At 42.1% G+C, this 220357-nt stretch overlaps 20 protein-coding genes across 40 annotated transcripts; 14 read left to right on the forward strand and 6 right to left on the reverse strand.

The window, feature by feature from the left end:
* Window positions 1–1085: 1085 nt before the first annotated feature.
* Window positions 1086–7847, forward strand: LOC137129311 (galectin-4-like). 6 transcript variants are annotated; one of them, XM_067508305.1, is made up of 16 exons: window positions 1086–1217; window positions 2987–3075; window positions 3313–3517; window positions 4322–4435; window positions 4523–4564; window positions 4656–4682; window positions 4784–4831; window positions 4940–4966; window positions 5048–5074; window positions 5167–5202; window positions 5342–5377; window positions 5527–5553; window positions 5646–5675; window positions 6689–6777; window positions 7200–7365; window positions 7479–7847. In XM_067508305.1, the coding sequence occupies exons 1-16, from the start codon at window positions 1176–1178 to the stop codon at window positions 7623–7625; spliced, it is 1152 nt and encodes a 383-aa protein (XP_067364406.1). In that variant the 5' UTR covers window positions 1086–1175; the 3' UTR covers window positions 7626–7847. The 6 variants fall into 6 exon arrangements, with proteins under 6 accessions (XP_067364406.1, XP_067364407.1, XP_067364409.1 ...); XM_067508307.1 differs by lacking the exon at window positions 1086–1217 and adding an exon at window positions 1642–1665; XM_067508309.1 differs by lacking the exon at window positions 1086–1217 and adding an exon at window positions 1789–2009.
* A 2378-nt stretch (window positions 7848–10225) lies between these two features.
* Window positions 10226–16021, forward strand: LOC137129314 (galectin-4-like). Of its 4 annotated transcripts, XM_067508312.1 has the most exons (13): window positions 10226–10385; window positions 11216–11304; window positions 11643–11847; window positions 11955–12068; window positions 12697–12732; window positions 12899–12958; window positions 13053–13082; window positions 13209–13244; window positions 13349–13375; window positions 13471–13500; window positions 13818–13906; window positions 13999–14164; window positions 14285–16021. In XM_067508312.1, exons 1-13 carry the CDS (start codon window positions 10344–10346, stop codon window positions 14429–14431), a joined length of 1071 nt encoding a protein of 356 aa, XP_067364413.1. In that variant the 5' UTR covers window positions 10226–10343; the 3' UTR covers window positions 14432–16021. The 4 variants fall into 4 exon arrangements, with proteins under 4 accessions (XP_067364413.1, XP_067364415.1, XP_067364416.1 ...); XM_067508314.1 differs by lacking the exon at window positions 13209–13244; XM_067508315.1 differs by lacking the exons at window positions 13053–13082; window positions 13209–13244.
* LOC137129313 (tyrosine-protein kinase receptor UFO) lies at window positions 14542–39744 on the reverse strand. Its single transcript, XM_067508311.1, has 20 exons — window positions 39153–39744; window positions 35746–35953; window positions 35290–35390; window positions 34997–35179; window positions 31450–31530; window positions 31232–31347; window positions 29608–29803; window positions 25557–25696; window positions 25311–25455; window positions 24984–25001; window positions 24004–24133; window positions 23636–23727; window positions 21722–21817; window positions 21347–21424; window positions 20808–20900; window positions 20313–20434; window positions 19667–19776; window positions 19277–19436; window positions 18007–18143; window positions 14542–17106 (listed from the first exon to the last, which is right to left on the reverse strand). The coding sequence occupies exons 1-20, from the start codon at window positions 39313–39315 to the stop codon at window positions 16644–16646; spliced, it is 2832 nt and encodes a 943-aa protein (XP_067364412.1). The 5' UTR covers window positions 39316–39744; the 3' UTR covers window positions 14542–16643.
* Window positions 39745–44698: 4954 nt separating this feature from the next.
* Window positions 44699–52110, forward strand: si:ch1073-83n3.2 (uncharacterized). The gene is made up of 5 exons (XM_067506623.1): window positions 44699–45105; window positions 46314–46572; window positions 47685–47718; window positions 47872–48058; window positions 48729–52110. The coding sequence occupies exons 1-5, from the start codon at window positions 45063–45065 to the stop codon at window positions 49082–49084; spliced, it is 879 nt and encodes a 292-aa protein (XP_067362724.1). The 5' UTR covers window positions 44699–45062; the 3' UTR covers window positions 49085–52110.
* A 154-nt stretch (window positions 52111–52264) lies between these two features.
* Window positions 52265–57209, forward strand: LOC137128503 (cytochrome P450 2G1-like). Its single transcript, XM_067506616.1, has 9 exons — window positions 52265–52500; window positions 52674–52836; window positions 52956–53105; window positions 54501–54661; window positions 54829–55005; window positions 55216–55357; window positions 55608–55795; window positions 55874–56015; window positions 56214–57209. The coding sequence occupies exons 1-9, from the start codon at window positions 52330–52332 to the stop codon at window positions 56393–56395; spliced, it is 1476 nt and encodes a 491-aa protein (XP_067362717.1). The 5' UTR covers window positions 52265–52329; the 3' UTR covers window positions 56396–57209.
* Window positions 57210–58311: 1102 nt separating this feature from the next.
* LOC137128502 (cytochrome P450 2F3-like) lies at window positions 58312–63071 on the forward strand. Its single transcript, XM_067506615.1, has 9 exons — window positions 58312–58707; window positions 58973–59135; window positions 59320–59469; window positions 60466–60626; window positions 60962–61138; window positions 61212–61353; window positions 61515–61702; window positions 61795–61936; window positions 62067–63071. The coding sequence occupies exons 1-9, from the start codon at window positions 58537–58539 to the stop codon at window positions 62249–62251; spliced, it is 1479 nt and encodes a 492-aa protein (XP_067362716.1). The 5' UTR covers window positions 58312–58536; the 3' UTR covers window positions 62252–63071.
* A 174-nt stretch (window positions 63072–63245) lies between these two features.
* On the reverse strand, window positions 63246–69176 carry LOC137128505 (cyclin-dependent kinase-like 1). Of its 3 annotated transcripts, none has more exons than XM_067506621.1 (10): window positions 69045–69176; window positions 67853–68041; window positions 67529–67650; window positions 66453–66525; window positions 65868–65958; window positions 65312–65512; window positions 64842–64924; window positions 64685–64741; window positions 64062–64214; window positions 63246–63876 (listed from the first exon to the last, which is right to left on the reverse strand). In XM_067506621.1, the coding sequence occupies exons 2-10, from the start codon at window positions 68018–68020 to the stop codon at window positions 63781–63783; spliced, it is 1044 nt and encodes a 347-aa protein (XP_067362722.1). In that variant the 5' UTR covers window positions 68021–68041; window positions 69045–69176; the 3' UTR covers window positions 63246–63780. The 3 variants fall into 3 exon arrangements, with proteins under 3 accessions (XP_067362722.1, XP_067362721.1, XP_067362720.1); XM_067506620.1 differs by lacking the exon at window positions 69045–69176 and adding an exon at window positions 68678–68805; XM_067506619.1 differs by lacking the exon at window positions 69045–69176 and adding an exon at window positions 68282–68726.
* A 55-nt stretch (window positions 69177–69231) lies between these two features.
* Window positions 69232–81107, forward strand: tgfb1a (transforming growth factor, beta 1a). 2 transcript variants are annotated; one of them, XM_067506618.1, is made up of 6 exons: window positions 69232–69361; window positions 76634–76900; window positions 77005–77245; window positions 78613–78763; window positions 79704–79814; window positions 79932–81107. In XM_067506618.1, the coding sequence occupies exons 1-6, from the start codon at window positions 69247–69249 to the stop codon at window positions 79977–79979; spliced, it is 933 nt and encodes a 310-aa protein (XP_067362719.1). In that variant the 5' UTR covers window positions 69232–69246; the 3' UTR covers window positions 79980–81107. The 2 variants fall into 2 exon arrangements, with proteins under 2 accessions (XP_067362719.1, XP_067362718.1); XM_067506617.1 differs by lacking the exon at window positions 69232–69361 and adding an exon at window positions 70361–72509.
* A 13282-nt stretch (window positions 81108–94389) lies between these two features.
* On the forward strand, window positions 94390–102288 carry ppp5c (protein phosphatase 5, catalytic subunit). 2 transcript variants are annotated; one of them, XM_067507777.1, is made up of 13 exons: window positions 94390–94533; window positions 95969–96210; window positions 97597–97744; window positions 97886–98007; window positions 98089–98154; window positions 98282–98380; window positions 98520–98625; window positions 98844–98986; window positions 99101–99188; window positions 99295–99335; window positions 99435–99613; window positions 99694–99775; window positions 101126–102288. In XM_067507777.1, exons 1-13 carry the CDS (start codon window positions 94437–94439, stop codon window positions 101186–101188), a joined length of 1476 nt encoding a protein of 491 aa, XP_067363878.1. In that variant the 5' UTR covers window positions 94390–94436; the 3' UTR covers window positions 101189–102288. The 2 variants fall into 2 exon arrangements, with proteins under 2 accessions (XP_067363878.1, XP_067363879.1); XM_067507778.1 differs by lacking the exon at window positions 94390–94533 and adding an exon at window positions 94850–94955.
* A 137-nt stretch (window positions 102289–102425) lies between these two features.
* LOC137129012 (THAP domain-containing protein 5-like) lies at window positions 102426–106293 on the forward strand. The gene is made up of 5 exons (XM_067507779.1): window positions 102426–102989; window positions 103834–104017; window positions 104502–105307; window positions 105502–105688; window positions 105880–106293. Exons 1-5 carry the CDS (start codon window positions 102916–102918, stop codon window positions 105997–105999), a joined length of 1371 nt encoding a protein of 456 aa, XP_067363880.1. The 5' UTR covers window positions 102426–102915; the 3' UTR covers window positions 106000–106293.
* A 19-nt stretch (window positions 106294–106312) lies between these two features.
* gipr (gastric inhibitory polypeptide receptor) lies at window positions 106313–114326 on the reverse strand. Of its 2 annotated transcripts, XM_067507775.1 has the most exons (16): window positions 114066–114326; window positions 113751–113911; window positions 112730–112818; window positions 111407–111503; window positions 111190–111297; window positions 110977–111098; window positions 110403–110509; window positions 109917–110070; window positions 109597–109756; window positions 109453–109513; window positions 109198–109267; window positions 108904–108992; window positions 108491–108629; window positions 108238–108279; window positions 107981–108073; window positions 106313–107834 (listed from the first exon to the last, which is right to left on the reverse strand). In XM_067507775.1, exons 3-16 carry the CDS (start codon window positions 112781–112783, stop codon window positions 107640–107642), a joined length of 1491 nt encoding a protein of 496 aa, XP_067363876.1. In that variant the 5' UTR covers window positions 112784–112818; window positions 113751–113911; window positions 114066–114326; the 3' UTR covers window positions 106313–107639. The 2 variants fall into 2 exon arrangements, with proteins under 2 accessions (XP_067363876.1, XP_067363877.1); XM_067507776.1 differs by having other exon boundaries at window positions 112730–113911.
* Window positions 114327–120923: 6597 nt separating this feature from the next.
* LOC137129362 (claudin-3-like) lies at window positions 120924–124698 on the reverse strand. The gene is made up of 2 exons (XM_067508420.1): window positions 124129–124698; window positions 120924–122142 (listed from the first exon to the last, which is right to left on the reverse strand). The coding sequence occupies exons 1-2, from the start codon at window positions 124674–124676 to the stop codon at window positions 121479–121481; spliced, it is 1212 nt and encodes a 403-aa protein (XP_067364521.1). The 5' UTR covers window positions 124677–124698; the 3' UTR covers window positions 120924–121478.
* Window positions 124699–127488: 2790 nt separating this feature from the next.
* On the reverse strand, window positions 127489–128746 carry LOC137129513 (claudin-4). Its single transcript, XM_067508752.1, has one exon. It carries the CDS (start codon window positions 128378–128380, stop codon window positions 127715–127717), a length of 666 nt encoding a protein of 221 aa, XP_067364853.1. The 5' UTR covers window positions 128381–128746; the 3' UTR covers window positions 127489–127714.
* A 6196-nt stretch (window positions 128747–134942) lies between these two features.
* Window positions 134943–138434, forward strand: LOC137128914 (claudin-4-like). Its single transcript, XM_067507595.1, has 3 exons — window positions 134943–135604; window positions 137382–137390; window positions 137710–138434. Exons 1-3 carry the CDS (start codon window positions 135129–135131, stop codon window positions 138341–138343), a joined length of 1119 nt encoding a protein of 372 aa, XP_067363696.1. The 5' UTR covers window positions 134943–135128; the 3' UTR covers window positions 138344–138434.
* Window positions 138435–140867: 2433 nt separating this feature from the next.
* On the forward strand, window positions 140868–142058 carry cldnf (claudin f). The gene has a single exon (XM_067507593.1). It carries the CDS (start codon window positions 141012–141014, stop codon window positions 141738–141740), a length of 729 nt encoding a protein of 242 aa, XP_067363694.1. The 5' UTR covers window positions 140868–141011; the 3' UTR covers window positions 141741–142058.
* An 890-nt stretch (window positions 142059–142948) lies between these two features.
* cldne (claudin e) lies at window positions 142949–144150 on the forward strand. The gene has a single exon (XM_067507594.1). The coding sequence runs from the start codon at window positions 143055–143057 to the stop codon at window positions 143685–143687; it is 633 nt and encodes a 210-aa protein (XP_067363695.1). The 5' UTR covers window positions 142949–143054; the 3' UTR covers window positions 143688–144150.
* Window positions 144151–149331: 5181 nt separating this feature from the next.
* Window positions 149332–151477, forward strand: cldnj (claudin j). The gene has a single exon (XM_067508160.1). The coding sequence runs from the start codon at window positions 149993–149995 to the stop codon at window positions 150626–150628; it is 636 nt and encodes a 211-aa protein (XP_067364261.1). The 5' UTR covers window positions 149332–149992; the 3' UTR covers window positions 150629–151477.
* Window positions 151478–151965: 488 nt separating this feature from the next.
* Window positions 151966–153954, reverse strand: sbds (SBDS ribosome maturation factor). Its single transcript, XM_067508159.1, has 5 exons — window positions 153720–153954; window positions 153360–153489; window positions 153023–153223; window positions 152573–152737; window positions 151966–152420 (listed from the first exon to the last, which is right to left on the reverse strand). Exons 1-5 carry the CDS (start codon window positions 153845–153847, stop codon window positions 152295–152297), a joined length of 750 nt encoding a protein of 249 aa, XP_067364260.1. The 5' UTR covers window positions 153848–153954; the 3' UTR covers window positions 151966–152294.
* Window positions 153955–157902: 3948 nt separating this feature from the next.
* Window positions 157903–160595, forward strand: LOC137129482 (claudin-4-like). The gene has a single exon (XM_067508695.1). The coding sequence runs from the start codon at window positions 158458–158460 to the stop codon at window positions 159130–159132; it is 675 nt and encodes a 224-aa protein (XP_067364796.1). The 5' UTR covers window positions 157903–158457; the 3' UTR covers window positions 159133–160595.
* A 732-nt stretch (window positions 160596–161327) lies between these two features.
* tyw1 (tRNA-yW synthesizing protein 1 homolog (S. cerevisiae)) lies at window positions 161328–206811 on the forward strand. Of its 8 annotated transcripts, none has more exons than XM_067507906.1 (17): window positions 161328–161467; window positions 161722–161849; window positions 161962–162090; window positions 162236–162337; window positions 164323–164517; window positions 164672–164962; window positions 166799–166915; window positions 174008–174140; window positions 177027–177079; window positions 177172–177290; window positions 178778–178887; window positions 183346–183523; window positions 185465–185600; window positions 190345–190455; window positions 200017–200184; window positions 205442–205693; window positions 206117–206811. In XM_067507906.1, the coding sequence occupies exons 1-16, from the start codon at window positions 161404–161406 to the stop codon at window positions 205661–205663; spliced, it is 2256 nt and encodes a 751-aa protein (XP_067364007.1). In that variant the 5' UTR covers window positions 161328–161403; the 3' UTR covers window positions 205664–205693; window positions 206117–206811. The 8 variants fall into 8 exon arrangements, with proteins under 8 accessions (XP_067364007.1, XP_067364008.1, XP_067364009.1 ...); XM_067507907.1 differs by having other exon boundaries at window positions 205442–205689; XM_067507908.1 differs by having other exon boundaries at window positions 205442–205675.
* The last annotated feature ends 13546 nt before the right edge of the window (window positions 206812–220357 follow it).

The raw sequence follows: 220357 nt of genomic DNA on the forward strand, positions 1-220357 counted from the left end.
TGCTGAACAGAGATCATGTCAGATTTCAACTTAGGGGAAAAATCTGCTGTCTTTTCCACTTAGGGTTGGAGGGTAGGGGGAGAGCAACAAGGTAATCCGATTGGGACTATTGAAAAGAGCACTTGACCCTCTTGCCCCCTCCCATTGACAATGGCCCTTAAAAAAAGGCCCATTGCTTGTGAAAAAAAAGTAACGTTAAACAGTTTCGAAGCCATAATAATGTTGCGGACACAATGAAGAGGCAGTGGAGGAAAGAAATTACCTTTACTGAATACTGTGATGTTGTACTTTGGCAAGCTGCAAATGACTTGTTAAACTACAGCACAGCTGCTGAACCTCACAGGGAGAAGTGTAGTTGGTTAACTAAAGTAATCTGACTACTCAAATCAATATTCAAATATGAGTGTAGCTGAACTACCAACACATTACTGCAAGATGTTTACATTACTACTACACATACTACTTTACTACCTCGCTCCAATGTCAGCTGGGGTTTACATGGACTGAGGATGGCAAACTCCTGAAATAATTCAATTCAACTTTATTTAAATTGCGCCAATTCACAACAAAGTCATCTCAAGGCACTTTACAGAATAAAGTCAAGACTGTAAAGACAAGTCCTAGGCCACAGTGGAGAGGAAAAACTCCTTTTAATGGAAGAAACCTGCAGCAGAACCAGGCTCAGGGTGGGCGGCCATCTGCCTTGACCGGTTGGGGTGAGTGGAAAGTGGAGAGAGAAAAGAGTAACACACACTTACAGGCAATTGGAGATAAACTCACAGCAACATGCCAACACCACACAGAGACGCCACAGCTGGGAAGGGGCGCAAACCCGCAACCTTCTAGCTGGGAGGTGGCCATGCTAACCACTCCACCACCGTGCTGCCCATGATAACCAGTGTTTCATAAAAAAAATTAAAAATTCAAACTAGCTCCACCTTGACCACTCCATGCAAAAACCTGCTTTTTAATAATCAAACACTGTGGTCATGTTGAGTGACTTTTACCCACAACACAGAACTGCTATTTTTACTTTAGTATGAGTCACATGCTTCCGCAGTAAGATGTGTGACGTAGGCCCAGGTGTAGTAACCTGGTGTGCCACTCCCTCCTCCCTTGTATAAAGCTACGCCTCCTCCACTTCTCCCTGCTTGTTCTTCTCCTTCGCCGACACCATGTTTGCGGCTCCTCCTGGATACCAGCCCATCTACAACCCGGCAAGTAGCTGCTACACCCGTCTGTGTGTTCAGCTTCCTGGGAAATTGTATTATATTAGGATTTAAATGAATGATTTTTTTATTTTATTTTTAAAGCTAGTTCCTAGTCAATATTGAGATGTATTAACTCCAAATTAGGGACTTAATATTCAGCAGGGTTTTATTTGCATTAAAAAACAGAAACGCACAAACTCATGTGTTCACATTTCAAATTAACACATTTCCAAGGACCTTTAGGTCGACTGGTTTAAAAATAATAAGCGAGGATGATGCAGAAAAACGGGATTTTTTTCTGACGTAGTGAAACTTTTGAAACGTCTCGTTTTGGCTGCAGAGCGGATCCGTGTATTAGTCCGCACCGTTCAGTGATGGTGCGTTCACGAACGACCCGGTTCTTTTCCACGGTTCATCAGTAGGAACGAAAGGTTTCGAATCCTACATGAGAAAGGTACTTTTGCAGGTTTTGTCCAACGTTTACCGCTGTCCTTTGTCCCCTCTATGTGAACAGTGACAAAGTTGGAGAAGAAGAGATTTTTTACTAATACTCTTAAGATTCTCAATTAATTTGTCCGTTGCAGACAATAAACGCACCATCCACTTGCCTCCTTCACGGTTCAATAGCAACAAGCGAGAAAAGCAGGAAATCAGAGAAATAAAACGTCGCTTTCTGACTGTTTCACAGACGCTGGAACACAAATCAACACGGACACAGCCCTCCAGGATTTTTATGTTAATTTAACTGCAGCGTGCACTTTTTTCTCCCGTGTGTTCTGCGGCCTCTTTGCTCTGCAGGTGACCATCAACATCGCTGACTTTTGCTAATGGCCGGAAGTTGTCAACTTTTTCCTGAAGAGTTTTCTTGCGTTTTAATTTCCCGAACCACGTATCTTTTCTGTGTGCTTTAAAGACCATAATTAAAAAATATTTAATGTAATGTAAAAAAGGGGAAAGAAAACATAATAAAAATCACATGGATAAATTCCACGAGGCAGTGAAAAAAAATACAACTACAATAGAAACGTACTACAAAACGACTTTTGCTTTTTATGATTAGTTTGTAAATTAAGAATTGATATTTGGCTACTGTTTGCAGTTAAATTCAAATACCAATAAGTTTTGGATCTAAATGGAAAGAATAGAATCACAATCGCTCTGCAACATTATAAATAAAGTATTGACTCTAATACATGTGTGTTGAAAAATTTTTCAAATTATTTTCACCATTAAAAGGAGCAAATTATCAGTGTACATTAAGCTTTTCCCTACTAAAATTATCATTTGCTTTCAAAGAAGATAACTAAGAAACTGAAATACAGGACAAAATCAGAGTCAGTATATCGAGCAATTAATGACTGACATCTAACTAGTCATCTTAAAGGATCATTTTGGTAATATCTGAATTATTGCTTTCAACAATCTCCATACAGACCTTAAAACCAACAATGCCTCTACTCATGGGCTAACTAACGTCTCCTCACTCATAGACCTCAGTCAACCAAAAATGGTTAAAAGCTCCTTTTAAGAATCTCTCAGATCTTAACAGTGGAGTGGCCACATTGAAGAGTTAGTGAGAATGTATTGCCACAGTTTAATACAAAAAGAGAAAAAACAAGGAGGAGGCTGAATATACATTTAAAGCACTATATTAATATATTGCTACACAATTGTTCTATGGCCAATAATTCCATCTTGAACATTGTTGTATAAATAATGTTTTACTGACTGAGATTTAAGGGAAGAGTGGTTGAATATATTTATGTACCGTACAGACGATTCCCTATCTGGCTCCCATAACTGGAGGGCTGAGGGAGGGGATGTCCATTTACCTCCATGGGTTCATTCCTGAAAATACTACCAGGTGAGTTTCAAAAGCAAACATTTAACATAAAGAAAAGAACATGTGCAGCTCTTAAACGTCCTGGACCTGGAAGCAGGAAACTGCCATATTAAATGTGTAATCAAAATCAAGAAATCCACTTGTGCAATCTCATTCTGGGTGAAGCAGGTCACCAAGCTCCACCTGCACCAGACTTATCAGCCAGCTCAGTAATCTTTGATATGCTATCGCTGCTTCACCTGTTGTTACTCTTGGCAGATTCTTTATCAACTTGCTCTGTGGCGAGTACGAGTCCAGCGATGTTGCCTTCCACTTCAGCCCTCGATTTGATGGCTGGGACAAGGTGGTCTTCAACTCTTGCCAAAATGGATACTGGGAGTCTGAGGAAATGATTCATCGTATGCCCTTTTGTAGGGGGCAGGGCTTTGAAATGGTGATCTCAGTCACTTCACACGGCTACCAGGTCAGCTGTAAATGTGTTTTGTTCAATTGGCAACACCTAATGTTAACCCCTGCGTTTAGTTTTAAAAAAATATTTAACAAATGATTTAAAATGCTCTACAACGCCGATAAGAACAGCCGCCAACCACATTTACACCGACTGGAGGTTTTTCAGGTTGGCATTGGGGGAAAAAAAAAATACGCTGGCCATGATAAACAGATGTCACAACCTGCATCTATCTGATGCGATGCCACCAGGCGGCTTTAATGGTGTGGCTAATATCTCTCAGTCATTTCATATTATTACGTGAAGTATGTTGTTTTACATTCGCAGTGATTATTTGTTAATAACCAGCCTCCAGGTGCTACAGCTGACAAATGAATCAACATCTGCTTCCACCCCTACTATACTAAATAATGAACTGTTACCACCCCGGCTCAAAGAAAAACATCATAGAGAAAGAAACTATATTTAGTTGAACAAATGTTTAAATTTAATACGACAAGCAGCGAGGAGTCTCTGGGCCGACAGTCTGCTGGCTGAGACAACGAGACACATGGAGGAGGCCCCTCAGTAGGTGGAGCAGCTGCCACTGATTACGCATGAGCATCTGATTGATGGAGGCTTCCTGGAACCATCAAGAGAGCAAATGCACAGAAACGCCATAAACGTCGATTTGAAGTTTATTTAAATGCTAAACAGGGGAAAGCCGTTATCTTTTGGTGATTTTTTATTTTTTTTTTATTGCTTTTGTTGTGCTGAATTTGGGTTTGTGAATATCTCCACCATAATTCATGTACACGTGATGACGTTGTGTTGTTGCAGCTCCGAATCAATGGGAATGAGTTCCACCATTTCAAACACCGCATCCCTTTCGACAGAGTGTATGCATTGCACATCACAGGAGACGTTTCCATCCAGACGATTAATGTCATCGGGGTGAGGCACCCACTTCTGTTACTAACCCTGTTTTTTGTTTTTTTTCCTACATGCTGTAATGTAAAGTGCTGTTTCACTTGTTTTTAGGGTGGAATGGGTGGTGGCATGTGTGGAGGAATGGGAATGGGAGTAAGTATACATTTTTTATTATCCTGGCATCTAATAAAATGTAAAATATTAATGCTGTACAATATTTGATATATTCATCACTTGTAAACAGGGTGGATATCCAGGAGCTGGCATGGGAGTATGTGATTGTTGGTATAAAGAAATATATACAAAAATTATCCTGTACCACTTAACATATAGTGTGTCAATAAACCCATGTTTCTTCTTAATGATGTCCAGGGAGGATACCCAGGCGGGGTGGATGTTGTAGTGGGTGGAGGAATGGGAGTAAGTACACCGAAAAGAACAAAATGCTAGTAACGTTTTCAAGTATCAGTATACAACTAAATTCTGTATAAGTGTGATTTTTCAACATGTTCACATGTTCATCAACAGGGAGGATATGCAGGAGGAGTCTTCGGGGTATGTTATTTTGTTGTGGAAATGTTTACAGATAATTATAATGAATATTAATATCACTAACTGCTTTGTAATTATGGCCAGGGAGGAGGGTACCCTGTTGGAATGGGAGTAAGTATGTAGGGTTAGTGGTCATTTGTTCACCGATATTAAACTGACCACAGCACTGATCATGTTGGACACGTTCACATCTTTCACAACAGGGAGGATATCAAGAAGCTCCAGGACCTGGTATGGGAGTAAGTACATACTTTAATTTCTGATCTGTGTCCGTGCTCAGATTCGAATGAATTCATATGGGTTATTGGAACAAACATTATCACAGAACAAAATTACAATATATCAAACGTAATTTGCAAACCGTGTGCTTCTTTGCAGTGCGGATATCCAGCAGGGATGGGTGGCGTTATGGGGGTATGAAACAATTCCTTTTTTCTTATTTACGCATTTTGATTTATGCTAAACTAGCCCGAACAGATTTGGCATGTAGTCAATCACTGGATGACAGTGAGTGAACTGGGGCATCGCTGTTTCACAAATGACTCGATTTGTTCTTCTGTCAGGGTGAATTCCCAGGACCCAACCTGCCGGTGAGAACACTGCATTGAAAAGTTGACTCATCCTCTGTTTATACAGCCTGTGTTATTTCAACTTAATTCTATGTCTCTTAATATGATTATAGGGCATGTGCGGGGAACCAATATTCCACCCTGTAAGTAAAATCATTCCGATGGCCAATTTCTGTTTTTAAGTTTTTTTCTTCACTGGACCTGTTGATGCCCTTGTTGTGCACACTCGTATGCTAAGAGGCAAAGGCTACTGAGCTGAGGGCAGTTAGGGGTCTAAATACAGAGACGGGTGTCGTTCCACATAATAAACTATATAGTTCAGTATTGGAATTTTTTTTTCACTACATCCTCAATTTCAATGGAAATGTCATTGTTGTGGATGACAGAGGTGTCGTTAAGCTGTCATAGTGCTTCCTATTTGCACTTAGTTTATTCATAAGGCTGTAATAACACATTTCTTCACCGTTCCATAGATTTGTATTAATTTCTTTTTTTTTTTTTATATGAGAAGCAACTTTAACCTACGTCTCCTTTTTGAACTCGACACTAGGTGGAGATGCCATTTAACCTGATGGTATTGTAGACATACGTGTCTTTCCTGCCCTCTTGTGGCCACAGTAAAGAACAACCACTCGAACTCCAGTGCATCGTAACAGCCATTTCATATAATCAAGCTACAAGCACAGTAATTGTCAAATCATTAAGTCAGCAGCATGCAGTAAAAACGGAAACTCCTCGATCAGTTTGTGTCCCCCACATCCCATTCTTTGTGCTCACGTTTAACCTTCTGGTTGCACAAATACTGCATGTTTTGTGTGCACAGCTGTGGAGTGTTTACACCGTAAATGTGACTTGCTTTATCGAACCACCTCGACCAGTGACGTCACGGACAGTGTTCTTTTACTTCTTGAGTAACCCTGGTTGTCGCAGACGTGGTAGCGTGCAAAGTCTTCTGCCTGCTGAAAGCCGAGTTCAGATAAATAAACTTTCATTTATGTAGCATGTTATTTCCACTGGTGTCACCTTCCGGTCAAGCCGAACGACGTCTTTTCGGTTTGTTCCAAGTGTGCAGTGGCTACTTTAGTCTCTTGTGCATCACTGGTTTGAGTTTGTCTGATGTTGAGCATCTCATTGTGTCTTTGCTCTTTGCTTTAAGACTCTGCCTTTCTCTGTCATGATCCCACGTGGGATGTTCCATAGAAGGACCATCATCATCAGAGGCATGGTGCCTTACGGAGGTAGTAGGTGTGTGCTTGTCATCATGTGTATAATTTACTGTACAGCATGAGGGCGATAACCAAGGATTCCAATACTCGCTTTAAACATCCAGTCCCTCCAGGAAGTGGCAATGTTATTTAGCAACTGCAACACTTATCCTAACACTTATCAATCCCCTGCAATTTCTGTGCAGCCTTTCAATTTAAAACATCATTAGAAACACTGCAACATGCATCGCATTTTTTTTTTTTTTTTAATAAGAAAAGCTGTTGTTAAACGAGGCATTTCAGGCAGCAACACTCAAATGTCCCCAACATCCTGATAGATAGATATAGAATAATATCGGAGGACTATTTTATTATGTATACAAGTGTGCGCGCGCACACACACACACACACACACACACTGCTAACACACATTTATTGTCCTCCTGATTCTGTATGTTGCAGAATGTGCATCAACTTTGTGGCTAGCAGGTCCCGGGACATTGTCTTCCACATGAACCACAGGCTGAGGGAGGGGATCTTGACGAGAAACAGCATGTTTGGAGGAAACTGGGGCCAAGAGGAAATGGAGCTCAGCATGAACCCCTTCATGGAGGGACAGTATTTCGATGTAAGTACGATCGATCCTGCCGTCTTCATGTCCACTCCCTCACATGAATGAGTGTGGGGCAGCGGTGTGTAGATTTTTCCTGTCATTTTTTTTTTATTTTTTTATTTTTTCAGATCTCAATTCGTTGTGGGCGCCACAAGTTTAAGGTGTTTGTGAATGGACAGCCCTTGTTTGACTACTCCCACCGCTTCCACGCTTTTCACGAAATTGACATGCTGGAGATCGAAGGCGACGTGCAGATCTCCTACGTCCACTTCTGAGAGCACACACACACACACACACACACACACACACCTGTCGGCTGAGGTCTGATTTCGGTATGATGTTAGACATGTCAGTCATTGTCCTTCCTGTTTGATCACGAATCTAAAGAAATGTCCCCTCATCTCTTGTCTTTTTCTTACTTGGTAACTGAATAAATGTTACTGTCTCACTTGGTATGAACACTAACAAATGGACAAAATAAAAGCAAATTAAACAAGTTCACTAGTTTGTCTGATCAGTTTGAAAAGCCATACGGAACCTCGAGCAGCCCGTGTCCGCTGTTGAATCATAGCAAAATCACATTTTATGACACAAACTTCGTTGTTGAAGTTTTTTGTGTGTATATGAAGTCGTCAATAGTGCTGCTCCATCATCTGACACGCTGGTTTGCGAACGTGTTTTTAAATGTGATTTGTACATTAAGGATAATATCAACTGCTCTTTGTGTCCAAAATGGGACATTTCCTGTCCTTCGCCGATGCCGAGACATGGATTCATGCATTTGTAACATCTAGGATCGATTACTGTCAGGTTTACGAAATCCAAGCGGTTTTTTTTTTTTTTTTTAAAACCAGAACTAGAGGGTTTAATCATATTAAAACCTTTGCTACACCTATTTAAATGTGTTTTTGTTTGTTTTAAACCTGGCATGACTGCTCTTGTTCCTGGTCTTCCTCCTCCTCCTCCTCCTCTCCCTTCTCTATTGTTTCCGTAGTTCGCCGAAGCCAAAAACCAACTTGCACACGTGCCGCTTCTACTGTTGTGTAGTTCAATCAAACCAGCGTTAAATCCCAGTCCCTGACTCTACGATAACAGTTTATCCTTGTTGTTTCCACCAAACGGACACACTTTACATCCACTTACATTAAAAAATTATAAGCCCCACGCAGATACTGCAAACACATACATTTAATTTAAGTATGGCGGTTTTACATAATTCTGACATAACCCTACAGGCCATAATTTTGGCATAGGCCATATAGGTGGTCACCAAGGGGGCAACCTGCAGGAGGGGACGCTGCTACAAGCCCCCCCCCCCCGAAAAATAAATGCAAAATAAAGAAATATTTGCAAAAATTTGCGATTGGCACCTTTTGCTTGAAAATACAGAAAAACAAATGTTCATTGTTTGATTGATGGGAACTGACAGACCAACAAGCTGGTGAGAAGGCTGGTGTCTGGGCAACCCGCTGGACTCTGGAGGAGGTGGGTGAGGGGAGGACGTTTGCCATTATGGACAAACCTCTCATCAGATGGTGGAGGCTCAGTTTCTGTGAGCTGCTTAACGAGCGAAAGTTCCGCGCTGTGGGATCAATAAAGTTCAATCTTATCTTATCCTCTGTTTGTCACAATGATACTGTCTTCATGAAAAGGCGTCCAAGCCCTCAGGTGCGGCTCTCGTGAGGTTTCTCGGCAGGTAAGATTTGATGATACCAGAGATGCCTCTGCAGCAAAGTCCAGACATGTCCAGTTATAAATGAAAGCTACCAGAGACTTTGGATAAGATTTGAACGCTGTATGTTGTCTTGTTACCAAATACAAGCACAGTATTCAAAGACCATATGACCATAATCTACTCTACAGCACCAAAATGGCTCTGATCCTATGCTTATGTCTGCATTTAAAAACATTTTAAACTGATTACTGGGTCTGGGTTTTTGTTTTTTTTTTGCCTTTTACATTAAACTCACCCTCTCAGGCGTCACTGTTGGAGTTTCACGGAGGCTTTGGAAGAATATTATCTTAATCAAATATCACAAAGCACATCGCTGAGCTTTAGATTTTTCAGGAAACACCCATGTATCTCTATAACATCTATTGTTCTCTCAAAGATTGTTCATATATATACAGGTATATGACCTGTAGGCATGTTTACTTTGGAAAGTTGAAATAACCTATTACCTCCATCAAATACATTCAAGGTAAAGCTCATGCTGACCCATGAAACTATATCACTGAAACCACTGGGTGGTTTAAGGTTGTGGTGTTTTCTCTATGTCTTCGGGCCTGTCTGAATATTTTATGAATCATGCACACACCCTCCTACAATTAGTTTAATCTAGGTAATAAAATAAATGACTGGTTGGTTGCTGATTTTCTAGTCCTGTGTGTGTAGGAAGCGATTACAATTTTATGTTGTAAGAGTTTCAAAACAATAATTTAGAGATAGTAGAGAAAATGATTTAGTCTAATGCTGTACATAAAAGCAAATGTGAGGTACTTGTTTTTCACTTACATTCAGTGGAAATGTACTTTTCACTTTTCATACAAATGTGAGCTGATAAAATGTGCACAGTTATAGATGAACCAACATTATATGCAAATCAGATCCATCTTGACCAGTCACTTGATGAAAATGGTTCCAGTAAAATGGCCATTCCACTAATAAATGTGAATTGTGGTGGTGACAAAGTATTTTTTCTATTTTGCAGTACTTTTAGTGAGGTATTGCATCTGAATGCTTTGTGTACCACTGTGTAGGAGGGACACTCATTGACTGGTGGGAACACTTTTCAGTCATGCCACTCCTCTGCTGGGTCAAAGGTTAATGGGCATCATGTGCTTCCAAAGCAAACATAGTGACGCAGGAGTGGGTCTCGTACCCCGCTCTGCCCCTCCCTCATCACATGTATAAAACCGAGCCTCCAGCAGAGCTCAGCTCCTGATTTAACCCTCCTGCGTCCGTCTGCTTGTCCAGCTCCTCCACTGCCGCCATGTTTGTTGCTCCTCCAGGCTATCAGCCAGTCTATGGCCCTGTAAGTATCTGCTGAATTTTTACAGTGATAGCATCTGATTCTACGATTTGGAAGAGAATATAAATACACAGCAGTTAACAGTATGATACTTTCATGATAAAGATGGTTGGTTGCTGAAGCTAGTCAGACTATCATTGCTACTTATTTATAGGAAGCCATAATATGAGTTGAACCTTGATTACAAACACAATTCAATGTCAGGAGGTGTAGGGTGACATTTAAGTGATGTAAAATGAAACATCACATCAAACCAGGGACTGTAGCTTCTTTGAATTTTTAATTTTTGCATTATTACAGCATTTATAGCTGGTTGAGGTGGAATATTTATATGCAATTATTGTCATCCAGTGGTTCACAATCCATGAATCTCACCACCACATTTGGGCCACAGGGTAAAATCGTTGTGGTCATGAAAGGAGCATTCGGAAAGATGTTCTTCTATACAAACCTTATGAATTAAAAAAAAAAGAAAAAGAAAGTCACATTTTTAATCTGTGACATCTGTAACATGACAAGTGGTCACAGCTGGACACTGCCTATTGTTTTTTTCTACGAGCCATTTAATCTATAAATAAAAAAACTTTATGCAACATCTTAATCAGTTTTCCATTTATCAAATGTTAGAAACTGGAAGTATAAAATAGAAGTGAAAATACACTAAAGCTCAACTATGGTACCTCCCACATAAATTACTTGGGTCTTTTCCACCTCTGCATCCAAATAAGGAAGACGAATAAATTCATGATTAATTTCACCTCGTCCTTCTCTTCATCAGTTACTGTTTGTGGTTTAGAAGTTGTTGCTTATAGGTAGTTCTGTGCTCTTTCCAGAGAATTCCCTACCTGGGGCCTATTTATGGAGGCCTGAGGGAGGGGACCTCCATATACCTCCAGGGGTCCATTCCTGAAAACATCACCAGGTGAGTGTCTGGCAGAAATCAATTTCCAACCATAGGTGAAAACGGCCACGAGCTGTTGGGTGTGTTCAGTCTATACTGCATCGGGAGTTTGGGAGGTAGGTGACTGTTTTATGACTTCTTCTATCTCCTACAATGATCTTATGGGGCCACTTGAAAACGGAGGAAACACCTTCAGTAATCTCACTGCTGGTGGCACAATAGTTTTATAGAGCATTAGCCGACAGAGTAAACACTGCACATTCCAGACTCTTTGTGGAAGGAGAGTTTTTTTTTTTTTTTTAACAACATCTTCACCTGTACCTGCACCACACCTATCAGTTACCGGTGTGTCTCTGCAGGTTCGTCGTCAACTTGCTCTGTGGAGAGTCCGAGTCCAGCGACATTGCCCTTCACTTCAACCCTCGATTCGACGGCCGCGACAAGGTGGTTTTCAACACCTGCCAAAATGGTTCGTGGGAGTCCGAGGAGAAGATTCGTAGTATGCCCTTCAGCAGGGGCCAAATCTTTGAAATAGTCATGTTAGTCACCTCACACGGTTACCAGGTCAGACGAAACCTTTTAATTTAACCCCAATATTAAGGTTTTATGCACCTGTGTTAACTGCCCGTGTGTTGCGTCTCTTCTCAGTCTCCGACATCATTTTGTTACAGATCAAAGTCAATGGGAACGAGTTCCACCACTTCAAGCACCGCATCCCTTTCGACAGAGTGCGTGCGATGCACATCACGGGAGATGTTTCCATCCAGACGATTAATGTCATCGGGGTGAGGCGCATTTTCCAGCTTAATGCTTTGACTTTTGCTATAGAAAGGAAGTTCAGTAAGAGTATTGTAAGGGGCTTCAATAATAAACCATCAACAGCTGATTGACGGCGCGTCGTGCTTGTGTGTGGTGCTCAAGCCGGCATGAATCTTGGAGGGGTAACAATGAGTAAGTGAGTTCTTTTACTCCCTGGTCCGAGTCTCTTAATTTGAAAAAAAAAAAAAAAAAAAAAGAGGTTAAAGAAGGTTATGAGCATGTGCAATAACATTGTCTTTACAAAAGTAGAGCTTTAAAAAACAACAAGCAATCAGGGCTCATGACAGCCGCCCCCCATTTCGCAGAATTTAAGTTGCTGACATCTGGTTAGACATTGTCCCTGGCAAAGTGTAGACTCTCACTATATTTGCGACGTCGTCTTTATTGTATTTGTCATGTGTAATGTGAACATACAGTTTTATAATATCAGCTGTTTTCCTTGTACAAAATAAGAACATTCGCACTGTGGGACATTTTCTCCTTGTTACCAATAACAAATTTATTAACCTGCTGCAAATGTGCAAAGTGTAACGTAATGTGCAGTGCTGCTAAAATAGTAGTACTATGTTTCACACCTGTGTTTGCTGTTTGTAGGGCGGAATGGGAGGTGGCATGGGCGGAGGAATGGGAGTAAGTATACATCATGTATTATATGCAGTAATAAAATGTAAAACTTAATGTAAAGCACTGCATGGTATTTGACATGTTCACCCAGGAGGAGGCGGGCGGGCAGAAAATATAGTTTGATCCTGAATGTGCAGTATTTGAATTAACCCTTGTTTCTCTTTAATGTCAGGGAGGATACCCGGGGGGCATGGGTGGAGGAATGGGTGGAGGAATGGGAGGAGGAATGGGAGTAAGTGCACTTACGAGCGTCGTTAATTTCTTCAGGCATAAAAAAAAAACCGCAGTAAGCGTCTTTGAGCAGTAACATGTTCGTGTTTTTTCAGCAGGGAGGGTATCCAGGGGGCGGCATGGGGGTGAGTAAAAACCTTCATCTCTAATCTTTAGCAGTGCTCGAATTCATTTATTGCTTTTCCATCTACATCCCAGAACAAAATTTCAACAAGTCCTCTTTGTTTTTTTTAATGTGTGTTTGGTTGCAGGGGGGATATCCAGGAGACATGGGTGGTGGGATGGGGGTATGAAACATTATTGTTATTATGGTCACTATTATTATTTCTCAATAGTCGATTAATTTGACTGTGGCATCAAATTTATAAATACATATTTGTTCTTCTTTCAGGGACAGTACCCAGGATCAAACCTACCGGTGAGGACACAGGACGTTTATACGTCCTGTGTTTAAAGTTATATTTTCAAACTTTTATTTCTACCTAATTCTCATGCCTGTTTATGTGATTCCAGGGTACAGGAGGGCAGCCAATCTACAACCCTGTGAGTAAGATTGAGAGTAACGTCATCGTTGCTGTATTTTAGTAGTTTTACTTTGGATTTATACTTTTATCCTACTCCAGTATACACGGGAATTCTACAATGGAACATATTGATAGTACAGAAAATATCATTCATTTCTCTTCTTTTGAACATCTTGACTGTAGATTTGAGTGGATTATACAGTTATAATGTGGATGTCAAACATTATTATCCGACTAAGAGTAAGGCTGAAAGCTGAGTTGTGTCTCACGTTGGAGAGTCTGGTGTTGCCATAAAGTGTCACTGTCTTCACTTGTCTGCTTGCTGTTTATTTTAAGCCCGTGCCATATTCCAACATGATCCCAGGAGGGATGTACTCTAAGAGGACCATCATCATCAGGGGCATGGTGCCCTTCGGTGGTAACAGGTGTGTGTTTTGTGACAATGCAACGGCCTCTACATCCCCACGATTTATGTGACAGACACGTGTGGATCTACTCCTGGATCTGTTTGTTACAGACTGAGCATCAATTTCGTGGTGAGCAGATCAAGGGACATCGCTTTCCACTTCAACCCCAGGGTGAAGGAGGGGATTGTGGTGAGAAACAGCAACATTGGAGGTAACTGGGGCCAGGAGGAAAGAGAGCTCAGCATGAACCCCTTCCTGGAGGGGCAGTACTTTGATGTAAGTAGAATCTAGTTTAAATAATGACTCTCTGTCTGATTTAGTTGTATGATTTTGACCAACCGTGATCTCCATCTTCCCCCTTCCCCCCCCCCCCCCCCCCCCGATTTGGTTTCCCAGATCTCAATTCGTTGTGGGAACCAAAGGTTCAAGGTGTTTGTGAATGGACAGCACTTGTTTGACTTTGCCCACCGCTTCCGGTCCTGCAATGAGATTGACATGCTGGAGATTGAAGGCGATGTGCAGATCTCCTACATCCACTTCTGAGCGCACACACACCCACGCAGTACTCGGTGAAGCCTGTACTATCCGCTGCCGCTGGACAAGACAAAAAGTCTTGCTCCGACCGCTTTAACTGAAATAAAACAAATCTCACATTTGATGTAAATTGGAATTTGTGAATGAACACATTTATTTCATATACAAAATATTGCAGTACTGTATAAAAAAATTGTTTACAAATCATGAAAATGGCAATATAAAAAGGTAAATATAATACAATCGTCTCCCAGCCAAACACACCAGTAGAATCAACACATCTCTACTAGAATGTAAAATACTGGCTCTCCGAAGGCACTTTGTACAGTTTAACATGGCGAGATTTAAGCCTGAACGGCTTTACGCTGCTCTCAGTTTTCTTCTTCTTGTCTCCTTCAATGACCAAACTACTTCAGACAAACTGGCGGATAAATACAGTACATCTCTGTTTTCAAATTGGTGAAATATTCAAACAGTGCCCCAGTCTCAGCACCACATTCTGTCACTTGTATGAGTTTACAGTACCAAAGGTAATGCAAGAAAGAAACGTACATTTCGTCTTAACAAGGAAGTCAGTAATACTACAGGTATAACATACTGCAGTATGCTGTCTACGTACAAGTATATGTACCTCTGATGAACAACTGTGCCAACAAAGTTTAAAAAATTTTTTTTTTAATTTCTCCCAAAATGTGTGCTGGAATATGGTGACGTCCATTGTAATGACAGAATAACAAACAAAAGCATTTATATACATATATAATGTATAAAATTAAGTGCATGCATGATGTGACACTGAAGCTGACGACCTTCCCTCAAAAAGCTCAAGTTTATTTGATCTTCATTACTATTTGGTTTTTAGCTGCTGCTTTCATTCACCTTCACCTTGACTGCGGCGGACTTGTGTTCACAGTGCACAACTGCTCCCAAATGAAAGAAGATGTCAGGTGATGAGGTCAAATCACGTTTCCCCCCTCAGTCAAACAGTCTTTGCTCGCTCAGGGACACTCCTTCGAATGGAGGCCTCGAGAAGTCGTTACGTGTGAACCCATTTTGCTCCTCAGGACGACGGAGAATGAACAGAAAGCAATAACACGAAACAACATACAAATTATAAACAAAGGCCGATATTGGGACAGTGCAAAGTTGTAGAAAAACGAAAATCTGCATCAAAAAACATGTCTAATAACGCGTGACGAGCTTATTCTCCCTTTTGATAAAACCATCATTTCTGTACCGCCACTCAGTCCATTCGCCCACTTCTGACTTGTACCCTCTTGATTTGACCGGTGCCTCTGTCGATGTACAGCAAAAGGCCCAGGTTCCTGAGTTGTAAACCAAGATGTGTGGACATGTTGAATCGGGACTTGGACAGGTGTCCCACCTGGTAGTGAGGAATGGGTTGCAGTAAAAACCCTGGAGAAAATGCAGGGGCTTGTTCGAGCGCTACATTAAACTGATAGAAACTTCTGTGGTCCTTTGTTCCAAACAGGATTTTCTGTGAGGTCTTTACTTTTACCAATGCTGACGTGCCGTACATCAAACAAACTGCTCAATCCAACAAAACACAGTGCTTAAGCTCAAAAAAAAAAACAAAAATCTATTTTAAACAGCTGGGTTTGAGCTTGTCTTCTACAGGGGACAGCTTCAGTAAAAATTCTGCTGCTTCCTTTCTTTCCCTCAGGTTCCTCCACCAGAGGAACCGGGTTCTCAATTGGCATGTGAGCGTTGTCTCACTGAAAAGTTGGAGCTCCTGAGTTTGTTCAGCTGTAGGATCAGCCTGGCAGTGTCTGAGCTGGTTTCACAGAGACAGTTTTTTTTTTATAGCTTAATAAAACGACAGCCCCCACCCCCCTGCTACACACAGGTTAGTTGTGTCGGCCATTTAATGCTATAGTTACAGGGATTCAATTTCTGTGATTGTGCTGCAGTGGACATGGCAAAGCACATGAGCTCTAAACTTGTTCATTCACACACATACTATTATACTCACTTGGAAATGTGCATTTTAAAAGAGAGAAGGGCTGAAATAACGCCAGTCCCTGTCTTCCTTGGAATGCCTTTGAGGGTATTTGTGCAAAAAATGTGTACATGGGCACGTAAGGTTTTTTTTTTTTACAGTCAGTAGTAGCAAGAGGCTGGGTCTAGTACTTGGAGTGGGGTGAAAGGGTGGCTCACTTTGGTAGTGACCAGTCTTGTCCATTTCTTAAGAGTTAGGCTATCATTGCCAAGGCATTTTGCTGGACCCGTCCCTGTCCTCTTGCAGCTCAACAGTTGGCGTAGGAGCTCGGGTGGGGATAGGGGTGGATTGGAGGGATGGCTGGAGAGGCAGCGTGGCTGTGGAGGACGACACCGGCATGTCCAGGCTCTCCTGGGACTCGGAGAGGGCTCGGTTGGTCTCGTGTTGGGGACAGAGGACGTAGCGGTTGGGTTGGTGGACCTCCACTGTGGTCACAGAGTCAAGGCCCTTCAGGCAGAGAGGGGACGGTGCCACCGTCATTGGCTCTCGGCCACCGACGGCCCCAAGCTCCATCGAGGACTCGTCCATGTTGACGTACAGGATCTCATCGGGGTCCTGGGTGTCGGGCAGATCTTCAAGGGCTTTTTCGAGCTCACAGCGCAGGGACTCAAACGATGGACGATCCTTCGGGCTCAGCAGCCAGCAGGAGAACATCAGGGAGTAGCTGGAAGGGACGAAGACGAAGTTTGTTTTGTTAATGTTTAAACATTGATCAAATGTGAAAAAACATAACACTTTAATCTACAGGGTTAAAGTTGTCTAATCATTTCCTAGAAATTACCAGTCCGGTATTTTGGGGTTGATTTTTTTTTATTTTGTGTGAAACTGCTCCTTCATTTCATGGCACAATTTCCATTAAATTACTACACAGCAATTAGTGTATTAAGCCAAGTGTATTATCTTACAAAAAAAAAGTATCATTATCCCCCAAACCAGGATCAAAATCCATGTTCTTTTCTTTGAAATTTCCTGCAACATTTTTAAGAAACGCGGCACCTTGTAAAGCAAATGAGGTGAAAAGCTTTAGATGGGTGGAATTTTTTAGGCGGAAAAGAATTTTATATTGGAATAAATTGTAAAAATAATAAAATGCGTGTTAAAGGAAAACTTTGGTCATTTTCTAAGACACACAAACTCTAAAAATGTGTTTGGTCGATTGCCAGCTTACAGCCTGTGGTTAGTTATGCCGTAAAAACACGTCCTGCAGAGACACTGCTCCACTGGATGACAGATTTCTTTAGTTCAAAACTTGTGGGTTTTAGCATCTGTAAGGTGATTGTGGCCAATACAATCAATTTCGAAAATGACCGACATTATTCAACGAGGAAATGTGCCAGCTTTTCCGCTATATGTTGGAACCAAGTGGTTCAGTCAAAGCATGTTTATCAAAGAATCATTAAGAAGCGTGGAAAAAGCTGAACAACCGGAACCATTTTCAATCTCCAACCTTGATTGCTTCATGGGAAAAGGTACTTTCAATCAGAAGGGAAACGGTTTTTAAAGTGCTCCATCATCAGCTGAGTGCGTTTTGTGGGGAATGTGCAGCGAAGTAGTCGACACTCACATGCTGTCCAGACAATCCGGTGGCTGTTTGAGACGGTTTCCCTGTCTCAAGTAGTCATAAATCTCGCTGTTCTCGACCCCCGGGTATGGAGTCTGGCCTCGAGTGGCGATCTCCCACATGGTGACTCCAAACGACCACTGAGAAGAAACAGAGAGAGGCTATTAGAAACAAAAACACTTTCTGGACGTGTTTTATCAACAAGAGGCGAAAAAAACATTTAATCATCATATTACATGACCATCGTCATCGGCTTTTTAAATCATATTAAAGTGCAAAAACAGCTTAAAGAACTGTAGCTCTCCTGCTGCCTGACTTCCCCCTCCCCTCCATTCCCCTCACAAATCAACCTACCTGTTTCCCTCAGTCCCTCACTTCTGTCTTTTGTGTGTCTGCCTTGACGTTGGGCCTCCTTATTAAAAGACCTGTGATCAAGCTTTTTGTCAACTCCCGTTGACAAAACCGTTCATTACCTGAGTGTGTGATAGGGTTTAACTATTTCAATCTGGACCTTCCCTTCCCATTAACGGTGGTCTTAAAATGATAGGCCAGATATTGCTCATCAAACAAACAACCCCTGTAAACATAAAAGGCAGTTTTAACGTAAATAAGTGTCTAAATGTTCAAACTACTGCTAGTTGGAAACTCTCTCAGCCGAGCCAAAAATATTGCTAAGACATAGTGGTCACATTTGGTTACGCTGAATAATAACGAGTCCTCTTAATAAAGACTAATTAAAAGGTAGAGTTGGGGTATCGCTTTTAAAGTTACTGTAATTCTCCTCCCGAGAAAAACCAGTTCTTAATCCTAAAGTATGTTTTCCCTGCGGGGAACATTGTGTGATCTTTTTTTAGGTGTGAGATCCCCCATTGACATGATGGCTTCCTGAGCTCCTCACCAAAGCCTTAACCACCACAGGTAAATACCCCAGGCCAACACTTCAATCCTGTTCCTCAAGGACCCCTGCTCTGCTCATTTGCCATCCGTCCCAGTCTTTTTCTCAGTAGTACCCACTGCTGGTTACCTGCATCACTTGTGTTCGGTTAATCAGAGGCTGCAACGCACCATCTCAGAGAACCGACCGACTCAACGAGCCTGATCCCAGTGATCAGCTGGAAAACGAGCAGAGCAGGGGTCCATGCCTGCACATCTTTCTAACCGTACAATGAACCCTAATTTGGCTGTTTGTGGGACGAGTCAAGGTCCTCACAAGTTCAGTTTTAATGGGGATTTCTTTCACACGTCCAAGTAAACACAGAGAAGGTAAACTCACCACATCACTCTTTGTGGTGTAGACTCGGTCTGCCAAACTTTCGATGGCGATCCATTTGACCGGCATCTTGGAGATGCGGCCCTGCCTGTAGTAGTCGCCGTTGTAGATCTTCTTAGAGAGGCCAAAGTCGGCCACACATACGTTCATGTTCTCATTCAGCCTGAGGTGAAGACATGGAGTGTTACATTGTTTTTTTGGAAGTAGATTTACTCAAGTAGTGCGTAGAAGTGTGATTCTTATTTATGATTTGATATGATATGATTTGTACTTCTAACACGCTGAATCAAGCACAAAAAAAAGGAACAAGAAAGAGCAAGTGAGACGACATAAAGGAACTGAGAGGGGTAAAAAAAAAAAACTTGACAAAACGGAAGCAGAGGCTGTGCTTACATGCAGTTGCGAGCTGCAAGATCTCTGTGGATGAAGTTCTTGCTGCTGAGATACTCCATCCCCCTGGCGATATCAGTCATAAACTTTACCAGCATCTGAGACGGGAGGTACTGCAGGACATCACAGAAACAACATGGTCTCATTAAGGCATCGTCCCCAGCTGGCATTTCATTTTCTGCACAGCAGAGGGCACCAGCACCCGCGATCAGCCTGAACCGAACGCCCCCTGCTCCCAGTACTAACAGCCTCCTCCTCCTGGGAGAGCAGCGTTCAACACCGCTGTGTTTTTCAAATCGTGTTTTGATTAGGGGTCGTGTTTCTCAACTTGGCTCTTCAGGGACCTGCTGCGTATAACAGTCATCGATTCCAAAAAAAAGCCCCACATTATCCATTAATGAGTAAAACTGCAGATAGCAACAACGCACACATTTCTTGTTTTTATGAGCTCAGCGTGAATGTGCTGCCAAAAACAAGAGACAGAGGGTGGGTGCGAACTTAAAACTACATCTATCTTGAACTTTGGATCCCGTTTTGCTGACAGATTCTCCGATGAATGTTTTACCCCCTGAAACCATTATTCTCTCAACCTGTGGCGTTTGCATGTGGGCGCCTGGGTATAAGTGTGTGTCTTGGTAATCCCACTCACCACAGGACAGTCACCGAGCCGCGAGTAGAGCAGATAGCTGTGCAGGTCTCCGTGCTTCATATAGGGGAGAATGACCACCGGAGAGGGGTATCCTTCACTCTCCACAGTCTGGAGACACACACCTGTAGAAACACGTCGCTCATTATTACACACAGGCAAAACACATTCTTATAATAACAGCTCAGTGCTGAATTTGTGATTCAATAAGACAGAATTTTACATGGCTACTACTCCCACATTACAAAAACAATGTGGTTTTATTTTTTTTGGTGGTTCTTAGCCATGAGAATTGTTGTGATTTAATTTTCCCAGATTTCCACATGCACCACGTGCAATAATTCACAGCAATCGCAACAGATAGAACTACAGATAGATAGAACTGTTGCTTTTGGTAGGAAGAACTCCCAATTAAAATGACATCATGCTGTTTAATCTTTAACATACCCCCAAAACCGGGCAATGAATAGAGAGTGAGTGTGATTTTTATCCACTGACCTAGTAGCCTCATCACGTTCGGGTGGTCAAACTCCTTCATACAAGCAGCTTCACGGAGAAAATCTTCCATTTCTGTGCGAGTACAGATGGCAACTGCAGAAGTGAGCACACGGGAGGCGAGAGTTAGAAATAAACTTTTATTTCAAAGGGCGTTTGGCTCCTGGATTTATCAAACTATAAATTCATGTGTACATAGTTTGCACCGCTAAGTTTGTTTTACACCTTTTTTCCCTCACAGCTCTAAATGGAAACCCTCACAGAAGAGGTTCTGTTTTCCTGATTCCTAGTGCCGCTAAAATGCATCTTTCCCCCTCATCTTTGTCTTTATGTTGGCACCACGGTTTATGTGGGGTCAACCTTTTCTTCTGCCAATAATTTCCACAAGCTGTGTCTTTGTCTGTTTTCCGATCAAAAACGGAGATTTTTGCCTCAAATATTTTTTGCCCAGGGTGGGGGGGCCTGTCGATAAAATGGCCTGTGTTCCTCATGATGAAGGGGTTCATTGTGGCGACTGCGGAGGGCTTTTATAGTCTACTCACTCTTCATCGTCTTGACAGCAACTTTGAGAACGAACTCCTCCTGAGTCAGCAGCCCTTCCATCACTGAGCCAAATTCTCCTAAAAAAGAAAGGAAAATACGATCAACCACTTCAAGTGCAGTTTTTTTTTTCTGTCCTGGGTGAAAACATATTAGCGTCAGACTGAAATGGCTCGAGATAAGTGGAAAACAAGCACTGTTACAATAGCAGATAAGTCCTGGCAATGTACAGTACCAGCCGTGATACCAAAGTGTTTACACATTCCTTTTCCACTTTGCTGTTCATCAGGTTACTCCCTGTACTGATACCGTGCAAATGAAATGGAGCTGTACTCGAAAAGAGGCAAAAAACAAAAACAAAGACACAGACACAGTACCTTCTCCCAAGGTCTTTCCCAAGGTTAGTTTATGTCTGTCCACCATCACATCTTGGAGTTTCTGCTTCAGTTCATCGCTGATGCCCAGGCTGTTCACTGCGGAGGCAGACATGACACGTTTTACGGTGTTTGGCGTCCAACAACAACAACAACAACAACAACAACAACAACAGCTTTCGGCTTGTCCCTTCAGGGGTCGCCAACGCGGATTTACCCATCCTCCCGCAACCCTCCGCCCAGCCCTTGGCCTTGCCGGCCGGCCGGGGCCACACCTGGTAGGGTGGGATTCAAACCCAGGCCAACTAAGGGTTCTACCACCGAGCCGCCAGACCCCTAAGTGTTAATTCCAGACAAAAGTACCCCTTTTCTTTTCCAAACCCACACTAAGCAACACAAAGCCAAAAGTGTGACTGTAAAACAGTAAAGTAATTGAAGTAGTCTTCTTGTAAAATGAACCGTAATTTGAGCATTTAATGTTTATTTCTCTTATTTTGGTCAGAGATTCTCTACTTTCTCTGGCCATGTGATCAGGGACCTGCAGGGACCAAACTGGGGTGGGGAAATGATGTCAGTGGATCTAAGCCGGGTTAAAAACCCCAGAGCCACTTTGCCTAGATGGGTGTCACTGAGCTTCCCAGTGGTGAACAAACTGTGTGTTTTCACATCTGGTCCAGGACATGACAAGCCCCTCCAGCTGTTGCTAGACTCAATCTGCCACGCGTTGGACAACAATGGGATCAGTCCACAGGCAAGTTGCGGCACATGCTGGCGTGAGCGGCTATTAGCCAACACATGCAATAACCACAAGCCACAAGATTCAACTTTGTCGTCAAGTTTTCCGCTCAACATCAGCAGCATAAATCCCACCCAAATCCTTCTGATAGGACACCTTCCTTTATTCCCAGCACGCTGTCTCCACATCTCCTCCCCTTGGCCCCTCTCATTTTACTCACTGAATATGTTTCTTGCTCTGAAGTTTTGCCTTCTGCCTGGCTTCTATGCGGCTGTGGCAAGCTCAAACTTGTGCAAGAGGTTAATACGAATAATGTGCATACAAAAAGGGGCAATGTCAGGGCTTGCGTGCGTGAAATTTGAGTCTGCATGCATTGAGGATTTGCTGCTCATGGTACACAAACAGCTGCAAAGCATTGTCTTGTACTGCACTAATATCAGGTTGTTACTCTACCTGGATGGGACTTAAAACTTTACTGATGTCAGAGCAAACCTCATCTCAGGGTGAGTCACTTCCTCCCTGATGTAACTCCATATCCTTTCCTGCTTTTCCACTTTTCTTTGAATGCTTTTATCTCGAAGGCTTCTCTGCCTTGCCCCACCTACCTTTGCTTTGTTGGTGAAATGCCTAATGCCTGATTTCTCAGAACTTCATGTATGGATTTGCTACACATTTCATTAAATGCGCTGCAAATTATAGTGCAAATGCCACAGTGTAAGTGTGAAGTGCATCTGCTTACTGAACACTCCAGGGCTGCAGTAAACCTTAACTGTTCATGTTCCTGCCTTAGATCGACCGAACAAACCAAGGAAGTCATTCCTGTCTAGAAATAGAACCTGTGGCTCAAGAGATAGAGCAGCTCATCCACCAATCACAGGGTTTGCGGCTCGACCTCCGGCTCCTCCCGGCTCCACATGTCGACAAGTGTCTTTGGGGAAGATGTTGAACCCTTTGCTTTGCAGTTCTAAAGTGTGTGAGTGTAAAGCCCTTTGCACACAGCAAGTTGTGCAGGTAGGTAGAACAGTGCATTCCATTTACCAAACAAGGAAGAGGAGAGTTATTGTGCTACTATATCATATTGTTATCTATCTGTGGGATAGAGGCAGGTTTGGGCATGTTTTCTTTTTCCAGGTGCCTTAAGTGTCACCTTTCTGAGGAACAAGGTAGAGAGAAGTACTCACGGGTTGCTTCCGTAGTCCTGCGGCTGTAGGTGCGGCGAGCACGATACCTAACCACCAGCTCTCCGCTCTCCATCATGGGCTCAAACGCCTCTCTGTGCATGCACACAAACATCACAACATCACACAAAACAGATGAACACAAAATGAAAAAGGTCAGTTCAGCAGAAGCTAAAAGCATGGCACCGCTCCATAATTGTGGCCTTTCAAAACCGATGTGTTCTGCTCTCTAAATGCACAAATGAGTCAGCTATGTCAAGAAAGTAAGTAAAAAAGTTGTTTTTTTGTTGGGGAGGGGGGGGGGGGGGAGGGTTGGCACAACTACTGGGATCCTCCCTTTCACCAATGCGGGGCACTAACAGTCTACACACCCGAAACGCGTCTCCTTGCGCCGCAGCTTGGCCACGTAAACAGCCATGAACACAGCAATGGACACGGCGCCGGCAATGGCCATCACCACATACCACCAGTGCCAGGAAAAGGCCGGGGGCGATGATGGATCTGTGGGAAGGGGTGTGGACAGAGATGGGGAGTTTAATAAAGTCAGTGTTTTAGAGGGAAGTGACAGTTTAAGGAGCTCTTAAACAGGAATAAAGTGTTTATTTATCACCTCCAGAAAGAAAAGATGATTAATTGATGTGTTCAGGTACTTTTTTAAACACCTGGAGATGCTCAAAATGTACATGTATAACAAAGTCTCCTATATGCATCACTAATAGGCATCAGCCACTCAGACTGAGGAATCCTGCTCTCTGTATTTGTCGAGCTGAATCTACATATTTAATCTCTCTCTGAAAATACAGCACTTTCCCACATTTTTCAAAACCATGCACTCTGTCTGCAATCTTCCTGTCCCATCTCACATTAAATCTACTCCCAGCCACCCCCGCAAAACTCCTGCTAAACACAAACAGCCTCCACCCACTGTTTTCAACTTTTCCTCCCATTCACACACATCCTCCCTCTCTTTTCCTTGTCCCTTTTTTTTTTTCTCTTTTTATCTGCCATTCCTGTTGTTTGAGTTGCCAGTCTGGCTCTGTTAGGCTAAGCAGATATACTACACAGTTCCTGTCTGTTATAAATATTTATGATGTGTCTCCCCTACTCACCCCCCCCCCACACACAGACACCCCTCTTCCCCTTTCTCATCTCTCTGAGATCCTCTCTTCTCCTTTTTATCTTCGTTCCTTTTTTTTCTGAAATACCCAGGAAGAAACCAGTGACAGAGAATAAGAAAGAGAAGTCCTGGGTTCCTAAAAATCACTATGAGCTCACGTCCACTGTCACCACACTGCTACTCTCATTGGTCTGTGTTTGTCGGCCTACATGTGCAGAGCAAGTCATTACTCACCTCTAATTTTGCCAGATTCTGTGGGAGTGAAAAGAAAGCAGAGCTTGTCTTAGTACTTTGACTTTCAGGAGGAGGAAACATCCATCTTTATAGCGTTAACGCAAAAACAAAAATGCACAAAATCTTAAAAACGCAGAATTGTGGCTGCAAATTGGAAATTTAGCTGAGAAAAACTTCCTAAAAGTTCCCAGATAATATTCAAGAATCCATTTCAGCAATGATTCCTGTCTCCAATTACATGTGTGTTCTTTTATAATTGGAAACAAAACGCTTTATTAACATTTTTAGGGTCACATGTTTGTGTTTTGTTTTTTTTTCATCACTCACCAGGTGTAATAAGCATCAGAGTCTGTATGGGGCTCCAGGGTCCTTGTCCTGCTCCTGTATAGGCGCACACTCGAAAAGACACATTGGAAAGGGGGACGGACAGATTGATTAGCAGCTCAGGATTCAGTCCTGTGTCCTCAATCGGCTGTCGGCAAAAGAAAAGAGGGACACGGTCAGCATCGAAGGCGCTGGATATTTTGTCCATTTGACGAAACCATCTGCCGTGAGTTTGCCTGTAGCACTAACCTGTAGCGAGCCGGCCGTGCCGTACTCCACCTTGTAGCCCCGCAGTTCCCCGTTGAGCTTCCCTGGAGGTCCCTCCCATGTCACCAGCACCTCTGTCCCATTCAGGACTGCAGTCACATTAACAGGAGGGCTGTCTGGCACTGGAACACAAAACACAACAGAACATGCACACGGTTACATTTCTGCATAAAATGGGGTTTGGAAGGCAAGAATAGCTCAGAGTGCAAAGGTGTGTGCGTTGGGCAAAAGTCTTCTGGGCGTACGAAGGTGGAGTCAGTCAGCAGTACTTGGGTAAGTGGACTGGGGCTTGGCCAAGTATGTTTTGACAGCCTGGAGCCTCTAGGGTGTGGATATCATCAACAGCTGGAAGGAGAAGATGTCAGAGAATGTGGAGAATTCAGCTTTATTAGGACAAAAAGACGAGCTGAGTTCAGAAGCCAGCATGCACTGCCTGTGTCCACATGGTTGGACACAGCTTAGATAAACACCAGCAGGCCTGTGTTTCCCTTCTTCACAAGTTTCCATCCCCGTTTCTGCTTTATTCTCTCTCGTTCGACCTTTAGTGTTCTGGCTCTCTGAAGCACAGAGCGAAAAAAGGCTGCTGGCAGCAGACAGACCCAGTGGAGAGGAAACTTAGCTGAATAACATGCTAGAAATAGTGTGAGGAATTTCTGTATGGGAGTTTGTGTGTGTGTGTGTGTGCGTGTGCGTGTGTGTGATTGTGGCTCTGCAAAACACAGAAATCCAAGAACCTTTTCGCAAGGAGACGACAACATGCATTTCCTTTGTTTGAGTTCATGTTGTCTTTGTCTTCACTACTCACTCTCTCTGCAGGTTTACAAAGTCACACAAACCAGCTGGACACTGTCTCACACACACGCACACACACACACGCACTATTACCAAGTCTGGGAAACATGGACCAGCCTATGGATGATGTTATCAGGAAGCATTTGGCGGTTGATTGTTTCCACATGTGGTCCCTGTACTCACTGCCAGCGGCAACAAAAACAAGCTCCAAGTAAATTTTGTTCCAGCAGTTCGTCTCCACCTATGCTCCGTCATCTTTTGGTCTCTCTCCACCTCCTTCTCGCCCTCTTTGCTGCTGCCCCTTCTTCTTGTTCTCTCTCTTTCTCAATCCCCCTGAAACCCATCCAACATGATTCTTCTTTCCAAGTGTTCTTCTAGCTCCCTGCCCTCTCTGTTGTAATGCCTCTGTCTTTCTCTCTCTCTCACTCTCCTCTGTTTTTTGTCATGTAACTATGAGTTTAAGTGAACAGAGATGTTTTGTGGATGTCACGCTTTGTGGAGCAAAAACACACTCTCACTTGAGAAAAGTGAAGCTGCAAGAGTTGGAAAGTTTAATGAGAAAAAGAACGAGAACAAGATGTGCGGCTGCATCAAAAGCATCATGCCACATGAAAGCAGCCCGTGCTTAGAAACAATTAGTCCACAGCAGCAGAGGCTAACATCTGCATTAATGGCAGACTACTGTTTCACATCCTGCTATTGATGAAGCACTGTCAGAAAGACATGCTTGGAAACACTCAGGCAACGCTTGGTGTCAGGGCTGCTCTTTCCGTACGCTTCGCCTTGTCCTCTCATCCCGTGGAGCCTCCACGTGGGTCGACATGTGGATGGAAAAGGGTCGTCTTTTAGCCAAACACTGACTCATGAGCCTAGATTTGGAGTCTTAGCGCTACACAGCGCGCACTTCTCCCAGATCACACAGTGCACAAATGCCGGCGTCATCACAAACATTCGAGGACGTCCATCGCGTTTCAGTCTTTGCCCTAAACAAATGGAGCTGTTCAGTGACACACACGTACTAAAAGTGACACGTGTGTATGACTCACTTCCATCAGGATGGAGAGTTTCATCTTTGCCGCCCCTTTGAGGGATACAGACAGATGTGATGGAACAAATGTGTGAAGGGAATCAGGACTCCCCCATTTACACAGTCTGCTCCACTGAAAAGGTTTAAAGTGGCACAAACTCACAATACCACAAAGAAAGCTGCATCTCTAGAAAGCAAAAGCAAACTGAAGAATGCCTTGTATACAAAAACTTAAGGAAATGCAGGACATGGGTCATCTTGCGTCCTCTCCCACCAACCAGCCCTCCCGCTCTAATTGTGCTCTCTCGTGCTCTGGGGAAAACAGTGGGCTTTGGGAAAATAGCGAAATGAGTGTTTTCTCAAAGCGCCCCTTTCCCCCGTTTCCCTGCTCGTCCATCCGTTCCTGCACTACTGCGACCATCAAGTCCCTCTTTACTTTGTTTGTTCCCACAGTGTCTAGCTGTGTGCTCAGGAAAGAGAAATCCCAGCTCATCCGAGGTTAAAAAAAGACACAGGAAATAAATTCTTCATTTGTATTAGCAGGATTTGAAGGTCGGAAAAGACTTTTGCAGAAACTATCCACATTATAATAATAATAATAATAATAATAATAATACATTTGAAGGAAATGGAGGAGTGATGTGAGAACAAAAAAGAGCTGGCTGGAGCAAGAGCGAAGTCTGCAACTAATTGAAAAACATAAGAATGGGAAAGGAGAGTAGGACGGCAGAGCCAGAAGGACACATGTAAAAGATCGTGCAGCATATATCTGCACAATTTAATAATCAGAAGCAAATGGAGCAGAAAGATACTCAAAAGAAAAAGACTTTGGGCTCAACAATTGAGTCATGTGGGAGTTTTGTCAGCGTTCAGCTCTGAAACCAAAGGGAACGGTTTGGAAAATATGGCTGAGATGGGAGCAGCCTACCTCTCCCCTTCATCCTCCCATTCCCTCTGACCTCCAAAGCCTCCTGAACTACGTTTGACCAGCAGCTGAAATCTAGCTTCTGTTTTTCATTCTCTGACTCATTAGACAAGTGTGGAAAGAGCAGCTGGAGTAAGAATGAAATAAGAAAATTGCAATTTAGCCCAACAAAGGAGTTTTCCATTGAAATGAAACACATGCTGCTATAATGTTATTAAATGAAGAAGTGAAATTCAAAAAGCTCACTGTAAACATATCTCAAAACCATGTTTGGTCCATTATGCCATTTCAAAGAATGCTACTTCTTCTTTTTGCTGTATATGAGAATGCTGTTAAAGTGTTTCTAGATTATAAACAGCTTTCATTATGGAAAGCCCCCATCATCCCTCCTGTGGCATACCTCTCCTCTTAGTATAGACAGTTTCCATTGCCATTCATCCATGGATGGAGGCAGCATGAGCTGGCATGGAAAATCCCACCTCCGTTTAAACTCAGACACACAGCAGCCTAGCATTACAGTTTGGACAGAGGGCTGTGATCCTAACTGAAGCCTTTCAGCCTCCTTCCCTCTCCCTCTGCCTGCCACCGTCCCTTCAATAGCAGTCTGCCTTCTACCCTAAGAGTTTACATTTGAAGCCGGGTTCACAGAGGTAAAGTGGCTCGTGTCTGGTTTTCCTCACAAGCACAAGCTAAGGTAAAGGGCCACAGGAAGGAATCCCATGATTAATGGTGCACTTGATTGTCCGACTCCTCGCCATCGCAAAACATAAAACTGAAAAGCAGTTTACAGACCTGCAGCGAACGAAATTCAGCTTAGAAAAACAAGTCTTGAGGGAAAATGCTGCCAACTGTTGTGTGTTCTCAGCTGTCAAATAGTCAACAATAGAAAGCATCAGAGTAGAGCGGGAGCTGAAGATTAAAAAGCCAAAAACTCACAGCCAGTGTGAGAATAGTTGTGAAATAGTTCACATCTGATGAGTTTGACTCATTGAAAAAAAGCAGTAACACTGAAATAGGTGGGCCTACTCATATGCAATGGAAAACCAAGTCTTTGAAATGCATTCACCCACGAAGACCTGTGACATGTCACGTTGCCTCGTGTGAAATCCTACTCCGAAGGTGCAATGCTGCTGTAGAAGAGCAGCTCAGCTTTTCCTGCCAGCTAACGTGCAGCACCTATTCTGTACTGTGTTACAGTACACAGCAGGAATGGGAGGGGACTTCAAGTAGCCAGATAACACAGCCTTCACCTCTCACACACAAGACATGCAGTGGGGAAGCAAACTTACCTCCTTCTTTGGTGAGTAGCTCTACCCAGGGTGACCAGTCCGATGGGCCCTGGCTGCTGTGACAGGCCACTCTGACAGCATAGAGGCTGTGGGGCTCCAGGTCGCCGATGAGATGGGTGGATGGTGGGATGTTTACATTCTGGTTGTGGATTATCTTGTCTCTGCCTGCTGTAAAGGACTCTGCCAGAGATTTTGCCTGGAACATTCAGATAAAAAACCTTAAATATGTTATCTTGTCAACACAAGTCGACAAATGACCCAATTCAATGCATTTAAAATACATTTACAAGTATTGGGTTTACTGGTATAACGTGGGTGGGGAAGAGTCAAAAATTGTGCAAAACTGGCTTTGTTGCTGCTTTAACCATGAGTCAGGCTCAGCAAGGTGCAATGAAAGCAGAACTCATTAAGGAAAAACATCACAGGCGCAAACCTGCTGTCTCTGCAAAGCCTCTGTGGTAAACACTTTTAAAGAGGAACACAAGGCAGGGGAAAAAAATTCCTTCACTGCAGCAAATGTAAACCCACATTAAAGTTAACCAGTCTGGGCCATTATTCTCGGCCTCTCCTGCGAGCTACAAGCTGCACTTTTCACAGTGTGGGCGCAATCTTGTGAGCAAACACGCAGAACAGATTACGGTGTGTATGAGCAGGTGAGGGGTTGTAGTCAGAGGTAGGAGGGTGATCGTGCTTTTCCAAAGGAAAAACAAAGTTATATGAATGAGGAGCGACGTGTGTGTGTGTGTGTGTGTGTGTGTGTGAGTGAGTGTGTGAGAGAGAGAGTCATTTTCGGCTCCATGAATCACAATTCAGACTGTAAACAAGTGTGTTAGTGTGTTAAGTCAATCTGTACAGCTCAGCCTTAGTCACACTGCAGCCTGCATTCTCCTTGCATTGCTCACACTCACAATACCTGCTGTCACTGCCTTTTCCTGTTTTCTTTAACTGACTTTCTCTGGATTTCCTTTTGTCCTCTCCTACTTTCTCTTTCTCTCTTTTCCTCCCCTCATCGTTCTACACAGTAACATCTTTTCTGCTCCGCAGTCTTTCATGTTTTTCTCTGCTGCACAAAGAAGCGTTAAATTCAGATTTTTGCCCCCGTTCTGCCGAAGCCGGCCCCTCGCCTTGTTCACTCGTGAGGGTGAGGGGGTAAGGGAGGGCTGCGGGAAAAGGGGGAAGGGGAGGGGGCAAGAACAGCAAGAGGTATGAGGGGCAGCTTTATTAGAACCAGACGTTTAGGGGTGGTGCCGTACTGCTCCGTTTTCCAGCTCTTTGCTCCGGGCTGTAATGGCCACAGAGGAGGAGAGTGGCGGGGAGACGCTGACAGAGAGACACAGAGGGAGCGGTGCTAAATAAGACTGGTCCAGGAGGCCACTTTCCCAGAGTGAAACCTGATCCACTTGTACACGAATAAAGCAGGGAGGGGCAGAGGATGCGTTAAAAGAGAGACAGAAAAGCAAGCTGTCTCTTTTACATGAGGCTTGGAAAAGGTTAGACTCTGGTCTGCAGCATCAGTCCAACCAGAGAGTGACTGATGTGTTTGCTAACATGCAAGTCACACGGCTGCGGTGGTTTTCCCGGCTAGCTGTGGCATTTCTCTCACACTTATCTCACGTGGTCTCACCTGAACAGTGCAGCGGATTATTGGGTAGACGCCCCCGAAACCAGGCTGCCACGATAAACGAAGGCCGGTCTGGTTTATTTCCACAGCTCTCAAATTGTGAGGCCGGGATGGGAGAACTAAAGAAAGGAGGACAGTAAAAAAGAGACACTGAAGAGACAAAACACTATTATTAGATAGAAAAACTGCATCCAAACACGGTAGAAGACCAGAACACCTACCAGTGATGGTACCGGACCCTGAGGTGGCTACACCTTTGCGGTTATGGGCCTCACAAGAGAAGGTGCTGGTCCGGTTCAAACCTGAAAAAAAGAAAAACAAAAAACAAAACATGAAGAAAAATGTTTGAAGCATGTTTGAAACGGAAAACATCAAGTTCATTTTTAGAAATGAAGCACCCTTGCTGAGCGTGCAGAGTGGAGATATGTGAGCAATGGTGTGACACACAAACTGAAGTGAGACTGTGTGTCTGATGCTTGATCATGGTGCCCTCTCAGTTTAATAGGTAGTGGTGTCTAAGTTGAAAGTGTCCTAACTTTGACTGTCAGGTGACTGTTCTGCATCTGCATCACATGTAACTGTGTTCATCCATTATCTCTAACCTTTGATCCTGTTTGGGGTTGCTTGCTGTCCCAACTGTCATAGGATGAGACACCCATTGAGACACCCTGGACAGGTTTCCAGTCTGCCTCAGGGCCAACGCAGAGAGACAGACAACTATACACACTCACAGAGAATTCAGAGTCACTAATTAACCTAACATGCATGTCTCTGGACTGTGGGGGGAAACCAGGAGATCAAGCGAGAGGCCATGGTTCGGTCAGGGACACGGACCTGCAACCCTGTAGCGCTGTGAGGCAGCAGCGCTAACCACTTCACCACCGTGCTGCCCCCAAAGAAACATGATATCCTGTATGTAACCTCATATGTAACCTCACATTTCCACCACACGCTGATTCTCAAATTCTTGCAGCTTGTTGATCATTTTTTTTATTTTATTTTACGCAGTTTATGTTCTAGAACAAAGAGGACAGTCACAGTGAGGTGCAACAAAAGGCTGCGCTGCCGCCGTCCTGAGGCCGGGGCTCCACTGAGGTGGGCAGAGCACTGTGACACTCTCCGAAAGTGACTTACAGTGTGCTCACACACTCCAGACACAATGCAGGCTCACACACACACACAGAAATGCTGAAACATATGACATTTCAAGTTGTATCACTCGTATCCAACAGCCCCACATTGTCAATCGGCCACAAACACAGAACCACACAGTGTGTCGCTCTGCGCCGACGGCACCATGCCTCCATTGTGTGCCCGGAAAAAGAACAGGGGCTGCGATCCTCGCGTGGTGAAGAGGAAGCAGAGAGGGTGGGAAGGGTGAACACTGGCTGTGTGGGTGAATGAACTTCTCATCGGAGCATCTCGTCATTGCGCCATTCGCTGCCTCTTTCCTTCCCCATCAGAAAACCACAACACAGCAACTCCTGACCGGCTGGAAATGTCATTATCGGTGGACAGGATAAACATCTGAGCTCACGAGCCTCGCAGCATCGACCGGCGGTGCTAATGTCAGCTGGGGGCAACAGGGCACAGTTCTGCTTCTCGTCCATCGGTCGGCATGTACGCTGTAGTCGGAAACGCCTTAGAACTGATGTTTGTGGCCTGTCGTCATTGCTCGTTTACCGTCTAGTTTGTCAAATCTGGAGTTTCTCAGTGTTTCATCTGCAACAATGCAAGTGCGCAAATGCTGCTTACGCTTTGCAAAGACCAAACAGACAGAGAGAAAAGTATCAAATCCTCCAGAAACTGGAACCTGACAGCGTTTCCGCATTTTCCGCTGATGAAGGACTTAAATTACAGTACTCACTGAAATTGAAATGACACCATGGGGTTGATGTTTAATGCCACAGGATGGAATATCAGGCCCAAAAGATATTTAAAAAGCTGAAGGTTTAATAAACGGCACCTGCATATGTTTCAGTTTGTGCAGCTGCAAACAGGGTTTTAGTTTCTTACACCGTCCATCAAACTGGTTCACCCAGTCACTAGTTTGTGCCGTTTCTCTTTATGGACATACTGAAGGATTATTTGTGTTTTCCTTGGTTTGGACCTGTGGTGTGGCAGAGCAGCTGTCCATTCCAGAGACGTGAGTGTAGGTTACCGTCAAACGGGCTCTGGTCAGCACGAGGCAGTCTGCTCGGATGAGTCAAACCCGATCCTTAAAACCAACCGCTGCCGCCTGCTCCTCCCTCCTGTCTGAGTCATTCTGCTCTGCCTGTCCTCCTCCTACTGTTAGGAGGAGGACACAGGACAGTTATCTGGCCTGCAGCCTGTTTGCATTCAGGCAGTAACAGAGACCTCCTCCCTTTTTTCTTTCTTTCTTTTATCTCTCTGTGTCCTCTGCCCATCTATTTTTCTCGAGCCAACAGTCCCTCTTGTCCCTGTTGCTTTTTACCCACCAACCACACAACCACGAAGCATGTCCTCAATGGATGCAGTGGCACTGTGCCAGCTGGGCTGGTCCCCCTGGGGGGGAAGGTGGCTATTTGGTGGTTTTGTTTAAGTCAGTGTATTGGGGGAATTGGAAGTCTTTGAAACTACAGAAGACAGTTGCTCTGCGGCTTCTGAAGCAGTAAGCAACACAAGTGGATTCAATAAAAACCACTGGTTTTGTTTTCAGCAATTTTAAACCTCCACTAATAATTGAAGCCACAAGCTGCTGACAGCAACTTCTTACTTGACTTAAGACAGAATCATACTTCTCCATTGATACACGTAAACATCGAAGCGGACCTACGCAGAGAAGAGAATTATGGTAACCATAGGCGGCAGAGGCCCCAACGTGCACACTTGCGTCGAAAGAAGCTGACTGGATAATTTCAGGAGACGGCAACAGAATCAAAGAAAAAGAACAGAAAAGTAAAACAAGAAACAAGACTACTCATACCTGTCTAGATGTTCACACTGATTTTATATCATATTTTTGCACGTTGTTTCATGTATTCTATTATTGTACTGCTGCTTTTTTCGGTCTTTGGTGTATTCAGTTTGTTTGCACTGTGTTTTGAGTTGGGTATTTTAACATGTGACTTTTTTGTTTCCAAAAAGGAAAAAAAAAGGGGGAAAATAAGACAAGTCTGGGTTTCACATGGGACACCAACTATTTGGTTAATGAAAATTGAAATAGTTTCACAATTTACCATTTGGTCTTTGAAATGGCCACTCCTGTTATCGCTCAAAAATATTGATAGGTTTATTCAATAACAACAAAGGACAGGAAATTGTGGTTTTCTATTTCTATCAAATACATCTTATCCTCATGTGAGCAATGAATGCAGGAAACAAGGGACCTCCAGAGGCTCTCTACTTCGGGGAAAGTAGACTACACCTCAGCGGAGTCTGCGGCCACAGAACCATAGCCACAGAGGTCTGGAAAAAAAGTCCATCAGGACCATTTTACCGTTGAAATCTGCATTTACGGACGCTGAGTGTTGTAAAATGTAGAACATGCGCGTTTAATTTCTGTTTCTAGATCGTACCAGCAAATTGAGGTTTGTTAAATGTGATACTGTCCCCCTTGTGGACACGTACGTCTGGCGTGCAAGTATAAAAAAACAAATGGGCGAAAGGCCTACGTCAATGTTTACGTGTATCAACATAGAACCATCTAATTCAACGTGAGAAGTTTTTACAGTAACAATCACTGAATTTTGGACAATATCAGAAAAAGTCAGCATGGATGTTAAGTGCTGATGTAAAGGATGATACCTGTGAGGTTGAGTGTGGACGGTGACATGGCCACCGCGTCCTTCAGCGCGTTGAGAGGAGCACCGTCCTGCAGCCAGATGACATTGACTGGATCTGGGGGTCCATGGGCCACACAGCTCAGGCTCAGGGATACGTTGGCCACTACGGACATGTGCTGCGGCTCCACAGAGAAATGAGGGAGGCCTGAGAGAGAATTAGACTCTTTTAGCAGTGCAAATGCAACACTCAGCTGCAGGGTGCTTGTTAGTACTAGATGTCTTTTTTGTGTGTGACGGGGATGGAGACGGACTCACCCTCCAGCTGAATGCTCCCCTCGTCAGACAAGATCAGCTGGTCTCCTGATTGAACACCACAGCGGTAGGAGCCCATGTCAAGAAGCTGGACCCTCTCGATACTGTGAAGTGATTGACAGGTTTCAGAAAGGTCAAGCCGAACTGATAAGATGAACAGAACCTGATAACTTTCCTGTCACATTTTCCAATCCAATCATGCCAGGATTACAGCAAATATATGAATCTGGGGCAGGAGATGCATGTGGGATTTTGCTTGGGTTCTATCATTTCTTTCAGGCTTAATTTAGAAGTGGAAGTCAACGTCATGGTGTAATCCAGTATTAGCACCGGTTAAGCTAGGTGAAAGCATAAGGTGGATGAACAGGAAATAAATTTTTCAAGCAGGTGTGGCTGCCTCACAACAGATTACCGTCACGACTAAATTTCATCCAGCGTCTTTACAAAACTGCCGCCTACCTCAGCGTGCTCTTGATCGTCCAACCTTTGCTGCCAGTGTAGAACTGGAGCTGGTTGGTGTCTGCAACCCAAAGAGGTACAGTGTCTCTCAGCCAGAGCACATCAGCAGGCTCCTGGTCCTCATCACCTCCCTCCAGAGTGCAGTGCATCTTGACAGGTTTGCCCAGCGAAGAGATGACAGTAGAAGGACTTTGCACAAACTTCAAATCTTGGATTAGGAGAAGGAAGAAACAGGAGTATGAGTTGGTTTTTCACTAAAATGCACTTAACAAATGGTAAAAGTTTACAACACGGGAACCTGAGCCGCCAGCCCCCCTTTTGGTTACGACAAATACTTTCACACAGTATAGAAATGGGATCAGTCACAGGGAACACAACACAATCTTTTGCCTCACCAGGTGATTTAAAATGCCAGCAAGTAACAAAAGAATTGGGGGACTAAAATAGTTCAAAGCTACATTTATTACTGTTGGGTTCTGACAACCACAGCAGCGCTGATTACACCTGGAAATACAGTTCAACAACAGTGAAATAACACACAAGAGTCGACTTTTGTCTTTTACTCGCACAAGCGGAGCCCGGCGGGCTCTTAGTGACTTAACACTTCACCCGAACTCAGCCAACTCCACCGGGCTCTTCCTTGTTCACACTATTTATTGGAAAACAGAGATCAAAGCAGATAGAGAGCAAAAATGCAGAAAACAACTCCTTATAAGTAATAGGCCAATGAAAAATGCAATTCATCACATAATGATAATATAGTGTTGCATTGTTTCCTTGACCACTGTCAACAGACTTTAAAGGTAAACTACAAAGGCAACTTTCAAAGGCAAACTATCAAAGCTACATGATGTCACTAATGACATCATCAGTACATAGACACATCACAAACATACATTACATTTAATGTTGGAAACAATTAACAAACCCTAACAGTTAAATGGTTGTTTTCCATGATTTTCCAAAAGCATGAACAATAATTTTCAAAACACAGGCTTATTCACAGACATGCTTACAAATAGGGTCATTATTCAATAAATCTAATTGTAAGTGGTAAATTATCCAAGTCCAAACACCAAGGTGCCCAAATGTACTGCGTTTGCAAAATGTCATTTGAGACTCTGGAAATAACCAATATTTGGTTTAATCATCATGTAAATGCTTAAGTGTTTACAAATATCGTGTTATCAATTCGTCAACTTGGCCACTAAATGCTTTTCTTGATTGTGTGTTGGCTCCGATAAACGTCTTGATTTGACCTGGACGGGCCTAATTTTGCCTTTGCTGGGAAGTGAAAACCCCAGGTGATCTAAGCCCAGAGCTCATCTAGGACCAAAGCGGCCTTTGAAGGATTCTGGTTAATTTGTCTCCCTCGCTGACAGAGCGGCTGACCTGAGAATGGCAGAGCCACAACTGTGACAAAGGCTGCTTGTTAGAGGAAGGTCTCACAGTGTCAGAGCAGTGGGAGCTCAACACAAACACCAAACATATTCCGAGTTCCTCTTCAAGATCGACGATAGGCCTGCAGCTTGTCTGCCGAGACGTCTGCCAATCTGCTCAACGTCAGAACCGACAGAAGTGAGAGTGAACCTGCTGAGATGATGATGATGCCGAGGGGAAGGCCTCCGTCTCCATTCGGACACGAAGCTGCAGAGGACACTCCTCGCCAGTTAGGAATCTACTGGATTCCTTGTCTGTCTGCTGTCAGCTTCAAATTAAAAACTGCTACGCATCTGTGTAACTACTCAAATCCTTCACTTGATAAAATAGATCAGCAATGAAAACAAATCTGAGAATGTGCCGACTTGGGCTGCTGTTCTTGGATTTCCGGACAATACTAAATCACACTTACAGCATGTAAGGCTTTTCTCAAGCTTGTCAACCCGTCCTCCTAGTCTAGTTCACGACCGGCCTTCAACCTCTGACCCCTTTGCAGTGACCCCAGAGCAGTCTGCAAGCCATCTCACACGAACACACATAATTCAGCGACCAACCTGGGCCAGCTGAGTCTCTGCTTCGCTGCCTCTCTGTCTCCCTGAGCTTTTCGGTGGTGAAAGTCATTCCACCCTTGATTTTTAAGCTCGGCTGAGCTCTTTGAACCGTGTGCACGGCCACTGAACAAAAGCAGCCCTACTTTTCTGCCTCCGTCTCTCGGTGCTGCATTCACATAATAATGAAGCTTGTAAACCTTTTTACGGGACTGTGGAGGAGGACAGGGACAGCAGGCCTTGGTCTGTGTGTGTGCGGCTTGTCTCCCCTGATTCATTTGTGTTTAATTACTCCATCTCCTCCTTTTTGAATTCCCTCCATCTATTCTCTGTCTCTTAAAAAATGCTCAGCTGTAACATGTCAGTTGACGTGCACATACCAAAAACAGCCGACTCGGTGAGAGTATTCACCCCCCTGCCCACTCCCTTCTTTATCTTGAAGCTACGTAAGTCGGCCCCGGCGTTCACGGCTGCACCTTTGGCCTTTTCTCACTTAGCCTCCTTTTCATACCATTCTTTGGATTCATCGCTACACATTTTTCCACCTCCCCTCCTCCGCTCCTGCCCCCCGTGCCCCATCTATCATTGCTCGGGTCTGAGTCAGCCCGACTCTGACTCACAAACCAAAGCAATAACCCCCCTTTCCCGAACCCCTCCTCATGTCCCACGTCCCCTCACCACTGGGCCCCAGTCACACATCCAAATAGGAACTGAAACGTCAGGAAAACAAATCTCCTTTCAAAACCACTCGGTCCTAAGGTTATAAATTATAACGGTGTCTTGTAATCTCTGCCCCTCCTCATCCTACATGCGCTGAAGGCACCAGTACAGCTCCCACACACACACACACACACACACACACACAGAGAGAGAGAGGCTGTGGCCATAATGGTCAAAACACATGAACTGACAGGTGGAGACCTTGTGTTTTCATCCACTTGCTGCAGTAAGGGATGGAGTCCCAAATCGGACGGCTTGACTTCCATGATGCTCTCTCACTTTTCCAGTAGCTTATGTGCATCTCTTAAAATTCCACAGTATGCTGGGAATCCCGATTCGATGAGTTCCCAGCAAGAGTTTTGGCATCTGATCTCGAAAACACAGTCCCTGTGATGCCTCAAGGAAAAACTGCTGTCATTAACCCAACACCAGCAGATTTATAGCTACAGTCAGTGATTTTTACTAATCCACAGTCTGAGTGAGCTCATGAAACTGAACTTGTTTGTTTTCTCACTGTTCACCTTGTCTTTTTTGCGGGTGTAATTAGTTCCCTGATGTTGGCCAGATGCGCGCACTTGCAGCTGTGGTCGCACCCTCCACCCCAGAACAAGCCCAGTTAATGAGTTACAAGCAGAAATGAGCTAACTACTCATTAACCCCCCCCCCCCTCAAGGTGACAAACAAGTAGTGCAGCCTTACCTGTCTGTGTTCCGGTGCTTACTGGCCCCCAGGCAGAGAAAATGACGGCGAGGATCAAAAGTGACCATTTAGATTTGGCCATGTTTCTTCTTGAGATGCGATCACCTGGGAAAACGAGGTCCGTGAGTCGAGCAGTCGTGTCGGACAGAGAACCGGACTCCATCAGCGCATCTCAGCAGCTCAGAGCCCCGAACACTTTCTCCGGGAGACGTTGACTCAAAACAGTCGCTAAAAAAAAATTCGGATTGTCCACTAATGGGACCAAAGCACGGCCGATTTCAGTTCCGTCTTTTTAAGGAAACGGACAGTGGAAATAAGATCAGCAAGCCCTCGTGTTGTTTTGGTGAAATTAGTCAAACCTCCCCCCCACAGCCAAAAAACAAAAAAAAACAAAAACAAAAAAACGCCCCAAACTTTTCGTTGTGCAAATCCGACTGTGTTTCCAGATACCGAGGGTCTGTTTTAAAGGCGTTTTTCCTGCAGTCTGTCACCCAGAGTCTCTCTGCTGCCCACCGGATCCCTCACACTCCCTCCGACGTTCCCTTGGCTCGGTCTTTTCCCTCTGTGTGTCCCTTCAACCAAGATTCAAATTCCTCAACTCAACTCAACTTCTTTCCTCCTCCTCCTCCTCCTCCTCCTCCTCTCGAGCCTCCCTCCTTTTCTCAAAGGATGTGAGAAACCCCGCTGCACGCCGATTGTCTCAACACAATCCCCCATTCGCTTTTTAATTACGCACCGATCCCCCGAAGTTGCGAGAAGCGCAGAAAATCACCCGTTTCCCGCTTGAGACAAAGTGTCAGTCTGTGTGTGATGTGTGATGTTGTCCATTCAGAATATAAATGAGTTCACTTGTGAATCAAATACACACACTGACTCAAAAACACACCGTATTTATTTTACTTTTACTTTTTTTAGTTACAACAATAATTCTTAATTATAATTAAATGCATTAATCAGTTCTTGTTAAATCCTTACCCATATTTCCTAATATATACTATATTACTATGTATATATTAATAAAGAGCCTGGAAGAAGTACTTAAATCAAGTATAAGCAATATCACAGTGAAGAAATACTCTGTTACAAGTAACATTCCTGCATTAACAATGAGGAAAAGTACAAAAGTATCAGTTCATGAAATGCGTGAATTAGACAAAGTAAAGTTCTCTTCATGTCTCATTTGGCATCAGTGATGATGTTGAATTGTCGTTACTGATGCATTCATGTGTTCATCACTTTGGAAACTAAGAAGCTCATTTTGCCAACTTTATTTGCCTAATTGTGACGTAAACTGCTCAGTAACTGTGAATTTCACACTCAGAATCAATAAAATCATGAAATTGTATCTGTATTTTCTTATATTAATCTGAGTCTGTAATGTAACTATGGTTATTAAAGTAGACATTTATGCTGTAAATTGAGATAGTGAAGTAGAAAAAAAACCCCAGAAATGTTCTTTTTTGATTTTTGATGATTTTCTTTTCCAGCAGGAGTCGGTGTCTGTTCCCCCCAAGGTACAAACTACACAAATGTACCCCCTAGGCCTAATTACTGGACCTCCAGGTACCTGTGTCTTTGGACGGCCAAAGAGATAACTTTTATTCAGTTAAGGTAAAGGTCTTGTTTTTGGTAGATTTGTGGATATGAATATAATTTGTTATTACAATTATCAAGTCAATAATGCAGTTATCATTGGTAATAGGTAATATGTAAGCACTATGGGGATATTAGTACGTGATGTATAGTATATGGTGTATAGCTGTGAGACTGGGGGTATCTGGTGCTATTGTGCTTTGAAGCTGACGTTATCTGTAACTTTCTTTTGAAGGTTATGTAGCCAGTGTGTTGTAAGTCCATGTGGGCACCTGTAGTGGTAACATGCTGAACAATGAGCAAAGCTGTGACTAGAAAAGTGCAATTAAGTACAAATGTGGCCGACTAGAGCGTCACAGCCTCGGTCACAAGCTGTTGGTTTCTGATTAACACCATATATTTGAATACTCTTCCATTGTTTCTTGAAAAACGAAACCAACCGTATTCTTAGCTTTACGAGAATAAAAAAAAAAAAAAAACTTCTGCTTTCTAATGGATGTGACCACTGGTTTGAAAACTCAGCATGTCCACTCACATTGATAATTTTGTTAGGAAATATTGAAACCTTTACTTCTGCAGCCTCATGTAAAGCAACGGGGTGAGGAAGACAACACTGTGTCGATGGAGGGAAAACCTCCAGCAATGTTACAGTAAAGTGACATCTGAATGTCTGGGTGTTGGTTTGGACGCAGTGTGTCAGACTGAAGCTTCCTCAGCCGTAGTCTAAATAAACGCTGCAGTCTCTGATTGCCATCGGCGTAGGCTACGATGTCTGAGCTGATTGTGTGTGTTTGGACAGAGGAGATGCTGAAGCTCGCTGCCCTGAAGAACCTGCAGAGTTCACGTACAACTCACGAAGAACTGATCCCCAGTGTAAATTGCTGTTTTATTTTAGTTGTTTCTTTTTGTCTCTTACTATGCAAACAATTGGACTCGGGTTGCGTAGACCTGGTCACTGGCCCTTTAAGAATAGTTCTGTGGACAGTGCTGTGTTCCCAGGGTCTTTAATGGAGACAGAGAGAGGGGCTGAGAAAGACCCCATTGTATATGGTGTCTTTTCAATCTGAGCTTGAGCAATGGTGCTGTCTCTGCTCCCAGATAGAGAGAGAGAGAGGCAGGCAGGGAGGGGAGGGAGGGAAGAGGGTCACCAAGGGGTCCTGTACAAGAAAGAGGGGTGTTCTAGAGAAAAAAAACTTTTGGTGCTGGATGGGGTCGGAAAGAGCGAATGTTTGGGTTTTGAGGGGGATGGGCATCCGCTCCAGGAATCACCAAAATCCAGCGAATCAGATTCACTGAACAGCAAGTCTTAAAGGTTTAGGGAGTTTTGCATGAAGCTAAAGTAGATTAACATAGTCGAAAGCACATTCTTCCAGCTACGAATCTACTTGAACCAGCAAAACAAGTTGGTCAACATGGAGCCGGTTATCAAGTGCCACGATCCACTGCTGCCCACTGTAAGGCGACTTGTAGGCCGCGAGACACACCGTCCTCCTGCTGTCACAGAAACAGGAGCACCTGGGGGTGTTGACAACAAGCTGAACACGTCTTCCTCTTCTTGTTACTGCAGACTGAATGAAGACAAAATGTCTTTTCCCAACCTGTTGATACGTCACATGCACTTTAATGCCTCAAAGCTCAGAGAGGCTCCTCTGCCCCCTGCTGGTCTCAGAAGGAAAAGCCTTCAAAGGTCACATGAACCCAAACACAGCTTGTCAGAATTCAATACATTTACAGACACACACACACACGGAGAAAATACACGGTGCACTGTTGTGTTACATGAAAATAACTTCATTTGTACGTACTGTATAGGTTGCATAGCATAGTTTTTTGCTTCTGGTTACCTAATTAAGAAGATTCACGTATAGGCTGGAGCAAAGTTGGCATTAGTTGACATTTTTAAAAGCCTACTCGAAAACAAAAATGACATTTATATGTCATGGAATTCAGTGTCCTTGCTCTGTGGAAATTATTTAAATGAAGGTAAAATCAGGCCTCGGAAGTCAGAGTTAGAGAATTGGTGTGGTGTTGAGAAAATGTGCACGCTGCAGGGTTTCTCACGTGCTCTGAGAAAAGGAGGATGTGAGAACGGCTCGGGAAAATCAGAGGCAAGAACTTCATTTGCGGAATTTGAAACCTGTGTGACGGTGTGTGTCGACACGTGCAGGAAAAACAAGCGCGTGTTTCTTTTTTCTATTTCAGGAAGAAAAACTTTTTTTATGTGCCCCAAACACAAAGTAACAATCGGACAAATTCAGATTTATTCAGTTCAGGTTCCTCCATAAAGAGCATGTTTGCTACAGCACATACGTCTTGAGGCCTTTGTCCAGTGACCAAAGGGAAAAATTAATTCTTCATCACCTTCTTCTTCATTTTTTATTATAATATTCTTTGTAAGACTTTTGTTGAGAGTTTCACTAAAATTCAACAGTCGAGTTTGTTAAACTTGTTTCTATGACTTCAGTAGGGAGCATATGCTTAAAGAGCCCACCCCCCCTTATTAGATTCTGACACTCCCCGATTTTGAACATCTGCTTTCTTTTAACGAGCCTGTGTTGATAGCACTGATCTGTCAGATGGACAATTAAAAGTCACTGTAAGGATGATGATCTAAGTGTGCATCTGTTTGTGATTTGTCACAAACTACAAACACAGCAGAGACAGACTTCAAGAGCCCCACAAAACACAAACAGGCATCAAACAAAAGATTTGGCACGTGGGTGATGCTGTACTTTCACTTTCCCATAACCTCCACATTTCTGGGGACAAGCCTGATAAGTATCGGTTTGTGGAGCAGCACGGTGGTGCAGTCGTTCGCGCTGCCACCTCACAGCTATTAGGTCCCCAGTTGGAATCCCAGCTGGCTGCGGCCTTTCTGTGTGGAGTTTGCATGTTCTCCCCGTGCTTGCGTGGGTTTCCTCCCACAGTCCAAACACATGCATGTTAGGTTCATTGGTAACTAGGTGTGAATGTGAATGGCCTGTCGAGGGTGGACCCTGCCTCTTCTCAAGCTGGGACAGCCTCCAGGCCCCTTGTATTTGTAGGTCTGTGTTGCCTGTTGGGGCCCATGTTCCCCAAATTATCCTTTTTGGGACATTAGTCAACTTAACATTTTTAGCCTTTAGCCAGCTGGCATTGTATTTATGTGTTTAAATTTATGCCCAGCTCTTTCCCTTTCTGTCAGGAGGCTCATCACCTCAGATGAGGTCCCCTGCATGATCTGCTGTGGTTCAAGGCACTGGGCAGCATGACTGATTTACCTCTTTGTTGCCTTGGTTACGACGGCAACACAGGTGATATATAGACACATTTCCTAACATAGTGCATTTTATACAGTCGTGAATGCTTTAATTGCTCATTAGAAATTGTATATAGACAGTAGGCATTTAATTTGTTTACCATCTACTTTTTGTTTATAGCAATAAATATGAACTTTCTCATTAAAGTTCCTTTCCTTAATTGAAAATTTCCTGGAGTGCCCGTCCCGTCCTTCCTAAAAAATATAATCCTCTCATACCAGGTTTGGAGCTGCCACAGGGCTTTATGTTTTAACGTTGTGGCCTTTTACCGACTCGTATTTGTTTATTTGTTTATTTATATATTGGACCTCTTTGATTATAGTGTGGCAATCCCTCCTATTTCTCCTGTGATAAATGAGCGAAAACAACGAGTAGCATTTAATCCTGCTTGGATATGACTTTGAAAGATAATATCTTGCAGGTTGTTGCATTCAGAAGGGGCCCATAGCCCACGTCTGGGCAGATTAAAAATCTTGGTTGGGCCAATCCTGCAACAACAGGCTTCCAGCTCTGCTAGAATAATAATCCCTCTGTTTTAATCTGCCTGAGCGGGAGGTGATCCAAGCCCTGGCCCGTGCGCCATCCAAGGGCACAGAGATACACTGGGAAACAGGTGTGATGACAGTTTAATGATGGTCCATCAGGAGTTGCCCATATGTTGTGTGCAGGACTGCAAATACAGGCTCAAATCTGCGTGCGTGTTCCTGAGAGACGAGCAGTACGGGAAAAGTCCAACGTGGCATCTGGTGATGGCACTGATGAAAACCGGAGGATCTTCCCGCTGGGATTTATTCACTGCTGTTATGATTATTTGGGTCTCTTATGGTCATATGATGTTTATCTGGGTATAAGCGGGGACAGCTCCAGTTCTACTCACACCACCACCGGTTTAAAGGGAGGAAGACCTAAATAGTGGATTACTCTCGCTCTCCCTTTCTCTCGCTCTCTTTTACCCTATTTTTCCAACTCAAATGCTCAGCCTCTCATTTCAGCCGCTGCTGCAGTGACAACCACGGGGATGAGCGCCGCAGGCATTCACCGAGGCTTCCTGAGGAAATATGGTAGGCCCGCTATGACTCCTTAACGTGTGCAGTTCTCTGCCCTCATGCGTGTGCTGCCATCAACCTATGATTGCAGCTTTCAGTATGCAGTGTGTAGTTGAACAAATGACATTGTTTAGCCTTAACCCCAACTTGTGCATGTGATATTAAGTGTCAGAGATTATTAGTATTTATTCTAAGATCAGCACTGGAGATTTAACTGCAGCAGCAGATGAGCACTATCTCTACTGTAAGATGAGTGACACTAGCCTGAAAGTCACCCTGTCTGACATAATTGCAGCCACATGTGTTTGTACAGAACCATGAGATGTTCGTCTTCAAAGCCAAGTCCTGACTGAGCACTCTGCCCGTGTTTCATGTCTTTGCGCTTATGTTACATCTGTTTTATATCTCCCTCAATTTTATTTGATACTGGCGTCACAGTGGCGCAGCAGATACCGCTCGCTAGTAAGATTCATGTGTTTCGGGGTCATTTTACCTTCACCTTCAAAAGACCTTCGCAATAATGTGTGTCAGTTCGAAAAAAAAATGGTCTAAATTCCAATACTTTTTTCTCGCTCGCTCCTGTTTGTGAAATCCACCTGTTCACCTTTAATCCTCTGTATAGAGAAATAGAGCAGCTCTACCCTCTGCATCAATGTGTGATCACCATCTATTATCATTATGACACAGTGGACGGCTGTCTGGGACACTCACAACACAATCTGTCGTGTGTGGCTTGTCCAAAACCAGAAACATTTTCCTTCTGTTGCTAAAAGTCCAGTGATTCTTGTGGCCTCCTCCAAATGAACACAGCCTAATGAAATGAGGGGCTGTGCAATTGCGCTTCTCCTGTTTGCTTCTTTTTATGTGTCTTTTGAATTTCTGTATTTGGAAATGACATAACATGCTTTTACAATCTATTTCCTGGCAGAGATGTGCCAGGAAAGTGTTACCACTGTCTTTTTTAAAAAAAATTGCTCTCATACTAAATTGTGTTGATGTTGTGGTTTAATGTATTTGTATTATATGTATTTCTAATATAATTAATTATATCAATGATTTAGACACAATATTGTAAATTGTAAATGAAATAACTTTTGCAGCACACAGCACTCAAATGTATTTAAGGTTAATGCAATGCAGCAATATCTGATAACTTCAAAAAATATAACTTGATTCTCCAACTCCTACTTAAACACTCGAATCTCTTCGTGTTTTGGCTGCAGGGGGCTTCGTGTTTAAGCAGTGGAAGGAGAAGTACCTCTTGTTGACGATGGAGGGAAGCCTGATGGTGTGTCGCGATGCAGAGTCCCCTCCAGACCAGGTGGTGACATTACAAACAAGCTGTGAGGCGATTGTAGAGGGACGGGAAATCCTTGACCTACCCAAGCTGCCTCCAGGGGGCAGGAGGGACTGCTGCTTCGCCCTTATCCTGCCTCAGAACAAGTTCCTGCTGCTGCTCTCAGACAACCCTGATGACTGCAAGTGGGTCCACACACACACACACACACACACACAGGATTTACATCATCCTTTGCTCTAGTCATTATCAGCTGCTAACTGCACATGGTCACATATTTACACACACGCAATTTTCCATTGGAGCGACCGGGTTTTTTCTGTTTAAACTGGTCTGATAAAATGTGATCTGATCTTCATCTAATCCACAATAATAGACAATGATAAAGTGCTTAATAATCTAATAACCTAATAACATGCAAATAATGCTAACATATTGTGTCCAAATTAAACACAACCTTTTTAAATATTCACAGCACTTGTTAAAAAGAAAAGAATGAAAGTCTTCCTTCAATTTAAAAAAGGATCCAAACATTTTTCAGTCAAATTGCCTCAAACAAGCACTTCCACCAGCTGTGGGTCCAATCTGCACATTCAGGAGGACACGATATTGTGAGGTTGTCGTTTGGCATCTCACATCTTCTCTGCTTTAAAGTTCAACATGTGGATTATCTGGACTCATTCTGTGTTATTGTCCTGTCACATCAGCCCATTTCTGAGCTTCTGCCAGCTCGACTTGACTTGACATGGTTTCGAGCTGCACGGGCTTTTAGTGCTGTCGAGTGTCACTGTGCTCTTTGGCAAACCTTCTGTGATTCTTCATGCCGGCTTCTAATAGCTTTTATCCTACAGTTATTGACCATTTCTATGTTGTCTTCAGAGGGCTTCACCTCAGCTGGGTGGGTAGCCACAGAACTAAATCATCTCCATACGTAGACAGTCGAGCCAACTGTGGAGCGAATATTTAGAATCTGAGATTACTTTATAATCCTGTCGAGCTTTATAACCAATTGTTGATTGAAAGTATGTATTATTTTCCTCAGGCAGAGTCAGGACAGTAAACAGTGAACTCAACGTGTTTGTTTCAAAGCTTCTACTTACCCGTTCTTGTTTCTTTGAACGGAGCTGCACGTTCCCTAACTCCAGGAATGTACAGTGAGGTTGTTAGAATGTTTGAATTGTGTGTTGATTGTCTCTAATACTATCAGGAATGTTTACTCCGTATGGTTGTGACATTCGGACAGGGTGCTCTATCTTTATCTACTAATACAATGCTTTGTCCTACTTACCTTTCACAGTCTTTGGCTGAAGTTGATCAGGAAAGTGAGGGAGGTGAGCCAGCAGTTTACTTAAGTCTGCTTTTCAAATGCCCATTGCAACACACGACCTGTACGTGTTTATACATTCATCTCTAAAGAAATCTGAATTTCAGAAAGCATGATGTCTGATTTTGAACAAGGCCCTTGCGTGTGTCTCATTGCCCAGGGTGTCACGTCATCCCTGACGCTTCAGAGACAGCACAGCATCACTCCCTGCATCACCGACAGGGACCCCCTGCCTGACTCATCCAGCGATAAAGACCCAGGGTCACCCAGGGTCAGTGAGGGCACCCCTCCTCCGTCTCGAGTCCCCGAAAGAGGAGGCTCCTTCCGAGAGAGAGGCCAAAACCAAGGTCAGCCATCAGGTCATCTACAGCTACCTCACAATGTTAGTCAAAGCTGCAGTAGGTGGTGTAGGATGGTGGCTCGGAGAGTTTATACACAGTCTGTTGCATTTAAATACAACTACTGCATAACTACTGCATATACAGTAAAGAAACATGAGCAAAGAAGAAGCAAATGACAAAACGTTTGTGGTTTAAAGAAACACAGATTACTAGTAACATGCTACAGTAGGTGGTGTTTATGTGTGTTTTTAGAGAACATTAAAGTATTGCTGTGGGATTTTGGCATTTTTGTGTTTATTTCCTAATGAAGAAAGTTGTGAGGTGTGTGAGGTGAATGCGTCACACATGGCCAAAGTGGTGAATGTGTTTCTTCATTTGTTCGCCACACTACAATGTGGTGAGCTCTCTCAGCTGTGCCACACAAAATGCTGAAGTAAGTGAATGCAGCAACATTTTCAGCTTATTTCTTTCCTGATAAATTTAAGTCTGATTTTCACCCGTTTTGAGAGATCACCCTCAAAGATCTCCAGAGTGTGAAGGTCGATAGCCATTTTATTATTTTATACTTATTGTTTGGAATCCAGGGAGGCTTTGACAGCAGTGACATCCGTTGACAATGTGCCCACGTTCGCCTGTTTGGTATCTTTATTAAAAATGCATCGCATTATATTTGCAGCAAGTGGACCACCGCGGCCTCTGCGAAGTCTTTCTGCGGTGCCCCCTCATCGTGTTTCGGACTGTCTTCGCCACGGCAACAGCAGCGATGCTCGGGCAGTGAGGGCGGTGTGCCTGCTGATGGGAGGGGCGGCGGCCTCCTCTGCCCTCGGCTACCTCAACTCCTGTTCCCCTTCCTCTTCCCTTGGCAGCAGAGCCCCAGAGATTCCACATGGCACAGGGGGCTTCTCAGAGCTCGCTGGAGGTGGCTCCTTCCACGCCTGCAGCCAGGACGTTGACTCTCCCCACTTCAACAGCTTTGACTTTGAAGGAGACTCTGATTTTGATGCATTCGACTGTGGAGGATTTGCTTTTTAGTTGTGTCATGAGAATTCCTGTGGTGGTAGAACATAAGAGCATTGTTATCAATCACTTGTCTATGTTTGATTTATAAATCCATGAAGGTGTTCTTCTTGGCATTATGTCCATGCTCCTCAGGTAAATAATTCCCTCCTCTGAAATCTGTCTGTCTGTGGTGGACTCTCCGTACCCCAGGATTGGTTGGGGTTAACATAATGAGGAGTATGATTCCAGACAGTCAGACATTTGTGGGCAAATTATAGTATTAGTTTTATAATCCAGTTTTTATCCACTGCTGGTCTTCTTACCGCGTTCATTTTATATTTTTACAAAATGTGTGACCTCTGTGAACATTGTCTCCTCATCCACAATTTTTCCATTTCATTGGCACTTTGCTTGATTTCCATTAGCTTTCAAAAATCATCCCATTTCCCTTTATACGCCAGTATCGTACATGAAATGCAGTTCAAAGGTGAAATCCAAATAAAAATCTATTACGGTGACTGTGCATCCTTGTCTCTGGAGGCTTTTATAAATTGTTTGGAGAGGTGGGACGACAGAGATTTGGAGGGGGGGTCATCTGAGATTTTGTCTCATAGCAAAAATAATCTCTGATTTAAAGCATGTGACGTGGACTGGATGCATGTGTTTGTGTATGTGCCTTGTTTTTACACCAGAATGGGATCAAATCATCTGGTGTCTCATTACATATCAGAGGGATTTTTATGTAAAAACTGAACATGCCTTCTTACTGTCTTCCTGTGTCTCACAGGGAGCACTCAAGTTACACAACATAGCTGAAATTAAATCACTTAATCACTACATGTCAAAATAAATAAGTCACCAATCATCTGGAGGGTTTATTCCCTTTACGATCATACTGTACATCTTTGTTTTAAAAAAAAACTTGCATCAACGTTTCCCCTTTTTTTTTTTTTACTACAAACGCAGACTATCTTTATTATACCATCAATGTTTTACCTCTGAGCCTTGGTGCTCAACATTGACAAGTTGTCAACCAGGCCAAACGTTTGTTGTATCAGTTTGTGACTGTGACCAAGTGCTCTGCCAACCATTTATGTAAAAGCAAAGATAGTGTCTGGCACAAAATAAATCTGGGTAAAGGTCCAACCCTGTCTCCCAAAATATACACTCATATACAACCAAACTGCAAATACAATGCCTTTTGTAGCAATTATAATGAGCCAATCAAAATGATATATTCATTATCATTCAATTCAATTCAATTCAACTTTATTTATATAGCGCCAATTCACAACAAAGTCATCTCAGGGCACTTTACAGAATAAAGTCAAGATTATAAAGATATATAAAGAGAACCCAACAATTCCCCCTGGAGCAAGCCATAGGCAACAGTGGAGAGGAAAAACTCCCTTTAACGGAAGAAACCTCCAGCAGAACCAGGCTCAGGGTGGGTGGCCATCTGCCTCGACCGGTTGGGGTGAGTGGAAAGGGGAGAGAGAAAAGAACAGAGCAACAAAAAGCAATAACAAAACATCGGGCAGATTGGTAGGACCAGTAGCTGCACGCTGGAAGACACACAGCTTCAAAGCCGGGGGACACCTGCAGAAAGGGACAGAGAGAGGGGGACAGAGGAGGACAAAGACAACTACGGGAGAGAACACACAGAGTTAATGACATACAGTGGTGAGAATTGCGGGGTGAGAGGAGAGGAGAGATGGTCAAGAGGAGGAAAGGAGCTCAGTGCATTGGGGGGTGGGTCCCCCAGCAGTCTAAGCCTATGGCAGCATAACTATAACTAACTATATGCTTTATTAAAGAGGAAGGTTTTAAGCTTAGACTTAAAAGTAGAGAGGGTGTCTGCTTCCCGAATCTGAACTGGGAGCTGGTTCCACAAGAGAGGAGCTTGATAGCTAAAGGCTCTACCTCCCATTCTACTTTTGGAAATTCTGGGAACCACAAGTAGGCCTGCATTCTGAGAGCGAAGTGGTCTACTGGGATGATATGGTGCTATGAGGTCTTCTATATATGACCACCGTGGTTGCAAATTGCATTGCATTGCCATTTACGATTTGACATTTACGCATGTCAAGATGTTCTCGTTACAAGAAACGTAAAGTGGCTGTAATGAAATTCCTCGGGAAAACGTTTGCAGTTTAGTTGTATAAGAACATAATTTTTAGGAGACTGGGTTGAAGACAGATGCACGGTGACGTTGTTCAAATCTAATAAACTACACAATGACATAAAGCACTGACAAATAGATGCAGAGATATCTGGCCATGTCTCTGTGTCTCTGTGCTCTGGGCCACTCTTCAACCTTACTTCATTCCTTGCATCAATATGATGTAAAATATTGCCACAGCATTTGTAATAGTAAATGGCTAAATCTTATAAAAGAGGAACAAGACATCTTGATTCCTCAACTTTTGCTTTTTTCACTGAACTTTCACTGAACAAAACAAACACGCAAACCACCAAAACACACAGCATTAACAGTTTCCAGGCCACATTAACAAACCATCCCACCCCCACATAATTCGACGGGTTTCCTTGGCATATTTTCAGGTTATCTAATCAACTGGTTCTTCACTCAGTGTTAGAATTTAGGATGTTGAAAGGCCTTTTGATATCAAGTCAAAAAAATAAGGAAAACCTACAGAATTCACATTTCTCCTTTTCAATAATTGACATCCGAGTAACCGCACATTAACATGAACTAACAATTAACGCTGTGTGTGTGTGTGTGTGAGACCTGTAGAGCCGCGACAATCCAGCCAGTATTCGTTACATTTTTTACACACTGTAGATGAAATCAGAGTGTGAAAGCTTTGGATTGTGATGGAATGTTCAGCATCTTTATCCCGCTCTCTTTTTAAAAGAACACTTTAATCTATGTCATTTTCTGATGACACTGCATTGAAAAGACACTATGTTACATAATCGTGCACTGAGGTTCTGTGTGCATAAAGGACTCACTAATAATCCTGTCACCTGGGGCAGAGAGAGGTAGTGAATAATGCATTGTTTTTGCAGAGAATAGGTGAAATATTCTAACATGTTGCATTTCTTGCTTTGCAGGCTTTAGGCCAATGAAAAGCAGGTAAAGGTGGGATAATATGCAATGCATAGTCACATGGTTTAACTCTCTCCCAGTGCTGCACTTTAGCCCACTGCTGCTTGAACAGACCCAGCCAATCACAGAGTAAACAAGTGATGTTTGTGAGTATAAGAGAGATCTGCTGACCACGAACGAGACGAGAAGACAAAGTATAGAGAGCATGATGGACTTTTTTGCAACAGTGATATTGGCAGGGCTACTCTTAGCTCTTCTGTGGTTCAGTGCGAGAAACAGTCGGAAGTATCACTTGCCTCCGGGACCCTTTGCACTACCTCTGGTAGGAAACCTGCCACAACTGGACAAAAATGCACCTTTTAAAAGCTTTGTTAAGGTGAGTTCAGGAACTGTTTTTTGCACTAGTCAATAGATTTAAGGTGGTGTTCATCAATGCACCACATGGCATCTGACAAGAATAACTGGGATCAGTTCCCCCGTTATTACATGAACCAGAAATCACATTGCGTTGAGGTATTTATCACCCTAATGAATCATTTACTTTTCTAGTTCAGTGAAACCTATGGTCCCGTGATCACAGTGTACCTGGGGTGGCAGCGGGCTGTTGTTCTGGCAGGATTTGATGCAGTGAAAGAGGCCCTGGTGGACCATGCAGATGACTTCACGGGCAGAGGGCAAATACCATTTGTACTCAAAGCCACCAGAGGCTATGGTAAAACAAGGCTTTAAAAAAACCCTGTCTGTCATGGGATATGTGATTTTTATTTGGAGGCTTCGTGCCAGTTCAGCATGACCCTTGTTGGTCAACAAGCCCATATCTCCCTCTTTCAGGCTTGGTGATGAGTAACGGGGAGCGCTGGCGCCAGCTGCGACGATTCACACTGACAACCCTGAGAGACTTTGGGATGGGACGCAAAGGGATGGAAGCGTGGATCCAGGAAGAGAGCAACCACATGAGGGCTCAGATAGACACTTTTAAAGGTGTGTTGCTGTAAGAGCTACAGTAGCTGTTATGCAACTGGACATATGTTTGGTCTATTTACTGTATCTCACCAGACTCAGCTGCACTTTGACCTATGTTTTATTCACATGCTCTCAGCCCACAGCGTCAAATTGCTGTTTGACTCCTCAGGAATGAGAACTTGCAGTTTTGTCACGGTTTTGGTTAAGGGGTGGACCCAAGAGAGGAGACAGTGCGAGGGATGAACGAAAAAAGGGTTTATTTAACAGATACTAAAATGGTGAACACAAGTCGCTCCAAACAGGAAGATACTAGAGCCCGGATCCAGAACAGAATTTACCAAAAATAAATACAGCTAAGACTCAGGCACAAGTTAGACAAGGAAATTAACGAACAAACAAAGGCTACTAAATGAATAAGGGACAGATAAATGTTAAACTACTAAAGCATATAAACACAAGGGTAAGGCTAAGGAAACTAACAAAAATATAAAAAGACACAAACTATTGAACAAAGGAACACACGTAATAATGATTAAAGTAAAACAAAGCACAACTTAAAACACACTGGAAGGATAAGATACCAAAGTAACAGAGGTGGGGGAGCACATAAACACACGAACTAAGGGGAGGCAGACATGAACAAACTAAGCATAAAGTTCTGGCAAACTAAGAACACACAAGCAAACCTAAACGTGAAAAAACCAGGATCAAAACTAGGGGAGAAAACTAGAGACTAGGCCAAAGACTGAATTAAACAAATGGAACCCTAAAACACAAAAACCCGGGAGAAACTGGCGGGGAAAACCGGACTAAAACAAGAAACACTGATTGAGAACAAAAGCAAACCAAAGACCAAATGACACAGATTCCCAGAAAAATGTCCAAGAAACTAGAGTCCTGAATGAAAGAGTCCATGGGCTTGATGAGGGTAATAATGACGACGGTAATGGCGACACTGAAGACAGGAACCACGATGGCAGTGACCACGTTAACAACGACGAGGATCTGGCAGGGGAGTGAGGGGAGGACTGAACTTAAATAGAGGAGGGAACAGGTGCAAACCAAGGAAGTAGGAAGAAGGGCCACAAAATAAAAGTCCACAGACAGGAAGTGCAGAGAGATCCTGACAAGTTTATTTTGTAAAATGTGTACATTTCCTCACTCGAGCTGATAGGCTGATCAAAAACAATACTTGAATTGAATGTTTTTATTCGATTGCTCAATAAAAGCCAATGATTGTCCTCAGACCTAAAAAACTAAAAAGGCTGATACCAGTGGAATGATTCCCGTGTCAGTAGCACATGTATCGTCGTTTTGGAACAATCACAGTTTTGTTCGTTTGTTTTTTTTTTTCAGAATTTTCTGATCAGCGTCTTTAATAGACTGGTTCTGTGTTTCCCTCTTGTCCTACAGCCAAACCTTTCGACCCCACGTTCTTGTTGAGCTGCACAGTGTCCAATGTGGTCTGCTGCTTGGTGTTTGGCCAGCGCTTCAATTATGAAGACAAGCAGTTCCTGCGTCTCCTCAACATCATATCTGAGATTTTAAAGTTTGGTAGTACACCTCGGGGTCAGGTGAGTAAAGGGGGGGGTATTCAGTGTCCAGGTGACAATCTCTGGACATGCTGTAATAAGTGAGAACAAAACTCAGTCATTTTGCAAAGTCTGCTGCTGTGGAATCAACACATATAAGATCTTCTGAGAAAAACAAAACTGCAGTGCTGTGCGCTTCCCTCCCACAGATGTACAACATCTTTCCCTGGTTAATGGAGCGTCTTCCCGGCCGCCATCACACTCTTTTTGATAACATTGAGGAGCTGAGAGAGTTTACTGAGAAGAAGATCCAAGAACACGAAGAAACCCTGGACCCCAGCTCCCTGAGAGACTACATTGACTGCTTCCTCATTCGAGTCCATCAGGTTGTTAAGAACTTCAGTATCTGTTGTTTTGTTTAAAGATCATATTTGCTTCTTTCATTGTGTTTGTCCGTGATAGCACAGATACTATTTTGGTATATCTGAATATAATAGTTGCTTTTTTCAACATTTAACATTATTTTAACAAAAATAACAATCAAATTAGTTTCATGACTCTATATTCACTATAACCGGGTTTTATCTCTTCCTCAGGAAAAAGACATTCCCACAACTGAGTTCCACCTTGACAACTTGGTGGCAACAGTGCTGAACTTGTTCCTGGCAGGGACAGAAACCACCAGCTCCACCATCAGATATGCCCTCAGTGTGCTGATCAAATACCCACAGATACAGGGTAGGTCCATTAAGTGAAGTGAAATCATTTTTCCTACAAATGCATCAGCATAAAGAACTGAATACAACTGTAGCTCCACCTGTCTAATAACGATTAGACTATTTGTTGGAGTCAGCCTGTCAAGATAATTTAGTCTCATTGTGGTTTTAAAGGTTTGGAAGCTAGACAACACATTCATTTTTGAATGTGCCTCTTTTTTTTTTTTTACAGTTTTAACATTACAGTAACACTTTTGTTTTACCGCGTTCAGAAAAAATGCAGCAGGAGATTGACACTGTGATTGGAAGAGAGCGTTGCGCCAACATGGAGGACAGGAAGTCCCTCCCATTCACAGACGCTGTCATCCATGAGGTGCAGCGTTTTCTGGACATTGTTCCGTTCAGCGTCCCTCACTATGCACTCAAGGACATCTTATTCAGAGGTTACACAATCCCCAAGGTATTCTGGATTTTTTTTACACGATGTCGATACAAAAAAAATGCATTATCACACTAACATGAGATCTTGTCTTGATAGGACACTATAATTCTTCCCTTGCTGCACTCTGTGCTGAAAGATGAAAAACACTGGGCAACACCCTGGTCCTTTAACCCCCAGCACTTCCTGGACCAGAATGGCAACTTTAAGAAAAATCCTGCATTCCTGCCATTTGCTGCAGGTAAAAACACAGTCTTCAGTTTTTGGTTGAAATCTGCATTGAACACACATATGAACATGCTGTGAGACTGGTTTCCCCTCACTAATCAACATTATGCCAGTGATCTTGCTCAGCGTGTCTCACTCTTTGCATATTTACATTCACAACAAAAACTTTTTAATCATGCACTGCTTTGTTTGTGGTCGTCTGTCTTTGCAGGGAAAAGAGCCTGTGTTGGTGAGTCTCTGGCTCGTATGGAGCTTTTTATCTTTGTGGTGTCTCTGCTGCAGCAATTCACCTTTTCCTGCACCCAAGGCCCCGACAGTATAAGCCTCATTCCAGAGTACAGCAGCTTTGCCAATTTGCCACGCAGGTACCAGATCCTCGCCACACCACGATGAAATGAGGCTTAAAGCACTGAGTCACACACAAGAACACACACAGTGCTTTATCGTGATACAATAATTTTGTGTATAGAAGACAAGACTGTCAGACGTGGAATCTAATGAACAGCTTCTCACATAATATCATTTTGGATAACTGAATGATCTCTGCTCAGCCTTGATTAATTCTCAGCCTGGTGCCCCTCATAAGGAGGCACTATGTTGCTTAGTGTTTTTGTCCTGTTTGGCTAAACCGAAAGACCTAGATGCTTGGTGATTATTGAAGGGAGCTGTTAGCTACATGTCAAGCCAGGACAGAATAGTCAGCCTGCAGCCTGGATTCGCTTATTTGTGTATTTCACAGACTGAATTACAAATGTCTTCGTTCTGAAAAGCAACACCCTTGTAAATATTGTCCACGCTCTTCGTACACGAGTAGTTCACAGGCCACAATACAAGTGCTGAATCTGGGCACATGGCACGATGTTAGTTATAAATGGAAAGGTCCCCAGGTTTGGATTGAAGACATATGTCATCATGTGGAGACTGTGTTTTCGGACAACAACAGAAGTCTATGGCCCCAATAAATGAGCAAATCCAGGCTGCAGACTGACAAGAAACGAAATGTGAGTTTAGCTTTAGCATCTGTATGGTGATTGTGGACAATACAATTAATTTAGAAACTGACTGAAATGATCCTTTAAGGTTTTCTCTTAATATGTATTTTTTTAATCACATTTTGGTCCTCATCTCGGCTGTTAACATCTTTTGTTTACATTATATAAACGTATGTACTCCCACTGGCTTTCAAAATAAAGTTTTATTGCTTAAATTGTGTGTGTGCACATTCTACAATCAACCCAGAAGCAGAGTATTTAAGGCATGTTCACCTACTCAACACTACTACATTATTCCCAGCTCTGTACTACACCAACAGCTGCGTGTACTAACCCGGATACACTCATGGACCAAATAGCAGCTCACAAACGCTGCCTAGCTCATGGCAGCAGATGGGATGAGAGTCAAAGTGAACATTCAAATACACATCTTTTCCAAAGGTGTTTTTATTAAGGTTAAGGTGTTTAAGGTGTTTTATTAAGGCGTTTTAACTATTGCCATTTTCCTCCACTGTATTTCTTTAAACCTTTAGTTGGTACTTACATTTGGGAATATTATTAATATTACATTATACGGTATAATAATGTGTTCAAAGTACATGGAAAATCAGATGATCATGAAAACAGCTGATAAGGTCATTAAAATAAACCTTATTACCAGCTGGAACTTTAAAGTTATGAACACGTTGCCATTCTGCATATTATTATTATTTAGTATTAGTTCTTTTCTCAGTCATCCAGGTTTGGTTATCTGAAGACTGAATCGTGCCAACTGGACTTCTTTCTTCTTTGTTACAAACATTTGGCTACTCATCCAATCCAACACTCCCCAGCCAATCACTGAGTGATATGAATGTGTTTAAGATTGATCTGCTGACCAGTGAAGAGATATGAAGACAAAGTGTAGAGAGCATTGTTGCTACTCTTAGCTCCTCTGTGGTTTAGTGCAAGAAACAGTCAGAAGTTGCCTTTTGTCCGGTAGGAAACCTGCCACAAGTGGAGAAAAAGTGGAGCCTCTGAAAGCTTTTTCAAGGTGAGTTTGGGAGCTGTTGAATTGAGGGGCTGCATGACTAAAACACACAGTGCTGTTTCCTGCGTTATTGCATAAAATCGCTTTAATAAAAGTATGATATCATTTTTATCCAAATACACTTGTCTTATAAGGTAATTTATTCGCTTTATACTACATATTATTTAATTCCACACAGAATTTGATTTGCAACGCAGGAACCCCTGCAAACCTTCAAAATAAAGTTCCGGTGCCTAAACCGTCTGTGCCGTGTGTGTTTATGATCACTGTGAGTGTGTTCACCTGACAGTGAACGCTAACTTCAGAAATGTATTGTGTCTTTCTCGGGATACACAGCTGGAGTTACTGCGTGTAAGTGCGCTTCCCTCCCTCCTCAGCTGTGTCCTGGAATGCGGGGGGAAGCGCTGCCCCGGGAGCAGCGGCGCGTACTTACACAACCAGTTCCTCTCCGCAAAGACTTGGAGCTTTAGTCAACTGCAGAGGACAGGACATTTCTACTATTCGCGAGCATTATGGAGGCCGCAGGCACACTGATTTTAGCGGGACTAACGTTAGCTCTGCTGTGGCTGTTCAGCCTGAAGACCCGTGCAGGGGGTCGTGTACCTCCGGGGCCTCCTGCTCTGCCCGTCATCGGAAACTTACTGCAGCTTGACAAACGAGCTCCTTTCCAAACGATGCTAAAGGTGAAAAGGAGTTTTGGATGGGTTTTTTTTTTTCTCCACTTGTCATCCTGCACACTGTGATGTTTAGTGCTGTGTTGCTTTGGCTGTAATATCCTATTGCGTCGATTTTTATTGCATAACCGATTCTCATTGCAACACTGAAAACACAGAACACACCCACTTGTTAAACACGAATTTAATATTTAATCAACTCTCCTGTGTAGATTTGTGCTTTTGAGACAGCAAATACAAACACTGCGGGCTTGTTTTTCTGTTGTACGTCCAGCTCAGTGAAAAGTATGGCCCTGTTCTGACCCTGTACCTGGGTCGTCAGCGTGCTGTGGTTCTGGTGGGCTATGATGCACTGAAGGAGGCACTGGTGGACCAAGCAGAAGACTTCAATGGTCGAGGACCTCTTCCCTTTCTGCTCAAAGCCACCAAAGGCTACGGTAATATGGGGTCTTTTCAGAAACCTCAGGCAGGATGAAGTTAAAAATGTGTTTTTGCAAAGACAAACGAGCTTCTTTTGGGTCAGTCAGATAGATGAGGTCAGAGTGTGTCATGCACTTACACTGAATACTTTAAGGGTCCATTTAAATACTCTTTTTACTTTACTTACATTCTCCTCCAAAGGTTTAGTGATCAGCAATGGGGAGCGGTGGCAGCAGTTGCGCCGTTTCACCCTAACAACTCTAAGAGACTTTGGGATGGGACGCAAGGGGATGGAAGAGTGGATTCAGGAGGAGAGCAAGCACCTGGTGAATCGCTTAACTAGTACCAAAGGTGTGTTCTGTGTGTGCATTGCTGTATCAGCTACTGTATGTACACTATCATCTCGTCTTGACAGATACAACAAAATGGAGCTGATAGATTTAATTTACTGGCTTACAGGGTTGAATACAGTACTTTCTAACGAAGAAGGCTTTGATAGCTTGAGTCTGTACTCTCAAGGTCCACTGCTTTCGGCTTGTCCCTTCATGGGGTCGCCTCAGCCGAATGTGTTCCACACGTAGATTTGGTATGAGTTTTTCCTGCCGGACCTTCCCATTTTATCCGAGCTCGGAACTGGCACAGAGGTGGCCCCTTGGTCCATCCGCTCCGGCCTCCTCTCACTGCTCCACTGCTCTTTGCTAAGCTTCACCTAGCTCTTCAGGAATTAGTTGTTATAGAATTACAATAAACAGTATATTAACTAACCAGTCAAGCTTTGGAGAATATTTCTACTAAAGTAAAGATTACACACAGTCCTGTACCTTTGATTAAGCCGTAATTTTGTGTGAATCCTTTGGGAGAAAAAGGCTGTAAAAGTGGTGATAGTGAGGTTAGTGGATTATTATTAAGACAAAGTTCCACAAAATTACATTAAATCACTCATTTACACCATGTTAAAGAGAAAATGGTATCAAAAGGATGATTTAAGTTTGCACAAATCCAGTCATATTCCCAATAACTGTTTGTATTTTCTAAATGTTGGATTTGTTTCCTCTTGATTGTAGTAGACGATATTCTGCTTGAGGCCAAACTCGTCATGAGTTACTCATTCAAGCATGACTGTGGTATAAAGTGTTTGTTATCTAACTGTAAAGCCAGTTGTTATGCAGTCAGTAAGTTTTAACGTGATGTTTTAGTAGAAAATAGGTCACTGATATGTCTCTTCTTGTTTTTTTCTTTTTTGCATTCACAATTTGTTCCCTGGCAGGCACATGGTTGTTTTGAGGATTGTGTTTCCTTTCCTAATTGTGTGGGTCACACTGACTCATTTCCTCTTTTTCGGTCCAGCCGCATCTTTTGAGCCGACCGCCGTCCTGAACTGCTGCGTGTCCAACGTCATTTGCTGCTTGGTGTTTGGTCAACGCTTCAGCTATGACGATGACCATTTCCTCCACTTCCTTCAGACAATCTCAGAAGCCCTGAGATTTGGCAGCAGTCCTTGGGGTCAGGTAACAGCAGGAGGGGGCAGAGAACTTGAAGCAGCATGGTGGGTGCTTCTGGTCAGGAGATCAACTCCTCAGCTGGAGGCTTTAATGTATTTTGAGGGTCTGGGTAAAGAGCCCCCCAAGCTTTAAAAGGAGAAGCAGTTAGGATAATGGATGGATGGATTGTCATATTCGTCTGTGTGAGTAATTTGTAGTGTACAGAGAATAACATTTGCTTGCGCTTTCTCAAGTTCGCAGACACATGTTCAGTTATTTAGTTTGAGTGGGGTGTTATTTTTTTGTGACGAGGCCCCTCATACACAAAAGGTTGTAATTGTTTTTCCTACTCCCCATCACAGCTGTATAATATCTTCCCTCGGCTGATGGAAAGGCTTCCAGGTCGACACCACGACATTTTTGCCAGAATCGAACAGCTGAGGGAGTTTATTATGAAAAAGATCCAGGAACACCAGCACACGCTGGAGCCAAACTCACCCAGAGATTACATCGACTGCTTCCTCCTCAGACAGCGACAGGTAGGGCTTCACCAGAGTGAGCGTCAGGTTGTGTTGTCACATCGCTAAAAGGATTCTTACTTTGTCCTTTCAGGAAACACACATTGCCACAACTGAGTTCCACTTTGACAACTTGGTGTCAACAGTGTTCAATCTGTTCCTGGCAGGAACAGAAACCACCAGCTCGACTATCAGATTTGCACTAAGTGTTCTGATCAAATATCCCGAGGCACAGGGTGGGTTACAGCCGGTGCAAAACACGGATTTTAATTGCCTGGTTACATTCGGTCTACAGTACAAAGAAAACCAAATGTTTGCATTGCTGCTAGTCACTTTAGATTTACTATTTTAAAATTGTTGCTACACCTCTCAAATACCCGTTGTTCTCATTCTGAAGAGAGAATGCAGCAGGAGATCGACACAGTGGTTGGACAGGAGCGTTGTCCCTGCATGGAGGACAGGAAGTCCCTGCCCTTTACAGATGCCGTCCTCCATGAAATTCAGCGTCTCATGGATATTGTCCCTATGAGCCTCCCTCACTACACACTGCAGGACATCTCTTTCAGGGGTTACACAATTCCCAAGGTATTTGGGTTTAATCCGTTCAAGTTTCCCTGATGCAGAATAATTAATAAGCTGAGTAATGTCCCACCTTATTTTTTGTCTTGTCCTAACAGGACACACTCATTATTCCTTTGTTGCACTCGGTGCTGAGGGAGGAAAAATACTGGACAACCCCTTGGTCCTTTAACCCGCAGCACTTTTTGGATGAGAACAGCAACTTTAAGAAAAATCCAGCATTTTTGCCCTTTTCTACAGGTAAACACCCTTCGACTGTGGTCCACTGAAGATTGCACCGTCTTTCTAAACAGACGCTTAGAAAGCTCTGAGGCCAATTTACATGTGTTTTCCTTTTATGCTCATAGTTTTCTTTGTGATTATCACTCAGGAAAGAGATCTTGTGTTGGAGAGTCCCTCGCTCGCATGGAGATATTCCTCTTCCTGGCGTCACTTTTGCAGCATTTCACCTTTTCTTGTCCAGGGGGACCTGAAAGTATAGACCTCAGCCCTGAGCACAGCAGCTTCGGCAATATCCCCCGCAGGTACAAGATTGTCAGCACACCCCGGTGGTGATGATGCTTTCAACCATTTATGTGGGCTGAGACCTTTAAAAAGCTGGACGCACACTGTTCTCTGACACACTGCCTCACAACGAAGCACTGCACTCTGATTAGAAATGCCCAGTTAATTATATAGTGGTGTGGAGGCCATGTGCATAGCTGGCATCTGAAGTATCTGTCACACATGAGACCAGTGGGCTTTAACTTGAATTCCCACAGTAAAACACACGTATTTGTGTGTCAAGGGGTCCAGAGCTACTAGTGAAGGGCCGGCAGTGTTGAACAGTGTTGAATGTTGATCAGTCAAACACAAAAGCCCACTGCACATGTAGGAACTTGTTTTAATGTCAGCGGCTATACTTATACTATCTTCTCTGAGCTTTTATTGTTCTTGATTCTTCTGTGGAAATGCAATACTCTCAAGCACTTTGACCCCAGGGACGTTTCCTGTCCTTTTAGTTCCTGGTAAAGAGAAGCGCCAGGAACCTTCGGAGAGTAACAGTGGTCAGTTTCCACTTCTATACTAGGAATAGTGTCTCATTACTGTAACTGGAATTTACATTGATTTAAGTTGTAGGTCAGTTGTGTTGCCTGTACATTGATTTTTCCTGAACTGACTTTTTATACTTTTTTGAGATAAAATCCATAAACTGCACACTAAAGACTTGTTTGGTTTTCTTTTATTCAATCGATAATCAAGGGAAACAGAATGTTTTATCAAAATCCTGTCCTTTAACCCAGAGGAAGACCTGCTGGATTACAGCCTTCAGCAGACTGTAGTACAACAAGCGGTTATTCAATACTTTCCAGGTCAGGTGGTCAGTGTTTAGATGCATGTTCCAGTGTATCACTGTCTTGAGTCGGAGTGAATGTCCATGTCAGACTTTAGGGATCAATGTCAAACACTGAGACTGCAATATGTTAAGAACCCATCAGGTTACACGACCCACCTGAAAGTATCAGTCGGCAAACCTTAATGAGACTGAATGTAGACGCTACGCACAAAATTCACAATTACTAAAGCTGCATTTGCATTTATTAATTCAATGAAAAATATCAAAAAATAAATAGATAAATCCAAACATTGATGTAGCTAGTGTGGAGATGAGTTGTTAGAAAACTAGAGTGGTTTTGTCATTAAGTGATAATGGCACACTGGCGACTGGTGAACGTATGTGTTTATAAAGTGTAAAATGCAGTGTCTGTTGTGTTCAGTGGGAGATGTCCTAAAGCTATTGTATGAAACTTTTTCAAATATTTTTTCAGTAGAAATGTGTCATTATTTCGGAGAAGTGCCCCATGAAATCAAACCCACGCGTGCAGCCCAACCTGCAACTGTAGCTGCTGCCAATCAAGACATTAAGTGAAAGACGTCACAAAAAAAAAAATAAAAAAAAACTTTTTCTCACTCTCAGACCAAGAGAGATGTGACTTCATATTGGTCTGTATTTAAACGACGGCAAAAAAAAAAAAAGAAAAGCCAAAGCACAAGTCGACATTTCTCAGTTCAACCACAAACTGGTAGGACGATTCGCTGCTTTGTCAGATGTTAGGCAAGTGATATTTATGCTTCACCTGCTTCTTGACATCTGGCGCTGGTGAAATGTTGCTGTTTGGTAACTGAGGCAGGTACTGAGCCTGCAGAGAGACACAGAGAAAGACCCTATGAATAAAACTGGTCAGTTTGGATTATTGAAAGTTGCAATCTGTGCCTACAGTAAAGAAGTAGCGTGCACATGGTGGAGAATTGTAATCTGCGCATCATATTTTTCGAGTTTTACATGCAGACACCAACTCTTTGCAACATCATGTTCGCTACTTACTCCTGGCTGTCTGCGTCTGGAGCCTTTGTCATGGCGTCTTCCTGGGCGCTCACCCTCACGGCCCCAGTTGGCTCCTCCGTCCTCCTGGAAGTAAGGCAGCTCCAGCAGCTCCTCACAGGACAGCCGAAGAGAGGGGTCCATGACTAGGCACGACTGCTCACACAAAGACACGCAGACATGAGACAAGCGTTGGCCTTTCTAAACATCTAGTGTTACAGAAAAATGATAAATACAATCATGCTCGCTCCAGCCAACTCACTCAATCAACATATCTTCCTATTTTACAATAGAGGCTGACAAATTCTGGGCTCTTAAAAAGAGGAGACAATACCTACAGTAGTTTTAAAGCCCCTTTCATAGCAAGTCGTGACGCGCTGTGTGTTCTGACGGCTGCTGATCATATCCATAATTCAGTTTTCAGCTATGTGTACTGCAGTAGCGCTACACTTTGCATAAATGACCTGCGGGCGCACATGACCCAGCCCCAAGTTGTCCTTCCTTGGAATCCTTTTGGTTCGTACTTGCCCACTGCATATGAAAAATACCTCCTAAGATCTGCTGGAGATGCTCTATCCCACCCCCTGACCAGGTCTATCAGTCAGCCTCTGTTACACATAGCATACCTTCATCACCTGGAGGGCATGAGGGGACACTCCGTGGAAGCGTTTTTCCAAGGGCTCCTTAGAGCAAAAATAATGGGGAAATATTAAGAACCACAATGTATTACCATTTTCACTGGCATCTCCATGCATGCATACTCTGTGGTAACAGGATACATACTGTTGTGTCAGGTTCAGGAATACTGACTCCAGTAAAGAAGATGTTGGAACGGAAGACCTGCTGGTGATGGGGGATCAGATCACCTGAGGACAGAATTTGGATAATGAAAATCTTCTTTTAGTAATAGCGTTTTTATGATTTGCAAATCCTAATATATATATATATAAAGAAAACAACAACTCTTAACTTTCTGTACCATTTCAACAACCCAAATAAATCGAGGATAAGTGTTAAAGTAAATTCGTGTACAGTTTCTTTATATTTTCGCACCGAACCTGTTCAGCTCAGCGTAAAGAAACACTAGTAATTTTGTCATTTATCTCCCCATAGCTGCTTGAAAAGGTCGATCACGGGCTCCTTTAAAGTGAAATGCTGCAAACAACCCACAGAGACTGTGTGCAAGTAGAATTTAGCAGAGATTTCAAATGTTTTCTTTATATTTCTGCAAATGAGTTTGTGCAACTTATTACCTAGAGTTTTTCGGATGAGGTACAGCTGGTCAAAGTCCGACTTCCCAGGCCAGAGCGGATTCCCGTGGAGCAGCTCAGCGAAGACACAGCCCAGAGCCCATACGTCCACAGGAGGCCCGTACTGAGTGTCCCCGACCAGCAGCTCAGGGGCCCGGTACCAACGGGTTGCTACGTAATCTGTGTAGTCGTCCTCTGGTCCCGCTGAGCACACAAAACACAGACCAGTGACAAGGATTTGTAAGGGCTAACATCTACTTAGATACCGAATAACGAACACCGAATACACACTGCACAATGTAGAGGAAGGGATTACAAGGCTTGCTGAATAGCTACACGTTAATGTATGGTAACGTAACACCGAGACGTAAGGTAGTAAGGGTAAACAGAGACACGCTCCACAGAGACGCACTGACTGACTGAAGAAGTGCCTGCACCAAAACACTGAACGTGAGCCGTCCGTCAGCAGGAGCCGATCGAGGTTCCACGTTGAATAAGTCATTACAGCTACATTAACACTAAATTCCCACAAAAGCACTGGCATCGCTGGATGACCTACTCAGAATACGTGCAAAGCCAAAGTCGCAGAGCTTGATGACTCCGGTCTTGGTGAGGAGGATGTTCTCTGGCTTGACGTCACGGTGGATGCACTGCAACAGAAATGCTGGTTATCGACACGATGCACTGCTGAGTAACAACAGACGAGGCTTAAACTGGGGCTAATAGATTAGAAATGAATATGAACAGACAATGTCCAAATTTAAAAAAAAAAAAACTGATGGACAGTCTTCTCCATTTAAAGGGCTAAATCGAAAATAAAGCAGTTTTGCAATGCTCTACAAATTGGTTAATTATTACCCACCAACAAATACATTTCAAGCAGCACTGTGAGCAATAATTTTGATACTGTGTGAATATAAGAATGCATTTTTTTAGTGCAAGTATTTCATATATATTAACATAGAGTGGTGCAGCCAGCTGATTGTCTGGAAATATAGCTAAGCCTAATTATACAATAATCAGATCTAAAACATGGATTCCAAAATGAAGTACTATATGTGCTGTAAAACCAAACTCTTTCGTAAGGAAACAAAACACTGTGAGAGAAATATGCGATTAAGTACCAGATTAAACATATACTGACGTTATGCTTGTGACAGAAGTTAACAGCCTGCAGAGTCTGCCACACTATGCTCTTCAGCTGTGCCTCTGGTACCCTATAGAAAGCAAGAGACAAAGCGATGGTGATTTTGCAAGCGAAACAAAGTGATTGCTATTAACTGTTCTCATCTATTATTCCAGTGTTTTCCAAAATAAGCCGCACTTTCCACAGGCCTCTTGTCACCTGGGTAACATAAGGCCTGTCCCTAACAGCAACGGTGCCTTTGTTGTCAGGAGCAGCTAGAGTTTCTGCTCTACGGCCTCCTGAGGAACAGAGAGCAACTAGCCTCTCTGCCTTCACGCGGCGGAAGCTAAACTGAAGTCGCGGCTCGGGGACCATAGTTTGAGTGTTGGGTGCTCAATGCATGGAGCAAGGAGGAACAAAAAATCTTCTAAGGTTTAGACGTTTTTTTTTTTTTAGACTCGGCTAATCCTTCCTCACTTTGTTGCCAACTTTTGTCGCCTTTCAGAGCTCCTGGCAACAGTATTCAGTCCTTTGTTGTAAACGCGGTTCCTTTCTGCTGCACTTCCCATGAAAGCAAAGAAGCAGAGATTTAGAATAAACTGGATGCCATAAGGGGGGGGGGGGGGGGGGGCGACTTTTGGCACAGGGGGACGTCCATCACTAAAGTAAAAGTCACAATAACAGAATGTACATGTAAGTGCTCTGCACTGAAGTAGAGGTATTATTGTAGTAAAAAGGATCGGAGTAAAAGTACCCATTTTGAAGCAGAAAGACCCCTTTGTGTTACATTAGTGTACTGACAGACTAAATTACAGCAGCATTTTCTGTTGTAGTTGGGTGACAGAACTCATTTTAACTAATTATAGTCATTTGCGTAGTTTAATCTTTAACAATGAATATTATTTTATACTGTGGTCGTAGCTTTTGGAAAGTGAATTCTTAAGATTCTAAGTACTAGTGCCTCAAATGTGAACCCGCAGAACTTGAACACATGCACTTAGACCTGATCTTCTGCTCTCATTCCTCAATGTTGCTCAACGACACCTCACATATCACGGCAGCAGACCACCGTCACCTTGCTGCCCCTGACTTACCCCCGAGGGTGTTTGTCCAGCTCGTTTAGGACGGTCTGTTCACAGAACTCGAACACCAAGTGGAGCCGCCTTTTCCTCCTGAAGACCTCCAGCAGATTGACCAGATTCACATGTTTCAGTTGCTGCAGGACCCACAGAGAACACGAAATACATGTTACTGCCCCCGATGCCTGTAAACCTCCTGGTGCAATAAATAAATCAACAACGCACGGACACTAGGGCGTTCCTGACAAAGTGACCAAAGATCACCTTTGAACGTGCACGTGTCCACCCGTGGTGTTGAATGCATGCAAGCGTGACACTTTGGGGCTAATCTCTTCTTACCTTCAGCATTCGTATTTCTCTCAGTGCAATCTTCTTAATAACTGGATCATCTTCAGACTCCACAAACTTCTTGATGGCTACAATCTGCCCAGTGTCTCTGTGTCTGCATTTAAACACCACACCATAGGATCCCTCACCAATTTTGGCCAGCTTTTCATACTTGTCCATTGGGCAGTGAGTAGCTGTCACCTATAAAAACACGTGTTTTCACACCTCATTAAAATCGAAAAACATTTGAGACCCAAACATGCATTCATTTAAAGTCATATGCTCCTTTGGATCAAACTGTTTTCCATCTCACCAAATGAATTAATGCATTTCTTTGTTTTTGTTTTTCAGATTCCACAGATTGTATGTATCCAAAACCAACTTATGCAGTTTTTAGTTTTGGCACCCAGAACGAAAACCTAAGGTGAGAGGGGCACTCACCTGTCCAGAACCTGGCAGAGTCTTCATCAACAAGTCACCAGCGAGTGTGCGGATGATTTAAGTCCCTCAAAATGTCGCAAAGGTACTCGCAGACTCACCGTGTGTGTTTGTGTGTGTGTGTGTTTGTGTGTGTGTGTTCTCTCGGTCTCTGTGGCCGCAAAACCATAAAGTGAGGACAGACTACTGTTCCACCAAGAATTTCAGACGTCTCTTATTCTCTGCCTACAATACCATCACTCCGTCCCTCCGCTTTGTGCGTCGCCACTACCTTGGCAACACGTGATGTTGTTTCCGCTAAAAACACAGCCCGCTACCTCGGTGGACGTCTCCATGTTGCCTGCGGTTTGCACATCGAAAGGACTCATAAACACAGGCAGACAGCGACGTTGGACTTACCCCTTACAAACTGCGCAGAAAAGACAGACGGCACAAATGAAGGACACCCAATACACGATGCCGCCGCGGAAGTTCAAAGGCGCACCAGGGCTTTGAATGTGCGTTGTAACCATGGAGACAGACAGGCGAGGTGGGAACGTTATGACGAAACAGCGCGTTAGTCTTCTCAACACTTAATCTAGTTTGCAGCCGAACTGACAAACTCTGTAGATCAATTAGTGCCACTACTTCAGTTTATTATTTTAATTATATTCTATTTATATTTTTTAAATAATAATTCAATTTTCACACAAAGTCAACTCAAGGCACTTTAAAGCCAAAACCAGAACCTGGATCCAGGTATTTGTTTTTTAAAGGACGCCCTCACCGTTTGGGTGTCACGTCATTAAACGTCCTTCTAGCTGAAAAGTGCAGAACCAGCTCTGATGTGGTATCATGTGTCGGTCCCCTCAGTTTACCGTGAATATATTTTCTAATTTTTTTTATATTTTTTTTTGCCACCAACCTCCCTTATTGACTTGCCTGGCTCTGAGACTTCGGGGAATCACCTGGGACTATCACGGGGAATTATGGGAAAGCAGACCTTGTTGCGCTCTTGTGCGCACAGAAACACGAGACACCTCGATGGGCTTGGCACCGAGGAGTGTGATGAAGGGTGTGAAATGCCCCATGGAAGACACGTTGGTGAGTTAGGCATGAACAAGCATGTTCAGGGGCCAATATATTATGTAGAAAAATCACGGAAAATAGATCACAACAACACATATACTTGGAATATGTTGCTCCATTCAGTGTTCATGCGGTTTGCATGTTTGCTTTATTCACCTCTGTCTAAAAGAAGATGTGTTATTTAATAAAGGGCATGACTATTGTTAATCTACCCGTTGGTGCATAAAGGAGTTTTTATTTTAAGTCCACAACACAACGTGATACACAAAGAGCTGGAATTACGAATGCATCGTGGCTCTGCTACACAGTGACCATCAGGTGGCACTGCACACCCGTCAAATGTCCTGGAGACGTGCAACAGGACAATGAACCGTATTAGTTGTTGACATTTGATGACAGCCATTTAATTCTACCTATCTGGTTATTGATGGGAGTCAGACGTGTAGTACTGTTGACACTCTAGGACAAAGTCCGCATACAGCATCTTTGCTCTAAAGGGGATTGTTTCCATTTCATTAGGGGATTTTGCTTCACATTTCCTTGTTTTGAATGCCACCATTCATTTTTGATGTATGGCTTCTTCTTAACTGTCCCAGTGATTGTAAAACAATAGACACCCATGGAAAGGACAGTTGGACACCCCCCCTCTCTAGAAAGCAAAGGGGGAAAAAAGGCCTGTACAGTAGTAGTGTACCTCCTTGTTGGATTGTACTGCAGACAGAATTGAAAGGATTGAAAGCATCACTGGTTTGTTATGGTCTAGCCTTCGTTTTGAAAATACACAATCTGACCTCTAAAAAGCACCCACACCTAGCAAAGCACACCACATGGTCCAGCCCTGTCGGCTCTCCATCCCTTGAACCGATCTACTTTTAGACCAGCCCTTCCCAAGTGGCTCAGTTCTTCGGCTTGGCAGCCGCTCGGGTTCACATTCTCCAGGTAAATGTGGCAGTCAGTTGGCGAGACACTGGTGCCATGCAAGGCTTGTTGACATGTCAGTCATTGCTGCCTCAGTGGCAGACAGGCTGTGAGAGAGCTGTGTTCAGTTGCAGGCTTCCTGATGTGGACAGAAGACAAGCAGCCGAGCTCAGTGAAACAGCAGATGTTTTACACTGCGGCCGTTACCCTCATTTCCTGGGCGGAGAGCTCCCCGCTCTATTAGACGAGTAACAGGAACCAAAAAGAAAGAGAGAGAGAGAGAGAGAGAGAGAGGCAGAGTACGGGAGTGCATGAGAAAAGTTAGTTGACCTCAAAGCTCTCACAAATCACTTTGTCACCAGCAAGCTCTGACAAGAACCAGGAGCTGGGCAGCACACAAGGAGAAAGGCAGGAGACGAGCGGAGTCAAACAGAGGTGTGAATAGGGGGGTTGTGTGATAGGAGACTGAAGAGGGAAGGTGTGAAGGAGCTGTACAGGGAATAAATGAGGTGATACCGATGGATGGATAGAGGAGAGACAGGACAGAGACGAGGCTGGCAAACAAAGAGGGACTGTTGGCTCCTGCTGCTGCTGTCACTACTGCTGCTGTGTCTGGATGGTACATTTAAAGAGGAAGGTGTGTCCAACTAAAGATTTTGTTACAGCACTACCGTGTTTGATTGACAGAAGCAGAGGCTTGTTGTTTTAACCCTTCTTTGTCTTCCAACTTGGTACACGGGGAGCACACACTGTCAATTTGTTTTGTGTACACAATGAAGACAAAGATAGGGAGACCCCGCCTGTGAATTCGGCACGAGTCGGAGTTGTTGAAAGTTGAAAGAGTTGGCGAAGTGCAGCTGTACACAGATCACATGGTGTTGTTGCTAAAAAGAGGTAGTAGCCATTCAGAGCGATAGTTTGTCAGAGGTTTTTCTGAGGGAACATTTGTTAATGAATCATTTGGTGAAAGTGAAACGTTTAAAGACTACATGCCGCTTGTCGTTCACCTCAGAGTGGGTTCTGATGAGCTCTAGGTTGAGTCATAGCCCCTGAGAGTTTAGTCTGGGCTGTAAAGGAAGCCAGAGGTCATCTGATCAAACTTCAAAAACCGAGAAATAGGAAGGCCATTTTTACACTTTAAGCTCGGGGCTTATCGCTCATATTTCTCTTCTTTGAAGACATTCAGATAATGTTTTTTTTTTTTTTTTTTTTCAACCTCGCACACACATTAGATGCTCAAGTTACAGCATCGTGCTGAAAGATTTTTGAAGGACTTTGTGGGTCAAGGAGGACAAGGAGGCAGTGTCAGCTAAAACGTCAGTGAGCAGGACATCAGTAAGTGAGCCGAACTCAGCGCTCTTCTTATTCACTTGGCTGCTTTCCATGGACATGTAAAGAGAGAAGTCCTGGTGAGGAATCCAGCACTGAGCAGACACGTGGAGGTAAATCTAATTCACTACTAAACATATCAGGTGTTTGTGAGTGACCATTTTGGACTGATGGGCGTTCGTAAATCTGTCTTCCTGCTTTAATGGGCTTCGTTAGCATTTGACACCTCTGCTCTGGACTCACTTCAGCGTCTGGGCTGTTCGTTGTTTTACCTGTGGGGCTGGGTTTGCCTGCCCACTGGGATTCTCTCCACCTGCTTCTATGCAAAGGAGACACAAGAGTTAGGTGGTTTACACAGCAGTAGCGACACCGGCGGCTCCAGCAGTCCTGAACTTTCAGAACTCTCCACACTGCTTTAGTTGTTTTGCCTTGTGTCAACACCTTGCGTCAGTCACACCTCTCTCACGGAGTGATTCACTGTTCCCTAAGCATCCCTGGTTGGAGGCAGGCAGTGAAAGAAAAGGTGAGGAAGGATTTGTTAAGAGTCAAAGCTCATAAGTGGCAGCAAAGAGTCAGGTTGGCAACATGAAGCTGGCGTTGTTAATGCTGGTTGTGGTGTACGTGGTGTGCAACGTCAGTGGCATGTCTACATGTAAGACGCTGGACCTGGAGATGGTGAAGAAGAAACGCATTGAAGCTATCAGGAGCCAGATCCTCAGCAAACTGCGTTTACCAAAGGAGCCCGAGCCCGATCAGATTGGAGACAAGGAGGAGATCCCCATCACCATGCTGTCCCTCTACAACAGCACCAAGGAGATGCTGAAGGAGCAGGAAACCATGATCCAGAGCACCATCACCGAGGAGCAGGAGGAGGAGGAGTACTTTGCCAAGGTGATGAACAAGTTCAACATGACAAGTGAGTACCACAAACTAAGAACAGGTGTCGTGTACTGTCTATCGTGAAGAATCCAAGCCAATGGCCTTATTGGGATTTATGCTCCTACTTTTGCAGGCACAAAAAAGTGTCATTACTTCAAATCTTTCAGTAGTAATTCATTAAAAATTGAATTGCAGTCAACGTAAATGTATGAAAAACTAAAGAAGGTGTGAGTTACTGTGGCATCCAAAGCCAATATTTAACACCATCCGTGTTTCAGCATGAAATAGCCTAAAAGCACTTGTCATTATAGACTTTGCAGCTACAGCCCAAATTAATCAACAGTTTTACTTCCAATCTTGCCCATAAATTCCCTGTGTGTGTGTGTGTGTGTGTGTGTGTGCACGTCTTCTGATCTCCACCCAGCATCCTAAGGCAGCTGGAGGAGTTCAGAGATCACACACGTTCCAAATCAGCCGGGCCGTGTGTTTCATCTGGTCTAATGTTTCGTAGTATGCATAGAATTTTTACAGCTTCATTAGCACCCTTTGTTTGGCAAAGGCTGCCTGTGCTGTTTGTTCAGCCAAATGGTTTTTGGCTGTAATTGTGCAATGACTCCCAAACTATTATGATAAACAGTTTTTTTTTTCTTCTTCTTTTGGTGTCTTCACTCCATTGTTTTCTACATGCCTATACTTCTCACCCTATCAGGCAGGCATCCACACCATCCCTCTTTTATTCACCACTTCAAAAGAATTTCAGACTTCAGTGGATGGACCATGCTAAGGAGTGTGCAAACCAAAAGAAGAGCAAAGGGGCTTTTAAATGAAGGGCATGGTTTTGTTCTGCCTAAATGAAAAGCAAATAGAAAGTAGGGAAAACTAGGGAAATAAGATGAGAGAAGACATGTCACGATCCTTCTTTCATTTTCTATTTTTTCCTCTCTCTCTGTCCCTCAGGGACTGGGGGTTTCCTGTAACATGAGCATTGGGTTCTCCCTTGTTTATCCTGTCATTTGTCCTCCATCATGTCTCTTTCTGACCATTTTCCATTTCATTCCCATATCTCCTCTCTCTCTCTCTTACCATCTCTCTGTCCTTTCCTCTCGCCCGTCTGTCCGCTGGGTTTCCTGAGCATATTATCAGCGTGTTTGCAGCGTGTTTGCGACAGGGCAGCTTGGCAGGAAGGAAGGCACGCTGATGACCGCTGAGATTTTGAGTGACTCAGGTCCGGTGCAAGCAGTGCCCATGGGGAGCATGTGTTTCCTACCTCTGTGAAATGCCAGAGAACAGCCAGCAACCATCTTAAACCTTAGTGCAACTCCTCCAAACACCTTTGCACACTGTCAAAGTGTGTATGTGTGCACACCTGGTGTTGTTTTGCAATTATTAGGGAAAAAAAAGAACCACGTGCACAAGGTGGTGACAGTGTTTTTTTGTTTTTTTATTTATTAAGAATTCACTAAGAATGTTTGCTTTTTTTTATTGGGCTCATATTTTTTTGAGAGTTAACTAAATGCTGTAAACACACACATGCATTCTCTATAAATTCTCTACTGTGGAACTATTATATATAAGAGCAAATAAAGTTGCCAGGCAGTGTCAGCCAGTGGTGGATGAAGTACTTAAAAACTCTACTTAAGTAAAAGTACAAATAAACATACAAACAAGTACAACGTACTCTAGTAAAAGTGTAAGTACGTGCTGAAAGTAAAAGTAAGTAAGTAAATGATTTATATTGTAATTTTTTTTTAAATTAAAGCATTAAAAGTAAAAGTATTTGACTTAAGTACTTTTTTTTTGGTATTTCTTTCACAATCCTTTTTCTGTGGTCCAGTGCTGCTTACTGTTTGGGGGACATTAAGTAATTATTAGTAAAAGACATAACTCATGGGTTAACAATTCTTTTTTCAGTTTTATTTGTAAACTGCTCATATCGAGTGAGGAGAAGAGGTAGGTAGGCAACGCCACGTTCAAGTTCAGGTAGTCCTGGAGTAAAATTACTGTATACCGGCTATGCTAGTGCGAGTACTGCTAATATGTCAAATAAGTTTTTTAAATAAGACCATGGAAGGAGGAACTGACTTTATGCCGCTCTCTTTGGTGATTCTTTTCCTTAAAAAAGTAGGAAATGTGTTAATTGAAGTGATTATAACGCTACTTCGATTAGAAATGTAAATGACGTAGGGGAGTAAAAGTCAAAGTAGACATAATTAAATCTACTTAAGTGAAGTACAGATATGAGAAAAATGTACTTGAGACAGTCACTACTTCGTTACTTTCCACCACTGGGCAAACAAGACATCAATGAGTGGATGTGGGAGGGTGGAGCTGAGCGTATCAAGGAGGGAGGTATTTAGCCTGTTGCCGGAATCTGCTTCCTCCCACTGGTAATTACAGAGCTGTCTCCGTACCTGTCACAACAGCTGTCCCTGGCTTACCTGCGGATAGGCCCTGGTTCAACACTTAAATCCCCCACCCCACCCCACCCCCCACACCCATGTTCGTGCGCAGGCCACGGTGCCGTCTTTACTCCCGTCTGCCTTATCTCAGCTGACAAAGGCGAATAAAAATTTACACGCCGCTCTCTGAACATGTTGCACATTGATTACACCAAGCGTTCGGTGGTAATCCACCGGAGACGATGCAAGCTCAGTTAATTGGAAAGTAGAAGTGAGGATAAGCCTTTACTGTAATTATTATACTGCAGCCAATACGCTCTTTAGGGGAAGTGACTTAATTTCCTGTTTCGTAAACACTTCTCTCACCCATAACACATTTATCTCAGTTTAGCTAAACTATCAGAAGACGTTGACTTTCCGTGCTTGGTGTTGCTTGGTACATCGTTGCCAGTTTACTGCGCTGCACATGCCATACACGGTTGTGACACTCTTGTGTTTCCATTCATGCTCTTACAACTAAACATTTGGCTTCGCTCTGGGTGGGGCCGGCAAAATGTCATCTCGTTTCCCTTTGCACTCCACGCCAGCTCTTTTCAGTTTCAGTTTGGCTTCAGTACAAGGAGCGAAACACTAAGCAACAACACAGATGATGCTGGTAAATGATACGCAAGCAGCTGTGACACAGAGGGTCCTGGTACGGTGTGGATCCACTACACAGTGCAAATACGCAAGGCTGATGCTGAGGAGTAGTTCCCAAAACCTGAGAGCAGAGAATCCCAGCTTTGGCAGACTGAGGCACAGTACGTTTGGATCTAGGCCAGACCCCAGACTCCATTGATACATATCTCCCAATTTCTCTGCACTTCACTCGCACTCTCACAACTGTGGGTTATTATCTCACCAGTGCATTCGTCAGCTGCCGTCCTTTGTTGTATTTACTCGGTTACAACCCACCGTCCTGCAACTCCTCACAGTCCCTGTTTCTACACGGAGCTTCACTCTCGAACATCTGCTTCCCTGAGCTTATCTTAGCACGTCTCTGTCCATTTGAATCCTCTGTAATGTACCACTGGTGGATTTATGATGGTAGAGCGTTGAGTATGTTGGCTCTGTTTTCCATCTGGCTCTGCATGGGGAATGTTGCTGCTGTCATGATATGAACTGGCGCAGGAATAAAAGTTGCAAATATGGGCAGCAATACTGTAAGGAAACAAAACACTCTCTATGGTCAACTTTACAGCAGCTGGAATAGATGAATGCTTGGCTGCAGTTGTGATTATTGAGTAATACTGGCTGTTCTATTTCATAAATGTGTGTAGAGAATACTTTAAAACAGCTATGAAAAAACTCTGAAACAAAATACTTTAATAATCATTTCACATCGAGTAAATGATTGCAGAGTTGCATGGGAAACTCACAGTGTGCACACAAATAAAGTACATGCAGCCTGTTCAATGAAGAAAACCTAGATTATAAAACTATTGTCCATTAAATGCTCCTTTAAACCAGCCATTTGTCCCACTGCCACATTAGAGAAATAAACATATTCCCACACAAGTTAGTTTCTACAACGTGCTCAGTGGTGTTGACCAAATTTCAAAAGACAAAACAAATGAAAATAGTTTCTAAACGCACTGGTCAGAAAGTTAGAGCACTTACATTTGTTGATGGATAAGGTTTGTTGCAGAGAAGAGATTAATATACTGTGTCATATACAAAAAACAGATGTCCAACTAAGCAATTGCCTCTTTTTAAAACACAGAAAAAAATGACACACAGAAGGACTCCAAAGAAATGTACTTCAACATCTCTGAGATACGGGCGAGTGTGGGGGAATATCAGCGGCTGACCCGTGCAGAGCTGCGGATGTACATCACTCAACAGACAATACAATCCGAGCAGAGGGTGGAGCTGTACCAACGCGTCGGGACATCAGCCCGGTACCTCGCCTCCCGCTTCGTCACTAATGATGTCAAGTTGATATCGTTCGATGTCACCGAGACCCTGCAGACCTGGCTCCAAGGGACGGGTGAGCTATATGGGGATCTCAGCCTATGTGCAAAGTCAGGATGATATTTACCTTCACAGATACAAGAACTAACCATGTAATGTTGTAAATTTCTGTCTTACCAGAGAACGAGCAGGGTTTCGAACTTCGGCTGTTCTGCGAATGCTCGGGCAGTGGAGCGGCTCAAGATAGCTTCCAATTTAAAATCGCTGGGATTAACCCTGGTCGGGGCGACACGGGACCAATGCAAGATTTGATGCAACGGCCCTACATCCTCACCATGTCTATCCCTCAAAACGTCAGCAGCAGCAACCTCAACAGCTCCCGCAGAAAGCGTTCAGCAGAGACAGGGGAGACGTGTACAGCGTGAGTCAACCCTCACATGTGACATTGTTCTGTTGTTTTTCAGTTTATTGACATCTTTTAAAGCTTGACAACACAACCTAACCCACTTGCTACTTTACAACGCAGTGACAGGTAAAAAAAATAGCCTTAGGCTATTCCTCTTTATTCCTGCCCTGCAGTCACTGCATATCCATCTGTCCGACTCGGTTCAGTTCAAGCACCGAACAAAACACTGGGGCTTATCTGCCCACTGCTCGGCACCTGTACTGCTCCAGAATCAGGAAACAGGCAGAGAAAATCACTGCAGACCCCCACTACAACCTGTCTTCCATCTGGTTGGCGCCAAAACAACCAGACAAAAAAAGCATTTTCTTTTAAAACTCCATCACTTATGTGAACGGTCATGGATTATCGTGAACAATCTAATACAACCCCTTCACCTACACATTAAATCAGATTAGTATGGAACCCACATTGCAATAACGTGTACAATAAATGAATGATGTACCAATTAAAATCACTGTATATATTGTAGATACACCCACAGCTGCACATAAAAATAGTCCTGTTTGCTTAGTTACTCATAAAAATACATATTTAACCACTTACATAACCATACACACGTATCCTTCTTATCACGTGCTTGATTGTAAATAACAGATGTTGTCTTTAGTTATCTCTGTCCAGTCTTGTTCGTGCTTGTTATTTGTTAATGTGTATCTTTCTTGTTATTGTAAGTGTGCGTAAATGCATCGAGAGTCAAATTCCTTGCACTGCGCAAACATACCTGGAGAGTAAGCCGGATTCTGATTTTATTAGCTAGAGCGATTTAATTTTTACTGGCACACACTTGCACACACCCGCAAGGTGGAGCTGCAATGGAATGCAGATAGCGGGGAAAAATTAAGGTTCAGTGTTTTGCTTGAGGACACTCGAGGAGGAGCACAAAGGAGGACGCACAGGTGGAGCTGGGGTTCAAATCGTAAACCCTCTGAGCCCCAGGCACACTGGAGCACAGGCTCGGCATTGTAAGGAGACAGATTTCTTTGGGTATTAGTCATTATTAGTCATTATTATGATTAGTTATGATTGAGTCTTGCTCGAAAACATTTAGTGAAAATGTTGCTGACGTTGCTGTTCTGTGAGTCGGATTTCACAGGAGAAGGCACCTATGCGCAATAAGGTTTGTGCTGGATTCTGTAGCTTTAATATAGAAGAAATCATCAGCCCTGTTTTAGGGTGGGAAAGATTCCTAACACATAGCCGCAACCATAATGGACAAACTGGCAACTTTTGAAAATCTTATTTCTGAGGCTCCAAAAATGTCCACAGCACATCTCATCACACAGCTCAGTTCTTAAAAGACATTTCTGTTTTGTCTGATGCAGCCAGACGGAGACCTGCTGCGTGCGGAGCTTGTACATTGACTTCAGGAAGGATCTGGGCTGGAAGTGGATACACAAGCCAACGGGCTACCATGCCAACTACTGCATGGGATCCTGCACCTACATCTGGAATGCTGAAAATAAATATTCCCAGGTATATTGCGACACCTCATGTGCAATCAACTTCTTGAATAAGGTATAGCGCTTTTGGCAGCTCAGACCAGAAGCTCTTCTCCTGTGGTTAGTGAGGGACCGTTTTGATTTATACCCGTGTAGTGTGGGACACATCATGCAGAGAAGTCTCTGCTCTATGAGAGTCAGGGCTTGTTAGGCTCCCAAAGATTTGTAATGTTGTGTTGTTTCAAAATGTGGTGCAAAAAGTCCATTTGGAGATTTGATTTATGTGTTTAAAAGCCTTATTAGACACCGAAACCCCGAAGTGAGGGTTTCATCTTAGTAATGCCTGCTCCATATTTCGAAAGTACTCAATATAGTGTCATCAGGACGATGCGTAGCAGGGACTAGTGTTTGGAAATAGTCTTTCTATTGGAAACCACATTGCCCTTAGGGGCCCCTGAGGATGTCTCATCCTAGTTTTTGAGAACACTCAGAATAGCTGTTCGGCTGTTAGCCAATCAGGGCACAAGAAGAGAAGCTATTAACAACACCAGTGCAATTTGTAAATGAATATTAGACATTTCCTCGACCAGAAGTACCTATAAACTGTCTGGTGAACCACAGTAGTGTGATAATAACAAGCAAATACTGCTTTGCTAACAGTTTCTATTTCCGTGGTCCCACATGTTTCACTTTTGTTTCTTCTCAAGTGTGTAACATGCACAGTTTAGATGTATTTTGTATCCTCTTCAAGGCTCAACATTGTGCATGAATTCAGGACCAATTCATGAATAAATCTCAACAGTTTAATGCGTAAACGAAGTATCTGTACGTGCTGTTTAAGAAGCAACACTGTGTGGCTATAAAACACTCGTAACTGCAGCGTGGACCTTGCGCTACATGGCACCACTCCTGTCCCTGGTGAAATTCTAAGTTCCTTTTTTCTTGTGTGTGTCATTTTCATGAAATGTCCACAGATTTTGGCCCTGTATAAACACCACAACCCAGGAGCCTCTGCCCAGCCCTGCTGTGTTCCCCAGGCACACGAGCCACTGCCAATCCTCTACTACGTGGGCAGGCAACACAAGGTATCTAAACTTCAGCCCAGTCACCTTCATTCTGAGGTGAAATGTTTGCAGAACACTTAATGTGAAATCAGCACTTCCAAAATGATTTTTCACATTCCTGTTGGTTTTCACTTCCAGGTGGAGCAGCTATCCAATATGATTGTGAAGTCCTGCAGGTGTAGCTAAAAATACAACCCGGCACACTGCTTGGCCTCCCGTCGAACACATAAACAGAGATGGAAGAAGTCGTTTGAGACCACAGAATGGAACATGTGACAGAGACGATAGAAATGATGTGGACAAGGGGAACAAAATATTTAAAAGTGATCAGGATATTTGTGGTCAAACTTTCCTCTTATGAGCTCTGTCTTTATCATGTCGGAAGCACACAAAACCACGGACTTCCTTTTATAGATAGTATAAAAAAATGTGTTTCTTGTGTATGTACTTTTTCCTTGAAGTACCAGAAATATCTGTATTAAAATTAATTTATTTGTTGGATAGATAGATTTCTGAAGAAGTGATACACATGCTTTAAAATTTTGACATTGAAAACAATTAGAGATGATTTATTATAAGCAAACAAACAAACAAAAAAAACACCGAAGGACATTAGGACCAAAATGACCTTTTGAAGAACACTTTTGTTTTCACAGATGATTGATTGGGGGCATTTAGGTGCTACATCCCAGGGATGGAAACTGCGGTTTTTAGGGGGTTTTCTGGAAGATAATGTTGCAGGTGTTTCTAGGTGAGAGCTACACCGTAAAGGACAGCAGACAACCACAGGGACAGTCCAACCTGGGGGGAAACTCCCTCTGAGAGGCTGGAGTTTCGGTTTTCCACAGGAACACTCCATCAGTTTGACTTGCTTTGTTTGTTTTTTCAACCCACGTGATTTTTTTAATAAGGCTTTTATGTCACTGTGCGTGTGTCCATAATTCAGTTTGTCCTCACGAACGACTGTCAATGCCATGAGTAATAATGAGGCTCTAAGAGTGATGACAACGTGTTTTTCTCCCTCTCGGGATTTACAGCCTGCATGTTGTCTTTAGATAGTGGAAAACCCGTTCAGACTCAACACACACATTAACTGTATTTTAATTGCATTAGTACTTTTAATTTAATGCCTTTAATTTCAGGACAAGTTTTTACTTTCGTCTGAAGTGTGATGAATTCAGCTACAACTTTCACTTAAGAATCAAGCCAGCACATCTTTTCAGTCCACCATCTTTTTTAAAGTGCACTTACAATTTGACATTTGTATTTGTAAATATAAAAAAAAAATGTTTAAATAAACATGATGCTAAATTATTGCGTCAGGGCGGGAGGTTTTGTGAGAGATGTTTCCACTTGTCAGAGAGCTGTGGAGGAGTATGTGCATTGCACTTGTCAGTGCAGCATGTGTATGTGTGTTTTTCACTCATTACTCGTTACGGTAAATGAGGACAACGCGAAACACAAAAACATTTATCACATTTTTTACCTTGTTTTACACAAGACCCCACCTCCACACTACCACTGTCTTCCTACACGTTTTCAGTATTAAGGCTTCTCTTCTGCTTAAATGTCCCTCGTGGGATCATGTGCTGATGGGGATTTACCTCTGTCAGAACGCACACACTGGTCTTCTTTCAGTACTTTTTATAAGACGACCTACCAGTGGAACTACGTGTTGTATGCCAGGTACATGTGGTCTATTTCTGGGCAGCCGCTGGACGCCTGTTTCCTGAAGAAGAGCAGCGAGCCCTTCTGGCCTTGACTGACAAATTAGCCAACTCCAGAATTCCCGGATTCACAGCCTCATTCTTGGCACTGCCTTTACCTGAAGGGATGCACGCCATACCAACATATTTTACTATGCATGCAACCCGTCCACCCCCACCCTGCCTGCCTGCCTGCCTGCCCCACCCCTCTCCCTCAGTACTCAAGGGATTACTGGCAGCTCATGAGGCTGTATTGGGAATGGGGAGAGCAGGTCCAGACCCGTTGGTAAGTCCCAGACTTAAGGGCAGTGACTGCATGGAAAATTAAACACATACTCTACGCATGCACATAAAAACACTGAACCCACTGACACACAGCCACGACTGAAGCACATCAATGTCAAATGCCTTGCATAAGCTTTGTGCCGGTGCGAGGTGCGAGGAATGCTGGCGCTGCTAACAAGGTGACAGTGATCTGTGCTATCTTGTTCCAGTGCTGGTTAGCCACGCTTCCTCTGGAAAGCAGAGGAATTTTCCAACTGGGAGCCAACACAGAGAGTGCCTGTTTGGAAGGGGCCTCTCGGAAGAACATGGTGAAATGTAACGCGATCGACATAATTGATTCTCTTTTGTTTGCCACCTCTCAAAACGATTCCAACTGATCTTTTGCCAGGTCTTGGTTTTTCATGGTGCCAATGCACAGTACGTATCGTGTTATCTTGACAGAACTTACATAAGTGGAATGTTACGCACCCCCCACCAGAGCACAAGATAATTACCAAACCCACGCAAGGAAAAAATATGAGTACTGTGGTTCTTTCCTGCTAATGACTGAATAAAAGTTGTGCATGTAAAGAGGGTCATAAATCTCTCATGGTGTTAATGGAATAATCCTAGAGGGAAGTCAAACTCAAGAAGGCTTGTCCTCATTGCCAGTGTTCATTTCTCAGCAGCTGCCTCCTCTCGAGCCCTTCGGCTTTTTATGGGGCTGAACGCAACAGCTGATACAGACTCCGGCACATCCCAGAAACCCATCCCAAAGAGAAACAAGGAGAGCCCGTAATCCTAACTGCAGGAATTGGAGCTGCTCAGCGGTCAGTAGGTCAGATTTGGTTTTCCCTGTAGGTATGTGAATGTGATCTGGGTGATCCCGCAAATGAGATATACCCTCTTAGTGAAATGACCCATAATAGGTAAGGATTTGAATAAAAGGAAAAAGAAAAAACAATCGCCGTACTATACACAAGTGTTTTACAAGACAAGAATAGTACAGATGCCTGCAGCATGTCAAGGCCAAGCAGGTGTTCTACTAACATGATCCACGTGCCGGGTTTATATGACTGCATGAGTAACCAGAAAATTGTTCTGCTGTTGCTCTTTATCAGAGCGAATAAGTCATTCCGTCCTCACATAATTGGCCAGTGAATTAAAACGATGTGCTGCGTCTCATCTACTTTTATCTGCAAGAAATGAAAGGCTCTGTTTCATGTAAAGCTGCCTGGAACATTTTCCCTCTGAGGCACTTCAGTTCACGATGAAAACTGATCACGCTAAATGTCAGCTGAATCACCGCACTGCCGGGCTTGAAATGCTATTTTGGGTTCTGTCTTATTACAATTACATATATGACATTTGCAATTACATGTCCGCCGATCTCTCGCCACAACTGTTCATTAAAATTGGAGCAGTAAAGCGTCCCGGTGTAATTCCTGTGGACTCAGACAGAGCTGACTGTGACCTTAATAACACACCCAGGTGTCCTGCTGCTCCTGCTCAGTTCTGCTTTACAAACACACAGCTGTGCAAACTCATTGTTGGTCCAGGTGCTGAATGTGTGTGTGCATACACAACGCGAATGCAGACGCATCAACAAACATGCTTTCCTACTCCCATAACCATTTTATTTTATGTATCTGCATAAATAAACTGTAAAATATGACGTGTTGTTTCAACTTAAATATATAAGTACAGCTATATAGATATAAGTTATGGCAAAAAGAACAATATCTGGAAAGGTTTGTCTCTCAGGCAGTGCATGGTGGGAAGTCTACTTAAACTGTAGTTCTTTTTTATTTGTAATCTAACTTAATGAGCTGAATAATCAGAATTCATCCATTCAACTCATCACTTTAAGTTTAAAGAACAACTCCTGTTTAGAAGTTCCAACAAAAACAAACTATATGTTTAAGTTGAATTAGTTCGATCTTTCAAAACTTAAATATTTAGGTTAAGTTAATGAAAACTTAGCTGACTCCACAAAAGTATTACTTTATTATTAGCACACACGAAAAACCTTTTCACTTTACCAATTTAATCCAGATTAAATGTGACGTTCTTTTAGAAAAGAGTGCTAAGGCCTAAGGTGCAAAAGGTTAGAGGTGACAGGTGTTCTCCTCTCCACCTGTCCGATCTTTACTACCATCCCTCTCACTTCACACCTGCACTTTAAACCAAGATGGTTATCAGAGTCTGAGTCACGAAATCTCCTGCTGTCTTTTTTTCTCTCTTTTTTCTCTCCCATGTCTTTTTAACCCTTGCCAGCTCTTTGAAGACTCCTTGGCCATTCTGACTTATCCACAACAAGACAGGAAGTGATAAGGGAAAAGGTGTAGGTGAGCGAATAAACAAGAGAGAGAGACAGAATAGAAGACCACACACCTATACCTGCATTTGGCAGATATGTTTTCAGTGCTAATGCCTATAAAATAAAAATGGACTGGGGGAGAAACAACAAATGAAAATGTTTAATTTCCTTTGTACCAGGTGGTGTTGGCTTTTTTTTTGTCATACACATAACCAGTAGCTAACATCAGAGCTTAATGCATGTGAGATCAAAGGCGGAGGAGAAACTCAAAGCCTCTTCAAAGTGAAAACTACAAAGGGAAAGTATGATAAACCATGTGAGAATGTCTCCTTGTGGTTTTAAAGCATGCTGCGCCCTGACTCATTTTCTGGACCTCGGTAACTAAGAAATGTTTTCTAAAAAAGGAAAGGTACCAATTACATCTCTGGACTGGCTCCTTTTCATGGTGCCGCCCCTGCATTTCCTTCCTCCTGAGAGTCTCTCTCCCTCCCTCTGTCCCTGGACACATACCAGCTCCTATAAACAGCCACTATCTCCCTGGGTAATAAAGACAGGAAAGATCTGACTCTAGGGTCTGAGAGAGACAACATCCCTCTACAAGGGTCAGCCACTAAATAGTCGTTTAACGTCACACCTCTGACTGAGAACCCTGATGGTGATGGGCCTGTAGATAAGCCTCAATGTTTGCAATTAGTTTTTAAAATAGGGTTTTTGCTGAAACTCTAAATGACTTACTGGAGGTTTCTGTCCTCAATAAATGCGAAATTCTTAAATACTGCTGTAATGGCATTGTTTGGCTAATTCTTTACTTAAATTTGTTTTTTTCTGCAGGTCCACCCATAATTTGGGTTTGTCCATTAGTTTGTGGACAACAGCTGTTGCGGGAAAAAAATGTCTGGGAAAACTAAAACAATGAGCTAAACGAGACTTAAAGGCTTCACAGAGCTGCAAACCTGAGATTAGTCTCACTCAAGATGGACCCTTTCACAGAGCTGAACCAATAACTAAATAAACTCATTAGTTGATTTACACAAAATACAATACATTTTACATTTACATGTAGTCATTTGTCCAAAGTCACTGAGAAGACAATGAAAGTAAAGCACTTTTAATGTAATGTTTTAGCTGCCCTCTGCTGTCAGACAATATTGACTAGAAAGTCTGCAAGAAAGTTAAGGTCAGACCTTTCTAATGTTGTAGAGGGCAAACCCACATCCCAAAGGAAATGTGGTCAATAAAGCTATGTGTTTGTGATGTAGGGGGTCTGTTGGTGTAGAGGGCCTGGTGGTGTGGAGGGCCTGGTGGCCCAGTGGTAAAGCATTGGGCTCTGATGCAGAAGGCTGCGGGCTCAAATCCTACCCCACCAGGTGTGGGCCCGCCAAGCCTCCAAGGGCGACCTTGGTGCCGGTCCCAAGTCTGGACAAAAAAATGGAAGGGTTGCAGCAGAAAGGCATGTCTAAGGCTTGAAAGATTGAAGATGCCACATCAGAGTGAACATGTCTAAGAGACAAGCAGAAATGTGTACTGAGAGAGTAGAGGGATCAAGTGAGCAGTCAGCACTCTGGAGGACAGGCAATGAGCGATGGGTTGAACCTGAAAACACACCTTGAAGCTTTTTTCTGGTGAGACCCGAGCCGGCTTAGTGCCTAACCAAAGATGCACAGGTCAGAAAGTGCTGCGCATCTCTTGTGCAGATATACACCAACTATTTAAATCATGAATCAGTTTTTTAGCAAACGAAAAACTGATATCAGCTTCTGAGTCTAATGGTCTGATGGTTCCTACAACACAGACAGATAGCTTTCCATGGAGTTACAAAAGCCAGTGAAAGAGAGGCAGGCTGAGTACGCCACAGTTTCAGCTCTCAATAAACTCCTCAGTGGGCTTGAACTCAGGCACTGACCCTCACCATTGAGAGTAAACTTAAGTTCAATCACACTCTATTACTCATCCCTCTGCCTCTCTGTTCTACTCACATGTTCATAGACTCCCAAACACTCACAGACACTTGCTGACACAGTGCATTCCCCAGCATTTCAGCCCAACAGCAACCATCACAACAGGATTCCCAACCCGATCCGTAACCTAAGTTAAACCCTAGACCTAAAACCAGGACTTGATCCTCCAACAGTCCACTGAAGGTGTGTGAGAAATCTAAAACTGGCAAAAATAATGTCCTGACTTTCTCAAAAAGTCCAAACCTACAAGGTATAAAACTTCCCATGTGCACACACACACATATGGATAAACACACACACACACACACACACAAACATATTGTAGTAAGGTCGAGCTGCTGACTCCAGTTAAGAAAGGTGTGACTAAAGTCACAAATCACACACACTAGCAATGCACTGACACAGTGGACAGGACAATACATCATTTTCTTGTTCTGTGAACACACACACACACACACACACACACACACACACACACACATTGTATGCATCACATGGTAACCTGACTCTTTTCATTGAATGAATGGGTGGTTAGGGAGGTGTTTTCAAGGGTAGCTTGGTATATGGTCTGTTTTAGATTAGTCTGCAGTGATCTGTGGCCTGCTGTGTCAGTGGGGCTTTCAGCTGTATTGATGGGCGTCCGAGGGTTGTGACAGCACAGAGAAAGTCTCGGCAGCCCGTTCCTCCATTGCCTCTGAGGGACATTAGGTCAGCGTGCCCCCACCCCTCCTTAATCTCCCCACTGGCTCTGAATTCCCCAATGAACAACACATTTCTCCTTCCCAGTCCCTCTGTTTACGACACACCATTGTTTGAAGCAGAGTGTTCGTGTATGTGCATGTGTGCACAAATGTGTGTGTGTTTGTTTGTGTGTTAGCCTTAAGCAACAGAGCCTAAGTAAATACATAAATGTTTCAGCATGACACTAACAAGGCTGGGAGTGTGTGTTTGAGAGCATTGTGAATGTTCTGCAGATTGGACACACCTGAACAGGTATGATAAGGACAGACATCTGTATGACAGCTGTTTTTAACAGCACCGGGCTGAAAATGGAATCTAGGCCAATTGAATTACACAGAGAGACAGGGAGAGTGAGCCATGGGTGGAGGAGAAAGTTGAGTCATCACCATACTTGGGATGCGCTTGTTTTAAAAGGCATAGATTGAAAGGGGGCAGACTGGGTGTTGGGACAGTGAAAAACAAACGAGTTGCTTTTCTAATTAAAGCAGCCCTGAAGGAGAGGGTGGGGGGGGTGTTACAAGATTGCGGGGTGGTGGTGGAGGTCAAAGCCAGCTGAATCATTCCTTTTCACCCATTTCCTGTGATCCGGGCACTTTGGGGGGGGGGGGGGTGAAATCATGTGCTTGGTTTTGTGCAATCCTTTCTCACTCCTCTCACGCAATCCTACTTTGCACCCATGAGAGCATATTCAAACACACTCGTGCATAGTTGTGCATGTATATATCCGCACACACGTGCTCACACATATGCATGAGCTCATACCTTTATGTGCAGTTGCATACACTATATTTTTTTTCCTTGTAAGTACTAAAAGAGACAATAGCCTTGCTTATACCAGTATTTATTAGACTATTATTCACCACATGTTTTTTCACTTTACAGAGTGATGCAGTCCACTCAATGCACTTTGCTTGATTGTCCTAACTATGTATGTGCCTAAGCAAACTTTTAATGCTTGTCTGATAGCAAGACGGCTCTCTTAATTCAAAAATACATCATTTAACTATATTCATGTTATACAGCACAGAAGCATTTAAGGGGGCATGGTGGATGAGTGGTAGAGCATTGGTTTGGGATACAGAAAGCCACAGGCTCGAATCCCACCCCACGAGGCGTGGCCCCGCCCAGCCACCAAGGGCCACCCGGGCACCGGCCCTGAGCCTGGTTAAAAATGGGAGGTTTGCAGCAGGAAGGGCATCTGGCGCAAACACTCATGGCAAATCAATGTGCGGAAAACACATCCCACTGTGGCGACCCCTGAAGGGACAAGCTGAATGCCGTTGATGGACAAAGGGGGGACTTGACCACTTTTCAACTTGTTTCAATGAAGGGTCTGCAAATTAAAATTAGCGCTACACTAACTCAAGCACAGTAAATCCAATTTTCAAATTTATGTTTAAAATTGTACATTATAAATACAAATTTATAATAATATTATTAAATATTAATATAAAGGTAAGGCAGTCGTCCATGGGCGCGACAGGGTCTGTGGTTCAACTCCCCGTCCCTCCTACATGTTGAAGTGTCCTTGGGCAAGATGCTCCTGGCAGCTCAGATGATCACCCTGCATGGCATCCGCTGTCGTGTGTGAGTGGGTGAATGAGAAGCAACCCTATAAAAGCAGACCACAAAGCAGTTCAGGTGATGTCATCTGGAGGAGCATCATCATCACATCATCTACATCAAAAAACTAAATGAAGCCATCTGTAGGGTGTTTTTTTAGCTTAAAGCAGAATGATATTTTAATATAGGTTAACCAGCTCCATAAAAGTAGGGATTTCTTCCTAATAAACCAGGTACAAATTGTCATAATAACGAAATACAGATAAAACAATGTATAATGACTGTTGACCAGTGCTGATAATAATTTTGTGTTATAGTCACAACAACTGAAACTTGCAAGATGATGTAGTTGTAATAAGGGATATACTGACACTGTGGTATGAGTACCTTCTTCTAAGTAAACTTTACAAATAGCACACATAGTGTATATCCTCTCCACAGTGACCAAAAAGAAACAGTGGTTTGCAGGCATAACAAAACCCAGACCCAGACCAAAACTAGGCAGTAATTTAGCCCAGCCTATGTTAGCATCAGCAGCACAGTCCAGCCCCCCTGGCACTGTTGAATCACAAAGGCTAACACTGGAACAGCTGAGCACTCCACACGCAACATGCTTTCCCCAGTGGCCTCTGAGCCGTCTTCAATTTAAATTAATTAAGGATAATCAGCTCTTAGACCACACTGATGATACATCACTGAGATGCTGAAAGTCTGCTGCATCCCACTGAGGCCAACTGAGAACTTAGAAGATGGAACTTAAGAGAACGTAGATGGTATCTGTCCTTTGGTTCATGCCACCTGATGAACACATGTGCCGCCAAGTGTGGTCCTGATTTAGTTCAAAATATACCTACTGGTCTCTGCACTGCAAGTAGGTGCAAAAAGGACATCTGCTCCGGAGAGTACCTAGATCTGATGCCGCCTCCCCCGCCTGGCCACCCAAGTGTACAGGATGTGACCTAATACTTTACAGTAAAGAACCATACTCCCTAGTGATGAATAAAAAAGGGCTCAGGGATGAGTCTGGAAGGCACCCAAAGGTCTGTCAGTAGTTAATGCTAACTGACAGGAAAGTCCAACAGTAAGAGCAACAGGAAGAGGAACCCCCCACCCCCCCCCCCACCCCACCCCCCCTCCACACAGCATCCTGGATGGCCTGCCTATGTGTGAATGGATATTTTTAGACACCGTGCAAGGTCTCTGAGTCTGTATTTGTACTTCACAGCTGGTATGACCATGGCAAAGCTTTAGTGTCTCACTAGGAACTTAAAAGCATCTGTGCTCCAGTTTATATGTGTAGACTATTTCGCAGTGGTTGGGAAAGTAAAGTTATTATACTGGCTGATATTTACACTTGTGACATCGTTGTCTGATGCCGTCCTTGTTTGTTCTCGCTGTCTCACCACATCAGATCGGAGTTATTCACGCCAGTTGAGTCAATTCAGTCCCGTTAGGAGAGACTGGGGTGGCTTTCTCAACAGTCTGTCTCACTTTCCACCTTATTTACAAAAGGCCTTTGGTAATCGGCCTTTCCTTTTAAGTGCTATAGTCATCTAATGGTCAGAGTGTGTGCACCCAGACATCCTGAGTCACTTATTATGTGGGTTCCTTTCTGTGGGAACGCTCGGCCATGTGTGCTGCTCATAAACAGTGGGAGCTCAGCCTGCGATGTAAAACAAACTAGCTGCCACAACATGTCGCCGCTACCGTTAACTAGTGTGAAAACAACAGCCACACTGCCAGATGAAAGGGCTGCGGCGCCTCACACGGCTGCTCTGTTTGTGCGCTGCTGTCACTTTGATAGATAATCCGCAGGCTTTTTCTTGTTTCATGAGCTCAACTGCTAGAGGGTTGCCCTATACGTAGCACATTAGTGCAACTGTGAGATGGGACTGTGAAGCGGAGCCATTCACACAGCTGGTGTTGGTGAAAGGTTGAAAAAGGCGATCGAATGCAGCACACTCTGACTCCAGGTAAGCACTGGGCATCTGCCAAATCCTGAAACAATCACCAAAACGGTGCTGCTAAAAGAAATAAATTGAACCATGGCTGAGTGAAGTCACACGTTTTTTGCCTTGATGATTCCGAGGGTGGTTGATGTCATAGGGCGATGTAGAGCTGTGTCTAGGGTGGTCACCATCTACAAATATCATACTATGGGTGTTCCCCTACTCTGTTTCCTCCCGCTCACATACAGTTTGCAACACCTTTTGACCTCAAACATTTACAAGCTCTTGATTCAGTATGTCTATTTCACATCCTCCACCCTCTGCCCCGCTCTATCTATCTACATTCCTCCCTGAAATGTTCTGTTTTTCTCTCCAAGGCACACAGACGTGGGTCTATTTGCTTGAATCTCTCATTTCCTGTTTGGGGTGTGCATCCGATCCCTTGTTCTTGTGCCCAGCACACATCAAACACTCATGCTGCTAAAAATGAGTAAAGGAGACATAAAGGAGAATATGCAGAAAGCATTTCAATTAAGGAATGATGGCAAAAAGGAATGGGAGAGGGGTGTATGTGGAGAGAATCCATATGGACATGAGAGGAGAGTGGAAGGGAAAATCCAGATTAATCACACAAAAAGAGTGAAAATAAAAAGAAGATTTAAAATGAGTGGCAATACAATATCATCATCTATCATGTTATCCACAGATTGGGCCAAATAAGGCCAGACTGGTGCCAAATGCTGAGTTTAAACAGCAAGAATGTTTTTCAGCTCAAACTCATTCTTAAGGAGCTTTTAAGGGAATTTAAAGTCCCACAGCAATTTGTTTTTATTTATTCTAATTATTCTGTTTAGTCACTTTCTAAATTTCCTTTAACAAGGCTTCAGTGCCAGTCTGTCAGGAGGGGGCTGTCGGGCGTGTGCCATTAAAAAAAAACTTCCCATGGTGCACTCCATTCACCAAAGAAGATTTTTTTAAATGTATTAATTTATCTGAGATAAGGTCTCAAATGTTCTTTCCTTAGTGAATGCAGTGCACCACCATAGGACTCACATTACCATTGGCAAACATGTATTCCATTCTGGCTCAGTGTGGGCTCATATTGAAGTATGAAGTTGTGGTTTCAGTGGCTAATGCAGAGAAACACACTGTAACGTCACCATATTGAGTCAAACATAACTTTCTGTTTGAGAGGAAGTTTTTCTAAAAATGAGAATGAACCAGTCTGTTCCGCCAGCAAATAGGATATGAAACCAAACCAATGCTTTTTTTTTTAAATTAAAATTTAATGCAAGTAGTACAAACCATAAAGTATTTTAACAATTGAGTTAATTAAATAAATTAAAAGATAGAGAGTTAATTAAATAAATGTGGCCCTATTCATTCCCAAAATTCCAAAGTTATCTTTGTGGAAAGAGGAATCTGTTTTTTCCTGCTTTTACAGCTAAAAAAGTTCAAAATGTCAACAAAAATAAACAGTCTGCGAGTTTTCTTTAAATAAACTAGGAATAAATACCGGCAAAATCTGCTCCTATGATTTTTCTATTTCTATTTATGATTTTCCAATGGTTTCTATTGGAAACCATTGGAAAATAGGAAGCATAGCAAAAAATAGATATATTTTGTTAATCTGTAAATGCAGACAGGCCATAACACTGCTGCTGGTTTCCCTGCAGGCACTGAAAGTAGCAAGCTCACTTTGAAACAGCCCCTACAAGAAATCTAAACAGACGCTCAACAACCCAAACACAATTGCTTTCTATACTCTTCCCCAGTCCTCACACATACGAAACGTCCAAGAAACACAGGAGCAAGCAGAGGAGTTTTTAATGTGGAAAGGTAAAGCGGCGGCAGACGTTCAAGGCAGGTATGTATTGTGTTTCTTTTTCCAGCTACATGAAATTTCCAACGCCTTACTCGGCCGTAGCACAAATAACTTTAGTGAACGTGCGATGTGTCATTCCGAGATGTTGATTTACGCACTGATGATTGGGAGGCTGCGCTGAAACATGGAGTAGGGTCTTTTGTATTGCTGCCTCTGATGGTGAGCAGTCTGATTCGGAGGTGACTCAGAGACTATCAGCCACAAAATGCCTGCTTATAATTCAAATCTAAGCATGAGCAAGATGGGGGTAATTTAAAAAAAAATAGGAGGACGAGTAGAGCTCAAGAGGATGAGTTTTTTTTCCTCACCGAGTTGTCTTTGTCCTGCCTGGTAGAAAAACATGTGGTTCAAATAAGTGCGACCCCCCACAGATCCCCCTAAAGTCAGGCTCTCATTAGTGAATTATTTGTACAGAGCAGAACAGAGGATGGGAAACACAACTTGTTGCTGTTCAGCTTCTACAAAACACGGCCAAAGTCTGACGTGATGGTTAAAGGCGTGCAGTGAAAGAGTAAAAGGGGCTGTTTGAAACACTCGCCATGCAATAAATAGTAAAGAAGGTCTGGATAAGGCCTATGTAATATAAACTCCACTCCTCTCACTCTGAGGCCTCATCATTCACTGGCTCACAGCCCTGGAATGTCACTCACATTCCCCCTGACCTTCATCTGTCTCCTTCTGTGGTTGCTCGTATATCTGTGAGCTCCTCGATTTGTGTTTGTTTTAACTTTCTCAGAGCCTGTCAGAAGCCCACGCTCATGTATCTTACACCCATGAGGACAGCAATTTCCCTCCTCAAAACTCCCAGAATTTCTCTCTATCCCACTCACACGCCGTCTCTCCCACTCACTGTCTGCGTTTACTCTCATGTGGGGCTGAGTTGCTAAGGTCAGCTTATTCTCAGTCGATCTTGTTGTGTGTGTTTTTTTTTTTTTTCCTCTCCCTCAAGGGCTACTAGTAAAGCCATCACCGAACTAGACGTGTTATGTCTCAGAGAAAGAGTCGACTCATTCGTAGTCGTGCTAAGAGAAAGTGAACTCACACTCAGGGGCTAGTAAGCGCTCAACGGGGGTCGCAGTGAGTCACCCTGTCAACTGTTTTGGCTTCTTACTCCTCACTGTGGGATGTCGCTTGTGACTCAGAAGGGACCGGGCTGCATCCTTTTGCCACATGCTTCCAAATTTCTCTTACTCTTTTGAACTTCTGATCCCAAACATTGAAAACCTAAACACACCAAACCACAAGTCTAAATCTCAAAGGGCTGACTTTTCCTTTCTGCTACATAAGACAGATCTCCATCTGCTGAGGGGAAGGTCTTCCAGCTTCAGAATGTTTCAAGGTCGCGTGATGATTTTAAGAAACAGTTATTTGAAGCTGGTGCACATCAGAAGCCATGTGTGAGTGAGTGAAGTTGTGGACATGTGCACCTGTGCCATTTTGTCCCCTCATTGCAATATCTCTGGATGCCTGTGGGCGAAATTGCAGAGTTTAGATGACGGGAAACTTCCACATCCTCAACTCTTGTGGCATCTGGAAGAAGACCAAAGACACTGTGACACAGGCTGTGCTTTTGTGTTACATGAGTCAACATTTTAATTTTTGGAATTTTATTGCAGTTCGGGCATTTCTACAGGTCATGATTCCAGAAAGCTTGAAAAATGTAGCTCCCACATGTATTATTTACTTTTACCTTTAGATAACGATTGGGCTGGGACATATTGCTCACCACGTGAATATTTATTTCTGGTTAACCACACTGAAATGTAGTTCCCCCTATTTGCAATCTATGGTGACTGACAAACCCTACCGGTTAGGCAGCTCAATATCATGGGAAATTCAGTGCAGGTCTATCCCGCCTCCTGCTGGTTAAAAGGGACGCACATGGGAATGTTTCCTTCCTTTTGGGTGCCTCACACTTATAAAACACATACACACACATGAACGAACACACAATCAATGTTACTTTTATTTAATCTATGTGTCACAATACGTTATTAGATATCAATCAGTAAACCAGTAAAGTTTGTTTTTATTACTTGAATTGAGTTATAAATATTTTACTTAAACTTATATTTCGAATAATTAATAATAATTATTATTATAACATTATAATAAATAATAAGTATTTTTTTATTTCAGAATTTTGTGTTTTACCCATATTTAGACGCAACCTTGCATTAGTGGTAAGATTTTCAAAGTTGACTTCAAATTTTAAAATTAAAAAAAGACTTTTGCGACCTTTGCGACAGTCCATTCAATGGCGCACGTACCGGAAAACGGCAGTGAGGAGAAGATGGCGGAGGGAGGTAATGATGCAGAGCTACTCAAGGAGAAGGCGAATAAGTACTTTAAAGGTAATTTTGTAGACCCGTCAAGGCTGTTGTTTTTGTGAAATGTCTTTAGCAATTTGAGATGTGGGCACAAATTACCGTTGGGCATGATTGTGTTTCAACACGCTGCATTAGGAGCCGCTCGCTAGTATTGAGCTAGGCTAGCGCTGCTCAGGCAGCATGCTAACTGTGAACCCCATTCATTGGATTATGCTGCACTGAACTGAAACAGCGGCTAGCAAGTGTAGCCAACGCTAGCTAGCAGCAGGTACACAGCATCGACGTTAACCCATGCTGTCACGCGTGCGATGTCTAATGCGCCGTTAATTTACTCGGATTTGGTCTCATCCTGCGGTCGTAATCGCACGGTCCTGTAATGTGCTCCAGCATTGCATCGTTGTTCTTAATCACTCGTGTTGTCGGGCTGTCGTGTAGTTTAAAGAAAGGTACAGATACAACTGGAAATGTCTGGAAGCCAGCGGGCGCATGTGAGCAGCAGGAAGGCAGAGCGCCTGAAGTTCAGGAGAGGATTTTGTTGTTGTTGTTTTTTTACATTTGACCTTCTCAATAGGCGCTAGTTCATTTTGTAAGCCGGCAACCAAACGGTAGTAATAATTGTTTGGATTGACAGAAGTATCGACAACGAAAGTGCTCTGACTCTGGTCCACTGCGCGCCTGTGTTGGTGGACTGTCATTTTCCTGATTGCATGTTATAGAGTATCGTTGTGAAATGCTTCCTGAAGGTGGAAGTTGGGGATTTCTAGAGGCCCAGTTATTACCGGTGTTGACACCGTGATGAGTCAGAGCAGATGTAATGGGAAGGCTGCCTGCTGTCAGATGCGCAGGATTGCCTTTTGTCTGAGCTATAGCATAATCAAGGGGGCAATGTTAGATGTGAAGGCAAAATCATAATTAAGCTGGAGTACACTGGGTTAGCAGTAGCTACATCCTCATAGTGCGCTTACTCATGGTTTAAAGGATGACTTCTGTCTCTCATAGTTCCCCGTTTTCTGACCAGACTGTGCAGTATGGTCCATGCAGTGATGTCGGTGTGAGTGTGGGCTTGTTGCAGACCGAGATCAATGACTTGAAACTTAGGCCAAGTGCAAGCTGTGATTCTGTTTATTGTGACATCAGCATATAGCCAAAAATGTTGTTCTTGGTTTCAGTGTACCAAAATGCTTTGGGTGTCGCTGACAATTCTGAATCCAAGAGATCACTTCCCAAGGTGATACAGCAAATGTAGTCACACTGTCTAAACCCCAAATGCATTGTAATTATGAAAGTAAATCAAGGACAGGTCATTTCAGTGTGATTTATTGTGTACTTAACTTGTAAAAAAAAACTGTTAAGTGATGTTTTTGTGAATTACCCAACCAACTATTTAGCTGACCGGGTAAAATTTTAGGGGATTTTTACAACCATGTAATCAGTGTAATGATGGTACTTTTATTTTCAGAGAAAGACTACGAAAATGCTATCAAGTACTACTCAGAGGCCTTGGAGCTCAATCCATCCAATGCCATCTACTACAGCAACCGGAGCTTGGCATACCTACGCACAGAATGCTATGGCTATGCCCTGGCAGATGCTACGAAGGCCCTGGAGATTGACAAAAACTACATTAAGGGATATTACCGCCGTGCCACCTCCAACATGGCACTGGGCAAGTTTAAGGCTGCACTTAAGGACTACGAGACGGTGAGAAATATAGCATCTTGTAAATGATTTTACACTTTGGAATCCACGTAGTCTATTGTAACAACATAAAGTGCATAAGTAATGTGCACAGTATTTCAAATTTATTATATATATATTTTTAAATTAAAACAAAGAGCTCGAAAGACCCATCTGTTGATATGCGACAATGAGTTAGGCCCCTCCTGTTAGCTTAACAGCCTAAAATAGGTACTATCTTTTAATCCAGTTATGATGCCAATTAGATCTGGTCTGACGCCACTCGCACCCCCGCTAAGTTGGTGTCTATTGTTATATGTGCTGTTCTCAAAGAAGGCCATAAAAAACAGCAACAAAGGCCTCTAATATTCAGCTGTAGGTGAGCCTTTCTTTTACTGAATCTTAAAATATCCATGCCATTGTTCAAATCCATTGTTCAAATCCATCATGCAGAGTAGTGTTACTGAATATGTTAAATGTCCATTCATAGCACCACACAGAGACCGTTCTTTTAAATTAGATCCTTGATAAACCTTTAATTAGTGCTTACATTTTGCTCTTTGTAGCTAAATGCTACAAAGCTAACAAATCCTATTTAAAGACTAAAAGTAACAATGAATTGCATCTACCTGCTGTAACCTCTGTAAATCTGGAACCTGAGTTTATCTGTGCCACAACTCTCCATTGTTGTTCAAAAGCTATTACAAATGCATCAGTGAGCCTAAAGCGCACTACTGGGTGACATGTTTCTTCATCACGAAAAATCAGATATACTATATATAGTGTCCACTGTAACATCTTAATTGTTGTTTTAATGATTTGTAAACTGATATTATCCTGTAGAAAAAAACCAGTAACACAATTTGAGAGTCCACACATTCACTGTGTCGATGTGTGTGCGCAGTGAGATTGCATGTAGTGTGGTGCATGGTTGCCGCACTAAAACCCAAAATGAATGAATGAAGTTAAAAACGAGTGAATTAAGAGCACTAGAAGACAAAATTAATTTCTAAACAGTCATGGAGGTGGCTTGGCTTTGAAACTATGCATGTTGGTGAGAAGAAAACAACTAGAACAACGTGTTTCACTATCTGTGAAATTACCACTGCACAGAATGTGGAATATGAAAAGTTTCATGAGTCCCGTGTCCATAACAGGCCTAAACCAGCCAAACTACAATAGCACCCAAAGACTAATCGTGACCATCACTTTGTATCAGACTTAGAAAATTAATTTCAGAAACTAAAAACTTTTCAGCCAGTGACTAGACATGATTCATTGTTGGTTTCAATCTTTTAATGAGACTTGTCAAAAACAAAAAAATTGCAGAAAATTACTGACTTTATGCTTAATACCTGCCAGTAATTAACCAGTGTGGTTATTTGATGTCTTTCCCTCGTCTGATGACAGGTAGTAAGGGTTCGGCCAAATGACAAGGATGCAAGGATGAAGTATCAGGAATGTAACAAGATTGTGAAACAGAAGGCTTTTGAGAGAGCCATTGCTAGCGATGAGACAAAAAAATCTGTCGTGGACTCTTTGGATATTGAAAACATGAGTAAGTTTTCCTCTGTTACCGGACAAATACAAGTGGAATCTGTATTAATAATGTGCTTGACAAAAAGCACTGATGTTAGCATTGGTTAAACCATTTCATTCGTTACTTGATGTTTGATTTGAAGATGATCTTGTGTTGCAGCGATTGAAGATGACTACGTAGGCCCCAAACTTGAAGATGGAAAGGTCACATTGAAATTCATGAATGAGATGATGGATTGGTTTGAGGACCAGAAGAAACTGCATAGAAAGTGTGCTTATCAGGTTTGTTTATGTGAAATACAGAGAACCTCGGTGAAGGAAAGTTAACTGTACTCGTAGTTAAATATTTTTGTTGTCTTTCAGATTTTGGTTCAGGTTAAGGATGCCCTATCAAAACTACCAAGTCTTATTGAAATCACACTAAAAGAGGTACGGACTGCAGATATCAAATCAGATTTATGTAATTAATGATCAATGAATTATCATCTCTAGGGTGAGTCACAGAATGAAATAAAAATAATATGCCATTCTGTTTTTCTGTTTTTCTTTTGAACAGACAGAAAAAATAACTATTTGTGGTGACACGCACGGGCAATACTATGATCTCCTCAACATCTTCAAGTTGAATGGCTTACCCTCGGACTCCAACCCTTATGTATCCTTTTTTTTTTTTTTTAAACTAGTGTTCAATGTAGTTTAATTTTATTTTTATTTTTTTACTATTGTGTATTCAAAAGAACAACAATAGCCAAATCTAGAACTGGTGTGTCATAGTGCTTAACCTCAGATTCCAGCTGTTTAATGGCGACTTTGTGGATCGTGGCTCTTTCTCTGTTGAGGTCATTCTTACCCTCTTTGGTTTTAAGCTGCTCTACCCTGACAACTTCCACTTGCTTAGGGGTAAGAGCGCTCACTTTGTGTTGGATGCGTTTGGACAGTCTACAAATGTTTGCTCTCTCATGTCTTAATTGCATTGTCAGAAAGTTTAAAGCACAACAGTGCAATTCATTTATTTGCAATTTCTGTGCGCACTTTTTATTTGGTTTCAGTTTAAATAATCTTCTATAGTTGTTTGAAGTGGATTGTACTGTGTACAATAACCAAGCTTATACCTGCAGGTAACCATGAAACAGACAACATGAACCAGATGTATGGATTTGAAGGAGAGGTCAAAGCCAAATACACAGCTCAGATGTTCCAGCTGTTTAGCGAGGTCTTCCAGTGGCTGCCGCTTGCACAGTGTATCAACAACAAAGTATTGGTGAGTCCAGACAACAATGGTTCATCAGCACAGGGCCAGTCCTATAATTGCAGATCATGGTTTCAGTTTAACTCACTTTGCACACAAATGTCTAATGAGATATCTTTATCTTAGGTTATGCACGGGGGACTATTCAGTGAAGATGGTGTCACATTGGAGGACCTTAGGAAGATTGACAGGAACAGACAGCCTCCAGACACAGGTAGGGTCAGACTCCAAGTGCACCATCAATATAGCACATCCTATAAGGAACCAGCTTTGGAACTTAACACCGCAACATCTTAACACCATCCTCCACTTTTCCACAGGTCCCATGTGTGACCTCCTCTGGTCAGATCCACAGCCTCAGGTCAATTACCACCCACCCATAATTTTAAACGTTTGATGAACTCAACATTGAGTCCGCCTCCGTTTTGGATTAATAATCATCTTTCTCTATCTCATGCAGAATGGTCGGTCAATCAGCAAGCGCGGAGTGAGTTGTCAGTTTGGGCCAGATGTGACAGAACGCTTCCTGGAACAGAACAAGCTGGACTTCATTGTGCGTAGTCATGAGGTCAAAGCTGAGGGCTACGAGGTCACTCACTCAGGGAAGTGCATCACCGTGTTCTCAGCACCCAATTACTGGTACGTAATCACGCCGACTGACTTAGAGTCATCTCTTACAGAGGCTCTCTGCTTCACTCACTGCCTTTGCCTTCCCCTAGTGATCAGATGGGAAACAAAGGAGCGTATATCCACCTCAGGGGATCGGACCTCAAGCCAGAATTTCACCAGTTCACTGCTGTGGTCAGTATATTGTACTTTTAAAATGCTTTATTTTGAAAACACTGCTAATCAATTCACAAAAGTGCATTTTACGGTGTATAGCTTTAGCTATTTGAAGCTCACGCAGAACAGCAGCTTCAGCCGCAGTGTTCTGCGAACTGAGTTCCAGCTAAGAGTAGCCTCTGCTGCTCCAATACCGATGTTCAGGACAGGCAGTACTCTAATAAAAATGATTTACTGTGCAAGCAACATCCCATGCTCTGAGTAGAGATCCATTTCAAAGCGGGGAGTTACTGTTAGACTCAAAGTTTTTACATCCTTGGGACACTTATCCCCGCTGTGTAAGTGTTTTCAGCACCTGATGTTAACAATACACAGGTTACTCCTATCATTCAGAAAAGCAAGGACGTGTACTATCTTGAATCAAAGCAGTCCATTCATGCTAATTCGGTAAAGAATACTAGCTATTTACTGCCCTCAAGTAAATACAGCTTGTTTAGTCTGATCTGATGTTCTCCAAGGAAACATGGACGTCGTGCAGCATTTTTAGTTGTGTTCGATAGAATTTTATCTAGGCAGTCAGAGTAGTGACAGATGAATAAATAATGTAATTGTAATTACAGTGTTGAATTTATATTTCAAGTGAATCTGAGTTTATTTAGTTAATGTAGCTGTTTTATTAAAGAATGATGTGTTTAAATAATTCCTGAGGACTGACCGTTAACATGGATAACGCTTGAAGAAATTGCATAAAATTTGATTTGCTACCTACCGACCAGAATTCATCTGCCATAGATAAGTGACCCATTGTCGTAAGAAAACATATCAATGTTAGGCCTGTTTGTTCATTATTAAAAAAATGGAAAGTTTATCCATAAACAGTTGTACAGACTATTAACACCCATCATTTTGGCAGGAGAGTAGAGCCAGTGCACATGCTCACGCAGACCAATGCAGTTCATTGTTGTTGACTGACCTCCTGCTTCGAAAACATATCAACATATTTCGGAATTATGCTTACTAATTTAAAGAATCTTTTAATAGTAACACAACTGTTACTTGCAACTTTTTTTTTAACAACATTCACATTTGTTTTTGTAACATGGGGTTAACTTGATGCACAACTGTAGTGGGTCCAGTTTATAAGTGTCTAAACTGCTTGATTACAAGTAAAATAATCCTGAAATTTAAAATGATGTAAAAATTATTTTGTGATTAAGCAGTTAGGTAAAGACTGGATTAAGATAGAAATAACTATTTAGGGTGGTAAACTTTGCAACTAGACAATGGTAGTAATAAGTTTGCAGCCTAATCAGAAAAAAAAGCTGATTGAAGTGTGATCTGAGCTTTTCGTCTCATTTTTCTTCACAGCCTCATCCGAATGTCAAGCCCATGGCATATGCCAACACGCTAATGCAGTTGGGGATGATGTAGAGTCCACCTGGATCTGTTCGTGACATCGACAACCTCTCATCTGACCTAAACCATCCCAGCCACCTCACTCCCTCCAGCGCTCGGACGTGCTCTCCTTCATGCATAGCCTAAGGGATCCCTCTCCCTGACAAACTTGAGCTAGTTAAGTGCAGAAAACGTGGTATAGTTCAGATGGGAAGAGATCGCTTAGACCAGACCAGTCCAGAACTGGGCCACTCATGTTATTATTTAAACTGGAAAATGTATTTCCATTGCCCACTTCCTCATAAGCTCAATCAAGGAGAAAAGAAAACAACTATAAGAATATCAGACGAGTCTCCTCTGAGCTGCTTGGTTTTTGCATATTTGATGTACTCAGCAGGTGGGATCGAATGCCTGGTATGTACCAAAGATCTGTACTGAAAATGATTGTTCAGTTTTTACAAGGTGCATCTTGTGACTCTGAAACCTAGAAGAATTGTACTATTGGCCAGTGTATGCAGCTTAGAGGATTGTAAACTGGTATAAGAGCATCATAACTCAGTGTTACTCAGACCACCCTTCAGTATGTCCATGTTATTTTGTTTTTATTTTACAGTAATACAAAAATATTACTCATACAGTCCCAGTCCCAAAACAAAAAAAAAAAAAAAAAAAAAAAGAGATCAGAGTTGTCTCTGGGTACACTTAAAGGTGCTGTTTGCCATTAGTGGTGTGTTTAGCTGGTTCAGTCATCTAGCTGGTAACATTTCATTTGCACTGCTTCCCGTGGAGGAAGATACCGCTGCTCTCCATGTTTTCATCTTTGACTGTTTGACATTGTGCCACTTACCCGGCAGCTCCCGCACAGTCTACAACTAGCTTTGGTGTAAGGCAAACACTGATGGCACTTGCCGGTGACTTAATACCCCCATATGTGGATTTCTTCAGTACACAAACGTCCAAAACGTACTCCTGTCTTGAAACGCACAGCTGCATTGTTAAATGACCCTCAACTTTTTAGATAAAGAAATACACTTAAGTGTATGTATATATATACTGTATCATTTAAAGAGTCTGTGTAATGTTTGGAGAAAAATATTGAATAAAAAAAAAATCAAGTCCAGTGATTTTAGAAACAAGCTGGTATCTTTCTTTGCCTTATAAGATGGCCGTAGCCGCAGTTTCTAACCCTCGTGTATCCGCTTACGATCGCTTTTTCTTAAAGTTATTTAACGTGCGACGTTTTGAAAACCCGGAAGATCGTTTGAGTGCACATATCGTCGTTCTGTGGGTGCTTTCTGGTCGCCCAAATGTTTGTCTAATTATCTGGGTGGTGAAATATGCAGGCAATTAAACGATAAACAATAAATTTCACCATTTTTCAAACTAGCGAATCTTTCTGAATCATAGCAAAGATGGCGGACAGACCAACTACAGGACAGGAAATCGCATCAACTTTGGGAAACTGGCTTAAAATGTTTTCGTGCAGCGGCAAGTTTTTTCACCCGGAAGGTTAGAAGAGTTTCTCTAGATAGTGAACACATCACCATAGCCAGAGGCGCTTATTACGACCTGCGGGGTTTTATTTTTCAAGCATCGCCAATTCACGACTCAAGAGAAGCCGCTTCATTTTAAGGCAACAGTCGCATTGATATGACGACATATGACGCGCCTCAACAGCTGATCGTCACTACGCGCCACGAGTTGACAACACAGCACGAGTTTCACCTTGTAATCTCAGCTGGAAACACTGACATCGGCTCGAGATGCCAAAATATTGTTCGTTCCAAAACTGTAAAAATGATTCCGGTAACGGCAACGACAGGAAGAGCTTCTACAAGTAAGCCGGTTGTGTTATTCCGTGTTTTAGCTTGCTAGGTTTGCTGCACTGAGAGAAGTTAGGTGACGCTTCTTAGAGCACGAAGCAACTTGTGCGTTCGCTGAACCTTCCACAGCGTTGAGTTTCATATTGATGCGGACCAAAAAAAAAATCAAGTTTTTATTTTTATTTTTTTATTTTGCCGTTTTGGTCTGACCTTTGAGACATTCTGAATATTGTTTGACTCGTGCTTTTCGGCTGTATGCGGGTCTGAGGACTGAGCTTTATTGACAGAAGAATTGAAGATAAAGGAGTTGGGGAAATGTTCAGTTGAGTCTTGTTTTGTGGGTTATGCACATCAGGAACACCGAATCTAGTGGTGATGTCATTTTTAACTAGGAGCTGGGAGATGAACACAGGAATCCGTTCGGAAAACTTGCAGTGTCATTTATGCAGGTCTACCTCATCGTTTCATTAGTTACACCTGTACAAGCTAACGCAATCCAATGCCGCAGCTCTGCCGTAAATTCCAATTTTATAAGTCAGAATTCGAATCCTGGATCTCCTCCAGGTACCTGAGTTTCCCCCCCAAAGAGATGCAAGTTAGGTTAATTGTTGAATCAAAAATGCCCAGAGGTGTAAATGTCAGTGTAAACGGTTTGTGTTGGCGTTGAGAAAGACTGGAGACCTGTCTGGGGTGGACCCTCCCTCTCACCCAATGACGGCTGGGATAGGCTCCAGCCATCCGTGACCCTGAATAGGATAAGGGGTTAAGATGACTGGATAGATGGATGATAAAGCCTTAGGAAGCATTTTCCCTGCTGTTCTGTCATTTGAAACATTTCACGTTTTTATTGTGTTCTAGGTTTCCTCTACAGGACCCGGTACGGCTCCAGCAGTGGCTGAGGAACATGGGACGTGAGAACTGGACTCCCTCTCGACATCAGTATATTTGCCATGAACATTTTGCACCTTCATGCTTCAAGGTGCGGTGGGGGATACGTTACCTTGAGAGTGATGCGGTGCCCACAGTCTTCCAGGAGGCCGGGGTAAAACAAAAAACGTGCTACAGTCTTTGAATTACATTTTTAGGGCTGCAGAGTATTGGAAAGTTTTGTCTTTTATTCCACAATCCCCTTTTTGTTAACATTTTGACCATTTGGTTCTCACATGTTTCAAGAAAACAAATTTGTGCTTAAACTTTGTCTTTAGCTGATTTTGAGTCACAACATAGAGGTACTGCTTCATAATTTTCTGTATTTCTCAAATCACATACCATCTTCTCATACGTTAGATTGAGAAGTTTGCTTTATAATTAATACAATAAATCGTTGAAAACGTATAATACAAATAATTTTTTTATGACACTTGACTAAATTCATGACTTGCAGTTTTCAAAGACCAACCACGTCTTAGCCGATTCTGATGAGTGTGTAGGAGAGAGTTATGTTTGCAACCTAACACGTGCTTTTATAATAAATGACAAACAGTGTCACGTTACATTTGATAAACACTCACTCCGCTTCTTTCTAGAAACGGAAAGCCACGGATCAAAGAGAGAAGAAGCCCAAACGGCTTCGAGTTAACAGTAATCGAAGCATAACTGTGTCAGATGACAGGATCGAAGCTGGTGATGCTGTAGATGTGGGAAGTATGTTGCACACGGTCCACCTGTACGAGATCACGGTCGAGCCATCGCCGCAGGGAGAAACCAGCCTGGTTGAGTCGAGCCATGTCGGAGAGTCTCAGTTGACGAACTCGATGGCATCAGTGGACGGATTTGAAACGGGAGCAAATTTCCCTTTAACTTTAATCCAGACGGTAGATGATCTAAGCAGCAGCGAGGAGAACACAGAGGTGGTACTGATGTCTGAATGCCCAGCAAGTGAGGGCCAGGATGAGCTTGTAAATGGAATCACTGCGGCCATTTTAACTCAGGGCCCCGGAATGGTTGTGGACGGGTCCGCACTTGGCTGCACGAATGACGTCGTGGCCTCTCTCGCCGTCGAAGACGTTGTCTGTACCACAGAGGGGCTCCCCAACATTCACGAGGGCCACGAGTCTCAAGTCATCGCCTACTTTGAGACGATACCGAACGTTTTCCCCAGTGAAACCTCCGCACAGTTCGCCTTCTCCCCAGATACAGTGCTGTCGTCTGCGCTGAGCTCCAAGCCCATCACGTCCACTCTGCCTATAGTGTCTAAACACATGCCAGCTTCTCCCACATCCCCGGTCCTCGCTGTGGAAAGCCTGGACACGGAGGGGGAGGAAGTAGGTGATGGCAAGTCAGAGGAGGATGTAGGCATAGAGCAGGGGGATCAGCAGCTGGAGGAACACTGGTGAGCAGTTACACTCATGTTTATATCTTATTTCAGAAAAAGGACTTTTAAAAATGTGGCTATATAGGTAGAATTTAGCAGTAACACCAAATATTAATAAGAGAGAACCTTTTAATTATCATTAGGAAGTACTGAAGTAGTCTGGCTTTCTCTCCCATATTTCATATTCGCTTTTTCATCTCTTTCCCCAACAGCTACTATAAGAACAGCTTGAGTAAGGAGCAGCTGGAGGCGATTGTGACAGAGCTGCAGAAAAAGGTGAAAGTGCTGCAGCAGCGACACCGCCGACACCTGGAGAAACTTCTGGGTCTGGAGAACACCGTCAGCCAGCTGAGACAAAGCAACCTGGTGAACGAGGAGCGGCTGCAGCTGCTGGAGAGGGTATTTATTCACACCAGTTAAGACCACATAGATTTTCCTTTCAAATAAAACTTATATTATTAATGTTTCTAATATGTTTCTTAATATTTCTGCAGTCGGATGTTTTGTTTTATACGTGTGCTACTTACTTTCGCATAATATTCATTTGACATTGTTTAAGTGCTTCTATTTGTCATCTCCCCTTCCCACAGGCCTACACACAGACCAGTGCAGCTCTGTCAGACGCCGGTGAGACGGTGGCCATCATCTACGAAGAGGACGACGCCGCGTACTTGTATGCTCCACTAAACGACGCAGAGGAAAAGCTGTGAAGCCCAGCTGGCTGCAGGCGTCATGTCCGTGTGTCTGTCTTCTGCTTCTCCCGCCAAAAAAAATTACGTGACCAACGCTGTTGTGGTTAAATGTTGTCGAAAACCAAATACAAATTGTGTTTGTAGTTTTCGCTTGCAGCAGTTGGATCTGGTGTGAGCTTTGCACAAATATGGACGATGTTGAATGTGTTTTATAAGGGCTGTGTCCTCTATCCCTCTTCTTTCCACCACTTTTTGTCTTCCCACTTCAAGGTATTTTGGTTATGAACATATGAAATAAAAAAAAAACTTCCATTTTTCTATAGTTATTGTGTTTATGTAGCTACCGAATAAACCAAAGATTGTACACAGAGACTGCACATCTGGCACATGCATCGTATCAGAGATGGTGCTTGGAGAATCACTGTTTATGTTGAAAGCGTTCAGAAGAATATCTAATAACATTTTGTGTTTATTGTTTTTATTTTTTATGCTGAACATTTCCACAACAACATGAAAACCAGCAGGTGGTGCTAATGGTGTGACTAACAGGAAGCGATGCTAATGATGGGTCTGATTCAGTCCTGATCACTAATTGCTTTGTTTTTGGTTTCTTCCCCTCCAGTAAAGGGTGGAACAACGGAAAGAAGTCATCAATGAAGTCGCACCCTGCTTCACTGTTTAGTGACAGTTGCAGCTGTTGTGGGTTTTGTTTGGCACAAGATGAGAGTTTAAACTTCACGACTCCTAAACCAGATTCACTGGCTGCTGAAAAAACGCGAGCCAATAATTGAGACTTGAGTTTAATCTGCACTTTTGGCCCTGAAGGTGATTGAGATCTGAAAGACCTGTGCTTGTGAACAGGAATTAACGTGATACTGGTCAAATATAGGTTTATTGAAAAACACGGAGCAGGTCATTTGATCACATTAATTTTTAAGATTTGAGGTGAATTGCTCAGTATGAGTAGCGCTTTGTGTGAATGTATTTGTTTGTCTTTCTTTATGCAGCACTCTCACTCCGCTAGATGGCGTCTCGCTGGTCCGAAATTCAAAAGAAATTCAACCTTCATACTTTACAGTTCCGCTGTTTTGTTGCAAGGTCCCTCTGCGATTTTGAGAAGGAAGATTAGTCTGTTTTTCTTGAGAGAACGTCTCTTATATTAATCAACATTAGAGTTTGCATTTCATAACCCAAACACAGGAACTTAATATAGTGGAAGCCAATCAGGAAGAACCTCAGTAGGTTTGATCTGGTCTGGGAGGTAGAATTAGTTTAGAATAATTGCACTAATTTGTAAGACGGTAGTAATAACTAAACTAAAGTGCACTGTGGGGAATGAGATGAATATTTTTGTCAGTTCTGTCAGCTTCTGATTCACATGTGTTTGCATTCAATACATGTTTTTTTAGTGTTTCCTTTGATAGAGACCAGGTTCCGGGTCGGCCCAGATGCTTAAGATTCACTGTGTTGAACGGCGTCGATGAAACACTGAATCCACACACCTTCCTGTGTGATCTGACTTATGTTCAAGAGTGACTTTAAATAAAAGGTTGTTTGAATACAATAACTGACACATTAAAAATCCTCTCCGTCAGTGAGTCTGATCCTCTGGAACACTTTGGTCTCATCGTGGCCTATGGTTCATTAGACATTGTTCCTCAGAGATATTGGATTATGTCTACAGCTGTCTGGCTCCCAGCTGGTCCTGGTGGTGGGTGTTTGAGAGGGTGAGGAAGGGGCCGCTGAGATCGGAGGAGCGTGCTGGAGATGCGGTGGTCCTCTGGGCAGTGGGGTGACGGCAAGCAGGATGACGGACGGTGGCACTGGGTGGATAATGGCACGCTGGCACCAACCTGCACAGCAGTTTGTACACAATGTCACACAAAGCTGAGATTCAGTGCAACTTTTTTTGTCCATTTTCCATTTGTCATAACGGCCTTGTTAAAACCATCAGCATGTGTGGAATTGGCTACAATGAAATGTAGTTATTTGCACCCACTTGTGGCGTGTTGCTGCCGTTGTTTCTCAGGTCGTCCAGGCCAATCACCCCCAGCTTCCACCTGTGCCATTTCTTCGTTATCTCTGCCTGCACCTGCAAGAAAAAGACACGTCGCAGTGGCAGAAAGAAGACAGAAGCAGGTTTGCTATGATGAGTGGCAGCATCAGGACAACCAGTGTCCGTGTCCCCATAGACCCACATGTATGCACTTCCACTTTGTATCATTACACACCAACACACTTGGACGTGGCACTTACCTCCTTGTTGATAAAGCAGTAGAGGATGGCAACAAGAAAACCCTGTGAAGAGCAGAAATGGAAAAATGCTGTGAATTATGTTTTGTGATGCAGCTTTTATCCAGGAAAACGGTTAGTTTGCACAAAGTCCTGACAGGAAGATTTTATTGATAGGCCATTATCTATTGTGCCCATCAGTTAGTGATCAAGTTTCTGTGTGGAGAAGAAAAATAGGCCTATGCAGGATTTTCTCAATTCTCATTCCTAACTGTACCTGGAAAGAGTTGAAGAAGAGCTGGAAAAAGAGGTTGATGTTGCGAAGAACTCCACTCATGTGCTCGTCTGGTAGTGCTGCAAAGACCACCTCATGGATCCCCAGCAGGGGGATCAGCGTCAGGGTGGATTTGGCCAGTCTGGAGAGAAAGACACACTAAAGCGACGTCTGCGTTTGGGTTTGATCCTCTACAGAAAGCTGCAGTGGTGCATCAGTTCCTCTAGAGCTGGTATCTCTTCAGTAAAATATGCGCTAACATGAGCTCTGTGCACGGCTACTCGCGTTGATTAGGTTTTTAAACCTTTACAGCTCCAGGAAGGAGGTTTTCCACGCTACTGGTCCCACAGTGTTCACACGTTCATTAACCTGACATGTAAACCATTAGCCTAACTACTGTGCTGTGTGTGTCCCACCTGAATTTGTAGTCTGTGTATCTCATTTGATGTGCTTTCAGTTTGGATACAAGAACCTGGATGATGCGAATAAAGATGAAGAAGTTCACCTGAAGAAGCAAAACGACAGTCACTTCCTCAGTGGGTGAAGTGAGGTCACAGTTTAAAACAGGGAGCCACGTTCATTTGGTAAATAATTTGGCGCGTCTTTAAACGAAAGTCTGCTCAGTCACACACAACTTCTGAAAGTCAAATGTAACCACAGAAATGTCCCTTGTCCTTCAGTGTGTGTGTGTGTGTGTGTGTGGGCATTACCAGAATGGCGAGCAGAATGGGGGTGCGGATTATCCACCAGTGTGCCATCTTCTCATTTATCTCCCAACACCTGATCACACAGAAGGCAAACAACAGCCGTGTGGTGGAAATTAACAAATCTGCGTGAGGCGAATGAAAAGAAATGTGCGACATGTTTTTCCTCACATATTGAATTTTTCTCAGCGGATTGTCCTGCAATACAATTAAAAAACTTCTGCACAATGTCAAGACGGAACAACCCGAGGGATTGTTCACCTTGTGTTTTCAAACAGGTAACGCACGATAATCCAAGGAACCACAAAAAACACCGGGGCACCTGGAACATAACATACAGTCTGTAAGTATATGAGTAAGTACGTGTGTGTGTGTGTGTGTGTGTGTGTGTGTGTGTGTGTGTACCCCAGCCAATGCATAGATATCCACAGAAGAAGCGGTTTTCAGAAAACACCATCTGTGCCAGCAGGTTGTGCAGATACAGGCCTTCCACCAGCAGCCAGTAGTAGTTGGCTCCAACACAGTACTGCATCAGCACCTGAGCCATGCGGCAGCCAATCATCGCCTATTGTTTGCGTGTGGGTAAAGTTAGAGAGGTTAGAGGTAACACATTAGTGTAAATCCTGCCAAATATATGTTTTTTTTGTGTGTGTGTGGAAAGTTGTGTGACGCAATGTTAGTACACATTACAACTCCAAGATTTCATTTTCTCCGTGAGTCCAAACCTGGTCACTGAGGACTTTGGGAAGCTCCCTGTTGTCTCTGAACTCAGGAATTTCTCTGCTCAACAGAGAATCTCTGGTCAGGATGGAAACAGCTCGCAGAATGAATGATGCAAACAAGTGAGTGTGGATGTAGTTTCTGGTGCAGTGCAGCTTCCTGCAGATGTCACACACCACAGCAAATTTAAACATGTTTTACATTCTGACACATGCAGTGACACTTTATCAACCCTGGCTTTATTTGAGTATGAAGGTCAGTGAGGAACTTGAACCCACTTTTTCTTTTTTCGCTCAAAATGTCTGACCAAGGCAAGAAAAGTCAAACATTTATTTCAAAGAATTGATGCAGAAAGTGCCAATATTTCCTCTGAACTCAGACACGTTTTATAATGTAGTTATTAGCTTTACTGTCAAATCGCTCTAAAATAATTGGGTTGCAGGACAGGAAATCCAAAAGTGGACAAACACGTTCAAGAGTTGCCGGCCCACCTGAAGACGAGCAGAATAATCAGAGCCAGAGACAGACCGGCCAGGCTCACACAGTAACCCACTGTGTACATGGCTGTGAAGTAGGCGAAGATCATCATCTGCTTCTCCTGCACAAGATGCCACCGAGATACAAGCAGAGTCAGTTTTCGTGAGATTGCACTTTTCATCAGCACAAAAGCCAATTGATCGATATCATACGAACAAAACATCACAGAAAGTCAAAGGTGCAACTTTGCCTCATTGAGCTTTATAGTCTGCTGCACAACACCCTGTGTCTTATGAGGTCAAATTCCATTAAAACAACCCAAAACTTTAATGTTGACACCATAACATGACTTCATGCTTCTATTTTCCTGGAGGTCGATGGTTTTAGGGTCCAGGTCCAGGCGGGACTTGAACCAGGCTCCTCATCACTGGCACTTGTCTTGGGCTCAATTTTAATTTTGTTGCTTGGCCTCCTCGGCCCCCTGATTTGGTTTACTACACACACACACATGAAGACAGCCCTCAGTCTGCAGCACACACACACACACACAACAAGCCCCCTTTACATTGGGATCTGCACTTTGTGTACCTGAGCTTCCCGTTGGCCATTGTCATAGCTGCACTGGGAAGGGTCCCTCCATGTGGGGCTAGAGTTGCTGGTGGCCCACTGACCATCAGAGCCACACTCCCGCAACGCAAAGCCATCTTGTACTGCACAAACACACATCCGAGGCGACGACACACACTTTTGATTACATGCATTAGTACATGGGTACAATGAGCATAATGTGTAAATTCCTACCTTGGTTGTTCCATGGCAGGTACCAAGGGCAGGGAACCTTCACTGTGGAGTTTGGTTGTCCATCAGGCCAACAAGCATACTCGTCAAACATACGACTGCAAAACAATCCTGAGGAGAGAAAAAGGCCACAAATCAAGACAACGACATTTAGGTGCTGAGCATTTGCATGTGCATGATTGTGTTTTTGCTTTAGCGTGTGTGTGTGTGTGTGTGTTACCTTTGGGTCTGGGTTCTGTGTGCATCCAGAGAAGACATTCATTTCTGTAACGACCCCATTTGTCCAAGGTCTCCTTCATAGTCCTCCCTGACACACACTGACACACACACACACACACAAACACACAGATCATTCTGGCTGAAAGTAATTTGATTTACTCAGAAAATAATTATATACACACAGTACGTGTTAGCAGATTAAGAGCCTAATACAAGTTACTGACCCAACTAACTGTTACACTATGGACTGATTATTGAATGGCAAACAGACACAGGCTCAAGGGCCAGTGAGGTCAGGGCCAGTGTGGTCAGGAACAGTGAGGTCAGGGCCAGTGAGGTCAGGGTCAGTGAGGTCAGGAACAGTGGGGTCAAGGCCAATGGGGTCAGGGTCAGTGGGGTCAGGGCCAGTGAGGTCAGGGTCAGTGAGGTCAGGAACGGTGAGGTCAGGGCCAGTGGAGTCAGGGCCAATGAGGTCAGGGCCAGTGAGGTCAGGGTCAGTGAGGTCAAGGCCAGTGAGGTCAGGGTCAGTGAGGTCAGGGTCAGTGAGGTCAGGAACGGTGAGGTCAGGGCCAGTGGAGTCAGGGCCAATGAGGTCAGGGCCAGTGAGGTCAGGGTCAGTGAGGTCAAGGCCAGTGAGGTCAGGGTCAGTGAGGTCAGGAACAGTGAGGTCAGGGCCAGTGGAGTCAGGGCCAATGAGGTCAGGGCCAGTGGAGTCAGGGCCAATGAGATCAGGGCCAGTGAGGTCAGGGTCAGTGAGGTCAGGGCCAGTGAGGTCAGGAACGGTGAGGTCAGGGCCAGTGGAGTCAGGGCCAATGAGGTCAGGGCCAGTCAGGTCAGGGTCAGTGAGGTCAAGGCCAGTGAGGTCAGGGTCAGTGAGGTCAGGAACAGTGAGGTCAGGGCCAGTGGAGTCAGGGCCAATGAGGTCAGGGCCAGTGAGGTCAGGGCCAGTGGGGTCAGGGCCAGTGAGGTCAGGGCCAGTGAGGTGCCAAACCCTCTGCAGTTACTGCTACTATAAGTCAGCATTGGGCTGTGGGCAGGCCTGGATCTGTATGAGCAGAGTCAGTCAGGGACAACAGAATCACGTCGGATTTGAGTGAGCAGATAAAAACATCTGAGGAAAACTGAGAGAGAGCATGGTTTGGATTACAGGTAAAAAATCGGACTCTGCTCACACTGATTGGCAAACAGAAGATCCCTTGAAATCGAGTTTGCACACTCATGGCTTTTTGACACACGTCTTTAAACGTGGACACACTGTGTTATATTCAAACAGGTTTCTGCTCTGCCCACCGTGTCCTCAATAACATGTCCCACCAGCACGTACCACAGTCCTGGAGAGGAGGAAGAGGATGATGAACCGGTCAGAGCCTTTCATCATTGAGAGGTGTGTCAGAGCGGCTGCTGGGAGATCATCTCAAAGAATGAAAAACACATCACCCCAGGGTCACTGAGGGGCCATCAGGAGGTAATCAGGAGTCAAATTATACATTTACATTGCGTTTAGTCATTTGACAGCTTAGCTAAAACTCTAAGTCAAGGAGAAAAAACAAGAGAGTGCAATGTGAAGAAGTGTTTCAGTTTAATCAGATCAGAGATTTAATCAGAAGTCCGAGCTAGGACTCCATCGCTAACAACTGACTTGTTTGAATACTAAGCGCTTTCCTTTGAACGCACATCTTTCCATGTTTAAAAAAAAAAAGATCTCTATTTCCACTGAAATGAGACGACACCCTCCACATCAGCCGACGGAGAAACAGCTTGTCACTGATGACCATAAACCGAGCAAACCCTGACATTTTAGAATAACTCAGAGACTGGCTAATGCAGGAGATTGGGACTGGGAGGAAAAAACATTTCTGTTTCAGTGACACGTTCAAAGAAACAAATCTTCATTTTTCTTGCTGATCTGCTGTTGTGTTACACACAATTGAATTAATCTGTATGAAATTAGAGGAAACGCTTTACAAGTTCTGCCATATATCAGTGAGCCACACACTGAAAACATTGGTAGTTGAAGCCAAAAACAATGTGAAGCGGTGGGTTACAGTCAGTTATAGAAGATGATATTTTGGAAGCAAGTGAAATCAGCGAATGTGAGGATCTGAGTGAACATGCTTTTCCCTGGTCTGCTTTGAAAGTAGAGCATAACATTGCATGTTGCTAATGGTGCCAAAGGTGGAATACGAGGGGCTTTATCTAAAAATGATCTAGCGTTATTAATATTTATTTATTTTTATAAATATCACATTAACCGCAGAAGGTCGGACCTGGTGATGGTAGATGGTAAAGTCCTAAAGTAAAAAGTCCTTTTTCTGGGATTAAACTGAAATAAAATTGTGCCTCACAGATCACTGGTGGAGGTGCTCTCCCTTCCTCCAGGTGGAGGTCAGAGGTCGAGGATTTAGTCTGTTGCTCAGTTTCAACGGAGAGACTCCTTCCCAATCCTAAAATCCATCATTTTGATCTCCACTGTCTCCCTTTCATCCCGAGGGCAAATATTTAAAATCTGTGGTCATAGTCACCAAAAAAAAAAAAAAAATCATCTCGTATATTATCATGCTATAATAAACAATAACAGGGAATATTTCCAGATCAGCAATCAGAAGGAGAGGAAATGCCAAACACTGGAGGAAAATGCGAATACGAAATGTGGATCTTACCTGTGAGAAATGAACGTTACACTGTCAAATTCTGTCCCGATGGCAACTGGATAACGCTTCCCCCCGAAGAATTCAGCTTGGCTGATGGTATCTGGCCATACAGAGAGAGAACACCGATTCACGACTTGTCTGCAAAATCTGACAGACTCAGCTGGATCCCCCACCCACTCTCTCTCTCTCTCTCTCTCTCTCTCTCTCTCTCTTTCTCACATCATCATCAATGAAGGATGGTTTAATGGTGTGTTGCCTGCCATCCCTTATAATTCTCATGCAGTGCAGAAAGGTTTTTGTTCCTCCCATTAAAAGGAGCTGCCCACTCTTCTTCTTCTTCTTCTTCTTCTTCTTCTTCTTCTTATCCTTTTCCTTTCGTCTGTTCCCTTTCAGGAGTCGCCACAGCGAATCATGTGCCTCCATCTAACTCTATCCTCTGCATCCTCTTCACTCACACCAACTAACTTCATGTCCTCCCTCACTACATCCATAAATCTCCTCTTTGGTCTTCCTCTAGACCTCCTGCCTGGCAGCTCCAACCTCAGCATCCTTCTACCGATATATTCACAATTTCTCCTCTGAACATGTCCAAACCACCTCAATCTGGCCTCTCTGACTTTATCTCCTAAACATCTAACATGAGCTGTCCCTCTGATGTCCTCATTCCTGATCCTGTCCATCCTCGTCACTCCCAAAGAGAACCTCAACATCTTAAGCTCTGCTACCTCCAGCTCTGCCTCCTGTCTTTTCTTCAGTGCCACTGTCTCTAAGCCGAACAACATCGCTGGTCTCACCACCGTCTTGAACACCTTTCCTTTCATTCTCGCTGATACTTCATCCTCTTCAACGTCCTCCTCACTTCACTCTTACTAATCTTTGCTACATCCTGCTCCACACCAGTCACCTCTTCTACTCTTCGTTGCCTTTCATTTTCCTCATTCATCAACTCTTCTCACCATCAACACCATCCTGTGTTGTCTGGCTACACTCTCCCCTACCAACACTTTACAGTCACTGATCTCTTTCAGATTACAACATTGACACAAGATGTAGTCCACTTGAGAGCTTCTACCTCCTCTCTTAAATCTCTGCATCTAACTCACTCCAGAATTTCTCCTTCTCTTCTAACTCACATCCTACCTGTGGGACATAACCACGAACAACACTGAACATCACGCCTTCAATTTCCAGCTTCACTCAGTTCACAATAATACAGATTTCTTGGTTTCCCAGAAAATGACACTCCTCCGGGTGATGTCATCTGGAGAAGGCTGTCGGCTACAAGGGATGTTTAAAAGCTGTAATATGCAATTATGCACTATACTAAAGCCATAGAAAGCCCACTGAAAATTAGTGAAGTCGCCCTCTAAAATAAAAAAATAAAAAATAAAACCCTCTTGAGTTTCTGATGACATCGATACAAGGCGCACACAGTTTGGCAAATTCATGATACGATTTAGAAACAGAATATGTGATCTCCTCCAGGCAATCATGTTGTTGAGCCACTTCTGAAAACAGGGGGGAGAAGCAGACTCCCATTCTCTTAATATGATTGTCTATGCTACCCCCAGTCCAAACTTAAGGGCCTGCTGCATCAAAACCACAAAGTTTTTTTTAGGGAGCAGTCAAGTTTAGCAAAAAAGCAATCTGGGGCAATGCTGTACTAACTAAGTCAAATATTTCCTTCTAGAATGTTTGTAACTTAGGACACAATCAGATGCACACTTGTATGACATGTAACTGAATCCGATGGAAAAATCATATTTTGTTTGGGTTCCACATATGAAAGCGATGCATCACCTTCATCAACTGTATGAGCTCATATCACATAGGATTTTTTATTTTTATTTGCATTGTACAAGGACATATACTGAGTCAATACTGCTTTATATAGTACATGGTATCCAGATACATCTAGTGTTGCACACATGTGCCAATATGGCCTCATGTCATATATTTGAATATCTGGCCTCAGTATTTTGATAGTACTTTGTCAGTACTCCGACATTCAAACATTGGTGCTTGTATAAGGAGTACAGATATCACACCGAGTCATATCTTTGACGTTAATATTTAACTGATGAACATATGTGGTCGTTCCTCCACAACTTCTCCCAATGTTTGCTTTAGTAAATTCTCAATGATGAAAAGTAAAAACCCTAATGACCATAATGGCAACAGAACGAAAACGGGACGCCTCAGCATTCATCCTCAACATGTCAGGGACAAGCGAATTGAGCGGAAATGTATGACTGTTTATTGAGGTCACCCACAGGGAAGGTGATTCGACCGCATCAGCATGATATACCTACGTTAATAAGCACAGGCCCAGAAGAGAGCTTAAGCTTGTTGCATCCCCTCCGAGCCGAGGGTTAGTGGGTGCTGTGCACTTTTAGCACTTCAGATTGAACTTCCTCCAGTCCGGCCAAGCACTCGTAAATGACTGTACTGAGGTCTCGGACAAAGCAGGGTGCCATCACGTCATCGGCGCTTTGGATCCATCTCACAGTGGCAAATTGGGATAAGAATAATGAAAGAAAATGAAAAATGCCGTTGATGAGATTTTTATGCTGCTCCAGCTGATCTTCGACTGATCATTTTCGTGTCCCTGTGCTCCGAGGAGGTTTCAGTTTTACCGGTTGCCAAAGCAATAAAGCTGAATTATAGCCTTTTTATATGGGCCAAAGAGAAGAAAGGCTTTATTGAATTTTGCAAATATGAAATCCTAAAGGTACTTTTTTGCTCATACCTCATCAAAATATTCTAGTGTTGTATCACCAACTAGAAACATAGAGTGAAAACTTGAAGTTCTTCTGCAGTATTACCCCCACATCAGTAGAATTATGAAACTGTACATATTAATATTAGTCTCAAGCTCACTAAAATGCCTGCTGAGGTCACCTCAGAAATGGAACACATTTCCTTTCATCACATTATGATTGTCAAACATTTGATGGACATTTTTTTTAAATTTCTGTGTCACTATCTCACTACAGCAACCTGTGTTATGAAGGGAGACATTGCTAAAGATTCCACTGCGGTTATGGGTCATACTATTATGTCATACCCTAAATATTTTCACATTTCAGCCTTGATCAGCGGAGGCAGAAGAATTTATTTTCACCACAGGTGAAATAATTTGAAATGACAATAATTTGCCCCACATTTTACTGAAGAAAATAACAAAGTGCTACAGTTAGAGAAAACTGATTCATCACAACAGGCGCTTAAATTGTCATCGAATGTCATTTCTTTCCTGTTTTACACAAAACTCAAAATGAGCAGGAACTCGTTGCTGAGCATTTTAACTGGTATTGTCATAATTAGAAAAGTTATTGTTTTTCTCCGATTAGAGTTTGGGGACTTATGACACAGACACAAGGTGTTTGGTTGGATTTAATGAACATTTTACAAAACCAATTATCAAGACAGTTGGGTCATTTTTAATCCGCTCAAGAGCTACAGTTATTAAAAAACAGGCCCCTGGGCTCAGACAAAGACACTGCTTGTTCTTTGACCAGCAACAGCTTCAGATCTGTGGATGATATATGCTGTATGTTATTAGGAAATGTGCACACTGTAGCGTCTTGGTTGCAGTTTGTGTATTTTTTAATATCTCATTGAGGTTTTCCTGGTAAAAGCTGAATAAAAATAAATACATAAAAAAAAAAGATTAAACAGTGCATCGAACAACGACTAGTGTAATGCTTCCTATTGCAAAGCTGCAGATGAAGAATGTTCTTGCAGGATTTTTTGGTTAGAACACTGGAGGGCAGCAGACTATTTTTCTTTTACTTTTTCTTTGAGCAAAACAGTTGCACTGCCATATTGTGACATATCACTGCAGGTTCATCAAATAGAAATATATATTTTTAAATTGAATAAAATAAAAAAAATGCGTTTAATCAAAATGTTCTATTTTAAATTGGAGCATTAAAGATCAGGTTCACAATTTCTCATATCTGTCTTTAAGACAATAGTCAGGTCTCCATATGAACGCTGAAAGAAGTGATGGTGACCAGAATACACTGGTCTTTGTTATGTGCAGGAGTGTTATCGACTGTTTATCTAAAGTCTCAGTTTTTTTCAGTTGAAGGAAAATAATCGCAAAATTAAGTTTTAAACTAATGAGGCTGAAAACTATTCTAATATTGCAGCGAATTTAGAAAGTTGTCTTTATATAAACATTTTACTATTTTGTACCAAAACCAGGTTCTGAGGTCAACGATAGCAACATTATCATAGTTAGTACTTTTACTAATATAGTGAAAAGTAACATGTACTAGAAACACATTGAAAGCTTCCATCGTGTTTCGAACCACAGTTTCAAGACGAGTTTTAATTCTCTACTTCGTTTTGTTTCTTTCGATTTTTTTAATAATTAGTTGAGTGACCATGCAGAATTATATTCTTTCAAATCATCAGTTTTCAGTTTTAAGTACTTTACTCAACTCTTCTCAGCCAGTACATCTGTCCACCGAGTAGAAAATTGTACTTATTACGCCAGTGACCTACTGTATGTTTTGATCTGACACCAGGCTGGTTTCCTCCCAAACTAGTTTCAATTTAATTCAGCCGAAAAAGTGAAAAGTCATGAGAGCAAGCATTTCGTTTTAATTCCTTATCTAATTTAGCTGAAAGACACGCTGATAAAAGGCGAGGGAGGATCTGGAACGATCAGTTAATACATTCACTCACATTTACCTCACCGATGATTTAACAGGCTGATGCTCGGCTACAAAATACACTGACACACACACACACACACACGGGGATCATTGCCAGTACAAACTGACCTAGTAGTCCTGTGGCACATACCTTTCTGGATAACCATCCTCCCTCAACTTCCACATAATATTTTGACTAAAACCCATCTGCAGTAATATTTATAATCACCTCGGAGATTTAGCGTTGTTTCCACTCGATCCGTTAGCTCCTGAACTCAGACCAAGTTCAACCAAACAAGTCAAAGGAAAACACTTATCACTAACATACTCGTTATTTGAATTCTTAACAACGCATTTATATACCGTGAATACTGTATGTTGTTTAGGTAAGTAGGATATTATTGGTATTGATTATAGTAATATGTACCGTAAGGCTCAAGCTGATTATATAATGTGTTTGCTGACAGGTGGCTAACGCATAATGACACATCAGCATTTATTAGTTCATTATATTTTTATATTTTAACCACCAGGTGGGGTCGAGGTAGTGTGACAGCTCGCTGCCAAGGTGACAGGTACTCACGTACTGTCCTTGAGGGCACTTTTGAGGTACTTGTACTTTTGTTTGATGTTACTTTAACTTTTCCTCGATGGCATTTCACGAGAAATGTGTACATTTTAAACCTGTGAATAATCGTCCCTTACAGGTTTTTATGCTTGAACATCTGTCCGTCTGTTAAAATGCCTGGACAAGTGGCTGGACAAGTTTTCAGCTAAAGTTCCTAATACAACAAGCATTTAATATTGTGGAACTTTGATCTCTTCGTGGCTCTGTTGTGTTATAGGTCTGGGTTTGGATAGGTGAGAGACTCATTGGGTTCCCACTGAGCCAACACAGAAAAGCCTGTGTTATTTTGTGGAGGGGGGGGGGGGGGAGGGGAGGCTTTCTCTCTTTCTGACTTCAGGTGCCAGGAAACCTCTCTGCCCTTCACATTCCCCAGTTTCGGTCATGTGACCAGAGTTTGGCCGGAGCCAGCGGAGCACGACCAGAGAGACTCACAGAAGGCCCTGTTTTTCTTTCTTTTCTTTCTTTCTTTTTTTTTTTTTGTCTCACAGGCTGAGGGATTTGATGAGATTCAGTTTCACCGTGGCCTCGGGAACTTTTAGCCAGGAACTAGGCCACTGTTTGCCTTGTGGCTTTTTGTTACTGCCTGTAAATAATTGTGTGAATAATAGTGGTTTTCATCTGGTGAGTGCACTTGTGTTTGAGGCAGAGGTGTTGTTTTGTTCTCACTTTAACCTTTAAGCGAACAGGTCACAAATTGTTGGCCTTTTTTTAACATCTTTAACAGCTTTTAACAGTCTGACTCCCCCTGAATATGAATTTAAAACATGGTCATAAAAATACTTGTCAGAATACAAGTGAACCCTAATGTGTAGTTACTGGAATCATGAGCGGTCGTCAAGCAGCTCGTTCCACTTTTGTTAGGGGCGACATTGATACGTGATTCAGGGACAACAATTGGCAGAGACCTCTCCCATATTTACCATGGGATGTTCATTAATTTTTCAAGTAGCTGCCTTCATCAGGTGTGACTGCTGCTCTTTTTGAAGCTAGAATGAACGCACTGGAAACTTTAGCTGACAAGTCAAATACCTGCTGATCACACACCTTGCATTTAAAGGAGGACGAGAAGGAACAGAGCTGAAACGGTTCATTAGAACAGACCAGAGCCTTCACTTCCCTCTGTTCTGTGGCCAACAGTGGAGGAGTGTGGTGATGCAGGGCAGCTCCCAAAGCATGTGTATAATTTCATAAATGTGTGGCAGGAAGCCGAAGCCTGTAGCTAAAGTCTAAAGTGTAAAATCCACGTCAGACCCGGGACCTGTCGGAGAATCACTGTGCTCACACTTCTGCTCGTTAACTGATCCCGTGGCTAATTGTTCAGAGCATGTGTGGTTAAGTTGCCAGTTGGAGGTAACGTAGCCCGTGGGATTGAATGTCAGGGTATTATTACAGTAGGGAGGCACCTGGATCAAACGCACGCCGTCACCGCTGTTGTTTCCAGTTCACTGACTCATGCAGGAGGGACTATGGCGCTATGGAGATTTGCAGTATGTTAAGCGCATCCACAGGTGTTTTGTGTTAAATGAAGGCAGTAAATGAAGACAAGCAGCATCTTAAAAACCAATCACGTTTATTCGAAAAACACTTGTGAGATACATGTACTGCAGTAGTATTCAATACACAAAGAAAATAATTGTTGTGGACGGGCCCGGGCGCCTTTGTGCCAGCTCCGTGCACATTGCCACCCCCGCGTCCCCACCCTTAACACACTACACTACAAGCTCCATCTGTCATGTCTGCTACAGGCGATTAATGAAACTCACACTACAATATTTACAGCACAATCCGCAACACAATTCATGTGCCCCGTCCCGATCTTCCACCTCCTACAGGTGAACAGGTAATGTACAACTGAAAGGCTGCTGCTTCAGGGTACACGCACAGCCAGGATTATTGAATAAAAGTACAATGATGAAGTAGTGTTCACCTTAAAAACACAGAGCAGGCTTCCGTTTCCAAACAAAAATCCATGGTGTGAAAACCAAAGAGCCTCATTCGGAGATACTTAACACATCCTTCATAGTGGAGTCTCCTTGTTTCCTTGAGCTCATTACCTCAGTGCACCTCAGCTTGGTGTGGCGAGCAGGTTTGAGATTCAGGACTGTCCTTTTCCTCTTTGACCTTCATTCACACATAGTCTTTCTTTTCCAGCCATGGGCCACCCGCAGACCGGGGGGCAGAGTACGCCATTCGTGAAGGGTTGTATCGGGTCTCACGTGGTGGACAGGAGCAGCAGAGGAGACTGCCCCCAAGAATCAGGAGGGCGGCAGCTGCCCAGCCGATGTATATTGCGGCCCCCAGCTCCCTTCGCTGAGCATCAGTGAGCAAAGGGTTGTAAAAGTCCCTGATGATGGTGTTTGCCGACCAGGAGACGGGAATGAGCTGCATGACGCCGGAAACAATGAAGAAGACCCCGGAGACGATCATCACCTTGGCCTTGGATGCCTCATCGTCAATGCAGTTAGTGCACTTTGCTCCGGCAATGGCGATGAGCACGGCCATGATGGCTAACAGGATGGAGATGACGGTGAGGGCGCGGGCAGCTTGGAGGTCTTGAGATAGGGCGAGCATGGAATCATAGACTTTACACTGCATCTGGCCCGTGCTCTGGACCACACAGGTCATCCAGAGGCCCTCCCAAATGATCTGAGCCGTGACAATGTTGCTGCCGATGAAGGCCGTTACCCTCCACATGGGGAGGGTGCACGCTACGATGGCGATAATCCATCCCAGAATGCACAAAGAGAGGCCTATCAACTCTAACCCTAAAGACATACTGGAATGTCTTCCTCTTGGGATGCTGAGCGTGAGGAGATCACAGAAAGAATCCTGCAAAAGGTGAAGCTTCAACCAGAGACCCAACTGATAATTAAGTTATTTTCAGGCCTTGCATCTGTGAGAGCGTGATGATGTGTCGCCCTGGCTCCGCCAGCATCCTTTATAAGGTGTATCAGGTGCAGGGGAGGAGTCCTTGAAGGAGCTGACATCACCAAAAAGGGGGCGGAAGGACCTGGACACTCTCGGTCCTCTCAGCTATCAACTTACATGGTTAGTTTCACAAGAGCGCTGGCCACAAAGAAGCCTTTCACAGCTGCCATGGTAAAAGTTAGTGTTGCTCGGGTTTTTATAACCCATGACCCCCACCCCCACCCCGCTTTAGTGAGTAAAAACAAAGATGTTTCATCTCTATATATATACATGATGCAAGAACAGAGTGATTTATCTTTATGGCCAAACAAAGCAATTTATTTACATTATCTGATCACTTATACATTTAACAGGACATTTATAAAAAATAAAAAAAAAGAACAGAAAAAGGCAGCAAGTTTAAACTAGTAAAACAAACTTTCAAAAAGAGTTTATCTACAATTTTGCAGTGTACTGGTTGCACTTTCTGTTTTCCTGTTTTCTAAAGTTAGAGCAACCAGCTTTATTTCTTCTAACACACTTTTGTTCCAGACCTAAATGAAGACAAAGTTTTATGTCACTTCTCCACAGTGAGGTGAGCAGCCCTTCAGCTCCGATGATGCCGTTCCTTTTTTTCTTTTTTTTTAAGGCTAAGAAATAATAAAATCCAAAGCGTATCATCCTTAAATCATCTTAAAACCCTAAAAAGAGGTTCTGAGGAGATTTTATAAGACCACAGATAAGGAAACTCAGCCAGGGAAAACACTGTGTAACTATCATTTGGCTTTTGCCTGAAAACATTCTTGCGCTTAATGGATCTTAATAGTTTTGTCTGTCTGTGTCTCTGTCTGCAGAAGGCCTGCTTTAGAGCTGTGTCCCCAAAAAGGCCCCCACCTCCTTTAGCATCCTGTGACCTAGTACTGACAACTCCCCCGCTCTCGTCACCCCCCTCTGACATGAAACAGGTCTTTTGTTGCAGCGGCACTTGTTATCATGGAGCAGCAGACATGTGGGAGTCAGCCAGGTGAATAGCTGCAGTGGGAGAGGCTCCCACTCATCAGAGCAGCGCCCATGGAATCAGAACCTTTATATTGCACCTGGTCATATCTAGATCAAGCATGAATCTGGCCCTGTGGGTGTCGGTCGGGCTTAAAAACACAAAAATGGTTGTCAACATACATATTGCATGTGGTTCAAATGCGGAATATTTAAACCACGTGGCTTAAAAATGGCACTGACAAGCTGAAAAACAAAGTTTATATCACAAAAGCTAAATGAGAGGACAGCTTCGGTACAAAGTATAAAGCATTTAATGAAAGTAACAATATGTCAAACATGAAAACGCTTCAAAGGAACAGATTTACAAAATGCATATGGAACAAAAATCTGCATTACGTGGCTTCACGTGCTGCACAAAAAAGTCAATGCATTAAGCCAAATTACAATTTCAGATGCCTGTTATATGAAGCATAAATTCTTTAGGAAGCAGAAAACACAGGACACACTGCTAAAACAGCATTGGTGCTTCCAACAGTAACAAATGTGCGCACAAAAACATTGAGGAGGAAAAGGAACTTGACGTAGATTCTGTTTAGGTGGTGGCATGAATATCAGTGGTTTCTCCATCTCAGCATGGAGACGAATCCAACTTTAGGTCCTTTGGAAAAGTGACTGCTGTCTCAGCTTCTCTCTGTCCAGCCTTCAGACATAGTCTCTCTTATCGTGGCCACCTGGGACGATTGAGCTCGTTTGGGGGTACGTCATCCTTGACGGTGGCCCGTACCTGTTCTCAGGTTTTAAAGGGCAACTGGAGCAGAGTATGCTCCCTCCAATGAGCAGAAAACCCGCTGCAGCCCAGCCCAGATATAGCGCTGCACCCATCTCCCTCTTTTGCGAATCGTGAACGATTGGATTGTAGAACTCCTTGATGATAGTATGGGCACACCATGAAATGGGGATCAGCTGAGTGAGAGCCGACAAGATGAGAGCGACACCTGCCGCTATCGTCACCCGAGCTTTAGCCAGCTCTTCGTCCACACAGTTGGTGCACTTTGCCCCCATAATAGCCACCAGGATTCCAAGAATGCCCAGCACGACGGAGATGATGGTGAGGGCACGGGCGGCCTGAAGGTCTGTGCTCAGAGCCAACATGGAGTCGTAGATTTTACACTGGATCACGCCCGTGCTTTGGACTATGCAGTTCATCCAGATGCCCTCCCAGGTGGTTTGGGCTGTGATTATGTTCGGCCCAATGAAAGCAGACACTCTCCACATGGGCAAGGCGCAGGCAACGACGGCTGAGATCCATCCCAGAACAGCCAGAGTCACTCCAAGTGTCTCCAGTCCCAGTGAAGGCATGTCTGACCTCTTTACCTCACTAGTCAGAAATGAACGTGCTCCAGGATTCGGATTGCTCATAAATACAGCAGCAGAAGGAGGCGTGACACGGTTAGTGGTCAGGGAAGATATCAAACTGTCTTCCCTCCCCAATTCGCTTGAATGTCCAAAAAAAACAGCCTTGAATGAAAATTGCCTCAGCTTAATCATTTAACTTCCGCAAGCCTGGAAGCCCCCCAACCTGTCCGGGCGAGGGGAGAGCAAACACAAGGCCTGCAGCTCAGGTCTGCAGGAGTTAAAGTATAACAGAGCCAGCAAAGAACTGTGGATCAATCAATGTGTCAGACAGAATATCAACGGCTGCTGGGTTTTTTTTTTTCTTGACACACATGTGGCATCATTTCATGTTTGTGTTGTTAAGACTGCGAGATTTGCATATTGTTTTCTAATAGTAACGTATCTAAATAACTTCAGCAGAGGACAGAAGGGACATGATGGAAGAGAGTTAAATGGAGTTTTTAGAAATCACTGCAAATACTGTGATTATCTAAAGGCTTAAGTCCTTCCAGCCAATTTGACAAAACTATCCTCCCGGGTTCTATGGAAGGGCTGCGAATTTACATTTACTCCAGCTGTCATCACTTAACAGCTCATGCATATACTGAAACGTGTGTGTGTGTTTTTGTGTGTGTGAGAGAGAGAGAGAGAGAGAGAGAGGAAGCTTGCAAAATTTCCAGAATTACTGCGTATTTACATGACTGTAAATCTCCTCCCCATATTAAAGAAGTATTGCTGATGATGGTATCAGAGTACCAGCACCAGAGTCCCTGAGGAACTGTAGGATGTGTGTGCTGTTATGTGACGCTCCAAACAGCCGCCCTGACAGTGCGCTCAGTTGACTAATCTCGCTCACTGGTTAACCTGGGAAGTTAATAACAGAGACCACATGTGGGAACTGCTATGCAAACAACACGGCCCTCGAGTAAACATGGAGGATGTGCATTTGGGAGGCACACAGCACTGAGATGTTTCCAGTGATGGTTATGAAGAGACTGTGTGTGTGTGTGTGTGTGTGTGTGTGTGTGTGTGTGTGTGTGTGTGTGTGTGTGTGTGTGTGTGTGTGTGTGTGTGTGTGTGTGTGTGTGTGTGTGTGCGTGCTTGTGCAGGGGCTGGACGGGTCTCACTGTGACACTGTGACCTGCAGCACAGGTGCTCTCTGAGGGACAGTCCTATCTTCCTTTCTCTTCATCCTGTAAACCCCTGACTTCAGGTACAGCTCAGAGTCCTGCCACCTTCAGGAATTTTCTAGTGACTCTGCGATTGGTGGATGTATCCAGGTGGGGAGAACACAGAGAGTTTTTCAAAACTGGTGTGACCACAATCATCTTCAGCTCAACCACATCAGACTTCAGGAAGTCTGGGACTCCTGTAGATCCTCTCTCCATACGGGGTGGACGGGGGGAAATTAGTTTCGGAGTACAAATACCTGTGTATCCACCTGGACAATAAACTGGACTGGTCAGTTAATGCAGCATCAATATACAGGAAAACACAGAGCAGGCTGTATTTTCTAAGGAGCCTGAAGCAAGGTGGAGACAAAGACACTGATGCTGCACTGAAAAAGAGATCGATATTGCAGCTTCAATAAAACAATAAGACTCACAGCCCAGTGAGGGTCACTACACAAAGTAATGCAGGTGAAGAAGACGCACAGATGAGATTGAGATTGCTCATTTTCCGTTTATTATGTCGGTGAAAGTTCTCGGTTTTCAGGCCTAACAGATGTTTTATGAGTCTGTGGTACGCAGCTGCATCTTCTATGCTGTGGTTTGCCGGGGCAGCAGTATGAAGGTGGCAGCCAGTAACAGTCTGAACGAACTGATTGAGTTCAGTTCAACTCATCGTCCCCCCGTAAAAAGAACTGGGTCTGAAAGGTCTAAATGGACGAAATGAAATAATCGTCTATTTTTACTTCACTAGCTGGATTTACTGGACTTACTCGTTGATCACTAGTTCGTATTTGTTTATTTGTCTGTGTGTGGTTTTCTTCTTGGTTCGGTGGAAGTGCTTTTCCTTTTCGGCTGTAACAAGGCAACACAATTTCCCTGTGGGGTCATTAAAGTTGTTTGAATCTTGAATTTTGAATCTGTTCCTACTCAAACACACCTCACTCATACTATAAATACACAGTACGTCTTTTAGCATCAACATCACGTCATGTTGTGATTGCTAGGAAGTGGGAGCTGGTGTGATTGTGATACATCACAGGGTTTGAATAGAACATGGAGCAGTAACACATTCCTGCACACACGATCATCAGACCAACCCTCTCAGTGGGTTTTGTGTGTTTGTAGGAGTCTTCAGATGATTAACCTCAGTGACCCAAGAGCAAGTTAGCAACGCACGGAGTTTTCACCTGTTAGGTACCGTGGGTAGAATATATTATAAACTGGGTGATGCTCAAGGCTGTTACCAGCTTCCTGTAAGTAACCCAAAAAGGCAATAGTAGCATTTTATTCGGTTTCAGCATTTGAAGGGCATCTAGGTAAAGAGTTGCAAACCAGATGATCAATAGGGCCTTTGTCGCTCAAATTTGGACTTGGTTACAGTGCAGGTTACAGCTGAAGACCGTTATCTCTGACTCAGTTTCACTCCTGCAGAAGGAGGACAGGCTAGAATGCGAGGGAGGCCTAAGGTGCTCATCAAAAACAAGCCAGCCTTTGTTCCTCTCGTGCATTTGCAGTGAAATAAAATACCTACATTTTGTGAGCACCACTTCGAATTGTATTGGTCAGACTGCTACAGCTGGCACGGACCCCCGTGCGTGCATACCACAGAACTCACAAACGCTCGTCGGGTTACACTTCACTTCAAGTTACCAGACTGTGCGTAAAGAAAACTGAAAATGAAGACTTATTGTTTTACAAAATCTTGCTTTATTCTTCAGTGACAAGATTTTTTGTTTGCTTCTGGAGATCAGAGGCGTCTTAATGTGTTTTTAATAGGAAGAAATCCAAAATCTACATGTCGTTTTTTGAAATGAAATCTTAAAGTAACACAAGATACCCACCACTACAGAATCAGCATCAGTCATTCATTCTTAGTGTTGCATCAAATGTTCATACATAGTCTCTTCGGGTGTATCCATTAACTGACATGGGTTTGACAGCGGAGTAGTTCACCTGGGGAGGCACAGAGCCACGACTTTGCGTTGGAGCCAACATGGGTGGGCAGGAGCAACAGAGTAGGGCCCCCCCTAGAATAAGCAGGCAGGAGGCAGCCCAGCCAAAGTACAGGGCATTGCCAAACTCCCTTTTCCCCGTCTCCTCCAGCAACGGGTCGTAGAAGTCGAGGACGATGGCGTGAGCCGTCCAGGACACAGCCACCAGCAGCAGCAGTCCAGCCACCACAAAGGTTACACCGGCAGCCACCACAAGTCGTGGCTTGCTGCTCGCATCCCGGCTGCAGTTGGTGCACTTGGCACCTGCCACTGACAGACTGATGCCCACGATGCACAGCACCAAGGAGACGATGACCAGGGCGCGAGCCGCCTGCAGGTCTACTGGCAGCCCCAGCATGGAGTCATGCACTTTGCAGTGCATCTGACCCGTGCTCTGCACCGAACAGTTCATCCACAAGCCCTCCCAGATCACCTGGGAGATGACAATGTTCTGACCGATGTAGGCGGCCACACGCCACATGGGCAGACCGCAGGCCACCATCACGCCCAGCCAACCGGCCACCGCCAGGATCATGCCGAGGATCTCCAAGCCTGCAGAGTACATGTTCGTAGCCGGGGATAAGGAAGGCGTTGAACAGGATTCTGTTCCAGGGCTCTGAGGGATAGAAGGCCCTCTGTGTCCACAGGCTCAACCCTCCCGGGATGAAGGTGTTACCGGATCTCGTTGACTCTCGTTGTCCTGTGTGAGACTTTTAGTGAGAGAGAACGAGAAAGAGAGGGAGAAACTGATTCTACCTTCTTTATAAAAGCTTGGACCACTGAAGGTGGAGTCAGCATAGGGAGGCTCAAAATACACTAACACATATGGATTCTTCAGGGTTTTGTATAAAATTACCACAAGCTGTCACGTGGACGGTCAATACTCTTTACTGAAAGCAGTTTGTCAACCACCTTTAAAATCCTGCACCTTACACAACAGTAAGATAAATACGACTTCTCTGAAGCACGTGTCCTAAGAGGGAAACTCACAATCATATTTCTCACATTCTGATTCTTCTACACTCTTCTTTCTTTAGGAGAAACATGGAGCAACAGCAAACCACAACTTGCTGCTGGTTCAGTGTCTTACTGTAGGACACTGCATTAAGTGGGGGATCAGACGATGGGTTCCCCATGGGTTCCCACTTTCTGAGGCCAATTATTTCTGTCGGATTGAAGCATTGCTCTGTTAAATTTGCTGGGAGCAGTTCGCAGCCCTTTCGTTTTTGTACCAATAAGTGCAGCAAGGGAAGCTGATAAACAGAAATCCGCAGATTGAATCACGTCAACGCGTTAAGATGACGTCATTCAATCTTCTGATAACCAAACCTGGACGACTGAGACTCTCGTCTGTGCGTCTTCTTCACCTGCATTACTCTGTGTAGTGAACACTGACCCCTCGCAGGGCTGTGAGTCTTATTGTTTTATTGAAGCTGCAATATCGATCTGGTTCTCAGTGCAGCGTCAGTAACTTAGTTTGCACTGTTTGCGATCACGTTTGTTCTGAGGTTTTGCGACAGTTAACGGCTGTTAGCCAAAAACTAAAAGCTAAAAATCAAAAGTAAATATTGTTACTCGGCTGCGCACCTGTGACATGTGACAACCTCGGGGGAAAATGCCGGATCACCATCTGAATGAGATCTTCGTGCAGGAGAAACAATGAGAGGCCTTGTCCGGTCAGCTACATGATCCCTGCTGGTAGAAGGAGAAAAAAACACACACACTGGCCTCATTATTAGTTTATATGTTTGAAGTGTTTGAAAATGCCTTTATCAAGGGTAGATGGTCTTTCAGTATGTTGGGAAAAAAAAAATAAAAGAGCAGAGAGCATCAGCTGCAGTGTATGAGCTGGCGTGAGGAAATAACAGTCCCGAGTCTCGGCGGGACACACTACGGCAAACATTAAACCGTAAATACACACCTGTGACTTAATGGTAGGTTGTCTGTGAAGCTCATGCCCTCAGTAAATACCCCCTTTGTATATAATCATTTTGGGAACCTTTCGAGCAGGTCGAGAGCACATTTGAAGTCAGTTGAAAAGCTTCAGTAAAAATCAAAGGGTAACTTAAGGAGGAGCAGAAAGACATTTTTCTCTCACATATTCATAAAAGTTGTCCGATTCTAATTTGAGCCCCGTCAGCTTTTAATCGCTCTGTGCATTTTACAAATACAAATAAGAACTTCAGCAGCCTGGAAAAGTCGCGTCTTTGTTAGACGGGAGGACAACTGAGGCCGAAAGGTGAGCCCTCTGTCATTACGGGCTTTTCTCTCATTAACGGGGGTCTCCTGGGGTCAGCGATCGCAGTGAGCATCTCTGTTATCTTGTGATTAAACCCCTTCCACATTTACACTCACGCACACCCTTCACCGTCCTCCCACGCCGACACACACCTGCCAGGAGCTCTAGCATCTGGGTCTAGTATGAACAGTATGAAGATGCCATCAGGTTTACAGCCACTTCTTCTTAGGAACATTTATTTATAATAAACCTTGAAGAAGGAGAAAGAGAAGGTAAAAACAGCTTCTGATATTGAGGGACACCAACTTTATGAAGCCCAGAGGGAAATTCAACACGAAGCACAAAGGAAATCTAAAGATGAATAAAAACGAGTGCAGAAGTGGAACAAAGGAAGAAACGCTGATAATAGGATGTTGCACAGTAGATACTGATTATGAATGGTGAACGAAAACTATAATTACTATGGGCAGTGTGGGAAAGATTGTAGCTGTTTGTGTGTGTTATTCTGTAAACATACGTTTTTACAAGCAGGGGGAGCCACAACTGCACTACTTCATTTTAGTGAGTATTTCAGGTGCAGCAGAATAAAACACATTTTAGTGGATGTTTGGAAAGATTTTGTGGAATTTATTGTATTTCGAACTTTTTTTTTTTTTTTTTTTTTTTGGTTGTTGTTCTGTTGCTTTTCTTCTTTGTTCCATGAATAAAAGTTGCTATTTTGCTTTGGTTATGAACCCAGTGAAAAATGAAGGGTGTGATTTTCAAATGTATGTTCTTTTTTTAACGCATGACGGTATTTTGTAGAATAGGGAGTTCTTGTTTTCTCGGAAAAAACATGTTTAGCAGAACAAAGTGCACCACTGTGGATTAGCAGAAACATGCAGCATGAATCATGATTGGCTGATGCATCCTGGAAACCACTTTTGTTGCTTTTGCTCAAGGAGTGTCTCTACAGGTGTGTTCTGTCAGGTGAGCATCCACCATAACCAGGATAAACACAAGGAACAACACCAGGCGGTAATGAAACCAGCCACTAAAGCTGCAGTGCAATAAAACAAGTAACCGCCTTTTAATTAAGGCAACACCTTTAGTTGTTCAATGTAGTTTCACACAGATTCATGTTCAATGTGTCTTTTCTACAGCTGTACACCAAGGGTTTCAAATACTGCACCAATATTACATCTCATCATTTGGCTCAGTGTGGCCGAAAACCGATGAAACCAGAGTTTAGATTTGACCATTTTAGATGTTTCTGTAAATTTCAGGAGCCGCATTTTTTGTTTCTTGTTTTTAATTTTTTTTTTTTTATTCGACACAAAACCTTGACACTTCAAAAAAGGAACCACAACCAGTTTCAGTCCACACAGCGTTTTACAATGTTTACTGTGAATCAAGCCCACAGCCTATTGACTTATGTCTGTACAGTGTTTGCAGCAGACGGATCATCATCTCAGAACATCAGACCATCCTGTGAGTTGTCTCCACCACAAACATTCCCATTATTTAGGGAGTTCACCGCTTTTGAAGCAGGTGCACTTTCTTGATTGTACCATTTCCTAGGAATAAACATGCAGCCACTTGCAGAAGCAATAACTTATCATGGGAGTGGGAGCAAGTCTGACCGGTTTCCGTGCAGTGCTGAAGTCTGCTGAGGCCTGTGGCTTCTCCACAGCCAGTTCTCCTCAACTGCCATTAGACAATGTTTTTATCGATTATGTGCACTTTTAATTCCAACCTATATTCCATTATATTTTCATTTCTAGAGTGTTTAAAAAAAAAACAAAAAACACACGGGACAAGTTCTTCTAGGCCATAGAGTTAGATCATCACCAGTAAGAGGGAACCAGAACAAAAATCACCTTCCGTTTTTTTGAGGACAAAACAAAAAGTTAAGACAAAGCAGCCAGTGCACCTCAATGAGGAAGTGAACGTTTCCACAGGACAAACAAACGAACCCTCTGTCCCTGTTTCACAATGACAGCGACTTGTTTACTGACTTCCTCTGAGCTGTTGTCATGTCACCTGAACAACTATATAATATCAAATTACCACAAAAAGTCAATGTTTCCTGAAATTAAAAAGCATGTCTTTGATACACTTGGTACCAATTTCTACTACATCTTCTCTAATTAGTTTCTAAAAATATTTTCCATCACCTGTACGGGCTCAACTTCCTGTTTGTATCATGTGATGATGATGCTTCATGACCAAACATGCCTGACTCAATGAAGATCTTCCGCGCTTAAATTACCCACTGAAACTGTGACTGTTGCTGTGATGACATCACACTGATACACACAGACACACACACACACGCTTCCCAGTGTCCTCACACGAAACTACTCACATACATATTTTTCTTGAAAAAGTCTTGAAAAACTCAACCAAGGGAACTAAGGACAATTCACATCTAATCACAAAATATCGCTAGTAACATACACTCACTGGTCACTTTATTAGGTACACCTGTAACATTGTAAAGGTAGAATTTATTGTAGAGCTGCTGTATTGGATTGCATCAGGTTGCACAAGTGTACCTAATAAAGTGGCCAGTGAGTGTACACAGATGTTTCACTCTGACCAAACAATACAAAGTAAATAATAAATTCAGTTTGTTATTAACTAGCAAACACGTAGGTTAAAGTGTGATGTGTTAAAGCATGAGGATATCGCATTTTAACATTTTATCGTTTTGGTAGAAAATAATAAGGCCGATTAATGGGGAGGGGTTTTTTTTGTTTTTGTTTTACAGAAACAACAGCACTGGTTAAAATAACAAGCAGCAGTCAGTATAATATGCACGTTTTCGTTTTAAGCTTTGCATCCATAATAAGTTTGCACAGTGACCCACCCTGTTTAACTGAAAGGTTGTGCGTGTTGGTGAGAGCCAACGGCAGCCGTTACTGTGCGGTCTGGGCTTGCTTCACGCTACCTGCTGCCACTTGTCACTCCACCTCCCTCCACCATTTTCACACGGCCGCTGGAGTCGAGTGTTCTCCTGCCTGTCGCTTTGCGAACGTTGTGGCTCGGCGTCTCTACCTCTTTATTACGCTTTTCTGACACCATTAGTTCTTCCAACATGTCTGCAGCATCTGCTGAAATGCTGGCCCCAGTCTCATGTGAGATGTTAGTGCTTCAAAGACACAAAGCTTGTGATCGGGGCCTCTCTGGGGACCACATAGGGACTAATCCCAAGCTGAAACCATCTTTCCTCAGTCCTAATAGTGAAAATTCCTCCGTGCCTTCTGTGTGTGGAACCCAATCTCCATAGGAGGGCCGAAGTAGCTGTAATGATCTTACCTTGAATAAAATAGAGGCATTATAGTCCTAAAGGCACTTTTGGCCACCAAACACTGCCTCCATTCACTTGTGAAACAATCTGATCATCTCTCTACCTCTCTGCCTTTGCCTCCTCTTACTATTCCCTCTTTTGACCCAGTATGTTAACTGGAATCACTTTGCACGGTGTTTGCCGTCTCCCCAACATTTCACTCCTGCAGGTTGTCTGAGTGCCGTGAAAAGCTACTGAGAATTCAAGTGGGATCCGGGCGACAGCTGCTCGTTCTTCTCCAGAAACAACGTAGGAGACGGCAGCAACTCTTCCGCCTTTAAGGACTGACAGCACTGCAAGGTCAGATTTGATCTCTTTTGATTTCACCTGCAGAACATCTTTCCTCTTAACGCACGTTCTTAGTGTTGTACTTGGTGACAAATAGGGTTTAACGGAAACAATATGTCAAATTGTTGCTTTCCTCTCGAGGTTCTTTTTTTTTTTTTCTACTAACATTTCTACTTGCAAGCAGCTTATTACAGCCCAGACTTACATTTTTATTTTATCTGACCTAACTGAGATCCACACAGGCATAAGCAAACCTTTAATATACTGTAGCACCTACAACAATTACACCTCCTGTAAGTGAGTAATGTGTGTATCAGCTGATTAGTGATTAGTGAGAATGACAAATATGGTTGTTTAGGTCGGAAGATCTTCTTTATAAATCTGTGTAATCAATTACATTTACTAACTTACGTACTTACATTTGTGCCTTAAATGTATGAGGAGACTTAGGGGTTGGAACATTCAGCCTTTCTGCTTCATTCTGTGGTTTACGGTTTATCAAAGTTGTACATGAAACTCTGCATATATTTTGTGTTTGTGTGTGTGTGTGTGTGTGTGTGTGTGTTTGTGTGTGCTCACATCTGCCCTTCTGATTTTAAAAAGTTGCTTTAGAGGCCAAACATTTACTTACAAAACTCTGTGTACTAAGTATTTAACTCTAACAACAAGCAGTAAATTAGGAAGGTAATTTGTGTTTTGTGTGCACATACCGTGTCCAGCCTGAGCCGTTTGGTATCTGTGGACAAAAAAGTATTTGGTGTGTTCTACCTTTGTCTTACACTGAAACTCCTTAAGTGGAAAAGATCAGAGGCCAAGGGTCAAAGGTTAGCAGATAACACCAGGGGCTTTTTTTTCCCGTAGAATTTTTCCACGTCATTCTCGACAGAACCTGATTTCATGGAGCGTCTTTAGAAAAACCCTAAAACTCTGATAAAATCTTTAGTGCGTCACAAGGTGCAGATGCAGGAAACATTTTGTGTTGTAACTTGAAACTGAAAAGTGCTGAGTTGGGCACCTATCTGTAACTGAGGATGTTATACCAGAATCTCTTACAGGTGACATTTTTTTCCTCTGACATGTGTAAAACAGTCTTTTCAGTCCGTGTTGTCACAGCGCATAACACAACAAAAAACGGAAACAAAAAAGAAACATAAAACTGGGGGTGTGGCTGGATGTATTTTTTTTAAAGTCTGGCAAACTGATCTTTGCGGTGACTCACAGCAAAGTTTGTCTGACTGACACCAAAACTGACAGGATGACACATGACACACACGTAACACAGTGTGTGCTTTTCAAACCCCACCCGAGCTCAGCATATGTATAAAAACCCCACTTCAGCCTTGCTCCAACATTTACTCCTGAGGGACCTCACAAGAGAGACATCCAGAGACAACACTTTGGGATCTTAGTTTTTTTTTCTTTGGACAACCGTTGCAAGAAGCTTCCCGAGGAGACATGGTATCGGCCGGCATGCAGATGTTGGGCACTGCCCTGGCCATTATTGGCTGGATCGGGGCCATCATTGCCTGCGCTCTACCCCAGTGGAAAGTGACGGCCTTCATTGGCCAGAACATCGTCACGGCTCAAACCAATTGGGAGGGCATCTGGATGAGCTGTGTGGTCCAGAGCACAGGCCAGATGCAGTGCAAGGTTTATGATTCCATGCTGGCCCTTTCCCAAGACCTCCAGGCTGCCCGTGCCCTCATGATCATCTGTATCCTGACTGGCATTCTGGGGATCCTCCTGGCCATGGTCGGGGGCAAGTGCACCAACTGTGTGGAGGATGAAGGGGCCAAAGCCAAAGTTGGCGTGGCAGCTGGTGCGGTCCTCATCGTTACCGGTGTTTTGTGCCTCATCCCCGTGTGCTGGACAGCAAACACCATCATAAGGGACTTCTACAACCCACTGGTGATGAGCTCTCAGAAGATGGAGCTGGGGGCTTCGCTCTTCATCGGCTGGGGTGCTGCAGGCCTCCTCATCGTGGGCGGTGCACTCCTCTGTGCCAACTGCCCTCCCAAGGATAATTACTCTGCCAAGTACTCAGCTCCCCGTTCAACTGCACCCAAGGGCTACGTCTGAGGAGAGACGAGCCACATCCGAAGCCCAGAGACTGAAAAACGGGACTTGAAAGTCAAAAAATGAAATTCATATTTCACATTAAGTATGATTTGGATTATATTGTGTTCAGCAGGATTTGAGCTGTTAAGTTCAGTTAGAGCCTTTAATGATTCGTTTCATCAGTACCACACCCAGCCAACGGATGTGGACAAAAAAAAAAACACAACATAAATACTGGGACATAAAATGTGTTGCTTGAGTGAATTTTGCTTTTATGTTTCTTTGTTTTAAACCGTTTGTGTCCATTTACATATCATTTCATCACGTCTGCCTTCAACTGTAAATAAATATTTTTTAGCAACACTACAATTTAATGTTTCTTATGTTCTTCCAAAAATGCTTATACTTTTATCCAAACAGGAGCCTTAAGTAAGAAGATAGGGCGGCTATAGCTCAGTTGGTAAAGGCAGTTGCTTACGGACCACAGGGTGAGTGGTTCGATCCCCGGCCCTGGCTATATGTCGAAGTGTCCCTGGGCAAGACCCTGAACCCCTAACAGCCCATTTCCCCTCCAGCGATGCAGTGCTGGTCCAAGCCCGGTAAAAATTGGGGAGGGTTGCGTCAGGAAGGGCATCCGGCGTAAAAACTGTGCCAAATCAACATGCGGACAATGATCCGCTGTGGCGACCCCGAACTCATGGGATAAGCTGAAAGGAGAGTAGTAGTAGCCTTAAGTAAGAAGATATGAGCTGCTTTGACATATTATATTTAATAAACATAAACCATAGAGCTGAGTAAAAATAATATTTAAAAAGAATAAAACATTGTAAAAATACAGAATTTGACAGCAGGGGGTTTTTACCCGAAGAAACTTACAGGTAACAAACACACACCTGTGTGGTGCCTGAGGACACTTGTATGACCAAGAAGAACCAGGAACTGTGCTCCAGCAACTGAGCCACAGCTGCAAACTTCCCCCAAAACACATCCCCGTTAAACTGTAAGATGCTCTTTACGCCCCCTAAAAAGTCTTTTGGAAAGCTTTGAAAGCGGAAGTGACATTTGATCTCTGCACGGACATTTAGCACAATATTGCTGGGAAACCAGTCGGGGTTTGTGAATAAACCCTCGTGAATTATGAGACGTGTGATGACTTTTGCGAGAAGCTGCATGTGAATAGAAATGTTAGTTCTGGCGTCAGAGGGAACCGTTTGTGCTGTGAGTCATTTAGTGAGTCCTCACCTGTCCAACACTGCCCCTTGCTGTAAGGAAAGTAGCACAACCACTTTATTAGGTACACCTGTACAGTTAGTGCAATTCCCACCTCATTCATTTTACATTGTATGGCAAAGGTTGTAGAACCACCTCTGCCACCCGCCTCGAGCTCAAAAGAGAGTAGAATTATCACCTTTCTGACAGTTTCAACTTAAAAACTGAGAAATTATAACATGGTAAAAAATAGAATTCATGGTGGAGCTGCTGTATTGGATTGAATGAAATCATGCAGCTTTACCTTATAAAGTGGCCAGTGAGTGTTCAAATACCCAGCTAACAGTTATGTAATGTGGCTTATAATTAGAACTTATGTCCTAAATATTTCATTTTTAAATAGGTTTTCCTGTGTTGACTGACAGTTTCGTGAGAGCGAAGTTTATTTGTGTTCAAACTGATTTGATTTATTTGATTCAAAGTGATTGAAGTTTTTTCTTTATCGTGTGTGTTTATGACCTTTGTGTTTGAATTTTTTGTCAATCAGAGATTGAAACTTTTCTTCAAACAGGTCAGCAATACTAAAGGTCACTTGATCTTTGTTTGTGTGTAAACTATATCGTGCCAATAGGAGCCGAGGGCCGTGGTGTCACACACCCTGATGTCAGTGTATCATCTTCTCACACAACAGTATATAAATACAAGCCAACCACAATCCACTTGTCTTGATTTTTTGGGGATTTCCATGTGTGAGGAACAAAGCCGACAGAATGGTCTCTCAGGGGGTCCAGATGATGGGCATATGGATGACTTTCATTGGCTGGTTCATGGTCATTGTGGCGTGTGCCTTGCCCATGTGGAAGGTCTCTGCTTTTATAGGGGCCAACATAATCACGGCTCAGATCGTGTGGCAGGGCTTGTGGCTGAACTGCGTGGTGCAGAGTACCGGCCAGATGCAGTGCAAGGTGTACGACTCCATGCTGGCGCTGCCCCAGGACCTGCGGGCCGCTCGAGGCATGATGGTCATGTCGATCGTGACCGGAGTCTGGGGAGTCGTCCTGTCAATCATCGGTGGGAAGTGTACTAACTGCATCAAGGACGAGCGGACCAAGGCAAAAGCCTGCATCCTGGGTGGCATTGTGTTCCTCCTGTCGGGGATGCTGTGTATCATTCCAGTCTCCTGGTGTGCCAGCACCGTCATCACCGACTTCTACAACCCGATGCTGATGAAAGCCCAGAAGTATGAGTTGGGAGCGGCGCTGTATATCGGCTGGGCGGCTGCCACACTGCTGCTGATGGGAGGAGGACTACTGTGTTGGAACTGCCCGCCCAAACACGAAGCCCACCGTGTACCCATATTCACACCTCTGAAGTTAATCTCCCCATTAACAGAAGAGGTGTAAAACAGTTAGTCCTTGTACACGGACGCTGCTTTAAACGTTCCCCTGGACTCAAAAATCCATTGCTTATAATTTAATTTGTTGAGTCTTCCTCTGTTTTCTTGGCATAATGATGTGTGTGTGTGTGTGTGTGTGTGTGTCTGGGGGGGGGGGGGGGGGGGGGGGGGGGTCGTCACTAACAGGATAGTTTCTCTGACCTCACTTTAAAATCTTTTGTTTTTAGACGTTCAAAGAAAAACAGGATCTCGCTCTGTTTATTGCAACACAAAACACAGGACTTAAACAGGACAGGACATGGGAGACAGGACAGTGGCTACAGGACATTTACAAAAGAAATCAGGGATTGTTGTGAGTGATCAACTTTATGATATATATTCATACCTGATATTCATTTAAAGCAGTGCATTTGATGAACACTTTGCTTCCAATTGTAGTTAATAGCATAAACGGCGCCCGCATCCCATTTAGCTTTGTCAGCACTGCAGACCGTACGTGTTGGCTGTCACTCCTGCAAAGCTGGATCAATTCTACCATTCAGCTTTTTCTGAACAACAAAAACTTGACCTTAAAGTAACAGAGTTTATCTAGTATCCTTTTCTTTTTTGCAGACTGCACCCTCCACATGTAAAGAGGGGCCCCCCATGGCCCCCCATGTTGGCACCATTCTTAATGAGGATTATAAATCCCCTTAAAACTCCCATAAAGTGCTGCCCCCTGTGCCTGGAATTATTCTCCAGTTAGAGTAAATGCACAGATTTATACAGACTGTTTTTGTATTTGTTCCTAATAAAAGAAATGTCATCTTTAAAGCCTTGATGGAAACTAAAGCAGGTGGACATACACACTCAAAACTGCTTAGTTGGAAACATAAATTCGGCTTTGCCTGCTTCACTTGGAATAAAAATGACTTGTGTTTATGTGTGACTTGTGTTTACATTTATAAATGCACTGGTTAAATGGAGATGTTATGAAATTATAGCACGTATTGTCCCTGTACGTTTTTATTAGTACAAGTAAGAAACATAATGTCAGTCAAGGGGGGATCTAGAAAACTTTTATTGAGGTGGCCAGACTGGTCGGAATTTAAATCATTTGGAAAATGATTGAAGAGGTTTTGAGCTCAAATTTAAAAACCTTTTTGGACTCTACATTGATTGGCTAATAGTGTGTTTATAAAGTGTTTGTTCAGTGTCCAAAATGTCAAATACAGTATAGAACCTATCTACCATTTATTACTCCAAATAGTCATTTGCTCACTTCTGTTTAAAGCAGGGAGAAGACAGCACCCTGTCACTCTGGCAGGGAAATCTTGGCACTGGCCCACCCCGCCCCCCACCACCCCCCTCTAATTCCCCTCCTGAGGTCAAATAAAAGCCAAATAAAACTGCATTAAAATAAAATTGCAAATTCTCTGTAATGGATGGATGGATCCTGTGCTGTCACTGATAACAATCTGAATAAATTCCCAAAGCTTATATCAAAATATCAAAGAGTGTGTCTTCACACACTCATTAGCCCCCAACAGATGGCTGCCCTGAGGCTGTCCCATTGATCATTGTGCTGCCACTGGGGTCAGGTAGTTCCAGAGGGAATAAAAACGTTACAGGAAATGACACTGTTTGTCTCGCCATGAGAGCTTGAAGAATTTGTGTTGTGGAAAAGTAACAATACGTTTGTGTTCTGACTTTGCTCTTATTAGGCTTCACAAAACATGTTGAGGGTCAACAGTTTTCTTTACCCAACAGACTTTGCTGACTTTCAGATGCACTTTACAGTAAATGCAAAGTGACAGCATCAGCATATTCGTAATCCAAGAGAGACCCAAGGACAAGAAAGACTCAGAGTCATAAAAAAAACACTTTTCAGAAAATACAAATGCTAACAAATGCTGTTCCTTCCTCCATTTTTGTCAAAATCCTCACAATGTGGAAGCAAAGACATAAAAATCTTATTTCCACACTGGCTCTTTAAACATATAAACTACACCAAAGAAATACCAAGAAGTTTAGTGAAATAATCTCATAGTTTGAACTTTGAACTATCTGCTTACAAAATTTATATTGGAGCTGAAACAAATATTTCTTGTTCATGATAATGATGATCTGCATGATGATGATGACGCATGTCACCGATAACAAGCTGCTGTTTTTGTTAAACACCAAGTTTCGACAGTAACACAGATATTTCTCCTGTTTTTTTTTTTAAGGATAATTTTTCTTGTATTTTTTCCTTTGTGTTGTTAAACAAATCTGAACCACACACTTGACATTTGTGTCACCAAGAGCATAAAATTCGATTCTAAAAAGTACTTGTACTTTTGTACTTTGTACAAAAACATCTAATCTGTGAAAACACGTCCATGTAACTTCATCATTTGCCATCTTTGCCGGTTTCAGTATCACAGCCACTAACTTGTTGTTGTGTTGTAACTGAGTACAGAGAAGTCTGCATATGTGTTTTCCAAGAACAAAAGCAAGACAATGTTTAAATATGGGTGCCACTCCTTCAGCTCCAGGAAGAGGAATCTTGTTTAGCCAGTTGAACTCATCGGACTGTGAGACAGCCCTCACCATGTACATTCGCTGACAAACAGCAAGTGTGAAAGCTGTGTCACTTCGAAAGGGAACCGGACTTTGTGCTTCTGTCGCTGCCGATACAAAGCCCCTTTACCATGGGGAAGATTTGCAGGGAGGTGACAGGTCAGGTCTTGAGCTTCATCGGGATGGTTGGGGTCGCAGTGACCTGTGGGATCCCCATGTGGAGAACCACCTTCTACATCGGAGCCAACATCGTGACCGGCCAGATAGTGTGGGACGGCCTGTGGATGAACTGTGTGATGCAGTCCACCGGGCAGATGCAGTGTAAATTGGAATGGTCTTTGATGACGCTGACCGCAGATCTACAAGCTGGACGAGCTCTGGTTGTCATCTCTCTTGTCTTTGGCTTCTTGGGCGTAATGGTTTCCTTCCTTGGAACAAAGTGCACCAGCTGCCTGAAGAAGGAGTCGTCAATGTCACAGGTGGTGATCCTTGCCGGCTGTCTAATAATTGTTTCCGGTGTCCTGATCCTGATCCCAGTCTGCTGGTCTGCAGCCGTCACCATTGCAGAATTCGATAGCCCCTTGGTAATAAACACACAGAAGAGGGAGATTGGAGCCGCCATCTACATTGGCTGGGGCTCTGCTGTGTTTCTTTTGATTGGTGGGATCTTTCTAGCCACTTCCTGTCCTCCTCAAAGACCCATGTATGGATATCCAGGCTACCAACCAGCTCCAGGATACCCCTATGCACAACCTATTTATGCTCCCCCATCCAACGGACAATACTCAAGCACAGGGACTTACGTGCCCACCAAACCATATGCAGTACCCACCGCATACTCTCCAAGACAGTACATATAAGAACTGACAGGTCCAGCAGAGGATAAGGACTTTTAGGTTTTCTGCCATGATGACTCCAGAAACTTGTGTAGTCTGATTTATGTTTCATCAAATGTTTTCTCTTTTGCAATGACTTTGAGCCCTTTCTTTGTTTATGAAGTTTTGAAGTAAGTGTAATATTGCGTCAGCAAAGCCGAGTGCACTGATATATGTATTTCCTTGTCACAAAGATTTTGTAAATTTTGTAAAAAAAAAAAAAGATCATTTTTAATGTTGTTTCTCGTCTGTAAAAGTCACTTTATTCACACAAATGTTAATAAAATATTTGACCTAAATTCATTTCTGTTGGTGGAGTTGTTTTTTTATTACATTGTTGCTACTTTATGTGAACATTTTACAAAGTGAGTAATTCTGTGAGAGGCAAGAAAAAACATATATATTATAGCTTAATATGATTTATAATCTTATAGTAACCATATAAAAAATGACAACAAGTCTGAAATGGAATTTTATTTCATTTTAAATTCAACAGTAGAAAAATTTTCTAGGTCCTTGTCGTGGTTAATTAACGGCTAATTGATAACTTCTATAATTCCTATTCTGACAAACAATTGATGATATGAACCCTCAAACTGCCAAACCCCAGCCTTCGAGTTTAAGCCAGCACACATCTTAGCGCTGGTCCCGAGTCTGGTTAAAACAGGGGAGGGTTGCGTCGGGAGGGGCTTCCAGTGCAAAAACCTTTGCCAAATCAACGTGCAGGCCACATGATCCGCTGTCGGGACCCTGAGGTAATTGGATAAGCTGAAAGGGAAAACAAAAAAGTTTGGAAGACGTTGAACTGAGTAATGAAGTGAATGGAGCCATAAATGGATGTTCCTTCTGTAGCTTCTCACATCCGGTGATACTTCCACCCATGTTGTTGTATTTAGATTTTTTTTAAACCTGAAACTTGTGGCTGGACCTGATCTTCCAGTAACCTGCCCGATCCAAAGTTGGCCACCAACAGTGCATTGTTTAAACGAGGAATGCAGGCCTTTTTCACCGGCCTCATTTACATAGGGTTGTTCAGGACTGACGCTCGTCTCGTCGAAACCGCTCTCTGTCAGCATACAGATAATGTGAGGTTTCTGGTTGGACAAGTACGTCGTTCAAACACACAAGTTTCAGGTCAGAGGGAAGGACACTGTGACTCCACCTTCGTCAAAGACGTCCTTATAACAAAGGGACGAATGCCACAGTCAGTTCAACTTTACATCCAGAGCTGAGCTGCTCCAACACCTTCAACTCTTCTGCTTCTGTTCAGCTACCAAGGGACTCAAACAAGACTTCATCATGGTGTCGATGGGACGACAGATCCTGGGCTTTTCCCTGTGCATCGTTGGCGTCCTAGGGGCCATCATTGTGTGCGCCCTGCCCATGTGGAGGGTCACAGCCTTCATCGGGGCCAACATTGTCACAGCGCAGATAATCTGGGAAGGCTTGTGGATGAACTGTGTAATGCAGAGCACCGGCCAGATGCAATGTAAGATCTATGATTCCATGCTCGCTCTGCCTCAGGATCTTCAGGCTGCCAGAGCTCTTGTGGTCGTCGCCATCATCGTGTCCATCTTTGGTGTCCTCCTGGGAATCGTTGGGGGGAAATGCACCAACTTTGTGGAGAATGAATATTCCAAAGCCAAGGTTGCCGTCGCCGCAGGAGCTGTTTTCATCTGTGCTGGAGTTCTCATCCTCATCCCGGTCTGCTGGTCTGCCAACACCATCGTCAGGGATTTCTACAACCCCCTCCTGACAGACCCCCAGAGGAGGGAGATTGGAGCTTCACTCTACATCGGCTGGGGCACAGCTGTACTTTTCATCCTGGGTGGTGCGCTCCTCTGCAGCTCCTGCCCGCACAAAGACAGCCCAGAGTATCCAGTCAAGTACTCCGGAGCCAGATCCACAGCCGACAGCCGAGCCTACGTCTGAGACCTCTACTATCCTCAGACGTACCACGACCTATTTTACTTTGTTTTTGTTTTGTTCTTTTATGTGACAAGCAGCAAGAACTGACTTTCTGAGAAATTCAGGATTCTTTGGTGGAGGCATGAGTGTTTCTGAAGGAATGAGGAACACGTTAGGAAGATGTTACGTGAGACTTCAGTGCTGAGGGGAAAATCTTCCACCAGTACGATGACTGGACTGAATGAAAGCTACACTGTATTAAAACTCTGTTAAACCTAGTTTTCCATATTTGGATATTTGGCATCACTGTGTTTAGTAAAATGTTAACAGTCAGCACGATGGAAGTTAATTTGTACAGTGTCACTATTATATTTGATTTGTCTCTGTGTAAAATATTTTTAAAATGTGTTTGTTTGCGAGCAATATCAAAGTACTGCTTTTATTTACTGATTTTAATTACTGTTAATAAAACATTTACTTAACTGTTGTTGTTTTGTCAGAGCTTTATATTTATGCAGACAGTGCAACTTTAAATGAAACCAACAGTATAAAAAAAAAAAAAAAAAGGACAAGAAACCCAAGCAATTATTTGTTTGAGGGTCACAGACACAGACAAGAAAAAAAAATTGACAGACAGATAGTTAATGTCAAAATACCTTCTAAAGAAACTAGAATTACTGCATATTTCATATTTGCAATCTCCAGTTAGGGAGTAGTGATTGTAAGCAACGAGCCAGTGATAGAACAGTTTCCACATGATCTTATCAGAAATCTTATCTGACTGATTTGCATTAGCTTCAGTTACACGGGGAATAACATTTTTCATGGTTTAGAACTTAAAGAGGTGACAAACTGGAGCGTGTAAGGTGCAGTTGACAATGTAGAAACAAAGCTCTTCATGCAGATGCTCAACTAGTTTAACCAGTATTGCAGTGGTGCTGGTGAAAATATTTTCGTGGAAATGGGAAGGTTACTGTGCTGTAGTACCAAGAAGATCCGTCCCCACACACCAGCCACATTAAAACACTGCCCTGAATAAGGAAAAGACTAAATACAGTTGGGTGCAAAGCTTTGCATCCATCTTATTTTGAACATTTTTTTTCGTCAGCATAATAATAATGTATGTGCAGCCGGTACAAATAGTTATAGCAGATTTGCACCACCTGACTGCACATGACATTTTACCTTGTTTATGTTGAAATCCTTTCAAAATAAAAGAATACCAACTTTTGCAGCCAGCTGTAAATGATTCAGAAATGATTCAACACTACAACACTTTGAAATCTCTCAGCTGAGTATTACACAACAATGTTCCTTTCTCCTTTAGACAACAGTTTAGTTGAGGCTGTGTTGAGCTAAAAATATAATCCAGTCAGACGATCCTTTGTGGTTGTGGTTGCGTGGGCTTTGCTCTCCAGCATATTGTTACTGAAATTCAACAATAACCACAGCTACATCAGCTCTGAGCGTTGAGTTAAAGATAATAATTGAGACCGTTTTGCGTTTTATTTCTTGGTCATTACACAGAAAGTACCAGGAGTGTTTCCAGGTAGTTACTATTAACCCTTAGCCAGTCAGTTGGTGATGAACTGTCTTGTATCAGCTCAGCTAACAGCCTCTATGATATAATAATGTATGAGTGAACATACACATGGGTGAGACTGTCCTCCTTTAAAATACGACTCTGCTGGTCGTTTGTCCAAGGAAGTAAAAACCAATACGACATCCTGGACCTGGGGGGGGGGGGGGGGGGGGGGGGGGGGTCTGTAGCAGCTGTGGCAGGTCGTCATTTACCATTTACAATAATACAGTACATAGTATTCAGCCACTGAAACATTTGCCAGGTTGATGTGGATGGATGAGTTTCCAACTGGAGAGTTTCAGTATGAAACCGCTTTCTGTTGGTCATGGGACGATGCAGTAATGGTGAAACCAATAATGTTACACCAACCCCCGTTCTGGCGCAATTGTAAAACAGTTACGATTTACGAGCGCTTGGGGTCATATGACAGGGACAAATGGCCTATATGGGCATGAAGGTTGGAGGACATGTTGGATTGATTACCCTCATGTGAATTTGTAGGACTTGTCTAAAGTCGCGCCGGCAGGGCAAGAGGGGTGACCTGAGATGATGAGTACCTGCTGGTGGGCACCTGCTGTAGAACTTTGAAGAGCTGACGAAATCTGAAATTCAAAAAGTCACGGCCCTTATCAATACATCAAATGTTATTATGTACATTTAAACGGGTTTCAAATATTTTTGTGATATTTCCGTGATTTGGAACAGCTACGGTTAGCGGGGATAGCTTGTATGTGTAAATATCGTAATTTTATAGTTATGGTTCTCACTGGAAATAACCTCTGTGTTTCTTACATTACAAACACATCTCATCACAAACATGATGTCAGCAGAGACCTGTGGGAACACACCCTGTTCCTTTGCTACACTTTTCTTGGTTTCACATTCCTAAGTTGCTCCGTGCCACTAGAAAAGAATCTACCTGAACCAGTTACGGGTTAATAAATCACTGACTCACTGCTGAGACAATTCAGAGCAACTCACTCAAATGAGTTTCAGTAAATTAAATTTCCACTCGATCACATTTTACTTGTTCCAAAAGGTTTCTACACATTTATTCTTTCATTTTTTTGCTCAACAACACAGACACTAAAAAACAGCAAAGCAGAGATACAGCATGTCTTAAAGTTAGTCTCACCCTAATTCCGAAAAGCTCGACTATTTCTGCCTGATTAGTGAGATGAACATTGATTTGGAGCATTCTCAGCTGCTCAGACGGAGCAGAGGAGTCATTGTGGCTTCCAATCGATTTCAAATACTGGCTTTAAGTTTTTAAGAATCTAAGCTAAATGGTTGAAAGTTAAATCTCACATAAGCCCCAGTTTAGAAGGCTCCTCTGAAATGCTGGGACACACAGATGCCACCGATGTCACTGAAAAGTGGCTTTCATAAAAACGATTACGATTCCCGTTTGACCCATGAAATGTTTACATATTTTTGTGTTTAAAATAAGGGTGGAACATTTTTCTATTGAAAGAAAATGACCTTTTTTTTGCCACAACTTTCCAAATAAATTCCCTCCAAAAAATGGTCAGCTTTACGAAATATGATCAAAACTTGAAATTTTACAAACCTTTCATTTTACAATCAAAAGACGTAGCTGAAAACAACATGTAAAGCCTTTTAAGTATTAGCAATGCTGCTAATACGGACATCAAGAAAATAATTTTACTTGACTTTAAATTACAAAAATGCTGTATTTTAAAAATATTGTCAATGTTTGTGACAGTATTACATAAACATATCTTTACAATACGTTACTAAAAACATTAAATCAAAGAGGCAAAATTGTGTTTTATTAAAATAAATATAATATAAATATGTGACACTTTGAATTTTCTTTAATGTCTGTAAATCTTTATCCTTGATAATCTTCTGCTAAGTGTCTTTGATTTATTACAAATGAACGTCATTTATTTGCACTTTTCACAATACACTTACAGTACAATGATTAGCCACAACATTATTCCACCTGGTGGTTTTAATATAAATTCTGTAGTTTGTCCACATTTTGCTGCCTACTGAGCTGCATAGCTGCTCAGAGTGGCCGACCCTTATCCTCCATGGCTTTAATAAGAGCAGCAGGGCGAATGTTGTGGCAGATCTGTGTATGTGTCCACATGTAGAAACTTCTGTTCTTTGAGACTAACTGTCAGGGTCGGCTCCTTTACTTCTCACATTTTGCAGACTTGTGACCTTGTCTTCCATTAAACCTGCATTATGCTGCACGTTATCTGTCAACAAGTCCTTGTGCTCTACTCTGCATTCAAAATGCCTCAATTTGCAAGTTGATGCCTTTTTCTACAAAATATACACCAACACTTTGTGTAATAATCTTCCTCTTCTTCCATAGGAAGCACTGAAACGTGAATCCAAAGCCAACGGCTTTCGGCTTGTCCCTTCAGGGGTCACCACAGCGGAACATGTTCCGCAAGTTTTTTTTGTTTTTTTTTTGTTTTTTTTTTTGCCGAATGCCCTTCCAGCCGCAACCTTCCCATTTTGGCCGTGCTCGAGACTGGCACTAACTGGCACTGGTGGCTGGGTGGGGCCAAGCCTGATGGGATGGGATTTGAACCTGCTGCCTTCTGCATCCCAACCAAATGCTCTACCACTGCACCACCACCCAAGAATTAAAACATTAATCATTATGATTAAACATGAGAATGCTGCATGACTGGTATTTCTTGGCGGGGCCCACAACATGTTCTTCATAGCACGGCTTTATGCCTTCCATTCTCACTGGGCTTCAGACACACAGTAACACCAGATCAGCCTTTAATATTGTCTCACAGTCCCCACAAAGACAAGACCATGGCCTCCAGGGGGATGCAGATGGTAGGCAGCACCCCTGTCTGCCTCTTACCGATGTGGCGCGTCTCTGCCTTTATCGGCAGCAACGTAGTGACTTCGCAGATCATATGGGAGGGTATCTGGATGAACTGCGTGGACCAGAGTACGGGCCAGATACAGTGTAAGGTGTAGGACTCCATGCTGGCTCTGAGCGCGGACCTCCAGGCGGCCCGCGCTCTCGTGGTGGTTTCCTTCATCACAGACATCGCAGGACTCCTCATGGTTTTTGCTGGTGGAGAGTGCACCAACTTCATTAACGAGAGCAGAGCCAAAGCCAGACATATATTTGAGTTTTCTAAAGGAACAGCATGAAGAGGACGTATTTATTACACACGCAGGCAATGAAGGAAATATGCACTTTGTCTTTATAATGGAGTCAAATGTCAGATGCTGCTAGATGGTCTCTGTTAAACATGTATTGTTTTTTTTGGGTTTAAAGTTATTTTAAGAAAGTACATAAGAATTTTGCATGTGTGGGAAGGTGAGTGGTTGCAGCTGGAAAAAACAAAACTCCAGCTGCACTATATGCATGCTTTCGTTCATAATAAGTGCCATTCTGCTGTGATTATTTTCTCCAGTGTTTGTTATTTTTACATACTTTAAAAAAAAAGAAACTGAAAGAACCAGTTTGTTGGGAACTCACTAGAGAACAAATAAACCAGCACGGTGAGTCAGGGACTTGCAGCCTTGTTGGCTCGTGTGTCCTGTGAAGCACAACATGGTTTTAAAGAAGTTGCTGTTAATTGATTATTCACTAAAGACCTAACGTGCCACAAAAGATTGTAAAATTAAAGATGCTGCCCTGGATTTTGCAGGCTTTTATTTCTTCTTCTTATTACATGCGGACAAATGATCCGCTGTGATGACCCTGAACTCACAGGATGAGGCAAAAAAGCAAAATATATATATATATATATATATATATATATATATATATATATATATATATAAATATATATATATATATATATATATATATATATATATATATATATAAATATATATATAAATATATATATATATATATATATATAAATATAAATATATATATATATATATATATATATATATATAAATATAAATATATATATATATATATATAAATATAAATATATATATATATAAATATATATATATATATAAATATATATATATATATATATATATATATATATATATATATATATATATATATATAAAAATAGAGAGAGAGAGAGAGAGAGAGAGAGAGAGCATTGTTATTGTGACAGCAGATCAGAGATAAGGACGTGGGATGAACTACATTTACCCTGTAAATGTGTTTATCTCGTCTTGTGACATACTGCCCCCTAGTGGCCCTTGGTCTCCATGGCAAACACAATTGAGAAGCACATGACTGCAGACAAAAATCAGATGTCCAGAAGGTCCAGAGGGCTTATCGCCTTGACCAGGGGCTTTCCCTAACCTATACAGTATTCTTATCATGCCTATATTGTCTCCAGTTTGCATAATCCATTGCGTAGGTTGAAATGAAATAGCTGAAAATAGCTTTTTTATTTGAATGCATGAAAATGATACAGAACAGACCAAAATAATGTCCCTTCTCAGCTGACCACAGCAAATTGTCAGAGGGAGCTGTGGATCTGTTGATGGATCACTCACAGTCCACGTCATAGCATCCTTGGACAACACATTAAAGCCCAAGATGTCACTTCGCATAAAATTCACCTGTGTTGAATTATTAGTATTAAAACTATAAGTGTCATTTAACAGTGTCAGAGGTATTTGCTCTTTACTTATATCCTCACTTTGCCCATTTGAATAAATCTGTCTGCTATATGAATTATTTTTATTGACATGTCTATTCGGAATAAATAGGCCTTTTGTTTCTGTTCCAGGTTTCACTCCTGCCTTCTGTTCCATGGCTCTGGAGGAGCTGGGCATCAGCCTTTCCATGATAGGCCTTGCTGGTACCATCCTGATCTGCGCTCTCCCCATGTGGAAGGTGACCGCGTTCATTGGCACCAATCTGGTGACCATGCAGGTGTTCTGGGAAGGGCTTTGGATGACCTGTGTCAATGAGTACACTGGCCAGATGCAGTGCAAGCTTTATGATGCCTTGCTGGACCTGTCACCAGACCTCCAGGCGGCCCGCGGTCTCATCTGCATTAGCCTGGTGCTGGGATGCCTTGGATTCCTCATCTTTCTCCTGGGAGCTCGTTGCACCAACTGCTTGAGCCACCCGAGAATAAAGGCCAAGGTTGTGCTGAGCTCTGGGGCGATCTTCTGCCTGGCATCCCTCACCTCCATAGCGGCCGTTTCCTGGACGGCCAATCGCATCATCAGTGACTTCCACAACCCACGTGTCCCAGAGGTGCTGAAGCGAGAGCTTGGAGCAGCCATATATATAGGCTTCGTGACCTCTGGGCTGCTGTTCTGTGGGGGAGCAATTCTGTGCACAACCTGCCCTCCACAGAGGGCCAGGGTCCACTCCAGTAGGTACACGCAGACCAAGAAACACTCACACAGAAGCTACGCCATGAAGAACTATGTGTGAAGTGACGACTGAACACACACGTCAAGACGTGTTTGAGTATTTGACTTAAAGATAAATGTACTGAACTGTGATGCAATGAAATCACCAGAATGTAGTGTTAAGAAAAACTATGTCAAATGGTTTTCTGTGTTAGGTAGCCATATATCTGATCTGATGTGACGTTGATTAAGTCAACAAGATGCATCAACACCATGACGTTTCATGTCTTAAGTCCTAAGACTTAAAGAACGGCTTTACATTTTCTCATCAAGGGTGTCAAACATCAGTCCGGGGTCCTTATGAACACTGAAAGAGCTCTTTCTCCCTGTAATTATTCCTCCTGTTCATACTGGTCACTGAGGATCTCTTCTTAAGGCCCTTTCAGTGGATGATAGTGGGCAAAATAAACCGTCCGTTTTTGTGCCAAAATGTTTCAAAAAGCGTTGCTAAAATAAATCTTCATCTGTCCATGTTAATGAAATTAAGCGTATTCCCTCTTTGTGTCTCCCTGTTGAGTTGCAGTGGAAGGAACATTACAAAAAAAAAAAAAAAGAAGTTTTAAAAGAGAACAAAACAACTGAAAGATGTCCCATTAATGTGACCAATTCAGAAGGTTGAAGAATTTTATTGTTCTCTGATAAACTTAAATTTTTGCATAGGAAGCATTTTCCAGGTTATCGCTTAAATGCCTGTATTAACAAAAGGAATGATTCCAGTAAGTCAAGTGTCAGTGTTTATATGGAAATATGTGATCCCATCCTTGAAAGCTAAACCTCATTTGGCAGCAGAGACATGTGGACTGAACACCATCTTGTACTTGTTTATTGTCTTGGTTTGGTGCAAGTTATTCCTTTCTTTTCTACTTTTCACGTGGACAACAAGACAACGCAATTTCCCCATGAGATCAATAAAGTTATATGAATCTTAAATGGATATATTCTTTGTTTTTGACCACATTGATGTATAGAGAAGCGATTTCTGTCACTTTGTGTTGTCATAAAACAGTTGGCTGAATTATAAGATCTTTATATAGAGAAAATACACTCACTGACGACCGTATGTACATAGGTACAAAGTCTTTCCTGGTGCTCTCTTTGCAGATTCCCACCGCCTGGACGTGCCATCACACCAGTCAGCCACTGGAGGGCGTTGTGCTGCTGAGGAGAGAATGGGGACCTGTGCTGTACCTTGGCTGGATCTCCACTGCCTTGATGCAGGTTGGAGCGGTGTTTCACTAGGTACAGCAGCCTGAAGGCAGCAGGTACCCGAATCAAGAGGAGGAGCTTTATCACCCACTGAGCAGAATCAACAGGTCTACATTCACACAGAGCCAGTATGAAAACAGATCAGAGCCCATCTGAGGGGTCTATGATGTAGGATTTAATCAAGTGTAAATGATTAACCTGGAAAATCTTTAATACATGGATATGGCTGCAGATACATTTATAGGCAGAGGTCGTGCATGTTGAGCAATGATGCACAGGTTCACCTAAGCATGAAGCTTTCATAAGAAAGCCCAACCTGATGTGTCATTGTCTAGTTTTTAATCCTTTAAACATTATGGAGCTGGGAAAATGGAATAGCTGGCTAGATCATAAATATAGTCTCTAAAATGTGTTTTCGGTTTGTGTGCCATAGTGAAGCGTGTTGGTGTGGATATAGTGCAGTGTCCTGACTGATTGAGTGATTATAGTTTCTCATCTCCTTCCTCCACGTCCTTCAGACTGAGAACTTCTAGAGAGCCTTTGCCTTTAGTCTCACAGCGGATCAGTTCATCAATCTCTCTGAAGCAGCCGGGATCCACCAGACACACCTGAAGGCGAGGGAGGGGGAAGGGCCAACACATCAGTCAATAGAGGCGAAATGGAAAGATTACAAAACAGGGGCTATCTATGAAAACCAGTCACACTGGATGTTTAGCACTTAGTTGCTGTCCGAAATTAACTAAGCCTTTAGGCTCCTCACCATTTCCAGCTCCTCATCAAAGTCCTCACTCTCCACAACCTGCAGAAGTGGTTTCAGCTTCTCCTTTAGCCTCTTGGCCTCTTTGGCTGGCAGCAACAAGCGCAGTCTCATGTGGGCTCTCTGGATCTCCATGGTCTCCTTCAGCTGTCGGATCACATCCAGAGCCTGGAAACAGGCGAAGAGTAAAAACGGATCATCACTTAAAGTAATGGAAATAATAAAAGCATAAACTCACAACTGGATTTCTTCCTCATAAAGAACTTAAAGGTGGCTAGCAAACCTGTGAAAAGCCTGACCACGCTTGAAGTTTCAAAAGTATATGCACACTCTTGAAACTTCATCATTTTAAATATCACGATCGATAAATATTTTGACCTCAGGGCCAAATCTCTATGGGCCTGCTACTCCAATAAATTTGGACAGGTGGGGAAAAAATGCTTGGTAACAAACCTGCTGCTTAGAGCTCTTATTGGCTTTGACAGAGTAGTGAATGTCCTTCATTGCCCGCTCGATGAGAATGACTGTGTATGGTCTCTTGGTCTCAGGATTGACACATTTCTCTGCTACAATAGCCGCAATATCCCTGAACGTTGTCTCCAACTGAGTCTGTCTTTCCTTGTCTGACACTTGCAGCTCTCCTTTGGCCAAGACCTGTCATCAAACAAATAAAAGGAGCAGATAATAGGTCAAGAAGTGGCAATGAATATTGTGCAAGACTTTGTTGGCAAGTAGATAAAGTGAAGGAAACATTTGGGTGCATTTATTTTTATTTATTTATTTTTTTTACCTGTTTACATATTTCTGTCTGATCATCTGTCCCAAAAGCTTTGGTTAAATCATCCTTCTTTGCTACCTGTCCCTTGGACACATTGATAAAAACAGTGTGTGTCTGCAAAACTTCATCCAGGTCTTTCTCTCTGTAAGAAAATACATTGTTTGGGGCTTTAAATGTGTTTTTCTGGCTACGTTTAGCTTATTTAGTTAAGCGTTTATAACCGAGTATCCGGACAATAACTGGAAAACTACTGAATTTATTTTGTTATGTGTAAAGCGAAACCATTGACTTTAGCAGGCAATAAACACGACCGTCTGTAACTACTCAGTAAAATGATTTAAAGATTGCTGCTGTTGTTGTAACGCTACTCACGCTCCTAATCTCCAACTCATGACTTTGTTCTTGTAGCAGGCGATTTCAAACCGCTTTCCGCCCTTTTTCATCCTCACCACCGCCACATTTGTCAGCCGTATTTGGTTTGTCGGCGTAAATATAGACATTTTTTTTTTTTACATTTAACAACACAGGCAAACTCTATACAAGCTGATACTCCCCCCAAAAAATATGGTGTCAGATAAATGTTGATGCGCACGAAGTACGTTCCCAATGTGTGTCCGGAATGAAACGTCTGTTGAACAAAAGTTCCGATCTGTATTTCTTTCGTTCGTCCGTTTCGTGTATTGATGAAACATTATTTGGAATGTTTGTAAAACGATTAGAATAAAAAAAAAAAATATGCTAGAATAGGTATCATTAAGCTGCCGTTGGTTAAGCTTCTTGTGCCCATTTTCATTATAGTTCTTTTATTCCTAACCATTTATTTAATGAAATATTTACTTGTAGTGGAGTATGATAGCTACACGTTTACTGCAGTGTTACTTTGTTGTACTTTTGCCCCCTTTAGTTAAGCATTGGTTGTTAGCAGTTTCAGTATTTTAAACCCATCAAAAGCTCAACTGAGAAGAATTAAGTCCAAAATTTGACTATAATTCATGTTGTCAACAGCATCAAAATGTGGTACTTTTCAGAAGACATTGTCTAAGATGTACTTAAGTACTTTTGCACTTAAGTACATCTTAGAGTATATTTGTACAAGGCTACACAGGGATCTGATCCATGCTTATGCCCTCTGCTTCAGCTGTATTCATTTTCTTTCCTTCATTTGAGTTTCCATTTGTTGAGGTACTAGAACGGAAGTGTCAGTTTATCTAATGAAACATTTGAATATTCACTTCAGATCAGGCCTTCCAAAATACCAAAATCCTCTAATTAATCACAGAAAGACAATAGTACTGTGTGTTCATCTAAGGTATTTTAATTATGTCAGGCTAAACTCTTCTCTATTAAAATTAAAACATCTCTTTTGGCACTTCTGCAGCTGGTGGCACCGAATATGAACAACATATTCTTTTTTCTTAGAGGGCCCCCAAAGATACAGTCCAGCCCTAACCCTGAACTTCTGTACCCATGATGTGCAGAGAGAGTCACACATTAGTTTTAGATTTGTTCCTGCTTTGTTTCTGTCTGCAGTGTAAACCACTGAAGGAGTTGGGGTGTGTGATGCCCTTTGCATGTCCTGCACAACAGTTGCAGCAGCTGTTGGTGCTATTGGAAGCATCTGTCTTCTCTCAATATAATGTTTTACCAGGGCTAAACCCAGCTGCTCCCATATTTTATGGTCCTCAAACCCAAGCAAAATAAATCTTGTATAATCTCTGTGTATTCCAAGTGTATTAATTGAAATATTCACTACTGTGAATCAATCACATGGTTTAAATTTAAAGTGTAGTTTTGCAGACATTATATATAATACTGACTAAAGGCTCCAGGCTATGGGCTTGTCAGGAAAACTAAGAATACAGTTGTTAGCTTTTATTCAGATAAAATCTTGGATAACATTAAAAAAAAAAAAAAAAAGAGGAGATTTATGGATGTAGTGAGAGAGGACATGAAGTTAGTTGGTGTGAGTGAAGAGGATGCAGAGGACAGGGTTAGATGGAGGCACATGATTCACTGTGGCGACACCTGAAAGGCAACAGCCGAAAGGAAAAGAAGAGGAAGATATATTAAACCGAATATAATATAGGAGTTCATAATTCTGAAGTTTATGAGAAGCACTAGATGACAGATGAGTCTGATAGTCATCAATAGTAAACATTAGGCATGAAAGAAACCTTTGACCAGACTCATTTGGAAAACTGGAACCAATGAAAATAAACAGTGCATTGAATAAGCAGGCAGACAAATATATTAAATCACATATGTCAAAAACACAACTTTAATTTGAAAACGTGTATATATTGAGCAATGCATTAAAAGTAAATTTGAAATAATTATTTTACAAGAAAAACAAAATTCTTCCCGTATTTATTTTTTATACATGAAAAAATGTGTAATTAAGATGTACGTTCATATATGTAAACATGGATAGTCCATTATTAAGCATATGTTCATTAATGACCACAAACTGTATTAGATTTTTGCAGAGTCGCGCTATACAGAAATACTGCGCGGCACAGTACAAAGAAACTACACTTCCCATCATGCTCGTCGACCAAACAACATAGTGGCACATGGAACCAGGTGCTGAGGACTCGGTATTTTAACGTACCATTAGCAGCAATGCTGAGCTTCTTCGTGATTACTTTGCTTTCCATAAGTCGCCTGTGTGCCTCGGATACTAAAGGTGGGTACTAAAGGGATCCTTAGACCCTCAGCTTGAAGATGAGTAAAATACTGTGTAACTGAGTAAGATCCTAACTCCAGCTTTTAGAGCTGCTCCTCAGTGCTTACTGCTTGTTACATTGTATTAACAAAGTGCATAATAATTAGTTAATTGCTGAAGTTCTCTGGATTATTATTATTAGGAGGTTGGTTTTCTTACACAGCAGCAGAGAAATTTAGATTTATTTAGTGCGACAGTTTTCAGTGATGGAAAATCTCCGCAAGAAATCCAACCTTGGGCAAGACCAGTTGCTCCCTTTGGGTCTGATGAGCACCTTGCGTGGCAGCCACCACCATTGGTGTGTGAGTGTGTGTGAATGGGAATGAACATTGTAAAACGCTTTGGATAAAAGCGCAATATAAGTGGACATTTGCCATTTAGAAGAGTTCTTTAGCTATCAAAGCTGCTCTTTACACAGAGTGTGTGTATGTGAGTTGAAATGATCAGGCTAATGGCTTCATGTTGCACTCCCAACAATGCAGTTGAAGTCAGATGGGGATTCCAAATGTCTCAGGAAGTGCAATGTTGGGGCAAAGATGTTATGAATGTTCAAGGGGAGCATGATGTTAGAAAAACACTCTGCATGGTGCCCATGCAATTTATCATCTGTTGACAAAAATATGAAAATGACACTTTTTTTTCTTATCCCTCCAAAAAGGTTAGTGCAGTTACGAGCACAGACCTATATCCACATGCACATACTAACAGCTTTCATATGCATCACAGCACACACAGATGACCGGTTGTCATGGTAGCAGGCACCTCAGAGCCAGTTCTAGCTGTGACTTCTTCCCCTCAGTCTGCAACAGTCACTGCACTCAGCAGAGGTGACGGGGTGGCTGAGAACTGTGGTGAGGGACAATCATTGTGATTTATCTACCACTTCCAGCACTCATTCTTTTTATTTTACTGCTGCACATGTAGGCAGAGGCTTTGACTCTGGGCCTGCATTGTGATAAATCCTGTGAAACTCAATAAACATGCACACGGTTTTCTTTTTTTAATCAGGCGCCCAAGGAACATGTTAACAGAAGGAATGATTACAGCAAGTCACATATGTGTCTGTGTTTATATCGGAACTTGGAAAAACTGGAACCTGTTCTTTTAATATCAAGTCAAACCTCCTTTGGCAGCAGAGACATAAGGATTGAACACCATCATTTCACATTGTGTTCTTTTAAAGTGTTGATATAAAACAGTTATATAAAGAAAATACACTCACTGACCACAGCATGTACATCTGTACAACCCAACACAGCAGCTCTAACATCAATTCTACTTTTCATTACTTATAGGTTGAAACTGTCAGAAAGGATAATGCTTTTACTATGTATTTATTAACGTAATTGTGGGTAATGGAGTCAGCCTAGATTGCATTATATTAAGAGGTGGTTCTAATGTTTTGGCCCATCAATTCATTTTTTTTTTTAAATGCACTCCTGTTACAATGTTATTATTATTATTAACCCCCATGTTGGTCCTGGTGGGTCAGGTGAGCACCTTGCTTGGCAGCCACTGCCATTGGTGTGTTTGAGTGTGTGTGTGAATGGGAATCAACATTGTAAAGCGCTTTGGAGAAAAGCACTATATAAGCGACTATTTATTATATTTTACAGGTGTACCTAATAAAGTGGCCAGTGAGTGTATGCATCTAACCGACATTTTAACATGGCTACATAAAATCTGTCCCGATGAATCATCATATGGACTTTTCCAGTTATGATGAATGCATTTTGTTGCCATAGTCCTTTGAAGTTTTTTGAATGACATGGATTATGTCATCATTTTAATTGAATCCTAAAGAGCAGCAGCTTGGGATCTTTGAATTTAAAAAGACAAACATGTTCCAGCTGTATCAATGTGATACAGTAAGAGAAGCTTTACACTCGAGTGAAGTTCCGTGAGGTGGTGGTGGGGTTGTTGTTCTCCACCCAGTAGCTCCAAAGACGGAGTCAGCTACATTCATTCTGTAAGAACAAAAATCCTGAACACACAGACACACACACAGAAGGATCTTTAAATCAGGTTTTCTCTCAGAACTCGTGACTCAGGGCTGAGAAATGTCAGCACAGTGGAATCTTTGTTTTCCCCTCTCAGCAGAAATTGGGAGAAAGGGATTGTTTTGAAACCATGGCAGAAAAAACAGGGATTTCCCTCCTCCACCCAGCTGCAGCCATGCAGCCTTCTTCTGTCATGAATTCCAAAGAACCGGTTTCCCCTTTGTGAACGCACATCCAAAACAGACCGTCGCACACACACAGATCTACCTCACTCATGCACACACACGTTAAAATAACACCCCACCCCACTGCGCTGTGCTGCCGGCTGTTTTCTGGTTAGGAAGTCGGGCCTGCACTGAAGAGGAGGAGCACGCAGGCTGGAGTCATGGAGCGACAGCTGGAGCTCGCTGCCCACGGTGTGGGCTTCTCAGGGTGGGTTTTTGCTGTTCTAACACGCTGCCTGGCCCTGTGGAAGGTGAGCGGCACACTGGACAACACAACAGCTACTCTGCCTGCTTACTGGGATGGGGTGTGGCTGGAATGGGATCACTGGGACTTGGCCCATGACGGAAGCCTGCATTGCTCCTTCTATCAGTCTCTCATGACTCTTTCTGGAAGTTTTCGGACCTGGAGGGCACTCATCATGGCAGCCATCGGAGCTGGGGCTTTTGCAGTGGGGATTGGTGCAGTGGGAGCAGTGTGGTTCCCTGTGCGCCGCCAGGTCAAAGTGTTTTGTGGCGCTGTCTTTGTTTTGTCTGGAATCCTGCTGCTGATTCCCACAGCCTGGACGTGCCATCACACCAGTCAGCCACTGGAGGGCATTGTGCTGCTGAGGAGAGAATGGGGACCTGCACTGTACCTTGGCTGGATCTCCACTGCCTTGATGCTGTTTGGAGGGGTGTTTCTCATGACCAGATGCCCCACTCGCGGGAACCAGGTACAGCAGCCTGAAGGCAGCAGGTACCCGAATCAAGAGGCGGAGCTTAATCACCCACTGAGCAGAATCAACAGGACTACATTCACACAGAGCCAGTATGAACGCAGATCAGAGCCCATCTGAGGGGTCTATGATGTAGGATTCAATCAAGTGTAAATGATTAATTTGGAAAAGCTTTAATACATGGATATGGCTGCAGATACATTTATAGGCAGAGGAAAAACTCTGGTTGTGCACGTTGAGCAATGATGCACTGGTTCACCTAAGCATGGATTTAACATAAGGAAGCACCACCCAAGCCATGTGTCATTATCTAGTTTTAGCGATGAGGGTGTGGTTGGGTCAGTGTGGGGCTGAATCTTTGAATCTGCATCTTGGGTTGACTTTTTCTGGCTGTAATTACTTGATACAATTAGTGATACTAATGTGTTAGTATTAGACCACATACTGGAGCTCTGTTGCACGAATACATGACAGTAATACAATGTATTATTGTAGACTGGCAAATGTGTTTACATGCAAAATTTATTCTTCACAAAACTACATTGTGGAATAAAATTTAGAAAGTGTGTTAGCTCACTGTCCCACAGTGCACTTGACAAAGGTAATAATGTGAGGAGTATTTTCAGACATACACTGTTTTTTATTTTTGCAGCCAATGTCAATGTAAGTTAATACATTTATTAACAGTAGAATGCAAAATAATCAGATGTCAAGCTGGACTTTTTTTAGAGACAATTTCACATGATAAAATCAGGAGGATACCATTTTCAGAAAGATCAAAGCTATACTTTGTCCAAGCTGAATTTCCTGCAGAATTGAATGTTAAAATTTCACAGAAGAAGTATTTTTCAAATGTTGGACTTTTTATTGTTTCTAATGTTGCACTTTATTTATTTATTGTTGCAATAAATAACTAAAGGAGTCATTTCGGTTGGTTTTCTCCCTGAAAAGGCTAATTTATATTGATTTTGAGTTTATTATGCCAAAATGTACAATGTGAGCAAAATCTTTAGGCCTATTTTATCTGTATTTTATCTGTCTGTGACTTTATACTTTGTGACTGGATGTTTTTGGTAGTTTTTCTGCATCATACCAGCTGGAGCTTGTTTTGCAAATAAAAAACTTTCAAATTACTGTACTTTGACGTATACCATGTCCTGCTGAGGTAGTAGATGAAATGGAATTACAACAAATTTTATGTACACAGTTCCTGCACTGTGAGCATGTGGATGCACTTATGGATGGGGGCTGAAAAACACATACAGCTGGTGATTTCCTAACCAGGGGACAGTTAAAAAAAACATAGATCTCGCACCACCTCCTTCTCTTGAGCTGCAGTGGACTACGCAACAGAGTGAATAAATTATGTCTCAACATCAGTCCCTCCAGGATTTCATGGACCTTTTCATTTTTTTCACCATAAAATGATGGATTTTATGCAAATCTGTCGTTTGTCGGGGTTGATGGGGGGGACTTGTAAATTTATGTTGTCAACAAAATGTAGTACTTTTTAAGACATTGTTTTCTCAGTAGTTTTCGCCGTTAGAATTAAAACATCTCTTTTGGCACTTCTGCGGCGGGTGGCACCGAATATGAACAGCATCTTCTTTTTTCTTAGAGGGCCCCCAAAAGTACAGTCAAGCCCTATGCCTGCCCCCCTATGCATATGATCTGCAGAGAGTGTTTGCACTCTGCTATTAGATTCGTTTCTGCTTTGTTTCTGTCTGCAGTGTAAACCACTGGAGGAGCTGTGGTGTGTGTAGCCCTTTGGATGTCCTGCTGAACAGTTGCAGCAGCTCTTGGTGCTATTGGAAGCATCTGTCTTCTCTCAATATGATGTTTTACCAGGGCTCATCCCAGTTGCTACGGTGTTCAAACTGAAGCAAAATACATTTAATGTGTAATCTAAGTAAGTTCATTTATATTTTCATTACTGTAGAGTCTGACAGTCATCAAGAGCATGCATTAGGCATGAAAGAAAACTTTGACGAGAGTCTTTTGGAACACTGGACAAAAAAATTTAATAAACAGTGCCTTGAATAAGCCGGCATTCAAATATAAATAAAATCACATATGTCAAAAACTCAACCTAAACGTGAAAACATGGGTCTATATTGTGCAATATACTGAAATAAATTAGAAGAATTTAGTAATGTGTTAAAAACACATTTCTGGCACATCTTTATTTCCTATTATTGGATGTACACATGGATAGTCCATTATTAAGCATATGTTCATTAATGACCACAAAATGTATTAGATTTTTGCAGAGTCGCTCTATACAGAAATACAAAGAAACTACACTTCCCATCATGCTCCTCGACAAAACAACATGGTAGCACACATAAGCAGGTGCTGAGGACTCGGTATTTTAACGTACCATTAGCAGCAATGCTGAGCTTTTTTGTGTTTACTTTGCTTTTCATAAGTCGCCTGTGTGCCTCGGATACTAAAGGTGAGTTTATTAAATTTGGTAACGGAAGTTAAAAATAACTTTACGATAGGTTTTAGCAAGCGTTGCTAACATAGCTAGCTAGCACGTACTGCTAGCCAGCCAACTTGCTGTAGGTTAGCTACTGCATGGTGACATTTGATCATGTTTTTACAGTTTAAACCATTGTTCCTCCATATATATTATATTTGCACACCTTTTATGCATATGCATATTTGGATACAAAGGACCCAGTTCGGTGTCATTTCTTCCTCCAGTGTCTAAGAATGCCCTGGGTCCTGGCGAGAGTTACTTCATGTCGATATGGCACAACAGGCTGTACTTGTACACAGCTGCTGCACTTGTCTTTGGGATCTGGTTCTCACTGAAGGTAGCACTGAAAAAGGTGAGCTCCTTTTATTTGTGTGTAGACTTGTAAAGCGCATTTTGTGTGTTTAGACACTGCTCTCAGTTTTACATTGTGTGTTTATGGCTGTCTTTCCCAACATGCTTTTTAGAGAAACGTTCCCAAACGTGGCCCCATGGTCTACGAAACTGTAAAGAACAATGAACCCACTGTCAGTGACAATGTGGTTCATGTGTCTGGAGTTAAAATCTTCTATGGTTCCCAAACTGGAACAGCAAAGGTAAATTATTTTTCACTCAGTAATAATGTTAACAAGGTGATTCCTTAATACAGATGGTTAATTCAAGGCAACACCAGACAGACACTTGGAATTTAATGTTTTAAGAGGTCTGACAAGCACCAATTGAAATTCTTCCTTTGTTCAGGGCTTCGCAAAAGAGCTGTCAGAAGAGGTGATGGCTCTGGGCTTTCCAGCTGAGGTGGTTGACATGAAAGACTATGATCCAGATGATCAGCTTGCTGATGAGGTAAGCCAGGTCCGAAGAGAAGAATACTTTTCCTCTGTAGTAAAGGTGAGCAAAAAGATGAGTGCCAGGGGACCCTCAGCTTGAAAATGAGTAAAATACTGTGTAATTGAGTAAGATCCTAACTCCCACTTTTAGAGCTGCTCCTCGGGGCTTAATGCCTAATTGTTACATTGTATAAAAGAAGTGCATAATAATGCATTAATTAATTGCTGCAATTCTCGTAAGAGGATATATACTGTATTAAGAAGTCGCTCTGGGGTGTTAATTAAATCAGTAAAATGTAATCTCAAGCATTTTAAGACCCTAAACGTGTATATACACATACAAGAATTAATTAGAACAGAGTTAATCCAAGTATAATAATTCATACTTATTACTTTTTTCACTCGAAAGCTTGAACAAACTTCACTGTAAGCTTCAAGTTCTGTTATGTTGCAGCTTATTCTTTCTCTCATTTTTCTTTCGATTCTTCAAAGATCTTGCTCCGAGGACCGTTTCTTTTTCTTTTTGTTGTTGTTGCACTAATACCGCTCAGCTAAGAGAAGATGGATTATTTTCCTTAGCATTTGCTTTAATTTTTTTTGTTGGCACAGGCACAGTGTTGTGCATTGAGAGATGAATAGGAGATTGGTTTTCTGGTACACAGCAGGAGAGAAATCAGCTATTTATTTAGTGCGACAAGGTATACATTTTTTTAGTGATGGGAAATCTCCACAAGAGAAATGACCGCTGGCACCAGTCCCTCTCTTGATGCACCTGCTCCACTCAGGGACCATCAGTCAGAAGACCCTGATTGGAACCTTAGACATGAGACAAGGCAACTGCTTCTCTCCTTAACATTATATCTGCTCAAACATTAAAAACATCTAAGCATTTTGTAACTCCAATTAAAGATTTTTGAAATATTCTCATGGAAAAATACTCCATTTACAGGTTTTAACTACACAAATAGGAGGTTTCCTACTTTACAATAACACCTCTTCTCATTGTATATATGCTGTAAGTTAGAAGTCTGCAAATTACACTTCATTAAGGTGATTATTAAACTGAGATTATCTTCCAAAACATTTGTGAAAACCTTTGAGTTTTGAGGCAAGCACAGAGAAAGCTTCCCTGTGTATATGTTGTGTAGAGGCATAGTGTTTTTAGACTGTTCTTCTATATATCTCATGAAAGCCTGGAAGGAATTTCATTACATCTGACACAGTTGTCCACCTCCATGAACTGATTAGGTCAAGTTCACTATGACCTCACAAAATGGGTTGTAGTTATTACACTCACAAAAGTTCATATGCTGATCATGGCCCCATTTTACACACATGTCTAAAGGGATATAATTTTGACAAGATACACATGCTCCACATGTTTCTTACTGGCAATTATTTAATAGGATAATACTTTAATACTTTTTAATTTGCCCCAAAAATGCAATCATTGTATTTTAGTTTTCAGTACATTACATTATTTGGCCTGCACTAGTAAAAAGCAAATTAGAAACACTGTTTAGGAGAAATATAAAAAGGATATCAGGGATCCCCGATGCCCTAACTCTGATTATGGAAACCATGGGTCTTGTTTACATGACAGTTAAGGAATTACCTTAATTAAGGAAACTAATTGTAGCTGGGTTATTAAGGCACATGGTAACAAAGTCACTGTTTTCTTATTTGGATTCAATGTAAAAAGATTTTTCTGCTGCCCATCACAAGTCAGCAGATTACTTGGGTTAATAATGTATATTATAGCATTTGTATTGGAGACTGTGTGCATATTGGCAAGTTTCTCCAGGACGAACCTGTTCGTCTGTTCATGGTTCTTTGTTAAAGTGTATTTTTCTGGCTTGGACTTACCGGCAATGTGTACAGTTTCCCTGTTGTGGTACGTTTTGTTCTGCACTTTAGTGGTCAGAAATGAATTTTTCTTGAATTTGAATTTGAATTTAATGATGTTTAATTAATGACCTCACTGTGTCCATCTCCAATCAGTGCACAAGTAAGTCGGTCTGCGTGTTTCTTGTGGCCACATACACTGATGGACAGCCCACAGAGAATGCGGAGTGGTTTTGCAAGTGGCTGGAAGAGGCATCCATTGACTTCAGATATGGGAAGACCTTCCTCAAAGGCCTCAGATATGCTGTGTTTGGCCTTGGAAACTCTGTCTATGTTGGCCACTATAACACAGTGAGTTTTAGTTTCAATTCGTCTTCAATTCTATCAAAGTAATGATGCTGCTGTAATCAGCTGAATATTATCCACAGCTACAATTTGTGAAACATAATCCATGCAGTTAACTAAAGCTATGACCAAACCTTTCTAACCCACCTTCTCTCTGTAGGTGGGTAAAAACGTAGACAAGTGGCTTTGGATGCTGAGTGGCATGCGCATCATGACCAGGGGAGAAGGAGACTGCAATGTGGTGAAGAGCCGCAATGGGAGTGTCCAGGCAGATTTCCTGGCTTGGAAGGTTAAGTTCCTGAACCGGCTGCAGGTCCTTGCCAAGGGTGAGAAGAAGAGCTGCGGAGGGAACTGTAAAAGTGGAGGCTCCTGTAAGAACAACAAGAAAGATGGGCGGGCAGAGGAGAAGGAGAAAGCAACTGTGCAGAATAACAGCTCCGAGGTATTGACAGTGAGTTTTTGATTGGATACTATAAACAATACTTTACTTTTAGAGAAGTCGATTTACCTAAAAGTATTGATCCTGTTCAGTCGTTTCTGAGCAAAAATTACCAGCTCGTGGGTCAATATTCTGGCCTTGTATAATGAGGACTCCTTCTGCATAAGGGGAAAGACCAATAATCCTTTGGGCCTTAAGCATCATAACTCTGTTGACTTATTATATTATATATTAATAATCTGGTTTAACTGAAGTTACCAACATATGTTTTTGATCAATTGAACTGGTCACACCTAACGATTTAAGAGCTAAATAGTTAAATGTGTTGGACTGACAGGCCTATGAGCTCTGTGTATTATTCTGCTTTGTGTGTTTTTCGTGTGCTTTCTTCATTCATCAACTTTCCTCTAATGGTGTCCTGATTGTAAACGTCACATGTATGACAACTTTGTCAGTTACATCTCTGCTTGTTATTATTGGACGAAGAAGCTGTGTAATAAGCATCCAGAGATCTACCTTTCTGCCTAACCATAACAGATAGGTATTTGCTATGGTTTACAGTTTAGTCAGTTCTTAGTTATTAAGAAAAGTTCCTTACAACGTGAAATATGCATATAATATACATTTTAAACATCTCTTTTAATAGGCAGGACTTGCACTGATCGTTCGAGTGGATTCACAGCCTCATTAATTAGTTGTTTAATTTGTTCACCGTGCACGGCTACGAGAATCCACAGCTGCAGGATCCTGCAGAGAGCAGAGATTGATAATTCCCCAAAAAGGAGAAAAATGTATCATAGTAAAGTGCAAATGCAATATTGCTCTTAAAGATCTTGCAATCAGATTATTCTCCATATCTTTCAGCCTAATCATGACACAGCCTATTGTTCCAGGCTTACTTCTACCTAATGCACTGTTGGATAGACTTCAGGCTGGACTCCCATGTGAATACGAGGAGAAATAAGGCAGAGAAAGTGTGTGGCTGATATCTAATTAGGAAGTTTCAAATGGCTTGTGATGATGTTTCTTTAGAAGAGTTCTTTAGCTATCCAAGCTGCTCTTTACACAGAGTGTGTGTATGTGAGTTGAAATGATCAGGCTAATGGCTTCATGTTGCACTCCCAACAATGCAGTTGAAGTCAGATGGGGATTCCAAATGTCTCAGGAAGTGCAATGTTGGGGCACAGATGTTATGAATGTTCAAGGGGAGCATGATGTTAGAAAAACACTCCGCATGGTGCCCATGCAATTTATCATCTGTTGACAAAAATATGAAAAACACTTTTTTTTTCTTATCCCTCCAAAAAGGTTAGTGCAGTTACGAGCACAGACCTATATCCACATGCACATACTAACAGCTTTCATATGCATCACAGCACACACAGATGACCGGTTGTCATGGTAGCAGGCACCTCAGAGCCAGTTCTAGCTGTGACTTCTTCCCCTCAGTCTGCAACAGTCACTGCACTCAGCAGAGGTGACGGGGTGGCTGAGAACTGTGGTGAGGGACAATCATTGTGATTTATCTACCACTTCCAGCACTCATTCTTTTTATTTTACTGCTGCACATGTAGGCAGAGGCTTTGACTCTGGGCCTGCATTGTGATAAATCCAGTGAAACTCAATAAACATGCACACGGTTTTCTTTTTTTAATCAGGCACCCGAGGAGAGATAATGAAGTACAGTTGATGTGCATCAAATGGGGTCAATCACAAAAAAGTTTTAAATTGGTTATTGTTTGGGCCGTTTATGAATCTCTCTGGAGAGTAATTTACATTTTCCAAACAGTTATCTGTCTTACATCCTCAACTTTGTTTTGTACACCTTTTTCCTGTGTTTTGTTTCAGGAGGATCTGGTGGAATCCAGCAGTGATGAGTCTGGTCTAGAAGATGAGAAAAAAATCGGTTCTGTGGTTGACATGGAGGATCTGGGAAACATTGTGAGCAACGTCAAGAAAACAAAGGTCAGACTGCAAGGACTTGAACAATGACAACACTTTTAGTTATGAATATGTCTTCCTCAAAAAAAATTCTCAGTCATCATCTGTCAACAAGTAAGCTGATGGTGGAATGAACTTAGTTAATCTGTGCCACTTTCCCCTGCCATTAAAGCCGTTACAGGAACCCGAGCATTAAGATATGTGTCTTCCTGCCTGTAAATACGAGGTAGATGCACAGTATTTATATTACAGTTGGGAAGTTGTTAAATTATTTAAACTGAATCTTCTAATATGTATATTCCAGCATGTTTATTTTGTGTATTTCAATGTTAAGGTCTATAAGCAGGCACCGTTGTGGCATTTAAGCTTATGTGTTGCGTAAAGGGGGGAAAAAAAGTGGTATCGCTGGAAGAAAAGTAGCAGATGGGTTGATAGACACCAGACCCCAGCAGGCGGGAAGCAGAGGCTTGCATAATAGCGAGTACGCCCACTTCACAGACTTGTGAGGAATGTGAAGTGCCTCAAGAAAAGCTTAAAAAATGGGAAGGGAGATGAATTGTCAGTCCGTTTTTTTTAATGCATTCGTTTAAGGGCCTGGGCAAAGTTGGGAGTCTTGACAGTAAAGGTAATAGAAGGAAAATAAATGTATGTATCAGGCCCTGTAATGTACCTGTTCTTTGGAGTGGAACATCACCGGGGAAAAGTCCTTCTCTACCTCAGATCAGAGTAAAAACAAGAAATCTAGACATGAAACGAATACATTAAACAAAATGCCCCCAAGGTGTTTCAACCCTTCAGAAATAAACATCTTTTGCTTTGCAAACTAGTTGCTACGACTAAGGTGCCGAAGTAAAACATTCCTGGGACCTGACGGGTCAAAATTATAAATGACATGTCCTCCATGCTGAAGAGGTGGACGACCATATGATCTTATGTGATGCTGCGGGGCGCGTTAGTGCACACAGCACTGGTTTCACGTCTGTGAAGGCACCATAATGCTGAATTATGTATGCAGGCTTTGCAGTAACAAAGCTGCTCCCGAAATTTGTAATAAAATTGTAATGAAAGTGTCCATGTATCACACAGACACAGGACCAGCCTTCAACAACAGGTTCTCCCAGGGCTGTCCTTTCATTCGTGACATTAATATTACAGTATGTTACGTGTTCGCTCTGGGTGGATTGGACAGGTCGTTTTGTAAGCCCCACACAGATGTGTCATACATCATAACACAGGAAGTTAAAGAGACATCCGCTGATGACTTCAGGAGCTTGGCAAGCTACAGTGTGAAGAACCAAAATTAGTTTTAAAAAATTCATGAAGTGTTATGGTTTAGTTTTTATGAGGAAGCAATGGGCTCCAATCGTCATTCGGTTCCCCGAGGATATTCACCTACAGACCCAGGCAGCGACTTCATGAGGTGACTTCCAGTTCACCTGCTGAAAATGTATTTGCATGCCATCATCCTGGCAGCCAAATCTTTAGCTGTGTGTCTCTGGCAACATGATAGTGCTGTTTTTGCATATTGTGGTCTTACAGAGCAAGAAGTGCAAGATGCAAATAGTATTTTACATTAAAAATGTGCTATTGCCAAGGGACGACAAATATTTATCCAAGCTGCAACATAAGCGTGAATAAGGAAAAGAAGGGCTTTTCGCCTGACTGGAATCTGTTAGTAAGCTTATTAACACTATGGAAGGAGCTGATACTCCGACGTTTATCTGTTTAGTTTCCCTCCCTATTATTAACCTAGATATTGTAGTTTTCCTTTTAATTTCAGGCTCAATAAAGTGTCTGTGTCGGTTTTAATAAAAGAAGCTGGGGACCAACCAAGGGTTTCAGGCTGCTTGAGGTATCCCTCACTAGAACTGCAAGTGGACCGTGACTTTCTCAGTCAGACCACTAGGGGATGACAGAGACCCTCAGTTGTAGGCAGCTCAAACCTCTTGTCAACCACTTGCCTTTGACAGAGCTGCAGCCTCCGACATTTAACACCACGCTGTTATTTGACTTACAGAGCTGCCTGCATAAAGTCTCTGTGCACAGCAGCAAGATGGACACTAAACAGACATTATTACATTTCAATCTGTTTTTAACCACACAGAGGCTAAACCTTCCTGACTACGTGTTCATGCTCTTTGAGTATGTAACTGTTCTTGTGCCGTTTGTCCTTGATTATGTCGAGTCAAATAAGTAATATAGCTGTAGATACTGGCTTCTGGCTTTTAGTTCTGAGTGCATTCTTCTGTGGCTGCTTTCAAGACATTTAGATTTTTACTGACACAGATGCTGGTCTGTTTTCACTTTCCGTATTTTACAAGTTTATAGTGTCTTCTTTGCAATAATGAATCTTATTTGTTTACTTGTCCAATTTGATATATTCATTACACCATTACATAACCCCATTAGGACCACAGAGATCATGACCTTACAGTAATCATCAGCACATTTCCCTTCATTGGTATTATGTAATTGGATATTGTCAAATTATTTGTGTTAGCACTTGACTGATAAACCAGTCTTGCCTATCTTTGACGTATTGGTGTACAGTATACTGTTGTGTATGTCAGCCAGTAAATGACAAGAAACGGAGGTGTAGAAACGTTCCTTTGAACAAGTTTAAGGCGAATTGTTCAGGGTTGCCACAGGAGATCACTGGTCCGCATGTTGGTTTGGCACATTTTTATGCCGTATGTCCTTCCCGATGCAACCCTCCCCAATTCCCACCGCGCTCTGGACCAGGACTTGGCAATGCGCGGCTGGGGCTGGGGATGGGAATGGGCGCTTAGGGGTTCGGTGTCTTGGTCAGCAAAACCGGGGGGAAACCTCTGACTCTATGGTCAGCGGGCAGCCACTAAACCAACTGAGCCACTAAGGGAGCTTCCTAAAACTTAATTTTAGCATTAATGTTCTAGGTTGTTCAAAGGTAAGGTCATTGTCATATTTCGTTTCATATCTTTGTGCTGCGTTTCTTTAGTTTACCGGTCAGTCTTGATTCTGCTGTTATGGATCTTTGCTGAACTTGATTCTATAATGTGTTTTCTTACAACACAAATTCATTTTAAGGAAGCAAGATCATTAATTTTTAAAATGCCACTGAGGATGCAAAAGTCTCAAGAAAATAACAGATTTTACAGTATTGCTTACTAAGTTCTTTCTCTGAACTGGTCATTTACTTTGTAATGAGTTTTTCTTGGTTGCAGCCTTTTGTGATTTTTAAACCCATTACATCACATAAACAGCTTGGAGTTACTACGAACAAATATCACATCTATCAACTAAGTTTCCTCATTCAACCCTAAATGTTTTTTTGCCATCATTCCTGTTGGTTGATGGAGGCCAACCCCCCCAACCACAGACAAAACAGAGGGATGTAGAGCTAAATATGGCACAAATGGATTTGTCTGTATTGATGTCAGTGGTGCTTACAGTCAGGCAGGAGTGATGATGATGAACCTGATGAGTACATCTTTCCCACTACTGTTTTTCTTTTTTTCTCTCTCTTTTTTTTTCTTCTTCTTCTTCAAATGTACCCAGTGATAAACTGGTAGGCAGGCAGGCTGTGATTGGCTGCCAGAGCTCAGAGCTCATACTGCTCAGTCTTTGTCTTTATCACTATTTGGCTGTACTTTGATTTGTATTTTGCCGAGTGCCACTAAGCTTCATTTCCATTGGTGCTGTAATTGATTTTTAGCCTCTTAACGTCGTCCTAAGAGGCGTCTGTTTCTGCTGGAGCGGTGCATTTCACTCTGCAGGACTGTTGCCAGGAGTTAGTGTGGAGTGGATCTTTAACCCGAAGCAGCTGCACAGCTTTCTGGGCAGAGTTTTGATGCTTAGTGTCAAGTGGAAAAAAGCAGGAGGTGATGCTATTACTATGATTTAAAGGGCTGTTGTGTCGCCACTTGAGCCTGTTGAAAACCTTATTGACTGAGCCTGGTAAATATGTGTCATTTAAGTGATTATCAGGTTACACACTGATAATTCTTAGCCTACACATCTTAAGTTGAGTAGTATCTATGGTGGGTTTTACAACTGGGTTTGTTTTATAATATTAGTTTCTGTCACCAGCTCTGACAAGATGTAGACATCTATTAAAAAATATGACGGAGGTAGACCTTTTTTTTTTATTTATTTATTTTTTTTTTTGCAAATGTGCAGCACTGGGGATAAAGGGTTATTTAACCTGCATTTCGACATTAGAAAGGCAAATATTGAATTTGTGTTCTTTTTCTTGTATCTTTTGTATTTTATCTCTTCTTCTTTTATCCCTTCCTATTTGATCTCTCTTTCAGCATGTACCTTCCTATTTATTCTTTGATCATTTGCTTTCTGTGTGTGTCACTCCTGCATTGTCCATCCGCATCAGCCCCATGGCGCATCAATGGTTCTAGAGCACAACATGATGCTGTGACATGTCCCAGTTCTGTTAGTCCAGGCAGGCCCCGGCATGACTGGATGCCTGTGAGCTCTGAAGCGATGGTGAAGGCTGACCAGTCGGATACCAGAGTCTGGGACCAGATGAGTTTCTAGAGCTGCACTAAAACACCACAGGGACAGATTGGTGCACTGTTGGCTGCGTGCTGCATGTGCTGTCAAAATTAGCATTTTACGGATGCAGTAAGTGAAAGTGCAGATTGTGCTGGCTGAGTTTGGCAAACTAGTTCCATCTTACTCGGGGGGCTTAAGTTGCATGTTACAGATATTTGATCTGTAGTTTAGATATCTGGCAAACAGTTATATAAGCCACATGCTCTTGGCTGATGATACATTGTGTTGTCATACAACTACACTGATAACTGAAATAGCGCATGGTTCAAAATTAAACAGTAAAGCAACACCCTCATAATTTGCAGGGAGACTTAAAAAAAAAAGTTTATTTATTCAGTTGAGCTGTTGAGAATAGAGCTGCTTGTCTGATGGTCTGTCACTGGTTGCTATGAGTAATTTGAATAATCAGTTGTAGTTGTGGACATTGTTGGTTAAGTGGATCCAGACATGACCTCTGCAGCACAGGCAGGGCCTGAGGAAATCTTCATATGTTCAGTGTCCCTTTTAATTAATTTATTTTTTTTTAAACAAGTTTGTGACACCAAAAGCGGAATAAATCTGCGGAGTACAATGTGCATCTTAAGCTATCACTAGCATGACATCAAAACCCAGTTGCTGTGCTCCTTTAGATATTAGTCATTATCAAGTTACAACAAAAGAGAAGCTGCAAACTATTTAAGCACAAATTAAACAAAGAACCCGACTCAAAACGTTTTAGGGGTCAGTTCCTTTGTACTGCTGCCAGTGCTGTTCAGTGAGTAACTTTAGAGGAGGTGTCAACAGCATCTTTCCCAGAGGTGAGGTGTTATGCTAATATATGGTTTTCAATGGACCCACAGATTTAGTTGTCATAGAAAACAGGAAAAGTCCTTTTGCATTTGCAAATGTTTTTGCTTGAAAACCAACGAGCTCCAACGAGCATCCAGTCAAGTAGTTGATCATTTTGTAGATCAAAAAGCTGACAATTGACGATTTCACCTTTAGGTTTATAATCTTACAAATACAAATTGTCGCATGACAAAAGAAAACTATATTAGAATTCGAAAACGTTGTTACACTTTCAATAACACTGTAATAAATGACGGTGTGAAATCATGGAGATGAACACACAGAGAATTTTCACCTGAGTCTGAAGCTTGACCAGGATTTACAGAGCTTTATAGTGAGTTTCAGGTCAGTAATTAACTGTCTGACCTGCTGTTTCACTCTTTTGCTTGACCCTTACTTCTCCCATAATGTTGCTTCTTGCAAGAAAACTCTGTAAAGACCCACTTTGCACTACATGCTTGGCTTCAAACAGCAGACAGACACAGGTAAAGACTTATTAGAGCTGTGTGTAATCTGGAGATCACTGACTCCAAAGTTGAAGGAAATTATTGTGGATTGTTGGGAAAAGATGTGAATAGCAAATGTGTGAGAACCAATGGAAATTTGGTCCATAATATATTTACCAAGTTAATAAAAATGTCATATATTTAGATCATTTAGAGCCAATGAAACATAGGTCACAGTTGGTGCCCTGCAGTGAAATGTAAAGGAAGCAGTAAAGTGTTGCTGTTCTTCAGTAATACACACATTTGAACATTTGTCAATGTTCACTGACAGAGTATCAGCCTCTTATGAGCAGCGCTGTGCTCAGAAGGTTACATACAGGTCCCTATAGACAAGCTGAGGCAATGGCAGCAGTACAGTAATTGGGTGGAGCTGTCACTTAACATGGTTAATGTCAAAGGAAAATGCTCCATCATTTCTTTCTAAAATGCAATACCTGCAAACCCTTCGCCCTGGGCAACGTTTCTACCAGTTTTTAATCAATCTTCTGTTGCATCTGTAGACAACATATCTCTGATATATTTAGATTTATGCTGTACACTTCAATAATGTAATCCTGGCCTTAAGGAAGTTGTTTTGTCTTTCGCGAATAGGCTGCAGCAACTTAAGCTACAAAACAAGACAGCTGCTGTTGTATAGAGTCAAAGTGATTGTTTTATTCAGCTGTGGCCTTATTTTTATTTTTTTAATTTTTGATTTATTTCCAGAAAGTTTGAAAACCAACAGACAGGTTGATTCCCCTAATTCGAAAATGAATGTTTCATGGTTCCTTAGAGATGCCTCTGGACTTTCTTGCATTTCACTTTGGCCTGGGCTTAAGGAAGTCATTTTTCTTTGTAGTCTTGCATCCTGCAGTAAGTTAATCTAGCTGCAGTTCAAGACTTTTATTTATTGCAGGGAAGGGATGAATGGACGGGGAAGACAGTGTCTAACACACTTCTCTATTTGTCAGTGTTCTTCTGTAAGGAACCTGAAACTCCTTAGTTTCACCCTGTTATTTGATGCTTTATCAAGTTAGCAGAGTAATAATGAAGTGTTCTGCAACCAGGTCTGAACACATGATACTGCAAAACGTTGACTCAGTTTATGCACTGATTTACCAGGTGATGACAGTGTGCTCAAGTAGACACTTTACTTTAATAACATCTTCAGTTGAGATGACATTGTTGCACAGCTGACTCTTAAACACATCTCTTGAAACAAACCAATTCTATCTGAATTTGGTGTCTGCCACAGAGCAAAGAGGAGGATCGAGCAGCCAGCCAGATGGTGAAGCTATCCAAGTTGAATGGAGTGATGACATTAGAAGATGAAGAGGAAAGAAGAGAGATGATCACCCCAGCCCTTAGAGAAGCACTGACAAAGCAAGGTAGGTAAAAAGGGGGATGAAGACTGGTATAAAAATTATACATTAGAGAACAAAAATACATTAGAAGCAACCCTAAACAGAACATTTCAAAAGAACATCTGCTAAGTGTCACAAGTCAGTGTAGATAATAAATTTACATTATCTAGTTGCATTGCTTAGCAATAAAAAATTATATTACAAGTGCCAGCAGCTGCTGTCATCATACCATTAACCTTGCTAGTTCACCAAGGGTATTGAAGTTATAATTGACTCTAGGATTTATTTATTTATTTTTTAATTCAGCAGAAACTTTAGTGAGCACTCATGCAAAATATCAGTGTGTGTTAGGTACATGTATTTATCTATTTATGCTGAGAGTATTCACCCATTTTCACAGTCACTGATAGAGGTCTTTATGTTCTCAAACTCAATTTACTTCCAGTAGCTAACAACCGTGTTTATATATATTCTCACACATCCTCTGATCTCTGATTTGGGCATTACGGTGTATTATGTTAAAGTTATGCAGATGCGGAAATTGCATCCTTTTGGCAGAGAATTCAGTTAGTTAAAGCTGCTCATAGGTGCAGCATGAAAACTGTGCACCTGGGGAATGTTTGTCTAATGGCAGTTAATGATGCAGTGCAGTCCAATTACCCTCTCTGCCTCCTGCCATCCTCAGGGTCTACTCCAAAGAGTTTTACTCGTCCCCACCCACGCCAAAACATCAGCAAAACTAGCTGAGTCCAACATGGCAGTGTTCTTAAAGTACTTAATTCAATATCCAGATCATGTGGTTTAGTTTACCACTGTGGTAATACTTATTGAGAAGAAAATGCATTAATGTCTTGGTCCAGATAGCAGACCCTTTCTGAAGGCAAGTTTGAGATGCATAACAGCGTGGTGCAAGAACAGAGAATGGCTCAATATTTTTCATAACATCATTTTGCATCCTATCTTATTGGTTATTGCTTATAAAGCCGTAGCGTCTAAGCTGACTCTGAGTCATTAGCTGTTAGAAGCACTTCACTATTCTGCTCTTTCACTCTTTAGCCCAGTCACTGCCAAGGCAGTCAATTTCAGCCAAGACCCCCCCCCCCACTGTTAGCTTATACAACATTCTATAAATAGGACTAAATTAGACTTCACTTCATTTGACCAAATGTTGACTTGTTTGATGGTCCTAGTGTTGGCATCAGTCGATACTGGTGCACAGTTTGTTTTCTTTGGCATGAAAGAATGGATGATGAAAAGTGTTTCCATGATACGGAGCCTTGGAAGCCTGTTTCTTTTTTTTTCTTTTTTTTGTAGACCTTTCCTGGCATGAGCGCAAAAGTCACACAGCAATTAAAACTGTCATCTCACGTCCAAGGACGTTTAAACAATGCAGAGACTAGAACTTTCAACTAGGATGGAAGCTTGTATACCTGTGCCTTAAACTACTTGTGTAGGTTTGGATGTGCAGACTTAACGTAGTCGGCAGACATCCATTTGAAATTGTCATTGTAATGGTTTAGTACATGGTTCACTATGATCAATAGCTAAAACTACAATTTGCATTCCACAACAGAAGAATGTGTAAATCTGCTGCCCAATTGTAGCCGCAGGTGCAGATCTATACATATAGATTTATTGCACATTTTAAATTAGCACATTTTTGCAGTGTAAGCATTGTACAAGAAAACACATGCACATACAGTACTTGCATTGTGATTACTTTCTTCTTACCTTGCACATCAAGCATGATTATTCATATCGGATATTGTTCTTTTTATAGCCCCACCCCACACACACACGCCCACACACGCTTCTCTGCGACCTTCTCCCCTGACACTTTAAGAGGCATTGGAAATCAATTTCTCAAACAAATACTCAAGGTGAAGTGTTGCTTTAGTATCATTAATAAATAATTGAACAACCATCATGTCCAGTGGTCTTTTCAGTTTAGGTGCTTATAATTCTTTGATGTTTTACAGCTGCTAGATGCGAGCTTGGAGCAAGAAGACTCCTGCTCCTAGGTGGTAAAATTAATTTCTTGTGTGTCAGGAAGAAAAAAAAAAACACACACCAAACCTTAGCTATTGGAGCAGAAAATAAAATAGAATTCTCTGTTCTTTTGTAATTTGTTCAGAACATCTTTGATCAAACTATTTCAGGTGGTAAATCAGAAACAGAATAAATTGTGCATTTGACTAATCTAACATCAAACCTGAGAACATGGGTATCCACCCTGACAGAAATTCCCTGCTGTGTTTTAATTAAATATTTCCTGTACAAGAGCATAGTTGCAGCGAAACCCAAAAGATTCCAAAACACCTTAATGCACCATTAGGTTGTTCTGCTGCTGCATGGGCTAATGAAATAAAAGTCTCAGTTGGGGCTTTGAAAAAGGAAGCCCTTCTTGATTTCCCCTTGAGCCAATTCCAATATCATGTTCTGGTGGCTTATAAGCCGATGAAGTAATACAGATAAAATTATAATCTTTGACAGATGTCACAGAGACAAACGTGTATAGGAACCGAAGCAAGAGCTTTCTGAAATGTGGCCATTTGGACCCAGTGGTATAAGGCTGTGGTAATAAAAGTGGATAGAGATGCAGATGGGTGGAAAGTGGATTTGAAACACTTCATCCTGTCTTTGTGCAGACAGCGAATTTGAAACGCTATCCCCTTCATACCTTTGACTTGGTCTTGAGCAGCAGCTAGTAGCGATATTGGAGACGTTCAATAGCATTTAGCAGTGAATATTGCTTTGTGAATGTTGAGCAGAGTTTTATTGATGTACCACTCGAAGAAAATGTAATCTCCACTTATCTGCTAAATTTGGCCTGCGTGGTTCCCAGTCAAAGAGTTGTTTCACTGATAAAGAGCCTTAATATTCTCACATGCCCTCAATCTTTCTTTGCAGGGTATAAACTAATTGGAAGTCACTCAGGAGTGAAGCTTTGTCGATGGACCAAGGTGATAAATTTATTCTGCTAAATAAAGCAATAAACTTCATGACAACCCGAATGCACAAATAACATTAACAAGGCGTTGTTTCTGTTGATTAGTCTATGCTGCGAGGGCGAGGCGGCTGTTACAAGCACACTTTCTATGGCATTGAGTCCCACCGGTGCATGGAGACTACCCCCAGCCTCGCCTGTGCTAACAAGTGTGTCTTCTGCTGGAGGTACGTACCTTTTAGAATAAAGCTTAATAAAGCAAATTGGGTGTTGTTGGATTGCAGTCTCGTTCATTGCAGCCAGATTATAGTCACCTCATAAATGTAAATCATGGAAAATGTGCTTTTTATCCCAACAGTATCACTTGGCACTAATGTCGGCAAAATTGTTTTTTTTTTTTCTTGGTTTTGGTATTAATTTTACTTTTATTGCTTTACGAATGTAACACTTGCTGTTACTTGCTATATCATCCCCTCCACACACTTTCTTGCTTAGTTTGTGTGTGGAGAATTTAAAAGGTAAGTTATATAGGAGCATAAATGAAAAAAAAACAGTAGGTACAACCCTAATTCATAGAAAGATGGGATGCTGTGTAAAACCTAAATGAAAACGCTTTATGAATTAGGGTTGTATATCTCTACCCTTTCGTATGCCAGAAGTCCGTTTATGCCAAGAAGAGAGGAAAAGTCATTTTTTCTGGGATATTGCTAATGATTTGTGGGTGTTAGGGAGATACTATCCATATCTAAAGCTCAGTTGGTGTTGGCTGATATCAGTATTGGATCCACAAAACAAGATCAGGACTTACTCACCTGTCACATTACCAGAATGTTCTATCAGTTTTCAGGATGGCAGCCACAGTGGACTCTACAATAAGCTGTTTTATAGCATTTTTGCTTGCATGGTTCTCATTGTAACCTGACTTGTTTATCTTAATAACCAGGAGTGATGATCTCTCTGTGACAAACTAATTACTGATTTACATGCAGAAGACTAATGTCCAGCATAACTGCAAGTCCTAAAGGTGGACAGTGATTCATCATGACGTTGGTGAGAGAACGGGCCTTTTACTCCCCTCAAGAGACGGGGGCTACTGAAAGGTCACTGTCAGAATGTGCTGCAGTGAACTGCTTTCCTGTCGCCATGGATATGCCAGTCTTTCTTAAAGTCGCTATGTGGGATGACGGGTAGTAAGAAATTTCGGGACACAGATTTATTGTTGCAGCTGCCCTCCGCATCCACCGCTGAAATTAGATTCGGTGGGCGATGTGAACATGTGCATATGCATGCAAAACAGACTGTCTGAAATTTGTGACGCCTTGCTGTTGTACAAAGACATCACACATAGGCAGTCAGAAGGTGTTATTAACACCCAAAGGAGGTGCAGTCTTATTTCCACTGGCATCCATTCTTGCACTTTCTATACATTTTCATAGGATGAGAATGCATGAGGCCCATATAGTTCACTTTCAATTTGTGACTAAACCACTTATTTGTCACCTTGTAGAAGGCTGCTCCTCTGACTCTAGTGAAATATGTGTTATCTGAATTACCAGTGTTAAATGACCATAACATTGATGAAATACTGGCTGCCAGTTGATAATCAGTGTTTCAGCAGGCAGTGACCTACTACTACAGTAGCAAATTCTAACTCAGTGGATACAGTATATCGACGGCTGTTCGTTATTTGTTGATTTATATCCTCCACCAACAGACATCACACCAATCCCGTGGGCACAGAGTGGCGCTGGAAGATGGACCCTGCTGAGAAAATCCTGCAAGATTCCCTGGAGAAGCACCAGAACATGATTCGACAGTTCAGAGGTTGGTGATTTAGCAGGTGTTTTCCACATTTCCCTTTTTTATGTTACCCTTTCTATGCGTTTCAATTCCTGTTTTTGGTTTTTCAATTGCACTATTGAGAATTGTAAATTTGGTTTTATTATGTAATGTTTTGTGATAGTTTCATTATGTAATAGAATAACTAGCCCTAGGCTCTATTTGTACTACTTGTACTAATAATGCTGGCATTTGGAACTTTATGTGTGTGTCTGCTGCCAGCATTGGCTGAAGATGGCTGTTTGGATGCACAAAGCTCATTAAAAACATATTAGTTAACATCCTGTGAGTATTCCCTTAAACAGATTTTCTTTGAAAGTTTTTAAAAATATTGTCAAAACATGATGGCAACACATTTATCAGACATTTATTAAAGCAAACAAGTATTCATTAGGAAATTGTTTGTGTTCTACATGGATTTGAACGTCTAAAACAAGATCTTAACCGTTTCAAAAGGAACACTTGTACAGTTTGGAGTTCATTCAATCTTTGTACAATTCCACAATAGGTGGAGTGGTTTGCGGTGCCTCCTCACAGTTAGAAGGTTTCTGGTTTGAATCCACTTGCCAGCTGCAGCCTCTCTGTGTGGAGTTTGCACATTCGCCTTGTGATTGCATGGGTTTACTCCAGGTACCCCGGTTTCCTCCCACAGTCCAAAGTCATGCATGTTAGGTTAATTAGACTGTTAGATGTTCTGTAGGTGTAGTTTTTGTGTCTTTGTGTGGCCTTGTGATTGATTGACAACCTGTCAAGGGTGAACCCCATCTTTCACTCAGTAGTGGCTGCGATTGGCTCCAGCCCCCCCCCCCCCCCCATGTCCCTTAACAATAATAAGCTGTCCAGAAAATGGGTGGATGTATGTCAAAAAATATTTAAAAAAAAAACTCTCCGTTTCAGTTTAAGAAAACCTGAAGTAATGTCATCCAATATGACATAACCGTATCTCTAACCAAAAGTATCCATAAGACCTGGTTTGGGACTTTTGACATAACCGTCAAAAAGCAACCTCTTTAACCTCAAAACCACTGCAGATCTCATTTTGAAACAACACGGCCATAGTACTCAGGAAATGATACAGATGCCAAATGCTAAAAGCTTCTTAGACATATCAACTTCAAAGGGTTTCTTTATAGCTAATATCTTTCTCAGAGCAGTCCTCCATGATGCAGTGCATTTCATCTTTGAAAATTTAATTTCCTGATGTGATTATAATGGAACAATGGGACATGTAAGCTTGTGTTGACAGTAAGCTGCTTTTCAGTCCACTTAGATTTAAAAAAAAAAAAAAAACTACAATGCTATTGGGACACTTTGTACAAAACATAAAGAAAAGTACATTTTCAGATGTTTTACCGAAGCAAAGCTTTGCAATTCCAATTATAGAAGCATGGTAAAGTCAAACGCAAGCCTGTTTTGTCATTATCATTCATAATTCTTTTTCCAGTTGCTTTATTAAATCACATTGGGCAGTCTTCAACTCGATGTACTGTTGACAGTGATACATTTTACAATGTCTAGCACAATGACTTATCCAGACAACTTGTGAATATCCTTTGTATTTAAAAAAAAAAAAAAAGAAACAAATCATTGTTTCTGCTCTGATCAACTGATGGTATACTGCCTCAAAGGGCTCACAATTAATGAAGTCCAAAGACTTTGATGAAAATAAGGAACAAGCCTCGGAATACTGCCACCTCACTCCAGGAAGCAGGAATCCTGTATTCGATTGGTCGCCTAACCGTTCATTAAGGAGAATTAATGTAGTTTACTTTCTGTTCTCACAAGATGTCTTGAAAAGATAAAGCAGCTTGGCATTATTTATACTGCAAGTAAAACGAGCCTCAGTTACGTAGAGATTTGCTGTTTCACTGGGTATTGAACAGCTGTTAAAATGCTCTAAATATGGGTTTAGGTGCCGGGATGCACCTTGTTATAAGAGTTTTACATTGGTTTGTTCTAGGCCTTATGATGCATTTCACATGAACCTATTTTATGTCCCTAAACAGAACACGTGCATATCAAAAAGAAGCTTGGTGGTGTTCTAGCTGTTGCTGCTAAATTAATGCATTATTTATTGAACATTTTATTCTGTTGTTCTCTGAGCTACAGCAACATTGTGCTTCTGTAAAATTCTGTAAAATGAAGTGTAATTGTTTAATTTTACCAAGTGAAATAATTGCATAGCCAGAACAACAACACCACTGAGTGTTCAGCATGTTTGCTACAGTAATAAACAAATTACACAGAATAAAGAAATTGCACATGGAGGAGAAGTCTGCAAACCCATGATTGTGTAGCATCATTAGGCTTCCAGCGGTAGAGGATTTCAAATCCCAAGGACACTTAAGGTTTTGTGAACACAACTCGAATCAGTTCTTTGGCATCTCATCAGTAACCATCATTATCCAGTTTGTAATAGAAGACCTCAAGAGTGGACTAAGATGCATTTATTTAATGAGATTTTAGATGCTCGTCTTATCACACATGCATCCTCCCCTGCACTGGGCTTTTTATGAGCTGAGTAAAGTTTGATTTTTCCTCCTGTGGGAAGGTTTGATTTTTCTGAGTTGATTTTCTGCAGCTGTTGTGATATTATTTTGTCTTTAAAAGGTAGCTTAAGAGAACTGAATGATTAATAACATACAGTAGTCCAACATTTCATCAGTTCACTCTAATTCTTTCCATATATTACAGCAATAAAATGTTCATTCAGATATTAGATCAGCAGAGAATACATTTATCTATAAAACTTTTGCATTTCTCAATTTCTTGACACTACCAACCTCCACACACTCGTCTAAGGTTTGTTAAAATCACAAATTTAACATGCTTGTACATACACAGTTCTCCGTGGTCCATGTCCAACAACATGCTTTGTAAACTCATTGATCTATAATCAGATCCAACTATGGACCTAATTTCCTTTGCTGGTTCTTTTACTGTTACAATAAATAATAGACTAAAATAAATAGAATTATTTATTATTGTTTTCCTCCCTTTTGCAAAAAACATGTTGAGTGAATGAATCTAATTTGGAACAAAATGTAATGCATGTGACTGAGGTGCTTCCTGTGTTTGGGTTTTCTTACTCGGGGATATTTGGTATTAAATACTTTGAAGTAAGTGTAATCGCAATTGTAGTTTAAACTTTATAGCTTTCGTCTTTCAAGCATAAAATTCCTGAAGGACATATTCTCACAACACGCGGTGGTCTGTGCTAGTTGATCCCCCTAACAGCGGGACAGTCGAGGAACACACAACAAAAATAAATCGAGTGGACAAGGGTTCAACTCTGCTCTTAGCACTCAGAACTCCCAAAGCTCAAACCTCCTCTCCTGTCTTTTCTTGGGTCTTTTCAGTTTTGTGGAATTGCTTACGTTAATGACGTCACACATCACATTGAAGCCTAATAAGGGTGCACCTAACAATTATATATATTTTTTTAATTTATTGATTATTTGTTTGAGTAATCCCTTAATTTATAGATTATTTTCCCATTAGGATCTTTATTTTTCAATTAAATTCAATTAATTTACAAAAGTTCGTATTAATCAATCATTTATTTCAATATTTTATTCAATCATCTTATATTGAAACAAAGAAATATAACAAAGTATGCACTGCATAACAAAAATAGGCCTGTTTTTAACTGGTAATCTGTGTTTTACAGACCAATATAAAATCTCTCCACATTATCATTAAAGCAAGAGCTTTTTACATTCAATTTAAATGAATGTGGTACAATTTACATTTAGCAATTCACCAGCAAAATAAATAAAACTATTTGCAGAGCTCCCAGAGAACCATGTCGTTTGCTCTGCTTAAAATACTACCATACATCTCATCGCAACTGTTTATGGCATTACAATGTTGAGACAAAAATCAAGCTGCAACAATATATAATCAGGCATCCATCCATTTCTTTTTTTTTTTTTAATTTTTTTAAAATTTTGTAATTCCTTTACAAAAGACTGAAAACAGTGGTCTACAATTCATGGCTCGACATTTCTAGTTTTCTTTCTTTTTTTCTTTCATGAAGGCTCCTAATTTCACATCAAGATCATTTAAAAACGCCTCTTTTTCTGACATCCACACTTGAAATTCTTCCTAAAACATGTTTTAATGCCAGAAATAAAAATACATGTTCCAATGTTTCAATATTGGTGGATGGGGAACTGCGGCCACAGCTGAAATCATCGCTCCTCTGCACGTTTCTGATTATTTAAACAATGATTTGTGTTTTGTTTTTTGATTTCCACATCGCCCCGCCCCTAAAGCCTAATCAAGCCTTTTATTTCCCATATTTGTTTTGAATTGACAGCGGTTTGGTTTATGCTTCCATTTATGACACTGCTCATTTTATTGTTGGGAGACAAAGATTAATTCAAAGGCTGATGGATCGATGAAACTGTCCGTTCAGCCTTATGGCCTTTCTATCTCTAGGTGTTCCTGGAGTGAAGCCCGACCGGTACGAGGAGGGCTTGGCAGTCAAGCATTGTGCCCTGTCCTTGGTGGGTGAGCCAATCATGTACCCTGAAATCAACGCCTTCATCCGCCTCCTCCACTCCCACCGCATCTCCAGTTTCCTTGTCACCAATGCACAGTTCCCTCAGGAAATAAGGTAAGGTCAAAACTCACAGGCCCTTTGTTTGTGTGGCTACTTGCACTTTAATTTTGACTCTTTCCTAGTGTATTTATGTGTCCTGCCTTGTTTTTCACGTCTGAGAGGATAAATCCGAAAGCAGGGAGGTAATTGCAGTGGGCATTAAAATTAAGCCATACGTTTTCAGTTTTACATGTTCATAGGTTTGAGTTACACAAACATTCCAAAGTAACAAAACTGTCCAAAAGCCATTACACATCGAATCAAAACTCACTCATGCCGCAGATGTTGCACCCTTTCTTTGTGGTGTATGAGCTATATGAAATTTCTGATATGTTTATACGCGTGGCCACACACATTTTGCCATTTGTGTGTCAGATAATTTTAGTCATGTGATTATGTGACACCACACATTTACAATTTCCGTTGCCTATTCATGTTGTATGCTTAAACAAAATGAAAAAATAACATGGAATAAAGTTTTAGTTATCTACACCTTTTCATTATAAAGAGCTTTTTCTCTCTTCTGCCAGGCTTTTTACTAGTGACACACTACTGATCAAGCTAACTAGATCTTTTTGCCTTATGCATTTTCTCAAAACCTCCTTGTGTTCAAATTATTTACCAATAAAACTAATATGTCACCTTATATTTTTATTCCAAAAAACAACTGTTGAAGTATGAGCTCCACATCAGACATTTTCACCGACTGACTGAAAGAAACATTCAGTCATAGGCTTAGTTACAGACTTTGCATGCTGCCATCAGGGCGTTCAGTGCAGTGACATGTCTGATATGTCAGATAACTACACTGTCACAGGCTGACTTATCGTATATTCATCAAGCGGCTTGTCGCAGGAACAGCAGCCATCAGCTTTGTTTTTTCCTCTTTGGTAGAGCCACCTGGTCAGAGATGAGTTGATCTACTTTGTGTCTCTTCAGTACTTAAATGTATTTAGAAATTGACCAGAAGTACGTTCACTCTACTCTAAGATTAACTACAGGCTTTATCCAAAAAAAAAAAAAGGTTTTAAGCTTAGAGCTGGCTCAAATCACTCTAGAGAGTGAGCTCCTGTTCTCTCCATCACTTTTATGTCTTCTTTCTTTTGTATTTGTGCTTCTTTCACTTTGTCTCCCTCTCGCTTTACCTTTCTGCTGCTATTCCCAACTTTAGAGCTGCCCTATCAGTGGCAATGTGCTGCTAGTTGCTTCGTATTGCTCTTCTTTTTTCCTCTTTCCACTCTCCCCAACCGGTCAAGGCAGATGGCCGCCCACCGTGAGCCTGGTTCTGATTCAGGAGTTTTTCCTCCCCACCATCACCTCAGTGCTTGCTCAAGGGAACTATACGAATCTATATGGTGTTGACTTTATTATGCAAAGTGCCCTGAGATGACTTTGTTGTGAATTGGCACTATAAGAATAACATTGATTTGGATTAAATTGAAAAGAGCTAAATTTCCTGTCTCTGAGTCTGAGAATTTTCCCGAGTCTGTCACTGCTCATTAATTAAGTCATACTGGTAATTTCAGCATTTTTCCACAGCAAATCTGAAGACACAGAAAAGGGTAGTGTGTGTCAGTCTTCGGGCTCTGTGAATTACTTTGCTGTGTCCTCCCCCTCTTACAGATTGAGTTAAAGCATAGTTGGAAGTGTCTTTCCTTATTTAATAGTGATAAAAAGAACAGTTTTCACAGCTTCCTTCTTTTCCACAAATCTGTTGGTTTTACCACAAGTACAGAGAGTGTAGAGAGTTTGATGGCATGTAAGTTATTGAATCAAGATATGGACAGAGAGGTATAAAGAGTGGAACTGAGTGACACATCTATATTCAGCCCAAAGGTTTTCTGTCTTGTCCCAGAATGAAGGAGTGCAACCTCATGCATCAGAGAACAACTTCGAGCTGACAGAAATGCACAGGAATCTGATCTGTAAGACTTAAACGATTTCTGCGATTTGCAGGAGCCTTGTGCCAGTTACCCAGTTGTATGTGAGCGTGGATGCGAGCACCAAAGACAGTCTGAAGAAGATTGACCGGCCGCTTTTCAAGGACTTCTGGCCTCGCTTCCTGGACAGCCTCAGGGCCCTTGGAGAGAAGGTGAGCTGCACACTGAGCACGTTTGTTATGCGAGCACGTTGGAGAGACAGGCTTGTGAACAAGAGGTTGTTGAATTCCACTGTGAAGTGTCTGCTTGTCAAAATGAGAAAGTAGTGCTGCACAGTTGAGAAATGCATTGGAAGCACTTTTTTGTTTAGTATTAATAGCAAGGACTTGACTTATAAAAGCTTTGTTCAGTTACAAATACACATTTCTTAGCTGCAATAAATTCTCCGCATTTAATGACCGAAGCAAATTCCCTGTATGTGTTAGCGTATGACAATAAATCTGATACTGATTATACGTACATTGCTCAGTTGGGTGTAAATCTGCTTCAATTCATGGGCTCCACCTGTCACAATAGGGATGGATAATTGTAGGGGCCATTTCCTTGACACTTGATGTTATTTGTGACCTTTTAGTGGCAGAAAGTGAGAAAACAGAACAGACTTTAGTCATGTATATAAGGCCAGAAGTGAATCTTTCTATTCAGAATTAGAAAATATCATTTTGACATTTTGGACATAATTTTCTATTCTTCCCTAGATTATATAGTGTTCTCGATTTTAATTGATCCTTTTGGAATAATGAGAAGTGTACGATGTCACCCCCTTTTATTAAATTCTGACTCTGCTTGGCCCTAAAAATGCAGTGAACAAGCAAGGAACAGTTATTTTCCAGAAAACTGAATAAAAATATGCTTTTTTTTGTTGATATCGAAACAAATAAATCTCTCATGTGAAATCACTGAGAGACTGTTGGAGTTGCCAGATCGTTAGCTCCTGTGCAGGCTCATCTTTTTGTATTTGGAGTAAACCAGAGCATCTGATGACAGTTGTAGCCTTGAATGGGGTCCTCTCACAAAGCACGGATGAAGATTTCCTCAGTATTTACCAAATCACAGCCAGATCACTACAAACCCTAACACATTACTGAAGTGGGGAAGGGTGGCTTTTTATTAATTATTAAAACTTTTTGGCTATTGGCAGCCATTTTGGTTATATCAGAGTTGATCGTGTCACTGCTCAAACTTAAAAAATAACAGTGAAATGACGTACATTTCTATTGATTGTGTTACCTGTGTTTCCTGCAGAAGTATAATAAAAAAAATAAAATCTTCCGATAACCTTGCAAACCTCTTCACTGCTTGTGAGCACAGGGAAAGACCATTATCACAGCCTTCACCTAACCACAAGGCAGCCCGTGTAAATTGATTCTCTACATTAGTGTGTTTCCTAAAAAGCCAGAATGAAGGAAAAAATATTCTTGAGTGCACTTCCAAAGGCCTTGGGAAGGGTGTTGGCTGTAAAGTCAGCTGCGCAGAGGGAGGCTCTACATGCATCCATAAAAGGCTGACTTCCTCTTGTTTAATGGTTTGACAATGGACAAATTCATTACCACTCAGCCCGAGGTGGTGGCGGCTGCAGAGCTCGAGCCAAATCACTGGTAATGGATTGTTGCATTTAGATTCCAATTTGCACCACACAAAAAGTCAAATGTCAACCACAGGGGGGAACAGAAAACATAGCAGGAACATATGTTTTTATAATTAATCAATAACCTCTGTGGGTTTAATCCGTCTACCTGCAGTCATTTAGGAATCTACCGATCATTTCTTTTTTCAAATCCTTATGTTTCAGGTATTGATGTAAAACACAAACAAACCCAAAAAAGTATCTTATGTCAGGTTCTGCTAATTATGGCTACATGTTGCATGTTCGTGTCCGTGGTTTCTCAGCTTAAGTCAGCTTATGGCAGATGCTTAACAGTAGTTCTGGTCCTACTGGACACTTTTTCCACTGGTGCCATTACTCCCGAGAATCATATATTATTTTGAGCACTGTCTCGCTGCCTGCCAGTAAGAGTAGCCATCAATCTGAAGAAGGCTGTCAAACGGTGTGTAATGTTATCAAGGTTTCCTAGCTCAGCATTCTGTGCCTGTCTCATGGCTGACATACTGAGGATGACACCGGCTGTACAAACTCGGCGTTGTAAAAATGTCAGCAACACACACAAATCTGCAGAATGTAACCAAATGAAAGCGATATGCAGCCTCTATTCTCTAGACTTTGTTTCCAGCGTGAACATACTTTTTCCATGTCTAAGAGTTGCGTGTTTGTAGAATCATAGTTTGAATAGCAGCTTTGGCTTTTGATCCTTCAATAGGACAATTGTTCACTGTGGCAGCCAGCAAAATGTCAGCTCTTACTATTTGGTTTTAACTTTCGTATGTTTAATAGTAATGCAGTTATAATGGATTGTAATTGTGGAGGTGTGGTCATCTTTTTTTTATATTCACACATAGATAAATTAAAAATGAAGTGCACTAGATGTACTTTTGTATATTTTATAAATGCTTTCAATATTTTATCTTAAAGTTAACATTTGCATTACAAACCCTTAGAGACAAAGTTTTGTGACTGAATGTTTTGTATTGATATGTAAGAATTCAACACAAACACAGCATAAGTGATTGTATGGCATTAAAGTTCAGTAGACTGTTATTTAGATTTGCTGCCCCCAGAGGGTTGTACATGTACAGTACCTGTGTACAGTACCTGTGTACAGTACCTGTGTACAGTACCTGTGTACAGTACCTGTGTACAGTACCTGTGTACAGTACCTGTGTACAGTACCTGTGTACAGTGTGTTTGCGTGTGTACACCTCACTGTCGCAGTAAGATTTGTCTGTGTGACTTCCCAGTTTATAAAAATAAACTCTCTCTTCTCATCACCCTGCTGCCTCCCTGCCACAAGTCTCCATTTCATGGTGGGCTCTATCTCCATCCTTCCTAAGCGCTTATCCCTCTCTGTTCTCACTTGGACAGCTCCCCTCCTCTCCTGCACCTGGCCTCTGTGCCAGTGCACTGGGGGGATTGATAGAGAAGTGCTTCAGCGTCGGATTTAGAATAGAGGCAGCTTGAAATACCTCACCTAGCTGCTTCTATTGGCCAATTATCCCCCTTCCTGCTGGGCTTAAAGGACCTCATGTTAAAGATAACCTTCCAGTGAGAGAAGGGAAGAGAAGTTCACTCGCTTCTCCCATTGTCATTTACCTGTTTCTTTGTGTTATCCATTTCTCGTGTCTTCTGTTCACATTCTACTTTTCTTTTTATTTTGTGCCTTTTTTTTTATTCAAAAATCCTCTTTTTCCAAATATACAGCATCAACAATAGCCTGAATCTACACCTCTGTGCCATAATCAGAATATTTTTCTCTACTTTTATTTCCCCAGGAAACTGATGCGCATGTACCTTTTTTTTTTTTTTTAAACTGGTGTTATCACGTATCATATCACGTTTCCTTGGCACTAATCTCAATCCAAATCTGTTCCAAATTAATCCATACATTCATTCCTATCTTCCAATCCACAATAATTAAAAAAAGAGAGAGAATTTTATAATGATAAATTGTATGACACATGTGGACAATATATGCTATGGTCCCATGTGTGTCAGTAGAGATTTGCTGTGGTGTAAGGATATATTATTGGATAGATTATTTTTATCTGCCAAACAAAGAAAATCCTGAATTTCTAGTAAAATTTGATCTTTAAAAAAACTGTTGAAAGCCTTGTGCACCTGCAAATTTTAGACTTTTGTTTGTTTAGTTTTATTATTTATTGCACTTTTCTTCACATACTGTATGTGGTATATGTATTCTTCTTTGAAGCCATTCTTGATCTAAATGTCTGCAATCCACAGTCAACTTCCTGTTGACTTGTTTACAATGCTGAGCTCTGTGTTTTTGTGGATGCATATGTAACATTTCTTTGAAAAATGAAAAAGGCTTGATCCAAACTTTTACATCAGCATCTGTAGCAGATGCAACAGTTGTCAGAACATTAGTAAACACACAAACTTCCCCCAACTGCGCTTTTATCTTTCAAACTGAAGGCAGGTGGCTGACAGAACAGCTGTACACAGCTGTGTTGCCTGTGGAGGACAGATGTTGGAGACAACAAACTGCCATTTATTTTCTTAATAGAAAAGGATAAAGATTAATGCGATTTATTATTGTGACTTTGATATTTATCATGTATTCTTTGAGGCAACAATTGGTTATGTTACGTGCTAAATCGGTCTAAGATATTAACATTTCCATGTAGATGTGAGACTTTTTTTCCTTTGTCTTAACAACATTGACATATTTGCTTCAGTGAGGTGTCTTATAACTTTTCCATTGTTGATTGGTGTTGATGTTGATTGGACCACCTCATTCAAAACGGCAAACATCTAGGGTTTCAATTACAGATCAATATGTGATTTTATATTATTTGAGAATGAATTCAGTTACAATTTTTTAACTGAAATAGAGGCTTATGTTTCCTTAAAATATCTATACAAAAGTGAAACACGTCTTAGAAACGTTGTTATTTACTTGTGTAAACAATTTGCACACAGCTAACGCTCACAGCACATGGTTGTAGGATGTTACTGTCCCAATGTGGTATTAAAACAAGAGCAGCATAGGTAAAAACAGAAGATGTATCATATTGTCAAGCCTGAACAGCTCCAGCTTAATTTATGTTTATATCCATTAAGGAAAGGGTCGTTATGTTATGTGCACTTCACGCTCTGCTCCGCATTTCCCTTGATGCAAATATGAATTCTCTTGAGTGAATGTGGTTGTTTTTTTTAATTTGTTTTGTTAGTGTATAGAAAAATTAGACGAGATACATTTATGCTCTGCATTTCACGCTTGACCTCTGTGATCAATCCCCAACTCCGTCTTGCTCTTCTAGAGACAGAGGACGGTGTACAGACTGACGCTGGTGAAGGCCTGGAACGTGGAGGAGATGCAGGCGTACTCTGAGCTCATTGCCTTGGGGCAGCCAGACTTCGTTGAGGTCAAGGTAGGTCTCCGCAGTATTATATATGGTTTGTGTTTTAACTTTATATTTTTCTTCCTACTTGTACTTTTATCCGTACTGAGCATTGACGTGTCTGCAGTAAATCTTCCTAATGGCAACTCCTGTCAAATTTGCTCCTCATGAATGGGTTTTCTAAAAGCAAATGAATCAGTAACACCGGCCACCAGGTGGTTTTTACAGTCGTCACTCCTTTAAAAGGAAATATTAGCAAGGGCCCCGCTTCCATTACTTTTTCTGTAAGAGAAATTGTGTGACAGAACAATAGCCTGGCTGTATTTCCAGCTAAGAGGAAACGAGTACATAGAAATAGGTGAAATTTGAATGGAGAACATTTGTATTGAAATAGTTCAGCAGCCCCAGATAAACCTGAATATTTCAAATGTTAGCAAATCATCACTCGTCTGTCTGGCACCGAGGGAGCTCAACAGATAAGCAGATTATTATACTCTGATCATATGTATCATTTCCGATTTTTGCTTTATTTAAAATGTAAACGAAATATCAAGACTTCACTAAATAATTTGAAGCTTTTGTTATTGCAGAGTCCTTTGCATGCAGGTAAATTAATGTCAGTTTAACCTATGAAATATTCACATTGACAGTAGATGACTCAGTGTCTGGGAGCCTTTGTTGGTGAGGGATTCAGCTAGTTGGATTCTTTTTTTTTTTTAACCTCTACCCAAGGACAAGCACACAAAAGACACTGATCAGACTGACATGTCTTAATGGCATCTATACTTATTCTGTGCTGAACACCAACGCTGCTGTTAGGCTAACACCCCGCAGCTTTCCTCTCTCCAGATTTTTTTTTTTTGTCCATTTATATAAGTTACCAGATGAGTGGGCTAATTTACTGGAATACTGGGCTGCGCATCACGTTGACCTTATCCCCATCATTTGGTGGGCATGGTATTAATAGTATGAGAGGGGGCACCTGGTGGCAGTCTGAGCAGTGGTTGTCATAGTTACAAACTTGCCCGAGTCTGTGTTCATTATTCATTCAGCCACAAGAAAACTGTCGCACAGTCTCGGTAATAGAATATAGTATTAGTCGTAGTAGTAACAGCTGCTTGCAGCTCTCCTTACATATAAGTGGGAGAACCATCTTCACCATAGTAAAAGGCTAAATTAAAATCCTCCTTTTGCTTTTTTTCATTCTGGTTTTCTTTGTATTGTGACCTGCTAAATGCATCACACATTTGTTGTTTGTGTAGTTTGTGTGTTTCGTATAATCGATTTTGCCTCAAACACAATGCTTACAGCATTTAAGTACCTTTTAGTAGCTAGAGTACATACCAGAAGGGGAATGTTTGCTTCTCTGCTGGGTGTGACTGTCAGTTTACTCTCTGTCGTCCCCTTATCATGCTGTAGTAGGATTGTTATTTTGTTTGTGCCAGATCCAATTAGTTTTTGTTAATTATTGTGAGCTTTTCTCAATAAACATTAAGGCACTGAGCACTTCTCCCTATAAGGCTCCTTCAAATCTGTTGATATGTGGCCTTTGAAATTAGTTTAAAACACAGTGTAATCCTTTCTTTGCTCAGTTATTATTATTATTTTTTTTAATGATTTCTTTTGTTTAATGGCGCCTTTGACCACTATACTCGTATGGAATTTGAAATTCATCCTTTGTTGCATTTTTCCTGCTGCTTTCCACTCAAACCTGCAGTGGAATGGTTTCGTTTTTCCTCGGTTTCTTTTAAACAGTGCCTAGACTCTACAAAAATCCGGCCAGCACCATTCATTTTCTACATCTCAGATGACACAGATAAGAGGGAGCCCTGATCTTTGAAGTCTTTAAAGACAACCAAAGCTGAGATTCAGTTCCATTCTGTTTCCATTGTACTACAAGGGTGCAAACTAATTGGTTTAGACAGGTGAGTTCCCATATATCTGTCCCCCGTCTTAAACATCCTATTATAAATGCAAAAGAACAGGCGATGTATGTCACTGAATGACACCGTAACAGTGGATAAGTGCAAAGGCAGTAAATTATGTTGTAAACAAATATTATCAGCCAAGTTTGGCTCATATGGATAAATGAACAGAACTAAAACATAATTGATCAATTTTTTTTGTTTTGTTAAATTTGGTTGAGACCACCGTCTCACACATCGGTCCAGACTTTTCTGATCTGGACCGATCTGGTCACTGTGAAGGTGAATGGCATTTTATCATTTTCAAAATCATCAAGCCATTTACTTGTGCCATGTACTTAAAATTATTAATAATCTGCTGTTATGATGTGCTCCAAGTCACAGGAAGCAGCCGTACAGAAAGGCCAGTCACGTTTGGTGCAACAGCTTTCGGCTTGTCTGATTACCTGTCCAATCGAATTCTTTCTGCTGTCTTGGTCGTCCTGTGCTCTCTCGGATATAATGAAATGCAACAGTGGCTCAATACAAACTCCTTGAAGAAATCTGTGATTTAAAAAATCTAACCAAGTCTCGGGAAAAAATGTGGTTTAGAAAAGTGCCTGATCTAAAACTCTGTGTTGCTTAAAGAAAGCTCATAATTCCTTAAGTAGCAATGAAACATAGCCACAGCGGAACGTGTTCCGCACGTTGATTTGGCATGAGCTTTTACGCCAGATGCTCTTCCTGCCGTAACTCTCCTAACCATTTTTATCCGGGCTTGGGATTCGAACCCACAGCTTTCTGCATCCTGACCCAAGGCTCTACCACTGATCCCACCAGGCCCCATAGATGTAACTTACAAATAATCTTGCTTTTACACAGTTTGTCCTCCAGAGAGCACTGACAAGATTATTTTTAAAAGTTTATGAGAATTGTCCCAATCAGTAACCAAATTCAATCAGACCTATTTCTTCATGTTAAAATAAACCACAATAAGCTTTGGATTTGTGTAGCTCCCAGGTGTGTGGTTAGCTAAATGAGAATTAGGTACAGCAGGTAGGTAACTATTAAGATAACTGTTTTTCAGTGCTGTCATGGTTGTATGTACAGTATATACTACTTATATTTAATGTCAAGCAATTTATGGTACTTATATGGTATTGCACATTTTCAATTAGTTTATTAAATAAATTACTGAAATACTTGTGCAGTAAGCGACTGTCTGAAGTTTATTCATCGGTCGGACACCTACCTGACAAAGCATATAGTGTAGGTGTAGTTCCAGATTTCCTGACAGCCGCCATCGTTTCCGAGGGAGAGAAAGAGGAAGATGAGATATTGAGTATCACCCAGTAGCAACTGACTCTTCCATTTTGTGGTGTTTTTCTTCCTCTGCTGATAGTAGCACAGTGGAGCAGCTATAACAAAGTGCTTATAGCTATGTACGAAAGCCGAGAATGCCCATGAATGATATCATTCTTTTTTTAAGTCTTTTTTTTTCTTCTTGTTCTGTTATCTTGGGATAATGAGGTAATTATCAAAAGATAAAGGCACAAAAAAGATAATTATGTATATGAAAGAGGTGGAGATGAGAAATAATTAAGTATTTGTAACCAACAATGTAATAGTATTTACAGGTTATGAGTGAGCAGTTTACATTGCATCTCCCATAAGTGAGTTTTGAACTCATGTTAAAACCATTTTAAACTAAAACTAAATGAAACAAGTTTCAACACAACCTAGAGAACGTTTAGATCTGCATAGAACAACTACCGTTCGCTACATATTGAATATGCAAAAGTGAAATCAAAAGGCAATCACAAAATCTTACATGTGGATGACTAACTTGTTGCTAAACGTTGCTATAATCAAAGCAACAATTTTGCATGGTTGTAGATTTTGCAGCTTACAGTAGGTTTGTATTAAAAATGAAAATGCATCCTGTGGTTGGCTGATTTCATTACAAAATCTTTAGCCACCAGGTGCACAAACCAAACTCTCAGCACCGTCAGAAAAATGCAACGGTGCACACAATTTCCACACAAAATAATGAGACATGGCAGCCGTTACTATAATGAGGGGTTCCTGCAGTCGTAGGGTGAAGGCATGTGGAGGAAAACCAAACCATTTTCCCAGTCTTCCCTTAATGAAGGGCTTTGTGAGCCTTGCTGGCCTGGCAGTGTGCTCCCACATTAAAACTAACAAGGTCATCAGTCATCCCACTACTTTATCTTGTGTGTATGTGGATGAGCTGTTTTTGTCTCGTCAGTTTCCATACATTGCCCATCCACTGACTTAGCTTTGCATCCATTCAAAGGCCATCAAACAGAGATGAACTACATGTATATGACAGTTGAGACTGGAACTATGCTCCTGGGGGATGGATGTAAACATGTAGCATATGTAAGCAGAAAACCTGCTGTGGTGGGGAGAATTGTTTTTTTTTGTCTGTTGCGGCTTTGACTCGATTTGTTCTGACAAAAATGGCTGTTGACAGGTTCTGGCATCGGCACAGGTCATACAGGACATGGCGCTTTACAGGAACCAGTTCTTTTGGATAACACTGCTATAAAGAAAAAGCCCACCGGTCATGGACAGAAAGATTAAAAGCATGTCTTTGTGTTTGTTAATTTATTTTGATGTTGGGATGGACAGACTAAACGCCAAAGAGAAGAGTTGGGCTTGTTTTTGTGAAACCAAAAGTTATTGCTACTGTATAACAGAGAAAAATATCACCAGCCTGACATGTTTCTGTTTAAGCCTGATTAAAGTATTGTTGGGGGGCAGCAAGGTGCAGCTATTCAGACAGTGTGACATTAGGTTTTTCTTTCACTTCAAATGAATATTGGGTGTAGTTTTTTAGTTTGTCTTTAAAATTATTTTGAGCTGTTTATTAAAATGTGGGTTTCCATTTTTAAATGTGTGTATTCCTTGTAGAAATGCTTGGCAGGTAGGGGCACACACAAGGTGCCACAGCAACCCACTGACCGACCTCCTCATAGTACATGGTCCCCTGTCTCCTGTACGCTGCTGTGTAGAGACTTACCCACCCTCAGCTCATTTCCCTTTGCTTTCCTCTGCCGTTTGGTCTTTGTCTTTCTGTTCTCCGTGTTCAAATCTGCATTTGCCTTCAACTTTGTCACGTGTTGTAAATGTCAAGACAATCTTTTGCCATCTGTGCAAAAATGATTCTGACCAGCTGTGTGACAGTTAAGGGATCCACATCTCCATCTCCTCTCTTGTTTTCCTTTACATAATGCTAATTTTATCTGCTTACATGCTGTGTTTCATTGCTACTTAAGGAATTATGAGCTTTCTTTAAGCAACACAGAGGTTTAGATTTTTTTAAGGCACTTTTCCAAATCAGGTTTGTTTTTTTTTCCTGAGACTTGGTTAGATATTTTAAATTACAGATTTCTTCTAGGGGTTTGTATTGAGCCACTGTGTCATTTCATTATTTCAGAGAGAGCACAGGACAAACGAGACATCAGGGAGAATTAGATTGGACAGGTAATCAGAGGTGTCTATAACATTTTGCTATGTGCCTTACACGGAAGTTGAGATGTTAATCCAATCATATTTTCCACTTTGTTCATGCACAACTTGTTTTGCAGTTGGTGGTATTTTTCTTATTTCCTGGAAGCAATAATGGTGATTACTAATAAAACACGCACTGACATGTCACATCCTTGACAATGCACAGACTGTGCAACGAATCAAAAACAACTTTGTACTTTTTGTATTTTTATATTTTATACTCTCCTTTGAACTGGAATGAATCCAGTACCCAGGTCCACAGTAGATGATGATGTATCTCTCTGTCTTTACAAATTGTATTAAGTATTTTATTTCCTCAAACTTCGACCTTCAGGACAGTGAATATCACTGGAAGAGCGTTGCCTCTTGCTTACAATAATTTATTTAAGCAGCCTCACTGGCACAAGTAAAGGTTCACAGTCAGGGTGAACTCTTATCTGTCTTTCTCATTTCTTTCTTATCTTTCATCCCTTAGTTATCTCCTCTGTCTCTTAACTCTCTGTCCTCTACTTTGCTTCCTACTTTAACTGAACAGATGAACCCGTCTGACTGCCGAGCTTTAGGCAAGTTATCGACTTTATCATCATCAGCCCAGTAATTAGTCTGTCCCAGGATGGACTGGTGACAGTATGATAGAATGAGTCGCTTTATTATATCGTCAGCTCTCAAATTAGCCATCAGTGCTGACTGATGTGGGGCTTTGGTATTAGCACCAGGTTTGAGCACAATTGCTTCAACACTGATAATAATGTGGACTTTTCTATTTAGTTCCATATTATACCAGATAGTGGTCACAACAGTGTTCATCAAAGACAACACACAAAGAAAGGCCCAGTTATAAAGGCTTTGTCATAAATAAAGCTTAGAATATTTTAGATATTAGGGCCTGTAAAGTGTTGACCATGCATTTGATTAATATAGAGTGTAGATCTGAAACAGTGATTTATTGCGTGGGTGTGTGCATGTCCACCATTACGAACCGCAACACTTTAGTGAATGACCCTTTAATTATTAGTCCATCATCTAATGTGGCACACAAGATTCTGCCTTAGCAATTTACCCTTCACAGTGCTACTGTTCACTATTGTGTGATTGGGCATCTCAGTACTCCACCAATAGGTTTAACTTGCCTCTGATCCCTCACTATAGCTTCAGTCGAACTACTGTAACCTTCCTCTCTCTACCCAGCCTTAACTATATGTTTAATTTAAATGTGGAATCTAACTGTAAATGTATTTAAGTTCTGCACCCGAAACTGCAGTGTGTATCTTTTTTTTAATATTTAGTTTTTTTTAACCAGAAATAAATCTCAAGTGCAGAGCTTTTCTTTGTCTGCACCTCCAGTAAAGTTAGACTTACAGAACAGCACTGGTGACACTGCGAGTCCTCCACCTTCCAATCAGAGAGTCCAGAGAATTTTAATTATTTCTGGTTGATTAGTAACTTCTGGAGGCAGATGAGGTTAGACAGGAATCTCAGTGGACTATGATGTTGGCGGATGACATTGTGATCTGTATTGAGAGCAGGGAGCAAGTGGAGGAAAATCTAGAGAGGTGGAGGTCTGCTCTTGAAAACAGGAATGAATCTTAGCCGTAGCAAGACGGAATACATGTGTGTGAATGAGAGGGACCCAGGGGGAACGTGAGGTTACAGGGAGCAGAGGTGAAGAAGGTGCAGGACTTAAAGTACTTAGGGTCAATGGTTCAGAGCAACGGAGAGTGTGAAAAAGAGGTGAAGAGCCGAGTGCAGGCAGGTTGGAACGGGTGGAGAAAAGTGTCAGGTGTGTTGTGTGATAAAAGAGTATCAGCGAGAATGAAAGGAAAGGTGTTCAATACGTTGGTGGGACCAGAGATGTTGTTCAGCTTAGAGACAGTGGCACTGAAGAAAAGACAGGAGGCAGAGCTGGAGGTAGCAGAGCTTAAGATGTTGAGGTTCTATTTGGGAGTGACGAGGATGGACAGGATCAGGAATGAGGACATCAGAGAGACAGCTCATGTTAGATGATTTGGAGATAAAGTCAGAGAGACCAGATTGAGGTGGTTTGGAGATTTATCGGTAGAAGGATGCTGAGGTTGGAGCTGCCAGGCAGGAGGTGTAGAGGAAGAGCAAAGAGGAGATTTCTGGATGTAGTGAGGGAGGACATGAAGTTAGCTGGTGTGAGAGAAGAGGATGCAGAGGACAGAGTTAGATGGAGGCATCAGAACAGCTCAGAATGGTTTCCTATATTAGAGTTTTTTATCATCTGAGAATTATAGTTACTGTTTTCTTCAGATTAAATTTTAACAATAAGTAATAAATCATAAAATAATACAATTAATGCCCTGCTACAAATTACTGTAGGTGCTGCCCAGCTGTAAATAAAATTGCTCAAACCACCTTCAACTTGAAAACTATAACAGTAAAATGCTGCACATATAATAATCTATGAATTGCACCAGTAATGACAGTATAATAGCCTAAAGGGATACAATTGAATTCTCTCATATACTGTTGAATTGTTATGTTTCATAATAAAGACAAACCGGTCATGGTCAAAACATTGGTGGAATAAATAGTGTAAATTAAGTATGTGGCCATTTGTCATTTATATTTCACCACAATCATTTTCTTAACTGTCCTGAACTAGTGCGGTTGTAAAGCATGAACGGAGTTATGCTCTGTCTCCCAACTTGTCCTTATGGCTTCTCCCCAGGTTTTGTGCATAGTTGGCCTGTTGGGAGACACTGTCCTAAAGACTGAAGTCAGGGAGAAGAGTCTCCTGTTCATAATAAATGCAGTTAATACCTCTGCTGTATACTGTACACATACAGGTCCATTACACAACACTGCGCCTCAGTGAATATGTGAATGATTCTCAGTTTGTACCATTCATCGCTCTCATACTCATAACTTTCTCAGTGAAACAGCATTCATTACCTTATTTTATCTCGGGGATCTTTTCCCATCTCCTCTTTTCTATTCCTTGTCCTCCATTGCCCGTTCCTGGTGATTCATACTGAGTCCTGGATAGTTGGACTTTATTTAGTGGGCCTCCAGGCAAAACTGATAACACCCAGGTCTTTCATCACTTCTCTCCACCATCACTGCCCTACCCAAGCCCCCAGCCGCACCTTTTTGCTGTCTCCAAACTTAATCCCTTAAAAATAAAAAAAGTGTTTGTGAGGTGATTTTTTTCAAGTAGTCATATTGTGAAATTACTGCAGAAATGGCTTCACTTTCCAAATAAATTCAGGGATCCCGATGTATGATCTGTGATCTGGAGTGTGGAAATATGTTTTGTGTACTCTGTTAATGAAAATAAATGTACATTTATAGTGTAGTGCTCCTCAGTTGCTGTTGTAATCTTAAACACTCATGTCAATTCATTGGTTCTTTCTGAAGCACCGGGGAAATTTGTAACGTCATTTTAACACAAGCTTGACACCTCGTGCATCACTTTACAACCACAGTTAGAAAACAACTAAAAAGCTTCCTGGTCTGCAAGCACATACCATGATATTATTTTAATAATATTATTTTGAACACTCGTGTACAGCCAAAAGAATGCATAATGTAATTTATCTTAAAGTAATAATAATGTAATTTTGTACAAACTGAAGGAATCGGTAGCAGGTTTCGAGCCAGAACGCTCCAGACAAGACCTGAAACTCTCCCTGCATGTCTCCCTCACACCTTTCTCCTCCCAGCCCAACTTGTCAATAGTGTCTGTACCAACTGTTGTTCTCAGTGCTTCTCCTCGCTCATAACTTGTAACCACAGCGCAGGTTTGCTACTATTGATTGGAAAACGCTTCAAGCCTGCAGCTTTGATTGATTTCTGTGGCCGAGGCCAAATGTCTTTTCACTTCCCACTCCATTCCTCTCACTGGCTAAATAAATAAAGTTCTCGGCCTGAAGTTTACTAGTGATAACAAGCAGTTGTGGCTGTGTGTGAAACCCTTTTATCCATGATACATCCCAGACTCCCACAACAAATAAGTAGCGGCAGCTCTTTTATATCATCACATTATTATTTGGGCAGCAGCGGATGTTTCCCGCTATAGAGACTTGATGAGAAACAAATACAGCAAATATTACAGGTGGATGTGACTTTAACCACTTGAGATTTTGTCAGTACTATTTTTTTTGTGTGTGTCGTTACATGTGTCCAGGGCGTGACGTACTGCGGGGAAAGCTCTGCTAGCAGTCTGACCATGGCAAACGTCCCCTGGCACCAGGAAGTGGTCGCCTTCGTCCAGCAGCTGGCAGACATGTTACCTCAGTATGAGATTGCCTGCGAGCACGAGCACTCCAATTGTTTGCTCATCGCACACACCAAGGTAAGAACTCAGTTTCAGACGCTCGTAAGTAATCATGTAACATATCTGTGGGTCAACTAATTGAAAATGGTCAACACCAAACATATTTTGTAAGATTTTTCCTCACTAAGTATTAATGTCCTTTGCATGGAGCATCAGTTTATGGAATTACAAAACTTTACATTAACAACATCAAACGCAGGACACTGAGCTGGTTAAAACTGCACCTTAACCAGCCTTTTTTTTCTTCTTCTTTTTTTTTTTTTACTTGGAAAAGTAAGGAGAATGCTTTTTCTTCTGTTGATTAGAGCTCTGCTAGCATTAGCAGAACGTGCCCTACTTTGAGGAACTTTTTCTTTAATTTGTAATTGTTCAAAAGAGAGAGAGTGATTAACTCCAAGTAGTAAGGTTGCCTTTGAAATGATGCCGGTCATTTCTTGCTACTTTTGCATCTTATAGACCAAATGAATCAGTGGGGGGCATTTGCAGATTTATTCAAAATGGAAATAATTGCTAGTTGCAGCTTTGGTGTTGATATACAGGAAGAGGCTTAAACATTTGACACATCCAAGTAATAAACAGAAACTAAATCATGATGTCAAACTAGTTCCAGTGTATATTTCACTGAGGACTATACGCTCCAATTTGATGACACATACATATTAATTGGATATAATGGTCTATAATTTATGAGCTGCAGCTCTCTGAACCCAGAGAGTGGATGCTGCACTATTATCCTTTTGCACATCATAATGATTAATGTGATGATTCTTTTCAGTTTACTTTCCGTTTACTAAGTAGCTTTCTGGACGGCTCATAAAATCAAAGCAAGCTCCTAGTTTTCATATTGGTATTTCTCAAAAATAAATGATGTAATTTATTCTCCTGTTTGGGCTCCTTTTGAAATAAGCAACCATGAGAGTGCTGTTCAGTCACTGGTGGCTTCTGCCATGGCAACTGTCCGTTGGTAATTAATGAATGGTGATTTAATTGCTGTGTTGGCGCTTTTCTGAGAGTCAGCCATCCACACCCCTCTATCAAACACACACACATGCTGTGTTTTCAGTTTGTTTAAGCACATCAACTCCTAATTCTCCTCCTAATCCTGTTTTTTGAATTTACAGGAGGTTCTTCTAGAGGAATGTTGATTTCCCTCTTTGGTGCATGCAGCCTCGTGCTGTTTATTGTACATTTCGGAGGGTTTCCACTACAAATGAAATGTTTATTTTATGTACAACTTTGCACAAGTTACTTTTCTCAGAAATCTGTGGTTTTGAAACAACAGGAAACCACAAAGAACTAAAGTCATCATTCCACTTCCAGGCTGGGCTTTTTTTTCCCCCATTAGTCTGACCAATGCAATCTGATCCCCCATTAAGCTTTTTTTATTTTTTGTTGTTCATTTAGATAAAAATAAAGCACATTCAGAAAGATTACCAGCCACTACAACACAAGCTAACAGCAGTCGAACCTTTGTGATTTTAAGAAAGTTAAATAACTGAGTTTTTAACTTTGAAAAAAACTGCAGCGGAGCAGATTCAGGACCTACATGTTTGATCCTAACCTGATTCATCCACTTCCATAAAACTCGCCAGCTCTCTCTCTTGAAGTCATCATTTTAACACTTAGGCTGTCGGAAAATGTCTCCAGCGTTCATTCCTCCCTTAGAACTCTTGATGTGATTGTGAAAGTTCCTGTTTTATTTTGGCTCTATACTGGTTCTGTAATACTGACCCACTCTAGTCCAAACAGGAAGTTGGCAGTGCCTGTATTTTTCTGAATTTTTAAAAATTATATTATTTTATGGAACATAGCTTTTGTTGCAGGTTTTTGCTCTGCGATTGTAGAGATAAAACCAGCACACAGGCCAATGTATAAACCCACTTTCTTGACACACTTACCTGAGACAAAAACAAAAAAAAATCTACTTGTTGACTTTCTTCCTCTTACATGCCAACAATGTGACAGTGTTTTAGTGAACTGATTTCCAGCCCTCTCCTCTGTCTCCACTTTTTTCCCCCCATCTCTCTGTCATCAGTGAGAATATAACAGTGGCCATATCTGCAGCTACTTTAGACACAGTAATTTATTTGCACCTCCTCACCTACAATTATCAGTCTTTCTTAATATACACATATTGTCTCCATGTTATTCCACTTCCTGCTCTTAGTCATGCAGACTGCAGTATTAGTGCTTGATGATCTGAGGCAGAATCTCTCTGCCTGTTGACTAATTCTTCAGTCTGAGCCACTGTGAAAAGAATGAACAGTATTTTGCTCTCAGGCCTTTTAAGCATCTATAATAGCTTTAAAAAAACAAAAAAAAAACAGCCACAGTTTCAAACCCAGACACCGTCGCTCCAATAATATCTTTCCCCACTATGTTGTTTCTGTATATCCACATGTATATACACACGGTATTGTCAGCACATTATATTTTGTCTTCCTGTTTTCCCAGTGTGTTACAGAAGTAAACCTGTCTATTTATTATATTACCCAGAGGAAAGGCCATCAAGTCTATTATAGTTAAATAAAATTAGAGCAAATGTCTTAATTCGAAATAAATAAAAATAAATAAAAAAATAAATAATAATAATAAATACATTTTAAAAGTTGCAGCGCGACAGAATGAAAATTCAGAGCTCATAATAGCACTACTTGGCAGGAGATGTCTGCTTTTGAGAGACTTATTATTTATATATATATATAAAAGCTTAATCAAAATCTAGAACCTTCAGCATGGGTTCCTCTTTGTGTTTTCTATGTAAATGTGGATCTGTGCCGGCACACTGCTGTCCTCAATAATCCGGCAGTTAAGCTTCTTCACCGTCCTGAATTTCTCAGCCGGAGTATACAGAATATGTAGTCCTGCAGGTTTTAATGTTAACTTGCATAACAGCAAAGTTAAAAATGCTTCACAGGGAAACATACAAGCCTCATGTGGAGGGTGTACGTGTGCTTTCACAGTCCTCCGAACTCAAAGTTCCCTTTCAGTGATATCATTTTCTGATGAAGTTTAATTAAGACATCAGGGCTGTGTGAGCGCGATCACTCTTTAGCGGCAGGTATAGAGCCTCCCTGCACTGACACATCATCTTCATTAGTTCCTTTCTAACTCCTGAGAGCCCCCCATCAATAGGCCGTTTGCTTACTTTGCATCTCTGCCTCTTTCCCTTGTTGTGCTCTCTTTCAGCCTTCGGGACTTCTCTCCATTTGCATCCATTCAGTCCCATTTCTCACTGAGGACAGTCCAATTAAAAAAAAAAAAAAAAACACTGCCAAACTTGCATATATTTAAGCTGGAAGCTGCAGTGTATAAACCAAAGGCAGGTTGCCAGGAAGCACCAAAAAAACAATTCAGACCACGAGAAGCAAAAACCGTGTGGAGGAAAGTGGCCACTGAGCATCACCTCATTAAAACTGTTCCTACAGTCAAACACGCTGACAGGATCATGCCATGGGGACGCTTTTCTGCAACTGAGACTGAAATCGTTACGGAGTATTGTGCGTAGCTCGACGAGTGATGGTCTGCAAACCTTCTGCACACGCTGTAGGTCTCAGCTGATTTGTAATTAAACGTGCTGCTCAGTGGCATGAAGGCATCTTCTGTAGTGCTCAGTGAAGAAGCTGTCACAAGTGCCCTCAGCAAAGTCCCCGTTTTGTTCTCTTCCCAGACAGCCCAGCTTTGTTTAGTTGCTTAGAGACTGAAATTGCTTGCACAGACTCTGGCTGAACAAATATCATCTTTTCTCATTACCAGAAACATTAACTCCCAATAGGAGCTGTCTTAGCTTTTCTTTCCCTCCCTTTCTCAATGTAGTTTATTTTATGTTTAATTTTATTTATTTATTTTTTTTTAAAGCTGAGGGAAACACAAGACATGTAAAGGCTAACACTTAATGCAGTTACTCACACAGTGGGCAGACTTCTCCAACAGGGAAGTTTTCAAATGTTACTCCTTCCTGAGTACTTTTTGTGTCTCTTTTTTTCTTTTTGTTTCTTTGTCTTGTCTTGAAAAAGATGGTGATGTAATGATGGTGTTTTTCTCTCCCACTGTGCAAATGACAGCCGTAAAAGCAGTTTGCTGTAGGTTATTGTAAGTGTACGTATTTTAAAAAGCAATCCACTGTGCGCAAAAGGGGGTCTGGTCAACACAACCATCAACTTGAAAGTGTTTTTAAATGCTGAGAACTAAAAGCACAACAGTTGTCCCCAGTGACAACTTGGCGCCATTTTGCATCTAGTTAACAACTTATCAAAAAAAAAAAAAAAAAAACTCAAGCAAAACCTAGGAGAGATTTTACATTGACCAGAGACCATTTGAACGATCAAACGTTGCTACACACTGTCACAAACATCGCGGTGCCAATCTTTCCCGTCTTTGCACCTTTGCAGACAACAAGGGAAACATGCATCTGCTGTTACGGAGTCCACTGGAGCTGGGAAAGTAGAGGTCACGCTATTCACCGGTTTTAGAGAGGCAGAGTGTTGTTAGAGACCCCCGCTGTCCTCTCTCTTGCATAGTTGGCCTCTCACAATCTTTTCAGGTCCTTTCTCCCCCTTCTGTCTATTTATCCACCTGTTCCTTTCCGTTTTAGCAGGATGGACGGCTAAGGAAAAAAAGCCGTGATTGATCAAAGAAGAGAGATGAGGTGCAGTTGGTAAATCCACAACCATTTGGGGAAAAACTAAAGTTTACAGCAAGTGGCAGAAGCATCTTACTTCCATTTACAGTATCTAATAGAGAATGTGAAGTTTTATCACACTGTGTTACCTGGGATGCTCCGTAATCTAGTGAGATTGGGTTATCTGCATATCATCAAGCGATGAAGAGGAAGAAAATGGACCCCACCTGGAGTTAAAAAAAAAAAAAGTATTGTAGCAAGCAGTACTAATGTATTTGAAAAACCTAATAATGATAACTACATGTTATAATGCTTCTACTGACTTATCGCATCAGCACCGACCTACTGCAACAACACCTTTCAGCCTCCAGAGTGACATCAACTTCACATTCTTTATAGTAGTAATAAGTTATGCAGGCATTTGTAGAACATACTGTATTAAAAAAGAATAATATGATAAATCTGATTATTACTTATCTGCAGACAATCTAACAAAGGGCCATTTGGTGAATAGATGTAATGGTGACGTGCTGTTTTGTCCATCACCTGCACCGTCACTTGGGTTGTTTGTAGGCTCTAAAAATAACATTTCTCTTTTTCTTCATTTTGGTTTTTACTTTTCTTACCTCTCTAATCTTGTACGTGTGCTTTCAGTTCAAGGTGGATGGCGAGTGGTGGACGTGGATCGACTACGAGCGATTCCAGGAGCTGAATCAGGCCTACGAGGACAGCAAGGGACAGCAAGGCTTCTCCGCCTTGGACTACATAGCCAAGACTCCCAGCTGGGCTCTGTTTGGAGCCGGGGAGCAGGGTTTCGACCCTGCTGACACACGCTTCCAACGACGCAACAAAAGTAAAGACATCTCAGGATGCTGATAGACAAGAGAGGTGCAATGAACAGAGCAAGTATGAGATGTCCAACTGATCTTCATTGTAGAAATAATGAAGAATTTTGGGTTCCTGGTTTTTGCTGCAAAGCATAAATGTGTTTTGTTTGTTTTTTTTTACCATCCACAGATTCTCATGTGAACTAAAACACCTTTTCCCTCTTTATATTTCTCCTCAATTTGGATCTTTACTTTTATTCTCTTGACCACAGACATCAGCCAAAACAATAATCACTTATTTGTCTTTTTTTTTTTTCCCAGGCATCCACTTTCACATTCATGTGCTTCTCTCAAGTTGTACATGGACATAAATCTTTGATTATTTCCTTCTTTATTTAATGGAGTTAATACTGCAGAACTTAGGGAGATTTCACACCAATAAAGATGAACCTGGCAGTGGCTTCATCAGGCTCATTTTTACTATTTCCCTTTTATAATCCAGGTTCAAGTGAGGCAGCTGTGCAGCACAGGACTTGAATATCATGCAAGAAAAAGTTCCTTTACATGTCATCCAGGAGAACTACACATCTTAGTCTGACACCTTTGCTGTTCCTTCTCCTCGTACAACAGTGGCTTTATTAGCTTGGCGGTGAGAGAAGACCATCAAGGCTGCGTCTCCACTGTGAGTCTATAAACAAGGACTTATTTTTGCTCTTTTTGTGGTTCATTTCTGTTCCATTGTTTGAATGTTTCACATTTTCAGGTTTCAAGCGTTGATCTTCTGACAGCTAGTTGTCACATTCTGACAGTTCTGCTGTAGATTAGTGACAATTTTAGGGGCAATATTTCAAAAACATAACCGACATCATCCATGTGTTTAACTTATTTGACCACCTTTGATATTTGTTAATATGACAAATCAAATATGACTGTTTGAGCTACATCAGGAATGGATAATATATGACAGAAATACGATAAAGGCAATTTATCACTGCTGTTCAAGAAAGAATAAACCAACATGTTAAGCTGCAACACAGACTTGCTTTTGCCAAATTTACAAACATCAAGTCTTATATCATTATGTCAATACATTTCCCAGCTTTGATTCACAAACTTTTAGCACAAAGATAATGTATAGTCCGTTTAAAATACTCATCTCTGGGCTACGTTCGCCCACCATTAAGTCTCAGGTATTAATATAAAAGAATGTCTTGATTTGGAACATGAGGCCTGTTTATGTATCTACCCGTGTGCCCCTGCAAGTCCAGGATGTCAGGGGGAAAAAGCCTCTTCTGACATCCATATGTAAAATTGTCCATTTTAGTTGAATGTAAATCCATTTTTAATTTGTTTTGTAAGAGGAGCAGCAGGTGTGTGAATACATCCCTATAATAAATGTGTTTGGAATAATCTGCTTTGTGGGTTTTTTTTATTTTTTTTTTTAACTGCTGTGTTGCTTATTGTGCAGACAAAATGGAACATGTGTCTTCATTTCTGCCAGGCACCACACGGTCAAATTGTTGTGGGGTTTTTTTATTTATTTTTTTTATTTTTTACTGGGAACAAAGTGGGACGTTGACATTTTAAGACTACAGTAATAGTGGCCAAAGCTTTCTGGGCTACGCCAAGAGGCCAGCAGTCAAGCTCTAATTAAATGACGATGAAGGCAGAGGTTAAGTTCAAAAGTGAGACAACTATACTGCTCTGTAGCTCCCATTATTCTTTAGGTTTACTCAGATGTACTTTGTTTCTAGTCCTGATTATTATTATTACACACACGACATTTAATCCATTATCAATAACATAAAAAGGAATAGTAACTATTTATTTTATTTTTTTTAGTCCATGCAGTATTTGAGTGTCATGGCTCCACTTAAAATCTCTGCGCTGTTGAAAGTCATAAAGTTTTGACCTGTGCTCTGCATCGTTAAAGCACAAACTAACATGGCATCCATAAAGGTGGTGAGGTTTTTTTTTTCTAGTTTTAGATCATTATACGAACTCTTTCCCGTGACTGTAAAATTCAGAAACCAAATTCTCTCAAGCCAGACAAATATTCAGCATCTGTTCAAGAGGCAGGTTGAATGCATTAAACGTGCTTTGAGAATTAGTGTGATTTTCTTTGTTGTCTTTTTTAGGCTTTTGTTGAATTTATTATAACAGTAGGTAATTACACAGAACCTGATTCAATGTGTTTATTTTTATTATTTAGCCTTTATTTGTTTGGGTAGTTTCTTTCCAAAGTAGGACCAAAGAGGGCAACATTACAGGTTACCAGACAAACATGGAACAATTAGACTCCCAAGTTACACAGTATGTGATGTGAATTTGCTTAATTACATTTCTTTTTGCAGGTTATTACAAGTGATTGGAGCAGAGAAATTGGCAGACAGATGGTAATTACCACACAGAGACAATGGATCAAATTTGATTGGCTGCCTTCACAAGAGAATTGATGGATAACAGCGTTAGACAACATAGGAATTTATTTTACAACTAAACAAAACTATTTGATATTCCTGTTGTAACAGTTATGCACAAGAGACAAAAACAGAATCCCTGCTATTATTTATGCAAAAGAGAAGCAATGGCTTAATTATAAACTCATGCTGCAAATCAGTGTGTTTGACAAATTAAGAGCTATTAAAGGATGTGCTTGTGTGTGTGTAAGCTCAGCAGAGAACCTGCCTCAATAAGATTGAGGTGTTTTGCTTTTTTGGTTTTCCAATGTGAGACTATGCAAATCACGAGAGAACCGGCTCTTCAGCAGGTTAACGGTATATGATTGAGGTTTCGGAGTGTAAAGTTGTGTAACTATAAATATTTAGCAGCGAGGCCACCGCTTTTATTGTGTTAACAAAGCTTAAAAGGTTCAGGGAAACACTCGTCCTGCTGTGCCCAAGCATTCAGACCTTTCTTGGAAAAAACGATGTCGATGTTCGACGTGACTTGCCTGTGTTTTCAGCTCTGTTTGTGTCGTCTCAGGAGAGAATAAAAACTGGCCTCGGGTTGTTGATGTGGGCCCTGAGGGATGATGGGTAATCGCTTTGTTGCCCAAGGCAACACAGGGAAACAAGATTTGTATGCCAATTTTTTTTTTTTAACTGTGACAGTTTGTCAGGCGATGAGTTCTATTTCACTAACATCAGACCATTTTTTACAAACACGCCAAATGTCCTGGATTCGATGCAATGTTGATGGGAGATGGGAAGCGTCTGTAAATTGACTTTGGGCAGATCTCTGGGCTGGTTACGGCCACCATCGGGCCAGTTTCAGGTTGCTAGCCCTGAAGCTGGTTCTCTTTCCTTCCTTCTGCCCCTGCTACTGAAAAGCGCCCCCCACAGGTGGTGCTGCCACCGCCTTGCTTCACTGTAGGAATGATGACAATCTGAGCAAACAGATTTAGACTGTTCAGAGCCCCAGCACACCTCATGTCGGCGTTAGGCTTCTGAAGCTCTGTTAATTTGACCAGGTCATCCTTGTCTGGGCATCTGGTGTAAAAACTGTGCCAAATCAACACGCGGACAGTGATACGCTGTGGCGACCCTGAACTCGCGGGATAAGCCAAAAGGACAAAAAATAAATAAATAAATAAAGTCACTTTGAAACGAGGGGACTCAAATCAAGTTCGAACCGATCATTTGCAGTGCCACTGAAAAAGGGTCTGAGTATTTCAGTGGTGGTTTGTCAGTATAAAGAATGTGAAGTTGACATCACACCGTGTTGAATGATTCAGGAACCCTTTCTGTGTACCAGCGAGTTGGAGTCTGTGCATTGACTTTCTGTAGTAATTCTGAAAAGCTTCGCCTCAGTGGATTAGTGTCATGTGTCAACTTTTCCCTGTCTCCTAAATTAAGTATCCAGTCCAGCATTATAACCACTGAAGCACACTGAGCACATACAGAACCTCACAAGATGGCGCCCCTCAATTAAATCTAAGACACATTGTACGCAAAATATAAAAGGTATATTTATAAAATTTCTTAGGAAAATGAGTTGACCTGAAGATGTTTGACTCTTCCAGATATTGTCTTGGATGGAACTGAATTACATCAACGTGAAAAACTTTACAATCCATCATTTACCTTAAACACACATTTATGTTCAATTTATCTAATCCTCATATAATGGTTGTTTACGCTAAGTGCTGAATGGAATCAGCGGCGCCTAACTGTCGAGCAATAAAAGCTAAACGTATCTATGATTATGTCGCATTACTGTGGAGCTCGCTTTCTCGTTGTAGACAGTACGATGATAAAGTCACTTACGAAACCATTTCCATGACCATTCAGTAAAAATGCCTCTTTGATCTTTGTCGAATGAAGTTTGGAGGTGAAGAATTAGTTTTGTGCAGGAGCCACTGCTGTGCTTTTTGAACGAGAGTTAATATTGTGAGGGCCTTAAAGTAAAACACAAGCACAGTACAAAGTAGTGAATAGAGCTTCATCAGCAAGATCAGTTTTTGGGTGCAGGCCTCAGTCCCCAGAAATGTTAGATGAATTATTTATAACATGAATGCACGCAGCGATAATTTTTGAATGAGACGTTTGTTTTTATCATCCTCCAGCAAACACTAAAGAGAAAAATAATTAATAATTGACGCCAACTGAAAGAAAAGACGACAGTAGTTGGTTGGTTCTGCTCATGGAAGCATCACACACACATTTCTGAAGGTTGGGCTTTTCGATTTTTACCCTCCCACACCTCAAGAACTATATCTCGAGCCCCAAACCCTGTTAATGAGTATTTAGCTGAAACATATGTGAAGCTAGAAGCCCACACACTTGGCTGTGGCCAAACAATGACAGATGGAGAGTTAAACGGCCTCAGTTCATCACCAATGCTTTGTACTGCAGTTCCCTTGTTGTAAAGTGCCACTATAAGGAGCCGAACACAGACGATTATTCCTCGTCTTTTGTGGAGGCCTGCAGAATAAGTGTGTCAGAATTAAAACTGTACTGTCTGTCAGAGGTGAGCGAGCTTGCTTGCTTGTCATTCGAACCTCAGGCTGAGCTCGGGAACGGTCAGTGCCCTGGATGAAAAATATAAGTAGTATTTGTGCCCGTGTCCCGGAGGTGTTGTCGTTCATGTTCAAGCTGCTGGTGTGTACAAGCCCAGTACACACTCACTGCCTCGACAAAGGTGACGTCCACAACATATAGGGGCTCCAAGAAGTCCTTCATCCCTCCTCTCATCTTCCTCCATCTGTGTCCATCTGTAACCCAGCACCCCTCCTGGCTGTTGCGGGGTGTGTCCATAAACGGCTCCCAGGCCTGGAAAGTCAAGCCTTTGATAGGATCACTGTCAGCTATTGGTGCTAATTCAGTATCAGTGTCTCTTCTGGGGGTTTCTTCAGCATATTAAGGCACAGTGTTGATAATTGTATGATAATCAATTCCTTCGGGTTTAACCTGTGATGAGTCTTTTATAAAGAATAACTGAGTAATTCATTCAGTTCATCAGTCTGATAATCTTATGGGATTTTAAATCACTGTATATACATTTTTACATTTACTACATAGTTTAAAAGTCTTGCTCACATACTGATTGATTTCACATCATCACCCAAACATAAGATTCCAGAGTGACGATGCAGGAGTCTGTGTGTCAGTGTCCCTCTGAATTTGAGTCTGAAATGTCTTAAAAGAGGACGACCTATAAACTGGACTAAGTGCCTGCATCCACCAGTGCCTGTGCGAATGTCAACGTGACTTTGCATCTCTGTCTGTGCACAAATTCATCCAGACGTACCGGGAGAAGAGCTTGTCGGCAGCCCCTCAAACCGACAGATTCAGGGGGAGTTGGAGCCAAATGTTAAGCTGCCCTCTGCCAAAGAGGAAATTGCTAAAAAATGACATCACCAGCCCAACACACATGGGAACACGATGGACAAACTTTGTCCACCGCCACACGCCAGGAGCCGGTTTATTGGTCATTGTTTCACTGGACCCATCTGCAAAATTGGAAGTTGTTTACAAATGTGGATGCCAGTTTTCTATTAATTTCATATGTTACTGCTGAAACAGTTTTTAATTTGGCCGGTATTTTATCTCCTTTCACCTTTATTTTTCTATGCAATGCTACGAGGAGCAAGTGACGCGGAGAAGTGACGTCCTCTCTGGGTCGCAGTAGCAGGGAAGTGTGTGTGTGTGTGTGTGTGTGTGTGTGTGTGTGTGTGTGTGTGTGTGTGTGTGTGTGTTTGTGTGTGTGTGACCGGAATGTTCCCGATCCAGCTGTGCTGCCTCTTTCTCCATTTTTCACGTCACCCAGAGCGTCAGAGGAGCGAGCCAGTAACAAGACGCAACCATGTGTCAAAAAAAAACACACCTGACCTTCTGCGATGTACATTCCCCAAGACAGCAACTGACCCCAGGTCAGGTGACCTCCAGGTGTGTTATGTGCCCACGTAGGGAGCGACCTTTATTAGTTCATATGCTAATTCCCTCTTTAAATAAAGTGACTCAATTAACCAAACGGCCGTCTAACAAAGGCATCGACTTGCATATTTATGCTTTATATTCAGAGGCCGATTTGCATCCTAATGGCGTAATGGATTCTCGCCTGACAACTGACTGCTGCTAAGTCACACAGCAATGCGATGAATCATAGAAAGTCTGTCTCCATAATGAGTGTTGAAATGCGTGCGGGGTACTGAGCGATTAGGAGAGATATGTGTTAATTGCCTGCTGTGTGTCCGGGATCGGTTTTTTTTTTGTTTTTTTTTGGTTTTTTGTTTTTTTCTTTTCATTCCTCAGGCTGAGCTGTCGCATGGTTTGCTTCGCAACTCATCAAATAGAAGGGGAGCAGTGCACGCGAACGTTTTGCACCATCAAAAGTGATTAAGCGCTCACTTAAGAGCTCGAGGCATCTCTGTATGCTGTGCAGTTGGGTCTCAATGAAAACATTCTCCTATAGCAAACCTGCCGTCGATTATGACATGGAAATTTAGATTTGGAATACATGTGCTGTGTGTGTGCACGAATGAGACCTGCTCTCAACTTTATGTTTGTTTGTTTGTTTTGAGACACTGCAGCAGCTTTGCACAGATAATGTATGTAACTGTGTGTGTGTCATATATGTCCACGTGTCCCCGAGGAACATATTTGCAAGCAAAATTGATTCTGTTGTTGCTTTCTGTTCCAGTCAGGAGTGTGTACCGCTGCTCCACTGAGTGTTACAAGATGGCTTTAACATGGATTTTAGTCTTCAGTAGCCCAGCAGCTAGAAGGGATGTACGTGCACTTAGGTTTAGTCTGTGGAAAGTCCATAGCATCAATAAAGGATTAAAGTCAGATTCAGGTTATTGAAAAATGGATAGATGAGAAATGTAATGTTTTCACCCGTTCAGCACTAGTGAGAAAGTGAAGAGGTGTTTCTAATGTTTTGGCCCCCTCATTCATTTTTAAACATTAGAACCTGCCTCTTCACATAATGCATCACAGCACGACTCCTCTAACCGCTACCACCTCAATAAGAAACGCGTCACATCGTAAAATGATCACATTTCTCACAGTTTCAAAGTAAAATCTGAGAAATAATGACCTTGTGTAAAAGCAGAATTCATAGCAGAGCTGCTGTATTGCATTGCATAAATTGCACAGGTGTACTTAATGTTGTGGATGGCACCAGGAAATGTCCAAAGCAGCAATAAAAAAACCAATGAGATAAATATTACAAATGCAACTCTTCAGTCTCCTCAGAATGTGTGAGAGTGATCATAGGTATCAGGTGAAGCATATTTAACCTTTGAGCCCTGCAGTGTGCTATGTGCCATTGAGCCCAGACAGACTGATGAGATGATTGATTGATGAATGATCCACTAGCAGGCGATAAACCAGGTCGGTCTGTGAGCTGAATCATACCCATCATACCACCGTGACACTTGAATCCGCTATAACGGTGAGATTTTTCCCTGACTGAAAGCTGATCACAGTGTTTTTAAGCTCTTCTATCAACTACCGCACAATGTAACCAAGTTATTTGCCTTCGTGTTTCCACTGATGGACGGTTGCTGCAATAGGAAACTGCTTGTGCTGCACATTTTTAGCCACACACCAGTGATGAGAGCTGTTTCCTGAATGCGGGCAGTCATAGGGCAACAAAAAGAAACTGAGCATCCAAAGGGGTTCAGTACACAGCAGGTGGTCCATCAACCTCAGGACTCCATGCATATTTACTGGGCATTTACATCCCGCCGTTTACATCAGCCTCCTTTCCGGCAGCGGCAGAAATTCGTCTTCGATTTGCAGCGCACGTACAGTGCATGCCTAGCACCGCATTTCAGACAAACTAACCCTCCAAAAACGTCCAGCTGAAGCTGCTCTTTTTATGGTTTGTTCATCCGCAGTCCCCGTTCCTGCGCTTTCCTTCCGTGTCACAAAGGTGCAGAATTGATTTGCCACTTTAGTTTGTTAGATGAGAAGCATATCACAGGCTGATCTCCATTTGCTGTTTTTGGCTTTATTGTTTCACACAAGTCAGATCAATATGCGCCGGTGCGTCTGTAAGATAAAGCTACTGATTTACTTATCAGAGTGAAATATTTTACCTCAGAAAAACCGCCTGATCCGACGGTGCTGATCCCCGTTTATCAACTCGCTGAATTTGCTCCTCTGCTTATGAAAATGCAGTGTCAGCAGCATGCACAACTCCTGAAAGTGTCTAAGTAGTAAAAACTAAGTAGCTCTGAACGAGTAGAGCTTCAACTCCTGCACCAAGGACTGAAACTGTGGGATGTGGCCATTCTTCTGATCAACAGAATCTGTTTGAAATCCATTTTTGTGATGCATTTCTCTCTAGTGACTTACTCTACTATTCTACAATTCTAAGGCCTCAGCACCTGCGACCGATGTTTCTACCAGTTTGTCTCATTCTGGCGAATGTAAAATCTTGAGACAGCTGTGCTGCGATTTCGTACAAATTGGTACAAACAACCCCTTTGGCCTCAGTGATGAACTCGTTAGAATTTGCCGATCAAATGTCAAAAGGCCACTGTGACAGCATCATTAATCAGTGGAATATCACCAGAAGGCCTGGAGGGAATTTCATTACATCTTGCCCAAACATCCCCTTGGATGAACTGATCAGAATATGAGCCTAGAGGAGCATAAAGATATAAAGACATTGCATTTGAACTATATTTACTGCAGTGTGCGTGTGCGCACATTATGCTTTGGGTGGAAAGCTGCATGTGGGAATTACCTGCACTTGTAACCTTTTCCTGAACTTATCTAAAACATGCTGAGCTCTGTAATTGCTTCGCTGTATGGACGGCAACAGCCCAGAGGGTTTTTATTCGACTAGAAAATATCCTCCTAGCTCTCACTCGGGTCAGGGAGAAAATATGGAGTCAGGTTTTATAAACGTGTTACTTTGATCAGTGACTTTGCAGTCTTGTCACACCCTGATGAAACATTACAATAAAACAAGCTCCCTAATATTGTGTAGGTCTGACTCGTGCCTGCAACATAATTCTGACAAGTGGGCAAGAATCCATCCGCGTCCTGGTGTAAAATGGCACCGAATGTCCCAGGAAAAAGAAAATGTGAATCCTCGTGAAACCGCGACGCCTTGGTCCACTGCTCCGCAATCCAGTTGTAGGTGCTTACATCAGTGGACAGGGGTCAGCGGGGGGGGCACTCTGACCCAGGCCCAGCAAGCTGTGATGTGCCATGTGTCTTGTGACAGCTGTTAATCATGAGCAGAATTACATGTTTCTGCAATTAGGGCTTCAGAAGCTCTTCTTTGGGATCAGATGAGATGGGCTACTTTAAACTGCATCAGTGAAGCTTGGGGATTTGTTATACTGTCATCAGTTCACTCATGATCTTTCCATGGACCCCTTTTGGTTTATACTGATCCCGAAGGTCCTGCTCTTTGGCTCTGACCCAGTTGTTTAATCATCATCATTTGGCATTTGTCAAAGTCACTCCAGATACCTATGCTTACTCATTTTTCTTATATCATAAATTAAGTGTCTGTACGTTATATCATGCATGTGTACGTACAGTAAATACTCTACTGCTACTATAGAAATCTGTGAACAGAAAACCTATTTTAATCTGCATAAAGTCATTAGTCAGCACAAGGACTTTTACATCAATCCAGAAGCAGCAGCAGGGTTTTAGCATAATGTCTGCTCTGCTGCAGATTTGCCTGCATCGTTTTTATGGTTCCTGCTGTGATGCAGTTTCGTTCGATCTGCAAAGTGGATGCCAACTTTTTCTTTTCTAAATGTGTGGCACCAACACAGTGGCTTTGGTGTTTTCCTCAGCGCAACAGCATATCATTGGCACGAAGGAATTTATGACCGTATCAAAATAAAACTGCTGAGTATATAGCTGCTAGTCATAGTGTGAAGCTCTTGTTTTGCCACATGGACATGATGTTAAGCACATGACCAGTCACAGAGCACAGATGCCTCACATCTGGTTGTTGTCCCGAGAAGCTAAGCATCTGCGAGCAATGAGCTTGGCAGAAATATGACGGAGCAAATATAGGAGCAGGAGGATTGGGCGATTATGAGTGTAATTCTCCAGGAGAGATGGACAATAAGGAAGTTTGAGTGTAGTACAGGCTCGTGTTGCAGTACAGTATCATGTGAAATATGTTGTATTTGTTGCAGCACACGGATTGTGAGCTAACACATTGAAAAGCTATAGTCCGTCTGGAGAAAAACACCATTTCTTTAATGACCGAATTGATGAGAAAGTAAACACCGTATCGTGCTGTGTAGTGAGGTTCTTCCGAGGCTCAGTGCACATGAAAAATATGGGGAAACATTACAGAAAAGTTGCACTTTCTCGACTGATGCTGACGTGCTTTTCTGTTCTGAGGCTGCACCGGTGTGTGTGTCACTGTCACTTACTGGCTTCGGGATTTACATTTGAAAACCCGGCAAAGTGGTTCACACACTGAAAGCAAGAGGACGGCGTTTCCACAATCATCCAAATCTCGTCCGCTGAAGCAAAGGAGATGCAGTTGTTCCATCTTCAGTGCTTGTTTTAAGTTTGGTTTCTCGAACACTCGGCTTAATCAAAAGGGTCTAATCGGAAGTGCAAATGCAGGTTGGACAATATTCCTCCTCCAAAGATCAAAATAGACAAACAGCTGTAAGGTAACATTTATTTTCAGAGAAAAATGTTTCATGTTTTCTTTGCAGGCCGGGTCACAGCTCTGAAAATAATCCTGAGATGTTCACTTTGTGGACGTGTATATGGATTCCACTGTATCATGAAAGAGACGAGTCCTCTATTTGTCCCAAAAACAGAGGATTTGTCCTTAAATTGTACTACAGAGCAGACTCATTGACTCGATAGATCCCCCTTTGAAAAACGTTAGAAGAAGCCACAGCAGGACACTGTGACTCATTCCACCACCAAGAACACACACACACACCTCATAGTGATGAACTGATCTGATGTAGGAACCGAACACAGATTGTGTGTGTGTGTGTAAGTCTGTATAAAAGGAAGAGATTAGAATAGTTCTCAGTGTTTGCTGCATGAGGCACATAATAAACCAAAACCTTCTAATACCACTAACACTGCAATTAATTTCAAATTTTTCTCTAAATTGCTTGAGTAATGATTTCACTCGTGTACTTATTGCAGGCTTTCACAGTACTGTCTCCTCAACTAACTACAGCTATAGGCCTTTTTATTACACTAGTTAGCGGGAAACTTTTGAAGTTATTAGAAACATTATGGCAGCACTGACTTGAATTGGCATTTTACTCCTGCGAATAAATTAAATATATCCAGAACCTGAACAGTAGCTTCCTCTCTTATGCTGCTGTCACGGTGCATTTGTGATCTGTTGTGCACAAACAAGACCACAAAGTTACAGAGTGTTCCTACCAAAGAATATGTACACATGCACTCACAATAGCATGAGGGTTGCACGACCAAATCAATCTGCATGTAATAATAGGCCTGAATGATTGGAGCATACAATCAGCAGTGGGGTTTTTTTTTTTTTTTCCTGTTCTACATTCTGATTATAGTGCGCAGAGCACTGTAATAAAATTACTGTTATATAAACAGATGTTGCGGATCAGTGGTTTACAGAAGTCTTACGCCATATAAACTGTAGAGCATCACGCAGCTTTTGAAGATTTGTCAGCTGCACGTCCATGATGTGAATCCGTCGTCCCACCACGTGCCAAAGATGCTCTATAGAAGTTAGATCTGGTGACCGTGGAGATCATTTGAGTGACGTTCAAGAAAGCAGTTGGTGCGTTATCCTGCTGGAAGTAGCCCTGTGATGATGGGTCCACTGTGGCCGTAAGGCAATGGACAATGGTCAGCAACGAACCTCGGGTAGGCTGTGGCACTTAAATGGTGCTCAGGAGGTACAAAGGGGAGGAAATATCCCCCACACCATTAAACCACTGGCAGCCTGAACGGTTGATGCAAGGCAAAATGTTTTCTCCTTTTGTAGACCGGTCTCTGCAAACGCCGGAGAGGGTTGTGTCGGAAAATCCCCCGGAATCAACAGTTTCTGAAATACTCTGACCAGCTTGTCCAGCACCAACCACTGTGCCACATTCAAAGTCAATGAAATCATCTTTCCTCCCCGTTTTGATGCTCACTTTGAACTTAAGCATGAATGCTAAAGTTTAGGGTTTGATGCTGCTGTGGATCCTGAATGTACTGAACACTCAATGTGCCAGAGAGGCCAATCTGCATGGAGCTGGACGCTCAGTAGTTGCTGGACTGCTTTACTTTCTGTCCTCTAGTAAGTTTTGCTTCAACCTGTGTTTACGCTTGCATACAATTTCCGTGAAATACGACTATTTCCCCCTGCATTAGTCGAACCGTTGATTCCAGCGATTAAGAAGTAAGATGACTGATTTGACAAGCAGGTATGACGTATGTAAACACGGTCGGTCCACGAATGTAGACCGATCAAGGAAGGACGGTTAAGACATGACGGAACTTTTAGTGTTGTTACACGGAACAGAAATATCTTTAGTCCAAATACGCAGTTAGACAATGTAAATATGCAGTTTTTTCATATAGGAGGTAAAGGACCAAACCCAAATTCAACCATGTCAGCAAAAATACAGTATATAGATGCAGTATTTGTGTCTCTCTTGTTTGTTTGTTCACCTACAGTAACAAGCTTTACAGTGCAGTAGTTTATGCTGCTTTTATAGGCTCGTTGTGTGTGTATGTGTGTGTGTAGTATAGATGGTGCTCTTAGCATTATAGTTGTGGTATGTTATTGTTAGTAGAACTGACATTTTTGTCAGAAGCATTTTCTTTTTTAAAAAGCCACACTGACCTTAAGAGAAATGTTTTGTAAAGCTTAGAGAAAAAAACCCTGCACGTTCAGATTGGCTGTTTTCTGCAGTGTCATCGCCGTGAAAGATATCGAGTGTTTATTAGCGAGAACTTGTCCACCGTGTCCACCGTCGCTGAGACTGTACAGAAAGCAAAAGGTCACAACCACACGTGTGTCCCTGCCCGAGACGTCTGACTCCTACCCACTGACTCACACCATAAGTCCCCCCCGGCTGAAATCTCTCTAAATGCCTTTAAAATGTGAAAAAAAAAAATTATTGTTGTAACCATGACAGTAAAAATGTGGGTGGCATATTTTTTTTTTTTTTTTTGGCAGGACCTTTTTTGTCCTGGGTACTGGTGGGTACATTACACTGAGTCGAGATTACCACTGTTAAACGTACAATAGCCCGTTAGACAGGCCTTCATTCGATAATACTGACAGGAATGGGAATAAAGAAAGAGAGTGGGCGTGTGGAAAGTGCTCTGCCATCAGCCCTGTAGCCTTCAGGAGAAATCAACCGCTGGCTTGCAGCAGGCGTTTAACAGCAAATCACTTTCCCTGACTCTTCTTTGCTTACTTACAGCCCTGCTAAACAGTCGTGTGTGTGTGTGTGTGTGTGTGTGTTACCAGTTGATTGAACTTTTTGACCCGGTTAAACAGTATTTCACTTCTGGGGACACAATCTCCTCCTTATCCAAAGCACTTTCACCAAAGCATAACACATTTTACCAGAGTGCTTGTTAAATAAGAGATGAGGGGACTTCGGAGGCAGCCTGTGGCAGGAGAGGAAATGGACGACTGTTGTACCCCAGCATCCTTCACGTGCAGGTCATAGGCACATCATCTGATTTCCCTGTCGAACAACCCGGATTCCTGTCAAGCCTCTCAAAAAGTACAACATCAACTTTTGATTTTTTGCAAGAACAGATGCACGTCTCGACTCAGCTCTAACTTGGAACATAACTCATCACTTCAGCTCCAAAACAGACCCCTTTTATCCTAAGAGAACCACGTACCTGCAGACTGTCACTGCAAACCTTTATGATTTATTCAGCCCTTCACTACAGGATTTATGGCTGCTCCAGCTCATCAGTCTTGTCTCTGCCTCTGGTCGCCATCAGTCAGTTGTCTGAAGTAGAGGACCGGATATGGGAATACATAAGTTTTCACCTGGAACACATCTAATCTAGGACATTCTATTATGTGTTTTATGCACATTTTTTTTTTTTGTGCCAGAACCATAGAGACATTGACATTTGAACCTTTTTGTGCTGGTTCTACATAAAAATGTGACGCTAACACAAAAACAAATACATAATAAACATTTGATATATATAATTTTTGAGATTGTTATTTATATTTTTTGTTTGTTTGTTTGTTTTTTTGTATCAACGCCTGAGTTTGATCAAAGTTTATAATAGAAACTCACATCAGGCTGAGAACCGGAAACTAC

The sequence above is a fragment of the Channa argus genome, chromosome 6 (genome assembly GCF_033026475.1).
Source record: "Channa argus isolate prfri chromosome 6, Channa argus male v1.0, whole genome shotgun sequence".
Classification (NCBI taxonomy): Eukaryota; Metazoa; Chordata; class Actinopteri; order Anabantiformes; family Channidae; genus Channa; species Channa argus.

Coding starts and splice junctions, on each gene's coding strand:
- si:ch1073-83n3.2 (XM_067506623.1), top strand. CDS start 45,063: ATGAGCGCCGCAGGCATTCACCGAGGCTTCCTGAGGAAATATG. Junction 45,106..46,313: donor AGGCTTCCTGAGGAAATATG/GTAGGCCCGCTA, acceptor TTTTGGCTGCAG/GGGGCTTCGTGTTTAAGCAG. Junction 48,059..48,728: donor AGAGAGAGGCCAAAACCAAG/GTCAGCCATCAG, acceptor TTATATTTGCAG/CAAGTGGACCACCGCGGCCT.
- LOC137129314 (XM_067508312.1), top strand. CDS start 10,344: ATGTTTGTTGCTCCTCCAGGCTATCAGCCAGTCTATGGCCCT. Junction 12,959..13,052: donor GAATGGGAGGAGGAATGGGA/GTAAGTGCACTT, acceptor GTGTTTTTTCAG/CAGGGAGGGTATCCAGGGGG. Junction 13,376..13,470: donor ACCCAGGATCAAACCTACCG/GTGAGGACACAG, acceptor ATGTGATTCCAG/GGTACAGGAGGGCAGCCAAT.
- tyw1 (XM_067507902.1), top strand. CDS start 161,404: ATGCTGAGCTTTTTTGTGTTTACTTTGCTTTTCATAAGTCGCCTGTGT. Junction 177,291..178,777: donor AAGTGTGTCTTCTGCTGGAG/GTACGTACCTTT, acceptor CTCCACCAACAG/ACATCACACCAATCCCGTGG. Junction 185,601..190,344: donor TCAGGGCCCTTGGAGAGAAG/GTGAGCTGCACA, acceptor TTGCTCTTCTAG/AGACAGAGGACGGTGTACAG.
- LOC137129311 (XM_067508305.1), top strand. CDS start 1,176: ATGTTTGCGGCTCCTCCTGGATACCAGCCCATCTACAACCCG. Junction 4,967..5,047: donor ATGCAGGAGGAGTCTTCGGG/GTATGTTATTTT, acceptor AATTATGGCCAG/GGAGGAGGGTACCCTGTTGG. Junction 5,075..5,166: donor GGTACCCTGTTGGAATGGGA/GTAAGTATGTAG, acceptor CTTTCACAACAG/GGAGGATATCAAGAAGCTCC.
- tgfb1a (XM_067506617.1), top strand. CDS start 72,179: ATGAAGCTGGCGTTGTTAATGCTGGTTGTGGTGTACGTGGTGTGCAAC. Junction 76,901..77,004: donor GACCTGGCTCCAAGGGACGG/GTGAGCTATATG, acceptor CTGTCTTACCAG/AGAACGAGCAGGGTTTCGAA. Junction 79,815..79,931: donor ACGTGGGCAGGCAACACAAG/GTATCTAAACTT, acceptor TTTCACTTCCAG/GTGGAGCAGCTATCCAATAT.
- LOC137129513 (XM_067508752.1), bottom strand. CDS start 128,380: ATGTACTCTGCAGGCTTGGAGATCCTCGGCATGATCCTGGCGGTGGCC.
- LOC137128505 (XM_067506619.1), bottom strand. CDS start 68,308: ATGAAGACTCTGCCAGGTTCTGGACAG. Junction 65,959..66,452: donor ACTTCTGTCACAAGCATAAC/GTCAGTATATGT, acceptor TTTCTGTTGCAG/TGCATCCACCGTGACGTCAA. Junction 63,877..64,061: donor CCAGACGCAGACAGCCAGGA/GTAAGTAGCGAA, acceptor GTCTCTCTGCAG/GCTCAGTACCTGCCTCAGTT.
- cldnj (XM_067508160.1), top strand. CDS start 149,993: ATGGCTCTGGAGGAGCTGGGCATCAGCCTTTCCATGATAGGCCTTGCT.
- LOC137129012 (XM_067507779.1), top strand. CDS start 102,916: ATGCCAAAATATTGTTCGTTCCAAAACTGTAAAAATGATTCCGGTAAC. Junction 104,018..104,501: donor CAGTCTTCCAGGAGGCCGGG/GTAAAACAAAAA, acceptor GCTTCTTTCTAG/AAACGGAAAGCCACGGATCA. Junction 105,689..105,879: donor GGCTGCAGCTGCTGGAGAGG/GTATTTATTCAC, acceptor CCCTTCCCACAG/GCCTACACACAGACCAGTGC.
- cldne (XM_067507594.1), top strand. CDS start 143,055: ATGGTGTCGATGGGACGACAGATCCTGGGCTTTTCCCTGTGCATCGTT.
- ppp5c (XM_067507777.1), top strand. CDS start 94,437: ATGGCGCACGTACCGGAAAACGGCAGTGAGGAGAAGATGGCGGAGGGA. Junction 99,336..99,434: donor GGTCAGATCCACAGCCTCAG/GTCAATTACCAC, acceptor TATCTCATGCAG/AATGGTCGGTCAATCAGCAA. Junction 99,776..101,125: donor TTCACCAGTTCACTGCTGTG/GTCAGTATATTG, acceptor TTTTCTTCACAG/CCTCATCCGAATGTCAAGCC.
- gipr (XM_067507775.1), bottom strand. CDS start 112,783: ATGATGAAAGGCTCTGACCGGTTCATCATCCTCTTCCTCCTCTCCAGG. Junction 110,510..110,976: donor ATGGCCAACGGGAAGCTCAG/GTACACAAAGTG, acceptor CATCTTGTGCAG/GAGAAGCAGATGATGATCTT. Junction 108,630..108,903: donor TACACAGACTACAAATTCAG/GTGGGACACACA, acceptor CTTTCTCTCCAG/ACTGGCCAAATCCACCCTGA.
- LOC137128502 (XM_067506615.1), top strand. CDS start 58,537: ATGGAGGCCGCAGGCACACTGATTTTAGCGGGACTAACGTTAGCTCTG. Junction 58,708..58,972: donor CTTTCCAAACGATGCTAAAG/GTGAAAAGGAGT, acceptor TTGTACGTCCAG/CTCAGTGAAAAGTATGGCCC. Junction 61,139..61,211: donor TCCTCCTCAGACAGCGACAG/GTAGGGCTTCAC, acceptor TTGTCCTTTCAG/GAAACACACATTGCCACAAC.
- LOC137129313 (XM_067508311.1), bottom strand. CDS start 39,315: ATGGAGTCCGGTTCTCTGTCCGACACGACTGCTCGACTCACGGACCTC. Junction 31,348..31,449: donor AGGGTCCGGTACCATCACTG/GTAGGTGTTCTG, acceptor TCCTTTCTTTAG/TTCTCCCATCCCGGCCTCAC. Junction 21,818..23,635: donor CAGGACTACGGAAGCAACCC/GTGAGTACTTCT, acceptor CTGCCTCCGCAG/TGAACAGCCTGGGCATCAGC.
- LOC137129482 (XM_067508695.1), top strand. CDS start 158,458: ATGGAGCGACAGCTGGAGCTCGCTGCCCACGGTGTGGGCTTCTCAGGG.
- LOC137128914 (XM_067507595.1), top strand. CDS start 135,129: ATGGTATCGGCCGGCATGCAGATGTTGGGCACTGCCCTGGCCATTATT.
- LOC137129362 (XM_067508420.1), bottom strand. CDS start 124,676: ATGAGCAATCCGAATCCTGGAGCACGTTCATTTCTGACTAGTGAGGTA. Junction 122,143..124,128: donor AAGAGGGAGATGGGTGCAGC/GCTATATCTGGG, acceptor CAGCATCCCAAG/AGGAAGACATTCCAGTATGT.
- cldnf (XM_067507593.1), top strand. CDS start 141,012: ATGGGGAAGATTTGCAGGGAGGTGACAGGTCAGGTCTTGAGCTTCATC.
- LOC137128503 (XM_067506616.1), top strand. CDS start 52,330: ATGATGGACTTTTTTGCAACAGTGATATTGGCAGGGCTACTCTTAGCT. Junction 53,106..54,500: donor TCAGATAGACACTTTTAAAG/GTGTGTTGCTGT, acceptor CTTGTCCTACAG/CCAAACCTTTCGACCCCACG. Junction 54,662..54,828: donor GTAGTACACCTCGGGGTCAG/GTGAGTAAAGGG, acceptor TCCCTCCCACAG/ATGTACAACATCTTTCCCTG.
- sbds (XM_067508159.1), bottom strand. CDS start 153,847: ATGTCTATATTTACGCCGACAAACCAAATACGGCTGACAAATGTGGCG. Junction 153,490..153,719: donor ATGAGTTGGAGATTAGGAGC/GTGAGTAGCGTT, acceptor ATTTTCTTACAG/AGAGAAAGACCTGGATGAAG. Junction 153,224..153,359: donor AGACAGAAATATGTAAACAG/GTAAAAAAAATA, acceptor GTTTGATGACAG/GTCTTGGCCAAAGGAGAGCT.